The sequence below is a fragment of the Dryobates pubescens genome, chromosome 22 (genome assembly GCF_014839835.1).
Source record: "Dryobates pubescens isolate bDryPub1 chromosome 22, bDryPub1.pri, whole genome shotgun sequence".
Taxonomy (NCBI): Eukaryota; Metazoa; Chordata; class Aves; order Piciformes; family Picidae; genus Dryobates; species Dryobates pubescens.
The window spans coordinates 9,192,671-9,473,984 of NC_071633.1; the positions used below are offsets into that span (position 1 = coordinate 9,192,671).

Below are 281,314 nucleotides of genomic sequence, written 5' to 3' on the forward strand. Positions count from 1 at the left end.
GGATATACAAGTCCAGAAGAGATGGGAAACACCTGGTCCAATGCAAACTGGTTTTTTCGCTCTTGTATACTGTGTTTTAATAATGGTTTGAGAGAGAGATTTGTGAAGATGTTTGAATTCACTGTGTGCGGGAATGAAAACTGAGCCCATTGCAATCGCATTTTTAACAATTTAAATGTCAAATAAATATACCAAATTTCACCCACACACTATAAGAGCACATTCAAATATGTGCTTGTAGGAAGTTACCCAAAACCTTGAGACTAGAGTGCCACCTGCAGTGTTTCCACCCCTGTCCTCACTGGACAGGGGCCAGCAGCTCGGCAGGGTCATAATCTAATCCATCATTTCTGGGGTACCAAGAGCAAGTGCTGCGTGGTGTTCTACAAGTGTAGATCTAGAGCAAAATTGGTTTTGTCCTGATTTTAAGGTTTTTCTTAGCTGAGGACAAGTAAGCAGACTTTGCTTTGCAACTTAGAATTTCCTGGCTCCCTTCCCCTCAAGCCTCACCAAATAGCTGACGCCTATATCAATAGTATAATGATGTACAGCCTGTTGCAGCTTATTTCTATAACGTGCTTGCTTTTTATTTGCTTGGTGTGGCTAATGAGAGAACTTACGTAAAACAATTTCAGGTTTATTGCTTACATCAGTCACTGGAGAAGCTATCAACAGATACTTGCATCACGTACCCATTACACCTGCACTGGTTTATATAATGTGGGGCAAAATGCGACTCCCCAGCCCCCTAACTTATTCTTCAGCTCCACTTCCATATAAGTGCTTCTAATTGCAGAGCAAAGTGAAATTCTGTACTCTGGACATGTGCCAACACTCCCAAATGCCACTGCGCTAGCCCTGCAGTTACTAGATCAGAGGAACACACACTTGTACCTGAGGGAGCCCCTTGTGCCATCAGAAAGTGAGGGACAGTGCTGTTACGAGGCAGACTGCGGAGTTCTGCCTTGGTGTATCTCTCCCCTTGTTTTGCAAGAGAGTAAATGACACCACAAGATAATGCAACAAAACCCCAGACCTGATATGTGTGTATATATATGCATATACATACATATATATATATTTAATCACATTCAATGAGGAACACTTACTTAGTCTTATTAAGAGTTTTATTAGCTCTAAAAATAGGGTCTTAAATATTTTCCAAGATTGACTAAAATATGAAAAACAATTACATAATCAGTGTTTAAAATGAACCAGTTTGTTGTAACTGAGACCCATCCAGTGGAATAATATTTATCAAGAATGACAGCATACAGGGAATTGCACAGCCTCTACAAATCCACAGACAGCATTTCTCTGATTGCTTTCAAACTGACTAGCTGCAGTCTCATCTTTTGTCCAACAAAATTCCTACCAGCGAGAAACACTGAAAGAGGCAACCTGGTCTTCATGTGAGGAAGCTGTGGGCATTTTATGGAAAATAAAAAACTGGTCTGTTAGTGTTCCCCTTTCCTTTATACTTTCTTATTGTTAAATGAAAACTCTCATAAATAGCCTTAAATAATAATCTCAAGTTTTAAAAAGTTCACATGGTCAGTCAGACCTGACTCAACATTCTCTGGTCTCGCACTGCTTAAGCTGTTTCTGCAATTATTCTGGAATAAAAGAATCCCTAATGTCTCTTACTGTAAGAGTAGATTGTACAATTTCAGTAGGAGTTAAGCGGCAGAGGAAGATTTAGCAGTTAAGTGAAATGCATGTTACAGCTGATGCTGTTTGGGTTTTTTATTGGACTAACTGAAAGATTAAGCTGTAGTGCATGTAGGGCTTGAGTCATGCTTTTATCATTGCATCTCTTGGCCTGATATGAACTATGTTATTAAAAATGGTAGCTCAAGCTGATTCTGTACTTTATCTACAACCAAGCTCAGCCAATATCAGGTAGCCTAGTGAAAAATGTGTAGTTGAAGGCTCTGTACATACAGGCACTGCTAATTACTTTCAATAACTGTCAAATGAAGGTGTTGACTAGATGACTAGGTGATTAGATTTTTTAGTATCCCTTTAAACAAAGCACTCATCTATGCATAAGAAAAAGCACTATGCAGAGCAGAGTTAATACAACACATTAATCTGTATTTTGATTTAGCTGGTTCCTTTAAAAAAAAGGTAATTTATAACCTCTTCTTATTGCCAAAAGGAACTGCACTACCTCACTACCTTCCAAAAGCTTGCACCCTGGGAAAGCCTGAAAGCTAGTTGCAGTAGCACTGACACCTCTTTTCCTCCGTAGTGTTTAAATCAGCAGCAGCTTTAGTCGCAGTGAGTTTTTGCCAGTAAAGGAGCCGGGTATATTGGTAAATGACAGCCCCTGTGACCCACCTTCTGACTTTGCCATGCTGAGCACCTGGGGAGGTAACGGACTGACCCTACGGAGCATGCGTCCTGGAGTTCTCCTGGCAGAGATCGGTGTAGCCTGGGATAGAGGGGGTACCGGGGGAGGCGCAGGGTGGCAAGGGCCAGCAAGAAAACCTTCAGGCAGGCGGCAGGATTTAAAGCAGCGAGCAATCCCAGACGTGAGTGTGACACAAACACGGTGTGGGTTTCTCTTCCTCAGATAAAAGTACCGGCGAGCTAGCCTCAACGCTGCCCGCGGATGACTAGTTAGAACAAGTTTAAACTCCAGAGCTAAAATTAAAACGTTTCCTCCAGTGTGCCTGCGTCCTACACCGGCAGTTTTCATGCTCACCTCATACCTGCCCATGGTTCTCCAACACCCTCAGCCTCGCTTCCCCCGCCTGCCTTCTGCCGCCCCCCCGCACCGGTCGCGACCCTCTGCCGCGCTGCCCGGAGGGCTATAGCCAGTGGGCAAGGCCCGCACCGTGCCCCGTTTCTCTGGGAACCGGGCTGCAGCCCGCCCTCCATCCCCGGGAGCTGCGGGGCCCGACGTGGGGGGCGCTAGACGAGGGACTCGCAGACAGGCACCGAGTCCGAGTCCTGACTGTGCATGGAGCTCAGCCCCGTGTCCGAGTCCTCGTCGTTGTCGGCACGGTCCTTGCGGAGCGCCCGCGCTTCCTCCAGCCACCCGCCTGTGTTGTCCCCCGCCACTGGCCGTCCCCCGCCCGCCGCCCCGCGCGGCTCCGCCGGTGCCTCCGCCACGTCCAGCGTGCCTAGCGTCTCCAGCAGGCGCTGCAGCTCCCGCTCCTTGTCCTCCCACGCCCGCTGCGTGTAGTCCAGGTCGGTTTTGACGGCCTCCAGGTCTGTGCTCAGCTTGAGACCGATGTAGAGGCTGGTGCTCAGCTGGGTCTTCACCCGTTCGTGCTCCAGGTGCAGCTCGCCCTCCCCGCCGCCGCTCAGCTCCGTTGTGTCGCGGTCCGCCTCGGCTAGCCCGGGCCCCGCCGCCAGCTCCAGCTCCTCCCGCCGCCGCTTCATCCAGCGCTCGTTGAGCTCCTCCTGGATCTCGGCGGCCAGGTGCTCCAGCAGCTCCTCCTGCTGCGCCCGCTGCTCCTGCAGCTGCAGCACCTCCTCGTACTTCCTGGCGTAGTCGTCCTCGGGGCGGCCGGCGGTGGGCTGAGCTCCTCCGCCTGGTTCCCGGGTAGGCTCCAGCTCCCCGCTGCCGGACCCCACTAAGTAGGTGTCCTGCACGTAATTGACGCCGTGCCGCCTCATGCGGTCCAAGTGGATCCTGGCTTCGTAGCGGTCGATCTCCCGGTCCAGCTCGTGGAGCCTCTGGATCTGCTGTCTGATGGTGTGGTCTTGCGAGAGGACCAGGTGAACCAGCGTCTCCATCCTCTCCGCCGACGAGGCTTCCCGGGCCAGCGGCTGCTGCCGCCTCTTGTTGATCTTGGCCAGCTTGCGGAAGGCTTTCCTCACTACCCGCCGCTGCCGCTCCTGCGTGAGCGCCAGGCTGGCACGGGCCGCCCCCAGGCCGTGGCCGGGGCGCTCCTTGCTCAGCACCACCCGCGCCTCGGCACTCCGCGGCCCCGCGTTGGGCAGCGAAGCCTCGCTTCGCACAAGCACGAAGCGCACGTTCTCCTGCTCGTCCCCCCACGCCACCCAGAGCCGCAGGATCTTCGTCTTGTTGGGCAGGATCCGCTCGAAGCCGCGCCACTTCTCCACGATGCAGTACGAGTGCGGTGGCCCCGACAGCATCCCGCCGCCGGGCTCGGGCAGCGCCAGCCGCTGCCGCCGGTGGTGGCTGTCCTCCAGCAGCACCCGTACCACGTCCGAGCAGGTGGTCCGCCGGGAGAGCCCAGAGATCAGTTTTTCTTCCTGGCAGATCCACACGGAGATCTTGCGCTCCTCGGGCTCCATCGGGGACGGCAGGGGGCGAGCAGCCGGGACGGCCGGCTCAGGGCTGGCCGGGCAGCCGCTCCATGGGGAGCGCTCAGAGGAGGCGCGATGCCGCTCGTCCGCTTGGCTTCAGCATAGCCGGAATGCCTGCTCGCCTGCGGCACCCCGCCCGTAAACTCCGCTCGGCCGCTCCACCCCTTCCTGCCCGGTGCGGCGGTCCGCCGGCAGGGGCCAGGCCCGGTGAGGAGCTGAGCCCGAAGTGGCTGCCGCCCGCCACCGCCTGCGTTCTGACGGGTCCCGCCGCTGCCGCCGGGTTTTCCTCCACCACCACGTGGGCGCCCCCCGCGGCTCACGCCCCGGCGGCGGCCGGCGGCCCCGGGCAGCACCGCCCCGGCTCTCCTAGCCGAAATCTGTCGGCGCGGAAACTTCAAGGCAGGTCAGTGTCGTCTCTGCGTCTTCCTCCCTGCCCAGCTTCTGCCGCGAATGACAGGCGTCGAGGGATCTTCCAACTGCCGAGAGACAAGAGTGAATACTGGAGCTTCAAAGCCAGAGCAAGAACTAGGGAGGAATTTCCAGTTTTAGTAAATCATCCACCTCTAATTAGGAAATTCGTGTTTATAAAGCACTTCACAGATGAAATATGCAAAGGATGGGAATGTCTAAGTGTTATTAAAATACTAGCTGAGCCAGATTTTAATGGGAGCTTGCTGTGTACTTTGATGAGAACAGGATCGGTCTCCGAGTGTGGATTAAAATGAGGAGATGTAAAAAGTGGCAATAAAACACAGGGTTGTGGCGCTGATTGTCGTGGTGCAATTGCATTGTGGGCGTTCACGGACCTACACTTTTCTGGGTGGCTAGGAAGTATTGTAATGGGTAAAGTCTAAAACCTGAAGGCTGATCTGTACCTTCTGGGGGAACCTGTAGAGCTTGTGTGGAGAGGATTTTTTTGCGTGAATACAGTTCATGTCCCAGGCAGCAGAACAGAATGGGGTTATGGTATTGTAGCCTTATTACTGTAATTCTGCTATTTGAAACAATGTTGGGGCACACAAAAGAGCAGTTCAACAATTCTGCAGTCCAATGTTCTCTTTTCCCCTAAAGTATACAGGCTCCATATGGGCAGCTGCTGTGCCAGCTTCTGTATTTGCCTGGAAGGACCAGTCCCGGGGAAGTTTACCTGTGTTCTGCTCTGTCTGCTTAAGGTAGCTGATTACCATGGTGGTTTGTGCCATGCAGCCTCCAGTCCCACAAGGAAATGGGCTGAGGGACCACCAAATGTGAGCATTCCTGTAGCTGAAGATCACACAGATCTTGTGCCTGTGGCTAATGTCCTTTTCCTGTGCTATTGCAAGTTGAACAATTCCAAACCAAGATGACCACTGCATGCTGCAATAAGGACATGCAAGATAGGGATGTTGGTAACTGGCTGGATTTTGCTTCCTGACCCCAGCTGCCTTACCTTACAATTGCCTTTTCCTATCCGGTGGTTAAGGTCTGTTATGGCTAAAGTAGCGCTGTGTAAAGTGATGTGTCAGAGTGTGAGATCGCTATGCTTGCTTTGTACAGAGGTAAGTGTTTGCTGAGGGAAGGTTATTCCTGAAGTGGGAAGTCTTTTTCTTCTGTGTGTTGATTATGCCTAAAAGCATTGTTCGCTCCAGGGCAGAAGAAGGTGGACTGCAATGGCAGTCCTGTAAGAGAACAAAATGGCCTTGACAAAAGGGGTTTGTAAGGACGATGGACAAATCCAACAGCTCACAGTGATCCAAAATAATAGGGTGTGAAATGGGAGTATATAACTCAGCTTTGCCCTTGAAATGCTCAAGGTAAAAACAAACACACACAAATGAACAAATAAAACACTTAAGGGGAGCAGAAAAAGAAAATGTTGTTGTTCTCATCAGAGTGGTAGAAAAATGGAAAGAAAGGCCATCTCTTGTCTTCTGCAGAATCAGGGGCAGCAAAAGGGTAACAAGGAAGTGAGAAATTGTCTTTTACTGGTGGTTTTTTTTGCCTTTTCCCATCAGTTTTGATTTAATTTTACATTTATTTCCTATGGGAATGTCTGTACCTACTTTGTTCTGGTAAAGAACAACACAGGAAGAGCAGGGTGTGATGTGAAGAAACATTGTATGCTCCCCACAGGTCAAGCTGCTCCAACTTGTCTGACTGCCTGTATCTATCCAGCATCCGAGCCTGCTTTGTGCAATGAAATTGGAGGGTGGTTATTCCATCTTTCCTTGACCACATCTCTGCGTACAGAAAACTGGCTCTGCCTCTCTGGTGCATCCCCCAAGGCAGCATTGCCAGAGAGAGAATGCAGATGTTAGCAGTTTGGTTGGAGGCAGTAAGATTAAGTAAACACTTTGGTAGGATAAGCCTATCAGATGAGTAGGTATATAATCTGTGGTTAAAAAGCTAGCGTTAGAAATGTACATTGTTAGATTTCAAGTTTAGCCCTTGGGTGTTTTGTTTCAAGCTGTGGACTCAAGAAAATACCACCAAAGCTTCAAAACTTTGAGAGCTTAAGCACATAAGCACTTACCTGAAGCAAAGTTTTGGCCCTGCCATGCTGAATCCCAAAAGGCAACTGAATGCAGGCGAGCCTTTGTGTCTCCTCCAAGGATCTCAAAACATCCTACAGAGGAAGGTAGGATCTCATTTTTAGAAATAGAAATGCTATGGCATAAAGGAATTAAGTGCCTCACCTAAGGTTATATAATATAGCAAGGCAGTAGCAGTGTCACAAAGCAAGTCAGATTTCTTCACTCTGGTGCCGTTTCTCACTGAACTTGACTGTCCAGTGTGCTGCCTCCATCCTCTCCTTCTCTTAATTATTCTATGAGAAGAGAGATGAGGAAGTATGCTTTAGCTAGACAGCTACAGATGGTGATAAAATGGAAGTGCAAACTCAGCAGACTATATTCTCTGTCTCTGGTGAGGCAGTAGGAGGTAGTGGCATTACCAGCTACTTCAGGCATCTCCTGCCTGGTGAAGGCAAATCCTCGATTGTACCTGCAGACCTACAAGCCTCTGCAGTGACGTACACAGAGGCTGTCATTAAAGTATCAAATGGAGGGAAGGACAATTTTTCCTCTCTTCACTCCTTTCCCCACAGAGCAGTGATATGTGAGGACTTCTATAATTTCTAAAACAAACATATTGCACAATTTAAAGCCTAAAATGCAGTAAATATGATCTTCTGTAAAGCAAGGCTGTCAGCAGGCTCTGCTCTGAAGCACAGACTTCTTGGACAGGATGCTACCACAACATCATTGCATGGCATACATTTTTTTGGTTTGTTTTATCAATTGCAGAAATTCAAAGTTGATGATTCTTTTAACACCTGCCTAAGCCTGAAAAGAAGGAGACTTGAGCTTAACATTTTAGGCTGTATTGAAAAGTCCAAGCCCATTTATAAACAACTTTTATTTTTACCCACTGCAGAAGAATTATAAGGCTGAGTAATGGGAAACTACCTGTATTCTGGCATTTTGCAGGAAGTTATTTTTCTTTCTTTTTATTACAGTGTGAAAGTAAATTACCAAGTCTTTTGTGATAAGAACAGCATTTTCCTTTATAGGGTGGGATAGTGAGGTGTCTGGTTCTTTTTTTAATTTACTTTTTTTTTTTTTTCTGAGCTGATCTACTTGAATAAAAATATGGCCCTGATGTTTGTAATAAATAAAATGATGCAAGACTTTATCTTGAATACTTTGAATGTAAATCAAATAAATAAACCCCCCTATTATTTCCTGCTTCCATAATTCATATACCAGGAAAATGGAAGAAGGCTTACAAAACTCTTGAGACATAATTATTTTCTTTCAAAAGCATTTAAATGGAGAAAGTGTAGGGATTCAATATTTGGGTTATTTTTCTTTCTTTCCACAGTGAAGTTGCTTTTACTTTTTAGATGACTCTCAGGACAGTTCACTTATTTTTCCTGAGGTTACAGTTCAAAAGAATACAGTCTAAGTGAGATGAGTAAAGGCAGGCTGCAACTAGTAATCTGTTGAGCCATCATTGGAGAACTTATTTTTTGTTGTGATGCTGAACAGCAATGCTGCTTTCCCAGTTTCTTTTCTTATGTTCCTGTTAATCTCATTTTGCAAGGTTTAGCTGTTGGTCCCTTATTCCTATTTCTTTCTAACCTGTTGTCTCAACAAACATTAATGATGTCCTAGGACATCATTTGACTTTTGCAATGCTCGCTTACCTTTACAGACACATGAGCAGTGGAAGGGGCTAAATGAGCACAGATCATTCTCTCTCAGATCATTTTTCTTTTGTACCCAGTTTTTCCTGAAAGTAAAATCTGAATAACCAAATTATGTCGTGAATAACCAAACCATCTCTAGTTAGCATGCACAAAATAAAGTGCTTGAAAAACTACTTCTCTATTATCAGGAGTGTTCAGACTTTAGTCCAAACAGTTTGTAGTCTTAGAGTCTAATTTGAAAGAAAGTCATTCAGCTTGTATCTGAAGAGCTTTAGACATAAGTTAAAGCCTCTTACTTTGAGGTTTTCTGTTGAAGCTACTGAAGGAACTGGCACTTCTGATAAAGGTGGCTTGTAAGAAGGGTAATGAACCCCTGATCTGCTTCTTTCAGCATCAGTTTCTTGAATCTGATGTGTGCTATCTTGCTTCTCAATGCCTCTATGCAGCCAGTACAGTTGACATATACAATCTGGAGTAATTATTTGCTTCACATTGCTGGTGATAGTTATATGCTTGTGTGATCTATTTAGGAAGATTGTGGTGTGGCCTGTTTGAATTGTAGCTGCTGATACTGGGTTACGCTGCTTTGACTACTTTATCCAATTTCTTTTTTAATGTGCACACACCCAAACTACAAACGGGTATGTCAGGAGGAAACTTTCTTTCAGCTACATCAGTGGGGGATGCATGGGTAAAGCCCTCTGCAGTGCCTCGAAAACGCAGGTATGTCTATAGACTACTATTAAAGAAAATTAGGATGACGTGTATTCATCTTACAGTCCAGCCTGGAAGTCTGTGTGTTAGATGTGATGTAAATACACGGGAAGAGACTATCCCTGCCTTGAAGGCTTAACCAGTGTCATACAGCAGGTTAAGCACACAGCAAAGATCAGTACTGAGAATACCAATTTCCAACTTGTCTTTGAACAGAGTCCTTTAACAACCTGGGTGGGTTTTTTCATGTACATGCAACTCTTAGGATAGTAAACTCTCCCTTTACACTTTGTTTCAGATTTCCTTTTCTTACTGAGTGCTATTATGCATTCAGTATTATATGTGTTCTGCATTAATGAAGAACAGAAATAATTGAACAGAAGAGTTTTTGTTTTTGTTTTCTTATAATGTGCATAATAGACAAAGCTTTGATTCTAAGTCAGTGTGGTTGCACTGGTATGCTTTGGGGAAAAATATGAGGAGTGATCGGAGTCAGATGATGGCTGTAACCTTCATTCTCCAAATAAGTTAAATGTATTTGAAAAGGGTTTCATTTTCATCTTAGTCTCAGTTTGAGCATTCAGTCTTCATTGATCAAAAAAGGAATCAAGGATTAGGTATAGTGACATTGCCTTCCTTCAGCAAACATCATCAGTGTGACAGTTTTGTTTAGCACTTGTAGCTTCTTTGCTCTTAAACTAAGCAGTTCTCTTATCCCTTGAGAAAATGTCTGAGGTTCTCACAGTGACTGTTGATTTTTGACTGTTAAGCACAAACCAGATATACCGCATTGTTCACTATCTTGCTGAGATATATTAGGGAGGCTTTTGGTTACTTTAGGGCCAAAATATCCTTGCTGATTCTGTTTCCCCCTAATAACTTCTGAATATTTTCTACAATATATCTTCTGTGCAAGTGAGCATTGTGGGCTCAGTAATACGGATGCTACAGAGTTTCCCATACTTGCCTCTTTTGCAGGTCACTTTTGTAGGTATGGAAGGAACTTCTAAGGCTTTCTGGCCTTAATAGTAGTGATGGTTTGTGAAAAGTTATCCTGTTATTTTTTTCAGTACAAGCCAGGTAGCAAAGCTGCCCTTTGTCTGCTGGGATCAATAGCAAAAATCTTGACAGGTTTCACTGAGAGCTGGCCATAGAGTGGTAATAGTTGGAACCATTACTTAGGCATGAAGCAAACATTTGTTTTCATGCTGGCAATGTGTCTAACATGCTTCCTCAGCATAACTGCCATGAAGAAAGAGGCCTCAGATCAGCCTTGGCATTGCATTTTGGCAAGCATGTCCAATTCACATGTGCTCACAGGTACATTGTATGTGTTACAATTCTGAGAGGTAATTCTTTTGGGTACAAAGAGAAGGGTTGAATTTAATTATATATAATCTGAGCAGCAAAACACTTAGTGACATACATTCCTGTCTGAGACTATGAAGTATGTATTCTCATTCTGCCACCCTACCTTCACTCAGAAGTATGTAAGATTCAGAGGGTTTGTGTGCAAACATAGGCATTATATATATTGTGCGTGAATATCTTTCGTGGTTAGATTTAGTGACATCTTTTCTCCAGTGAAATACAGTGCAGGGAGCTCTCTGTAAGTGTCACAAACCACTTTGAGTTGAGAGATAATAAAATTAGGATGTATTTGCAGAAAGATGTTTTAGCAAATTAGAATAGAATAGAATAAACCAGGTTGGAAGAGACCTTCAAGATCATCTCGTCCAACCTATCAACCAATCCAAGGAATTCTTAGTGTTGGAATGAAACAAACTTTCAGTATTTCCAGTATTACCATGAAATTGTTTGACTTTGAAGTCTGTCCTGTAAATGTACTTAACAGGCAATTAATTTTACCTGTTCTATTTGTAGGTTCAGTAGTTGATTTCAGCTTTTATAGCACAGACATATTCAGATAAGGGTTTAAACAAGTAGCTATGAATCTATATGTAAAAACTGTCATTTACTTTTCATGTATAATGAAATCCTTACTGAATTAAGACTGTGAGATTATTTTATTCTCTAACCTCATTCTGTCTACCTATTGTCTAACTCATTGCAGAAAACATTCCAAACGTCTTACTTGTGAACTTTTATATTATTACCTGAAGATGTTTTATGTTTTGACCTATTTCTAAACATTTTTTCTTTTGTGTTCTTTGTAGATCATAATAACATGAACCAAGCCTTTGTGAGTTGTTGGAGTAAATGAAATTCATAGATGAATAAATAACGAAGCTTTACAAGTTATTTCAACAAAAGATAATGCAAAAGGACTTAAGGAGAATAGGAAGCTAGATATAGATTGTGCATATTCATGTGGCCCCTGATCCCACTTTGACATTAACAGTGGCAGATGAATTAGATCCTGAGGCCAGAAGTCTCTTTAGAAAGCAAGTTGATATCAATGATGCTGTTCTTTCCCTTGAGCAGAACCCTTCCTGGATGAGTTCCGTGGACAGAAAATGAAATGAGATGCAGCTTAAGCTGGTGGGGAAAAAAATGGAGTAGTAATACGCAATGTGAGAAAGAAATGTAGATTAAAGTAATATGGAAAAAGCCCTGAGTTGGATACATGCAGCAGGCAAATAGTGTGTGTTATTCTTTGAATCATGGCTTTCCTCAAAGTCCTGTGAAGATAATGTAATCTAAGGAAATGTCCAGCTTTTCTCAGGATGGCCCAGCACAGGACTGAAATCTAACACTGTAGGGGAGAGAGACCTGAATTGTTTAGCACTTCTTACATTGCTATAAAAACAATGTGTTTTGTCCTCTCCTCAGCTTAATAAGCCAGCATGATCCAGAGCTAAGCCATAAGTATTAAACTGTAATGAAAGCAAAGGAGAAATGACAGCAAGTACAGTACAAATTAAATAAGAGAAGAAAAATTCAGGGGATGTCAAGTAAATCAATTGTATCTGGCATTTCCCAGAGTTTTGTTTTAAAGGAAGTGACAGCAACGTTGATAAGAACAAGAATTGACACAGTAGTGTAAAAGACAGTGAATGATCCTGGCAGAAGTGGGGACAGTATCTAGAGCCTGTGACTGTATAGCAGCAACCAAGTTTTCAGAAGGCCTAAATCCTCTCAAAACTATGCAGGTATTTCATGGACCCAATGAAAAGACTGATTCTTAATGCGCCTGCCCTTCTGTACAATGCTGTGCTTTTCACACAACAGATTTTTCAGGTTAGCTTGCAAATTGACAATGGTATTAAAAGTGAGATTGTATCTGCCTCATTTACTTGTCACTCAGGAGAGAATGATACTCCATCCATCATCAGCTCCTTGTGCTGCAGTGGGCTGCTGCATTGTAATTCTTTTGTTGTTGTCAAGAGCCTCCAGTCTTATCCTTTACTTCATAAACAGTTCTCATGGAGTCTCATGGGGCTTCTGAGGTGGGTGTAGGTTCTGCTGGCAGCTGAGTACTCTGGATGCCTTGCATGCATTTCTACCGAGTGCTTGTAGAGTCACTTGTCAAAAGCTGACTGTTCAGTGGGAAAAATAACACCAGCAAGACACGTACAGTGTTTCCTATTGACTGGCCATTAGTGACTGAAGAGTCACGATTTTGTCACGATTTTACTATTTACCAACTGGAAAAGCTGCTGTTCTAATGGAGTATGTGTATATTACATCTAGTGAGGAGTGAGTGCTTGAAACACGTGTAACTAATTAGTACATAAAATAGTAAAGGTAATTTGAGTGGATTTTATATGCAAACCCAAATGCATCTGTTCCTTCTACAAGGAATATTAGTATTAAATCAGAGTTTTAGTAGCTTAAAGTCAATTAACTTCTTAAAGCTATGATGACTTACGTCAGCCTAGGATTTGTTCCAGACACGGTTTTGAAGCTGTATCTTCTTGTAATTCACAGCAACCTTTGAGTCCTATGTATATCATGACAAAATACACCTTTCAGTCTAAAACTGTCAGCCTTTTTTAAGTAGAAGGTACTGTATAAGCTGATTCTGTTTGAACTGATAAAAATTTAACTACAGATTTTAAGTCCCACATTGTTATGACAAGTCCTCTATTATTTTCAGTCTCTTATTCCTCCATTTCATTTCTATCCTGCTTGTACCAGCAACAGTCATTGGTTTTGGCAGTGTTTCTTAACACAGATAATGAGAAGGAAAGACAGCCTTTGAGTATGAAAAGTTAAGAGTCTTTTCTCCATCCTAGAGTTTTAGCACTCTTGACAGCTTGAAGTCTGTTTTTCCTAAGGAACTTGTCAGTATTCAATGTACCACTCATAGACACAGTCTTATACTTGTCAAGTTGCTTACTGCTTATAGCTTTAGGTATCCAGTCTCCTAACATAGTACTTAGCTGCTGTTGTGCATGATCTAACTCCACTGAACCACTCCTTCTCTGGACTATGAAAGGTGCTATATGAAAATAACAAAGCAAATCAATCCACTAAAAACAAACAACCAAACACCACCACCCCCCACCCAAAGCACAAAAAAGCAAGCAACCAACCAACCAAAAAATACCCCAAGAAAAAAAAAAATCCCATCACTGTTTTAATTTGTTTTAAACTAAAAGAAGACAGGAAGATAAATGTGCATCACATATTTGTCAGAAGGCCTAACATTAGTAGCATAGAATCAGTGTCAGGAGTGAAAAATGACCTTATTGAAAACCCATGGGGAGTTACTTTCTTAGTGAGAGAAGGCTTGATCTAGAGAGATCTTGGGTTCCTGACACAGGCTTCCATGAAAGCTGAAGATGTTCAGAATTATATGGCATAATCGTTCAGTCTTCATCTCTTAGGAGAGGTTGAGGTCTCATCTTTCCCTTATTAGAATATATGCTTTTTCATACTGCAGCCCAAGTTAGTGATATAAAGCCATTTGGCTAAAAGTTGGAAGGAAGCTGAAGCCCTGTTTTGGGCTGTTTGACAGTGACAGACTAAATGCTGAAAAGTGGAGCCTACCTGCAGCTCCGTGCCCTGATGTAACACAATGATTGGTGTGATAAAAATGCCTAGATATCCATATGTAGGAAAACTGTAAAGATTGAAATGAAACCTGAGTGCAGAATTTGTTGAGATTTCCCCAATATATTTTACTCTCTTGTATACAGTTTTCTTTATTCATAGGGCTAATTCTGGTTTCCAAATGGTGGGTTGGAGGCCTTCATGTAAGTAGAGCTCTAGAGAGGTCATAGCCAGGGCCGTGGTTCTGTCAGAATGGTTACTGAGTAGGCACATAGTTAAAGGTGTATACCCTATAGGAGTGGGACTAGCTGAAGGTACGCTGTGGGAAGAGAGCAACTACAATTCTGTTTTACAGGGAGAGAACAAGGATACAGAAATATACAAGGCAAGTTTGAAAAAGTACTGGCTCTGGATTTCTAACTTGTGCCTTTGAAAGAGAGCTTTGCAGTGGTGGAATTGCCTGAGTTATGGGGTGTTGAGCTGGCAACCCCAGCCCAGAGGATAGAGAATCAGCTTTGTACTCTAAAGCTAGAGTTGCTATCATTTTCCCTGCTGCTGCCCTCACTGCACCACTACTGGCCATGAGAAGCTGGTGCGGGCCAACAAATGACGGTAGAAACAGTGACTCCCACAACTTCTCCTCTGGGGATGTTGCCCTTTAGTGGCCTACTTTCATAACACTGTATCATCTTCCACAGCTGATGTGTTGCCGTTGTCCAGCCTGCAGCCAGGTATGACTGGCTATGTTTGAAACCTGAGTTTGTCTGATGAGTGAAGGGTGATGTGAGCAGCATGTAGGATGAATATGGATGTGTAATGAAATTGACTTGAATCCTCTCTAGCACTATTTGGCTCCTGTTTCTCTTTTCCTTTTCAATCAGTACAGTAGAAAATTCTTTTGAAGGGAGATAATTTTACAAAGTGCTGAGTTCAGTGTTACAGAGCCTCTGGCATTCAGCAGGAGTCTTGCATGCTTTTAATCTATCTCCTGTGTTCCTATATTAAAGGAAATGTTTTCAACGTGATTTGAGCAAGTTACTTGTATGAAACCTCTTAACAAATAATAGGATAAATGTGTAACAGTTATTTCACTCTCAAAGTTTGCCCTTAGGAACAGGAAAAAAAAATTATTGGTAGAAATACTTTCAAATATATATATAAATGAAAGAAAGAGAAAATAAAGGTTTTGGTATGTGGCTTTTCATTCTGTCTTTCTGCTGACCTCAATCATGCAAACCTCCTGTCAAAGTCAAGGGTAATTCTAGCCGATTTACAAACCACATGAACTGGGAGTTTGATGCAGATTTAGTGACTGTCTCCTTAGGATTGAGTGACACAGTGGAGGCAAGAAGCAAATCTCAAACCCAGAAGCCTCAGTCATTTCCCCTTCACCAATATGCATTGCTTGAGTGAGATCCCCAGTGTGTGAAGGAAGAATTCTTTAAGAGATTTTGCCCACATTATTGAAGCATTTTCCTCTCAAAGAACTCATCTTGTAATTGAATTTGGGATGGTGAACACTCCCATTTCCCACTGGATTGGAGAATGCTGAAGTAATTAAGACCCACAGACAGTTTTGATAGGCTGTAGGCAACATGGAAACTGTGTTGTAAGTATGCATGTCTCTTTTCCCAAGCAGCAAGTGATAGGACAAGAGAAAACAGCCTCAAATTGTGCCTGGGGAAGGTTTAGGTTGGATATTAGGGAAAATTTCATCACCAAAACAGTTGTTTTGGGGAAAATGATTGAGTCACCAGGGAAATGATTGAGTCACCATCCTGGGAGGGGAGTGTAGACATGTAGATGTGGTCCTTAGTAGCATGGTTTCGTGGTAGACTTGGCAGTTTTAGATCAACAGTAGAGCTCAGTGATCTTGAAGGTCCTTTCTGACCTAAACGAATCTATGATTCGGTGAATGATGTTGCTTCTTACAGTTTCAGTTTTGCTAAGAAATGAGGTTTCTTTAACATTTTGTATAAACTGAAAGTAGACAAAATTAGTTAGGACAAACTGTAAGACCAGCCATGTAATAGTGTCTATCCATGTGGTGTGTTGTGGCAAACCCAAGGTAACACCTCTTTCACAGAAAGGTCAACACCTCCTGTTACTGAAGAGCAGCTGATGTGCACTGATTTGTTTCCATGTGAAGCAGCAGTTCACAGCTTCCATGGGCTGCACTGTCCAAGAGACACAAGGATGTGCATATCCAGGTGGGAATGCAGGGCATGAGTGTTACTGGGGAAAGAGCAAAGTAGGCTTGGAGTTGTGTGAGCAGTATGAATTTTGGGAGGAAAGGATTCCTGGCTTGAAAGATTAGGTGAAGGGAGAAGCACAAGGATCTTGCTATGTAGTATGCAGTAAGAAGTAAGAAGGGGAGGTAATGTACAGGGAATGGCAGTCAAAAATCATGAAGAATAAAGTGATGGAACAGTCATGGAGCAGCAGCCTTGTTTGTATCCATAAAAAATGTGGCCCACCAGCAGACTGCTAGAATAAATCATGTCATTATTTGTTTTCATTTCTCATTACTTCCCATCAGGAGTAATTGAGTAAAAATATCAAGAGTTGGTATCTTGATCTGACATCTGTAGGCCAAATAACTGCAGCCTGGTATTTGAAACCCTGGTCGTCTGTGCTCACTCAGTGCCTTTCTGAGTATCAGGTGCCTGAGGACTTCTTTAGTAGTTGCAGCTTTTAGCTAAGGCTTAACCGATGTTCAGTACTTAGCAGGATCTCATTTGTTCTGCATAGTGTAAATCTATAGGACTATGGCCAATCTCTAAATACTGTAATTATGAGTCCTCTTTCATTTCCTAAAGCTGGTGAAAACCTCTCTAGAGGTACAGTAGCAGGGAGCATCAGTTATGATGTGAGGCTCAGAGCATGTTATTTTGAGGAATTCTGCTTCCCTTATCTGTCTGCACTCAGCAATGTGCTCCCTCTGAGCTCGTCTCACGATACAGCAAGAGAGGCTGAGAGATTTGGCTGTGTCAAGAGCAATGTGACAGAACTTAGAGGAGTTCTGTGTCAAAAAGCTGGCTGTTGAGGGAATGAACAGTTTGTTGTCTACTTAGGACAATGCCATGTCATTTCTGTGATTTTTGGTCTAATAATAAAAGTGAAGGGTCCACAAAGAAAACAACCTGTGAGGAAAGTGATACTGCTAGTAACATTACTCCTTGGAACTCTGACTATGCACTTAGGTTGAGTGGGGTGTGTACACTGTTGTTAAACTACTTCTGCTTGACTTATTTAACCTTTCTAGTTCCATTTGCCCAAATACATCTCTAGTGATTAAATATGGCAATGTAACTTAGCAGACATCCCTCCTGGCAAGAAAAGGCCACTGCTGTTTTTCTTATTTCACATTTCTTCAGTATCTCTGTTACTGCCCTGTCTTGTGTAGAAGTGATTTTTCTTCAAGTCTTTTCCATCACTAGAGTTCTTCATAATTTTAACAACTGCTCACACTGGTTGAGGTAAGATTATGGCCCACAGTTAAGTAATAGGATCTCCTTCCTAACAGGCACTGGGGGAAGACGATTTCTTCCTTCCTTCTACTCTGTTTGACCTGTCACCTGTGTGGTTCAGCTGCTTCTGCAATATATCAATGCATCTGCTGTTGTCTTACCAATTTATTTTTTTCACTCATTGGCTTAGTATGGGTTAGAAATAGGCTATGATCTGTTCCACCTCAGGTGTTAAAAGAAGGTCATGCAGTGTTGGAGAGAACGTTGCCACTCCGTGACTGCTAGATGATATTAACTTCTTGCTGAGCCTGCTCCAAAGCCCAGCGCAGTCGCTGGGAGTCATGGGGACTGAGTCCGATCCATATTCCTCCTGCCACTATGGAATTAATACATCAGTTCTGAGGTCTGTGTTCCAAAGCATATTGAATGTTTTGAATTGTGTATCACAGACTATACTGGAATGGTTCAAAATCTACCTTACTGCCACTAATTTTCTAGTTGTCTTTTAGCTGGGCCTCAGGCAAGCTCCTAGCACTGCCCCAGTGTGGGTGCCATGTCTCCTTCCTGTGGCAGTAGGCTCCAGCTTTGGTTGCTGCTGTTCTCCAGCCACTTCTAACACTACTAGCCAACAGGTCCTTCTGACTTTTTCCTCAGAGGCAATTTTACTAACACAAAGGTTTAACTCTATTACCAGACTTTTGATACTACTTATGTCTTCATCGGTGCCTGCTGTAGATGACTGGATGGGTGCTGTACTGCTTCTCTGATTTCTGATTCCTAACAGAGTTTTGTCTCCAGTCTGTGGCTCCTTGCCCAGTCCCCGCAGGGTCTTTAACTGGTGCTGTCTGTCCTCGAGGTTGCTACCGGAGTGCGAGCGCTGCTGTAAGCAGGCTTCTGGAATTGCACCCGCTGCACTGCATTCTCTGTCGGTCGGTATCTTCCCACCGTCACAGACCCTCCTGTTTCCACGCGGCGCGACAGGACTGTGTCATGACCTGCCGCTTTGCTGACCCACCCAGGTGCGGAGCGGCCTCAAACGCGCCGCTGGTCACTGAGTGGGACAGCTCCCGGCGTCTTCCAGCTCCCGCCAGCCTGTAGCTACTCCCAGGGCAGGAGAGGTACGTGGGGCAGCACCTCGGGCCGGTTGCGGGGCTCTGCTGGCCGTGGCAGGGCCCGTCTCGGCCCCCCGGACCCTGCGCAGCGAGGCGGGCTCCTTGCCCGCGGCTCCCCGGTCTCTGCCGCCCTCTGGCGGCCCGCGGCGGCAGCCGTGTGGGGGAATCATTGCGGGAGCTTTTGAGGAGCCGTTAGGGCAGCCGTTGGGGGAGCCAATAGAGCAGCTGTTGGACAACTTTTGGGCAGCCGTTGTTGGCGAGCCATTAGGGCAGCTGTTGGGGAGCCACTGAGGGAGCCACTTGGGGAACTGTTAGAGCAGCTGTTGGTGGAGCTGTGGGTGACCACTGGGCGGCCATTAGGGAACTGTTGAGGAGCCTTTGAGAGATCTGTTGCACAGCCATTAGGGGAGCCACCGTGAGTCACTGGGGCAACTGCTGGGGAGATGTTGGGTAGCTGTTGGGACATCCATTGGGGAGCCATTAGGGGAGTTGTTGGGGAGTTGTTGGAATGGGAGGAGACACGTACTATGTCAGGGGCCACTGCCATTTCAGGGCTCAGTCTTTAGGGTGACTGCCTGGCAGATGACCAGCAGGGTGACAGCAGTCAGCAGTGCTGACTGGGCTTGCCCTGGACTTTCCTGTGGGAAATGCGGTGTTGCTGAAACATCTGTTGTTAGGGGGTTTGCGCTGGCTGTCCTCCAGCCAGGAAGCCCTTGACAGCCTAAGTGCAAAGGTGCCTTGGCTCTTACTTTAACTCAATAAAAAGCAGTTGATCTCCTCCTTAAAATCAAGGTGCTCCATTTCAGACTGCCCAGCAGAAAGGCCTCCTATGTACCTAAACTCTTCCCCATGTTTAACTGAGTGTGTAATTTGCCTACTTGTGCATGGATAGAGCATAGGTTGCCTACTTTGCATTCAGCTAAGCCTGTCTAAATCTTTTCAGGTTGTGCAGAAACAATAGAAAAAATAGTTTCAGGATGTGACATTTTTTCTCCAGAATGGTTTTTCAAATAGATTCCCCAAATCTTCTCCAGATACTAGGCCCTTGACTTCACTTTCAGGGGCTGAGAAAGGCAGCCTATACAGAAGTAAAGAGAAGACTTGACATGTACAGCTCCTGTGCTGTGGAGTTACAGAAGAGTTCCAGATACAGTCTGTCATCACAGGCCCCCAACAGGGGTCATGTTGGCTTGAGAGAGTCTTTGTTATGCTAGAGCACTGCATCCTGCATAGGTGTGTTTGCAGTGGCTGCTTTGCCAGGTGCCTGGCGATCCAGGAAAGAGAGTACCCAGAAAAGCAGATTGCTGCTATGAAAATGAAAGGTGTCCTGTTAGACAATTCAGGTCAGGTTGAGGATTTCACATTACACTAAGAAAATACAATATTGTATGAGATGTCCAGCAAACTGTACAGTCCTTTAAAACCAAGGGTCCAGTGCATAGGAGGATGTATGTCATGGTAACTGCTCTGTGCTATTGGCTGTCATCATCACTAGCTCAATAAAAAATAGTACTGCATCACAGTCATTAAGCAAGAACTCCCTCTGACACGTTTTTCCCCATTAATTCCAGGAACAGAGCAATGACTAGCTAAGGCATTACTTCAACGCCCCCACTCAACAAGCAGGAATTGTTTCCATTTTAGAAGCCAAGACACTGAGGTAGATGGGCATGCTGCAGCTTGTCAAAGGGTACCACCCACTGAAACCTTGCAGCATCTCAGGGTCAGAAACCAGGAGTGTCCTTTTAGCCTTTCTTTAGCAGCCAGTTTGCAGGAGGGACAGTGTATTTTACCAAGACCCAAATCTGAGGATCTTACTGCACCTAAGCAGACATATGAAATTATTATGCTTAAGCATGTTGCTGCATAGGTTCTAGTGAGCAGTAGTGTGAGCAGCCCCAGAGTCACACAACACAGCACTGAACACAGTGCTGTGCAGAGCTTTGATGGTATCACAGAAAGCTTTCTGTTCCAAACTTGATTGATTGCTGTGTGCATAAACAGTGGGAGGACAGGCAGACCTCAGGCATTTGGAGAGTTTACTACAGTAAATTCTTAACTTTTTGAGTTTTGTTGTTTTGAACATTAGGCATATCTGTATGTGGGTGTTGGGAGCTTTTCATGACTTCTTAACTCCATTGAAGTTTTGTGTGTGAGTATATTTTGGTCAGCTCAAAGAATTTCTTGTCTTTCAGCAGAGAGAAAAAGATGGAAAACATTGTACAGGGGAAAGAACCCCCCCCCCCACACACAAAACCCCCAACCAACAACACACACACACCCTCAAAAACAAACAAACAAACAACAACAAACCAACCCAAACAAACGCCAAAACAAACCCCAAAACACCATCTTGGGACAGTGCCTTCATCAAGTCCTGGAGTAACCACAAGCCTCTGAGTTTCTCTCACTGTCTTCCACTGTATGATTCAAGGCTTTTCACAGTTTCTGCTGTATCAGAAATGTTGCTGGAGGTGGGAGGGAAGAGCTCTCAGTTCCAGCACTTCAACTGAAGAGCCTCCAAACAGTTTTTGGAGGATGACAGCTAATAATCCAAACTTTGAACCTAAATGCAGACATTTACCACATGGCTCCTGCTGAGTACAGACTCTGGAATTTGGCATTGCTGCCTTGGGCTCTCCAGGATTTCAACAGATGTAGTGCATTGATTTAATGTTTAAAAGGAAACCCTGCTGTGGCTTCCACAGCTTGTTTCATCACTTTAGAAATCAAGCAGTAACACACAAACAATACAAGCAATTTTGTGTTATAAACAACATCCAATGTTTAGGGAATTGGGATTAAAATAAAACGTCTTCAAGATTTTTGGCATTCTCTTGTCGTCCATCTGGAGATAATTTCTTTTTCCCAGACTCTTCCCATTTTTGTCTATTTGTGAATTTTCACTATTTTCATTACAATTTCAAAATATCTTCTGGTTCTGTTTTTTTATCTATTTGTTTGTTCCCCCCCCCCCCTTTTTCTGTCTAACCAAACAATTACCTTGACGGGACTTGTTATTTGTTCCAAATAGTTTGGAGCTAATAAAAAGGCTAACTTCACACAAATACAGTGTTTGTGCAATGAGTACTCCACAGTGCTCACTGCATTGTATGATTCTCACATGCAGTAAGACACAAAACTCACAATAAGATCATGTCTGTGTTAACATCCATCCTTTTTTGTGTGTGTGTTCTTGGGACCTGATGCTTAATATTAAACTCTCTCAGAGTGCATGTGGTGTAGGGAGAAGGTCATGATGCTTCTGAAAACAATTCTAGAAGCCTTGCTACGTCTTTTACCATTTGCTTTCAAGAAACTGCTTTCAGAAGCATTCAAAGGAGTAAATCCAGGTTCCTCTAGCACTGTATTATTGACGTGATTACAACTTCAGAGATAAATAGCAGAGCTAGAATAGATAAAGGCAGATAGGGTAGTAAAAGATAGGGACCACCTTCTGTGCTGAGCATCTCATGGGGTTCTGTTGAGCATTACATGAAGATTTTAGCTTAAAGAAAAGACAGCTAAGTGGGGATGAGATCAAAAAGTATAAAAGTCATGCATGGAATAGAGAATGTGACTGGAAAAGCATCATTCACCATTTCTCATAGTTCAAGAAATAGGTGGCAAGTCTGAAAGAAATTAAAAGATACTTCTTCAAACACAATGTAGGAACACTGTGAGCCTTACTGTTAAAGAGGTGTTGTTGATGTCAAAAGTTTATGTGGATTCGAACTAAACCCATTCACAGAAGTAAGCTCCACCAAAAGCTGTTAAACACAAATGTTACTATCTTTGGTTCCAGAAATTATTCCCCTGCTTATTTGTTAAAGCTGAAAGTTTGTCTGGGAAAAAGCACTCTGTTTCTTCCATTCTCTTAATCTTCTGTCTGCCATTTTGTTGAGACAGGAGACTGGACTGGATCCTGCTGTGAAGTCCAGCAATTCTTATGTTTCTAGTCTTACAGCTTCATTTCCTTCAACTTAGCTTCTTTTCTCTTTATTTCCTGTAGTTTCTACTACTTTTCGGTTTTTCCATCTATCAAGCCATATTTTATGTCTTCTTTACTACCTCTGCCATTTTTGCTTTCTTTAGGTCATCTTCAGAGATTAACCTGTTTCACCCATAGTAGATCTTTTATACTGAGACCTAGAAAAGACCTAGAGAAAAATTTAGCAGCTCAACATCTGTGTAGTTGTTCTGGTTACCAGTGATTTGGGAGTCTTCAGAATGAAGTAGTTCAAAAAGCCATTGGAGTATCACTCCCTGAAAAAAAAAAGTAGGTTTGTTTAAGGAGTCTCTGTTCCATTTACCAAGTAAGTACAACATACAAGAATTTGGTTGTTGCTTCTGTTGTAATTGTTCAAGTTCTTGTTAAATTTTTGTGCCTTTAGCTGAGGGGTGGTTTTTGAAAAGCAAGGTGGTGTAATTGCAATGTTTGGCACAGTGGGGATCATGAAAAATACCAGATGGAATAAAATTATTCTGATTTTTTGATCCCCAAGGAGCCTAACTGTCAGTCCTGCTGAGCATACAGCAGCTTCCATTGAAATCAGTGGCCCCAGGCCAATCCTGCTAGAGATGCTTTATTTAGTTCACTGGATTGATATTACTGCTGAGCTGTAAGAATACAGAAAGAGATGATAGTGTCAGTATGAAACAAGGAGGTGCTAAGAAGCCCCAGAGAAAGGCAAGAGATTGATGCCCTACTGTTCCCTCCTTTACCTTTTGAAGCTTTTTAGCAGTTTTCATTCAAGTGTTGAGTGTCTTTTCAGGTTACCATTGCTCTGTTCCTTCAGCTCTATATTGATTTGGCAAAATGTGCAGGAAACATAACTGAATTGGAAATACATACATTTGTGTCTTGGGTAGCATTCTGAAGTCGTACTTGCTGAATCCTTTGCCTATTTTTTAACATGCATACATCAGGTCGTGAGGGAAGAATCCTTGTGATCATACTTGATCACAGTACACTGGAGGCCACTGGCTGCAGACAGCAGAGCAATCCCTAAAAATACACTTAGGATTCACTCATGAAGTTTATTTAGGGAATTGTTTAGTCTTCTCTTTTGTTTTAGAGTATTTTTTCAGCCAACAGTACAGTTTTATTCTGAAGCACATCAAAGCTCCAAATCAAAACACAGCTGAAATTGAAATAGACACAAATGTAAGATTATTTGGATATTTGTAACTGTGTCTGGAATTAACCCACTCTTGAGAACAGTGGAGCTGTAATGCAGATTTATAGTCCAAACCTAATGTTTTTCTTTGAATCTAGCTCTACATTAAAATAGCAAAGTAATTACTGATAGAATGAGTAGTTTAGAAGAATAAACACGCATGCTCTGTTGAGGTGGTCTGTTGCTTCATCTGCATGAGGATGAACTGTTTTTAGGACAGAAGGATCTGTTCAGAATGTTATCAAGCAATAGAGAGTACATGAACTGTCGTCAGAAATGTAATCATATGCTCACCTGTGAACAGGGTGACATGAAATTAAATTTACTTGAAGCACATCATGGACAGAATGCTTTCTTTGAAAGCCAGCCTTTAGCATAAGCTGTTTTGAATTCTGCCATCTATATTGTAAGACCCTTACATGAGATGATATCAAAATTCCATTGAAGTCTTGCAAAAAGCATTAAAGTAGCATGATGCTAGATTGTGCACTTCCATATTTAAATTGCTTACAAATGGGCTATTTATGCTTCTAGCAACACCTTTCAGTCTGGATCATGACACACCTAGGCTTGTGATATATTTGTCTCCCATTTTGAGTTGTAGAGAATGGTGATAGCTGGGAGAAAAGAAAATGCTAGCAGAAGTAGGAATGGGAAGCTGGGAGTGAGCACTAGGAGCATTGCAAGTGTTTTCCTATGTGGAGTTCCTCAGTCTGTGAGAGAGGCCAAGGCTGCTAATAATGGCTGTGGACAGTTATTGTTGTTGAAAATACGCAATTAAGCTGCTTGGAATGCCCAGTAATAGACACAGTATGGGAAGTCCAGGGTGCTTAATTGCCACTTTGCACTGTACCCACAAATATTGCTTACATGCCTCCTTACCTTATGGCAGAACTGTGTGGTAGTGCACTGACAGTTTACAAATGTTCTGCCAGCCCAGGTGTGTGCTTTCTTTGTGCTAGAAATGAGGCAGTTGTGGCAGGAGAAGGCTGGCCACCAAAGCCAGCAGATGGGCTTGTTCAGATGAGCCAAGGAAGCCAGGTGGCTGAGAATTGCCAGCTAGCCACCTGTAGCTGGGGATACCCCATCTGGAGGAGCCAAACTTGAAGGTTTATCCCTAAGTATTCTGAGTCTCATAGGCAGTCCACAAGAGGCAAAAGAGAAAACAAATGGAAATTAATATGATAGCAAGCTAATATTTTGCAAGTCTGTTTGCTTTTTGGTATCACATAACATCATGAGCGATTTCTCCAGATGGTCAGGGCCTCTTCCCAGCTGTGCTTTGAGAGTGGGCTATAGGAAAATGGGATCTTCTGGCAAGTACTTGCATCATAGGAAGCCTATATTGGAATTTTGTAACTCTCTGCAGTGTTTGACTGTCAGACTTGAACAGGCTACTTTGAGTTTGCTTGCACTAATTTGTAGCTTTTGGTGGCCAAGTGCAGCTTGGTTTATTGCCAGTGGTTACCCCAGGCCAACTCTTTGCCTTAAGCTTTTGTCAGCCTTCCTCTATGCCTGGGAAAGATAGTCTGCAAACTGTTATAGACACAATGTTGTTATCCAGCTCTTACTCCACTGGGAGGCAGTGAAAAGGTGCGCTTTCACCTAGCATTGGTAAGTGTATCTACCGATGAAACGGATGAGAGCTATGTGAGGGAAGGTTGCTTACACCAATTTGCAACACTGATAGCTGGCAGCATATGAAAAGATAGTGTGTTCAGGGCTGGTCTTTGTATTATACTAGTTTGGATTTTATTTTTCTACAGAAAAAAAAAAAAAGAAGGCAGTTTATGCTGTCAGGCAGTTTTTCCTCTTGTGGGAGATAGGATGCAGCCTTTTCATGAGGTAGGCTGTGCTTTGAACATTCAGAACAATTACTTAGGGGTTTTTTTTCTGACCCTTAGATAGCTAAAGGATTCTGTATATAATAACAATGTGTTCCTCCAGCCTCCAGAATTGGCTATTGAAATAGCTAAGCACAAATCCTGAAGAGAGTAAACAAAGAAAAATAAGCTCTCTATATTGTATGTGTATATGAGCCCTGAACTCTTCACACAAAGTAAATGTGCTATCTCATTTTCAAAGCTGTAGCTGTAGTGGTTGCATTGGCATACTATACTTTGACGGTTGCTGTCGGCTGATACTTGCTCTGGCTCTCAGTTCTGAGTCTACAGCTTGGAAGAGGTACTTGCCAATAAACTGGCTGCTTTTCTGTGCAGGAAGGGGGTCATTTGTGTCTGCCTGCATGGGGTTATTTGTCTCTGTAAATGTGTGTTCTATTCAGTGCTGACAATTGCCACAGTTTCATGATATGGCTCAATATTTAGCACTGGCCTAAGAGCCAGACCTGGAGCATTGTGTGAGATGTGTAGAAGCCTTATGGTTATAAATGGGATGTTTTCCATTCTTGAGTACAGCAGATTGAAAACACCAGCAAAGCAAAACTTTCCTTGAGACTATTCTTTTCAAAAATTCTATCTCAAGGTTTTGGGGTGCGTGACATGGTTTTGTGCTGGCTGAAGCTGACAATACTGCATTCATCTGTTTTCAGTGAAAACATAGTAAAGGCAGTGCCTTGGCACTGCCTGCAGCTCCATTACATGCTGATGCATCACAGATTTAGCAACACAATGTTACTTCACGGTGCTTTCTGCTTGCTGGCTCACCGCTTGCGCTAACCCAATCACATATCAACTACAGCTTATGCTCAACACAAATGACGCTACTGGATGCAGTGGCGTTTGGGGCAGAAAAGGACTGACAGGGAGATGCTTCTGCCTGCTGACCTGGCTGATGAAGCACAGCCACAGTCAGGAGTTTAACTGCCTCTCCTAGTGGTGTAATTTGTACCAGGTACCAGGCAGAGCAGAGGCGAGGAAGGTGGCCAGTGGGTATGGTGTCTTGTGTAATAAAGATAGTGAGCACTTTAAAAACCGGTCTTCCGGCCAGGCTGGGAGGTTTTTACTCTCGTGAGAGATGATAGAGAAGCTATTAACTTGCCAACAGAATCTCAGGTTTAAACCCTGAAGGATTCACGGTGATAATCTCGTCTGTTTTTCTCTATAATATAAATTGTGGAATTTCCCTGGCTTGATTCCTGCTTCGTGCTCACCCTGTGTGTCACTGAAAACACGTTTGTTTGAGAAGTGTCCCACTGCAATTTGAACGTTTCCAGTGATGGCAGCCGCCTTGTAGCCCTTCGGAGACAAGCGGTTGTAGCCGTAGGGTGGGCAGTGCAGCTGGGAGTGGCCGTCTCCGTCCTTTAGCAGTCCTGCCGCGGGATCCCTGGGCTGTCTCTGCCGGGGCCTGGTGCTCGCCCGTCCCCGAAGCAGCGCGGGAATCGCTGGGAGACGCCCGGGGCCACCGGTGAGGGCTGTAGGGGCCCGCCGGGGGCCGCTGCGGAGCCGCGGAGGCTGCGACTGCCGCTCCCGCCTCGCCGCGCTGTCTCCGCGTTGGGCGCCGTGACCCCGCGCCGGAGAGCTGCCACCGGGAATGGCTTCTACGGCCGGAGAAAACCAGTGTGAAGCGCTGCGGGGCGTGTGCGTGGCCCTTTGTCGGAGCCAGCTTCTGCTCTCATTTATTGCAGGACACTCAGAAGTTACTCTTTCTTCACTACTCATCAAACATGACATTTCTTCTGGTGACATAATTTTAGATTGAAAATCCATCTGCCCTCCAGTGCTATGATACTGGAAAGCATGAACAAGCTAATAAGCTGATGACAATGGGAAGCACAGATTTCCCAGGCTGAGTCCATTCTCTCCCGGAAGATTTTTCCAGTTGTGACCAACAGTTGTATGTCTGTCTGTCCGTCTAAAAAAATGCACCACGTACTGGGTGCTGAAAATCGGGCTGCAGAGGGAGCTAGGCTCAAGGTAAAGGTCCCTCTGCATGCCCTTTCCCTGACAGTTGATGTGATCCCTCATGTTGTTTTCAGCGCTGCAGAGAATACTGAAACCCCAATTTTCCTCCAAATATGTTTAATGCTAGTCCCCAACATAGTTGCTTTCCAGGCCAAGTTTGAGGGTTGAGGCTGTTGGTCTGGGATTTTGGTACAAGGGAGTGGGCGAAGCAGTAGTTTTGAGCGATGAGCCAGCCATCAAGAGGTATTGGCAGAGCACTGCAAATATGTGCACCAGTTCAGATCCAGAGGGTCTGATGGAGCATTGGATGCACTGGGCAGATGCTGCACGGGTGGTCAGAGTAAATACGGTGTAGTCAGAATGAATCAGGTCTACCACATGTGTTTGTATTTCTGTGTGGAAAGACAGCAATTCAGGGATCCACTGAGGACCACGATGATAAATCAGTTTCAGGATCGTAAAGCCAGCATAGCTCAGCCTTTTGGTGATCTTGGGGCAGCTCAGTACAGCAGAGATTTGCAGTTGTAAAGTTGTCATTTTGCCTTTTCTCCTGCAACGCAGTAGTAGGAGCTTATGTTATGTCCTTTGGCTTAGAGTATAGCTACTCCACAGCCGCAGCTGGAATTATGTTTTTCCTTCACTAGCTTTTAAAAAGCAAAAGGGGAGCATAAAGCAAAGAAAACAGCTCTCAGCTGGGCAGATCTCAAGCTGCTTTCTTATAGGAGGTGACAGTGGCTGTCAGCTCCATGTCCTACTCTCATGGTCTGGTCAAGCAGAAATCTGGAATGGACGAAGTCTGTGTCAACTCCCATCCCATGGCAGGAGGTGACACTTAGTTTTCATCTGGCTTTGGTTGCTTGGCCCCTGACTGTGTGTCTGTATGCAAAGTGTTTTAAATCAATGTGGAGCTGGATTCCTCTTGACCTTAGAAACATATAAAATAACAACTGAGCAAAGACTGATAAAGCTTGAAACAGGGAATAAGATGCAAAGATTTTGACCCCCGTGTCCTCAGCCTGGCAGATGCTGTTATTGTTTGATGAATTTTATGTGGTCTGTGGTGTAAGGTCAGCTCCTACTTCATCTGCTCTGCAGCCAGCAGGCAATCACAAAGCAGTGTACTTGGATGAGTATCGTGTCTTTATTTCTGAGATGTGCTGATCTGAAGTGGTTTGCCAGAGGTCACGAAGGTGGTCAGTGGCAAGGATGAGAGTAGATCTCTCTATCTTAACCCTAGTCTGGTGCTGTAGTTACCAGACTCTGCTTGTCTCGTGGCTCTGCACAGCTAAGACCCATGCCAAGATTTAAAAATCTTCCTCCATATTTTTTCTGCATGAGCAAGCTGATAAAACCTCATTTCCATTTTGTCTGAGTTCCATATCCAGGAAAACATAATTTTGCTTTCTCAACTTCTATTTAAAGTTTTTTCTTAACAGAGTTGAAAAATAATCCTTTTGACACTGTTTGTCATAACCTAGCTGCCTGTGTGTATCAGTAACAGAGAGAAGCAATTGAAAACAAAGGTTCTAAAGAAAAAGTAAACAGTTTCAGAGAGAGTTTGTTTCAGGCTGCACTAGTTTATATATATGTGTATAGAAGCCCAAATGAAAAGGGCACAAGGAGATGAAATGAGAGTCCATCTCCATCATGTTTTGAAATTAAACATATTCCTCAGCATGTCCCAGGCTTTGGCTCACGGGTAGGCTTTCAGTAACAGAAAGTCTGCTCAGCACAGCTAGAAACCCTCACAGCACCAGGAGTCCTTGGCGCCTGAAGGTGGGGGAGCGCTGCTGGCACTCAGACTGCTCCTCACCAAAGGGGCAATGATGTACTGGATCTGCACCACACATTGTACCAAAACAAAGCCTGTCAGCATCTGTGGCAAAAAAGTCACCAGTTGCCATATGTCATTCTGCTGTGCATATGTTAAGTGGGCCCAACCAATCGCGTTTGCACATTCTCTGTGTGACTTGTTGTCCCACACAATGAGTGCCCTGTTGTCACCAGTGCTAATGCTATGCAATCTGCTTTGCCTGGTGCAGCAGGCAGTTTGCCTCTCCTATCGCAGCACATTTTGCCACACAAGCATGGCCCCGGTATCACTGGATGCTTTATAATCTGCTGCTCTGAGGAGTGCAAGCCCTGCTGTCGTGTTCGCCGCAGCCTGGTGGGCCACAAAGGAGCAGGCAGGCTGCAAGCAGACACGCTCTGCTCAGCTGCTGCCTTGGGGCTGTACAGCCCCTGCATGGCGTCCAGGCTGCTTGGCCTTGGTCATACAGCAGGAGTGATGGGTGCTGGTAACAAGCTTCACACCTCTACTGTCTGTAACTACTCCTTCCTGTTCTTCAATTATTTTTATTTGCATTTACTTCATTTATGACAAGCACATCCTAGACTTGCACAAAGGGAACAAAGGGAGTACTCTCTTAGGCTGCTTGAAGCACTTCTTACACAAACAGCTGATATAAGCAGGGTAGAGTAGTTGTCCAATACTTTCCTATGAGCTCACTGAAGTTTCTTCAGAAACTTTGTGCACCATTCTTTAAATCAAGTCTGAGAGACATACAAGACTTTCATGTTGCGAATTTCACTGAGACAAACCCCAGCCTAGCTAAGGATTGCAGGCTGAACCTCTGCTCAGAGTAGCCTCAGAATAGTAAATACATGCCTCTGAAGTACTCACATACCATAAAGGCTTTCTCTAGAACACAGCCAGTGGTGCTAAGGCCACCTGTTGACCAGTGTAACAAATAATGAAGAGCTTGTGCTTTCAGATGTACCACCAAAGCTACTAGCATCCATCTGGATATTGTAGAATACTGTGTATATACATGGAACCTAAATTAGGGCTGGGAGGACAGTTGTAATATAGGCATGCCTTAAGACTAGGTTCTTGGTTCCCAGCCTGTGATTCCTTATTGTAGCTTTTCCCAATACAGAGCAGTTTACCCTCCTAATGGTAGTGGGTTTTGATGTAAAACTTGCATACAGTCAGAAAAAAATCCCTAATTTAGCAATGTAAGTTTGTAACATTGACACATCTGTTTCCACTGAAGGCTTTGAAGCCCAGTAAAATTGGGAAGACAGGAAAAAAGAGACAAAGGAAAAAACCTGTCTGTAAAAATGTGACTAATGCCTAGACCTGTCTGTACTTGTTAAAATGTGCTAGAATGACAATGTTAACAGCTTGGCAAAACATCAGAAAATCACTGCTTCATCTGATGCTATTAGCTGAGTTATTCAGTAAAGGCAGAGCTGGAAAAATAGTGATGCCTCCCTGGGCCTCAGGGTAAAGTGGCAGGGAGATCACATGCTAGACTAAGAGATGCTAATGAGAGTCTGGACCTTTACACAAGCTGCCCCACACTGCTGCCACCCTGTCTTCACTGGCCTGGTACCACTGGGCCTCAGAAGGTTTCTGTATCTCTTTAGCCAGCAATCTGGAAGGTGTGTAACATGAGTAGCCCTTTCTGCACAGCCCTTCAGGAAGAGGCAAAAATGCCACTTGGTATTGCACTTGTCAGGCTGTGTTGAGGCTGAACAAGAAATGCCAGGACAAGTCACTGGCCATCCTGAACATCAGCTGTGTGCCTGATAGTAATTTTCAAGTGTTCCACTTCCCTGAGGGTGGGTGGTTTGAACAGGAATACAAATCCTTATCAGCTTTAGTCATAGAACTTGAACAGTATGTTTCTGCAGCATTGACACTAACAGTGGGGTCTGTCTTTTTGGTGTTTTTCTTTGCCTGTTCAAAGGCACACCTTTGGGAGGTGAAGGAGTTGATCTTTGGATTTGTGTCTCACAGATCTCCTAAAATGCTGTGCACTGCTCTCAGGTTACAGGCCCTGTCATGTCTGCCTTCCAGTGAGGCATGACTCTCACCTGCCTGGTTGAGAGTGGGGGAGATCTGCCAGGTTGTGTTTGTGCCGAATCCTGTCTAGCCAAGCATCGTCCCCTGAGCGAAAAATGATGCGGAAGAGGGAGTCTGTGATAAAGGCAGAGGTGCTTTATACTGCAGCTTCATGTTTCCTGGAAATGTCTCTAGGAATAAAGGACAGTGCTTCAAACAGCACTTGCTGTAGGCATGTATTTCATTGTGTTCTTCATGCAAGGACATACTGAAATTAGTTCAAAGAGAGAGGGAAAACCATCTTGCAGTAACCAGAGATCGGATCACTTGGTAAGTACAAAAGCCTTTGAGTAGTAACTATTCCGTGGAGAGTCAGAATGTTTCTATATGTTTAGTAGTTTGAGTTTCCCTTGAACTGTGTAATTCAATTGAGGTGCCTCATCAGCTTTTAAACCATCTCACCATCTCATGCCAATGTATCACCACACAGCTGTATTTCCAGACTGGCAAAGCCACCGAGTATCTTGCAAGGCCAGTATCTGCAGTCTTCGACCTTGATAATCTTTGGAGGGATACAAAGATATTCTGACTAATATCCAAGTCAGTCTCCTCCAGTGACCTACCTTCAATGGTAGTTGGAAGCAAGGCTGGAAGTAAATGGGTGCTTTATAGTTCTGTTGGTAGTCCAGAGGTACATAGAGGTCTTGAGGAGAGACAGTCCTCTGTCATTTTATATACCGTGAGACACAGGGTATCACATGGGCCAGAGAATAGGGAATTCTGACCCAGGCAAAGGGAATTCATGGCTAACTATTGGCAGTGGTGTGGAGAAATACAGAGAAATAAGTGTGTTGCTGAACCAGACCATAGTGAGAAAGGGAGTGTTTGTAGTATTTGTAGGATTGTAGTATTTGTTCAGGTGGATCAAACCTTGCCAACCTTGGTGCCTAATTTATGTTGATAGATAAAATTCTACATTATATGTTCAAACTTTACTGCAGAAGACTTAGAAAACCAATCCTTACCAAATCCTCCTCACCTTGTGCTGAGGGTCCTACTCAATATTCTGTTAATTAGGTAGGAAGGAATCAGTACTCCAAAAGAGACTCAGAAGGAGTTTGCTCTTCATAGTTATTAATGAGGAATGTTGAAGTTCTTTCTGAACAGAGGTCCAGAAACTGGAAGGGAGAGGGCTTTCAAGACTTAGAGCAGACCAAAGGAAGTCATATGGGAGGGGGGAATAAAGGTGAGAAGTTTCTGCTAAAGAATAACAGTGACCCCTCTGCCTGCAGGTCGCCAGCATTTTTAAATTGGTAGTTCTTTTGCACTAATTAGTAGGGAACACAGTGGAAGTGCATATTCTGTCAGTCTAAATTCAGTTAGGGAAGAAGGCAGCCTGTGCCTTTTAGGGGTATACTTTTGGGGTAAACTCTTCTATTAGCACAATGCATTATCTAGGGATTGATCCTTCACTCACTTGAGGTTGTGGAAAACTTCCTGTGTCCCAGCTAGGGTCACAAGTGCATCCAGAAAGGACAGACACCTCTTGATTTCCAGGATATCCTAGCACTGAATGCACACTTAGAGCACACTGGACAGATGGGTCATGGTTTGCTTGTACTACCTATATGTCCCATATATCTCTATGTTTCTTATTTGTCTTTATATATATATATATTTATTAATTCAAAGACCATTTACAATGATTCCCTTTATTTAAACATCCTCTAAATTCTATCTGCTTGTTTGTGCCTCCAGGAAAATCAATCTGTGCAGGGTACTGAGCACAACTGTAATAAAGGAGAAAGAAATAAAATAGACAGTGAAATATGATGTGCTTTCTTCAGAAGGGAAAGTAGAAGCCTCAAGCCAAAGTCCAAAGGTTACATACCATGATAATGGTCTTATCTAACCTGGTTATACCTAATACTTGCAGGTAAACATATTGAGTCAAGAAATTACTACAGCAAAGCCTGGTAAGACTCACTGCCATCCCATGCCCTATTTTAGGGCAGCAGCAAGCATCAGAATCCTTCAAGATCTAGCTGTTGTCTTAGGGACATATTCTTCTTTTGGGTATCCTCTAAGATTCGGGCTGCTTTGGTGGAGGCTCTGAGGAGAAAATACAGAACGTGCATGAGGCTGCTGGCTGAGGGACTTTGTCAGATGTTCAGATCACAGTGATACTGCACAGAAGCACGAACCCCAACTTTGTTCTCATATGGAGGCTTAATACCAGTTAGGGTAGAGATTGTTACAGTCATGAAGTGAAAGGAAGTAAGACTTTATGTGTTTTTTAAAAGGTACTTTGGGTTGTATCTTGGTCAGCTTTCAAGCTTTTTTGTTCACTGGATGGTAGAGAGGTTTCTACTCTTTTGCCTCTTACTATAGCCTCTCTGTATGCCTGGCATACATTCCCTGTATGAAGTGGGGCTGTGCATACTCTCAGCACTGGGGCTGTTTCCTAGTTCTCAGCATTTCTGGGCTGCACATACTCTGAATCTCAGTCTCATCATGTACTAAACAGCATCTCTGTGCTTAACTTTTGAACAGAAGGTTTAAATATTATACAGAATTTCTCTTTTCTCATTTGTTAAATAAACTGGACATCTTCCTCCCCGCCCATGATTACATGCCTCTTACTTGGGAGCTGTGAGGGTAAGAAACCATCCACACTGCACAGATGTCTAAATTACATTGTGCAGGTATCGGTGTCCATAGAGCTCCTTTGTAATTATGTCTCTCTTATGCATAAGTACTTGCCTGTCTTGTCAACAAGCAGCTGAAAGCAAGCTCCAGATGACATGCTGGTTTTCAGCCATGTGTGTGCAGTGGGAGAGCTCTTAAGTCTCACCACTTCCCTGTTCCCCCTGTTTTGCAGACACAAGCACATCATGCTGCCTCCTACCACCACATGCTCTTGTTGCAAGGAAGAGCTGGTTGCTGAAGCTGACCAACCACTTCACAGGTCTGTACTGTGCAGTTCTTGTCTCCATACCTTTTATCTCCTTGTTCCCCTCAACCTCCCATCTCCCTTCCTCCCAGGGAACCTGCTCTCAAACTCTCCACCCTTCCAGACCTTTCTTGCCTGTAAATCTCACTACCCCTGCATCTACAGTTTTCCCATGTGTCTCAGGCACACCTGAGAAAGCTTAATTTGTGCAGTAACTTCTGATATTGGCAACGGTTATTCATGTCTAGCCAGCCACTTGAAATACTTAAAGAAACAGGTGCAGAACTCTGTTTTCAAGGATTGCCTGATGGTCTTCTCCCCTTCAGTGTTTTGTTTGCTGGTGCCATAGCTGGGCCTGTGTGCCCTGCAGGCCCTGTGATGGCTCACCCAGAGCAAAGACCAGTTGTGAGCCTGGTGATCCTAGTCTCAAGTAACGGTCTTTCAGAGGAGGGAGCAGCCATAGACAAATTCTGCAAAATGAGGAGTCTCAGTTCTAGAGACCTCCCTGTTCATGTGCTAGTTCACTACCCACATGACATAATGTCCTGATGGTTGGTGGGGACTGATTTGCTTTAGGCATCGCCTTAGATGGTTCCTCCTCTGTCTTCTCGTCCACATTGCCCTCAACCTGCAGGGCCTCATACTTACTGTGCAAGGGCAACAGCAGAGGCAAAGAGGGCTGGGATGGATTCCCCGTGCTTCTCCTACCAGGTACCTGTACCCATTCCCCCGTTTCCAGGGTCACCTTCCTCAACAGAGGAGGTCTGTAAAGCCTGCTCCCACATATCTAACTCCCTTTCACATTCCCTTATAGTCCTGAGTCTTGATACTTCACCCTTTAGCTCGGCCACCAGATGGAGAAGATAATTCACTTGGTCACACCTCACACAGTTGTCTCCTTCACCAAGTTCCAAGTGCCAGGCTCCAGCACCCTCTGTAGCTAGCAGCCCGGACACCTGTGTGCTTGTGTGCTGGCTCTGGGTATCCACCTTTTTTCTAGCAGCCTTTGCCTGAGTCGTTACCATGGCTGATCTCTTCAGGCAAGTGAGATTATGTTTGGGGGTTTTTTATTGTTTGTTATTAAAAATATATAATCCACCTGACTACTATATTTTGCCTAAGCTAGCACAGGGGCTGCTGCACTCTGTCAGCTGACCCAGCATGCGCCGCTCTCTGCAGTCCAGCCAGAAGGCTCTCTTGCCAAATGGCGGTCGCGCGGCTTTGCTCTGCCTCGTTTAAACTTCCCGCGGCTGCTGTCACCCTCTGGAGCAGGCACGCACGCAAGAACATGACCCTGCTGGTCCTCGCTGTCTGCTGAGGTCCTCCCGCCCCAAAAAGCCCCAGAAGAAACCAAAACAGAGCACCTCTCAGCTTGAGCACGCTGGTCCCGCTGCTGGTCCCGAGCAGCTCTCCTGCCCTTCCTTCACCAAGCACAGCTCTAGCTCTCACTAAACAACAACAATCGTGTAACAATTTACCACCATTGACCAATTACGTGCCATCCCTCTCTGCAAGGTAGGTAATTATTTATGAACATGGCTAAGCTGCTGCTGTTTGGTGTTAACAGCTTGTTCAGCTGCTTCTGCCCGGTGCCCCAGTCAACAATAGTAAGGCTCCAAAAGGTCAGGTTAGGATGAACAGCTAGAGCTGTGTGAGGGAACTGTGGACATCTGCTAACACACTGCTTAGCTCTGAACCCTCCTTTTGCGCTCGGGCTTGTGAGCATTAAACGTGTTCTGTGTTTGTAGTGTCAAATAGGCTGAATCTTTAAGGAAAAAAAATCCACAGAAAAGTCTGTGGACCACAAGGAGCTCATCATTCTACACTTCATAAGCTGGCCTCAAGTAACTGCTCTGTCTTCTTTGCTCCCTGCCCGTGCTGCTACATCCATGTAAACCAGACTGTGCTTAGTCAGGGCAGCCTGTTGCGTCTGCTGAAAGCAAACTGTTAATAAACCGATGATGTGACACTCCATGGGGACTGCCAACCTGAAATGCTGCATGACATTTTTCCCGAAGGTGGAAGATTTATGGTTTTTAACTTAAATTAATTAAGAAGCAGAACCTTAATTAAGAAGCCGGTTGCTTCTGAAACAGCTAACCCACTTCAAAGGGCTGAAGCTGTATACTTAATGGGGAACAAAGAAGAGAAAACAGGGTCAAACCAGACCATATCTGTGTGTTGTTCTCAACCCATTCATCTTGCACACAGGGGGTGCTCTGCTGGCATTTTAAAAATGGCAGTGGAACATCTGCCACCCAAAAGGAGAATTGGGGTCTGTGGGAGGGGCATGTGGTTTATTCAAAAGCTACTGCCCCCCTTTTGGTGCAGAAGATGAGCCTCTGCCAAGTCTCTGTCATGTTCCCATTGATTTCAGTTGATCCAGGATATCTCTCTTACTTCCTTTTTATTTTCTCTTTCTTTGTTTTTCCTAGCTAGGTGGTTTCCACTTCATGACTGTGGCAGGCACGTTGGTCCAGTTTCAGCTTCTCATGCCAGGTACAGCTGCTAGCTGAGGAACAAGTAGTGTAAGAAACACCAGAAATCACTCCCTTGAAAAATGCAGTATTTTTAGGATCTCGCTCACTACAGATCTCAGTATCCTTCTGGAAGAAACACCACAACCTCAGGTAACTACTGCATTCCTCAGTCAGTGTCGTTGCCAAGGTAGTGATGTATTTAATGCCACTTACTATGTAAGATTTAAAATAGGCCATTCCTGCTTCTGGAATAAAGGAGGATGGGTGTTTCTTTCCCATTCATACGGTATGGTTTAAATGCTGTTTCAGAAAAATCCACCACCAGTTGTTTAGGAAGACACAGGAGCTAGAGGTAGTTATTTGGTTCCCCGCCCCGAGAAATGCCTAGGGCCTTGCTGTTGAATTGTCTTCCAGATGCGCCAGCCTTTTGTAAATCCTCCTGATTCTGTTGCACCTTTAGGTAGGTGCTGCAAGTCTGGCCTTGTGCTACTCTGGGAAATGCTTCTGAAAGCTGCACCCAAAAAGAGACTGATGGAAGAGATGGAGCTAAATGCACAAAACACTTTCATTTTCTTTATTTTCAATCGATACTGTATGAATACAAAGTTTCTAGAAAGCTACAAAAATCCTACCACTTTATCAAGAAGGCATCAAAATGTGTCACTTTGCAAAGACATGAAAACACCTGCAGTAACCGACACAAAAATAGCATTTTTAGAGTGATGAAATAATTGCACTTAACTGTCATGGATATTAAAGTTATCACACATATGTACCGCCAAAGCTAGAATACAGGGGGGTGGTTTTTTTTGTTTTTTTTTTTTACAAAGCACTTTATAAAAAAATTCTCTGCACACAAACCCTATAATTTTCATATTACTATCATACTAAAGATAAAGTCACTTTAAAGCCAACACTTAAAACATTTAAAACAAAACCAAAAAAAAAAAGGTACCAGTACCTACACACAGACAATAATACAAGAATACTGTACTGCCAAGAGGTTTGACTGAAACTCCTTTTGAAAGCTTCTGCAAATACGTTAAGAAAACATTGGAGAACATTCACTTTTTTTTCCCAAGAGCCTTCCCTCACTGTCTAACCTAGAGGTACTTTATCATCAAAAGGCAAGTTCTACATCAAAAGTTACCAGCAGCAGTACAATATTAAAGTAACCACTGACCATATATGAATATGCTTAAGTCACAAACCCATTTTATACACATTACACAAATAAACATAAAGTGAGAATTCCATTAAGTCATTTACAAATGTGAACAAATGCACATGGCAAAAAAAAAAACAAACCCCAAAACAAACCCCAACCTGTTTTACATAAAATGTACTGAAGAATTAAAGGCTATTCAGGTTTTCAATGTTATAAAATTCTTTTGTCTTTTTTTTTTTTTTCAGGCACATATTGTATTTTTTTATCTGCAGTCATGAGCCTGAATCAGAGGCCCATCAAACAAAAGCAAACCAAAACCACGTATTCTGTAGGAGGTAACAGGGATCCATCTCCTTTTAGTCAACTGAGTGCATTTAAGATTTAATTTACACACTAAGACTAATTACATGATCTCAGCAAGAATGACTTGAAAAGTTAAAAGATTAAGATATTCAAAGTGTTCCTTTGACTTACTGAGCCTCAGTCTGTTTTAGGGGGCTAAACATCTCGTTATGAAAGATAAGAGGGGAGAAAGAGATCATCCTGAGAAAAGTACAAGACTGGACTCTACTACGCACATCTGCTGTGTGACCAGGTAGGTGTATCCCACATAAAGGTCACATAAAGGGTAGAGAAAGGTTTCTCAGTATGACTGACTGAGCGATCTGGGAAAACTATAAAGGGAACTGCTTCAGAAGGCAAGTATGGCCTAGGACTTGTAGTGGGAGAATAAATAGGTATGGATCAGCACGTCAAATGTTGTATCTGCCTGGAGCTGGCCAGTTACTTACATTCAACATTAATGTACACCCTTCATTATTTCAAAACGCCTATACCGTGCAGGTTGTAACGGAAGAAGCTACTGCCAACCTAATGAGCTGTAGCTGTGGTAGAAAGGGAAGGTGAGCAATAGGTATTGTATCTGCAATTCCTTCAAAATAGTGGTGCAGTACCTAAACAAAGTATTTTTGGAATTCAAGTAAGTAAAACTACATTTGTTAGTAGTAATTTTTGACAGCCCCCAATGGTACCATTATGCTTGGTTTAGTATTCTGATGAGACAGAAGTGTAGTTTATCACAAATGTCAACTAGTACAGCTGAAAGGTTTGGTAGGAACTGAGAAGATATGCTCTACTTGTGGGGCAAAAGTGCCTTTGCCCTACCTCAGTCTCATTGAGCTCAACAGGATTACTTGTCTTATAGAGGTAAGTGAGATTTAGACCTTGAAGGAATAACAAAAATAATATTTTAGAGACAGGGAACTTGAATTATCACAATATTTACCACGTAGTGTCACAATAGTTCTATATATAAAAAGTTAATCTTAGTTTTCATCAATACTTTAAAAATCAAGGTAAAATTGTATTCACAACTATATAATCACTCTGACAGCTTTTGGTTTTGCTGATATTTCTTGTTTCTAACATTGTTTCCTTAAACTCTTGCTCCTCTCCTCACCTGTTGTAGTTGCAGTGTGCAGTATGGCCCCCGTTCACAGAAGGTATGAAATACAGACACTTTATTAAGAGGAGCTAGGTGGTTGGTTGTTTTTTTTTCTTTTTTCCAAGACATCATCTGGGAGAAAAAAAGATAAAACCAAATAGAACAACCCTGTGTTTTGACTTGTGCTGGCCAGAGTTCCTCTAACAGCACCTTCACCCACAATGCTCACGCTCAACATTTCAACGCTTAAAAGCACACGATTGCATTTCCCCTAGCTGTTCTCTGCTCTCCATTTTCTTCTTGCTTTATGCATCTGACTTTCAGTGTAAACAAAATCTTCTGTCTAAACAAAAAATCTTCACAGATATCAAAATATTATTAAAGGAGAACAATAAAGTCACATTTGTCCACTGTCTGAAATTCTGCAGTACACGGAACTCTCATTATGCAGATGCACGACAGGATGAAGAGAATATAAACGTGAATCATTTTCACTTTTATGTCACAGACAAATCAGTTGCTGGTTTGCAATGCTGTCAGAAATGGCAAACAGTAGATTATTCTTCAGCAGGTTGATCACTAGCAAAATTACTTTGCTGTGAATGGTGCTCTTTAGTGAATGGAGGCCTGTAGATTCAACTTATTCCAATAAACCAAAGGCATTACGGTGATAACTAAATATTTTTGGTCTCTCTACAAATTGTCATTATTATGGCAGCACTTTTCTAAGCTGGAATTTCAAACCAAAGGCACTTTCATGCTAGAGTGCAGAAGAGTCACAATTAATTATTTGGTCATGAAATTTAAAAAGGCAGCATTTATTAATACAATTCACTTTTCAGGGAGAACTAAGACTCTGTAACCTTTCCTTTTGGTATAGGCATTTAACTGCGTAGTAATGAGACTGACTTGCACAGTAGGTTGGTTTAGACCAAGCAGTCAAAGAGCGTTTCTGTGGGGAAAAAATACAGGTATTTAAAAAAATGGAACCAATTAATAAAACAATATATAAAATTTATGTTAAGAGGCTAAAGGTACTTCTAATATAATGCTAAGGCACTGCATCTTGTAATGCTTTGGCAGCTCAATTAAAAGGTTCCTACAAAAAAAGTAACAGTAACAAGATAAGTACTTCCAGCTTACAAAAGAGCTCACAGTTTACAGGCAGCCTGTTGGACTACATACCCCACACTGAACAGTTGAAGGATTAAGGCTTTTAAGAATTAACATATATAGGGTATGGATCATTTACAGAAGTGTAAAGAAAAGACGATGGAAGTAGTTTCCCTAGTATTACATATGTGAACACCAATAAACGTAGTGACTTTTTATACCCTAGAGTCATGGCATATGTAGTGTGCCAGATTCTATTAAAAAACTGTACCTGGGTTTGCAGATTGACTTACATACTTTATATGCCTCAGAGAGTTTGCTTGTTATTAAAAACAAATAAAATCACCAAAACCACAATTCAAACCCTAAATAAAAGACAACTTTAAAACAAAATACAACAAAAAAGTAGTTTTTGACTTGTAACACCAAGTGCTTAGAATAAAGGGCTACCATTAGGCTGTTACAATGCAGTGCTTTTCCTGATGTGATTTGTTAGTGTTAAAAATGAGTGTTAAAAGAGACCTTACCATGGACATATTCCTCTGTTCAGTTTACAGAATAGAAACTGAAAGATCATCAGCCCTAATATCCACAAGAAGGCAACAGCTAGACATCTCAGCAATCATCCACCTGCTAGAGGTGATCTGGAGTTAGATCAGAGGCAGGCTAAGGAATTTCAGCAGTCACCCTTCCCCTCAGAGCTGTCTGTATCGTCCACTAACCTGAGTCCTCAGCAGTGTCTGATGCAGAGGTACAACAGCCCACTACCTCATCCAGGCTATATGCTTGTCTAGATAATCAAACAGCAGGCAATTCTAACAGCAAGTACTATGCAGAAATAGAACATAAAAAAATAAGACTGACTCTTTTGATAACTACAGTACTGTGCCTGGGAGTATACTCTAGACTTACATTGTGCATGGACATGTATCACTGAAGGGTAGGGAGGAGGGACCCGCTAAATGTTAACCTTTTTGACTCAGGGCTGCAAAAGACCTTCCCATGAACACTCTTTGCTGATACCTCATGACTGCTCTTTAAGGTGGCTTGTGCTTGGCTGGGCAGCCCTCAGCCTTTCAGACAAATGTTTCACATGAGAGCCTTCTGCTGGCCCATCACCTGCTGAAACAACTGCTGCCTGGACAACTGAGGGGCAGTGCTGGCTGTGCAGCAGAGCAACACTCTCTGGTGTAGCCAGGAGGAATGAGACTTCTCTCACATATGCGTACCTCAGACAATCACTCACACCCACAACCATGGTTCGAATCCTTACAGCATTAAAGTATCTCCAGCTGTACTTTACTTCCTGGAGTCTTCCCTGAATATACCGGAAGGATGAATACTACCACATCTAGATGCAGAAGGACATCAGACCCCACACAGTACACACGTGTTTGTCTTGTAAGAGGTGTTTGCCAGCTGGAGCTGGAGAGACAACTGGGAGAGGTGTAAGAGCACCATGATAAAAGCGGAAAAGGCGAAGAAAGCCCTCCACTTCCTCATCTTCTTTGCCTGCTGTTGGTGGTGATTTTCTAGCATCTCATAGATATTAAAGCTGCTGATCCTTTCAGAGGGGTATGTATTCTTTCAAACACATTAGTGTTTTGCTTTCTGTTTCCAAACTACTCGATGCTGTTGCAGTGTCAGATGTTTCCACTCATCTGTTCATTTCAGAGTTGCAAGTTTTTCACTCAACTTATTAGAAAACATAGTTGTCCATATAAAATATAACTGCACACACAAGACTACATATAATGCGAGTCTAAATCTTCAGTATTTACCTACTTATTGCAAAATGAACCATCTTTTTTCATTAAATAATCAAATTTTCATATTAGTACAATACAACTTTATACTCTTTTTAAAATACACTAGATATGTTAGGGATAAGGGGTGATGCTTTCTTTTTCTGCAATACCTGTTTGAAAGTTTAATGGATTAGAAGATTAGTTTTAGTGTTGAGGGGAAAAAAAAAAAAATGACAAAATTTGCCTAATTTTAGGACCTGTCTGTTTCTATCAGGCATTTCTTAAGGCTATGTTTTTCATTTGGTTTCAAACAGAAAAAAAAAATGTTTCTTTTTAAAAAATAATTTAGTGAATTACATTCGTCCATATCTTCCCCTAATTAGTTACAAAGATAATTCTATAAAGGTTATTCACTTTGTGTACTCATTTACAGTTACAGCTAGAGATTCATTTCAGTTTCACTTGCATTGTAAAACAAGTATTTCGTGTTGGAAAAAAACCCCAAAGCAAACCAAAAGAAACTCTGTTACAAATGCTGTCAGTTTTTCCCCATGGCAAATGCTCTGTCATACATTTTTCTATCAGAATTAAAAATATGCCTCCACAGACAGAGGCGTCAGGTTCTTAAATACAGTCTTCCCAAAAGAACTGTGGTTTACAAATTTGAAGAACACAGTTTTAGAAATAATTTTTACAACTGTACCAGAATTTCACAGCTACAATTATATATGAACACATTAAAAATGACTTCACTAAAACAGGCTTTAGAAAAATGTGGGTGAAAGTTGGGCCAGAGGCACTGCCACTTAGTGTTGAGGTTTACAGTCTGTGTTTTGATAAAGAAGTGAAATGAAGTGTATATATAAATAACTGCTCAGTCCTTTACAAGCCTGTAAATATGATGCTGTGCTCCATGTTCGCTGTTCGACACTTCAAATACACAAGCCATGCAGAGCAGGGTTTCTTGTGTATCCCTGTTTGTTACCACCTGTGAGGGGAAGGAAGAGGCAGACAGTAGGTTACAAACTGGGAAACACCCAATCGAGAAACGACATTGGCTTGGTTCAGACACTCTTTAGCTGTGACTAACTGAAACATGTCCCCTTGGTCAATGGCAATGCAAACTGACCTTCATGATGCTGCTCACATGCTGTGCTCTGGGGCTGAGCTGTGGGGCAGTCAGTCCCAGTGGAAGACACTGAGACAGCCCACCGTGGCTGCTGGACCGTCATGTGGTTTCGGCTCAGCCTTCCTCAACCTGAGCCCCACTTCAGGAAAGGGAAACCAGCGTATCTTTGTCACCAAAGGCAGCGGAGGGGGAGCACATGGCTCCATGCTTGTGGCCCTACATCTGCCCTGTGCCACCAGCCCTTTGGTCCTGCTTGAATCCTCTAGTAGCAGCAGTAGCACATGGCTCTAAGTGCTTGGCTGAGGTGCCGCTGCAGAGACAGCAAAAGCAAGCTGAGTAACTGGATGAAACTGGCTTAAATGTGGCCCATTCTTCAGGCTTTAGATCACCTGTTGGGTGTGCCCATTACTGCATGGTCTCCTGGCCCAGGGACCAATTCACACCACTGACATTTACAGTATTATAATTGACAGCTCAGTAAGAGCACATTAGATGAATGGCAAGGTTCAAAGTTATTGCCTGGGGCTCTCTGCAAACACCAAATAGAGCCCTGTATATCAAAGAGAAGTAAGTTGAATTTTTGGAAAGTAACAAAGATGTGTGTTCATGTTCTCAGCCAGCTTGGCCTTTTCATCCTTGGCGTCTGCAGCACACAATTCCAAGAGTTACTCTGAAGTCAGTGGGATGATTTGTTTAGCAAGCAACATGACTAAGGGATTCAGAAACTGGTTCTAAATAGTAAGCAAGACAAAAAAAAGCCTGAGAGCTTCTTAGAAATGCAAAACTAAAAAGTGAGTCCATACCAATAAAATTGTGAAGTTTTCCAACACACTGTTCATCATGTATTTCTCTGGTAAATGCTTCAGCTTGTGGATGAAGTTGATCATATATTCACACATTGGGGAGCGATTTATTCTGTACACGAATCGGCCGTTCTCAAACCTTGCATATTCAGTCTAAAGAGAACAAAAAGAGAGCATTTACAGTAAGATAATTCAGAAATAGGAAAAAAAAGTCTAAATCTGTGTAGACAGAAAAAAGAGAAACCGTCTCTCAGGCACACACCTCCACTTGCTAACTCCCTGCCTGAGCTATGCAGTGTCTTGCTAAAAATGCAAAAGCCCTTAATTACTAAAAGCTCTAATAGAATGGCTTGTTCTCTAACCTGTGAATTAAAAAACTGAACAGATGAGGATTACACAAAGGCAAGTTCAAGTCAAGTAAAAATTAATTAAGCAGAAAACTCTGTGGTAAGATGATTTTACAGTAGTTTCGAGGCAACTGTCTGCAAAAGGAACCACAAAAATAAGCTTCCATATTTGTGCATCAACATAGAGATACAAATGTAGCTGTAGTACTGCATGATGTAAGAGGCAATTTATGAACTGCAGAAAGATGCAAGACTACAGCTGGAAGAAAACCAGCCTGATTTAGATTGTGGGAGCTCACAAGAGGCTGTAGGAGGATAAGGCTGTGACTCTTGGACTCCTGCTGCCCAGCCACCAATTGCTCAGATGTGTTTTTTTCTTTTTTCACTCTCTATAAGCTTGGGTTTAAGGAAATGGTGGAAAACTTTTTTATGGTCACCTGATACAGAAAACATATTTAGTTAACCAAGGACACAAACAAGTGCCCAGGACATATAAAGGCTCAACCTGCATCAGTAGGCTAAAATTGTTCTTGCAGACAACAGATTTGGATGTGGGGCTTAGTACACTGAAGACAAGTTGCATACTGCAGTACCATTGCACAATAAACTAGCCAGTGACCTGACCACACCATACAGTTCTGTGCTTAGAAAAGGTAAACATAAAAGCCCTTGCATGTTAAAGACCCGACCCAATTTTGTATTCCAAAGCTGCTGGTGACTGGGCAAGGCATACCTTCCTGTCCATAAGGTAAGATAAAATAAGCATAGCTATAGGCAAAACATAGGACACCAGCCGTGGCTTTAAATGTTTACAAAATCTAGATGATAGAGGCTAGCTTGTCACTGCAGTATGGTTGCAGATGTGGCTGGTCAAGTGTTTGGAAATGGGAGCAAAAGCTTCAGCTATTTTCTGCCACATGACGGAGGAGGCAGCACTGATGTCAGCTGCATGTTCCTCACTGAAGTATGCCACAGGCAGAGTGGAGTAGGGTCTCCAATGCAACAGGTAACTGTAGTGTCACCATTCACATGGTGATTTAAAAGGAATGCAGACATGACTGGGAAGGAAAATACTCTTCCAGGAAGGAAGGAAAAGCCAGATAAGAGCAAAGTAAAGATAACAGAAAGAAAAGCCCAAGGAAAATGAAAGGGAACCAGAGAAATCATCCCACACAACCTGGCACAACACCTACCTCTACTTTTTCTACTACTTGCTTTCCAAATGAGCAGACTTTGGTGGAACAGGTGATTGTCATGTTTTCTGAGCTCTCATACTGACTGGTGACTCCATAAAATGCTCCTGTATCATCTTGAATGTTGCAGTTTAAGTCAGCCTGTTGGGGAAAAATGATAGCTGTTGACTTTGTTTTCCATTTGACAATGTCAGTAGCACACACTGTAATTAGCTCACCATTATTTTCAGAAATAAGGGAGACAGGAGGGAGTTTTAGAGTGACAACAGTGGAAAAGGCCTGTCAGGAAAGTGGCAGTAAAAACCTTTGGGAAGCAAGCATCTCTTCGCACTTTAAACAACAAAAGACAATCCAGTATTTCTCTGGGCTGCAGGTGATGCTCTCATCTGGCAGAGAGCTGATGAAGTCCCTAGAGCAAAGGAATGATCACCTGCAAGAACCTGGAGGAGCCTCCTGGAGGGAACCTGCTCTGTGGCCTCAAATTCAAGCCATCCTGGTCCTGAGGGGCCATAGTTCACTTTCTCCTTTTCCCTTAAAGCAATAAAATCCTCATGGCAAAGGGAGACAGCTGCACAACATGGAATCAACGTCTGATAAGACTTTGTCAAGCCATATGGCCCTGATTCAGCAAAATGCTTGACTTCATGGAGCTGCATGATGCAATTCACAGGCTGCTTCACCTGAGCTGTGCCTACCGCACCACTACAACACTATGGGAAGGGTTTGATTTCTTTCAGTATTTTTCTGCAGTCTGAAAAACTAACCAGCTGCCTTTGATATCAAGCAACAGAGATTGAGACTTGCAGGATCAAGCAAGGAACAGTGCTACCTTTAATTATTTATAAGCAAATCCAAGTCCCGTGCACAGCATGATTAATTTGGCTACAAAGCAATAGCAGAGGTCACATGCTGAATCCAGCCCCCCCCCCAGGCCTGCAGCAGCACTGAAGCCATTCTGCCACTGTGCTCTTTGTCATCATGAATTCATTTTCAAAAGCCCTCAACTTAAAAGCACACTAATATGGATGCAGGCAGAGTCCAGGGATATCCACAGCTGGGTTTGTTGATTCAGGCATTAGCTTTGCTGACATCTTTGATGCGAAAGAGGAGAGCAGACAGGGTTGTCTTTTTATGTGGAAATAGTTGATCAGCTACTGCAGCATAATATCTAGGAAGTGCCTGAATGTTTAACTTACTCTGAGATGAGCATTTTAGCAGGGAAATGCGCTTTGGCGCCCATTTCACTTGCAAGTCTAGCTCTGCTTGCTTTTAGTGCTAAAACAGGAATTTAACACAAAAATTCTGACAGACACCTTCATGTTCTTTCTACCTTGAGACTTTTGGCAAACCCCGTCTACAGGTATGTTCATTTGCAAGTTAGTGTGGAGCATTTATAATCCTGCCTGCACTATAGTTCAGGTCATTTGTAACTGCTATTTAATTTTTAACTAGGCAACAACTCATTAATTCCACTTAGTGTCTGCAGTCCTTATTTGTGGTACAATGCTCTGAGGCGATATGCTGATAATAGCGCATACTGAGTAGTTTGTGGTACAGAGAAGACACAGGTCTAAGATTACTTCAGTCTGGCTTTGGTAAATTAATCAGTGGAGAAGTCTCCTGAGGTTTGCACACAGTAATACAAACAGCCCTATAGTCACGTCTTTTGCATAACAGAAAGAAATCCTATCGCTATTACACCTTGTTTCTTGCACATGTTTTGCATGAGGTCAGCAGTTAATGTTTAATGTACTGCTTTAAATCTAAAGCAGCGTGTTCCCAGTGAGCTGTAAGAAATTGTTCCAAGCTAACAGTAAATAAGCAATTTGCCATCACAGCTGGCTTTCAGTTGAAACACGACAAACATCTAAACGTGACAAACTGTAGCAGCCAGCAGCCGTGCCACAGCTGCTCCACCGGAATTTCTGAAGAATAGGGATTTCTGAGAAAACAGTTTCATTGTGATAAATGACAATAAATAATACCACTAATACTGATTTTTAAACAAGTGGGCATTCCTGATGCTACCACAATTATAATTTTACTATCAATTTTTCTTTTTCCTTTCCAGATACAGGCAAAAAAAGTTATGAAATTCAAGCTAAAATGTAAACAATTTTATGCTGTCAAAGGAGTCAACCACACAGCTCAAGCTGCAGTAACAACTGTTGATAGACTAAAAAGAAAACTAAACAACTTTTTATCTGCTGCCTTCTGATTTTGTAGCCCACTGGGAAAAAAATAATATCTAATTGTTGTATTTACATGCTGACATTTAACCTGGAAAAGTAACACATGTAGCCATCTGGCACCCTCTTGATCACTCCTACAGCTCTTCCAGCTCTTGCTGAACTGACCAGGAGTCCTGTGTACACAAAAAAATACAGGCTGGGGCCATGATGTTTGAATGAGGAACACCTGAAATTACCACTCAAATGTCATAATTCACTCTTTTGCAATGACAACATTGTTGCAAAAGCCTCATGATGGTAAGATAGCTGTGAATTAGCTTTGTTTGCTTTATTTTCCCTTTGATTTTTTTTGAGTCCAGCACACAATAAACACGTTTTCACGGAAGGATGTGATTTTACCTTTGAAACAAAAGTTTCCATGTTCAACAAATTACAAACTACTGAGAGCTGAAGCTTTAGGGACTCCTCCAAAAATTATAACAGTAACATAAAAATATCATTAAGAGTTGTCTACATGCAAATGAAGGCTCCACTGAAGCTTCTTTTAGCAATGAAGAATGCTGTCTGATCTCACTTGCTAAAACAATTCTTTCCCCTCAGTCTAGGTTCAAACTTTTTTCGCTAGCAGATGCATACATGAACACTAGGGATGAGTGTCTATGACTGTGAAGAGGAAATGGTCATATCAAGGAAATATTTATTCTGAACCAGGTGCTGGAAGGTTTGTTCCATGCCAAATACCTTTAGAAATCAAGAAAAGAAAATAACTGCCAGTAAAGTACAAAATTTTAGTTTAAAAATGGTACCGAAGGACTTGCTAATTCTCTGGTTTACAGAGCAAGTGGTTCAGCTGAACACAAATATCTGAAAGGAAAAGTTGCATTTCTTGATGAAAACTCATCATCATTAAAGTTTGTTAGTTTGGGGTTTTTTCCTCCTAAAAAGGTGGTGGAAATACACACACACAAAGAAAAGAAAAAGCTATGCTAAACATGGGCACTGCTGTGGCTGTGAGAGTTGGAGATGTGGCTTTGAGCAGGAATAAGGTGATGTTTCAGCTTTAGCAGGCTCCTTACTAGAGTATTGATTCCAGTTTCTGTGTCTACACTTTAGAAAGGATATTGGAAAATTGGAAAGAGTTCAGAAAAGAGTTACAAGAATGATTTCAGGTCTGGAAAACATCCTTTGTAGTGAATGACTAATGAAACTCCATCTACTTACTTTTTCCAAGGGAGGTTTTTCCACCACTTTGTCATAGCCTACAAGTTGCTACATGGGGAAGAGTCTTCTGATAGATTAAATCTTTTAGAAAAGGACATTAGAAGACAGAAAGCTAAAGCTACACAAAAGCTAAATGAGAAACAAAGCAGAGGCTGGTAACTCTGGTGGCAACAAAATGCTGGCATAATTTTCAAATGTGGTGCAATCACCATTGCTTGGGGTCTTTTTTAACCAAGCTAAATACCTAACTAGCAGGGATACTCTAGTTCAAGTAGGCTTATTGTCTGGATGCAGATATTACTTAGTGAGGTTCACTGCCTACATTACAGAAGAGACAAGACTAGATAAATATAACAATAGCAGAATTGAAATATAGGAGTTTATCTTATTAACCTCAATTAACCCTCTTCCTTATCATTTCCTTTTTCAAGGATTCCTGTGAAAAACGTGACCAGTCAAGCTTCCAGAGTGCTGCGCTTGCAGCCTCTCCTGCTGCAACCAGCTTTGTCTCATTATTTCCTTGGTACTCTCTAGCTATTCTCTTGCATTTCAGACTCTCATTGAAAATCTTTCCAGGCTCTAAAGCACCTTTCCCCTTCTGTACAGCTTCTCATGCAACTCTGCTTGGACCCATGGCTCCAGGAATCAGGGTTGGTAAGCTCTGCTGCAGCATGCAGAGATATGCCTTTTGAAGGGTGATTTCAAATACGATGGCACTTCAGATCTTATCGTTTGATCACATGTGATGTGATCCCTTCACTCATCAAAGTTTTAAAATATGAGACCAATGCAATTTAGGGAAAAGCCAACAACTTAAAAACAAAGATGGAATTTTTTATTTTACTTTTGTTTTTGTTTTTACTTTCTAGAGCAGATGTCTAACTCTGGTTTGTTTCTAAGAGCTAAGATTTATATTAGCTGAATGCATTTGGAGGCAGGAGAGGCACTCAGCTTCCTGGCACCCTGTCTACAATGGTTGTGTAAGAGCATGATTAACTCATTAATAAAGCATAGCTTGTCATTGGGTGGCACTGAAAATGTTATGTATTAAGAGCACCAAGAGTTTGACACACTGCATGGAGAAGCCTCTGCCAGTGTGCCACAGCAAACACCAAAACAGAGCTGGCTGCAACCAAAAGAGAGAATGAAAATAAAATAAGAAAGAAAAACCAAAACCAAAACTTCACATTCACTTCAGAAGAGCTCTCAGGCTCTCTGCTAAAGGCAGGGGGCAGAGGGCAGAGTGCTTGTGTAATACTAACAGCTTTGGCTAACAAAAAAGCAACTCCAGCAAAACTGCTGAGAAGAGTCTAAATCCTTCCTGCTGAGCCGAAGGAAAACTGAAACAGTGCGACTTGGGGAGGGCCAGAACAACTTACACTGGCATTCAGTAGTTAACATTAAATACATAAGGTCACTTATTAACAACATCTAGGTTTTAACAACTGCTGACTGCAGGGAGGTGTGTTACTCATATGACCACATCATGCCTCCCCTCCTCCTCCTCTCCAAAGAGTGATCAAAGAGCTGAGATTCCAAATTGTGAAGCAATTTTTTCCAAGGGCAGCATCTGGGCTGCTGGCACGTTTCACCGCACGTTACACAGCAGTGCAGGAATTGCGTCCAGGTCTGCCACATGGTTGGGCTCCTGATGGACAGGCCAAGCTGCTCCGGCTTCCCAGCTGCTCGGCCCCTTCCACTCATTATCCAGCCTCCAACGCTAATGCCCTCGCATCAGATTGCGAAGGGGTCCTCCACAAGCACCACGTGAGCTCCCTGCATCAAGAGGGTTGTGATGGGGGAAAGAAAATGGATGTCTGCTTTCTTCCATATCTAATTTGTTTTGCATACATTTGCATGCTGGCCATAGACCCATTCACATTACGGATCCCATTTGTGATTGCAGATCATTTGCCAGTCAAAGCTGGCGAGTGTGCAAGTGTGTGTGTAGGCAAATCCAAGATTCTAGATTGTGCAACATAAATTACATGTAAAAACAGAAAGGAGGGGGAAAAAGAGGAAAGCAGTAGCCACAATTGTGTGTGTGAATGAAGGACACAAAGAATCTCCGCACCTTTTAAGATGGCTGCAGGCACATGGGGATAAATTCAGGAGGGGGTGGGAAGTGCAAGCCATTTCTGAACACTGATTACATGGGTAAATTGTTTGTTCCAGTATATCACAAAGAGAAGGAGCATTATTTTTCATGCCACAGCTGTTTTGAATAAGAATAGGAATAAACTTAACCATCCTCCTCATGTTACTTACCACTAATTATGGCATATATTTACATCTATAAAAGAGTGAAATTTTGGGGGACATAATTTAATGCCCCTTTATTGTGTAGATTCCTTTATTTCCATCCCACATTTGAATTTCAAAAATGTTTAGGACTTCAAAGCATCTTTAAAAGCTTGCCCTGATTATAATATGCATTACTTTCTAAAACTCCTAGTTTGCATTGCAGATTCCTGCAAACAGAGGCATTCATTTTAAACATCAATTAATATCATCCATGCATCTTCAGATGAGTTTGGGTCTTTATTTCAAAGTTGCACTGAGCTCTGACTAAGCTTTCCTCAGTTTGAAAAATAGTTCAAGCTACTGTAAACATTTAAAATGAAGCAGTGGATCAGATCAGCAGAAAGCCTGACAACTCAATATTACTTTATATCTGCTGGTTTTCTCCTGTGTCACTAGTTAGGAAACAGCCCTCCTCCTTTCAGACATACTTGCTTCCCGCATCTCTTCCTGCAGCTGCAGAAGTCAGAGTTTAGGCTTGGCACAGGGTGTTTGGCAGTGTCAAGAGACACAAAGTCCATGGCTACATTACTGCAAGGTGTGCTTACACCAGCACTAAGGAGCCCAACAGAGGCACGGACCCACTGCATTGTACTTTAGGTTATGTAGAAAAGTCATGTAAAAAGAGAATCCCTGCCTCAGAATTTGCAGTCAAGGCTTGAGGCAAAACATGAGAGAAATAAGTAGTAATGCTTTAGACAGATGTTTTGGGGTAAAGTTGGATATGCAATCCATGACTAAGTCTGAACTCTTTCAGAAGGCCTAAGAATATTACTTAGTATCACATAATGTAAGAATAGTAGTGAGTAATCAGTTGGGATAGCATTAGTTATCAAAGTGAGTAGAATTTCAGCCAATAAAAGAAATCAACAGAAGTAATGTCTGTTGGTATAGATTTCTGATAGGCTAATCAGAACTTCAGTGTTTGGGGCTTTTCTCAAATCACAAAACCAGTGTAAGTACAAACTAACCAACAGTTATGTTGACCTTATTCAGATTAACATTAGATGGCATGAATCATATCTGAGATTTGGCTTATTCTGTTAGTGAGCAAGGCAAGAGAGGCAGGGCTGTGCACTCAACCTGCACCCAGGGAAAGGTTTCATCTGCAGATATTCTGCAGCCTTGTTGAAATTCCTTGCCAGAGTTCTAGGAAATAACTTTAAAATTTATTAAGAACACTTTTTTATGTTGTTGTTATTTTATATCCCTGTAATCTCGAGTTCATATCACTGTCACAAATTTCCTGTGTCATGTTGTTCCTTGTTTTCTCATTGTACTGAGCACACAACATACCAAGTACAGCTCCTTCTACCTATTACTGTAAAAGCCTGTCTCTGGAGTGACTTCCCTGAACTCTGCTTCTCAGTGACTACCTGGGATAAATAGAAGAAAAGAGTCATTGCATTCAAGGTGGAAGATAAGGACCAGGCAATTGCTTTGCATGTCTGTAAGGCTGGTTGGTGGTGTAGGAGTCTCTTCCTTTTGTAACTCCTGCACTGCTAGGTAGGAAGAGGCCCAAAGGTGTGACATCCAGATGCGTCACCAGAGCTGAGGCCAGAAGCTCACCCATTCCCAGCATCAGGCTGTGTTTCACAGGAGATATGATCTGCATGAACCAATAAATCTCTGCAAAGCAAAGCAATGCTTTGCTTTGTACTCCATACCTGCGATGCTTTGCAAAGTCAACTCCACAACTGCCAAATGTCTTCTTGCAAGATCTCAGACCTTTCCCTCCCACTGTCTTTGCAATTAAACCTTATTACCTTTATCACAGGGAAAACCATGCTGCTGAGAAGCCTCAAGCAGAACTGAATGGGAAAGAGCAAGAGAAATACTTGTTCCAGAGTTCTACCATATCTAAGCCAAATTCTGCTTTAGTCATCTTCAATGTGAGAGCTTGTCTCTGGTCTTCCTGTTTCCCATCCTTCCTCCCCACACTGTATTTAATGTCTAACAAAATACCCTTTGTGCTGCCTCCAGCGACATGCCAGCTTCTCTGTTTACAGGCTCACCATCCCTTCTGGCATCAACTCCTCACCTTTGCTTGCAAGATTCCACATGCCATGACACCTGCCCGCTTTCCTTCTCTGGCTTCCCTTGACTTCTTTCACTCTCAGTCCCTGGTTTTATTTCACTGATCCTCCTTACAATGCTCGCTCACCTGTACTTATTTGCCCAACACAAAAATCACATTCCTCTTTCACACACATTACCATCAAACTCCACTGTAAGGAGGACTGCCACTGGACACTGATGCTCAGATGCAGTCACTTACAGTGCTGAGCGCACTATCGATTGTTAAATGATAATGAAGGGAGAAGACAACAGCAAGGCTGGGAAGGGGGAAGTGGTTAAATAAAGGATGAGAGGGAGAATTGTGAGTAAACAACCATGCAACATGAACAGAACCTGGGAAAATATGGCCTTTCAGAGGAGGAGGAGGTTAATAAGGAGGGAGTGGATACCCATTCAAAAGTGGATACTTAATTTGAAAGAAAAGGACAGCAATAAAAAAATTAATCTACTTTCATAGTAATAAACCTGAAGTTGCTAGGAAGGTAAAAGAGATTGTCAGACCTTTACCAGCTTTACACTGGTAATACAGGACTGTTTAGAACAGTTTTTTAACACTCCCCATAAAAATGGGAACACTGTACTTTTTTTCTCAACAAATGTCCCATTGAGATGAAAAAAAATAAAGGACAGTGAGCTGACAGTTTAGGATCTAATTCTCATGACTTATTACTTCTGATCTTCCTGTACATATTTTTAGGTGAAAGGTACTGGTGTGCAGTTTACTCTTATGAGGAGATTCGTTGTGACTGGTGCTACACCCAAACACTGCCCCTGGCACCTTCCCTCTGCTTCACTCAATGAGAGAGAAAATCCACAGGCCTGTTTTTACATCTTCACTCAGGAAGGTGAATGCCTTCACATCACATTTTTAATGTATAACTCAGTAGGATATTAGCGCTGTATGTTTCTTGATCTCTATGTTAATACAACACAAAATTGTATCATAAGACCATTATGTTGGAAAGCACAGTGAGGTTAGGAAATGTGGGATTGGAGTTGCCTGCTCAGCAGCATCTCTAGACTGCACACTCACCCTCTGAGCACCTATCAATATTTCTTTGTCTTCATTATTCAGCATGGCTCAATCCTTAGTTCCTGCACACTACTCAATACCTGTACTGAACACAGAATTATTAACTGATAAAGGTTTTCTTCATGGCATTATCTTGATTCTTTATAAACAGCCATGAGCTTGATTTCTCAGTGACCACCTGAGGTGAAGTGATAGTGCCACCCCCATATTACAGATGGGCAACTGAGGCAAGACTGTTAAAGGTGTGCACTGTTTGTAGGCAATCAAGCAGAGAAGGCTGGTGCTTGAATTGTCAAAGTCATGAGTACAGCACAGACTTTAATGGTTCAAAGATAATCTCTACTGGCTTTAGATAGAGTTTTGAGCATTTAGCATGCCTGAAAATCCATTTCCATATTGAGAAGAAGCGGAACATACAACAACTCAATGACTATTTAGCAAATCTCTGCTACTTCCATGTCTTAACACGAAGACTGAGGCCTGTCATTCTCTGTTGGAACTGAGAACAGGCAAGAGAGGTGACATTCCATTTGCAGTGGGTTTCACAAGTATTTACTATGCAAAGTGGAAAGTGAGATGAAGGTGCTCAGTTCAAGCCCAGTCTAGCAAGGAAGGTCTGTAGCAGTCACTGACCCTTAACCTCCAAGCTCTATTCCTCTGCAGACAGATTCCTTCTGCTTTCATGCTTGCTCTGCTCCTGCCTCTCACATACCTATTTCTGCTGTGTGTCTTTACCCCTATGCTTCTTCACAAGTTCCTTAGCCCAAATGCTTCCTTTTCCCACTGCCTCCCTCTTTCTGACCCTACAACATCATCTATGTTTTCCAGCCTCATGGTGCCTGCTGTGTGCCAGCTCCCAGTTCTCTGCTGCTTCCTGTTCCTGGCCTCTTTGCTCAGACAGCCCTGAAATGCTTTGTCTATAGCTCCCATGCTTAGTATTAAGCCCCATGAACTTCTCAACAGATTTCTTCAGCAGTCCAGCAGAGCTCTGCTAGGTGGTTTATCCCTTCCACACACAGATTTGAGAAAAAAGCCCCCCCCCATTCCCCATTCCAAATCTGGTGCCACAGTAGCTCTTGGCAAGATATGAAGTCTGGGGTAGGTACAAGGTGGAGAGTGTTTCGGGTCACATAGATAAACTTCAACTGAAAGCATTAAACACCAGGAAATCTGGTCATAAACAGTGGTTTCAGATCGACCTTTTAGGATTTGAGCCTCAACCTGTCTATCCTGTACTTAAACTCTAAATATACACCTTTCACTGAAGTTTTAAAAGACAAATTTAAAATGCTTAGGTAGCAATTGTTGCTATGGAAGGAAGTATAGCACCAAAAAACCTCCAACAGCTTACTTAGTAGAAAAAGCTTTAGTATAAGTCTAAGATACAGCCTGGAGATTTGATGGTCCCTTTGGATGAACCTTTAGCATTGCTAAAGTGAAATTTTGTAAATACAGTATGAAAAATCTGATGTATCAATGAAATGAATCACAGCTAGATCAATATACACCACCTCAGCCTTCCATTCAAATTCTCTTCTCACTCTTGCTCACAGCTGACATGAATAGATAAAACTTTTGGAGTAGAGTCCCATGGCTGACTGACAAAAAGGAAAGGGGAAAGCAGACATGCTCTAGCAATCACAAAATGTTTAAGAAAAACTCTGGAGCTCTCCCAGGCTCACAGTCATCCCACTGCCAATTGATTCAAATCCTGGTTGGTCATATCTGCCTAAGTGTGGACTGATTGCAGGACTGGTACTAGTGCTTATTTGCATTTGGCAAGAGTTCAACATCTGAAACACCAAAAATCAGCTTCTCCATTCCCACGGCTCCCCCGTTTTTCCCTGGACCACTAGATGGCAGTTCCCCATCTACAAATGGACCCTGGTACCTGCTTGCTCCTACCCAGCAGCTGTGTCAAGCGCAGTTGAGGCACATATATGCCTCTGCATGTCATCTACAACACAGCCCTCTTGTGGAGCTGTCAACAAGAGTGGCTCCAGTGTCCTACCTGAAGGATATACAGCTCTGTGCTTCTAAATGACAACAGAGGACAGTTCAGGCACCCTGAAAGGTGCTAAAACACTAACCGCAGGCTTTATCAACAAGACAGGTGCTCCACATCATGTCTTACTCACCCAGAATTTTACGAGGAAGAAAGCATTTTGGGGCCCCTTCCCAAACAGTTCCTTGAGTCCACCCTTCTTTTCAGGAAATTTGTCATAAATCTGACGAATGTCCACGGACTCAAGCAAGGGGTCACTGTAAGAATGGTTGGCGTGTCCGATGTGTACGAAGAGGTGCTTATTGTACTGCAAGAAACAAACAGGAAAATCAGTGCTGTACAGAAGGAACAGAGCTTTATCATGGCAGGGGGCTGTCTGTGCTCCTGTGCAGGGCAATGCACTTTGAGGGATTAAATGACTCTCACAGTACTCTGGGGACTATGATTTCCATGAACAACTTCAGTGACTGTATCATAGCCCCTCGTGAACTTGGGCAAATATCAAAACCCCTGCGTCCCTACAGCAGACCACAAAACATGGTGATCTGACCCTGAAAGGCATAGCATGGTGATGAAGAGCCCTTCACACTGCATAGTAAGATGGATATGCTCACAAGGAAATCCTATTTCTGCCTCTGTTTTACGTCCTCAGAGTCTGTATTTCTGCTAGCTCCAAAAAGTACACATATACACATCTCCTGTTTGCCTATTAAAACCCCCAAACCTCTATCTAGAGCATATGTAAATACCACTTAACAAAAAGAGAAGGAAGGTATTTTAACTCCAGAATGACAATAATGAGAAGGTCAGTTACTCTGTTACTACAGAAGGGGTCCTCACTGTACATCCTCCAGTATTTTAACCCTTGTAATATTAAAGGGACAAAATCCCCTCAGGAGCTAGCTCTCTAGATGACTATCTCTGCCAAAACACATTCAGCTTTAATTTCCTCCTTCTTAACTTCATCCTATTGCACCTCATTATAGTCATGGAAATCACCTCAGCAATTCCTTTCCTGCCTGGGAGAAATCCTTGGCCCACTGAAGTGCACAGCAGCCACTACTGACTCCAATCTTGTCTTTTAGGGGCTGCCATTTCTCCAAGACGAGAGCACCTTTCAGCACCTGAAAGTGGAAGGATGAACTCCAAAGATCCTCCGTCAATCAATCAGCAGCTCACAGTGTCATGTGAGCAGAGAGAAGGAACTCAAGAGTGGCCGGATTAAACATTGGGGGTTTTAATCATGCAGATCACAAAACATTTTGCTAACCCGACTGAAGGAAAGCTGACATGCAGTCAGTGAGCACTAGAAAATGCTGCCTTATTGAACAGATGCTGTGTATAAGGGGCAATTCCCAAAAGCTAATCACAAATAAAATATTTAAAACCCCAAAGCAGACCTCATTTAAGCTATTTTGTTTACAATATACCTACTGAATGAACAAATTGAAATGACAAATCTAAATTAATTGGACATCCACTCAGAGCTTTCCTTCAGTGTAAGCAGAGTCTTCCCTAGCAGATGTCCAAAACTCTGGGGAAAAGGACTGGCTAGATTTCTGCACTTAGGAAATTAAATTGAAATCTATTTAAAAGTCATCTAGCACAACAAAATTTGAATTTACAATCAGAGAACACTCATTTCTGTATGGGGCCAAAAATCAGATATGGTCCGTGCTTTTCACAGGGTTGCATTTCTTTTTGAGTATTGTGGAAGGACAAAGGAAAGTGAGACCTTTACTGTTTGCACAAGCAAGCCCAAATCTGAGAGCACCAGTTCCACAGGTTTTCCTTGCAATCCTCTTTCAAAATAATGGCATCCCAGCTTTATCTGTGTACAAGTGGAAAACTTGCCCAGCTTTTAGTTAGCACATGTGGAACCCAAAAGGGCCAGAAGTGACCCAATGGTTGTGACAGAGCCATAAACAGGTGGTGGGGAGCAGAATGCTTGTGTGCAGCAGTGAGGGTGCCTGTGAATGTGTGCCAGCTAGCCCTCACTCAGCACTAGCTTGCACAATGATCACTCACACACAATAAGGGAAATCACTGTGCCTACTGTAACAGTGTCTGAGGGCAGATTTTGCACATTACTTTAACCAGTAGTAGCAAAAGTGGACAAAGCAGACATTTTAACATGACAAAAGAAAGAAAAAAGTAACAAGAAAAAGCACAATGACTCCAGCACTGGTGCTTTTGTTTTGTGTTGGTTTTTGATAGTTGCCACCTGTTCAGTTTGCAGTACTGTAAGGAAATAACTAAAAGTCACGCTGAACACATTTTTTATGTAGCTTGATGCCTAGTGAAAATGTATCAGTGACCAATACACCTGGGAACTGCCAGGAATGCAAGAAAGGGAGTCCAGAAACCTGCTCTTGTTGTGCTCCTAAGGTACCAGGGATGAAGTGCAGGATGAGGCATGGGCTGGGTCATTGAACATGGCTGTCAAAGCCTGAGATCAGGCAAACCTCTCCATTTTTCAAGCGGAATTATGAATTATCCCTCGTTCAGAGTAAGGGCTTGAAAAACCATTTCCCTTATTTATTTTGAGCTTGTTCCCTCTCGGTCTTCTCTGCTGGAGTTGTTCCAGGTTGTGCAAATAACCAGATTTTTATAGGGACAGAACTGAGAGCTCAGTTCTCCTACATCCAGGAACGTGTCCTCCCCAAAAGACACTCTCTGAGGCCCAGAAGTGGCTGCGGAGTGAAGGGGGAATGGAGACCTGTATTTTACAGCTTGGCAGCTGCAAATTCCCACGATGATTCACACACTGTACTTATTCTGCAAACCAGGAAAATATACTAATTGCTCTGTATCCAAACTTCAGTAAAAGCAGACACATTTACAGGAACATGGAGCATGAAGTCTTAATACTGTTCAAATATAAAAGTGAAGTTAAAGGCAGCTGTAAAGCTACCACAGTTGTCTGTTGAGCTCGCCAAAGTACCAGATGCTGCTGCAGCAAAATTTCCAAGTGGGTACAGTAGGACAGATGGTATGACATCACCTGACAACATTCTTAGGACAGAAATGTTTATTTTGATATTGCAATGTGTGATTATTTTCTCCTTATGTTGCTGCAATTCCTATGCTAAGTACAATCATTACTGACCTAATTAGATATGGCATATTTCTGCAAACCAACAAATGATAATATAACATTCAAAGCAGAGTAAACAGACACTGAAATGATCCCTATCTTTTGTACAAACATACTGCATGACAGAAATTTATGCATAGATAAAAGCAAAAAAGCCAAGTTTTATGCTGAGCCCATTAGTGTCTGAAAAGCTTAAAAACATCCTCATTATATTAAAAATTCACTATTATTGTAGCTTGAGTATTCTAGAGTCACTGAAGTATATTAGGTGCTGAGGAATTTACTACAGCATTTAAAGTATTTGCATCTGGCATTAGGGCAGTAACATGCTTTAGATGATGTAAACATTGTAAGTAAAATCCTGCATTTTCTGAGAGTAAAAACTCTATAAAAATACAAAGAATGTTTTCAGCTGCGTCTTCAGCGTCTGCATTACACGACATGCCCTGGAGATGGCCATCTCTTCCTGAGCTCCTTTCCTTAAAAACATTCTAACTATCCAAAGAATGCAGTAAAGCCATGAAATATGACTGTTGTCAAATAATACCACGAGAAAAATTATAATCCACTTAGGAATTTAAAAGAACCAAGACAAATTGCCAGTGGCAGGGGATGCAAGCATTTAAGCTGGTGCAGAACAAAGACAAACCACCTACATTTGGTTTATCAGCCAGCACATATAACAGCTCCTTACCAATTCTGCACTTGCATTCTAAGGCAAACACCTCTCCAGTCCATAAAATACAGATTTGTAAATTGCTGCATCTCTACCTGACACATCCCTGTGCCTCCTCACACCTGTGGAGCTAATACCAAGCCTTGGCAAGCCTGTATTGGACCAAGTCTTTCACTAAACAATGATGGCCAAGATGTGGATGGCAGTAATGCCAAGCCTCTTGCATTCCTGGTGCAGGCAAGCTGGGTATGCCAAGCTACTGGGCTACCCTCTCTGGCACTGCTCCTGTCATTCAGGGCTGTGAGGCCCTACATTACTGTATTGAGCAGCACACAAGGCAGACGTGGGCCTGCTGAGGCTGGGTGACATGGATGCAGAGAAAGAGGAAAGGCAGATGGCCTGAGAGGGCCCTCGGCAGCTGCTTCTGCAGGGGTGACCTTGCTCATGGGCATAGCACTCGGACTGCAAGGGCACTGTAATGTGTCCTCCTGCTGCTCCCAGGGGCACAGCTGTGATTTAATCCCCCTGAATCACACTCATATGCCTGGGAGTCATCCCTACACCAATACAGGTGGTATAAGCTCCTCTGAAAACACTTCTGGGCCTGGAGCAGGGCAGCAAGCTGGTTGTTAGCTGGACCTTGCACACCCATGGGACAGCTGAGAAGGACAAGGAGGTAGGCAGCACCCTGCTGCTTTGTCTGCCCTGCATGGTGTAATACCAATGCCTTGCTAGCTGGGCTGCTTCATGAGATCTGTAGGCTCCTGAAATGTCAAGTACAACCACCACAAGAGTGATGCCATCTATATCATTACTTGCAGCAACAAATCCCTGTGAAAAAGTACCAAGGGGAGAGGCTGGCCACTTGAAAAGATTTGTGTGCCCAAAGAAACTCCACCATCCACAGGAGAAGTACATATTTAAAAGGCTCTGCTGCAGATCTTCTCTTTCCCAGACACAGGGACAGCCTCTTATCTCAGATGGACAACTGTTGCAGCTCAAAGGGACAGGTGCGTGCAAGGCAGGTGAGACAGTCTGAGCTTTCACTGAAAGGAGAGAAAACAGCACTGCTCAAGTGCCTGGCATCATGCAGTGATTCCCTCTGTACCTCCACAGACCAGTCCAATCCATCTTCTAAAATGTACTGCTGCCTGTGCAGTCACTGTGCTTTTGGAGAAAAAAGGAGGCAGGTGAGGTAGACTGATTGAAAACCAATCACTAGTGTATCAGAAGGTCTGTATGTGGCTCTAACCTGAACCCTACCCAGCCACAGCTCTGCTGCCTCGCTGTATGTTGTAAATCTGACACTCTTTAATTTCCTACTGATGTAAGGAAATTGCTTGGTCTGCCAACAATTTTTCTTGTTCCTACCAAAACATTAGTAACCGAATATTTCATTCCTGTTGCTGCTCTCCATACTGATGCAGACTGGGATATAGAACATTTTAATGCTATAAATGGGGTCTGCACCAACTCCTATAGTTAACAGAAATTTCTGTGCTTGTATGCTATGATAAATCTGCCTGGTCATCCCAGCCTTTCAAGGACCCCCATTCAGACTTACATCTAGATCTGCCCAGAGACTTAATCAGGACAGCAGAAATAAGGACAAAGGTGGTGCACAAAAGTAATTCTCAACCCTGAGAAATTCATGTTGCCCAGCACTTCCCAGCTACTGCCACAGCACTCCCAGTATGAAACTGGGATTTGCTGGTTAGGCAAAGTGCTCACACAATGTTTTCATCAGCTTTCCTGCAACAGTGAAGATGCATCCTTCAGTTCTGGCCTGGCTGATTTGAGACACTGCAGTCCCAATTCCACAAGTGCTGAGTGCTCAGATGGGGAAATTATGTCTGAATATAGGAAGCTCTCAATAATGCTAAGTATTCTGCAAAATCAGGCTTATGACAAATCAAAGGGGACCCTCAAAATCAGTGGTCCATTCATTCTTTTGCACCTGAACTTCTTGGTTTGTCAAATGTGAGTAATAATGCTCCTTCATCTAAAAAAATGACTGCTAATACATCTGTGAAATGCAAATGGGGCATTTATTAATTCTGTTTGGAGGAGAGGTTAGACAGAGCACAGGGAAAAGGGCACCGGGCCACGCATTTCAACAGAAGAAAACAAACTACTGAATAGTTGCTTATCAAAGAAGGGCCATTTACACTGAATGAAGCAGGAACAAATAAACATGTGAGCATGTAATTAACTGCTGCATTGTAGAACAGATGCATGAGGACATTTCCCAACTTCTGAGAGCTTGACTTTACAGCCTAGCTACATCATTTTGGGGTGGGTGTATGGATAGGGGAAGCTGCAGTGGAACGGAGATGGGAAGATGTGGGGCTGAGGCACAGCCAGGTGCAAAGCCCCTTGGGTAGATGGGTAGATGTTTGGAGTTAGCAGAGGCAGCTGTGGGGAGATGCACAGCTGCAGCCCACCACACTGCCAATGCCAGCCCAGCCCACATGCTGGCCTTCTCCTCTTGCCCCAGAATCAACACAGTACTGTGTGAGGCTCCCCACTGAGATGACTCCCCTGATTCTACAGCTCTCCTGGGCTCACCACAAGGGCTGTGTGCCCAGGCTCTGCTCCAGCTGCCCCACAACCTCACTCTCTCACTCCCTGATTCCATGTGTCCTGGGCCAGGGCCCTGTGTAACACTGGACAACTACCTCTACTGTGGCTATTTCCAGCTCCCAAGATTTGGATGAATGCAGGTTGGGACACAGGCAGAGGGAAGCTGCCATTGCCACTCCTCTTCAGACACGCAAAAGCATCACTGAAAATTTTCCTGGGGATTTCCAGCAGCAGTGGTGAGGTTAGAGAAGAGGGAAAGAGCATGTGTGAAAGCAGCTGTGAGAGCACAGCCTTTACACATCCTCAAGGCTTAACATGGGCCAGCTTCAAGGAGTAAACTGTGCTCAGTCTTTTGAGCACTCCACTGCATTTTCACCCCAGGACCCTCCTTTGAAGAGCCCATGTCTTGACCCTACAGCTAGGTTGGGGAAACTGGCCCAGGCTCCTGCACCTCTCCATGAGGTCCCCTAGGAACAGCACCAGCAAGAGGTTGCTGCAAAGCCATAGTTTCAGGAGTGGGGCCTGTGTCAATACAGGGCCCTGTTAAGGTCGTTTCTTGGCACTTCCAACTAAGGACATCTGAATATGAACATTTTACAAAGTATAACATTCATTTCTCAAGGCCAACACATAGCTCCCCATCACCACCAAATAAATGACCCTTGCATTCAGTTAAACTTTGATTTCAGATTAAAATTACTTCGAATCCTTAGACAGCCACTCTAAGACATTCATTCTAATGTGGGTTTGCTTGTCATTTCACAAAGACACTAAACCAAGGACCTCCTTACAGCTGAAATGCTGAACTGCTTTTCATACTGTTTCCAGGGAATAGGAAAAGATAAACAATGCTTGTAACAATGGATATTGTTCAAAGATGGAGGGCTTCTTTTGAAAAGATCTCATTTATTTTTCATCACTTAGGTGGTTTGATTAACTTTGTTGAATTTTACTGCATTTGGCTAATGATAGCAGGCTGGTTTTAAGGCCCTTGAGCAATTGCTTTCACTTTCTGGTTCTCGGGCACAATTCTCCCTGGGCTCACAAAGCCCTTTTACAACAACAATAAAAACCGAATTAAAACATAACGAATATTTTATTTCTCCACCACTTTTAAAAATACATTGGGAAACTTAGATCTAACACAATCTGACAGTTTGGACAGGTAGATTAATACTGAAAAATGCCCATCAGCCATGCTCTTTATAGCCCTATATATATATATATATATATGCATATATTTTTAGATGGAAAGCTGTCTGAAATGCTCACAGCCAAAATGAATGTGGTGGCAAGAGTAAGGAACCTAAGATAAGAAAGCTTCTTTAAAAATTGGGTGATGGCAGAGTCTTTTCCCTCTTTGGAAAGCATGCCTGAATCCTATCTATTTCTCTGTGTATCTCTCCATCAAAATACATAAAATAAAATGATTTGAATTACTGTAATTCCAGTGTTATAGTCTTTGAATTTTATAGTTACTTGTTTAACAGTCAGGACTTTATATACCTTTTAATCTGCTTGTGTACTCAGTTTATATATGTTATGGAACATGGGATTACTTGGTTTAAGCATTTGCCCTGAACTTTCACAGAATGGTTACAGTAAAAATGGAAAGCCCTACTAAGGAAAAGATGTCTTGAAAGCAAGAGGTGGGTGCATTAATTGTTAATTTGTTGAGAATTTATAGGGTAGGCAACAATTAAAGGTAACTAAATTGCTAATGCTTGAATTGACAAGGGCAGCTTCCATGCAACATTTGGGAATTGTACTTGAGCATGAAATGCCACAGAAGGGAAGTACAGTTTATATTCGTAAACTGAATTGATTTTCATGTAAAAACAGGAGTAACTTTTCCCATCTTTAACTGCAGAGTCAGTATTCCCTGATTTTGCAACTCTGCCATCTTTCATCTCCCATACTAACTTCTGCCATGCAGAGCTACAGCAAGAGCTGCTTACTGTCTCCTTGATACTCTTTTCTTTTGTAAATGGAACAGTTTTAGGTTAGGCAAAGGAAAAAAGTCAACAGCCCTCCACAACCGACAGAATTCTGTGGAGCACATTTCCGACCCACCAGAATGCCCACTCTAAATTAACATAACTGCTGGACATTGAGGGGCTTTTGTACTTTTAAACACCAATTGTGACTGGAAGAACCCCAGAAGTGTTTAAGGCCCAACTCCCACAATGAATTCCCTGTGGGGGGATCTTTGTGCCCGTGCACAGCTCCACTGAAATTGCCAGGAGCCACCACGGGCAGACTGACCTAAATTTCGAATTGCTATACAGGAATATAGAGAGCAAGGGACCTCCCCAGGATCATTGAATCCTGGCCCCAGGTGCCATTCAAATCAGCATTTTTCAATGAACTTCCAGGTTACATTTTGAGGGGGAATTGGTCAAGTTGCCTCTGTTACTATGAGGCTTTCTGGCTTGGCTTTTGTGTTGGAGGACAGAGGGAGGAAGGATAATACCTTTTTTAATAAAACACTGGAAATACACTTGATTAATATATTATCTGATGTAATTTTTGGTAAAAAGCAGTGTAATGAACATATGACTACCTTTTTTCAGAAGATGCATGAGAACTCTTCTAGAACTTTCACCTAGCAGTGTGTGTGTGGGTCAGCAAAGGCATACACAGGACATGCTGCAACCACAGCACATGCCCACGCGACTTCACATACACATTGTGCGAAGCACACATCTTGCCTGGCTCACTGGTTTTGTTATTTAAAAAGTAATAACCCCTCCTTGTTTCTATGCTGAGCAAATCACATCTGCAATAAAATGTCACACCAACACAAAGAAAGATGTAAAAAACACAGGCAGAATTCACATTTTACCCAGCAACACTAAATGAGCCTAGGGGGTGGCTCCCACCGCCAAGGAGCACTTTTGGTGCTTGCTGGAAAAAAACATCTGTGCACTAGAGATGGGGAAAGCTGGAAGGAGGCAGGCTGCCTCTGGGCTGTCCCTGTGGAGAGGCATGCACCAGTGCCTCTGCCCAGTGCCTCTTCAGCAAATGTCCTTCTGTGTTTGCCTTGGTTTTTTTTCCTATGCCCCTGTTTAAGATCCAAATAATCAAATTTTATCTAAACAATGCTTCCCCTTCTCCTGACTCTCCTTTCCCAGCAGTGGTGGTGGCACACTGCCCATGGGGGTTCATTCCTTGGCTCCCCATGGTGCCTGCCCGGCTGGATGAAGCTGCCCCCCTTCACTTGAAGCATGGATGTAAAGAAAAGTCTACACTGGGAACAATGCATGACTGGGAATTGACTGTTCTTTGTGTCTTGTTTGTGCAGTGTTACAGCACACAAGTAACTGTTTTTTTTAAAACAAGTCTGGGTAGTTTGATGCTCTTGCTTTTCTGGTAAATTCCTGCATAAAGGCTTTGCATTTACAAAGTGCAGTTTCTTAGCAGTATGCTCTCAGGCTGGGACAAGCTCTGATGGGCCTTGCTGCACCCTCAGGAATTCCAAATAATATTAGTTTACTCCAAAAAAGGCTTTACAGTCTACAGGACTGTCCTGGGTAGTTGTGTTCCTATTTAGGCCTCCACTCTTCCTATGCAATGCAAGGGGATGTGGTGCCCTGAGCCCAAACCTGCCTGAAAAATGAGAGGCCAAACACATTCCCAAGCCACTGGCCCAAACACTATGTGTGGGCATGACCAGCTCCAAGTTGTGCCATTGTGGCAGAGTGGAGCCCATGGCTCCTTCCCCTGCCAAAGCATCACCTTCTTGTTTTCAGTCTGTCAGCAATGTTGCAAACATATTCATGTCACTCAACTAGTTTCATGTTGCAGATACCAGTTGTCTGATGGCCAACCGGACGTGAGCTGTTTAGAGCATACTTAGTTTGCTGAACTCTCGTTCACTCTCTTCTTCACAAAGCCACAAGATACTCTACACCATATTCATCCTGCAAGTAGTTTTGCAATATAAAAACCCATGGAAAAAGGTCAAGTAGGTGGTATACTAGCAAAATAATAAATCAGTATAGACTGAAATGCCATTTCATCCACACGCAGCACAGCAGCGCTGAGCATTACATGGTCACATCCTGTTTTCCCAATAACCTTAAGGCACACATGCAACATCCTGGTGTGCAGCACTCTGGATATGGCAGACCCCATAAATCTGCAGGACATATTACATGGGGTCAGTGAGCCAAGGACTCCAAATGGTGCACATCGATAAGGCTGTCTGATGAGAAAACCCGGAGGTTGTGTTTCTACATGAGAAATACTCACTGCTCTCTGGATGAACTCAGGGCTGGGGAAGGAGAAGGTGTTCCAGCTATGGATTAGTCTGGAGAACACTAAGATAAAGCTTTAGCCCTCCAGAGCCAGGATTGCCAGGAATCAGGGCCATGGGAATTAGAGGGATTCCAGGGAAACCATGCAATACCTAGCAGTCAGGTAAGCACTGAGATAGTTGTACCTGCTGCCAAACATCTCCACCCTCACAGCTAATTCAACCTGGCAAAACATGACATTTAGCAAACCAAGACACTGCCACATATTTAGTATATGAATAGCTGAGATATGGTATATTTTCATTGGGATGTTTCTCTGCCAGGAGCATTCCTCTGTTGTAAGGTTTCTGGGCTATGTTTCCAATCTCCATTATGCAGGGTAAACACTCCCTGGATAACATCCCTGGCCAGAGCCCATAAATGCTATGGTTTCCAGTGCTGAATTATAAAGAGCAAGTGACAGCTTCTCTCTGCTCCAAGCTGCTGTATTTTACCAAGAATCTGAGTAAGACTGGCCCATCTATATCATCCATTCATCATAACATTTGCTTTTCAAAAATTATCTCAGTAAAAATTCTCAGGTTTGAGCTGAAAAAAGCCCTTTTTATTAGCCTAGAAACAGTGCTAGGCTACCAACAAATGTTCTTGGCAAACACATGATTATTAATATCAAGATTCAAGACTTACTGGAGTAACTGAAACATCACAACCAACATCATAAACGACCCTTGCAAGTACAGTATACAGACTAAATATCAAAACAAGACAAAAAAGTTCCTTAAAAAGTACCAAAAAACTTTTTTCCAAACCTTGGATTAGACTTCACAACACAACTAAAGAACAAGGAAAACTGAATGATTGGATGTTTGGATAGGTAATCTCAACCAGAAAAAAACCAAAACCAACCAAGAAAACAACAACAAAACCCCAACATCACCATCACCACCAAAAAAAACCCCAAAAACCAAACAGCAAAACAAACACCATAACCCCCAAACAAACAAACACCCCCCCGCCAAATGTGATCCAGTTAAACATACTTGGGAAGCAAAAGGAACATTCCCCATACTTGGAGGCTATCCCACATGTCAGATACTGAAAATTGCATGCATAGGTTCTATGCAAGTCCTTATTTTTGTTTCTGTTTAGGCTTCAACTTAAAGAACTGAAAGGTTGCCAAAACCACAATGCAATTCGGTACAACTGCTGAATTAGGTTAACAATGAGACAGGCACCACAGAGAAGCATGCCTGCTTTCAAAGGGGGCTCCCACTTCTGCAAATGGGGTAAAAGTGGGCAAGAAAGTGAAAGAACACAGTGCTACTGTGAAAAGAGTATTATACTCAGCAGTAGTGAATGCAAACTCTTGGGTGTATTCCATCATGCTTAACCCTGGAAAACATCCTCAGAAGGTGGGGATCAATGAAGATAATATGCAGATTAGCAGGTGTGAGGGCAACACTTACTGATTCAGGATCCCTCTGCTGTTCAAGGAAAGCTGAAAACTCTACCAGCCTGAGCTTGGTCGTACCAATCGATCGGCCCTGCCACGCAGGGACTGATGGAGCTGGAGCTGACGTAGGCTCAAATCCTAAACAAAGGAGACATTTCCATGAAGATGTTGACAGTTCCTCAGTTTGTATTTTCTGAATTAAATATAATTGGGAATTATGCATGTAGCCCTTGGATGTTTATATTAATTTTAGCAAATAATGAATTCAGAATGAGTTAAAATTGGGAAAACAAAGAACAATATGCAGAAAAAGAGGTCCCCATCCAGCAAGCTAAAAGAGTGCAAATAAAAGATCTGCTTCTTTCTTTTCTTGGAGCCATAACTCACTGTAGATTTTTTGTTTATATTATACACTAAATTATCGAGAGCTCACATAGATTTACAGATGACCCTTCCTTGGAAACGGGCAGCAAGACTCACAGAAGATACTACAGTCTTGGGAGTCAAGAGAACTGGCCTTAATTTCTGGCTCCTAGTGTGCCACATGTTACAACTAAATCACTTCTCTTTTTGTCTGCTTCTTCTGCCACTTTCAATTCCCTTCTCCTGTTTAGAGTGTAAGGTTTACAAAGCAGGGACTGTCTCTTTTACTACGTATTTGCACATTGTGTCTTTGACTTCTTTTGGAGCTTTTAGGCAGCATTATGTTACAGATAATAATAAATAATTGCTGTAGAGAGCTGAATCATACCTTAAAAAGAAAAAGAAGGTTTTAAATCAATAATAAAGAGGGAATGACATGATCTAGACAGAGATGTTAACCACCATGTCTAATTCACTTCAAGAGAAAGAATAAATGCTATCTCTTGCTCCTCATCATGGAAAATTAGATAAGGAAACAAAACAGTAAAAGAAAAGGGGAAAGGCGGCAGCTCAAAGGCAAAACTAATCCTGGGAGAGACAGTCACAAGGAAGGCAGAGGAGAGGCACCAAAGGTTAGAAAACAAAGATAACCCTGAACTAGGTTGATAACCAGTGAGAAGTCACAGGTAGTGTGTGTCCAACTCTATCATAGAATCACAGAATTGTTTCAGTTGGAAAATACCTCTAAGATCATTGAGTCCAACCATCAACCTAAGACCAACATGGCCATTGAACCATGTCCTGAAGTGCCATATCCACATGTTTCTTCAACACCTCTTTAGAAAACAGTGTTTCAAATGTTTCCAGAAAAAGGAAACAATCAGGTATGCAGAAAGATAGCCTTAAGTTTCAAGCATTAAATAGCAGCAAGTTGGAAAATCATAAAAAATGGATGAGAGTCAGAAAACTACTGCTCAAACAGAGTCAGGAGCATGTTGTCATTTGGAAAGGGAAATCTAAAATTAGCTATCATCTGCAAAGAAATAATGACCTTTCCTGAAATTACCATGAAACCAGCCTGGGAAAAGGAGGAGAAAAATAGCCATGGGAAGTGCTTGAGCAATGGAAGTCAGAATAAACTCTAAGTACTTATCAAAGTGGTACCAGGCAGAGCAGGACCTTCAGGCACAGCAAGAGTTGCCAACAACCAGATGTATAGACATACCCTCACATTTTATACTTAAGGCTAAACAAAAATGGTTTTCTGAGAGGTTTTAGCCTCAGTTTAAAATAAATTAAAACTTATTCTTGTAACAGATGGGAACAAGATTTAAGCTACTAAAAAAGAAGCATGCATTACTCATTTTTTACTAAGTATTTTCCTACAACATGGAATGCTGACTGGAGATCACATATCACAACTCCTTGAGTATGTATTAGTGCTCTCTACCTTAAAATGTGAAAAAAAATCTAGCCCAAGAAACAAACAAAAAACCCCAAAGATTTCCCCTCAGATATAATCAGATAATAGGACATTGAGATTGGTGTTTGGTTTGGCTATGGGGATTGTTAGATATGGACTAGTGGCTCTGTCCTCAGAAATTAACACATCACATTCAGTACACAATTCAAGTCTTTTTAAAAGAAGAGCAAAAATAGAAGAATTACCTGAAATGGGAGCTGTGACTGATGGCTGTATAGGATAGGCCTGCTGAACAAATGGCTTTACACTGCAATAAAGAGTTACACACAGATCATACACCATGCCATCCACAGTAAATCCCATTAAGAGTCACACAGTATAAGAAAATACATGATTAACGACCTTTACCCACAAATATCTCTCTTCCTTAGCATAGTAACAGGCAGACAATAAAGAGGTAATAGAAAGAAAGAGAGGGATGAGAATTACACGCAGCACCTTAAAGGAAAGAGTTTATCTGTGCTCAGTGACACAACAGGAAGCCTGACCTGCCTGTAGCAAGTGTCGCTGCAGACATGGATGGTGATTGCTTTGCTTCCTAATAAATCCAGAGGACACTGAACTAGAGGGGCACAAAGACTCTTACGGACCTCAAAAGAATAAGGTGAGGAGGAACTGAAAAATAAGTCTGGGAAACATGGCTCCAGAGACCACTACAGGGCTGAAATGTAACACCTGACAGTGGGCAAAGGCTTCCTTCCCCATATGGTGCCATGGTGCTGAAGGGCATTAACCCCACTAATGGGCTTCATGTAGTCATCTCCTGGCCTGTAGAAAAATACGTCCCACTTGCCACCAGTATTACTCATGTAATTTAAAAGAGGATGGAAGTATTTGTGTTGGAAATTTATTCACAGGCAAAACCTTACCAGCTGCTTCTTTGGCATTATTATAGCATCTCACTATGCAAATGGAAAAAAAGGAGCGTGCCCATTAGATATTCAGGCTTGGCTTTCGGGTCTGGGATCCCTTACAGCTTTTTGAATGTGAGTTCGCATCACTGTAAAGGCTCTTCCTTTCCACGCAACTACCTTTTCCTCCTTTTCAGAAAAACTTGCAAGTTCTTGCCTCATCGGTACCTTCTGGCAGCAAACTGCAAAAGCCAGCCCCACACTGCATACAGAAGCATGTATTAATTTTCAGACTTACTCTTGTGAGGATCCAGGCTGCCCCGTTTGAATCATGCCCGGCCAAAACTGAAAGAGGAAAAACAAACAAACAGGCCCACAATTGTTTTCTCCGTTGAAAGACTTTTGGATTTCTGAACAAGCATGATTCCTTTTACAAACACAAGTAAAAGCATTAATCTGTTCATTCAGCCTTAGTTTTCCACTGAACATAGTTAGAAAACACAGGGATTTTTGGGGGACTTGGCTAACAACTTACCCCAGGTGCCCCAGGAAATGTAGGACGGGGAATTCCTGGCAGGCCCAGTTTGTTGTGAATAGCAGTAGCTGAGACTATCTGAGCTGATGACATTGCTGCCATGTGCTGGAGTGCTTTGTCCTTTGCTGTCTGATCCTTTAACATGACAATTACATGGAGTCTTAAAACATTTGGCATAACAAATGATGTTAAATAACTGCAGCTACAAGCACATAACTAAAAACTTTTAAAGCCACACAGATAATGCAAAAATAGCAAACCATGCAGGAAAAAAAATACAGCACCGAGGCTAACACTCAAACTACCTCAAGGCAAAACCTCCTCTCAGACATGCATGGTAGACCTAAATTCTCAGTCTGCTCTGCCAAAATGCAGGAAGCTTAGGGAGAGCAAACTACTGCCCACTTGTTTATCTGGGCAAATTCTGCTGATTTTAAATCAGGCTGGACTAAATGAGAACTGCTGCTAAGGCTCTGCCTGCAGGATAGGAAACACTGAGATTTGAGCTCTATCATTTAGATCTAAGAGAAGTTTGCCTTCCATGTTACACTGTAAAACAAGAACACAGGACTGCGACTGACTCATAAACAATGACAGATTTTTTTTCTTCATGCTTACAGATTTAGAAACGTTTTGGATTCTGTTTTACGACAAGTTTGATAAAAGTTAGTTCACAATACCATGCATAACGGTCTAAACTTCCAATTGTGTTATTTTGCTGATTTACAGTGTTCCCAAAGAAAACAAGAAGCCGTAGTTGTTTGGGTTTTTTTGCTGTTTTCAAGCATATAGGAACAAGTTTAGGAAAAGATGAGTTATTGATTACATCTATTAGAGCAGCACTTGGGAGTCCTTGTCACTGCCCATCACATATGAGCACAGACTAGAAAAACAAAGTCTCTTAAGGCAACAGAATTAACTAAGTGGATACCTTACATCAGGTAAAATAAGTAGAGATCGTTACTTTCTGGTAAAATGAGGTTCTTCATCCAGAAGTACTGTATTAATAAGTGCTAGTATTTAGGTATGTGGCTTAGAATGAAGGAACACAAGCAGTATTAGGCAAGGATATTTTGGGGTTTTTTTCTGGTTTTATTTTACAAGCAAAGTAGCAAGCATGCTGGCAAGGGATGCATGCTCTTATATATGATATATAACTGCACATATGCTCCCCCTTAAAAGCTTCTATGTAGTAGTACTATAGGTGAGCAGTTTCTTCCTTTGAATAGCTCCTTTAGAAACAGCACAGGCTGAGAGTACAGGAAAAGCTAGCCAAAAATTCTGCCAAGCACAGCTAAGGTACATAATACTTGGTTTAGTTAAAATACTTACCATGCTTGTTACCTGGATACAACAACAAACAGTTTATTAAAATGCTTGTGTAGAACAGCAGATTCTTAGCAAAATATGAACAAAATAGTAAGAGACAAAGGAAGAGCAGTTTGCTCAGCATTAAATATCAGCTCAAAACAAATGCATTATTTTCACCTAGGGACTGATTCATTAAAAGAAAAAAAAAAAAAAGGATCAAACTCTAAAAACAAAACACTGGGGGTTAATAACCACCAGCTCCCTGTGTGAAAGCTGCAGATACTGAATGAAGGGATTGTTGCTGAGCTTGTTTCCTTGAGCAGTGCATGGAACCCCTGTGGGTGCCTCTATGGGACGCAGCCCAGGAGAGCAGCAGGTGGAGCAGGGGAGTAGCTGCTCCTGCAGCACCTCACTGGATGAGAACAGGATACCAGCCTGAAGTGAAACCTGCTGTGGTGCTGCCTGCAGACTCACCTGCACTGTCTCCCATGCAGCAGCACTGACACTACTGGCTGACCTGTCTAAGCCTTGGGACTGCCTCGCCACAGCTAAGTGCATCTAGAGAACAGCTTCTGTCCTGCTGCTGCATGGTGAGTGGGAACACACATATTCATCAGTGCATGAGCAAAACTTGGTCATTTCTTCAACTTGTAGAACTTCCTAAAACCACAAGCAATTCACTGGGTAAGAGCTAGAAGTCAGCTCTGGCTCTGCTGGCTACTGGCATTCAAGTCTGCCTGCCTCAGTACAGGAAGGCATACACAGGTTTCTGCATGGCATGTTTTACTGGATGCCTTTGGATGTCTGCAGACCACTGGGCTGAAAAATGTTTTGGTGGGTGTTAAGATGTGGTAGCATCCAAAGATTCATGCAGCTCTCCAGAAACCAGCCCCTCTACACTCCTGCACAATAAGAATCATAGAATCAATAAGGTTGGAAAAGACCTCGGAGATCATCCAGTCCAACCTATCAGCCAATACCTCATGACTAACTAAACCATGGCTTCAAGTGCCACATCCAATCTTCTTTTGAACACCTCCACCCACCCGGGCAGCACATTACAATGGCAAATAACTCTTTCTGTGAAGAACTTTCTCCTGGCTTGAGCCTAAACTTCCCCTAGCGCAGCTTAAGACTGTGTCCTCTTGTTCTGGTGTTGGCTGCCTGGGAGAAGAGACCAACCCCCACCTGGCTCCAACCTCCCTTCAGGCAGTTATACAGAGCAATGAGGTCTCTCCTGAGCCTCCTGTTCTCCAGGCTAAACAACCCCAGTTCCCTCAGCCTCTCCTCACAAGACCTCTCAACAGCCTTGTTGCCCTTCTCTGGACATGTTCAAGTGTCTCAATATCCTTCTTAAATTGAGGGGCCCAGAACTGGACCCTCCATAATGAAAACATGAAAATGAGGAGTTGTCCTTAAGTAATATGGGGATGCCAGCCTCATGAGACTTTTCTGTTCCTTTCCTGCCTCTTTTTAAAGCGAGCTGCCTTGGAAATGCCAAACCATCCAAGTCTCTCCCACAGTCTGCTGACAGATAACTAAACCAAAACATACAGGGAGCTGATACCATGATTCAAGAGATGCGCGTCTCTGGTTCCTTGTAACCTCCAAAACTTTGTAAGCCCTTTTTTTGTGGCTACCTTGTAATTGTCCAGAACTGCTGTGGCACTATAGCTACATCTCCTGCACTGCCTCCTGGATGCTAACAGCCATGCTAGTGCCACCACATGAAGGTGCAGCCAGTGCCTGTGCTCCTGTGAAGTTCCCAAACTCATACTGTTCTGCTGCTATAATGGCCTTTAGGTAGATCTAAACTAAAGGCGAATTTAAAAGTAAAAGCTTTTCCAGGGATATAAAAGTCTGTACTTGGGAGATGCATGAGCAACAAGTTCATTTTGCTTTGTGTTAGCCCTCTAAATTTTCCAGCCCTGTGAGCTTGTCTTGAGGAGTTTCAATGACTCCAACAAAGTTTCCCAATGGTGACAAATCTGCCAGCTCTGCTGAACATTGACACAGGCCAACACAGAGCAGTAGGAAGTTTCCTCTTTTGTAGGCCTCAGAAACTCTGCATAATTGGAAGATCAGTTTTTCTCAAAGTAACTGAAACTTCACATCTGAATATGAAAGAAAACAAATTCAAAATCAAATACAAGTATGTAAGAGGTCCTGACTTTCATTGGCAAAAGACTACCTTCAGCTCCAGAAAACGTTTTGGAGGGCTGCAAGGTGCTGGCCTATGCTTGTATAATCAGGCAGATTTAACAGTCTTCAAAAACAAATGGGGAAAACCTACATTTAAAAGCTGTTTATTTAAATTGACGTATTAGCTTGTCTGTCACTTTAAAAAGCCAAGTAGATGTTAGGGGTTTGTTACATTGTAGTGTAGTGGAGAGGATTTTAACCAAGAGGGAATGGGTCTTTCTACCTATCACTGCAACAGGGTTTCTTCTGGAGTGAAACTTGGTAACTGATTAATAACACACAATAGTATTACATCACAATTTAGGCAGCAAGAAAAGTAATATATCCAATTAAAACGGCAGGGGTAATTTAAACAGGCAGATTACAGTAATTACCCAGGTTGGAATTGGGCCAGGACAAATGGGTTAACGCTTCTACTCTAAACAGGAACGTTGTGGGATTTTTAATGACCACAAATAGTTAAGACTTTGATTTCCTATCTTGTCCAAGACAGAGAGGTTTCGTTTTTCCTCTCACTAACGCTGCTGTGCAAAGCTGAAATAAATCCTTTCAGGTCAATAAGGTTTATGCTGATGTACATAAAATAAAAGTTTGGCCCAGCGTGCTGCAGAGTTCCATGCTGAGGTTCAGCAGAGGATTGTAGGGACCATATCTCCTACTGAATCATTAAATCCTACTGGAGTTTAAGGTATTCCCTTGGATAGGTCCCATCTGGCCCTGACCTGATTTGACCCTATTTAATTTATGAGATCTGATGGGATTGCTACTGCCCAGGAATGACACTGAGGTAAGCAACAGACTGTGCTCTTAAGACTGTTGCTTTCCCCTTCCTTTTAAAAAAGTCTTCTGTGCTGTGGTATGTAGTTAGTAATGAATGTTACTGAGGTGGATTTAGAGTACAATTTAGAAGTCTGGTCAAGTTCCACTAAATCCCTAAAATATCATCACTGTAACAGAGATCAGGATTTGCCTCATGTTTCAGCTGACTGCTTCCGGCAGCAGTAGCAAACACTTCATTTTTGGAAGGTGCAAATGCTAACAGTCTAATGCACTATAACTTTTAATGAATCAGGCCCTTGAGGTTCACTTAACACCCATTAGTTTTGGAATGCAAAATACATAGTTAAATTAGACAATAATAATTTCCCAGTATCATCCAATTTTAAATCTTAATATCTATAAAAGCCCCACATGAAACAAGAGTTCTATATGACAAGCACAAAAGGATTTGTGCTTGACTTTCTTTTAATTCAACATAAACAGAAGAATAATTCAATCAATCACTTCAAGCAAGTTCTACAGCGAAAAAGAGAAGCTGTTATCCTAGAATCATAAATGGGGCTCTGAATACCATGTTATCTATGACTTTATGGGGAAAAAAAAAAGACAATATGAGAAGAAATAAGTACAACAGAACACAGTATTAATTTGAGAAGCCCTAAAACCTGTACCAATATTTAAAATACAAAACTTTTCTTGTAAGGAAAAAAAATTTACAAAAGAGAAGGAAAAACAATTTGCTCACCAAATGGATATTACAGTTACACTAACATAAAATAGATTCCTAATAAGCACTTTTGCAGATGTTATTTCTACTCAGGTCCCATATTGATTCAAATAACCTTTGCAATAATTAGCTGTAGCTCAAAAAAGATAAACAAATCATGAAAATATACAATTGTTCTGGACAAAAGATAGAGAGCACTTCAGTGTTTCTAGCCCTGATCTCCAATTTGCTTATTATTAGAGAAGACAGGAGTAAATACAAAAGCTGGCTATTTCAGCCAGGCGATAGCTAATGCCAAGAAGAGAATGCGCATTCAAAGCTGTCCCAACTTGCTGCCTAATGAGTAGCAATTAATCCATCTTATTGTATTTCAAAATGCTGAAGACTCCATTCACATCAAAGGGAATTTTTCAAGGCTTTTATCATTGTTCATTTTAAAAGTATAGAGCTATCTTTAGCATTTTATAATTGACAACAATATTTTCTTTTTATCCCTCAATGTGGAATGTAGAACAATGGATTTTAAAACATGTAATACATATGAACTGTAGGCATTTTAATGTTTCTTTTTGTCTCTAATTAATCTTGCACTGTGAAAAAATATCTGAAATGAAAGTCTAAGATAGATTCCTGCTGTGAAGACCTTTACTCTCTATTGATGCACAACTTCCAATCTTTTCTCCTGAATGGACAGAGGAGACTTTGGCTCCCTGTCAGTGCAAAGGTGGGAAATGCTGCCACCTAACACTATGGACTGCTGTATTTGACATGGAAACACAATACTAGATCATAAAAGTTCTGCTTTGCCTCCTCCAGTCTCTGCATGAGAGGAAATGTTACAAAGGGGAACTGCTTTTCAGATCTGTCTCCAAGGACAGCTTTACTGCAGCCTCTCTTTCAATTTTCATGAGGTGAAATTTCTCTAACTTCAGAAAGACTTCAACCACTTTAGACAATTGAGACAAAAATATCTAAACCAGGAATATTTTCCTGCTGTAACATTAATTGAAATGTACAACATCCCTGGAAGGGCTGAAGGGACATTCTTTACTGATGCTCTTGAAATGCAGCCACAGTATTTACAGGCAAAACTTCCCTTTCTTGCAGCCTAAGGATCTATCCATCCAGAGTGACTATAGGCATTTATCACCAAAGAAAAGGGACTTTGCAGATTTTATGGAATGCAGGTGGGATTTTGGCCTGCTCTGTAAGCTTCAGTAATGCTCTATTCAATGCTATGGGTGCAGGTCACTCTGAAATCCTTCCATCCATTGGGATTTTTGCAGAAGATAAGCACTAGAAGATTGGCCCATATCCTCTCCTTGTCACGAGCAGAATTCAGACCAAGGGGAGACAGATTTCTTGGTATAAAATATACCCAAGCAAGTACTTAATGAACAAGAGTTATTTGTGCATGGGAGGTGCACAGAGAGGATGTCTGGTGGGAAAGAGAAAGAACCATGGGAGAGGGAGATGGCCTCAGGTCAGAGCTCATTGAACTTGTAGCTATGGACTGTCAGGAAGGATCTCTGCATTAATACACAGAGTGCTTTCCCTTCATGCTGTAGGTAGCAAACTTGACAACAGAGGCATGTGGGGTTTTTTAAGTAATAGCGGCCCCCCAGGATGCCACCAATCACAGGTTTTAAAGAGCAATTGCAGCTCATTGTTAGAAGGACAAGAGTGGAACAAAAGTAGTGCTTTCCTTGGCTATCTTCTTCTTAGTCACCCCTCCACCAAGAAACATCAGCAGCCCCACTCCAGGGGAACAAGAGCTGGTGATCTTCCTGAGGGAAGTCTGTTATCTTCAGCCCAGGCTGCCGCCAAAATGGCCCCCCGTGAAACAATGGACACTCACAGATGCCAAAATGTGTTCACCTTGTTCTCCTTTCACATCAGTGATGTCCTTCTCAGGCAATTTTCAAAGGACATTCAATCATAGAGATGGTTCAATACAGGAATAGTCAGAGAAATGGACATTAGGCCTAACAAAATATCTGAAGGAGGCCATGTTCCATCTTGGGCCCAAGACCAGTGGCTTCTTCCACTTCCAGGGAATAACGGCAGCAAAAACCCGTGAGGGCTCTCTTTTCTCATAAAGGTAGCACCTTCTTGTGTCAAGGCTTTGTATCTTCCATGTGGAGAGAAAAAGATCTGTGGAAGGTTGCAAGTTCTCCCAAAAGGGCCTGTGCAAGGTGGGCAGATACCATTCCATGGCACCACGTTCACTGAGACCAAGAATGGCAAGAAAAAGGGGAGGTAGATGGATAGAGCCTGGATCCTCTGCTATTTCTAGGCACCCCTTAGGCTGGAGTCTGCGGAGGTGTCATCAGGGTCCTGTCAGGACTCTTGGTAGAGCTAAATCCTGGGGACAGCATGAAGATGCAGGAGCAGGAGGAACAACCCAGGACCCACTGGCCAGCAAGATCTGCTAGGGAAGGTCTGGGCAGCTTTTGTCATTAGTGATGCCTGGAGGGCAGCAAAACCAGGGACTGACAAATGTCTGTCATCAGTGTGCATTCTGTTCTCAATATGTCATCAGTGAAGAGTCATTCACTTCTGCAAATGCCCCTTCTGAGCATCAGGGGCATGTTGGTGGGGAACACTTCCTAAAGCAATCAATTCCTTGAATCAAAATGGCAGCTCCTCAGCTATGGAGAAGCTGTAACCTACTGATGGGTGGGAAGGGGCAGCAAGGTCTGAAGTCCTTATAAATGCTACCCTATCAGATCATCTACTATTTTCAGATGACTTTTTAAAATGAAAAATCCCTCTGGATCTCTATTTACTGCAAATCTAGGCTAGAGGTCTCAAATATAATTAGTGTTTAGCTATTTTCTCTCTTCTTTGGAAAGCTTCAATAAAAATCAGACAGCAGGTGCAGTAATTCAAAATATTTTTTGGGTTTTTGTCTTCACGTTTAAAGCTATTTGGGGCATTCAGAAAGGAAAATATTTCTTAACAGTAAATCAAATATTTTTGTTAGCCTCCTAGGCCTTTAATTTAGTATCTAAGTGGGCTTCCTGATTTCTGTAATCCTGAGTGCTCACCAGTCCTATAAAAGTTCCTGAGAGCTGCTGGTGCTGAGCACCTCTGAAAGTAAGGCCACCTATTTACTTATCTTAGGCATCAAGGATTGACAATTTAAGCTTAAAATGCTACATATCTCTGTATTATTGCACCCTTGGTTAAAAAGCAGTATGTTTAAGTTGTCTTAGTTGTTCCTTACGAACCCCAACTGCTCAGCCAGTGCAGCTAAAAAGCCAGCCACCAACAGCCATACAAGCTTGCCAGCATGCTGCCCACTGCGGATGAAAAACCCAGTGCTTCTGTCAAGGAGGCCTGTTACAAAGCCAGGCTGTTATTTATACATTGCAGTTCCAGGATTGTGGTAAGCATCTGCAGTGCTCACCCCTTAGTATTGTGAAATTACTTTCTGAAACAGTTTTTGCTTTTTAGCTAGAACAAAAATGTGATTTGTTCTAACCTGGGAAAAAAAAAAAGTGATACAAAGAAAAAAAGGAGGGAAGTAAAAAGATTTACAAGTTCCTTCATTTATTTTATTAAAAAGAAAAGAAAAAAAAAAACCAACAGCAAAAACTGCAAAACTCCCTCTTCCCACTTTTAAATAATGTGAAAACAAACCAGTAAGGGTCCCAAGATCACTGCTGGGAAACTCGAAAAAACACAAGCAATCCAAGAAACCCCTATTAAGCATTTCCAAGAGTTTCTTTTTAGCCTTAGAATATATTTTATGGGAAGCAGGGAAAACAGGAACGTGCATAATTCATCACGTCAGATTAAGCAAACATGCTTAATACTTCCTGAACAGGACTCGGACTGTGGCTCTCCAAAGATTAAATGTCAATATTTTACTTTAAAAAAAATTTACAAAATTCAGGGAATCTTGCAAATAGTACATAACTTGAAGTGATTCTAGACTGTACTCTAGAAACACCTTATAGTTAGAGCAATCTTGTTAAGTTGTGCTCTCTGGCAGTTGGAGTAAATTATCTATTTTAAGTATTGATAGCATTTCAAAAGCACAGACAAAAACCATTTTGAAATGGAAAACAACTGCCCCAAATACCCCTCTGGAAAAAGCAAAAAATAAAAAACTTTTACAGGACTGCATAAAACCCCAGTGTATTTAAATATACTCCCAGTATTCAACTGTTAAAAAATAAATAAATAGAGTAATGGGTTAAAAATCAGGTTTAGGTGCTGAGCTGTTATAAAGAGTAGTTCACTTTGCATTTGGACAGTGTTAAAACAATGTTTTTAATATAGGTGCTAGTGCAGAAATCAGAGTTTAAACACAAAGAGACACAGACAGCTACCACATGCAGGAAAACGAGGTTACAGGCACAGCAGCACCAGGCACTTGCCCATCACCGCGGGGAGGAGGAAGGGACAGGCATAGCAACCACAAGCCCAAAAGCAGAAAAGCGCATACCTTCAGCTTGGAATGAAAATCACGAGATTTCCTTCTGGCAAGAACCTGAATGTGACTAGACACCTGCAGGGTAGGGGAAGGGAGGAAACAAAGGAAAAGCCTGTAACCATGGAGATGAAAAGCCCCCTACAACTGGGCAAGCCAAACGTACCTTAATGGCGGCTTGAATTTCTCGAACTTTCTTTCTTGCTAAGACCTGTATGTGACTAGACACCTACATTGTTCAGGTTTATAGGGGAAAAAAAAACAAACAACAAAACAAACAAAAGAAAAACAAAAAGCAAATCAAATTTAAAATGTCTAATTTTTTTCTTTAAAAGAAAAAATAACGTTTCCGAGGGAAGGAAGTTATTTGCATCTTCAGTAAGCTCTGCTGTTAAAGATATCACATTCCCAGCCAGATACCAAGCGCTTAGCACTGAGGCTTAACAATACAGGTCATCACTGCAATGACTTGATTAAGAGGAAAAAAAGAAAAGAAAAAAAAGAAGGAAAAAAAGTGTAACCCACCAGTCTGAGCATTCAGCTACAAGACAGAAGACACAGTTTGCAGTTGGACACAGCCCACATGCTTTGGTACCGATCTGTGGCCAGGCCCTGTGCTTTTGTGCAGGCAGCCGACAGGATTTACCACCCCATCTGCTGGGGATGCAGATGCCCACTCTGACCACTTGCCACTAGCCTAACTTGGCACCAAGAAGTTTTATCCATTATTTATTTTGTTCTACAACTCCAATGAAGGGCCTCAGGCTGCACTTTGACCCCACTGAAATGTTTTAAATGCTGGCAAAAATGATAAAATACTGGCACAACATAGGTCCCTGAATGCGTGTTGGCTTCCTCAGTAAACTCAGCATCGAGTCTGCTCACAAAAAAATCATGAAAGTGGGGACCAGTAACTTGACATCAGCTTGAGTGGTCTCCAGGTTTGGCCCTTTATTATGACATTTTGTCAAGAAATTTATGTAAACCCAGTCTTGCACTAGACCAGCAATTGGTCAGAAGTTGTTGCCGGTGCAGTGAAGGGTCTGGTCCCAGATTCACTTTCCTGTCTACTCAAGTACATACTGAAGTATATGCTATTGATGATGAGGGTTTAATGATGCTGCCCAGCATCATCACATGGTAGTGCTCAGCATCCTAGAGCCCTTTGTTGTGAAAGTTTAAAACCTTCAGTGATGGTAAAAAAACCACTGAAGAGAAATCTGTTCCTCTTGTTTGAGCTAGGGCATATCATATCAGGTGGTGCACACATTCCCTAACAGTTACAATTTCTCTCTAGAAAGAACGAAGCAAAAGAAAAGGAGAAACAAAACTTGACTTCCTTATTCTATAAAACTATTTCATGCCAACTGTACCAAAAAGCCTGTATTTTTCATAGGGAAGCAAACAGTATTGCATAAATGAGCATAGCCCCTGAAGACCACCTTGAGGTACTTCTTTGGGAAGCAGCTTGGGAATGAGTTTGAAGTAAGTCAGTTATACTATTGCTTACTAACCAATTTGTAGTTAAACACAGATCAAGTTTTCACACATCTTCATTTGTTTTGCTTTCAGTGGGATATTAGTGGTGTTAAAGGTTATACAAGATACACAATCGGAACATTTAATCGCTCAGTTAAAACTCAAAAGTCATGACAATCAAAGTTCTCTGAACACTGAGTCTAACGTGATGGACATATACAGAAGCAGAACATCACCACAGCTCTACCAATACATGCTGGGCAAGGATCTAGCCCCAAGGTTTGCATTTTGACTCCTGATGTAACTTTGAGATGCCATCATAACTCCTAACTTGTGGAAACTTGCACTGGCATAGCAGGGCAGAATGTGGGACTTTGTGTTTTGTTTCAGATTGCTTTGTCAATCGTTTGTTTGCTCCTTTATGTGCTGTGGTTTCTCTGCTTCTCATGTCTTTTTTCATCCCTTGTACATATGTTTTCTTCCTAACTGACAAAAGACACCACCCAGGGCAAAATATCAGCCAGTTCAAAGTGCTTTAAATCCAAGTGCTGGCAGCAGGCCATCTTTGTGTGTGCCAACTCAGTGTCACCTTTCCCTGCACTACAAAACATGCGTAGCACACAAGTGTACGAGCCTCTGCCTTCCCCTTTGTCACACACGTGGCTGGAGAGAAGGGGAATATTGCACTTGATGTTACAAAGAGTGAGTGGACTCTGCAATTTGCAAAGCATTTTGAAACAGTATTAAGATTTAATAAGTGCCACATAAACTACACAAAGAGTGTGCCTTCTGTGAGGCTGTTGATCACTGTGGATATTATAAATTAGGGGATTTAGTCATATGAGGTAAGGTAATAGTGATGTGGTAACCATCTGAAAAAGACTTGAGATTGGTTAGAGGTTTATTCTGACTCTGATGAATGAAATCTTACCAAAGTCACAGACCAGGAGCCTGTAGCACCTTAGGAGAATTTTAAAATTATCATTACAGTCAGTTTTGCTAAATAGTTTTTATTTATTTACCTCTCATATCCAAGGATCATAACCTCTATTATATAGGTAGATTGGCTGGACTTTGAAAAGTTCCATTATTCACTATTTCAATATAATCGCTGTATCCTGTAACTGTCCTTATAGAGAAAAAAATGCTTTATACTTCTGCTTCGTGCATTTTTTCCCTCCAAATACAGGGGACAATAGCTTCCCATACACAACAGTCAATAAAAAACATGTCCTCAAACTGCCACTGAAAAGATGCACAACATAAAGTAACAAGAGTTTTAAAAATTTTCTAAACAATATCTATTTCATCTGAACAGTGAAATCACTACATCATCTCAGACTTAAAACACAGAAAACCCCTGAAGCCTTAAATGCCACGTTTTGTCACTCGCTGACATGCAAACTTCCCCACTGGGTTATTTTACCTGTTTCCTGGTCCGTGTCTTCCCTGTTCTAAGTTTGATGTATCTGGCTATCAATTCATTCCTACCTGAAACAAAGAAAAATTCATGGTAAGGGACAAGCAGCACCACATTCATAACTACCACCAAAATACCACATTTAAACATGTGAGCTCTATGCACAGGAGCCTCAGGTTTTCATTTCACCTACTCCGCTTTTCCATTGCAAACTGTTAAGCAGTATTTCTCATTGTTTGTCAGTATTTATTTTCCCTCTCCTTTTAACAGACATTGTATGTGCCATACAAACTATGCAGAAGGCTACAGGTTCAGTGGTTTCCCACCAAAGTCCTGCAGCTGTTTGCAGGTGAAGAGACAGCTCCTTGACCAGGTGGCACCCAGGCTGATCTCTCACTGGAGAAGCCCCAGTGCTGAAGGCTGACATCAATCTGGGCTCCCCTGGTTTTGTGTCTGACTGCATCAGGTGGTGTTTGCCCACACAGACTCCTGTTGGGAGGATCAGCTGCTCGTGAGAAGGTTGTGTGACACCCAAGATGAAGTGCCAATCATCCAGATGTTACAGTTTTATATCAGCTCCTCTCCAAGTTTTAATTCTACTAGCAGGACAGCAAAAATCTAGCCTTTCTGCCAGGAAGCACTCTGTATCCTTCACTGACAGAAATCCCTGTCCTAGTTCAGGGGGTTATCAGCACACCCTTAACTCCGCAGGAGAGTGATCACCCTGCAGTGCCTAAGTTCCTGCAGCAGTGGGACTGATCAACACTGTGGTTTGTTATTCAGAGCTCTATTTCTCTTGTAAGCATACAGCATTTCCAAGTTGCTAAAATCACTATTTGACTCTTCTTCAGTCACACACATTATGCTACTTAATACCAATGAACATTTTTCTTTCCAAATAATTTCCTTCTTAAATACTGTTGACATGTAAGATAACACAGTTTCATGTGGTGTCCTGTTTGTTTTCACTGTATATTATGTTATTTCTCCATGACTTGTAATAATTTAAATATACTTGCTCAACAAGTCCTATGTTATGAAGCTATCTGCACTCAGCACAGCAGATAAGCAGCACATGTGTAGAAAATGAGCTGAAAACAAGGAGGTTGAAGCAAAAAGTACATAAGGAATGCATAAAGTTATTGTACCTATTGTATCAGCCAGAGACTCAAACTCTCTGTTTTGATGCTGTGGAGGATAGAAAAGGAAGCTACAACATACCCTGCCTAGGCTGAAGGACATTTTGCTGACTGGAAGACTGCATGAACACAACTGGTCAAACTAGACTTTTATTCTCCTTTTTTTCTTCTCTCTCTCCTCTATGTGCCTTAATTTACACCCTTTGTATCAAATGCCTCACAGATCGTCTCTCTTCTATGGTTTGTTTGCAAAACAGGTACTAGAATATGAAATATCAACACGCTTCAGAGTAGAGCTGTGTTCTGCTCCAATTCCCTTTTTGTTTTGGTCTGAACCATGTGCCAGTTTCCTGCAACAGAACATTGTAATGGTGATATGGGGTTTGTAAGGCTTAAGCAGGTCTCTTCATGACAAACTTCAAGAGGTAAATTGTGCACGAGCAGCTACACAAACAAGCAGTATCTCTGCACACAAATGAGGGATTCCCAAAGCAGAGGACCAGCTAGTTACCCAATTTCATGCAAAGACCAAGTCTTTTGGTTGGACAGAAGTTCTGTAGCTTGTTGTGCCCACAAGGTTCTTACGTGCCATTTGCAGTGAACAGGAGCCTTTGTATTCATGAGGTAAAACTAGGAAATGCTCAATCTCTGTATCTATCTCTTCTCATGTTCTTTCTCATAATCCAAACAGTTCACTTCAAACAGTGAATTTTCATAGTGGTGACTGTTACCCTATGTCCTTATACAGTAACAGCAGCTATTTCACAGTGACAGAACTACAAATTCACTTGCAGGTGTTGGGTATGGACAGAAAAGGAATTGCTCTACTCTCAGTTAACATTAGTTGGAAAAGTTGGACAGTGGAAAAATTTCATACAGTTTGGGAAAAGGAACTGATAAAGAGGTCAAGAGCCCGACACCCTGGCAATGAGAAGGGAGAGGAAAATGTACACAATGATGGCACATCATACCAAATGTGCTTTGAACAAGATTTTTCCTAAATATTCTTACTTGGTAATTTTTATGCCTCTGCAGTGTCCCTTTAGTGAGTACTAGGCTAACAGACAGCAAAGAGGTTGTCCTTATCAGCAGACAGTGACTCTATAAGGTGACATAAAGGATGTATTGCCATCTTCTGTTCCTCCATCTGTAAGTGGTCACATCACATGTCCCTCCAGTCATCACTTGTCCATTAAGGTAGCCCTATGCAGCCCTCAGCCATAGTGAGGAAAGAAGATTTAAACTGTATGGTTTCACAGTTTGCTCCCCTGTCAAGAAAGCTAAAAATGTATTTTAAAAGGAAAGATCAGATTCCCAGGCAGCTGCTTGACTGGAAAAGCAGCTTTGTAAAGGACACCAAGCACTGAAAGTCTAGACTGTATTATTCAAATTACCAGTCAAGTGCTGTCTCCAGTTGAGCCCCAGTTCATCCATGAAGTGTTTTGGCTTGAATCAGTGTGGGGTTTCTCACTAGCTATCTCAGCACGGGTATGGCTAAATAAGCCTGTGGTTTTACAAAGTGATCTCTTCCCCTTAAGGTGAACTCTAGCTAGAATCTAGCTCAAGAGGAGCCAACAGGGGGAAAATCCAACTTAAAGTAGAGAGGAGAAACTCTACAAGGTAGAGTTTTCTTTACAGTCATGCTTTCAACACAGCCAAGAAACATGCATCAGTTTTAGCCAGAGCAGAAAAAACTGTAGCCTCACGAGGCTCACTAAACGAGCTGGGCTCTGCTCAGCCACAATGAGCTGAAAAGACATTATTTCCTTTTTTGACTACCAAAAAGCCATAAATACAAGTTAGACAGCCCTGACTAAATGTTTACATCCTTTACGTTATCTACCAAACACTGGTGCTCTTCTTTACTAACTCTGGCTGATACTAACAGAAAAGATCTTCTGTCTTGATCAGCTAAGGCCTAGAGAGGATTTTCAAGAATGGAAGGGTCTAATGATCCTAAGAACTTGCTTTACTGCTCTTGGGAATGAAGAGTCTGAAATAAATGGAGGGTCAAGGAACTTCTTTAATTGGCCCTTAGAAAACATAGGTTGAAAAAAGCTCATTAACAAATATATCTGTTTTTTTCTCTAATGATAGCACAGCTGTGGAAATACCTTTCCACAGATGCCCTGCCTCTCTTTCCCTGTCATACATATCTGGGAAATTGCCTGGCAGGAGAGGTCAGGTTTATGAACTGTTAATATTCAGCTCCTTCTTGTCATCTTGCTTTGACAGTCTCCTACTTTGAATGTTTTGGTACAGGTATCAGACAGGTGTGGTGTGCCTTGTCAGATATAACATGTTCACAGCACAGGAATCTTTTCCAATGATCTTGAAAAGATCAGGGAAGGACCACTACAAATATTTAATATAAGCTGCTTCTTGTGGTTTTGGTTTTTTTTATTTTTTTTTTTAATCCTTTTAAATTCAGGCTCTATTTGTCATGTCCCTCTCCACTGTCAGTGCAATTGCAAACTACAGGTCTCCCCAGACTTACGCTGAGGAAGAGGCACTGTACACAACAAAACATCTTTTACAATACTGGTAGAAAGTAAAAAGGGAGTTCAGCTAGAAAACAGTGCAGATGCTAAAAAACCTGCAAATCTTCACAGGGTGCCAAAGCTGCACTGTGGCCCTTCCGCGTGGGCAGGCCCCCAGGGCAGCCCTGCTCCTGCCCACCAGTGGGACACAGGCTCCTTTTGCCTTCCCAAATTAGTGCCCCATCCCTGAGGGGTATCATCCTAAAGAAGGGAGTGTGTGGGGATCTTGGACACCTCACAGGCAGCATGAGGACTGACATTTCTGCTCTTCTTATTCAAAATAAGTAGAAGCAGCTGCAAAGTGGGGAGGCTCACACCCGCCCCTCCCTGGGGGAGGCAGTTGTTGTTCTAACAGAAGGCCCTTGTGCAGGGAAGCCTCCTTCCACTAACGTTATTTCCAAAACCAGCCTGAAGAAGACAAGCATTAGTCCACATAAAAGCCTCCAGAAGGCTGAAGGATGCCACTCTTGGTCCCTGAAAGTGAAAAATCACCCCTGGGTGAGGAGGGCAAAACCAGCAACCCCTGCAAAGGAGCCACCACCAGCAGCCCTACCAGAATCTACATTAGCTGTGGACATGTCCCCAGCCATGGCAGGTCCCTTTCTAACAGGTCCCAGCTACAGAGGACACTGCTCAAACCCAGTCCCCACCAGTGACAGGGCAGCAAGCTGGTGCATCACGTCCCTGTGGAGCCACCAGCCACATGGCAGGCAAGCATCTTTATTTAGAACATTAATGACAGAAATTAAACCTCCACCCTCCCAGCTCCCAGTAATAGGCACCATCCATACGTGATAAAAATAGGCAAGTGTGGGAAATCAAGCCAGTTAGCAATTTGGAAATGAACAGCTCATTTTAAAAAGTTTTCATACTCCACAACATAATTCCAGTACCAGCCAAGCAGAAAAGCCTGTTCTTTTCAGATAATGGTGTGCTATGGATTTCTCCAGATTCTATGACACTGGGTTGAACCAGGAAATCCATATCCTAAACGCAAAGCCTGGAGACAGACCTGCACAGACTTTCCATCTCACAAGTCTTGCACATGCCTGTATTTTCACCATGGCAAAGCTTTTCAGCTGGTTTTGGTAAATTCCATTTCTGATCACCTCTACTCAAAGCTGTTACAAAGGCCTGATGAAGAAAAAACACTGCATGTGTGCCCCGGGGCCAAATTTGGACAGCTAGCGGGAACTTTGCTTGATGCCGAGCCCGCTGAGGAGCTTGCTGCACCTCAGGCAAGTGCTCTCCCGGACGGCCCTGGTGTGCAGCACTGAGCCCTTTGTCTTGATGATGAGCATGGGCTGGATCCAGATCCAGAACCTGTGTGTGGATGTTGCCAGGAGGAACGAGCTGGTTTGAAGACTTTCCTCTGTCAGAAGGTGGCCATGTGGCCCTTGGGCAGCCCACAGAGGAAGAGCTGCTCCACTGCAGCGCTCAGCCACGGCGTTTTTCTGCTCCATTTTGCTGGCGGAACATTCGGCTTTGGGAGAGCTCGCTAAAATTTGCTGGTGCTGCTTTCTGAGGATGTTTTAAAGCTAAATTGGCTAACAAAAAGCCTCTTGTAGATAAAAGAGCTCTGCAAGTCAACAACTGGCTAAGCAGTTTAAACCCCTAAGTAAGGCATCCTCTATTTAAACGTTATAGGCAAATCTAATTTAAGCTTTTAAAAATATTATGGGCAGGTGTTTAAGTCATCCACACACTGGGTTTTGCGAGGGCTTCAGAGGGGGCTGGGCGGCGCTTCCCAGGCGGGCAGCATTTTGTTCAGACAAGCTTTCTGCAGTAGGCCACGTGACACAGGCCAAATAAACAGCATCTGGGGATTTTCAATTACAGACCTTCACCCAGCATGCCTGCACTGTAATCTCTACCAGATGAGGCTCAGGCCTCACTATTTTCAATAATTCACACACTGTGTACACATAACATGACAATAAGGGCATTCATGCAACGGCCTGATTCGCACATCAAAGCTCCCAAATGGCCAGCTGTAAGCATGCTTACTGCTGAATAATTCATTCTTTTCACAGGCTTGAAAAAACGCTCAGCGGGAGTTGGCAAGCTTGTGTTCTTTCCTGTGTGGTATGCTAAACTCAAATTTTGAAAGAGGTACAGCCCCACTAAAAAGAGTCAGAGATCCAACTATTTAAATGTGCATTTGCAAGCTTTCGGATGGCTGCTCACAATAAAAAAAAAAAAAAGCAGCAGCAAAAGAAGTGCTGCATCTCCAAGTGGGTAGTGGAGATAAGATGAAATTGTCTACATGTTTTCTAGAGCAGGTGTTTAACAGAAATAAAAAGATAAAACTGTTTTCCAGATAGTAAAATGTTTGGGTTTGTTTTTTATTCTTTTAAGATATATTATTCTTCGCTAAACATCTTGGCTATACCAGCGGCATAACAGTTAGCAAGTTTGCTAAACTTGAAAATTCAACATACTTAGCATAAATTTTCTACTATAAAGCAGAAAGGGTTTTAGCTAAGACTAACACATATGAAAAAGGCAAATACAGAATCACCAGAGCTAATTCTGTAACTCCTATTTACTGCTCTCACAGATATGGGTTGAATACTAATTTCTAGGTGATATTTTAACAACCCTAAATTTGCAGCGGTCTCTCTGAACATCTAGCTTGCAACCAGTTAGTGTTCCAGATTTTGAAAATACTTTGTCTTTACACAACAGAAGCATAATTTGGGGGGGGGGGGGTGGTGGTAAAAAAAAGGGAAAAAACAAGAGGGAGAGAGAGAGAAAAGGGTCTGCTTCTTGATAGCAAGTTTTCTTGACTGTCAATCTAACACCAGAACCAGCAGGATCAACTAGTCGTGACCTCTCCTTATAGCAAACACATGCTGCTTACCAGCTGTGGACTGTGTTTTTTACACCCTTTTCTCTATCATTCAGAATGGCTTCCTCCTAATCACAATAATCCCAAAAGTGCTAAAACATATCAATCGTCCTTTAAGCCCTGCCTACAAAAGGCCAGCCGTCCAGCCTTTATGGGCTTGTCCAACAGCAGCTGATACTTCATTCAACTACAAATCCAATTTAGCAGTTACAAGAGGTTTAGCATCACTGGAAAAATATTGGTGTTGATCCTGCACTCTTAAGTCAGCAAATATTCCTTTGCCATATTGTTTAGCTTTTTCTGCCATATTTACACTTCTGATGGATTTCCCTGAATGACTTCAACAGCAGCATTTAACCTCTGAACTGGTAATATTTACTGTTGATCAAACAGCAATTTCTAAAATATGTTTACCACAATTACAGAAACATAAGCCTATTTGTATTCCAACTATTACAATTCTGAAAAAAAAAACCCCAAACAAGAAACAACAACCCTAAAAACAAAACAGTAATTTCATTCAAAACCATAGAGAAGATTTTATGTACTAGTGAACCAGGATGTTATTTGTTATAGCCCTTTGGGCAGTTCATGGCAACTGTTTCACTTACATATTTTTCATTGCCAAATACAAACACTTCCTTGATCCCCCTTCACTTTTTTTTTTTTTGTTTTGTTTGGTTTTGCTTTGCTTTGTTTTGTTTTCCTCTTTAAGCAGCAGCATATGTGATGTGTTAAAATTAAAAGGGGAGACCCCATCTAGGAAATGCCCTAGCCCAAATCTGCAAATCTGTGGGACCACTAAGTTTGGGCAGCTTTTAATAATGGGAACATATGGCAGGAGATAGCTCCTCAGGCTGTGTGGAAGAGAATGAGAGTTGCTTTTCACTTGTTTTGTAGCAGAAACAATCAGCCTCAAAGCTGCATCAAGCACAGGCTTCCCATCTCTCTGCACAGACGTGTCAGAGGGCTGGGGCAAAGATAAAGATGCAGGCAGGTCCCCCCACAATCCCCCAGGGAATGGGGTGGGGGCAAAAAAAACACCAAATGAGTGTTTTAGACTTGTTGGAGCTTGTTGTTTAACTCTACACCAAGTTCTTGAGCAAAGGCTCAGGCTGTGAATTTAGGCCATCCCAGGACAGGACTGGGAGGAGACAAAGACCGCAAGCTCCCTAAAACGGGTTGTAAGGGCTACCCGAGTGGTGTGTGTGTAAGCTGGCACACACATACAAGATTACAATAAGCCACTTAAGTATTATTATATTATACACAAATTAACTGCTTGCAAAGTGTACAGTAACTGGGTTGCCCAAGAGGACAAGGAAAAGAAAAGATCCAAGAAACAAAATAACCTAAATAATCCCATTGGATTCTAATGAGTGAACCATTACAATGACTCACTGAAGTTATATCATAGTATTTCCAAAGAAAAGAACTTTCTGTGTATTGTATTAAAATCAACAACAATAAAATGATCCTAGATTGAAGCAATACCACAATTTAATTTATACAGCAAAAGGGAAATGATCTAATAGTAGCATGGAAAGACATTCTCCTCATGCCAAGTCTCAAACTTGTGGGTTTTGTCCCAGCTCCAGTTTCAAAGAAAACAACAAAAAAGACCTATGGACAAATGTGGTTCAAAAGTCGTCTTTGACTCTAATGCAATGCCTTGGATTCTGTTTGGCAGGTCTTCATACTGGGAAGTATTTCACAGAAGTAATGTTCTTCTGAGTTTTTAAAAACACAGAACATATTTAAAACAGAAGAAATCCAGAAATCTCTCTTGAAAATCCATTAATATTTTGTCAGTCTCAGAAGATTTTACCATTTACCCTAAATCCCATTTAATTAAACTTTACATGTTACAAGAATATATGGAAATATTTTACTCTGTTGTAACTACATTATTTTCTACTTCCTGTATTTTACTGCAACCAAAAATGCATTTCAAAAACATCAGTGATTTTTGGGCTTCAGAATATACAAAGAAATGCCCATAGGGAAAAAATAATAAAAATCCCCAAACTTGACCTTTGCCATGTCTCTGGATCAGCTACAGATGTTTAGTAGATTATACAAAACCCTACATGTCCTCATTCTGACATTCTGTTTTTTTTCCCCTGCTATGATAGGAACTCTTAGTAACCTATCTGCAAAGGCACTGTGTGACTTCCACATGCACATGTAATTGCTGTGTTGGTTTCCAAGGTAGTTGCAATTTTTGAGAGACATGGGCAGTTCAGAAAGGAGAAGACTCTTGCCCAGTGCTACTGACAGAAAGTCTGATTTGGACAGGAATCCTTCCAATACACAGACAGTGGGCTGCCTGACCTGTCATGCATGATGGATGAGTTAAGGGGATTAAAACCACTATTTGCATTAGAATAGATAAAAATTAGCAAAATAGAATTTCTCACTAGGTGGCTTCAGTTCTGTTTGGTCTCTTAGGCAAAATGAAGTTCATTTTAAAAGGAATTACGACTGTTTAAGTAATGCTTTTTTGCAGAGGAGAAATTCTGGGTGTCAGTTTGCTTTCTAGTGTTTATTCTTTAAGAAATCCACTTTAGCAATGACTACAGCAGTATCCTTTTCTTCTCGTGTTTAATAGTAAAATAACTGCAACTTTCCAGTGGCTTTAAAACGTATATCTTAATGCCTACATACTGCTAAGCTGCACGTACCCAAAAACCGTATTTCGAGGTCCCAGAGGTGATCAGTAAGACCAAAAAATTACTTTAAATTCTGTGTTGATGCTTCACTGAGGTTCTGAGTACAAGTCTGTGACTCAAGAACTCTAAGAGGCAGACACCAGAAATACTGAAAGCTTCTTTTAACTAGATTTATACTGCACACAGTGATGGTACTTAAAAGACGGCAACATAACATAAAACATAACATAACACAACACTTGCCTTACAGAATAGCATCATATTGTCTATACAATGTCACTTTGAAACAAATCCATATTAAAAAGTCAGTAGACACAAGCAGGCAAGCAGATGTAAAAGCACCAGAAACATCCATGGGCGATCATCTCCCCTTACTCCTGCAGAGGGCTAATCAAGATTTACCAGTCAAACGAGTTGCAAAAGAAATGGAGGTCCTCCTCTCTGCAAGCCTCACACATTCAATTTGCAGACAGCCAGCAGACTCCACAAAATCCAGCACATTTTAAAATACATCTGCATACTGCCAAGTAAGTTTCTGAATCCTTCACCCATTTTAATGGTGACTGGTGATAGATTCCATTATGCCCTAAAGCAGCATCAAGAGAAAGCAAAGCTAAGGCATTAAGGAGGTAAATTTCTTCCACTGATGACATTACAAACAGGAAAAGCTGTGACATGATTTCTCTACGCAGCATTTACTATAATGAGATTTTAAGAGAACAGGTCACTTCTCACTCTGAGATGGGGCTTCTGGCCAGATCCAGAGTCTGTATAAACCAGGCCAGTGCCAGAGCCTGCAGCCGGGGATTGGGTCCCACCATATGGCTTCCAGAGAGGGCACACTCATCTGCATGCAAGGGAGGACCCCATGAGTTGCCTTCATTTTCAGCTCCACAGACCCTGCACTGGCATTTCATGCAGTTCTTAGCAAAACTTGTTTATTTAGCTTATGAATTATTTGCTATCGGTGTCCCATGCAGTTAAGATGCTTTATTTTCACAGCAGGTGCAAAGAGGTATTTAAATCTGCATTATGTCCAGGGTACTTGGACTCAGTTTGTGTTAGATGACAGCTTTTGACAGCAGATGGGCCAAGTGGAGAAACATTTGACTGGCATACGAAAGAGCTTGGTATAAATCCAACACTAACCTTGGTTTCCAAGTTATTTCATGAGCACCAAGTAACATTTTGTGGAGACTTTATAGCTAACAATGTCATTTGAGCTACAGTACAATAAATATTTCCCTCCAATTATGAAGCCACGAGAGAGACCCAAAACATACTCAAGCTACAAGGTAAGTCATTCCTTGCAAACCCAGTTTCAAAGCATGCTTAAAATCTGGACTCCTTTAACTCATTTTTAGCCTGAAGAAAGACCTGTCCATGCTTCCAGAAGTGATACAGACCTGTCCAGATCAGTTCCTCACTGTTGATCCCATCTGGGCCACTGGTGTTTGAGTTAAAGTGGAGAATAACATCCCTGCACTTCTGAAGGATCCCTGGGACATCAGCCCAAGGGGAGAAAAGGAAACATTAATGTCATCTTGAAGTCAGGTATGAGAACACAACAGCCTATTTTGAAGCTCAGATATGAGACAGCAATGAAGAGCTGAGTAATCAAATAATACTGTGCCATAACACATTTTGTTTAAATTTGGAAGTGTTCCTCATAACCTACTCATTCATGAGGGTGAAAAATGCTTGACTCCTCCTGTCCCTGTCTTCCAGGCTCCACAGCCTCCAGCAATTCCAGCAGTTCACAGTACATCCCAAGCAGTGTAAATACCATGTTGCTGATTTCATTATCATTAAAACACCTACTTGTGCCTTTCCAAATATGCAGCTTTATCTTGGAGAATCCTAAGAAAATTTTGGTTTGTGTATCTGCCAAATGCAGTAGAGTCCTAATGTTTCTAATTTTTGCTATAAATTTACTTACTTTGGATGTTGGGAGGGCTCTCTTAAATATACCTTTTAAGGTTTAGGACATGTCAAAGAACCAAAATAAAATTAGAGTTATTTATACTCTTTCTACCATTTATTTGTTTCTATAGTAAATCACTACTTTTGCTTCCCTGTTGATGCCTTTACATAACATTTGAAAACCTTTGATTTGTTTTGGATAAATGAGTAATGGAGTGCACACACAGTTTCATGTGCAATTCTTAATCTCACTTGCTTTAGGCCTGATGCAGTAGGAGAGAAACTTTACAGCCAGGTTCTTTTGTGGCTGAGTACTGTTAATGTGGGACTGGGAGAAGAGACTGGGCTTCCAGCCACAGTTCTGCCACATTCAGGCTGCATACTCTCTTCACAGTTTGTGCCTGTTATGGAGGTCTGCTCTCTCAGATTTTTGGTGAAAAAGGCACATAAAAGATCAATCCCACTCTACTTCATGTACCTCCCCTCCTACACCCACATCCATGCGAACACGGCTATCATACTGAACAGCCTCAACTGTCAGTAGCTTCTCCTTCTAACAGCAACAATGGACATTTCATGAGGAACAGAAAGACTTTGCTTCTCATCTCCAACATGCTTCACTGGGGACTATGGTGCCAGATCTGGCACTAGGACAAATCAGGGGAAATATGTCCCAGTGCATGCTCACAGCTATCATCACTAGACACATGATGGGTGCAATGTCAGGAACTGTGAGCATGGCAGCCTCATGTAGCAAAGCTTAAATGCACACAGACCTGGAACTGTATTCAACATTTATGTCACTCAGATTTCTACACTTCCCAAGCTCTCCATTTGCTCATATGATTTTATCACCTGTTTAGTCTAATCTGCCGATACAGTAATCTGTAGTCTTCAGATACTCATGCAGTTTTCACTCCTCTGCTGCCCTCTCCCTCTCCCTCCTCTCCTCTGACAGTAAAGACAAGTAATACCAATCCTTCCTCTTCTTTAGTGGTTCCCAGAATAACTCTCTATGCCACATTAGTCCAGATTTAAAGTTTACTGCTCTTCTGCCCGGCCCATACTGTACTGACTCTCCCCTAGTGAACATACAGGCTGTTGCACACCATGGGCAGGTTATTTTGCAGATGCTATTTCTTAATGGGCAAAGCCTTGAACAAGATTCCTGCATCTTCCTTATAACATGGCCAGTGGCTGGCTGGATGCATCTTGACACATGGAGAACTCCAGTATGGGACGAGGGAGCAATCCTGAGCTTCAGCAGCGAGCAGTTGAATAGAATAGAATAAACCAGGTTGGAAGAGACCTTCGAGATCGTCGCATCCAACCCATCATCCAACACCACCTAATCAACTAAACCATGGCACCATGCACCCCATCAAGTCTCTTCCTAAACACCTCCAGTGATGGTGACTCCACCACCTCCCTGGGCAGCCCATTCCAATGGCCAATCACTCTCTCTATGAAGAATTTCTTCCTAACATCCAGCCTAAACCTCCCCTGGTGCAGCTTGAGACTGTGTCCTCTTGTTCTGGTGCTGGTTGCCCGGGAGACGAGACCAGCCCCCACCTATGTACAACCTCCCTTCAGATAGTTGTAGAGAGCAACAAATAAATAAAGGGTTTAAAGTGTTAAGTACTGGAGAGTTGATTTCTCTCTCCTGACAGCGATCTGATTTCAGATCAGTCCCCTTGAATATTTCAGATCAGTGCCAATGTGATCAGCATGCCCTTCCCAATCCACAGGTGTCTCTGCCTATGCAAGCACAAGTGTAGTCACTCAGTACTTTGCTTGAACACAGGCAGTGTACACAGTACTAGGCTGCTCCTAAACTTCTGCCAAGTCCACCTGGCACCCAGTTTCTTAGTTGTACAAATGTCCAAGTGCTCTACAATATTTTGATCTTTTTATAATACATATACCAGTCATTAAGACATTTTCACTGAGGCAACTGGCAAACCCAGCCTGAACCTGGCAAACACAGCAGTATCAACATTTTAGCGCAGACTAGGTTTTAGCTATTAAAAGACAAAGAAACGGTCATTGAGTCAGCCAAAGAAATTTTACCCGACATCAGGCATAGCTACAACATATGCACAAAGAGATTAAATTAGTGCTACAGACTTACCCAGAGTGCTAGTGAGTGACATCCCTTTCTCCTTTTGTGAGATGCATATGAGTAAGTCAGCACCCACCCCTCCAAACACTAAATTGAGCCATAGGCTGATTTTCCAGAAGAACTGGAGGACTTGATAGTGTTAGGTTAATGGTTGGACTTGATCTTAAGGATCTTTTCCAATCTAAATGATTCTATGACGTAAGAACAAGAAGTAAAAAATATACTGAATTACCTCTGAGGCTCACAAATGTTTATATGAAGTTATTAAAAAGCTGAGATCTAAAACAACACATTCATTTAAAAGAAAATGGAAGGCTGTTTCTGGTATGGCTGAGGCAGCTTTGATTTCTGTTGGGGGAAATTTATAGCCATATTATTGCTGTCAAGGAGGGTAGTGAGCCACAAGGAGTTCCAGATGCCATGTGTGAAGTTTCTCATTTCCCCAACCATACTAAAGTACATTATCACCTGAATGCAAACAAGCTTTTAAAAAGTAACTGTCATTGAAACGTGTGTGGTAGGAGAATTAAAGCCAGAAAATCTCATGTGTGAACTCCGTTCCGAACTGGATTTGCTTTTAAAAAAGGAAACACAGAATTTATGCAAAGGTCCAGCACCATGGTGTTGAAAAGAAGATAAAAGATGGAACTATCAGAAGGTTGATGCTGTACAGTCCAAAATGATTATTTTTTATGGTGAAAGCCAAGTCTCAAAGCAGGTCTTTTGTTAAATGATGTTAACTTGAATCTTTCCCTGAAGATGAAAACTAAATGGGAGATGTTGAGTCCAAAGCCGAGCTGCCCCTTCTGACTCACAACTGGAAGCATACCAGCCACAAGATCTTGAGTAAGAGCAAAAGACCCAGTTTTGCTCAAACTCAGAATGAAACAGGAAGTCTGTTGAGGCAATAGGGGCATGCTGGAACCCCTCACTCCAGCTAGAGAAATTCCCCTCTTCTACGGCTACAAAATTTCTGAGGTATGCATAGCAGAATGAAGGCTGAGAAGGGCACCACGCTGACGCCAACCAAAATTACTGCATGCTAGTTTTATCACACAAGCTCTTGTCCACTATGTCCATCTTCTGAAAGAAATTTAGATCTGAGTAACAAAAAATGGTCCCTCAGAAACTCTCGTGCTCCACACTGAGAAGAACTGAACCTCTGCTACATCAACTGCTACAAATCACTGAAGACTCAAGTGCAGAGTATGCATTTGATGAAACAGGAAACAGCCAACACATTGATTTCCATAAACTTAAGACAAGTCAATATGGACAAGTCCCTTTGCAAATCTATACAGGGTAAAGAATTGTCTTGCTGTAGTATCATAATTAAAGCTGAACTGCCTGAGTCATCATGGCACTCACTTCTAGCTAAGGAAACTCATCCAGAGTATCTACTGCACCTGTTGGTTCTTGAAATTACAGTATTGTCAAAAAACCCAAGTTAATACATTGAAAACAAAAGTGTCATTACAGTGCTTCTGAAACAATCACTCTGGCTTCTCCATCTTTTCATTTCCACAAGATTAATTAAAGACTTCAATTAAAATGTAAGCCAATTTGCTGAAGATTTTTAAATTCAGTAACTCAGCTCTTTCTGTTCCAGTATTTATTTTGTATTGTAACATCTGCCATTAGGCCAGGTTTTGTTTGCATCTTTTCCCATTCTCACCTAGACAAAGGGCTCTTTTTTATTCTCCAGATTAAAAAAAAACCCAAACAAACAAGTGAAGATGTCAGAAGTAAGTTTTTCAGAGGTGAAAATGAGTTAAACAGCCTTGGCAGCTCTAAAAAGTAGTTTACAAACTTTTATGCCTGAATTACTTGCCGGTTCTCTGAGCACCATAAATACTTTATCTAGTGCATGTGAGAAAGTCTATCTCCACAGAAATCAGATCTCAGACCATTATTTTTTTTCTGCACCTCCCCAAGCAAGGCCCCAAAAAGTTCCTCCCTGCCTGTCAAGAGAGAGGTATAAATACCCAGGTATTCACACATGAGAATGCAGCCAGACTGATCTATGTCTACCAGGCAGGCACATGGGGATGTGCAGGGGAGACACAGAAGGACCATGCCGCAGCAGGATCAAGGTCTCACACTTCAAAACACCTTTTCTTAGTCTCTGTCGATGACTTATCTTCCTCCCATAGTCCATCCTGCCAGAGTTATCTCTTTAATTAAGAGTTGTCCTTGTGTTGCTGCCAACAGGAGGTTTGAACAAGTACTTTTGTGAATAGCAGAACCAAGGAGGCCTGGTTTCACATGGATCTGGGTCCCAACAATGAGCGTTTGCATGGATCCTCGTGCCTTACCTCCCAGGGATTACCAGTCTTTCCCTTACAAGATGCTCACAGGGTCTCTCCCCCATCTACATGTTTCCCTGTTTTCCAGCGAGTTTCCAAAGAACTTTCCTAAAGATCATCACCTCTCCAATTTTGTTAACACTGAGCAAAGGATTTGCAGAAGTGACTGGGTATAAATGACAGGCAGACATCTACAAACCTATTATCTCTTCTAAACTTGTACTTTCGTGGCAGTGCTTGAGCAGAGGACCTAACAGAAACATGGCATAAAGCTCTTTATGCTGGAGACATTATGCTGGACAAAAATAACGAATTCAGTCCCAATTCCATATAGCTGATGGTTTATAATACAGAGCTCTGGCTACACTTGGGTTTAGAAAAGTTTAGGATTTCACCGATATTATTAATATTTCACAATGCAAAAAATGTTTATGGGTGAAGTGAAATTGTTGACTGATTGTTGACCTTGTAACATTATAAGACTAAACAAATGTTTGTCCAGTTTAAGAATGAGTAAATTGCACCAATATAAGCAACTATAATTGATTCTAACAAATTCTAATATTCTAATTTGAGAAGCTTATAATTAGTGCAATTTACATAATTTACACAAAGTTAATATCTGTGCTTGAGCTCCCTTAAGGTCATTCATGTCCTTTGGAAATGGAAAGATTTCGCTGAAGTTGTCATTAGCACTTCAAGGTATATAGAAAATGAAGAGCTTGATTTTGAATACACATTTTTTAATTGCTGTCATAAAATAGAACATGTATTTTTTTTAAAATCCTGTTTTCTTTCACATAAATGTCTTTTCTTTTTCCTAAAATGTGGGAAATAAAACCAACCAGCATTCAATACCAGGCTAATTAGAAATCATTGGCCTGAAAGTTCAGCATTGCTTTCTACAGCATAAAATTCAATACATCCAATAACAGATCACATTAAATTTGACCTAACCAGCGACAGGGTTCTTTATCCAGAAATAGCATCCTTTTGCACAAAAATCAGTATTTTGAAAGTAAAGTGACCTATCAAAATAGAACGCCTCTTGTATTCCCAAGATTACACTAAAGTAAAGTATTGTATGTGCTTACATCCTATGAGGCAGAAATGTCTGTTGAGCTGTGTAGGAACAGGCCTCAAGTACAAACACCCAACACTTTTTCCACCAACAAAGAAACTATGTCACTTCATCGAGGAACAGTCTCATTCAAATGTGATTCAATCTCTAAGAAGAAATGGACTCAATTCACAAGAAATGCACACATTTCCAAAATACTTTCTTTGGTCAAGATTTTCCCATTTTTCCTTTGTCAATCCACACAACCTGCAATGCAAATGCAGGTTTCAGTTCAGGAGAAAAAAAAAACAACAAACACAAAACAGCATGCTGAAGGCATCTGAGAGAGTAGTAAATTACTAGGAGATTGGAAAGATTGATTTGTGAAGAAGTTACAACAAAGTGGGGACATTGCAATCAGCATGTACATAGTGTAAAGGCTGAGTTTTGCAGCAATCTCTGAATGCCCTCAATTCCCGCTAGCAGACTGAAATCAGTGGGAGCTCAGGACATTCAACAATTCATAAAAATTAAAGCAGGGCAGTGACTGTTTATATTGTTTGTTCTTGGCACTACCCTGTAAGAGCTAGAAGCAGAAGAAATGCATGATCTATGTTGTGACAACTTTGCAATTTAGAAAGATTTAAGCAAAAGGGACAGGGTATTGAAAAGGGGTGTACCAAGTGAATAAAGTGATCAAAGCTGATGATGGCTGGCATCCTCTATTAATACAGCAATCTCTGTATTACGGGTAGAGACTATTCCCAAAGCAGCTCACCCTACCCATTATTGACATACTCATTTCCTACAAATCACAGTAAAAGTGCTTCGTGTGTGCTTCAGAAAGCTGTAATCTAGAGGATTGCGGGTGTTGTATGTGGAGAGGTTTGTGGGCCAGGTCCAGCGGCACACTGCACTCACAAGTGGAGCGTGCAGCAGGACGTACCCACTGCAGGGGGGGGCGGGAGTGAAAGAGGCCGACGGAGGGAGGTGGTGAAGAGCAGCACAGGAGCCAGGAACTGCAACAAGGGCACAGGCAAGAGAGCTGCAGGCTGCAGCATGAGAGAAGACATCTGAGTTACATGAAGACAGAAGCAGAAAGAGGTTGGTCGGTTGGTTGGGTTTTGACCTGATATGTGAGAGTATACATGGATTTTCACTTAAGGCAAAGTTGAAATATTAAGCAAGAAAATACCTTCCAGATTTAAAACAGGATCCAAAAAACATCCCATGTTGAGGCACTCAAAACGAAACTGGGCAATGAGCTAGAAAACATACTGACAGGAGGGACCTTCCACCAATTCTCTTTTTTCCAGAAGATTCACATTTCATACTTTCCTCCTGTATGACGTAAAAATCTACACCTATAAAACAGCACCAGGTGATAGGCAAACCATAAACCATGTGATGGGCCTGTAACAAATATTCCCGAATCAGCCCAAACTCAAAAACCCCACAGTACCAGTAGTGTTTTTTACTTTAACTCATATGGTTTCATTTTAGGTAGTCTGTGAGGATCAGGGAGTTGGACTTGATGATCCTTATGGATCCCTTCCAGCTCAAGATATTCTATGACTGTCTTCAGTTACATTCCCCTAAACCTGGGAGTTTAACAGTCACACCCAGAAGGCACTTCTGGCTTATCTTTCTGGTTTTCTTACACAACACAGAGAAAGAAAAGTAGGAGGTGAAAAATCACTGGATGATTCCTCTTCAAGAATGGCTGTGGCAAGTCAGCATTGTATTGATGTCATTTTTCCTGTTGATCTCACTTTTTCTAAGAAATTACACTTTTTATTTAAGCACAGACTCTGAATTTCTTATAGAACCAGAATATGCCAACACACTTCTACAAGTCCTCTCCTTTTCTTTGAAGGAAAAATAAGGATTTAACATTCTGTGTTCTACTGTAAATGGAGCTGCCTCACCTTTAGTTTCCTTGTAACACATAACACCAGGTTTAAAAAATTGTACACAGAAGCTGAAACACCACAAGCAGCCCTTCCATCTACTTTGCTTTACACATTAAACCACGATTCAAACAGAGTCCATTAAGGCATCTAAATGTGACTTACCACATGTGTTAATTGGGTGGGGAAAAAAAAGAAAACACAACCTCGAATGTGGACATTTATGTGTTCCCATTATTCAGACCCTCTTGATGCCACAATCTCCCACTTCTATAGTTTATAAATGTTTGATTTAAAATATAGCCATTTTATCATTTGTACCACATTTACCTCATCTTACCACTATTCTGACTGGATGAGAAGCTAATGTAGCCTACACTGTCTGGTCAATTATTGCATGGACACCAGGGACCAATTAATGCTATCCATAAAAGCCTGAATCATTCTGTCAATTAACTAGAACTAACTATGTCATCAGATATATTACTGGTGAGCAAGTCTATTTGGTTGCAATATGTCTTGAAGGAGAGCAGTATCAAATGAATCACAATTGACTTGGACAACTGCTAGCATAATTTCAGAAGATGAAAAGACAAATGTGGTAGTTATTAGTGGTCCCCTGAGGAATTACGACCAAGCAATTGTAATGTGCTAAGACTGTACTAGCAGGTGCCCACAGCACAAATCAGGCAGAGGGTTAAATCAATATTTTCAATTTCTTAGGATCAATCCAGTGTTTGAACAAGATGGAAACTTGTTAGCAATTGGCAGAATGTGTAAATGAAAAGTCAAACTTCTTATTATTTGTTAAAAAGGAATCAGTGCTCTGCATCATGCCCTTGGCACAAGGTAATGCTTTCATGATCCAGTTGCTTGGGCATTCACTAAAACTCTAGTAGTTCTTAAATTTTAATAGAGTGCAAAAGGTTACTTTAATACATGTCGAACATTCAAGATCTTTAAAAATGATTGAAGTATCAATAGAAAAGTTTTTGAGCTGTGACAACACCACAGTTATTAATGATTAATGCAAGAAGCAGAAGAAAACTTGATTGCTTTAGGAAAGTCTCACCAGGAATGCAGCTTGATGTCTTCGGTACAACTTCACATTTGTTCTGTTTCAAACAAATAACCTTAAACTCATTAAGTGATTCATTACCAATTAAACAAGAAAAAAAAAAGTAGCTTTACAAATTTATTTCATTTATTTAAAGATGCCTATAGCAGAACTTAAAATGTCGGAATCATGTCCTTTAGTTTTAACACAAAGGTATCAAATGCACCCTTACATTTTATTATTGTTTTATAAAAGAAGTCTCCAGCTACTCTGACAATCAGGGTTTGGATAATACACAGATTTGAGTTAAGGAAGCATACCCTTAAAACAACATCTTAGACAGGGCACAGACAAATCTCTGCAATTCGGAAGCAGAAAACTGGCAAGCAACCTTATTGTACCTGGGGAAAAATGGGTGATGGCAGGGTAAGCTATTTGTACACCAACTCTATAAGCTCATTATTTCAAACAGATCAGAAAGATGAACTATTTTTCGTGTTAGAAAATGAATGCAAATTTTATTAGGAAAACAGAAAAAAAACCACCCTGGTGGTTAATTAAAAAGAGGAAATACAACATTAGAGTTTTGAAACAAATATGTCTAAAGAAAGCACCTTTGCTTCAAAAATAAACACATTTCTCTATACTGGCTAGTATAGGAATTCTCTGTATTGTCTTCAGTGTTTGGAATTCTGCTGACAGACAATGGAAGAAGGTAGATGAAGTTCCTCTTTCACAACTGCCAGGGACAGAAATATTGTTTTGAATATTCTTTGTTGGCTGTTCTTTAATTGGAGGATAACAATGATCATGACACAGGAAAAATGGTTCATCTCGCTGGAGTATCTTTCATCCAAAGGCTCTCAGGGCACTCTCAGTACCAGAGAAGGGAAATAATCTCTTGCTCATCATATGTTCAACCTATGAATCTACTCTTACAGGAAGTTATTAGCAACACCTCTCTAGGTGATGTTTTTAAATAAGAGTTGCAGCCTTCACCAAGAGAGGTCAAAATAATAAAGAGCATTTGAACATCAAGAATCTGCACACACTTTTAAAGCTTTACATCAGATGTTGCAGATGAAGTCGGACATAGTTCTCAGCCTTTCTCAGGCTTTGCTCAGGGTGCTGAGCCAAATGAAATTTAAAAAGAGCAAAGTGGATTTCCTTATTTCAAGGTTGATCCAGCTAATCTATTATCAATCTCAAACTCACCGCAGCTTTGTCTGATTTGCAGAATACATTTGTCAAGATGACCTTTTCTTCGATGTACATTTAACACAATACAGGGGGTGGGGGGTGCTGCAGTGTAAGACAAGTATGATAAAACTATGGAATGTAAAATGTTGCAGTACTTCCTACTCAATTGCCTCCCATTCGTTACAAAATATAAGAGTAATCATCAAGAATGATATCGCTGTTCTCTGAAGAATAATGTAGTGAAGGGAAACTCTTTAATCCAAGATACACAGTCAATAGATTATTTTTTTTCTTGCCTAGCACCTCGATCTATGCTGTGTGTATCAGTGTAACAATGTATGTATTTGGCTCCCCATCCACACCCTTGGCTTTATAGAAGATACAGCATACATGCACTTCCTTGTGTTGGGTTGGGGGGGGTCTCGAAGAACCTAAGAAGCGCAGCGAACAAGTGCAATCATTCGAAACCGAGGTTCAACAAACAGGAGACAATAAAACACAAAGTAACTTGAAACCAGCCCACGCACTGCCCAAGAGAAATCTGCAGCTTGTCTCACTCTCAGACACACCCTTGCAGCTCTTCTGGAAAGCTGTGCCCTGTTCACCAGACAAGGAGCTAATTGATTCAATCGCCTTCTGTATGCGCAACTATAAAATAAAGTGCCTAAAGAACAGCACGGACATAGAGCTCAGCTGACTGCATTGACAGACTCTGCTGTCTAACAACGTGCCCATCACAGAACAAGCACTGCAATTGTTCCAGCCAGACGCCATGGGACCAAGAATGCATAATTTCAGTACTTGTGTGTCCAACAGTAGGATATATTGGCAGCAGAATAGCAAACCAGCTTTAAGTTCAGCTATCGTTAACATTTTTCTCTACCATCTATGGAGTTACAGAGACAGTGCAGAAGTGCGGCTGGTCCATCCTCCACCACCAGCTCACACACCTGCCAGAATGCCTCCTCTCCCTGCACATAGCAACAGATTTTATCTTCACAAAGTGGCATTTAAGTTCCATCTAGAAATTATATTCTTTAACTTTCCCTGTAACAATCTTTTTGAGATGGAGTTTCCACAGTTACACAAAAACCACAGAAAACAAAGTCAGTCCTTCAGACTGCAACTGATACACCACTCAGCACCTCCATTTGATTTCTTTTACAGAGTGACTTATTTTACAGACTTTCTAGTTCTGACCCAGTAAAACTCACCAGGCTGAAAGAAAACTGACACTGGATCTGTGTGAAAGCTCTTGGTGGTCCAAACAAAGGGTCATCTGCCACAGAAACGTAAGGAAAATACCTCTGCTGTACTTGGCCCAAGGTAATGGATGTAAGGGCTCTACCATTGCAGATCTTCTGAACTATATGCTCAACAGCAAAATGGTAAGAGATGCATCTCAAACAGAACAAGAAATGTGCTGTCTTTGTATTCATGTAGCAATCTTTCTGCTAAACAAAGGCATCAATCAATTCCACTAATGCTGAAAGGAAGAAATTTTATGTCAAAGCCCACTCTGCAAACTCTGAATTTAAATGCTGCTCTTGGATCTTAAACATAACAGAACTATTAATTAAGAATGACCTATCTAAAGCTAGATATTAAATAAGTCTAAAAATTACAGGGATCATGATATCTTTGAAATGTTGGGGGTTTTTCCTCCAGAAATAATGATATGAAATAGAATCTATACTTATTTTCTGTATGAAAAACTGTATTGAAAAATTCTGAAAATCTAGGAAAAACTACAGCAAGAAAATAACCCTGTGTAAGTTTCCACAAAATCACTGAGCATCTCATACCAGCTCTTCTGGTTTAAGTATGGAGCAATTTTATCAAATGGGAGCTAAGTCAAGCTGATGTAAGCCTAGGATCTGTCTGAGGAGGATCAGCTCTAAAGTGTTTGTCAGACTCCACAGATTTTAGACACAACTTACAATCCCCACACGTACAAGTTAGTGAGGAAATAACAGTTCCCTACCAAGTAAAGAGGAGCTATGATTTTGGTCAAGCTAGAAATTCATTTCCAGGTCTTGGCTAGATAATATGATTACAAACTTGTGAGTCCATGAATGTCATGCTCTCTGCTTTCTGACAAAACCAACATCTGGTCAGGCGTCCCCATGGGCTTCAAGATAGGATTACACCTCAAGGTCTCATTTGTCACTGATCATCATCCAGGAAAGACACTAGAACCAGAAAAATAATTGCAACTAAATAACAATCCGTAACCAAACGCAATCACTTCGTGATATATTTTGTCTCATACATTTGATTAAAATAGTCATTAAAATGTACCTGGTTATTTACAATTTTGATGCTGTGTGCAAGGTCAGAAGGGAATCTAGTACCTTCTAATCTCTGCTTAAAGGAGGAGACCTCAGTAGCTTTGAAATCCGTTGAGAAGTTACTCATGCTCCCATATACTCAGTGTACAAAAGCTGGTGAATGCTGATTTTATTCACAGTGTCAAATGTTTAAAAAGGGTGTTGCAAATTAACCCATGAGGTTGATGATGTTGAACTGCTGTATCATCTGGATGATGTTCTGCAAGACAGATGTGCATAGCCTGCATGATTTCAGCTTAGCATAACAAACATTGTTTTGAAGGTAGATCAGAGCAAACCAGTGAAATCTATTCTAAGTCTAAGGCAATGAAGTTGTCTCCCTAGACTTATTCACAGAAATACATCCAAACACTTTTGGATTCATGCAGATCTTGCTTATACAGAAGAGGTGACTTCCTGCTTAATTTTGCGCAAGTTAAATCCCTGGAGATAAAAAAAATTCCATAATTATAGGTGCATTTCAAGTTTAATTATAAACCCTAAATGTACTTATCTAATTAGATCAATTGCAAGTAACACTAAAGCACATTCTAATTTTCAAGATAGATGAGATTTTGCCACCTCTCAGCTGCTGTGAGAGCCAAGATCAGGTGAAAAGTAAGATAAACCAGACAAGCATGTTTTCCAAGCACCACATTACAGCAAATTTTATGGCTGTGTTTACAGAAATGTTCCCTGCAGATCTTTGATTTGCTAAGACTGGTTTTTATCTTGCTGACCCTCTACTGACTAGCAACCACCCTTTTGAGAAGGCAACAATACTTTTTTTGACAGCTCCCATCATCCTCTCTTGCCCCAGGAATGCAGCAGACCAGTTCTCAGAAGCTTCTTCATGAATTTATGGGGGCAGAACTCAACTTCTACATACAGAAACATAGGTTAATTCTAAAAATAGCTCCTAAGAGATTCTGCTGCAGACCATGATTGCTGTGCTTGATGCTGTCAGAGCTGTAGCACAGACTGAGGTAATGTCTTTCTTCTGGCACTTGTATCAGCAACAGGACTTTGCCACTGTTCTGCTGCTGCTGAGCTGGGAAGGCTGTTGTTTCAAGCCAGCTGTGTGTGATCTCCACTAAATACCCATCCTCTCACAGGAGGAAGGTGGCTGATATGTTGTGATGCGGGATCATCAAACACTTCTGGCTTCCTATATCTGTCTTTCCTGTAATACCAAGGTGCACTCACTGCAACAGTGAGTTTTTTGAGACAGAAACCACCTCCTCCCTGTGACTATGCAGTGGTTAACAGAACGAAAAATTAGCTTAGAGTACTGCAGGGCAATCACATTTTCAGTGCTTCAGCAAGGTAACAAGCCAGCAGACCATGCGATACCCAGCATCTCTCTTCACAAGCCTTGAGTAATTCTGCTTTGGTTGCACATACTGTCATTCATATGAATGTTGTCTGGAGTGTACTCTAGGGAAAAAAGGCAAAACTGAGTCCAAAACAAATGGTTTGTAAAAGCTAAGATCATTACTGCAGCCAGCGTACTGTAAACAGAAGGCAAAAAATTAGCATATTCAATAATTGCCAGTTTGTTTCATGGTTGAGTTTCCCTTTATTGTAAACGTCATCTTAAAATCTCCTGATGACACAGCAGTTGCAAAATGAACTGCTCTAATCACAGCCTACTCTCAGGTTGACACAATGGCACTCTTCAAAGGAATTAATATCACATTATAATTACAGAACTATAATGCTATTTATTATTTGCAATATTTGCAGTTACTTTGAGGTCTCAATTCCAGGGTTCTGGGTGTTTAAAAATACAGTTTCTCAAAGACCTTGCTTAGCACAGAAAATCAGAGACAACAGGTAGATGTAATGGGCAGAAGAAAGGCACAGCAGAGAGAAAAGAATAGCCTGACAGCTGTGCCAGATAAAGTAACCAGTATTTTCCTCTTTTAAAATAAATTTTGGCACACGTAGGGGCAGGCAAATCAAAGCAATTCAAATGCTGCCAGAGCCTTATTGACATCTATACAGTGTGCTGCTTCTCTGTAGAAAAATGAATTTCCTCCAAAACACCCCATAACCTTAAAGAACAGGGAACGTGCCCCAGCATCACCATCTCTAATCTCAAAGAGAGGAAGCCTGGGCTGGGAGAAAACCAACAGGCATGAGGATCACAAGGAACATCAAACGGGGACAATCAGGAGCACGGAGACCACTGGTTGCACAAGAAAAACCACTGAAGAGCAACATGGTCCTACACGTGTGAGATGGGGTGCTAGGCCTGGCCAAAACCTGGCAAGTCCAATGTCTCACCCATGAGTAACAGAGGTTGAATGCGCAGATGGCTCAAGAGATTTCTCTCAAATTCAAATAACTTGCAGAAGAACAGTGTCTGGAGCCAGAAGCAGTGCCTCTGGATATAACACTGTCCATTTGATTTCTGACCCTACATAACCATTTTGCTTCCACTATATCCTCCAGAGTTTCATAATTGAACTGTGTCTTGTACAGAGAGTTACTGCCTTTTGTTTTGACCCTGTCATCTAAACTTTAAATTGCCGCTCCTCATTCACCCTTTCAGTGCAACTTTGTTTTACAGACTCTGACCCTCTCCCCCTTTAGTCACCTCTTTTGAAGTAGAGGTACAGTCCACTGAGTCATTGTCTGTGCTGAAACCGTTCAGAGGGAAATTCTTTGATCCTCCTTGTCACCCTCTTTGAATCTTGTCCAGGTTTGCTGCTCTCCTTTTTGAGAGGAGCAACAGAAGCACACAGCATATGCAAGACTGCCCTGGCTTCTACAGAGAAAAATTCCCCAGTCCAGCAGCACCAAGGCAGACTTCTTGAAAACAATCCTGGAACACTTTGTGCAGTGCTGCCACAAAGATTCTCACTGCTATCTTCTAATAAAATGTAAAGCTAAAAATCAAATCATCACTTGCCGCTTTTATTCCCTCACATTATTTTGCTTGCTTAGAAGAACGGGAACATTAGCATGGACAGGGCTGTTTCAGTTTTTGAAACATACAGTCCTCTCACAAAGTCATTTGATGTTTTATGGACCTCCAGACATCCACAGACCACATGCTGAGTAACGCAGCTTTTCAGTGCTTTAACAAACAGCAAAACGGGAGTTAAGGGGACAAAACAAGTTTTACTCAAACTGCCCTCTCCAGTATGACTGACTGGTTCAGGAATTTTTTGTATTTATTCAAAACCACTTGCACATAATTGGATGCTCGTTTCCCATACTATAAATTCACACGTGTACACTTGAGTGTGGTTCACTGTCTTGGACCTGAGGCACGAAAGAGATTAACGCTTGCTTGTGAAGATGCATCTTAATATGGAGGCAAACCCAAGAACCGCGGGGTTCATTGTTGAACTAGCTATGAACCTCCACAGACACAGCATGAAAAATACGGCAAAAGCCCTGTGAGAAACATTCTGCCTGTGTTTTTAGGGCAAACAATAACAAACACCAACTATTTTCTCACAGTAGCTGACCTATGTGCAATTTTTTTACAACTCGCTGAAAACTTGGAACAGCTGTAAGAAATGGTCAGTAAATTTAAGCAAGACCAAAGTGGATTAGCAATTGTACTGAAACAAAATGTTACAAACCTGAGTGATAAATTGCATGATGCCCAGAATGGAAGGCTTGAGGCTGCAGTTGCAAAGGATCACCCATGAAGACAGAATCACTGGACAAGAAACAAAGTCAATATATTCCTCTGTATTTAACTATTTTATTGCTTCTAACTAGTCCCAATAACTTTGTTGATCATAAACTGGAAAAATTCTAACTGAATGAAAATTTTACATTTGTTTCAAGTTATTACTAAATGACATCACAATTCCAGCAATTCATAAATTTCCACACTGGTCAGCACACCATGACCCAACAAGGAAAATGTTATGCTGACCTCACTGCAACAATGCCAAAACCTAGGAGACATAGAATTGCCAGTATTTTAGCAAGGGCATTTAAGGGATTTTAGCAAGGGACTCAACTGCTTGAAAAACTAGCATGATGCTCAAAGGTAGATGTTGGAGTTGAGGACAAGAAAATGATTGAGTTCATATGTTGTGGAAAAAATAGACAGGATAAAAGGTCCTTGGGAGTAAGGCTGCAGAGACTAAATATGATACTTACAATCTACATATCTAAATGTTATAAATACTTATTTTACATTACTTATGCTTAGTGATAGAGCTAAAAAAGCCACAAAGAAGCTTACACTGAAAGAAAGTCTGGTGAAAGACAGCAATCCAAACAAAATCCCCAGAACTCTACAATGTAGGATTATGGAAACGTTCTTAGCATTTGATATGATGTATTCCCCTGGAAACATAAGAACTCCTATTTCACCTCAGTAGCTCACCTAGTTTAATAGCCTGTTTCTATTAGTTACGAGCTTTAGATGCTCCAAATAAGGTTTAAATGACAGATTAATTTGCCCACAGCTTATTTCTAGTTTGTAACATGAAGACCTATCCTCACCAGTTCCTGGACATACATACAGGAGGGTGAGAGAAAGCCCAGAGGTACAGAGAGCAGGAGCACCCGGACTATGCTCCAGTAGTGCTGCAAGATTCCCTCAGCTTGCACTGCAGGGCTGAGCACCTCTCTCCTTTTCATGAAGGTTTGTGTGTGTTTAATTACAGGCAGGTGCCAGGAGAGAGATCAGCATTTGAGTTTCCCCCTTCCTTGCCTTGTTATATTTGCAATACTTAACGTTCCATAATTGATTACATGCAAGCTGTACCAGCTGTACCTACAAGGTACTGCAGATTCATTTTGGATGTAGATGCTGTCAAATTAGAAATGGTCAGGCCACAGTGCAATTCAGTGAATATGTTTGGCAAGACAGAAACAAAAGAATTAGAGCAACGGAAACTAACATTTCAGTAGCAAGACAGGTTTACTCTGAGCATTTATTCTGAAAGGAATGAGGTTGCAGCTTCAGCCTTTAGTAGTATTCATCATAAAAGCACTACAGATAATATCCCATAATCAGTGATTTCTGATCAGGAGAGTCCAATAAGCAATTTTCCAGCACATACTGGAACTAAGTTACAGCTGTAGTCTAAAAAAAAAAAAGAAAACCTAAACAACCAACCAAAGCTCCAGTCCACACATATCAACAGAAAACAGAGGCAAAACAATTTAAATGTTTTGGCTGTTGAGCCATTTGAGGGTCCAGCCACATCTTCCATTAATATTAGCAGCCAAACCCTCCAGGTTCTGCTTTGGAGCACTCGTATTTAGAGGTTTTTTTTTAGTGTGTACAAAACATCATCATTTATTATTGCTGAGCAGTGGTGACTCCCACAGTACCAATCTTGGTCCACAAAAGTAAAACTATGTCAATTTAATGCAAATTAGTTTTTTATCTCTCTTGTTGGAAAGACTGTTAGAAAAAAAACAGTTTGAATTAAACTCGGTTCAGCAGGAAAGTTCAATTTTACATCCTCTCTTTAAAATTAGTGTATATGGTTGTTATTAATTTCTGAATCACACCATGTGCGCTTTCCTACAATAATTGCTAGCTGAAGCCAACAGCAGTACTGTCATCCATTTTAATGGGCTGGGATCACGCCACAAGACACAAAATAAAGACACTTCTTGTTTCAAAATGCTTAGGATCAAAACAAGAAAAACACAAGAGACACCCTGGGAAACCCAGGGGGATGAATGAGTAGGAATTTAATTTCTCATTTATTGCTAATATTATTGTTGACTTGCTTGTTAATGTAACGTAGCACTTACATTAACGGATCTGTGTCAGAGTGACCTACTAATGATGATTTCTATCTGCTGCCAGGAGAGGCGGACACAGAAGAGACTATTTCAGTGGTGTTCAGGGGCTATTTCCCTGTCATTTAGGGGATTTAGAGCTCTTAAGCAGTTATGGCCTTGTTTATTTTTTAATAATTAGAGTTGGTTGAATTGCAAGTCCAAGAAGACAGAGGCAGCACACAGGGCCTCTGACATCCATAGTGCAACTGCAACACAAAGGAGAAAGCAGGCACTACAGAATTGGTTTTCCTCCCCTCCTCAACAGATTTGGAGTATGAAAGAGCCTCCTAATTTCCTTGCACAACGCCCCAGCCAGCATAGTTATGTCACTCTTCAGGTGAAGGCAGCTTCTCAACCCCAAAGCAAAACAAACCCCAGCTCTGAGTGTGCATGACTGGTGTTTATTTCTCACACAGGTCTCACCAGACCTCCCTGCTGCACCTTTTCTATATGGCACCATTAGGCACTGTCACTAGCTGTGAGCTTGGCCTCATGTTCCCAACGCAACCAAAATAGTCTGCTGGAACTGAGCTGCCCCAGGAGCACACACTGGAGCAAGGAGCTCCTTGCTTATAAATGTATTTTTTTGTGCCATGCTGATGCACCACCTTGCCTTCCAGGTTAGCATGGCCAGCACCATGAAGCCCTGGCAGAGATTATCAAAAGCAGCTGCGGAAAGGGCCACAGTGGGAGAGAAGAAAGATACACCAACTTTACTTAACTAAATTGGCCTCAACACTGGATCTAGTGAAGCCCTAACTATCCAAAAAAAAATAATAATCCTAGAGTGGACACATGGGTGTATTTGTCTAAAGTACAAGCATCAGGCAGTGGCAAATGCCCTCTTTTGGCAGAACAACCTTTGTTTCCCATGGAGGGTTAATCAGCAGAGCTGCACTATCAAACATCTCCTGGCATACACAAACCTGAACGTCACAGGAATACACCTCTGGTCCAAGCTTTTCCAAACACCTTCCATCAAAATTATTCTTTATTAGGGGTCACTGATCACGACTGCATAACAAAAGGCAGAAGGGGAATACATACTTGGAAATGTCAATTTGTAAAACAAGATAAAAACAGCTGCTTGTAATGGCAGGCATGGATGGATGCACAGGGAAGACTGACCTAAAACCAGTTGGGTTTTGTCTGGTCGCTTTTCAAAATAGTATGCTTGCTATTCCATCTAGGAAACTGGTATCACTTAGTAATGAAATCTGTAACCCTTTACTACAATGAGCATGCATGGACACAGGCATCCAAGCAGAAGAGGCTGATTAAAATAGGCAGAACACAATTAAAAATATTTGAGTGGTAACTAAACAACTGCTGCTTTTAATCATGTGTGATGTTTATATCTGTGCAAGTGGGTGTAAAATTCTTTTGTTATTAAGGCAAAGCAGTGGGGAACCAAGCCTGTGGCTTGCACTGCAACTGCAATCACGTTACCCTGTCTCCCATCCCTGGCCCCCACTGTCTAGGGAGAGGCAATACCAGCAATAAATCAGTAACTCCTTACTCTTCACATCTTTGTTTTTAAATAAGGATCATACAGAAGCCCTCATATAACTGTAGCAAACACTGGAAGGAGAACCAGGGAAGAGATATTATCCAGGCTCTTGCAAAGCAGTTGCAAACCAACAGTGCTTCTTGCTGTTCTTTCCTTAACTGGGCTGGTGCTTTATCCACCCCATCTATGACTATTTAGACTGCAGGCTCTTCAGGCCAGGGACCACCTACTGTGTGCATGTTCCTACAGTCTCTGGAACAAGGCTTCCATTTTCACTGGTTCTCCCTAGGCTAGACCATAATAAATATGATTATTTTAACAATAACACACATTAATAATTGTTAATGCATTGCTTGAATTTTCCTTTGAAATGCAATCTGTGCTTTCCTCCCTCTCAGAAGTTTAATAGTTGGCTGAACTTTTCTCAGTTAACTGTAAGTGCCATAGGTAAAACTTTTTCCATTATCAGCACTTCTCATCTTTGAGTAATTTAAAGCAAACACATCTTTCTCTCTGATTGCAAACGAGTCCAACGGTTGGGGGTTTTCATTCTGTTGGGTTTTTTTGTTTGCTTGTTTTGGGTGGTTTTGTTTTTTACTTTTCTGAACTTCTGAGTTATTTTTTAACAGCAACCTGTCCTGACAGCAGTAGCACAGAAATGACATGATGCTGGCTGTTAATGGCTACCTCACTGTGACTGTCAGCACTCCCCATTTCAGCGAGTGCTCTCAGACCCTCTTGTGCCTACACCAAGCTCTCTGTGCTCCCAGGCTTGGCCAGAGTCACAGCTCTGTATAAGACAGCCAGCTTCTTTCAAAGCTTGTGTCTTCCTGGGCTCAGAAATGGGGCTCTACCTCACTTCAGTGCACTGGGCTGTCTGCTCTTTCACAGGCATCTTCGAGTTCCTGGGGCTGTGGGAGGCCATGCCATTCTCAGCTTTCCAGCACGTCGCTCCAGGAGCGGGTCCGTGCCTGCAGCACTGGAAAGCGTGCGGGGGCAGTGGGGGTGCCAGGGAACAGCTGCCTGCTGCAGAGCGATCACCTTTCTGGGCGGCCGTCCACAGCCAGAAAAGTCTGCATAAATGTTATGAACTTTGCTGGCATGCTGAGGAAAGGAATCAACCAACGCCTCCCTAGCCCTGAAAATAACCTTGCAGCCAGGGCTGCTGGTTGGCCTCTGGCTCCTGCATGCCTGCAAAAGAGCACAGTGGTGTCACAGGGCTGGCTGGGTCTGTCCACACTCTCCCACCTGTGCACAAGGCTCTGCCATGCCCATCTGTGCCAGTGGCCAGCTGTACACTACAAGGAAAAAAGTCCAGTCCCCTCCAGGAGAAAATAATCCAGCATTTCAACTGGCTGTTTAGGTTTTCAAGAACTGTCTCCTCACGCAAACAATTCCTCTCATCTCACTTGACATCAAACACAATTATAATAGTAGTAAGGATGATATAAGGACCAAGAGGCCCCGTCACAGACCAAAACCCCACTGTGCTAAGCACTGTACAAATACAGCGCAAAGAGATGATCCTTTCCCCAAAGAGCTTACATCTAAGCATAAAATGAAAAAATCTCATTATTGACAGATTAATGACAATCTGTCAGAGCAACCATTCCTATTAGGAGTGTCTTGTGCAGAAAAGTAGTACAGGGCCCCTATAATTAGCCAAGGATAGCTAATCTCATGTGAAAATTGAACGGTTAAAATTAAGGACTCATCTCCATAGTAGTATTACATGAAAAATGGCGAGAGTGATATAAGCGCACAGAAGTATTTTAAACACAACATACAGATGGGTAACTCCCAGTGGAGAAGCCAAGGGATGGATTTCTTCTGTGAACTTCACAAAAACATGCAACATTGTGGTTAAGGAACATCTGTGAATTTTCCTTTTCCAGCCCATATTTCTGAACTAACTCTAAAGCTAATGCTACAAAGATAAATAAGTCACTGATAGGCTATGGGTTGGGTGTTTTTGTATATTAGTAGTATGTTAGATATATTTGGGAAAAGATTTCCCTCAAATTAGTGCTTCTTTTGCTGATCATCTATAATTCAGTTATTAAGTATTAGACAAACACAGTGCTAAACTTCCTGAGTCACATGGCTTTCATAATCACAAGATGTTAGTACAGAAAAGGTCGTAAGTATTTCTTCTGCACGTACAAATTGCATCCACACGCAGGGCTTGCAACAGCCTAAAGACAATTTCACACTACTCTTGTTCAGTCTCATAGTTGTGACCTGAGATGGAGAAGCCTTTTGATATTCAATAGAATATTTGATAGTGTCAGCACTTAGATGATATCTAAGTATATGTCAAGAAACACAACTAGAAGAAGGAGCTCAAGAAAAAAAGATCTTACATCCTCATGTGGTGTGAAAAAGCATGTGCTCATGAATGCCAGTGAAAATTGTGCTGATTTACATGATGTGAACAGCTGGCTCTTTTCCAAGGGTAAGGACTTACTGCCCAAGGGCATGAAACAGCCCATGATGTTATTTCACATGAGAATGTGATTTTCCCTTCACTATTAGTGGGCAACTCTCACACGGCTTCTGCCATCCTAAGAAAGGAAAGATTCTGACCTCAACTTCAAATGAAATTATTCAGATTGAAATTACCTTGGACATAAAATATTTAGTCTACCAGTTAGGGCCCAAAGCACTGTGGTTGTACCATCAATGTCGAACTGGAACATTGACACTTCTGAATTTTCACCTATTTATTATGACCAGTCCTGCTATTTACTCCTGTTATATGATCACCAGGATGCCCACAGCATTTAGGTCTAATCATGTAGTTCTCACATTAAAAAACACTCTGACTACCCAAAATTCAGTTTCAATACTGCATTAAGCCCTTCACTGCAGACTTGTAAAAGTTGTATAAAACCAAACATCACAGCAACAAGCAAACTCTTTTCTAGTGAAATGAAAATACATGCTTTCAGCAGGTTAACAAAACCAAGGCAATAGTCCCAGAGTGCTTGCTGATCAATAGGACAAAATGAGTGTGCTAAAATGAGAAGAGTGAACTTAGAATTCACTGAAAGCATGTGACCACATGCAAACGGGGCAATTCTACCTCTCTGAAAAATAAGACTTGTCAAATTTTCAAATGACAGCTGTTGGTACTGAAAGAAGTACCAACCTCTGATCCAGATCGGAATTTACTGTCAACTCTTGCTACAATGGCTTTTCCCACTGTTTTTCACTTATCACTTAAGGGGCAAAACACATTTTATTTTTTAATCAACCACTTTAATTTATTAAGTCCAGTTTCTGACAAGAATTTGGTTTAGAATGTAAACTTGCCCTAGTTTTATATGTAAGTGTATTTGAATTTGTTTCCTATGTAAAATGCTCTTTTCCATAAGCCATTGACTATACAGAGAAGAAACAGAGGGGTTTCTGTCTTCCCTGAAAAGTGACAATATTATTAGGAATACAAAATTAATAATTTTGAGAGGAAAAATAATGTTCTTTTGATTACCATTATCATTTTTACACAACAGCAACATAGGGTCTTGCAGCTAGCACTGTACTTCCAAATGTTGCCTATGTTTAAATTCAGTCAGCTTGTGTATTTGCCAAAAGGAGCCCGGAACATAAATTCACCTTGGGAGAGGAGCTGTGGAATCAACGTACAAAAAAATGTTGCATTAAACTGAATGTTAGCATTAAGAAATTTGTTACACAGCTATCTGATAATTATTTGAGTAGCACCCTCCATTTTGAATCCAAGAGCAGACCTTGCTGTGCTAGGTTTTTTAAAAAGAATAAATGAATAAACACACCGCAGCAGGTCCAACTGGCAGTGCCAGCAGGGCTAATTGCCGTATACTTCTCCCATGGCTTTGGAACAAAAAAGTCCATACTTAAAAGCAAGGCCAAAAAATCCTGTCATAGACAGTCTGCCACGCACAGCCTGTACTGAGGGGTCTTGCCCTCCCACAGCACAGGGTCTTTTCCTTGAGGAATCAGTTGGGTTTTTTCCCTAGAGTGTATGCAGATCCAAACCAATGACAGCTGAAATATATGTCATTCTAATGGGTTCTGTCATAACTGGGTGAAACAGAGCAATGTTAGAAAGCATTCATCAAAGATATGACAGGGCTTTCAAATTGTGCTGCCTTTCAACTCACTGCTTAATAAAAATGTGCGAAGTGATACAACATCACCTAGTCAACATCACTAGCAGCAATAGACTTAATTTCTTTGGGAGCAGCTATTCAAAAATATCTTGACTGAACTTCAAAGTCATAATTGTAGAAACTACAGTTGAGGGATTTAAAAAAACAACCATACCACCTGTGTGACAAAGTAGTTCTATAAACCTATTTAAAACAAATATTTTCAGCTCAAGTAAAGTTGCTTGCTCTCCTTTCCCAAGAGGAACAAAAATTCCCTTGTTTACACCCCTCCTTCCACAGCTCCTATCAAAGGGGAACCTGGCCTGAGCAAGGGCTGCAGCATGGGTTCCCAACACCTCCACAGCGCTCTTGCCATCTGAACAGACTTGGATGGCAAACTCTCTTGAGCTTTCCTACTCTTCTTGGTGTTTCTTACATGCTACCTTAGTACAAATAATAGTAAAGTATACACTACTGTACATTTTCAAAACCTTCCTGCTGCCATGGATGCACCAGGATGGTGAAGAGGACAGCATCACTCTGAAAGGGCAAAATCTTTCCTTTCAGAAAACCATCACCAAGTCCAAGATCCCACCCAGAAATCTGTGAAGCTGCCCATGCCATGGAGAACTCAGGTACCAATATTACAAGCTTGACTTGGACTAGTACTAGATGATACACAGCCTTACTCTGTTTCTACACCTATGCTGGCACTTCCCTCTAAGTGAGGCACCAGTGTAGGAAACCCAGACAAAATCTACATCTCTCCCCGGGCTTTTATTTCTCTTCCTGGGTACCAGCTCTTCCTGTCTCCAGCTCACCACACTCTCAGACATGAGGATTCACCACACCAGTACACTTCAGCTCCCATCTGGTATCACAGTTTATGAATAAAGAGGGCAATGCTGCAAAATAAACTCACCAGTCAGGTGCTTCTTCCTTGCCGATTTCTCTCAGAGCTCCTAATAAAACCCATTATGATAAAAGACACACAGGCACACGCAAGCACACCCCTATTTATTGGGCACCGAGGCTTTATATTTAAGGTAGCACATCAGAGTCCTGAACAGAATTTTTAATTCATATATTCAACAACCATTCCTTTGGCAAGACATTAATCTGAGGCTCTGTTTTCAACAAGTTACTGATTTTGTATGAGTTTTCCAGGGGTATTCGGACCAAACCATGCATGACACAGGTGTTCAGCCCCAGCTGCCTGAAGGGACCTCCGGCAGAGCAGCAGCTACCCAGACAACAGAGCTGCTGGGCAAATTGCGCAGAGTGGGCTGGGTTTCTCATGCATACAGCACCTTCACATCCACAACCCTAATTTGGAGGGAATGCCATTAAAAATAACCCATGACCTCAGTTCATCCTTCCATGGCCACACAGTTTTGCCTGACAGCGGTCCTTTGCTTAAATTCAACGTGAAATAAAATAAGCATGCTGCCAATTTTCATTCAGTGTGGAATTCTAGCTTGTAACATCCCACAACAGAGCAGTGAGAATATAAGGAAAAAAAAATAAAAATCCTTGTCAGCACTCTCCTAACTGCAGTGGCTACGGGCCAGATTTTTCATGATGCAATTTCCCAGAGGAGCTGGTTTTCAGGCCAGAATCTCACCTCATCTGTTCTGAAGGAACTCCAGTGGAGCTGCACGAGTGAAACTAGTTTTTATTATATAACTTGGTATCACATTTTTGTCCAGAGAATTTTGTTCCGTATTTTAGCATTATTCTTTGTAACCACCTGCAAGGCCATTTTCTTCAAAGAAAGCTCTTATTATGCTTTATATCTATGACCTTCGGTTATCTTTTGTAGTTTAAGCTACATAAGCTTAGAAATCAAGTTTTGCCTGTGGTAGCCAGCCCACCAATTCATTCGATTGTCCAGTACAACTTCCAATTCTCACAAGCAATTTGAGAATTGCAAGTATTTCATACTTCATGTTATGGAGTCTAGTGCTGCAAAAATAATGAGACCAGGAATTACACAAAGCATTGCAAGTCTACTCATTTAACCATGAATTTCCAGGTAATTTAGATGTTTTGATAACAGGCATACCATAGGCCAACTTGTCATATTACTGTTATCACAAAAATGTCACGTGCCTGTCTCCTCGCCTGCACGCATGCTGACTCTCAGACTCTCATCAAACCTACCCTAATTCACGGGTTACATAAGCAAAATGTATAATTTTTTATGTATGGTTTCACAAACAGCTGAGCCTTCCAGCCACTAAATAGCGCACTCAAGAAATCTACTATGGTAGATGGGAAAGACAGAAGAAATCTGGGTGAACCTGGTCCACTAGAGGCACAGAGCTGGACTTGTTCCTGATGTCTTCTCTGACAAGCAGGTGAGGAGACGTGTCCTGCCTTTCCCCCTTGATCCTCCACACAAAGGCCCCTTGCTTACCTATCCTGGAGTGAAATGACAGTGAAGGTTGGAAAGCTACCACCTGTGGCCACTCACTCCAACTCTTTGTTGGGGGATAGGACACTTGTCACCAGCTCTTGATGAGTGGACTGGCCACAGCACATCTTGTGCACATCTGCTGCTGAGCAGAGAAAATAATTTCCCAAGGTCAAAGGTGATGCACGAGGCAGAAGCGGGCAGTGACGGCCAGGAATTGCTTGGTCATGAGTCACCCTGGCAGGGCAGCAAGCCCTGGGCTCCTGGTGGGAACTGAGGAGGAGGCACCTCACCAGCTGCCAGGACAGGGTGCCCTGGTGCCCCAGGCAGGCTCAGGGCTCCCAGCAGCAATGATGTTGGGTAGTGACACCATAAATAACATGAATTATAGACCGTGAAGATTATTTTTTTAAATGTACATGATGACAGTAAATCATAGAATCATTCATAAAGAAGAGCTAAAAGATAAAAAGCAGCCACCCAGCTCTGGAGACCACAGAGCAGTCTGGGCTGACCACACATACAGTTATGGGTGGCTGTCCCGCATCACCAGACACAGTTTCTCTCCCACCTTCTCCTCCTTCACCTCCTGGCTAAAGCCCTGCCTGCCAGGGTGGGAATAGGCTGCCCCCATGCATAGCTCAGCACCTGCCCTGGGAATGTGACTTCGCAACTGTTTGCATGGCCCAAGTTTAGCAACCTGTAACAATATCTCAAATCCCTCTTACTGCTGTATTTAAAGTTAGCTTTACTTCTGACTGCTTTTATTTCTGCCGTTAATCTGCAGCTTGGGGCCAGTGAACACTGAAGCCTTACAATATGCTGTAGCACGGGGTTAACCTGCAGGATCTCCTTAAATTGCACGGATGGTTTCATTCAGAGAAAAATAAGCAGGTACAGAAAAGCCAGTCTGAAAGCAGATTGTAAATACTGTGTTGCTTTCAGCAAGTTCAATTCATTTCCAATTCCAATTGGATATTTTTATAATGAACTTGTAAGGTTGATGCCATGCAATGGGATAAGTGAGCAGTCAGCTTTGTTGTTCAGGCTTTGTTTTCATGTTGCCAATTAAAAAACAAGCAAACTAACAAAAAGGCAATTAATGGGAAACATTAAAACATAAGAATGCAACAGCTTTTAAACATACGGGAGCTCTCATCTGAGCAAGAATTTTCCCTGGAAAAGACTGAGGTGAGCTCACAACTTTCAATCAACAATCGCTCTATTTGTACAAAACTTAGATGAGGTTGAGTAAAGTTATCACAGAAGAGGTGAATTTACACAGCTTTGGAGACTGGCTTTACTAGAATGAATTGTTTGTATCTTACTCTCATAAGTGAATGACTGGCAAAAAGCAGCATACAATATGTTTCACTGCTGCAAGCTCTGCAGACTTGAGGCAGCTGTGGGAAAGCAAGTCCAGTAATTTCTCTGAAAGAACATCAATGAAAACAAGACTGTAAAGGATACAGTTACTTCAGTAACAGTCTTCAAAATGTTAAAAATAATTTCTGTACCTGAACCCCACTGATAATATATGTGCCCTTATGACTCGTTTTCCTGTTCTCAGTTGTTTTTTTTTCTCTTCCTTGCTACTTGACAGAAGCTGAACATCTATTTCAGTGGAGCTCTGCCAGTTTATACAAGCTAAGGATGTGGCCCATATTTTTAAAAAGGGAGGTTCTTTCCACTGTTTTGCCATCTGCCAAGCTCTACTTTGAGCTAATTAAATAACATCAAGTTCTAGCAGGTATTTTCAGGCCATTAGAGTTTTCCATTTCTGGGCCCCTAAAGGTGCCTAGCAAATCTGGCTTCAGGAGAACTGAGCTACAGACTCAAAAGTGCTGACAAATTTGAAAGTCTTTTTATAAGTAAGAAAATACTTAGTTTGGACACTTTTGGTGATTTCCATCCAAAGTAAGTTTGTGTAAGATGTGAGCAAACAATCTACACATTTGGAGTTACTAGAGGATTGCCTTCAAGTACCTGTTGTTTCAACTCTGGCAGTCACTAAATTGGATAGCACGGGAAACAAACTTGTGTGCAGACAGCTTACTCCTGATAAACAGCGAGGCTATTTATCATGTTGAACTGTTCTCCCCTTTAGTAGTCCTTATGTTGCCAACCATGGTCTGCTACCTCCACAACTGCTTTATCCACTGCCTCTGCCCACATTGATCCCTCTGGCTTCCCCATAGCACCCCACAGCTGCCATGCTGGCTGCGGGGAGGAGCAGCAGCAACTGGTCACCCACAAAAAGTATTTTACTTACTTTCTACTCTATAGTTACACACATAATAAGCATTAAATGCCTCAGAGATACCTAAATGAACAGTCACTCCATGTAACCATGGATTTCCTATCATTCATAGCATTTTCTTTCCCTCTTTGCTATTCATATGATAAATCCACTTATGCTAGTGGTCTTAAAACAGATTGTAAACAGCCAGAGCAGAGATTGTCTCATCTTGTGTGCACAAGACCTACTACAATAGGGCCTTTATCCGGCCTGCAGACTTTCAGCACTGCTATAATTCAAATACTACTAATAATGATAGTGAGTGTAGAATAGTATGAGCAAGACATTAACATGAACAGAAAATAACCCTCTATCAACCAGAAGCTTTATAGGAATAATGGAGTACACCAGCAACACTGGCAGGGTTTGCACGCCTACTGCTTTTTAATCCTTGAAGGAGGATCCTTGAAGGATCCTCAAATCTGTGGAAAGACTGTTTCAAACACATCATATTGAATGAAGCCTTTTTATCAAGATTCAGTAGCCCCACATGCTCCTTGGGGCTAAAAAGAAGAATGGTCTTTGCCAGCTGAAACTGCCACTGAAAAAGAGAATGGAGGCCAGCACATACCACCACAGCTGAATGACAAGCTCTGGCTTCTGGTCTGCCTAGGACAAAACAAGAACTACCCCAGACTACATCAGCCTCTGGTCTATTGCACTGCCACCTAAGGAAAAAAAAAACAGCCAAAGAGCACCAACAATAAAGAAACCCAAACCAGCAAACCAAAACCCAAACAAGCCAAGCAACAATAATCAAAACATCCAGCAAACAAGAAAATGGTACCTCTCACCCAGCCTCTCCTGCCAGGAGCATCCTGGCTTCAGGCCAGACATAAATGCCAGATCAAGACACCAGTAAGACTTCACCACTGTTTCAATGACACACTCACACCTTCAGGTCAGGCTCCACAGAGATGTGTGCATGTGTGGACACACCTCTGTATGAAATTCAAAGATGATCTAAGTGTGTCATCCCACACCAACAAAGGCACATTGCTACAAATCCATGGCTACTGTAACTGAATTGTATGAATACATAGCACATATTTCAACACCATTTTAATGGCTAATATAAATAAGCCTAAATCTCCACTATACTTTGATTTATATGACCACAATAACTCTTTTCCTTCCCTTTCTTATTAATTTATCATATGGAACCAACACTCACAGATTTCCCTTGAAACTATGTTAATGTACAGGGGGAAAAAATAGGACTTTAATGACCAACACAACTGATCAGGGTACAGAGAAGTACTCTTAATGGACAAGCTGGAGCTGCTTGAATATGCCTGGGTTAAAAGGGAGGCAAGTTTCCTCACAGACCTGGATGAAGGTCTGCCTGTACCTCAAGTGTAATTACAGACAAGGGCACCCCATGGGGCAGGCTGCAAGACATTGTAAAAAAGGCCCAGAAGTAAAGCAGACTTTTAAAATGCACAGTATTCTTGGCAAGTCACATGCTTTAAAACTGGATGTAAATCATTGCAAACTTCAACTTTTGTTTCCACAGAACTTTTAAAATGTTTTTGCTTTCACACAGAGGGCCCTGTTCAGCATCTTGCTGCCATGGTGTTTTTCTATCTTGACAATTCACTTCCGTGAGCAGGCATGCAGCCAACTCAAATGAGACTCAACACAGTGAAAAGCCCTTCAGGTAAACAGTGTGATAAGCTAAACTGCAAAAAGGAGACAATGTTTTTGGACTATGAGGCAGTTGCTATGGAGACGGTTGCTAATTAACTGCATTCAGCCAAGAGAACAAAGGGTTTAAGGGCAGACAGGACTCTGTATCTTAGAGTGAGCAATGCATAACATCTTATGCAATCTGCACATCTATCATATCTGGAATACCTGAGCCTTTGCTTAGGCTGCAAAATACCTCAAGAAATTACAATTGGGTGGTTTATTCCTTTAAATTTGAAACAATTTTTTGGTAATTAGCAATCTATCATTATTTTTAAAACAGACCAAATGCATACTTAGAAGTCACAGGTATCATGATGAATGCATCAAGTCCGGACTCTATTAAACATTGAAATGATGTATGTTCATTCAGAGTTATTGCTTTCAGAGATAATAAAAATGCCATTGAAAAATCACTTCTAAGAAAATATAATGTACCTAATTTATTATTCTCTCTTGCATCCTAAGCTTACAATGGTTGGAAAGCTTACAATAATTAATTATTTAATTGCATCCTAAATGAAGTTCTTAGCAATATAACTTGGACATAAATACTGTATTTACATTCAAATGGGCTGTTCTGAACAGACACTGAATTACATTATTTTAAAGGGCTTCTATTTTGGGATAGCTATATATTATAATTCTTTTCTATTTCTAAAATGCACTGTAGGCCTACAGTACTCTAGAAAACACAAATTTGTGAGAAGTGGCACAAGCCTTGGAGCTGCTCAGTTCCAGCTTATGGGGTCCCCACATATCACTGGGGAACTTGCCCATGGACACAGCATTCGCCGAGACTTGGTGAGAGCTGCACAGGCTGAGAATGGGCCAGACCAGACACCTTGTGTGGCAGATCCTAGTTCACTTTGCAGATGGAGACTGCAAAAGTTGACCCTTTCTCTTAAGTGAAAGCTGAGAAAACAAAACAAAACAAAAAAAAAGCCAAGTGCTTATTAGAAAGCCCCTTAGATTAGAGATGAAAAGCCAATGGATAAAATACATCTGTACTAACACAAGATTTCTTTAGGTCAGGATAAATAAAGCAGTATTTTTCCTTTAAACAACATTAAATACATGATTTAAAGAAGAACAAAACAGGGGATTTAAAAAAACAATTAGATGCTCTGAGGATTTAAAGGGTCACAGTCAATTTTGAAATTAAGTCCTTACTAAGGGGACTGGGATGAGTTCACACCTCATATGAAGATATTACTTCAGCAAAGCTTGCTGCATGCTGAACAAGCAGTATATTAATTTATTACTCAATGGCCTAAGGTTTGGGGTTTTTTGACATTTTAAATTATGAGGCATCTGCAAACAGATCCTAAATCTGAATTGCACATGGATTTTCCACACCGGCCAATTCAGATTGCCCCTTTACATCCCCTCCAGCATTAATCACTCACCCACTCAACTGTAGTTCATATTTCTTTTACAGAAACAGAGGTCTGCAAGATTCTTAATCTCTTGCCTAGAACATAGAAATTATTACTTATGTGGCAAACTAAGTTTTAAACATAAGGGACCCAATTCTGCTTTCAGTCATGCTGTCATAAATCTTTAACAATTCCATTAGATTTATAACAGAGTAACTGAGGAGGAAATTGAGACCAAGATATTTTCTAAATCAGTAATTAAATAGCAGAATTTTAGCTTGGCACAGAGTAAAGACCTCTTAGATTATGTCTTTGGATAAGGCTACATACTTTTTTGTTCTTTGAATAATGATGTTATGAACAAATTAAATCATCTTATTTTCACCAGCCCTCTACATTACTCTGTCAAAGGACCACAGCATCTCATGGAGCATCAACACAGGGCTAAATATTGCCTCACTTTCCCAGCCAATTCCTTTGCCTCCTCTCCATATAAATGTTAGAGCTGTTAAAGCTGCCTGTTACTTGTATGGGGAATATGGCACCTCAAGGACTTTTTCTGATTTGGTTTCAAGGAACTACTATATTAAACAAATGTATTATAACAATAAAATGGCATTCAGCCAGCTCCTTTAGCAAAGGTCCAAGGAATCTTGTAGTCACATTATGCCAAGACTGTACTTTTCAGAACACACATGCAGCCTGCTCTCCTAGTGCACAGGATGCAGTGCAGGAAACATGGTTTTGCCACAGTAGCCCTAAGCTCCCCAAGGGCCACTGCATAAACTGTGAAAGGGGCCCCCTTCAGTATTAAAACATCGATGGCATTGAGGAGAAGAGGGATCAATTCCCAGATCTGCCATAAAAGTCTTGATGACATTGGACAAGTTATTTAATCTCTTTAGACTTCCATTTGTTCATTGGGGTAAAGGCAGCTTGTAAAACTTCCTGTCTTGTAATTTTAATAGAAGAGGGGGTGTTATGGCTATTTCACTTTATTTTTATCTTTGCTGAGTATTTCCAATTCTAAAGCACCCTTTGTATTAATTCCCATTTTGCTGACCTCATAGAATCAACCAGGTTGGAAAAGACCTCAGAGATAAACAACTCCAACCTATTATCTAATACCTAACACCTCATGACTAACTAAATCATGGCTTCAAGTGCCACACCCAATCCTTTTTTGAACAACTCCAGGGATGGCTACTCCACCACCTCCCTGGGCAGCCCATTCCAATGGCCAATTACTCTTTCTGTGAAGAAGGGGTACCCCAGAATCATAGAATAGAATAAACCAGGTTGGAAGAGACCTTCAAGATCATCGCGTCCAACCCAACCACCAATCCAACACCACCCAAACAACTAACCCATGGCACCAAGCACCCCATCAAGTCTTCTCCTGAAAACCTCCCATGATGGTGACTCCACCACCTCCCCAGGCAGCCCATTCCAATGGGCAATCACTCTTTCTGTATAGAACTTTTTCCTAACATCCAGCCTGAACCACACAGTCCCCACCAGCTCTGTTGTGTGTCATCCTTGCAGAGGTCAGTAGGAGGCTCTATCTTGGGACAATTGCTACCAAATGGGGACTAAAGACCCCAATAGCCTTTGGGGCATCCAGGGCAGGCTTTCTGAACTGTCCCACCTGCCACTGACACTCCCATCTATATAGCTCCAGTGGCCTTTTTTTCACTGTCTCACAGGATGGAAAATTCTGCAGGTGGCTCTTCTGTACACTATTCCTTACAGTAATTCTCCCTCAGCACTTCAACAGTCTCTGGTGATTAGACCTCCTATACCTAAAAATACACCATGCAGTCTATGTAACAGTTGATGTGTGCCTGCATATCTCACCTATCTAAGCATATGCCTACATATCTATCTAAGAACTACTATGAATATTTCTTTGCAGATAGCTCTCACAGTAGGTTGCATTCAGTCACCAAAGCAAAGAAGGGAAGTCCCAGCCGAGAGGTAGCCAGTGCACTGTGTGCAGATTTCCACGCTGAGGTCTCTTAAATTTTACTTGGCTGGAAGGGAACACATTATATTCGCATACACACATTTGCACATATATGTCTGTGCATATATGTATGTAGCCATTAGTAAACACTCATTTCACCATCAATTGTACTAAAAGGTTTATTGCTGACAATCTATCCAAAGAACAACTAAATGAATGAAAAGGCAATTATTGTTCAAAGAATTAAATGCAAAGTTACCATGAGGGCACCTGTTAAAATGATCTGAGACTACTTTCACTAAGGAAAATTATTTTGCTATTTATCTACCACTGTCAACAATACCCATAAAAACCAGTAAGCCTGCTGTGCCCAACCACCTGTAGTTGGAACCTCTTGGGTTAACATTTTTTTCCAGTGTCTAAGATAGTAGTGTTATCTGTTAGTTTAAACTGATACTGAATTCAAGTGGCTGAGGATGCTTTTTTCATCTGTGTTCCCTATTCATCTGCATTACTAGCATGACATAAAAGGTAGTTTAAATTATGATTTCTATTTAAGTAATGCTTTGCTTTTCCAAGCAAGCAAAAGTGAAGCAGCTTTAGGCAAATAAACTTGCAATGTTTTAGCTTTGCTGCAGTGATTAGGCATGCTAAAAAGACATTTTGTTCCTTATCTGCAAATGTAGTATAATCTACCTCACCTACTCCCACATAGATGACTGGAATATGCTCCCTAACAACCCCAGGCATATATCCTGTGCTGCTGTCCCCCAAACTAGCAGACAACATCTGATACTGCTGGCTACAGACAAAGATAGATTCAGCCTAGCTCAAATCCATTGCTGCCTGTTGGGTGTTCTGTCTGTCCACTCCAAGAGAGCAATGAGACAAGAAACTGGGTTGATGATCTGATCCTTTTTGATGGCCCATACACACTCTGACAAGTTTACTGGCCCCTTACAAAGGCAAGTCAGGTTTGGTGTCGATTTAAATCCTGTGCCTGAATTCTACCAGACTGTGTGGGTGCAAGACAGGCTATCCCAATCACTGGATTTCTATTCCCCCCCGCAGTTCGCTTCCCCCCTACACTTTCTTTTTTGTTTAACAAGGTGGATCTCAGTAAAAGGAGATCTCAACAAAACCATGAGATCTGCCTACAACCAGGAAGATCTTCAGGAGTCTTGACCTAGATGGAGATGGTTGTTGTAGGAAGGCTGTAATTAACCAGTTGCAGTAGTGACGCTGACTTCTCACAACAGAGGATGCCTGTGTTGACCAGTTTCCATTAACAGTATTTCTTTGTCCTCTGTAGGTAAAATTGCAGTGGTATTTTGCTGATACCCCAGCAGCTCCCAACGCTTCCTCAGAATTTGAATTTCCTCATGAATTTGGGAAGCATTGTTACCCCTTTTACAATAGATCTAACGAGCCTAGCAGTCTCCTTCCATATGCTTCAAAGGGCATTCGCGAGATGGAATTAGCACATTTACGTTCATCTGTCTCCTCCTCCCCCAGTTTCTATTATTTTTGCTTACAAAAGCACGTCCTTTAATTATCTAATGTCAACATTTCAGTATGCCTAGAACAAAACAAAAAAAAAAAACTTCAGGGGAGCCTTTTCCTGTCAGCTAAACTATTACTTCTATTGAAAGTCTATAAATTGTTAATACCAGTGTCCAATTCCTTAAACTGTTCGGTCAGACTAAAATCCTTATAAAGCCTGGATTCAGTGTTTCTTTCTGATGTTCCAGACCAAGTTTCCCACATGTTTGTAGGATAGGAAAATATTCATACAATGCTATAACATCTTAAGGGCATCACCAAAAAAAAAAAAAAAAAAAAAAAGCCCTGCAAGCATCTGTGAGGAAATCCCTTGTAAGACACAGTTAAGATACATAGTAATTTTGAATAGCATGGCCCTCAGGGAATTGTGCAAGACTCATGTCACAACACCCACAGTATTTACTCTCCAACAGTTAGCCCAGGCTCACTCCTGTAGAGGTGCACAGTGCGATATAAGCCTACTTCTCAGGAGATAAAGATGCTGTAAGATGCTGCTGCTCCTTGTTCCCTTCTAGTGTTATTCATGATTATACCCACAGTGTGCAAATTCACTAGGAGAGAGGAGAGAACACCGAGATGAAGTTTCCTTCTCAACATGTTTCAGATGCCTGGCTTTCACCACTCATTTCACTGGTCCCAGATGAGCCTGGCTTGAACAACTGGTTGGAAGTCTCCTATTCCAACAGCTCTTCAGTGCTGGTGCAAGCTATGGTGATTGGTGCTGCTGGTGGTTAAGGGCTCAAATTTTGACCCTTGTTTTTGGTACTGATCATATAAGATGCTCTCTGCATTGTACAAGTCTCTTTATGAAACAACAATTTCTACATTTTCTTAGCTCTTCTGCTTCTGTAAGGATATCCAGAAGTATCTAACAAATATAATACTCCTTCCACACCCTTACATAAGCACTTCAATGGGGATTTGGGGCAATGGCCTCTGCTATGATTATAGGAGATATTTCAGCTGGTATTTGAAGCTACTACGAAAGAAGACACTTCTACCATGATCTCATACTGGTCTCACAAAGACAAATATAAACCTGACATCTATCATAACTCCCAAGAGCATGCAGGCTTTACTTGTCTAACTAAAGTTATCCCTATGTTGTCTGAACCAGGTGTTCACCCTGACTAGGAGGGATCCCAGTTCTGCAAGAAATGAGATCAAATAAATTAGGGTGTGTTTTTTTCTTTTCTTTATCTTCATGCAGGATTTTCTATAACCTCGAGCTCTCAGTACAGTGCAACCAACTACCATGCTACATCAGCCTGATCCAAGGTTGTTTTAACTACCTCCTAGAGCAACAGAACTATGCCTTCTGCAATTACAGGACCACAAGTTCATCTTGTAAAATCGATGCTGGAAGGAAAATGAGATAATATAAATCATAGACAATTACCTAAACATATCCTGGATGTTTTAGTGAGGTTGCATCACTTCAGTGCTCTCATGCTAACATGCGTCATTTCTAAACAGGGGTTTTACTAAAGGAACAATGCCATAATGGAAAACCTTCCTCTTACTCTCTTTTGTATAGCCACCTGAATAGGACTAGCCTTTAAATGACACCAAAGTGGTCAAATGTCTGATCTGAACCTACCCTTGTACCTCCCACTTAGTTCCAGGCAAGAACTAATGTTGCTAGTAACTCATCTATACAAGGGTACCTACTAAACAGTGGAAGACTTGGGTAGCAGCCATGTAGTTACCTGTCACTGTTTCCTACAAACAGGCTATAACCAACTTTCTGCAACTTCTTCTTTATGGGTAACTGAAAAGAACAAACTTAATACTGAGAGGATAAAAACCAAAATGCTAAAAAAGCACTTCCACAGGACGTCCTGCTCCTTTTGATGCATGAATTTTCAGCAAAACTTCCTAGTATAACTTCCTGTTTCCTTTGGAATATGTAATTCTCCTGATCCAACACAACCAAACTTGGTCACTGTGCCATATACTTACACAGCATTACTCACACTTTCAGATGTGGTGCTTCCCAAAGTCTGCTCTCTTCTGCTTGTTCCCCAAGTAAGAGCTGACAGCCTTTGTCATGCACAACTCTTACAGTCCCACTTAGATTTTCCCTTGAAGATGGCAGAGGGAAAGAAAAATAATAATAATAAAAAAAATTCTCTATCTCATAAAGATTCTGCCACTTTATTCCAAACCACTGACAATTTGCTCTTGAGAGCCCAAACAGAAAGATCAAACCCTGTTGCTTCACATTTCAGAAATTCTCATCAAGTGAGCCCCATATGCTTAGTTTCAATGACAGCAGTGCCTATTGCTCAGCTCAGAAAACCAAATTGCCTTCTTGCAAGCACAGCACACCAATGTTGCAAGAACACTACCAGATTGCAAAAATGTTTAAAGGCAGATTTTTTTCATTATCTGAGGAATTTAAGAAGTTACTTTTCAAACAGTGTATCTGTGGACCTTCCTTCACTTTTAACTGATTGCTCAGCACAGGCTTGCAGCCTGCCTTCATGCATGCACTGTGCCATGACGTAATACAATCAGAGGATTGCAAGCATGTTTCTAGACAGATTTGTTTACAATCTAAGAAACCCAAACAGTCACTTTCATAATAGAAGTCCTACCTCCAATACACTTTGCTGTGACACCAAATAGAAAAAACTTTTAAAAGCCCACAAGAGCCTATCTTTGTACAACGATTTTAATAACAGATGAATAAACATGCAACCCGATCCTTCACATCTGGTATTTCACCACTCCAAATACCTTATTCACATTCAAATATATTTAATACTGTGGAAACTTCATAAGGTAGTGATGTCTTTATAGAGGCAGCAACTTCTATGGAACTTTTAAAATTAAAAGCAATACTAAAAGTCATTTGCAACATTTTACTGCATTCTTCATAAAACTAGTTCCTTTGCAGCCCCCTAACTCAGGAAATCTCAGGAAGACACCCAATAATAGCAGTTAGCTACACAATCACACAAGCCCACAGAACAGAATTTCTTTTGCTGACGTACTAGTTCAAAGTTCAACTTGAATATTGAATTTATACAAGGTGTTTTGGAAATTATAACTATTATTACTCATCATGCCAAAATTCTATCATCTTAGCAATTTCAAGTTTGCTTGAAATTATCATTTTCCCCTTTATTGTCATGGTAATGCAGGCCAGGAGATGTTATGCGTGACCTAAAACCCATACACAACACTTTTGAAAGGCTGCTATGCACCTTCTCATGTTAATTAGATCTCATTCTTCTCTGTAAAACAACAGGCTACAAAATTTTATTTTAAAACAATCATTAATATGCTCTTAAGATTGCACTAAAACCAAGATGTATACCCCATAAATTATGACTAATTACTCTTCATAACTGAAGAACTGCTTATAGGTCTCAAAAGTTCGGATTAAACTTATGTTGTCTTAAAGGCAAAAGCTACTTTTGCCAACTTGAGGCTAAGTTAGTAGTGCTGATAGTAACATGTATGTAGGTATTATTACAGTTGCTTGCAATCTATGTTTCTTTGGCATCATCTCTGGAACTGCACTAAAGCTACCTCTCACTATAGCTAAATTAAAACAAACACACACACCACAAACATGCACACAGGGAAAAATACATCCCCGTGGCAACTCCAGTGACTTCAGTGTTACACTAGGGATAAAAGTAGGGCTGCATTTCACAGCAGCTTTCAGTCTTGTAATCTTTTCCAAAACATTCTCCCAGGAGCAAAGACAAGCACAAATATCCTGCCAATAAGTGAGTTCACAGGAATTGCTACAAGGAACTAAACTGTCAGCAGTAAGAGACCAACAATTGGAGCAAAGCACAAATACAGGACAGCCAATGCCCTCTAATGGGCTGGAGTTTCGCTATGTACAACAGGGACAGAGAAATTCATCAGTATTGATCTCTGAGAGGGAAGGCAACGTGTATGGTGTCCCACTTCAAGCTAGTGGATATTTCTATTTTATTAATACTTATTTTGAAACAGTACAGATGGAAAAAAAAATTATCAGTACCTTGCAAGACAAATGAAAATCAGTCTAAGAGTTGAGTCTTTCCTCCAGGGGCTACACACAACTGCTTCCACAAAGAGTGTAAGCATCAATTTATAGATGTGTTCCTTATCCTCTTTCAAGCTTTTGTATTGCTTCCCTCCTTGTTCTTTTTTATTTATTACTACTCAGTACTTCACTAGGAGCAAAACCAAAACTGAAAGACTGCCACAAGCACAACCACACGCACAGAGGAAGGGGGAAAAGGAGATATGAATAGATCTTTCCTGCTGAAGCCTTATCACTGGTCCCATGGCCTTACAGAGTACTCCCTTCTCTCATGAATTTCCAAACTAAGGTTCCTGGAATTTGCCCCTCTGAACCAAAACAAGCCTCTGTGCTTCTTACCCAATAATCTCCTGTAAATTAAAAACCAAGGGTTCCATTAAGTTTACATTTTGTTTGCTGAGGGTTTCTTCAAGGAGCCACAACCCTGTACTGGCGGCAGGGTCAGCAGTAGCCTGAAATGCTCCTGGTCATATGTACAGGTCACAACTTTGTCCTTACAGCCTAAGAATGCCCTAAGGCCCTGTGACCCTTTTCTGTGGGAGTATGATCACAAGTCTTTTGTTCTCATAGTCTTCTGGTGCCATAGGTTATTTTGGGGGGAATGCAAGGGGAGAGGAAAACACCCTCCCCTTCCCTTCCTTCCTTCATCCAAGAACACAGCTGTAGAGGAACAGCTGAAGCAACTCGGGCTGCCCAGAGAGGTCACACATGTCCCCAAGGACCACTGGGGTGGCTCTGCCAGCATGAGCCCCACTTCTGCTGCCCAGGTGGCACCACAGGCAAACACTCCTAAGCCCCACACCCTCCAGATTTCAAGCCCCCCAAATCCTGCTCCAGCAATCCCCAAGGCAACTGACCAGGAGCCAGTGCATGGTCCTCTTAAAAACACCACTTTCAAGGACAGTTTTAGACCACCACAAAGAACAGTGAAGAAACTCTGGCTTCTGTTTACATCAATGTTGCAAAGCTCCCATTAAATCAAAGTCAGAGACTTAAAATATTTCTTCAAGCAAAATGTCTGCTCTTTGTAAAGTCTCTCTCCAGAGATAAAAAAACTACAATTGCTCAACTTAATCCACACAGCGTGATCATTGTATTTGTCTCCGCAAAGATCATATTTGTTCTAGTGCCTATATATAAAGGTAATTTCAGTTAGAAAATGAAATTGTGCTCTCTCGACCTTTTGTCTTACATGGTTCATGAATTACTGACACATTACAATATCCCCCAACACTATGGAAGCTTAGAGATACTGCAATGTCTCTCTTTTAAGTGAAATAAACTTGGTATGTCACTAAAAGGCATTAAATTATTTTCATTATGCCACACAATCTGAAACACTTACACTGTTTTGATTTCAAAATCCTTGGAGAACAATTATGTTCTCAGGGCCATAAGACTCTATTAGAAAGTCCTCAGAAACCTAGCATGGTTTCAATAAATCCTCAAACACTACAAAGCAGTTACTCAGCTTGAAGAATGAAAACATGATTTCATCCCATGCAACGTCAGGACGTAAATTCTGCTCATACAAAAACCTGCGTTTCCTAACATCTTTTTTTCTTCCCTATCAGGGCAATACTTTAAACCAAGTTTTCAGTGTCAAACATGAACACCTATTTTTTTGATTGAAAATAAATAATATCTGATTTAGGGTGAGAATAAATATGAGATGTGCACGTACACTTACAGCAATACTAGCTTGCAACATTAATCAGCAATTAGAAATGCATAAATATTTTTATACAGATAACGTTTATCAAATGTTAACATACAGGATTAGAGAGCCATCAAAGCAGTGACTGTTTAAACGAATGGATAAATGTCTTAATTTCTTTCATTTATACAACAGCACAAAGAATGCTTCAAAATACCAAAAACTGGATTTTGGGATGGTTCCTGTGCTTGTAGGATCCCTGCTTAAAAAATGCAGCCACCCTTATTTGGAATGATGAAGCTTTTCAAGCCTAAGTAGAGCTTTTAAGCATAAATCTACAAGAAGTTTGTTTGTATATACACCCTTATGTCCTCCTAGAAAGAGCACAACCTTCTAATGAAGCAAACTATCTCGCCTTTCCTTTGAAAACAACACCCCCCCAAACTGCAATCCGAACAGGCAGGAAGGCGCGAGCAGGAGGGGACAAAGTTATTGCCCCGTGCAGGGAGGAAAACGGAGCGGGGCGGGGGGGAGGGGGCATGTGTGTGTGTGAAGAAAGGAAAAAAAACAAACATCCAGGCAGGAAAGTGGGGCCCGGCAACTTTCTGCCACGGGCAGCTGAGATGTTTCATCCCAGCTCGTCTCCAGACACGGCGTTTGGTGTGGCCGCAGGGTCCCATGGCAGCTGCGAGGGCCCCCCCCGTCCCGCCGGCAGCAGCAGTGTCCCTGTTGCCGTGACCTCGGGGGGAGGGTGGGGAGGGGGGGATAGGAGGCGGGGGCACAGCTGGTGGCAGCTGCAGCACCATCTGCTCGGGGCTGTGCCCGGGGGCCGGCCACTCCCTGCTGCTCCATCCCATCCCCCGGCCTCGGGACAGCCCGGCCAGGTAGGGGCAAGGCCGCCTGCCCGTGTAAACCGCCCCCCTCCACACACCCGGCACAGCTTCCGCCCGCGCCCGGGGAGCGGGAACGAGGGGTGAGCCGCTGCCAAGGGGAGCCTGCGAAATGGGAAAGAAAAAGCAATGGAGCGAGAGAGCTCGGGCCGAAGGCTGCGGAGCCCCGGCCAGGGCGTGCAGATGTCAGCATCCCTCCCCCGAGCCTGTATTTATGTAATGCTGTCGGCGCGTCATCTGATTTATAGCAGTGAACACGGAGGGAAGGGGAAAGGGGAAAAAGGAAAAGAAAGGCACAAAAGCATCCCTAACTCGGCTCTTTCATCGAGAAGCTTCTGAATGCGACAAGAACTTTATCACTCTGCAATTTAATATTGCATGTTCTGCCATGCAGACTGTATTTCCCATTCCTTCACCATACATTCAAAAATGAGCTGCTTACTTTTTTTTTTAATGCTGAAGTAGTGACACATTTCAAAACTTCTCTTAAACGTTCCCATTCAACCACAGCACAGCATTCACTGAAGGACAGAATTCTGCACCAGTCCTACTGCCAGTGGCAAAGGGACTGGTTCAAATAGTCCGTATCAATGCATCAGCCCAGCTGAGCTCCCTCATTTTCACAGATTTCTTTAAGATTTAATGCAAAAGTACCAAAATCAGTGGTGGGAATTTTGTGTAAAAACAAGCTAGGCTTTTTACAGTTCTCATTGGGACAATTATTTCCAAAGGCTAAATGTGTGCCACTTACCATACATTTTGCCTTCATCTGATAAGATGATTTTCCTCCTCCCACATGGTGGATAGATAGCTAGAGCCTCCTGAAAGCTCTGTTCAATGTCAGGGCTCCAGACACCTTCTGCATCGTTGTCAATAGGTTTATCTGCAGAATCACTCATTCTTTCAATATCTTCGGCAGGACTCTCGCTGCCGCTCCAGCTGCTGGGCTCAATGGTGATGGTTGGGGTCTCCAAGCCTAAGCCTGGAGTCTCAAGCAAAATAAACCTACAAAAGAAACAAAGAAACAACCCCAGAAAGCATTAAAAACATGGAACTTCGGGAAAACATTTCTGTCTACTTCTGATACCAAGTTAACAGCAGCTGAGCAGTAATGACAACAGAAGCATGGGAAGCACCCGGGGTGCGGGGTGGGGTAGTGGGGAAGAGAAAAAAAAAACCCCACACCACCACCTCAAATTGGCAGAGATGAAGAAGGGAAACTCCTACCACATTTACTGTGTGCATTTACATGAAGGCATAGAGCATCAGGTTATTTTTCACAGATAGTCAAAGTGGGTCTTCATATTGCAAAAAACTGCAACATGATGTATTTCATCTGGCTGTAAACTGGCACCCTTAAAATAACAAGATCCTCAGGCAGGGGTAAATCAGCATGCTTCCACAGGCAGGAAGGGAAGCACACCAATTTATGTCACAGAGACCACCAGAGCTTAAAACCCCTTAAACCTAAAAACAAAAGCAAAACCTATTGTTCACATTTGTCTGGATGTCAGTGGAGTAAACGGAATTACACTCGCAATGACACAGCTCAATGTGATTAACTGGAAAAGGCTGTGATTTTCAGAGCTTTCCCAAATAAATAATACAATCAGAATCTGAGCTACATAGACCTCTTTATAGTGATAATATCAGAGAAAGGAATTATGAGAAAAGATATATATACTTTGACTGTTTTAAAAGGTCTCTGTCACAGAACCATAGCAGAACAAAAATTACAAGCTTCAAGTTGCTGAATCAATTTAATAAGAAATAATTTAATATAGCTGCACCTGCTCACACCACCAGAACTGCAGATCTGTCAGTGCTCCTTTTATATTTTTGAGAGAAATACAACTCTACTATAAAGACTTGCTCCAGGCAAAAAAAAAGCTGCTGTACCAGCCCAAATTCACCTCTGGTATAATTCTTCAGTAAATCAGAAAAAATAACACTGGGAAGAGATTTGGCTCAACATGTCTGGGCATAATGCAGTTTCATTTTGAAAAATGAAGAAGTTTGGTGACTCTAACTGGTCTAGGTGGATGAGTGTTCCAACGTGTGTGTGTGACCTGCACACACTTTAAAATTCAGTTAGCCAGCTAAATACTCAAAAAAATCCTAAACTACCACATTTTTATCCTGCTGGAGGAGATAAGAGCAGGCCCTTTTGGTAGGCTTCCCCTCCTGCATACCTCCAACCTCAGGATGATACACCTCTCTGTGGGAGTCTCACTGCATTATAACGTAACAGGTGAAGTGTCAGAATGGCATTCACCCCATGGATGAAGAAGGGGAGGCTGTACAATAAAGACAATGACAGCTCTGATGAAATATCTTTGGGCTGGAGAAAACTGCCTGAAAAAAGAAATACTTATAGCAGCCCCCACCCAAACTAACCAATCAACTAATCACTAGAGATAACCAAAACCTGACAGTCCAGTCCCTCAGAGGCTAGTGTCTTGCAAGAAACAACCAGAACTGAAACTTGGGAATGGGGAGTAGTCTCAGTCTTGCTAACCAGCATTACTGGTCTGATGTCCAAAGTCAGACCAGTACTATGGGGTATTTCCACTTCTAACAGGAGCTTGGAGAGATCAGTACATGCAAAATGGGCTCCCAAGAACTTCATTATCCTTACTTTTGTGTGTCTCTACAAAGAAGCATTTCTTCACTTTGCATTGATTTGAACATTTCAGCACGGCTTACAAAAATGTTAGCACCTACCCTTCAGTAATCTCAAGGCTCATCAGTGTCTCAAATGCCTTTTAATAACTGATAATGAGGGAGCAGATGGATTCACAGGGCACTACACACAAATGATAAGCGAGTGGAAAGTCTAGTCAAATATACCACTTAGTCTGGGAAATACAAAAGGTACACATTTTTTTAAGTCTTGACACAAAAAGGGAGATGTAAACCTTTGTAAAATAGTGGGACACCACCCTTCATAATTCTCAGAAGGCGAAAGGGTTGATCCAGCCCTTGCATGATCTGAATCTTGTACACAAGATTTAGCCAAACTGTAAACACAGCCAGACTGGGGAAAGAACTGACAAAAAAAAAATCACATCCACTTAAGGGAAAGCCAAAGGGGAATTTTAGGTAAATGAGAGGTGATTTAAGGTTGACTGAGATTATTAAGGGGGTTTCAGTTTTACTGCCACAGTGCAGAGAAAATGGCTACTGAAGATTTTATTGACCTCACATGACTGAGACCACAGTTTAGCCTGTCACCAGAAGACAGCAGGCAGTGGGACTGTTTGCTGGGTCAGTTCTTCAATGGGGACTCACGGAGGAAACCCTACTCACCAGCTCTGGCACAACAGCATGCACTGTACAGCATAGTCTTGTGCATCTTTCACTCAGCCCAACCACCCTCTGCTTACAAAATCTGCCACAGTCATAGCCTCAAGTCTTATTATCGTCCCATAAACCAGCCCTTGTTATTACATTATGCTGAAATAATAATTAAAATGCACACAAGGAAAACAGAGAGGCTCTAAAGTAATTAATGTTGCTGGATATTCATGTTAGATCTTGCATTGTGTTTATTGGTTAATTTTCACTAATATGATATCTCCCTTCTCATTCCTTTTTACCTACTTGGATATCATCTTGAGACATAAGTAGCTACTATTACAGCCCCTAAAATGTAAGGCAACCAAGTGTTTCTTACAGAACATCTGTAAAACAGGGGTGGGGGTAGCACCTCTCCTACTAATGGCTGCTTTTAGTGTTATCTGTTATGGTGAATGCTCCAGATCAAGCTAGAGGACCAAGGAGTAAAAAAATCTTGTATTGAAACCACTAAATGGTTCCCTCTTATTTCAAGAAAATAACAAGCTACTCAGTTAATCACTTCCAGCTCAGCCCTACGTAGCAAAAGGTAAATCCACCTCTTTCTTAGCTTGAATTCTAAGGACGCAACTGTGATGAAACATTTGAGACCTATTATGCTGGGAGGTCAATATGATTATCAAAACTAATACAAGCTGTCAATGGATGAGATTTGTGGCATGTTTCTAATGAGCTATAGATATCATGTGGAAAATGTGGATTTACAGCCACATTGAAGTTATTACAAAATTTAAAACTTTTTTTCTTTTTTTTTTAAAAAGCAAGCTTCATTACATTAGCAAATTCCAAATCCTACAATACCAGCTTGCAGTGGACAAAGAGTTAATCTTTTGGAGGCAATTAACCCCACCTCCCCAAAAGCAGAGCTTGCACACATGACAGATCTTCTGAGTTTCCCTTTTAACACCAGCTTCTCTCTTACATATTTCAAGACAACTTCCCCTGTGCATAAAACTTTTAGCTGCAAACTTCTTTCTTGCAGCTGGTTTCTACTCTTTCAAGCTATGTGAATTGTAAGCAAATCTGTTTTTCTCATGTAGTTAAGACACTTCTTCTAAACATGGCAGCGGTGTGCCTCTTCCCCCCGCTACCCCCAACACAGTTACTTTTAGCAATGGAGAAACTATTAGGAATAATACTGGATTTTATCAATAGGCTTTATAGCAAATTCATTCCATACAGCCTCATGAGGTACAAGATATGACTTTTATTCTTTCAGAAAGTTAGGTTAAAAACTCCGAGAAGCAAGTATTGTCAGAGCTGATCAAACCAATGAATTTAACAAAAACCAAATGATACTCATCAAGGGAATGATTTCTTTGCTTGCATAAAGCATTCTCTCATGCCTTCATTTTATGAGCAGTGCAAACCTGGACTTGCCCAGAAACTTGCTGCTCACAGACCAACAACTGAGATCAATAGATCTTCACAGGAGTGTAGGACAAGTGGAGATTAAAGACCTTGATATGTTTCATATCCTTCAATACTTGCACAATGAAGTAACATGGAAACATTGTCTGTCAGAAGTCAGAGCTGCATCTTACTTTACAACACCTTGCAAAAGTTAAACCATTTTTGCTGTTTAATTAATTTACTTTCCTGAACTTCAGTGTACAGGTGCTGAATGACGGCTTCACTGAGGTATCAGATAACCACTGGAAGAGAATTAATACTCTGCAGGTATTGGTGCAGGAACAAAAGAAAGACTTAAGACATGCCTGGATTCTCAGAGAAGCCTGAGAAGAAACAACGACGTCTCTCCAATCTTCTAAACTGTGTCTGCTTGAAGAGGGTCAAGGACAGGTATTTTTGAGATAATCTGCAATGGCACCTTCAAGAATTTGCAGGTGAGAAAGAACCAGTGTTGTTATCTGTGCTGATCTTTTGGCTACAAATGGGTGCAGAAGACTACCAAATAATTCTTACAACCAGCCCAATATTTGTAAAACAACAGCACCACGACTTCAACATGCTTTTTATAAACATCAAGACAGTAATGAGCAGATATGAGAAAAAAACTAAACTTGTAGATGGCAAATTTTCACTCAAGGCTTGAAAAGCTACAGGCCCATGGGATTTTCCTTTTGCTTTGTTCAGCAGTGCAGATCCACAGCTGGAGCACTAAGACTTCAGGAAAGAACTGCTGGAGAGAATCCAGAGGAAGAAAGCTATCAGATCTAGAAAACATGACCTACCAAGAAAGGAATTAGGTTTGTTTAAATTTAGAGAAGACTGATGTGAGAAGATAACCACTTTCAAATAAGGAAAAGGTAATAGCAAAGCAGAGAAGCAGCTCTTGGCCTATTCTACCATGGGTAGGACTAGAAGCAAAGAACTTTAAGAAAACCATAGGATGGGGATTTGGAAGTCTGTTCTGACCCTACCAATAGTCATACACCAGAAGTGATAAGTCTAGGGTAATGGAGAACTTCTGGGAGGGAGAGTTTGTTAAGAACAGGTGACACAAGCATTTCTCAGGAATAATGCAGCTATGCTCAGCCCTAGCTGTGGTAGAGGAATGAACTAGATGATGCCATGAGACTCAGCAGACAAGACAGTATGCAGTAAGTCCCAGAGGGACGCCTACAATGGGAGCACATCTTTGACTAGGCATGGGAGAACCCAGATGCCCAAGAGGCTTCACAGATGTCCTAGTGACCAGACAGCTTTGTCAGCTGCAGGGCAGAATTCCAAAGGAAATGAGGAATCCTGCTGCCAGTGCCTGTGGAACTGCATGCTCCTTCGCTCTGCAAAGGTTTCCTTGCACAGCTGCTGGGCAGTCAGTTACATTAACATTACAGACAAATGCCACCTGTGAAGTAGCTCATCAAGACAGGAAGGGTGACAACCACCAGGCTGGGGAGAAAAGAGCTCCTTCTTGCTGGTGCTCTTCATGTTTGGGGAGATGAGGTTGCCTCACCCCCAACCACCCTGCTCTCCTTCCAGATATTTGTCGAACTAAGGGACCCCTCTGTATCACATCCAGATTCTCAAGATCTTTCTGCACTGATTAAATATGGAATTGGTGTAAAGCTTGAATTTTACTAGGATCTTCTATTTCTAGTTTGCCAGTAAAAGTATCTTTGTGGTGTTTATACAAGTCAGGCAAAATGCTCAAGCCTTAAAAAAAAAAAATCAATTACTTTTTTATTTAAAACAAATTCATACTCTGGATTTTGTAGCTGTGATGTGTAAGTACATATGGATTTTTCTGACTCTGAGACATTCAAATGGGGTTACTTAATATATATAGAGCAGCCATTTTATATATAATTTAGTTTTATGAGGAAATAATCTAACACAATATGAGGAATAAAAATGTAAATCATTTACAGAGCATCCAATGGCAAAATCGTTAGCTTAAAGCAACTTTATATTGTATCTTTGTTACAAGGTCTACTTATCAGCAATTATTCCCCTCTAAGAAGAAAGAGCACCAGGACAGAGAAGCAGTCCATTTCAAAGATAAAGTATTCCTTTAAAAATCAGCCAGACTAATTCAGCCATTCACTTTTGCCATTCAAATGACATAAAAAGATTTTTTTCTCTGACTGCATGAACAGTTCAAGGAGAAATTCTGATGCTGTGCTTTTATGGTGATCAAATAACTGCATGCCGTGATGCCTCCATGTACTTCCTATCACTCACAAACTGAGTTCTCCTAGGATTGAAGTTGCCATTCCTCACTTAGGATTCAACCTATTTACTAACTCCCAGCTATCTACTTCAGATTTGAGTCTGAGATCTGCAGTGGAGTAACATGATCAGTTCATCCACAGCTACAGAGCACATGTGAAAAGCAGCATGATATATTTCCTGAAGCCAGAGTGTTAGGCAGTGAGTGAATTCAGGCACTATTTTCTTCTCCTGAACCACTGCACTCTGAGTATGCACAAAAGTAGCAGTGTGTAAAATACAAAAAATATGTAACAACTTCAGTAAAGTGATGGTTTCCTTCAAGTAGAACTCTTTACCCTGCTTATCTGAGAAGATTTAGAAGTGTATTTTCACAAACTGCAAGGAATTTTACTGAACAAAGAATTGTCTTAGATCTGCAGGAGTAGGCAACATATACAACTAAATATGAAATTAGGATTATAGGAACTATTTCAAAAAAGAAACAATGCATTCTCCTTGAATTGCCTTTTTTTTGCTTATAGAAACAGATTATTCAGCAAAGAGCGGGCAAAATGTTAATACATAAGAATTCTTCCCTTTGCAAACAGCATTCATCTCCCTGTACTCTTTATCCAACTAAAAAGAGTATTTTGCACCACTCTGAGGACCAAATGTATTTTTTCCCAAATGCTGCTTTTGATGATATATAATTATTGTTGTAAGGATGCTGAGTCATTGACTCCAAACCAATTTTCTTTTCCATTAGTTTTAATTTTATACAATTAATAAAATGGTTTGTCTTCACAGTGGGTAAACAAATGGATTCTGACTGTGACTATACCACACTCGAAGGCTCCATTGGCTTTGTGTTTGGCTCACCAGGATGCCTTCTGCAAGCAGCTACAGCTTCAAACTATCCATGATATCTTGCTAGTACCCAGCAATCCAGCATGCAAAGTGCTCTGTAAGGGGCTACACATGACTTGTGATCCATGGTCTGCACTGATTACCAAGTCATCAGGATAGGTGAATCTTTACATACACATTGTGAATCCCTATCTCATTATGGTCACAGCTGTTTGAGAAACAATTCCTTCCTCCTGATACTGAAGCAGTCACATTCATCCTAGGTGGGAGCAGTCATTTATGCCCAGCTGCTTTCAATTATAAGAGTGTTCCTGGGATTTAACCCAGCTCAAATACTGCATTGTGCTGGAAACCAACAAAGATTATTCTAAATATGACTTGGCACTCAGTGGAATGAAGAATAGCAAGCATCATCTGACTTGCTTTTCTTAATTACCAACATGAAGTGAAGGAAAGGATAAAATATTTACCAGCTCTCAGAAGGAGAAGCCATTCTTCCTGTAACTGCAGGAGGTGACTGTGCAACAACCCAGCTGCAGCAGGAGCTGATCGTGCACCTACAGTCACCCAATGGGGATGGCTTGTGAATGGTAATGGCAACATCTATTACCAGTGTAACGCTGTGGTGTGCTTACCCCAGCTGCATTCCAGCTGTGACTCTTCCACGGCAAAAGCTGCTGTATTGTGAAGTGCGGATTATTTATATTTCACCCATTTGCCAATTATTCAGGTTTTAGACGAATGCTCTGAGATTGAGACAGGTTTACCCATACCTGGAGGAGCTCTGCTGCTAGGGTTTGGACCAGCGGGAGGACAATCTTTGCAACTGAAAATACACATCCCAAACTACCACACTGCAGCTCTGTAAGAAATGCTCCCTAGCCCTGAGAGTTGTAAGCACAGGCCCAAGTACAGACCCTCAGGGCAAGGTCTGCAGACACCGCTTTGCTTGTGGCACATTTATGGAGCATGTGTTTGTCAGGTCACTGTAACTCATGCTGCTGTCAACTCATGTAAACAGAAAATAAAAACTAGTATATGCAGCTATCAGGACAACAGGCATGCTTTACATACAAGGCTAGAAAAGTGGACACAAAAATAGGTGCAATTCTTGCTACACACAATTGTTTATTCCTTGAATGCCTTAAGTTCAGTCACCCAGTGGAGGCTGAGGCAGGGATTCAGCCTGCAGAAGCTCTGTACCTTTCCCAGTGACTCCACAAGTTATGAATTACAGCATAAAGGCTCAAAGAAAACAGACACTGGCTCTCCCTTCAGCTCCAGTGGTGTTCATCTCTCTGTATGCCTCCAAACACATAACTTTGGCATCTAGACACATACACAAACACCTTGAATACTTTGAGTTAGCCATTTTGAATCGTGCCTTAATGGTGGTTTTGCCATTGTTTCAGTCCCACCTGCCAGGGACTATGAGAATGGTAGCCAATGGGGTTAGTATGGCAGACAACCTCTTCTTTGTAGTCTGTAGTAACTGCCTTCCTACAGCACCACTGAGAATGACTAGTTACTTTGTACCCCAAAAGCAAAACTGGAACTATTAGTACCACATACCAAGTATTACAAATACTAGAATTAGGTAGGTCCTTGATCTCTGGTGTGCTACTAGCTTCCTGCTGGGACCACATAGGATTCATTGCCCATGCATGACAGACCTGGCAGCAAATCATTCCATCTAGCCCTGAAACCATTTATTCCCTTGATTCCCTAAGCCTCCCCAGTTGTATTGGTGTTCTCTTGTCACACAGACATGTGCAAAACAAGATTTAATCCTTCATGTCCCTAGCTCTCTTATTCTGTTCTTGGCATATAACTAACTAGTCTTCTGCTCCAATATTAGATAGGACAAAAGGGTTTTCTCCACAATGGCTCCAAAAACACAAGCGTTCACTCCAACAGCTCTGAGAGGTGGGGAAAGGGACAGAAAACCACCTGCTTGAACAACTTTATGTAAGATCAGTCAGGAAAGGGAAAACCAATGCTATTTGAAGGGTAGTCCAACATCTGACCAGCTCATATGTAACATAAAACTTTCACCTATATAAAAAATATTTTACATAATCATTTAAATATTCTGTTAAAAAGGTACAAAAAAGTCATAGTAAAGTAAAAGGTTCATTCATTTACTCAGGTGCATTTGTTTAAACAAGAAATAGCCACAAGATTAACCCTTTCCCTATAGCACACTGAAGGAGGACTCTTCCTTTAGAAAACAGGAGAACGGTGAGTTTTGGACTAACTGCAACACCCAATTGGCCTAAAACACCCCTGGAATCCACTTGGCATCTTTTATCCCTCAAGTTCACTTGTTCTCTGCTTTGCAGATATTATTCAAGCACTCCTGTGCCTAAGTGCAAACACACACACACTTTCTCAAATATTTGTTCAAAGAGCTGAATTTTAGCTAACATTAATTTGACAAGCTAAGAAACTCTGACAAACACCATCTATAAGCTCTGTCCCTCTATAGGTGCTTCAGAAGGTTGTGAATGCCTCATGCTCACCTGAATGCACGGATTTCATACCAGGCAAAACCAGGAGGAAACAGTTTTATTCTGCTTTGGTGTTCCTACTTGAGCTACTGCCCCAGGCTCTGATTCAGCCAACACAGAGCCATTTTATACATTTGAATAATCACTCCAAATGTAATGAAGCTCCTCACATCTCCATTAGCAATTGTTTAGGCTGGAAAAAAGCCCTGCCTATCAGCCCCAGAGGAGCCTGGAAACAGAGAAGTGATAATACTGGGGGGCTCACTTTGGGAAAGGCTGTGGTTTTCTGGTGATAGGACACAGAATCACAAGACAGCAAAAAAAAGGAAGGGGTGAAAGCACAGCACCATGGCCCTCAGCAGGTCTGGGATTCAAGCCCAGATTTCTGGCCTTGCTCTCAGCAGCCCTAAACAGAAAGAGATTTCAGAAACCAGCACATGAGATCAGATAGGACTTGGGGTCCACGTCGACTAGTCACAACATATCTAGTGGCTTGTCTTCATCATAAGCAAACACCAGAAACCCCACCTTGTGTTTTTGTGTACAAAGTAAAATCAGGGCAACAATTTTGTTTGCAAGTGCACTATCTGTCAAATAAAAATATTTTAACTCATTTTGTTTGCCAATTGCTAGCAGTAGCATTACAGGCAAACTATAAGCCAAATTAAATTTTGAGTTGTTTATGTGATACAAAGGAAGCCTCCTATATAAGGAAAGGAGCATTTCCAATACAGCACTTCTACACTCAAGCTTCTCTCTTCCATCTCACATTTGCCTGCAACAGCTATACTTCCACAGGTGGTGAAAGCATTGGCACCAGCTTTACTTTATCATTCTGTCTCACACAGATAATGACAGATCTATAGTTTGCATTTTGTCCATAATAAAAAAAACCCACCACATTTCTGACATCTCAAGTAAGAGTCTCTTGAGAAGGATGTTTTTATGCAACAAGACTTAGATCTCCTATAAGGTGGTAGAAAACACTCTCCTGCTGAGATACAGAAACAATCCCAAACTGTGGCAATCTTTAATTGCTAAATATAAGTAAAATCTCCATTGACTATGGCTGTAGCTACAGCATTCTCAACACTCAATATAATAGTTATGTACTTATTCTGCACTTCTCTTGTAGTTACTGCTTGCTGAGGAAACAATTTCTGTCTTAAGCTCTGACTTGCGTTTCCAGTCTATTTCAAGTCCTTATTCACTGTAGTTTAATCCTGCTTCAGGAAGTGTCAATTTTCCACAAAAATAACTTTGCTGGCAACCATTAGAATTGTGAAATCACTGGATGCTGGCAGAGTTAAAGAGATGGGGGGGGGGGGGGAAGTATACATAAAAAAAAAACCAAACAAAAAGTACAAACCTAGGAACTAATCCTTACAATTCTAGTGGACTTCAAAAATCTTGAATGAAACAGAAATATTATTTCACAGTACACTATCATTTCTGCCACAGCACCCCTTCCTCTCCTCTGCTGACCGTTCACAATTTCACAGACAATCACCACTTGCTTCTCATGCTACCTAAAAACACCTTGCCTGTCCAGTTCCATCAGCAGGCCCAAGTGTCACTCACAAGCCACCCTGATAAAGGTGTTCCTACCTTCTGGCAAGGCAGTGACTATAACACAAGGGTCTCCCCAAGCTGGTTGGGTGTGGGGGAGCAAGTCCATGTCCAAGCTTAGCAGACCCCTCCTATTTTCCCTTACCTGAGTGAGGTCTTCTGTCTCACTGCAGCTAGAGCTGTTAGTGGAAAGGGAGTAGACTCATCCAACCACACATGGAGGTGTGTTGCACATTTCCATTTCTGTCTACTCACTCATGCCTGGGATTTAAGTCTGTCCCTACTACATGTGGAAGAGGGGCATGGGAAATGAGCACAAACAAAGTCTTGCAGAAAGTTGCCTGTCCCAGGCAACAAGAACAACCCACAGAGTATAGTAGAGAAGCAGAAAAGAAACACATGGACATGTGTTGTCCTTTATTGCTCTTCACTTGGGAACGTCCACCTCCTCCTTGTCAGTCATCCTCCATTTGGTGAGGGACAAAAAGGGGAAGAGCACCCTTGCAAGGCTGGTTTTAGTTCTCTCTGCATGGGCAATCGCCCCAACAGCTGGGTCATGTTTTCCCCATTTTCCAGAACAAAGCTGGCACTGTGCCCTCAGACATCTGTGTGGTGCAAGTCCAAGGTTGCTTCATCACTCACTTGTGAAGATCAAGTGCGTGTCCAGGCTTCTGTGGGCAAAGCACACTCAGCTCTCCCACTCAGCACCTGCTCCTGCATGGAAAGGCAGCAACCAGTCTAGGTGCTCACACAAGATGCATGGTGCACCTACGCTGGAAGGCTGGTGCTCTCTCAGCAGGCTGCTGCTAACTGCCTAGTGTCACTGTTTTCTCCGTAAGACTTGAAGACCTGAAGCAGCTCTGCCAGCCACCACTGCATGTGCTGCTCCTGAACCGGTGCAAGCACCCAGCATCCAGTTCAGTTCTGCAACCAGCAGGGACAGAAATACCTTCCCAGAATGACTCTGTTATTTACATTGCAAGGCCTCTCTCTGAAAGAGATAGAGGGTGGATTCTCAAATTTTTTAAAAAATATAGTTTTACCCTAGTTATACCTCAGGAGATAGTTTTTTTGTAGCATGAAAATGGATTAAATTCTACAGATTCCCCAAGGGAAGGAGAGTATATCATAAAATGCTAATGTCTTGAGTGACAGAGGTGTCTGCCTACAGTGGTTGAGAATATCTTGCTAAGACCAGATGATAGCTGCACTGTCTGGTATAAATACAATGCCTCTAAGACAAGCATTATCTAGTATCTGAAGGTTATACAGTATCAAAATCTCTATGAAGAACACTCAATGATCACACAGGCAGTTTTATATGAAATGTTTGTCAAGCTCAGAAAGATAAATACTCAATTATTTATACTTGCAAATTACACTGAATCAATTTGCTCCTCAAATTCACCTCTGTTTTTTGTAAGTGTTGTCTATACACAAAATTTCCTTTAATGCAATGGATGCTTTATTTGTAGAGAAAGCTGAGCGCTTGTAGTACAGCTTCTCCAAAACATTCGAAAGTAGAGGCCAAGGGTAGTTTCATGTGGATAGCTAAGACTACAAATTTCAAATTTAATTCACCACCACAAAACCAACATTAAACCCTGCATTTTTTTCCTTTATTCAATTCAAGGTGGCAGGCCTTCTAGACCTTGAAGGGCAGAACTCTCTGAGCTATAACAATTTCTGGAATTGCATGGTAGACAAATGGCAAAATGGCAAACCTCTGTGAGATCTGACTATCAATCTTGAACTACCTAGTGGTGTTTCCAGTGAATCTGACACTACATGAAAAGGTTTAGAGTGCCCTTGATTCTTCTCCTACTTAGCCACTGATTCGCTGTATGATTCTTTACACCTTCCCATGCTTTACCATTTGCCATACCCTCTCTGTCAAGTCGGGCTGTGATCCACTACCTTCAAAACCAAGCAGCCTTTACTCTACTTACTGCCGGTTAAATCCTTGGCAAATGTATCTCATATGACTATCTCCATTATTATTAAAGGACTATGAAGAAGAAGAAGAGTGTCCTAGACAAAAAAAAAAAGGAAAGAATGACCCAGCAAGAGAATGTGCCATGAAATGACCCAGAGAAAAGAAAGCATTTTGGCTTCCTTCCTCAGACTAGTAGTTGGGTTTCCTGAAATGACTTCTTTTTTTTTTAATTTTTTTGAAAGTATTAAAAAAAAATAAAATTAAAAGCTGATGAGCATTACAATAGAAGTAAGCTTGACTCTTGGTAGAGAAACATTATGTCTTAGAGCCAGGGACATTGATTTTTCACATTTGAATTATTTTTTGAACTGCATTTCCTGGCTCAGTGTCACTGCACCAGAGAGAGATGTGATAGCAGGCAGGCATATAAGATTTTTAGATCAACAAGAATGCTACTTTTACAATATGTTTGTAGTCAGAGCTCAAAAGTTGTTCTGTTTTTTCTGCTATGCATGGAAGATGTTTTATTATACACTATTTTACTAATACACTTTCCTTTTTAAAACAGAATATAATTCAAATGTCTGACACTGCAGCTGCAATTTGATAGCTGAATTTGCTAACCATGTGGATTTACATTAACAAACTCTTTAATTTTCTTCCCCTCTCTAGCTCACCTTTCTGCCACTTTGATTTATTTCTGTTTCACAGCTGTGCCTACCAAAGGAGTCTTATATTTTTCCACCTCTTTCTGCTGTTGATCGAGACTAAACCATTTTTTCCCCCTCTTTTTCTGGGAATGTGAAATCAAGGAGTTCTCACAGCAAGAATACAACACCCAGAACTGCAGAGAACAATTTACCTGGAATGTGGGAATAAAACCCAAAACTAAACCTGAAGGCTAAAGATTCAAATTTAGAAAAGTCAAAAAAAGTTTCAGATTAGATTCCACAATCAGTAGTCACCACAGCACACCAATCACTCTCCCACAGATTCTGTGGGCTTCATCCACCTCACCTCCAATATTTACAGCACTAAACACCATATGTGGTAATTGCTTGAGCTACTTAAATATAGTCTCAAGCCTCAAACATTCCTCTCTCGAAATTGGTATTGCTACTGTTAAAACTGGCACCAGAAAACCTTAGTAGCGCACACATGATCCAAAACACAAACCAATCCAAACAAATAATGAAAACCAGATCAAAACAAAGCAAAGAACATGAGAACACAGAGGACCCACAAAATGAAATTAGTAAGTACAATAATGAAGAAGACTGAGGCAGTCTGCTCTCAACTCCTTCCCTGTAAGACGTATTCCAGAGGTACAGACATGAAGATGACCTGGATGCAGGTACAGGGAATGCCTCAACTCTTCAGGCTTGCTCAGCCCCATGCCCCATCTAGCAGAGCTTCCTCTCCAGCATTACGTAGCAATTCAAAAAGGCAGGCAAAGGATGAAACTGTAGCCCTGTGTTTACATATTAATTACTGAATAGTTACTTAACCTTGAGCCATATCCTAATGTAATGAGCTTGGCATTCCTAAGTGTCTCTGAAAGGGAGCTGAAGGCAAACCCTCTGACTTGTCTTTACTTTTGAGTAGCCCTGCCCATGGGTCTGTCTTTATAGGTACTCGAGACACAACCAGTCAGAGGCAGACTCTGACAGACCTGTAAAATGTGCAAATTTCAATTACAGGGGTTCTGCACTTCCAGTGCAGCCCAGCTGCCAACCACATAGAGATCTGCAGAGATAGCAATTATACTTTAAAAGCGTCGCTACATGTTTGAATGCATTTACAGATTCTCCTTTTACTCTCCATTTATTATTAATGGCAGCTCAACTAATACCAAGACCCCAGTGTGTTTGGCACTGTAGGTGTACAGGACAGCAAGTCCTTGCTCTGAGGAGTTTACAGTGTAATTACAAATGACAGCAGATGCAGGGTAAACATTATGAGCTGTTCTGTTTTTCATCAGGAAATTTAACTTGGGTAACAATTTTTAACCAGATAGAAACAATTGCACATTAAATTGTGCACCACAGGCTAGGCTGCAGGCATATCCCAGTCAATCTTACACACTGTGGTGACAGATAATCGGGTTACAGAAGATTCAGGGCTTTACAGGCATCCACCTGTATTTGCAGCAAGCAAATAGGAAACTTAGCTTTATTCAGTGAAGTCACATCGACCCTTACACAAATGTATTTAAATCCATGCCTATTCACCAACTGCAAGCCCACCACAAGCATCTGATGGCATTCTGCACTTCCTCAACATTTTCAGGTGTCATTTCAAAGTCCACCATAAATTAGCTGCCTACATAACTTCATGTTAATCCAGCTAGGTCAGAAAAGTCGCAGGTGATTGTTATAGATCTCCACAAAGAAGGACTTTGAAGACAAAACTGATAAAAACTTGTCCACCTGAGGACTATACTGGTCATTCACCAGGAAACTGTGGCTTTATCTGTTTTACACACCCTGAACCCTTGCAGCCATCTTTGCTGTGGTGGCACAGTTTGCAGATCCTTACAGGAGACACCATGCCCTGTGATGCTGGGTATAAGCTGCACAGTGCCATTTGAGAACCCCCTCAGTAGACAAGTGGGGAAGCACTAGGGATTGAGTTGGAGATAACAGTTGTGGGAGAACAGAGTTGGTGACACAGTAAATGAGCACCAGAAACAGAGGGCACAATCTCAAAGACAAGAAGGGTGTTTTCTGTCTCCCACATTGCATTTGAGAAGCAGATTTTCTAGGAAGCTCCTGTCTCTGTTGTAACACACAAACCAACTTGTGGCAGCCCAGCTCATCATCAGGACTTATCCAGATGCAGTGTAACTTCACTTTAGCAGTTGTTAACTAGGGGATGTTTCACCAAACCCGTAAAGCAGAGCTGCTCAGTGGGACCTGGTGATACAGATTAAGGAAGCCACAAGCGGCTTCTTGCTGCCCTGCACTCTCCACCACATCAGTCAGAAGCTGGCAAAAAACCCCCAAACAATAACATCAAAACCCTTCCCCTCTGGCTTTCTCAGGCTTTCAGTACACTCCAAGCAGGGGAAGGGCACTTTGGCTTGCAGTATCACATGACTGCTCTCCTGTCTTTCACTCAGGTAGTGAAGTCTTCTAAAGGACTATCAGCACAGTCAAGGCTAACAGCATAAACTGTGTAACAGGGGAAGAATCTGGACATGAGATGTCTGTCACTAGGTGTTGTGCATCATAGAATACATAGAATACATAGAATACATAGAATAAACCAGGTTGGAAGAGACCTTCAAGATCATCGCGTCCAACCCATCAACCAATCCAACTCCGCCCAAGCAACTAACCCACAGCACCAAGTACCCCGTCAAGTCTTCTCCTAAAAACCTCCAGTGATGGTGACTCCACCACCTCCCCAGGCAGCCCATTCCAATGTGCAATCACTCTTTCTGTATAGAACTTTTTTCTAACATCCAGCCTGTATCTCCCCTGGCGCAGCCTGAGACTGTGTCCTCTTGTTCTGGTACTGCTTGCCTGGGAGAAGAGACCAACATCCGTCTGTCTACAACCTCCCTTCAGGTAGTTGTAGAGAGTAATAAGGTCACCCCTCAGTCTCCTCTTCTCCAGGCTAAGCAACCCCAGCTCCCTCAGCCTCTCCTCGTAGGGCTTATGTTCCAAACCCCTCACCAACTTTGTTGCTCTTCTCTGGACTCGTTCCAGCAAGTCAACATCCTTCCTAAACTGAGGGGCCCAGAACTGGACACAGTACTCGAGGTGCGGCCTAACCAGTGCAGTGTACAGGGGCAGAATGACCTCCCTGCTCCTGCTGGCCACACTGTTCCTGATGCAGGCCAGGATGCCATTGGCCCTCTTAGCTGCCTGGGCACACTGCAGGCTCATGTTCAGTCTACCGTCGACCAGCACCCCCAGGTCCCTCTCAGCCTGACTGCTTTCCAGCCACTCTGACCCCAGCCTGTAGCTCTGCATGGGGTTGCTGTGGCCAATGTGCAGAACCCGGCACTTGGATGTGTTAAATCTCATGCCATTGGACTCTGCCCATCTGCCCAGCCTGTCGAGGTCCCTCTGCAGAGCCTCTCTACCCTCCAGAGAGATCCTGAGTGATTCCTACCAGTTTCAGTGTGAATTCAAGAGATTATACACTTTCAAAAAGCAGCCCCAGACACACAGACGATCTATGTAAATAGCCTTACTACTGGACACACCCCACCTCTGCTGTTGAGGCACAAAGCACTGGCAACATATAAAGGCTTTCCTTAACACGTGGACGGGTTTCACATGAATATTAAGGAACAAAGGAAAAACAATTGCATACACACATTCATGCACTGCTGGAAAATATGAGTTAAATCCTTGAAGTGAAGAAATTGTTATATCCTGTCAGTGACTTCATACTCACTGTGGAGTATGCTGACAAAGTTGCTCTGATTTGCAGTGAGTTTGGCTTTCACAATAGGATGGACGTGATTATGAATGATTTGCATGAGGGACTTTCCCAGGCATGCTTTAGAAGATCACTAAGATTTCTGAACTCGTATTAGTTTGTCTGTCCCACAGCAAAACTTTAGGATTTTCCCCAGGGACTCAGAACTGTGTGCACAGTATTTTGCTGCTATGTCAAAACCTTTTCTATAAAAAACATGCAAAAATCAGAGCATCTGTATCCCTCTCTCATCCTTCTAGTCTCTCTCTCACAGTTGTAACGTCATAAGTCCTGCAAACAAGTATTCTTTGGGCAAAAATTCGGAAATGTTCTTTCCAGGCAGGCACATAGCACTGCATGTTGTCTATGCTCTATGAGCCCACCAAGACTTTCAAATAAATTCCAATTGCTTTTCCACAGCTCATTTTTCCATTCTTAAAGATGGCTGTTGCATAAAGGACTGTAAGGCTCTATTCCCCCCCCCCCCCCCATATAAATTATCTATTTCTGTTACTCTTCCTTTCAATTATTTACTTTCCTATGAAGGAGGGAGAAGGAAATAGCAAGTTTCAACTATGCAAGCAAATACCTAGGTAACTCCAGAAATAGTCCAGTAACTACATGACAGGAGACAGAAATCAGAAATAAAAAGAATAGTATGTAGATAATAAAAACTGTCTCTTGCTAAACACATCAGGAGGCTGCTGTGACCTCAGACCTGTGGTCACAGAAGCCAAAATCAGTTAAAACCTGCAGAGCGGATTGCAGATTCTATTTAAGATTTGCACTGAGATCCTGACATTATTCTTTTCATTTGATTGATGTTTGAATGTTTAACTTAATTTTGCTTTTGCCTTCTTTCTTTTTTCCTTTTTTTTTTTTTTTTTAAATGAACAACTAATGATTTCGTTACAATCTTAAGGATGTTTTGTTTCATGTGCAAAGCAAACATTTAGTGAAGGGTGTGATTTAGGACAAACAAGGAAGTGTTGTACAGAGATAGCTTAGAGGCTATCCCACCTGTGTGCATAGATGCCTGCCTTGTCTCCCCCATCTCCTTTTTTATTTGTTCTATTCCTTTGCTTGCAATTTTATTCAAAGCCACAAAGAAGTACATTGGGAGAACATAAATGTTTTTAATCCTAAAACAAATCCTAGTGCCCAGTTTTTAAAGAGGATATTGCTAGTAGTAATTGGTCTAAATACAGTTTATTCAAATTGCCTTCAGTAAGTATGGCAGTGTACAAAAAGGGGTAAGGGCAAAAATTTGTGTCTTACACTCCCAGCAACTGCTGAAACAACAGAGCATGCTTTTACCTCAAGTGTTTACCCAATAATTCTCCAGGAAGTAAATAAAAATTATGGCCTCTCAAAGGGACATTTATGCCCAGACATCAAGTTATCAGAGGGAGGGAAGATTTCTAATCCACTGCATAGAGGAATACCCAATCATTGTTCAAGATGCAAAGTCACAGAGCCAAATTACAGAGAGAAGCAGCAGGTCTGGACTCTTCTCCAGCTAGTTTGATCTGTCCCAAAGCAGATGTTTTGCCAGCACAGCACACCCCACAGCACAGGGTACACCTCCAGAGCCTGGCACTCAAGCCCAGGGAGGGGGTGAGGGGCTGGCAGCATTTTGTGGCGGGAATGCTCCCAGCACCAGGTGGTGGCTGAGCGTAGGCCAGGTACCAGCCCGTGCCGAGCCATCTGTGCAGTGAAGATACACCCATTGTACAGGAGCAGCGACCCAGGCGTGATCTTTCTCTGGAGGAAAACTACTCTCAAGATAAAATGGGGGGGAGGGGGGGGGATGTTTCTGCTAAACTGAACAGAAAGTAATCATCAGGAGCAAAATCACTAGGACCCATTTACTGCATGCTTACATCTAAGGGATTTTTTTTCTCACCTCAAAAAAGGTGTCCACAAAATCCTTGCTGTGACAGTTTACAGAGAGAAGGGAAAACATAGAACAGGCAGTAAATGAGCCTACTAACTGATGCAGAGTCTATTACCAAATGTTTTTCATTACAAGTATGGCTTCACTAACTCCTGCAATGCATTGTAGGATATTTCTGGAAGCTTTAAAAATGCATGATGCTTCTGCATTGTAATACTTAACAGTATAGTTATTTTAGTTTATTAAACAAAAAAGGGGGAAATCTGCTCAACTGCAACTGGCTTTCATGTCACAAAAGGACTAAGCCAGTGCAAAAGCAGCCAAGTAGGAACCCTATTTAAGTCCACCATGAAGAAAACTTTTCCAGCCTCTTACACCAATTAGGATAATCTGGGCCTTTTGATGTTAAAAACCCCAGGAATCATATGGAAATCATAAAAAGAACAGTATTTAAAACAGATTCAGAATGCAGATAAAATAATTTTTCCTTCTTAACAGTTTCACCAGTGCTGGGGGCAGCATCAGCTAACAAATTCTCCATAAAGCCTGTCTCACTTGTAGCATTTGCTTTTGGGCAGGGGAGATGAGGGAGGCCATTTCTAAAAGTAGCTACTCATAAAACAACAGAGCACCTGGGAGGCAAAGCTGGGACCGGCAGGCACTGGGGAGAGAAGCAAGACCAGGCCCTATTCACAAGCATCCCACCAGGGGAAAGGTGACCAAACAATCACACAACAAAATCCACTGGCCAGCTTCTGGAGCCTCAGCCCTTGGACTCCTTGGCAGGCATTTGCCTAGGCTTCCCTAAATGAATGACATCCTTCATGAACATAAACAGAAGTTAGAGGCATTGAAATAACACGCCTGAAGCTGTGCAATGAGTTATCTTTAGGTGAAAAGCACTTAAGCCTTGTATTTTTTCTTTATATTGGTCTATTTCTGAAGCACCCAAACTACTCTAAGTGTTCTACTTCCAAGGAAACTCAGGGCAAGAATTCTGTTTGCCTTGACAATACAAAAAAGTACCATAGGCAGGAAAGCAGGATGTAGAACTGCAGGATGTTCCAATTTCTTTAAATAAGTATTTTGCTGTGAAATCTGACACATCAGCAAACCTTTGCCAAAACCATATACAGAAAAGGAGAAAGAGAGACAGAGAAGGCAATTTTCTATGTCCTTCTAGACTGTAACATAGCATTTTCTGTAATGGGAGAGGTTAAACACACCTTCTTGTGCAATACAAAGCATCGATATAGCCTCCCTATGGAACTAGTTACACACTCCTACTACATATGCGTAAGATGTTGTACAATACAGTTCCCTAGAAGCAAGAGGACAAGAGCTGAAAAGACCAGGGTGGAAGGGCACACACAGCTCAAAACCTTACACTGGCATTTGAATAAATTGAAAAGTAAGCAAAACTGTTCATGTTTATACAAGCAACTTGACTGTGCTCTAACAGAGGACAAGGGTATGAAACTATGTCCTTATAAAGTAACGCTCATCTTTTACTTATCTAACAAAAAGAAACACAGGAGAGGGTCAGAGGCTGCTGAAGGAAAAAATACCCAAGTGTTAAGGCCAGAGAAATGGAAAACAAAGTTTAACAAAGATAAATGTATTTGCAGATAGAACGCGCAACAACAATGCAGCCCACCAAACACTGCTTATATTTCTATTAAAATAAATATTGAATACTGTTGTCAGTGGTATTCACATCTCTGTAAGAACCTGGTATTTAAATTGCCAGTTTGACAACCTACAAAAATTATGTTGAAGACTAGCTTTACAGTTCTAGTACAGCTATAAAAAGCAAACTTGTAGTAGAGTTACATTACGAATGTGAAATCAGCCTAACTTATCACCCTGATTTTCAGTTAGGTTACAAAATTCTCCTACAGATTTTTCCTTTCCTTTCACGTATTCTAGTAATGCTACAACTATATTAACATTAATTATAACTTCCATAATTTCTCAGTGCCTAAGTTGTTTGCTATTCCTAGCATATGTAGGAAACAAGATGTGCAGTTCCTGACACAAATATTATTCCTTATTAGTTTTGCAGCTGAATAATATTCAGCCTGTAACAGAATCCTCCTAGGACTGAAAAGCACTCTTGTGCACACGGATACACGCACAAAAACAACAGCTAAAAGCTAAAGGCAAACTTGCTGAGAACTTCTGGGTCAGCTTTTGACATCACCCGTAGGAATGAAATCAGACACCCACCAATCAGGCACCATGAGGCTGGCAGCACAAAATAAACAAAAGCTGGGCCCAGGGCTCCACAATGAGAGAGGGAAGTGGAAGAGACTATTGTTCCAAAAGCTTTTAAATGATGTTGCTTTATTTATTTCTTTTGACAATGCCTGAACTGAATCTTTAAAAGGGAAAGGACCCTCCCCCTCTCAGGATCTGTTAAAACAGAACTGGGGGGGACAGGGATGCTGTCTTTTCCCTGTTGCTATTTGTTCTCTTTAACAATGTTTTGCAAGCCCTGTAAAGCAAACGGCACTACCCCAACGCGGCTTGTGGGAAGGCAGTGCTCTTCTCAGCATCTCTGCAGAGACTCAGCATCAACGATCAGTGCCAGATTTTCTGAAAAGCTGGGCAGGCTGGGTGCTAAGCTCTTTTCAAAATCTAACCCTTATTTAGGTGCCTTCCAGGAAGCTGAGGTCTTTAAAAATCTGGCAAGGAGCACAGATCCTGAGCATTTCGGGAAGCTGGGGCAAGAACTGCACAATGAAACCACCTGTGTGCCCTCCCCAGAAGAAAGCATCAGCTTTTTGGGGTCTTTTTGCACTGTGCATTGCTGAACATGCCTAAGCTGAAGCTCCTGCGTGAGACTACTTATTCAGACAAGCAGGCTGAGGAGGACAATGCCCCGTGCAGCGTCAGAGCCGCAGCTAGCGTACAGCCGATGATTCACTTCTTGGACACTCTAACCTGTCACTGAACTCAAAAGATATAGCATTAGGCCCAGAGTTCACTAAAAGCACACATGGTCTGTTTTTTCAAAGTTCAGCTCAGCTCAACAAAGCTAGATGAATGACTTCAATCCTCTCAGTGCTTCCCCAAGGGGGGAAAAAAAACCCAAACCAAAAACCACCAACCAAAAAAAAAGCCAACACATCTATAGTTTGGACTGGATATGTTGCCCCTTTCCCATTTCTATTTTCAGATTTCCATGCCACCTAGTCAAGTGTGTAGGGACAAGTAAATGCATTCCAGAAGTAAAAGATAAACTCCTAGGTCCTGGAGCTGCACAGGTAAAGAGTATCAGTCTTTCTTACATCTTTAATAAAATAGACCTTTTTCTACTCTTGCCAGGAAAATTAGTCCTAAGGTGCACACAAATAATTACATACTGTGGAACAGTAAATTATTACAAATGCCATAGCATTCAGGCAGCCCCAAGTCTGGGCCAGATTTTCAAATGTTTTGCAGATGTTTATGGTTTGCTGCAAAACTTTTGTCAAGTTAGCCACACAACACAGCATTTACTGAATGATTTTGGCACATGGTAATTCATCTTCTTTATGCAGGTGCCGCATTCCAGAAATATTTTGTCTTCTTATAGAAGACTGCTGGAACTCCACTTAATAAAAACAAACAACAAACCTCATGATGAAAGAAACCAGATTCTCTCATCTAGGAGAGGAAAGAAATTCACAACCCCCTCCCCCTCCCTTCCCCAACTCAGTTAATTTGCCTTTTCTTCCTCTTCAAGTAACAGAAAACCCCCTTACAGGTAAAAATCTATTCAAATGTTACAGTTGTCTGGTATTTCTGCAAAACTCACAAGCTGGAAAACGCACTTCACCTCAGGATGAAGCCCCAGCTTGTCTCTGATATAGAGGTAATCAAGGCCCAAGTAATGTTTTACTTACTGGAAGCTCACAGTTTGTGAGACTACTAAGGCCTAACCTTCAGAGGCCTGCCTAAGGCTACTCTGTCTAAATCTAAGTTCTGTTCGGGGCTTGCTGGACAAAGTTTCCTTCCTTGATTGCAGTAAACTCACCAAAAGGAGACTTTGTCCACAGAGCTCCAGACAGAGCCACAATAGGGACCTTCCAGACACACAGACAAAGCTGCTGTAGGCAGCATCAGCATCCCCACACGCATCCATCGTGGTCCCCCTGAACCTCGCCACAAAGGCACCACATGTGCTCCCAATGCTCCCTTTTGTCATAAGCTTTTATTCCACACTGCATGGTGCAGGAAGCAAAACACAAAATGGGGTTGTGCAGCACTTTGGACCTTTCCTTGACTGATAAGTTGCCTGGAGGCAAAGTGAAATGAAACCCTTGGGATTTAACAACTTGCCCTTTTAAGCATATGGAAATTAAACATTAAACCTAAAAAAATTTCCAGGAGCAGATATGAATCCAGATATAATACCACTTTGTAGATATGGAAAAATACAACCAGCTATCTTTGACTTCCTAGACATACAAGTTTTCCTTCAGGGTAGGAAAGCAAAGATGAAAATGCCAAAGGACTGTTAACCTTTAGAGACACATTTTAAAAGATAACATGACCGAACCCAGATAAATTGGAATTAAATTTAATCAACCTCCCACTCCCTAGCTACACTATTAGAAGAGAAAAATCTACAATTAGGAAAGAAACAGAAGGAAATACAGACATCTTAAACTGAGCAAGCTCCCATCCATGCTGTGCAGTTTCGCTGCTGATACTAAATACTGCAATTCCCACATGCAGTATTACAGACTTGCTGTCTTAACAGTCCTCTTACAAGTAATCAGTGGAGGGGGATATTTAAATAATATTTTGAAGTGCACATTATCTAGATTTGGCTGTTGTTCTCTCATTTACAACAAAATTAATCCAAGTTTACAACTTAAATAATTTGCATCAAATCCTTAAATCACCTCCCTTATTCTGTGAATGGAGGTGTTAACATCTATGTGGTAGCTACAGCCCACTAATTCATGAGCTCCACTATAGTGGCTAAGAATATATAATCCTTTAATCTTTTGTTCTGTGACTCCACCTACAGCTCCCTGGCACTAATTTCAGAATAAAGACCATGATGCTTCTAATGAGCAAAACATTAAAGAAAGACTGACTGTCACAGTCATCAATCTGTTGTTAAAGGTATATGTGAAAGTTAGATAGGCGTGAAAGTACATACAACAGGAATCTTAATTTTTAAGTAACAGATGAGTATTTCAGCATGAATATAAAAGCCTTTATCAAAAAGAATTTTAAAGATATATTATTGAAAGATAAATCTTTCTATGCAGTGCAATTTTTGTCTTTCTAAATAAAACCATTAAGCTGTGATAACCTGTATTACACTTTATCTTGTTCAAAACTTTCTTGAAAGTGTGATTTTACATTATATTGAAGCTGTATATGTGTCACTGTTCAATCTGTTAATTTTTCTGGAGAAAGCTAAACCACTGAATGGATAGCTTTCACTGCGTAGGCACCTAAACCATTTTGATGAAGCTTCACTCTTCTTTTCCAATTGGAATTTTTCTGCAAATTATAGCAATTATTCATTTTCAGCTAGTTCAGTTTATAATTATTTCATAAGAAGTTAGGGAAACAATTAGGAATTCATAAAGCAGGGAAGTTTGCTCTCCTCTTTCCATTCATGAATAAAATTGATATGTGCAATGATAGACTACTTAAGCAGTTCAAAAAACTTGAAGTACTTGGTGCCCAGAAACAACAGGCACAACGCATTATCTGAAGATAGTAATTTTGTGTAACAGATTGATTTTAAAAGCACGACATGTTCCAGTATAAATTTTTGCCTTGTATTCCAGAACATCAAACATACTTAAGCCACTGAAGCAGCTTGAAATGTCACTTTAAAAAGTGTATTTTAATTGAATTAAAACTACAACAGTTTGCTACACATCAATCACGAGATAAAAAATTGTTATTAAGAAAAGTGATTCATTATTTTTTAGCATAAGAAGAACGTAAAAATTTAGAACATGAGGATATGTATGTAACCAGCACACATGTAGAGAAACCCAACTGTGCACAACAAACAGGTCTGGTTAGTAAATGATATTGACCAACAAAACAGCCTTTGTTTAGGAAAGTAGCTGAAAAGCAAAAATGCAAAACAAGATTACACTTAATTATTTAAATCAAAGTGCTCTGCTTGTTGATTTAAATTGTGATTAAAATCAGGGATTTAAATTAATCTACTCTGGATTGCATAAACATCTCATTAATAAGAGGGAGCTGGAGCCTCATCACCCAAGAAGTTATTCAGGAAAAGGATTGTGACAGAGTGCAAAGAAGGACTGAAGAAGTTTGTTAATAAATATCCCTCTGCTGCCTAAAGCCTCCAGTTTCTGCCACAGAGAGATAAAGTAAATATGTCAGTAGGAAGAAGTGTTTACAGGAGTGTGCATGCACAAAAGCATGTACAGGTACTATGAGGTAAAATAACGATAGTTTTTCATTAGAAGCAGGATTTCTCTCCTCAAACCTAACTGAAGTAGGTTACTCATGCATTCCAGTTATTCTTACTTATTTCTAGTGTCCCTAGAATACACCATGTTCATACTTTTGTGAAGAAAGAACATACTCCCTGTTTACCTGATACCAGTATTAATGTGTTATTTAACTAGAAACATGTATTAAATATTATTCTGAAATGGATTTAGGTTTGCAATCAGATACCTACACCCAACTTCTGTTCTGCTTCTACCAAATCCTGGACTATGCATTTCTTCCTAGACAGCAGGGTGGTAACTATCACAAACCAAATGGTACAACCTAATGTTGAAGGAGATCTACTGCAGTTTAGCAAAAAGTCCAACACATTGCCAAGGTGATCATAAACTAAGGTATTTAACAATGCAAACCATAGCATATTTGCCCCAAAGGTGGTTTAACACCTCCCATGAGAACAACCTTTCAACCAATATGGTTAATATCTCTCTGGAGATATTCAAGACCCGCCTGGACGAGTTCCTGTGTGACCTGGTATAGGTGATCCTGCTTTGTCAGGGGGGTTGGACTAGATGATCTCTCGAGGTCCCTTTCCAGCTCCTGACATTCTGTGATTTCAGCAGAGGTCCAATTACAATTGAAATAAAGGAAAGCAGTATTCCTTACTTCTTTCTGCTTTGCAGCTTGATAGTGAAGGACAAACTACTCTGAGCCCACTTCTAACAGGAACTAGTTTTCTTTTTTGATTTTACAAGAAAGTGTTTTACAATCCAGAGACGATGAGTCATCAGAAAATCCTTGTATAATTGCCAAAAACCTGCCCCTCTTCATTATGAGCATAAAGATAAAAGCTCTTACAGTACATTAGCTGGCATACGCCTACACAGACAGTAAATAAATTAATTGTGCCTAGCCTCAAACATCCAAAGAGGTGTAGTAAGAGCTCAGTCCATCTTGTTTCATTAACAAATTAAACTGTAATAGAGCATCAACAGTTCTCTTACATACATAAGCTTAGCTGTTGTACAGAAAAGTTTTGCAAGCATCATGCTTTCTTACATACATAGCAGTTCTTTTAATATTTACATTAGCTTGCATACACTGCATAAATACTACTAAAAAAAAATATGTATTGGAGGTGGGGGGGGAATTATAGATCTTGGAGTAAGTCTGCTGGTCACCCTACAAAGCTATTCAGCAACTGCACAGGTTTTCTGAACAGCAGACTGAGGTACTGATGTTTGCCAAAAAGGAATGTTTAAGTATGCCACTATTTCACACATGTGAAATTTACAAATTGCTTTGCATCTGACAAGAAAGGCAAATGTATTTGGGGGGTGAGCAGACTGTGCCTGGTCTGGTATACTCAGGTTCCAATGAAAATGAAATAACTTGCAAACACCAAGGCTATTTCATAAATATATATATATATAAATATATTTTAAAATTCAGCCAGTAAGAATACAGATCAAAGGGAGTGTCACTGTATGAAGTACTGTACGTGGACATGGAGCCAGAATTACTGGAAATAATCAACATTTACCATCAAACTCCTGCTACAGCTGAACTCTTTTCCTTCTGGAATGCTCACAATCTTTAGCATGAGAAAGTTATACACAACCAACTTGAAAAACAAGTTTAACTCTACTCAGCCACAAGGTAAGATTACACCCTCAAACACACCTTTCTAAGATTTCTTATGAGAGGTTTGTTTGTGCAATCCAGTTAAGGGCAATTTGTTAAAATTGCTCTGTGATTTTCTTTATCCTTTAACTGCATAATTTAAGCAACCTGCATTTTAAGTTCAAAGATTTTGTTTTATAATGACATTTTTCTCTTTTTATCTCCTGAAAAATGAAAAGCTGTAGAGAAAGGGGATACCTAAAAAGGAATGGAAGAGAGAAATTGAGCTCATTCTATCACAGAAAGCAATTTCTTAATTAACGAGAACAGAAAGTAAATTAATGTAAAACACAAAGGTTCAAAATGATCTGTTAGTGCTGCTCTACCTTCTTGGCTGTAAACCCTGGGCTGGGAAAAGCCAGAGAGACTCATCGAAGCTGTGTACCACGAGCAGCTCCTGCCTGTCCAAAGCTTCATGATCCATGTACACAGGATTCTATCCTCTTGTGTTTTGGTCAAGCAGTTGTTAAGATCCCTCCTAGGTTATTAATATGGCTGTGACACTCTGGCTCACTCTCAAGCAGGACTTCCTTCCAGCTTTGTCCCCGCCTTAAGTTTCACTTTGTATCTTCAACCAGGGGCAGTACTTTTCTTCCTACCTCAGGAAAGCACACTGCTGCTATCTAATGCAACACATCTGGACAAGGCCTCAGTGGTTACATTTGCAGAGCCCAGTGCTCCTCCTGAGGGGCAGAGCAGGAAGAGCAAAGACATGGATGTGCACCTCACAGCAGACCATACCTCACTACTCCCATTGCACATGTTTTTTTCCAGAGGTCGGTTTTGACAGGCACCAAGGCCAGTGCAGACATACTGGCCCAGACTCATGACATCACCTGATTAATAAATCCAAGGAAGGTTTGGCAGCTCTGGCTACAGGCAGCCCGTGGGTGAGAGGCTTCCATGCATCAGCTAATACAATGTTAACTCAGCGCTCTGCGCAGTGGTTCAATCAATAAGCAACTTTCTCACAAGCCTCCTATACTAACCAGCAGTTGATACAGCCTCTCCTTCAGTAGGCCCCAAAGGGCTTGCCAAAGCACAAACCAAACTCTGACAGCCACCACAGCAGTGCCAGGGCTCCCGCTTCTGCCCCACTAGCCCAAGGGACACATAGGACAGTGAAGACATCATCTTCATGGTAGCAATGGCAGTACTGCTGATAGGGAGGTGACAAAGAGCCCTGGGAATGCAACTTTGCACTCGCTGAGCAGAGGCCACGTTCTGCCCTGGCTCCACAGTGAAACGCTCAGAGCCTGGCTGAGCCCCCTCCGCCCCTCAGCACCCAGCTGGGCTCATGGCCTTCAAAAGTGAGGCCACTATAGGTCCTGTTCTTTATTTAATTCCTTTATGAACAGTGCCTCATTATTGTGGAATAATGCAAGTTCTTAATTAGTGCTATGAGTTAATCACTGCCTCAAGAGTTTCCCTCTCTTTCATAAATAAAGGAAGCCAGCACAGCTTCCCGTTATCCAGCTACCAGCAGCAGCTCTAATAAAGCACCATCTTCAGCTGAAGTCAACCACAGCCATCACCCAGATACGCAATGGCTGATGTGTAACTGTAGATATCCTTTCTTTTATGGGGTTAATACTTGCCCTCGGGGATAATTGTGCAGGACTTTAGATGAGATTTCCATAAAAGGCAGTAGGAGTCACCCAGCTAAAACCACACATAACTCAAGCTAGTTTACCTCTTTGCATTATTTAAATGTCTCCCTTTAATGTGAACGCATCAATTTAAAGGCACAGGGCTGTCAGTGCTTGGGGCAGACAGCTCTTCTCTGGCAACCCAATATGTCTCTTCAGAATTTACATTTGCTTGCACTTCTAAAACCTGCCTTTTCCCAGGCCTCCTGGCTGTCACAAAGCAAGGCGCATGTCTGCCTTTCCTGCTGCTGTCAGGGAATGGTGCCAGGTTTACAGCACCCCTTTACCTGGGTGCCTGAAAGCTAGGGAGGGGTTTGTGGCTGCTCTCTGCACCAGATGTGTATACTGAAACCCACCATACTGCCATGTCAAAATGCTGATGATCCTCCTGACTCCAGATGAGCACTTGCCAACTTCCTGAACGGACTCAGAGAAGGAAGAGACACCACTGGCCACTCTGACAATTCCACTCTGCTTTCCCCTTCCTGGAGTACCGACTCTGGCTCAAGCCTTCCCTGCAAATGCTTCTGCTAAATCAAAATTTACACCAGTACAGGCAGGTAACCAAATTGCCTACATCCAGGCCTTTCATTTTAAGATTACAACTTTACTTTTTTTTTTTTCCTCCCCTCCCAGCTTTATTTCTAGTGTATATTTATACAAAGAACATTATCAAGGATCAAATTACAGCAATTAATGACATTTAACTACATTATTTAAAAAAAATAATAATTCTGTTTTAATGTTAAAAAAAATGCAAGCAGTAGTAAGAGTAAGGTAGAAATATATTCACTTGATTGCACAGTTCTTTCTCCGACTACATGTTTCCTGGTCAAGGGGAATTTCTGTGGGTAGGAAAAAGTAATTCTGCCATGCACTCAGTCCCCAAGTATCTTGTTTTTATATAGCACAAAGGTTTTGTCTGTCAGGTTACCTAGGAGTGAAAGTTATGTCTCATAATCCGTAATTCTGTTGCCCCTTACACACCATCTGGTGACACAGTCAAAGATAATCTGATTTTTGCCTTTTAAAAACATCTCATAGCTGTATCATATGGCACATGCAATATGATAAATTACTTAAGTACAGTGTTTCTGTATAGTTTGCACATCCTGCAAAACTGAAAGTAGTTTCAAGCAGGGCTTTTTTATTGGAAATACCTGAGTACCTAGCTGAGGTTTTTATCTATTTACAGTTACACCTAAAATTGTATAATTAAACAGCTAACATCTAATCTAACCAATCTTTAAGAAGCTGTTACTAGAATTTTTACAAGGGCTTGTAGTGATAGGATGAGAGGGAATAGCTTTAAGCTTGAGGAGGGCAGATTTAGACTGGATACTAGGAAGAAATTCTTTGCAGTGAGTGGTGAGACACTGGAACAAGCTGCCCAGGGAGGTCATGGATTTCCCCCTCCCTGGAGGCATTCAGGGCCAGGTTGGATGAAGCCTTGAGCAACCTGGTCTGGTGGAAGGTGTCCCTGGACATGGCAAGGGGGTTGGAACTAGATATCTTTAAGGTCCCTTCCAACCTAAACTATTCCATGAATTCAAAGCTTGGCATCTCCAGTGGAATAAATATACTGAAAAGGTTGTTTCATGTCCCAAAAGAGGAACTGTCTTATTGCAGTGCTTTTACTAGGAAGAGCCTGATATAATTTAACTATAAACTGCTTGTCATATGTGATGCAGGAGTTCTCGAGTATTTCAAGTAGATTCTGGGAGTGCACCCATATCTGCAGGTTTGCAGCAGATTTGCTTTTGTCACTTTATTTTCAGTCTCCAAAAGTAATCAAAATAGTTAGTGGTCTGCCAGAAGTGGTAACCTCAGAAAATAGGTAAAAGACAGAATCAATCATGCTCGGGAAAAGAAAGTTCTCACACATTGAACTTGGTGAAGGGAAATACGCCATTTGCTGTAGCTCAACTCCTTTACCAAACTATTTCAGTGGCTCTCACATTCTCCAAGGCCAAACAATTTCAAACAATAATCTCACCCCTTTCTGATGCACAAGACACACCCAAAACATTTTCAAGAGGGGTGGAAAATAGTAAAAGATTTCTGTGATTTGCAGTCAAGTTCTTCTAGGAAGATTACATATTTCTAGGAGATTATAATGCACACATACAGCTGAACCTCTGATACAATCACACAAGCAGTATTCAAATTTAAATAAAAATCTACATGGAAAAATAGCTAGCTATCTTCCTGGAATTCTTAATCACTTTGGGGATTTTTTTAACTTAAGAAGTCAAGGCTTAATTTTCACTTGACTCTTCAATTACAACTCTGAATAATTCCCATTTTTTTTGCAGGTCAGCTGTAAATCAGTCTATCAGGCTGTTGTGTCCTTTTTGCACTGGCAGGTTTTGCTCCCACCAGAACCTCATGGCAAGCCAAAACCAAAGTACATGCCTACAATAATCTAATTTAGTGATGCACCTGCCTCACTCACCACAAGTTTCCAGTCTCAGGCTTCATTTAGGGGGAAGCAGGCAGTAGTGCTCTGATGAAAGACAATCCCTGACAGAATTTTGTGCTGGGTGATGGCTCACTAGCTGCTCAGCTGCTGGGATGCCAGCCCATGCACCATGGGGAGGCAGGGAATGTTTCTGAAACCTGGGTAGCACAGAAATGGGACAGAACCCGCAGGTGCAAGGTCACAGGTATTCCATTACAGTACCCATCTGTCACCCAGACCTACAGAACCCTGGAAGTGCCAGTCCTCAGCCACAAAGTGTGTAAAGTTTGCCCCATTTCCTCTGCCCTCTTGATCCAATCATCGTGCTCTTGCTCCCTCTGATCAGACTGTCTAGCTGCCTATCAGGTATTTTCTGCTACTAGAAGGGATATGAATAAAGCATTTAAGTATCTGGCAAGCATTTTTTTCAATGAAGAAATGCTAAGAACTAGGCAATCATATTTTCAGCTGTCCTGCCTGCCAGGAAAGTGCACAAACTTCCAATAGCAAAGAAATGAGGTCAGTTTGGTCAACTGCCAAAATCAGCACATTTCCTCTTTTGGTTCTGGATGCTGCACCTCTACACTGTGACAAGTTGTGAAAGGAAGGTGCAGTTTCTCAGAAAAGGAAATAAAAAAATAAAACCAGTGCATGTTATTAAACAAAGGGAGGAAAGGGGGGGGGGGGGGGGGGGGGGGGGGGGGACAACAGGGGAAATCATGAAGGATCCTGCTGTCCCATGACCGCCTCCTGAAGATCTACTTAACTGGATTCTAATACAACATTTCTATGATGTCAATATGTACCTTGATATTGCATTTAGCAGGTGAGGATTAAACCCTGGACTTGCCACAAGTTCCTATAGGGCTTGAGCAAAACTCCTAACTTCCTTAGCCTGAGACCTTATCTTGTGCGTGGTCTTGTACCTCTAAAAACTGAGCTGGGAATAGGTATTTACAGTAGAGCAGAGGCTGGAACAGTAGATTTTGGAAGCTCACTTGGGTTGTTTAATGCTAATGCAGCACAAACCAAAATGACAGCAGTAGTAGTAATAAGAATAATAATAGTAATTATCTCTCAGTCTTTATTTTCAAGTTAATGTCTGCCAAAAAGTGTTAGAGAAATTTCTTATTGTGGCAACTACTATATTTATATGTGTAATTTACAAGCAGCTCATCTGAATAATTTGAATTTTTTTAATTTAGATTATTTTCTCATTTTCCATTAGGAAGCCTTCTTACATACTGACTCACATTCAGCCTTGTAGGGAAAAGTGCCAAACATTTGTTTTTCTTATGTCTCCAGTAGTTATTTGACTCCTGCATCAAACTCAGCAAAGCCAAAACTGAATAGGAACGATCTTAATTTAACTATTAAATATATTTCAAGCTTCACTGTGATTTTGAGAAGATCTTTCATGTGGGGTAGTGGAAATATGCCAGGGAAATCTAAAAATCTTTGCAATACTCTCTCCACTCCTCCATTCTTTCAGCCTCTCTCAAAAGGAGGTTAGGTGAACTCAAATCTAGCACAGCTTGGTTGAGCTAGTTTCACTTCAGGTTTGCTAGGGAAAAAAAACACGTCACCAGGGCATCATGCCAAGCCTGCCACTTTTGAGATAAATATGACTTTCAGGGCAGTTTTATGAGTGGCACAGCAAGAGGTTCATATATTATGGCAATTCAATTGCAGATTTAGCTATGCAGCAGCTGCCACTGCTTCATTATAAACAACAGTTCACTCTGGAGTTCCCTTAAAGAAGTTTACAAAAGGGACAGTGTATTTATCTGACATCTGTTACAGTGGTGTGGAGATACACAGATGGCCTTTGACTCTCACCTTCTTCACCTCACAAAGCCAAACCCAGTTGTACAGAAAGGGTTAGCCCTTATATTTACCCGTTCTCTTCCTTATGACACTCCCCTTGTCTATTTGACGACCAGAGTGAGCCTACTTTCCTTGGGAGGGTCAGATTGGCAGATGAATTATAGTGAGGAGAGGAAACATGTGAAGTATGAAAACACTCTCATAAGCTCTCACAGGAAAAGGATGTAGCTAACAATAAAAGAGAATACTGCATTTCTCTGCCAAACTTTCTCATACAAGAGTATGCATTTACAGAACCTACATTTACAATAGTTAAGCATCCTTAGTGCTACATCTACAGGAGGCATAACCTGAAATCCCCTTCCTATAATCCCTATAGTAAGTCAGTTCTGGAAATTTCTTGTTGAGGTTAGCAATAGACAAACATATCCCCCTCTCACTTCACTCAGGATGCTACCAGAGTGCTGGGAGTTACAAAGCAAACTGTCTCATGCTGTTTGACCAGTCCCACAAGTGATCACTCACAGAGAACACCTCCAAGAGCCACTCAGGCAAGGCTGTCATAGACTGCTTGAAGCAAGCTCCATTCACTAGATGTTCACCCGTAGTATTGATGACCTGGCCTCCTGCCAGGCACAAATACTGTTTGCTGCACAGTTGGAAGGCTAATTAGTTAAGGTTCATCCTTCCTCCTCTGGGGCTGTTCCCAGCACTTCTTCAGTTTTGCAAAGCTGGTATGGTAAAGCCAGAGAGCAGACAGAGGTATGGTCTGGTCATGGCTTTGAACCGCTTGCCTTTGCTTGGCTCAGCAACCACACCATTTGCTGTTTCACTGAATAGCATCAGTTCTGACTGTTCTGGCCCAGTTTCATGGCATTCAGAACCTTTCCAGGGAGCAATCAGAACAAGCTTTTTCACAGCCCATCCCTAGTACAAGCATTATTCCCAGAAACACACTAGCCAGCAGAGACCTATTGACCTCTGCTTGCTGTCCTCAGTGCCATCAGGACAGTTGGTTTTGACTTATTTTGTTCACCTGTAAACATGTCAAACAGGCAGTACAGGTGAACTTTCCTCCACAAAGGCTTCTAGGCAGTTATTTGCAGGCTGCCCTCAGTTTACATTCAGCATCTGATTGGTGGAGTGAATGCTCAAGGTCAGTACCTGTACTCCATTTTACAAGTGCTAAAGAAGAAAAGCTGCTGGCAGCTCATTCTCAGAATGGGATACAGGGAGCTCTGCAACTTGCCTTATCCTCGTGGATCTGGAATTGCTGTATGCCAAGAAAGCAAGTCTCTTAACAGTTCACCATAAAACATGCTTGGAGACTTTTTGTCTTAAATTATGTATATGATTGTCTTTCCTGTTTGGTGACTGTTAGTGTAATAATAACAATAAATTGTTATTACACTTCAAACTAAGGATTGTTTTAATTTATTATGTGAATTTAAAAGAAACAAACCAAACCACAAAGCACACACACCACCAAAACCAACCAAACCCAAAATCCTGAGCAAGAATATCTCAAAACCTTGTGATCATTCTGTGAACAGCCTTAAATACTAATGTGGTGTTTCTTCGGGTCCTGAATTACACTAGCTTCAGCATGTTACTTCAGAAGAAAACCAGCTTTTCAGCAAGTACCAAGACCTATGCATCAGTTGCACTGCCTAAAAATGGGCCTTTCATGCATTTTCATAATGAAGCACTTTATAACTATTACCCAATTATTGCTTACAGCATTAAGTAACAAGGTATTATTACTCCAATTTTACAGAGGGGAACAAATCATGAAATCTGAAATACTTATTCTGCCTTTGCATAGGCTTTCTCATATTAATTAATTATGAGACTTAATTACACTCAATCTCACCGCTCCAAGCCAATTACGGAAAATTGTGTAAAGCAAAGCAGGGAAATCTGTCTCTGACACAATCACTTATACTGGCAGCACTTTCCACAAAGGTGTATAAAAGGAATCATGTACTCAATGCAACGGGATGTTTTTTCCCTCTGTTTTTTTTTCCCCAGCTGCCCCAGCTCTAGTAATATGAGCAAGAAACACTTCTCTCAGCTTCCTCACTCAACTCTGCCCTAGAAACCAAATGCAAATCTCTGCCCCTGTGTCTTGTGCCTTAATCATATGTTCACCTTTCTTCCCAGAAACAGGAAAAAAATCCCCAGGCATGTTAAAAGCACCAGATTAGAAGAGTTCTAACCCAATGACTTTAAACATGGGGTGGCTAAAATTAGCATACCCTCACTATATATATAGATAGAAATGTTACAAAATATTTTTATGCGTTCTGTTTATTTCAGATCTACAGCAATTTTATCTACTGAAGCTTAGCCCTCAAGGGGAATGGTAAATTTTCTGAAACATCACTTCAAAAATCTCTATTCCACTGAATCTATGAACACTTCTGCATCCTATGTTGAAACGTTAATTCATGATTTCCCACAGCACTTAGCTGCAGGGATTCACAACACATTTCAATGCCTTCAACAGCAACAGCATTCCATGGGGAACCATTCTGCTATTTCCAAGCCCTGTCTTTTAAAAAGATGGGCTAAATCAAGGCCAACTGGTCTTTTTACATTAGTAAAAATCAATCCTCCCATAAAATGTGCACATGTAAAATTAGAGGAGAAACAAGAACAATTACCATCTTTGTCAGTTTGTCTTAAAGGGGGCGATGAGTTCAAGTAAATCCACTTGGTTAAAATCAGGGAGAGACATGGAACTGACAAATACTAATCTGAGTTTCCTGAATTTCTTTACTCCGATTGCCAGTGAGTGAAAGCTGCTATAAAAGACTCTGCATAAGTAAAGGTGTGAATGTGGAAAAGACTCTATTCATTTAAGACTTTGACTCCTTTGGAGCCAAATTCTCCCCCCAGTCTTCACAGTTATGACATTTTTTTATTCAGTCTGGCCTACTACAGCAGAATATTCATTCTGTGCTTCTCTCAATTATGCCTTGTTTGCATCACACCATAACAAGCCTGCTACAAGAGTTTCATGCACTGGAACCTACAACACAGTGTATTTTAAATACTTTCCAGTTGTCTAAGTCAGCATCATGGCAAGGCAGCAGAATTAAATATAATGGGATCTGGTAGGCTGCACTCACAGGCTTGTGCTGTAAAAAGGGGGAAAATAAACATTAACTTTTGACTGTCTCTTACAATTTTTCTGAATACTCTTAAGTAGAATGAAAGTACCTTGCAGAGCCTGAAAAAGTTTGCAGGTGCAGTTGTATCAGGCACCTTTCAAATACACATTCCTCCTTATTCAGCAAAGCTGAATATACAGAGAACTAGACTCTTTCTTTAGTAGGCTGGCTTACCAAGCGCCCCAAAGCTAGCAACAAATTAAATACGCAGTTCTCTTAATTTGGACAGTAATATTCCAGCTTCAGAACAGACACTCTCCTTGAAAATGCAATCTATAAACTGCAAGAGTAACATTAAGGCATTAACCTACATTTAACATCGTACTGTTAAAACAAGTATCAGCACAAATTCTACTAGTGACAGATGTGTTTTCCATGCTTTTAATAGCAACCCCTGAGCTTAATTATGATAGTTAGTGTATGCGGCAGCAACACTTCCTATCCAGCACCCATCATCAGTCCAGCAATTAATTGCATACCACTGACCTTTATAGAACACCATGGAAATTTTATTATCGTACAAACTCAACTGCCTTTCGTACAACACTGCCCTATAACTGTGCCTTCTTATAAAAAACCCATGTGCTTACAAAAGGGATAGTTGAGCCAACAGAACTATTTATAATTTGCAAGAATAAAAAACATTTCACAAGGTTTGCAACACACACAGGAAAAAAATACTGCAGCCTTAATACAAGACAAATGTTACCAAGATTCACATTATAGACAAATGCGGAATGGAAACTATTCCCTGAAGTCATAATGGCAGCGTTACGCAGTGTGCTATTTAAAAGCTATTCACCAATGTCCTTTTCCTTTTAGCCAGAACCCTATGGTAGAAATTCAGCTGTAGAAAGTCAATTAATTGAAACTGTGGTTCTGCAACTGAGGAATTGGATATGTAACATGAAGCAGCTGAAGGAAGGGCATTCTGTATACTATTCAGTACTAGAAGAGAGGGCTAGCCATCATGGCCTTTGTCTCTTACCTTGGAGTTACTACTTGCAAGTTTGCCACTTTGAGGGGGCAACATCCTGCTTATGTCCTGCCTTACTCTTGTCTCTTGTTATTAAGGAAATGCTATCACTCAGGACATTTATTCTAAGTTCAAGAGTCCCCTTGTTCCTTTCCCAAACCAAAGGGTTCACAAAATAATTACTTCATGGCTATTCAAGTTTCAAATTGCCATGCTAATATAATTCAGGGCAATGTATATGCCAAAACAGAATGTAATTCAGGGCAAAAGGACTTTCTACCTCAAATCAAGGGTGATGTCCATGAAGAAATAGCTTCCACGTTCCCAGACCAAAGTAACCATGCAGGACACAACCACACTAATGCATCTGTACCAGCCTCAGACTCAGAGAAGGAAAACGAATGGGGCAGCAGGTGGCAACAGCCTTTGGAAGGCACACGTGCACTGAGGAACCCCAAGAGTGGCTGTTTCAGTTGTCTGCACTATCCCCAAGCACTTCTGAGTCATCCACCATATTTCTTACTAGAGCCAGTAGTAGACATTGTGCTCACAACATGCCAACGTGAACGGTAGGAGGATCACCCATGCTCCAAAGTCAAAATATATACATAAAGTGATGCTGTAACATAGCTTGCACCATTTAAAAACTCATTTCCTGTAAGAGCATGCATTACAAATTAAGACTGGAGAGTACAGAGATTATTGAAGTTGTGGGCAAGGCTATGATTTGGAGGCAACAACACTGCTCTATTTGAAACCAAATCAAAATTCCCATTGATTTTGTTCATACCTTGGCTTAGATATTATTGAAGCCTGATCACAGAGCATAATATTATATACAGGTGCCTGGAATAGCATGCTATATAGCTTGATGTAAAAAGAAGTTACAGAATGAGTGCAAAGATGACAGGCAAGCCTCTCCTCCCCAAGCCAGGAAAGCTTTTATTGCCATCTCTTCAACACTTTCACTCCTGCCAGAACTCCCTTCTGCCTGCATGGCCCCTCCAGCTGTTCAAAGTGTCTCCCCTCCAGACAGTGCTGCTGAGCAGGCAGAGCATGGATTAAACAGTATTAAATGTTCTTTCTGTCATTATGTTTTCAGTAATTTAGAACATTATTTTTCTTGTTGGGGATATTATTAAAGGGGGTGAAAAAGATGTTACAGAAAATAAATCACGAACTTCCAAGATCAGACTGTATCAGAAGCTTGACAATTCTTACTATGTCTGTGACCACAAATATGTACACAAATGCATACACGCACATGCACACACGGAGCAAGATTAAAGTCTTTTGGAGGAAGCTCACAAAAAAAAATATAAATTAAAGCCATGTTCAACAGGAAGAGTCCATTCAATGGAGGATTTAAGCAAGGCTCCATCATTTGCATAGATCACTTACAGCGAGAGCAATTCATTAAATTCCCCCATAAAAATCATGCTATATTTTGTCTAAAGCAACACATTCCTTGCAGATCACAGTGTCTTTCTCATGCTGTTAATAAGATAATCTGTTACATGAGGCTTACAAATCCATTTAAATTGATTTTAATTAATGAATCAATCACTAGCCACTGATGACTTGGTCTGCAGACAGCAAGCAATTCAAAGCCCCAGGCCTCTAATCCCAAACCAAAATCCACATTAGAGCAACAGGACATGCCTCTGATCGATGGTAACACAAAGATGTTCTGTTCATACACATTTAAAGTGCATGAACTTGATCAAAATGTATCTGCAGATCTTATGCATTACAATTCCCATATTCAGGACTGTTGAGCTAGGAAAACAATACCAAATCATTTACATTTCTTTGCAAGTGAAATAAATGAAATCAAGCATAACTATTACCTGCTTCTAAACTTTCAGATGCTTATACCACTTGAAGATTTGCCTTTTGTTCTTAAACAATCAGTTGTTTAGCATTAATTAATATAAAATTGCACTTCATAAGGTCACAAACATGAACAAAGCCTTTTATGTATGCTCTGATCTTGTGAAAATTCACTGCTATTCTCCACTGCTAAAGTGCTTACATTTTCCTTTAAACAGAAAGCAAGAAAGAAGAAAGATTTCTGTACCAAAAGCAGGATGCAGAGACAGCATGAAGAACATACTTGTTATTTCAGTAAGTTAATTATTGTAACTATTGTTATTATAAGTTAATTATAATGCAGCAAGTTAAAGCCACAATAGGTGGAATGATACCGAATGCTGTAATCCCTAAAGCATCAGCATCTGGTTCCCCATAGCAGAGGGGACATACCTGAGTGGGATTCTTTTCCTACATACACAAACAGCTGGTACTCTAGAACAGCATCTGTGAATAAAGCACTACTACAGAAAGGAGAAAGGAAGAAAGAATTCTTGCCTCCTCAGGAGCCTCCTTCCTGGACATAAGCATCTAGCCTTTCTTACAAAGGCTGCTCCTTTTACTTAAAATGTGACAGAGAAGGAAGGATGAGGCAAGCCAGCTTGCCTCCAAAACAGGCTTGCTGCTTGCATAGCTGCTTGCATGATGCTCTAGACAAGCTTGATGGCATAGATCTCTGCTTGTCTGGGACATGACTCCTTACTGAGCTCCTTCACCTGACACCAACTTGTCTTCAGAAGCAGATCTGCAGGTACTTGGAGAAATTGAATATAAAAACCACATATATCTCTACAAACTTCCTCTACTGGAGGAGCTGGTGCTGGAGAATTGCAGTTGTGGACCAGTTACTATGTTTTTAAGTACTATCTGCATCTTCACAGAATCATAGAATCAGTAAGGTTGGAAAAGACCTCAAAAACCATGAAGTCCAACCTGTCACTACTAAACCATGGTTCAACAGCATTCCATTAAGTATTATAAAAGAAGTCCCAATCCCTCCCAATGAACAAAGTAGGTTGTTTGTGTGCTCACCACTGGGCTGAAAGCCCCAGCAATGCACCTCAGGTGTAGCTCCATTATGACAACACATGCAGTAGCCTGTCCCTGGATGGATGCTACCAGCCTTACTGTGGGGGAAAAGAGAGTTGGCATGGGCCATTGGAAAAGTGTCCATGAAATCTGTGCTGATGCAAGCCTGTCAACCAGAAGAGTGTTATCCTTTCCTTCAAGGGCACCCTCACTCATAACTCAACAGTCCCTCGAAGGCTCCAATGCCATTGTCTGAGCAAGGGATCAAACCTCTCTGGGTCTTTCCTATGGGTATGTCATTGCACAGAAAGAGAAGAGGCAGGAAAAGTCACGTGGGTCTCCACATGCAAAGGATCTCAGCATTCAGCTGCCTTCAAGGCAGTCTGTGTTCTTTTCCTTTTTGCCCAACTCAATCCTCTTCCATACTGCCTGACGAACACATGACTCATGGAAGTGCCACACTGGACACTGGTATGGAATCACCTGTGTCAGCTCTGCCTTTCTGGGGGAGAGTTGGGTTTTTCTGTTTCCCTTTGTGTATCTCTGCAATAGAGTAGTAAATTGTCCTTTTCTCAAGTGACATTTTGGCTTTCCCTCCTCAGCCACCCAGAGGGGAGTGGGAATGGGATAGAGAAGAGAAAGAAGAAAACCCCTCTGTTGTAACTGGACTGCCAGGACTCAGCTGCCAGCTGAGTTAAAACCAGGACAATTGCTCTCAATACTTACGTTTTTTCCACTTTGCTATTAAAAAACAAACACACACACACTTTTTTTTTTTTTTTTGGAGGGAAGAACAAAAAGAATAATTAAACAAGGTAGGTTTGGCTTTTATGTGTTGCTAATTAGAGAGTTGAATTAACCAAGTAATAGGTACAAGATAAACACTATGAAAAGTAGTTTGGTAAGATAAAGGGTTGAATAGTTTCAGGTGTAAACATATTAAGATCAACCTTGCACCACATCTCAATCTGTCCCAGTTAGCTCAAAAAAGTAAATACTGCATGTTCTCATTCCATAGACTGTTGTAGTGTAGAGGCACTCCACATTTCAAGAGACAGATTTTGCAGCAAACAATGCTCCACTGACATAGTGATAATCAATGTGTCCTTGATTATGAGGAGGCAAACAGTTTTCCTTACCAAAAAAAAAGGCAGACTGAAAAACAATTCCTGTGTTTTGATTTTACAAGTTCCAAGTTTGGGTTGGGTTTTTTTCAAGGCCTTTTTGGAGCACTGAAACAGAATAAAAATAGTTTGCTGCACAAGTATAAAACAAAGTAACTGCTAATAAACATTTTAAATTTACTTCTGTGTTCAGCTCTTGGTCCCATTACTCCTCAGGAGTTGGATGATATCACTAAAATATCTTCCCATTTTCTGGTAAACTGATTAGATGGGTTTTGTCCAACAATTGTACCATAATGTGTTCCCTCTTCCATAGTCTGAATATCACTGCTGGAAAATGTACTGCAGCACAGAATGTAGTATATGCCAATATATCCTGACATACAAATCAAGACCACAAATTATAAACAGTTTCAGCAAATTGACTTGAGTGCCTTTGTTCCTCAGACATACATCTTCCTATTGCTTACAAGAGCAGCATATACTAACCACTAACGCTGCTATAGCCAGTACTGGGAAAGGAAGTTATTGAAGCCTGGATTTCCTGCTTTCAGTTGTAGCCAAGAACTGTGAGGCTTGTAGTGGTTTCAGGAACTGACTCATCTAATGATTCATGGATAAGATACTGGTTTTAATATATTTCTGATCATAAGACTTAAACTTCAAAACCAGCAATGCTTAACTTTTTATTTTAAAGTTTAAAAAGAAAAAGGTGCATAAATCAAGCAAACAAGCATTGTCATGAGACACACTGGCTAATAATTACAAATACATTTTACAATGCACTCTGTTTAAAAAAAAAAAAAAAAAAAGAAAGAAATAGTATGCTAAGCTTCCTGGAAATCCAAGATAATGTTGACAATTAATTCAAAATCCACTGTCAAAAACCTGAGTACTTCTGTTGCTGTTCTGACACAGCTGAAATTCAAGGGCAGGACAGGTGGAATATAAATTGCATTTTTAGAAACAGCTTTAGGTACCCATATATCTACTGCTGCATACTAATCAATGAATCCAAGAGCTACTATTGTTAATACACGTGGTATAATCAAAAGATCAACTGGTGACAATGTATTTGGGCATTTGAAACAATAGGAAAGTTTTGTTTCAGGAATCACTGGAGCAGCAGAGGTCAATCTCAAAGCTATGACTAGCACTGGATCGTATGCACTCACACACAGGCATTTTGTGATAATTCAGAATTCACAACCAGTCATCTTTACATGTTTATTCTTCTAGAGGGAAGCATGTCCTCCAGTGCATCAAAATGGGGTTTTTTTTGCTCACAACACAAATCTCATCAGTATGCTGTAACTTGAACTACCAGGCTCTTGCACCTAGAAAACAGCTTGTGATGGAAGCTTGATTCTGTTAGGCTCATGTATGGAAAAGTACTGGTTTACTTTTTAATTTCTGAACTGCAAGCTGCAGCTACTCATATGCTATGTGCAGTGCTGCAGGGAGGGAGGGGAGAGTTAGCATTTCTGTATCTCACCATGTGCAAAACTAGCACATGGGGGGTAAAAAAGAAAACTAAATGCATGTTGCTTGGAGGAGAAAGAAAAAAAAAAGGGGGGAAAAAAAATCCAGCAGTTAAAACAGTTGACAAGAAACGGCCAAAGTGCGCTCAGTGGCTGGCAGTCATTTTATGGCTATAGTCCTACAGCAGATTTACTTAGATGACGTCAGTGGCTCCAATCCAGCTTTTCTTTGGTAGCATTTACCACTTGCCTCTTGAAGCCTCCACTATGCTACAGAGCAGTAGACCATAATCAAAATTCCCTTTGTGAAATAGAGTTTACCTCAGGGCACAGAGGCATTGCTAGCTGAATTGCAGGCTCTTCACCCTGTACTGCATGCCCAGAAATAAATAACCTACAATACTGTACTTTCCTTAGTACAGAAGAACCATTAAAAGAAGCTTTCTACCTAAAAAAGGGTTATTTAATTTGTTTCCAAAATCTCAGAGGCCAGAATATTAGTTAATTTCCCAAGCAACCAAGAACTATGATAGAATTTACTACCCTTCAGACTTCTTTGTATTGTTTTCACAGATTTTGGAAGATAAAGTTATTGATGGGTCATTGTTTCACCACCAAAAAGCCCAAAAGCAACCAAAACAACTAAAGCTAAAGGCTAAAGTGAATTGGTATATAGGAATCTGCATATTTAAAAACTGTCTTTCAAATGTGTCCTTCAACTGCTTATCTACAACTGGTCAGTAACCACACAGTAAATATGCCAAGAAACTGAACAAGAAATTACTATGCCTAAGTAAGAGTCAATTTAAAGAGCAAAAGGCACATTCTTTGGAGCTACGGATTTGCTATCACAGAACAATGACTGGAACCAATGAAACACCAGTAAAGCCACATCAAGCAGATATCAAGTCAACTAAAAGTTCATAGGCTCTGATCAAAAAACCAACCAACACAAAAAACCAGACACCAAACAAAAACAAACCAACAACAAACCAAAACCAAACCCCACAAGCAAGTGAAAGATGCATCTTACTGTACTAAATAAACAGAGATTTGTTATGTTTTAATGGGCCCATCAGTCCAAGGACAGCCAGACTCATTATGGGCGATAACTAGACACATTAGTGGACTGAAAATTGCCAGTTAAGCACTTAAAAATTACATCTAGGAAAGATGCACACATGCCTCAGAGAGAACTGGAAGTCTCAGAAACTCTCCTTTCCCAGCCTCCTTGCTTACCTTCCCCCTAATCACAAGAGGATGAGAAATCACAGGTCTAAACCCCAATGAGCCAGAAGACAAAAAAAAAAATATACTATTAACATCCAACTGCACGAGCCACATCATGGATCTAAACTCTAAATCCAAGTTTAAAACATTTAAAATTTTAAGTGACCACCAAACTGTTCACTGCCTGCCGGGTTGGCCTCTGCCAGCTCCTGCTTCTTCCATGCAGTTCAGCTGGGTGGACTTCAGTGGATACTAAAGAACGGCCACACTTTCACAACCATATTTCTGTGCTCCAAAGGGACTGGAGAAAATTTTTCTTCTTTTTGATTTCCTTTCATTACTAAAGAAGTAGTGTCAGCAAACAAATTTAGAAGATGACTGTACATTTGAGAGAGAATCTGGTCGCTTTTATTGGTCGATGAGGACCCCGGACACAAAAGACATTGTACAAGCACAAGTGAGCCTTTCTTTTCAATGGCCAGGGCAAGGAAAGAGTGGAAGCAGTAAGGTGGTCAGGATGGGCAGAGACCCAATAGAAAGACCACATCTGAGTGCAGCAGCAGAAGAGATAGGATAAGGAGTACCTTGCAAGATGGATAACAAATGGAGGGAAACAAAAAGCCACCAGGATCCAAACAAAAGAAACCTTTATCAAGTGCTGGCCAAGTAAAGTAAATGCATACCCAAGGAAAAAGGTCCAGGCAACCAGAGACAGATGCAGTGCCCTATAAGGAACAGCAAGACACAGCCTGTAGGGCAGAAGACACAGAGGAATGTGCTGCAAGGTCAGAGAGCAACACAGACAGATGCAACCCTAAGGACATCACTGCAGCATTGAATGGAAGACTGTATTTTTGGTTTCAGACTTTTTCTGCAAGAAAATAATTACAGCCAAGGCGAAGTAGGGGTAGGGGGAAGATGAAAGAACCTCCACTGACTCTTGGAACTCTTCTACAAGGCTTTCAGTTGATTGTAGAAAAAGCAGAAATAAATAACTTTAAAGATCAGCTGATAACAAATATAGGGAAGTGATTGGTTTTAAAGGTTTGAGTTGGGTTTTTTAAGAATAAAAGTAAAAATCAGGGATGTGGAAAATTAAACTGTTGACAGTTTTGCCTTTTAAACTGTAAGCCAGTTTTAGGATAAAATTGTGTATGCATGGTGTTGGTAAATTAAATACAAATAGAATTTCCTTTCTTCCATCAATTGTCTCCAAACATGGTTTATTTTTTAATTTGAGATACACATAACAGAGGCTTTAATCCACTGAACCTTTATGAATTTACTTTTTCTTCCAAAGTCTGTTCTGACATTTTCTCCTCTCAAAACTGAAATGTCATTCCTGAATGATAATCTCCCAACAGAAAGACAACCATGTAAAAAACCACACCAGCTAATTCCAAAAATAAGCACCATTGTTCACAGCACCGTGAGGTGAATGAATGGCAAGAGATTCCACCAAGGGAATAACTGCGATGTCTATAATGTTAAGGAATAATCTGGCACCAGAAATACCCAAGGCCATACTGGTTGGTGATTCAAACATGAAGCATATCAAAACGCTACTGATAAGCTAAATTAACAGATAGCTTATCTGAAGCATATACTAGCCATATGGTGCCACAACTTCTGTTGCCTGTTGCTGGCATAACAATAGGCCACTGCAGTCTTCGAGTGGAAGCAGTATTTGACAAACTGTCAGCAGCATTTTTATTTTCTGCAGGGCTCTAGGGCAATGGCACACTCGCCTATTTGCATTTTTTTTTTTTAAACAGGTGAACAAAGAGTAAACCAGATGTCAACTTTAGAAATCGAGCTGTCTGGATCAGGAGATTTAACAGAGGCAGGCATACTGCTACAGCTCAAATCTAGACAATGAGCTTTTCTAAAAACACTCTGGCCTAGGGGAGTGGCTATTTAAAACACTTGGCTTCTTTTATTTCAGCACTATGGAAGTGAATTCTGCTCTTAAGTGCCAGCTCAAATGAAGTCATTTTGTTTCACTGGGGCTTTCTTTGCATTTTAGAAACGTAGCGTGTACTGTAGCAAAGGAAAAGACAAGTATGAAAAAAATAAATCTGACTCTCTTGCAGCTAGAATCTGAGTAAAATGGGGGAGGTGGAAACTAACAATTTGATCACCCAAAATAAAATAATTTTTAAAAAGAAAAAAAAAAATAAAATCTGTGAAAGGATAATTCCAGTGCAAATGACATTTAACTCTCATTGAAGGGAAACAAAAATATCACACAATAATCAATCAAAATCCACAAGACTTTCAAAATCTTTAGTAAGACATGGTACATATACTTTCAAGCTCCACAAAGACAAGGTGTGAATACCGACCAATAAGGAAGATTCATAATGGGGCTTCAGTATGTTACAGAAACAATTGCTTAGTATCAAAAAAAAAAGGCATCATAGAAGTCAGCTTACTGCTTTCTTTCAGAAAATTAAATCATCTTTGTTACTTTCATACTGCTTGAGGGGGAAGTAAAAAAAGAAAATCTTTTAACATGGTAATCCACTCTATTTTCAAAATTGAAAAAATAAAAACTATTGTCAATTGACACATAGTAGATATGTCCATGGTATTCGGTTATGAAAATGTGCTTTTAGTTGTGTTCTGTAGGAGTGTGAAAGACATAATGAGAGAAACAGATAACTTTCTGTTCTAATAATCTGTGCTGCTTTGATAGGTAGCCACAGGGAATTTATTTATTTTCTGATTTATGCCCAGCTAAGTATGTAGCAATTTTAGATTATCTTTTCAAATGGTTCTTGAACATTCTTAGTTTTTAAAAAATAAAACAAAATACAACAGAAAAAAAAATACTCTCCTTTCATGTTAAGTTGAGATTGCACTTGAACTCTTTCCAAAAGCCAGAGCTGTACTGAATTATGATAATTAGAAAGCTGTGTGCATAAAAGGCAGCACAGTTGATGCATTTAAAAAAGTTCATGCCAGAGAATATAAGTTCAATATGTTCTCACATAATTAACATTTCCCATCATTAGCAGCAGTTTTCAGTTCATGTATCTGTAAAAACAACAGCACTCGTCATTGTTTTAGATTCCCAGTCAATAGCAGTTTAATAGTTTTACACATAATCCTAAACTTTCCTTCCCTTCCCCCTCTCCAGCACACAGATTTCACATTCTACCTTCTGACCTGCTAGCAAATAAACTTGTATTTTCACTCCTATGCTTGTGCTGCCACACAGGCTGTCACCAATTCAAAAGTTTAGTGAAGAGTTAATAAGAGCTAGAAATCTAAGAAGGCCATTTGGAAAGGTACAACAGGATGCAAAGGGAATAATCACGTTGTTCCAGTAAACAATGACTCGGAGACAAAGAACAAAAAGTTGTAGGTGATACCTTAGACTGGACAGTAGCCAAAGTAAAAAGGGCTGCCTCCGATGAACCTAGACACAAGCTGAAAGGACTAGGCAATGGTGGTGAAGCCCCACACCAGCCAGGCAAGCAGCTATAAACCCATTACACACACTGCGTGTTTTCATGACATTCTTAACATACATACAAAAAAAAATCATCTAACAAATAAGGGCATGTAGCACATGATGGGTTACTCTGAGACATTCATAGACTTCCTGTGTAGAGTAGCTCAAATTATTTCTTAGGAGCCAGATTTTGACACAGGCTCATTGTCTTTCCTCCACTTCTTCAGTCCCTGTATTTTAAAATCTATACAGTTCAGGTGGAACTTGAATAACCTGATATACTACAGAAGTGGCTGAATCTCCACCAACATAGACATTTTGGCTTTACCAGTAACAAGACAAAATTCACAATTGCAGTGGGATCATGATTTTGTGCAAAACCAAGAGAGGCTCAGGGCATTAAAATAGAAAACTAGCTGAACGTTATGCGACAAATCTGAGAAGCAGATTTGAAGTTGGCGCCTCAAAAGACTGAAGTCTGCAATTTTTCCCTGTCTTACGTTTTGGAAATGAGCAATCATTACAACCAAACAAAGTTATTCCAGGAAATATTATTCCATCCTTGTTCCACTTGCAAAAGTCAAAAGCAGTTTTGTGCAAGAACAGAGACCAAGATATAGTCATAAAGTGGGAATTTACTGCAGAGATTTTTCTTCTAAATATGTTGTCTTCAGTGTGGCTTGGAGTCAGTTGGCCTTACAATAAATTACACCATGAATCCGTTCATATATATTACGGGATACAATTTCAATTATACAGTACTTGCATAAACTGCCACAAAACCTCTAACAGCCATTTCTTTCAGGGAGATGATTTACCTCTTGCATGTTCTAGGACTCTATTTATTTATTTATTTTAATAGTAAATGACTGCAGTTTAGGAATACAAAGCATTCCTACTTGAGGCAAGCACTAATGGCGAAGTGCAGCATGGTGACAAAACAGTAATTAAATCTCAAATGCCAGAAATAAGTAATGACTATTTCTCTCATGCAAAAGTAGGCCCTCTGCTCAACTGGGGAATTTAAAATAATTTTTAAACGGCCAATTTGCACCCTTATTAAAGCCAACATAATACAGCAACAGGCCACATGAAGCTGATGGAATTAATCTGAGCTTTTGAAAAGACACCCCTCACCTCATATTTTCACACGCTATGAATAAGCGCAAAATTTGAACGAGTGACAAACTTTTAAGAGAAATTTGCTTGCAAGTTTTAGACAAGCAACAGGCCCACAGTAAAACTTGAAAAAGCCTGTATGTCAAATTTTATATTCTTTCTAATCCAAGACACAGAATAGTACCCATGTCCTTCTTTAGACATCAAATCTCATACTACCCATGTACATAAAGCATATGCTATCTTAGCATTTGATCCAGCAAATGTTTATTCCTATGAGTCATCCCAGTCACTTTACCCTGAGCAAGGACTGGATCCAGCAAACATCATCTTCTTTAACAAATGGGATCACTTTAGAAAGACAGGGTTTTTTTAACTGACTCTGAAAACACACAGCATTAATATTAACATCACAGAGAAAGACCAGATAAAGACTATGCATGTGTGTATATGCAGTCAGGCACCATGTGCTCAAAACAGTGTTTGATGGTAACCTCGCAAGCAGACACACTCAGAATTGTACACAAAATCTTTGTGTTTTGGAAACAGTCTTAAGCACCTTCCAATAAAATCAGTTTACTTTTAGACCAACAGTGTAACCATCCTACTTTAGAGACTGAAAACTGACAGGTATGACAGGATACAAAACTACCTATTTTTACCTTCCACTTTTTTTAAGACACCAGAATTTATGTGTAGCTCCAGCAGTCTTTATTACACTTTTACCTCTACCGTATCTTGGAAGTTTGATCGCATATGATCTGCAGAGGCAGCTCAAAAAAGAAAGGAATAAATCTTTTCCCCCCTCTGCATGTGACTTCACCAAGCTTAACTTTTTCAGGCATGAACAAACAAAGCCTAAAAACCACTTTAACAATATCCAAAACCACTACCATCGTCCAGCAACACCACCACCACGCTAGTTGCCAATTACACCAAACACGTTACACACATGCTAACACATCTCCACATATCACAACATGCTATCATTTCTCAGCTGGAAATTCACGGTGGGTCTAGTTCACAATTAAGTTTCTGTTGTTCTTTTTAGCTGATTAATTAAAACTCCTTTAAGTAAAGGCTGTCTTTACCAAGACTCCTGTCAAACCAAAATTTTTCTTCTGCTTCATTACTCACATACATCCCACTCAGCACTAAGAAATTGTGCAGAATATAAAGCCTCAATTTGAATCTCCAGAGCTGCTGTTACACTCTCCTGATGTAAAGGCTAAATAATACTTACTGCACCAAAGCAGCTATGTAAAACTGATGCTCAAAACATACCTAACATGTTTAGCAATAAAGTACTTTCCGAAGGTATTTCGAGATTACTGAGAAGAAAAATTGAAATAATGCTTTTGCATCCAAAACTTCTGTTTGCTCAACTGAAGAAAATGTAGAATTATTCTTACTGGTATAGAAAATGCCTCATGACCTAATTAAAAAACAGTACAGTGTCAGAAGACACATTTTACCATGATGGTGAAAAATAAATACATCTCAAAAAAGTTTGCCCTTCCTGAAAATCATTTCAAATAGATGATTTTTTTAAACTTGCACATTCAAAATGTGAGCCAGATACAAAATCTTTCACTCTGTATTTTGAAAACATTCATAGTACTAATTCCTGTATTTTTATTTCCCAATAAAGTATGCTTATATGTGCGTGCAAATATACACACACACACTCACAAACACGCAAGATTTACTCCCATCCCCAGAAGTAATTTCATATAAATGCGTGTGTCGTCTTTGATAGCACCATCTCACCATCAGTACAATCTAATATCCATGTAATGGTATTCCCCAACTATTTATAGAGACAGAATATATCATACATTACAGGCACACATTCCCAATCCAGGGTTATAAGAAGAACCCTACATCAGTTTAAATTAAGTTCTAATGTAATTATAATTATTTCTGTTTTCATATTCAATTGCAGGTAGCACTTATTTACATTAATTTTCCTGTAAAAGGCATTCCCACAGAGATTTCCATATTAGATGTACCACATAACTGAACCTTCAGCTAAACAGGATTTTATCCTCAGAGCTCCGAACTTTGCCATTATCCAAGTTGGACATCTCTGTAAAACCGCTAACTGACAATATTGTGTTTCTAAACTTTATCAGCACTTAAGGAAAGCAAATATGCTTCTGTTAGAACTACAGCTGTATAGGTACTTTTTTTTCCCCCCTGAGGGTCTGCCATTTCAGCTTACATTTCTTATATATACTATTTTACATCAGAAAATGCCAGTGCAATCTGATGTTTCTTGGCCTTTCTTTCCCAGATGGTGCTCAACAACGAGCAGTTGAAAAACACCGGGAGCCATTTACATTCGGACAGCACAAGACAGAACTGCTCCCTAACTTTCCAGCACTTCTGGAGGTCACTTTTCATTTCTTCGTATCAAAGGCAGGCACTTGTTTCTAATAAGTTAACTACTCTCCCGAGAAACGTGGGTGGCTGGTATTTCATTGTTTCATAAATATTTTTACACTGCAACACCATTCAACTTAAAACAGATTTCAAAAGGAGAAAAATCATGACTAGGATTATGCTCGGCTGAGGTGGGAACACAAACTTTTTTTACTTGGCAAAACCAGAGATATTTTTTCCCCTCTCGCTTGATTTCTCCTCCTTGTTTTCGCCTAGCTGCTTGGAGGGGGCCGCTTTGTTGTAATTTGGTTACAAAAGCCGTACTGTAGAACTTTTCCCTCCCCCTCAGAAGTGTACTTCCTTTGAAAACGCTCCTTCTGTGAACAAAGGCTGCCACCGGCCTCGCACCAGAGCCGAGGACATCTGTAGAAGAAATCTCTTTAAAACGTTTCGGATAAAGAAAAAAGAAAAAAACCCAAACACCTACGGTTCCTACCGAAAGGAAGTTTTCCAGGGACAAACTCCTCGGTGCTGTAGTAACTGCGACTTTGTCTTTTTTGGATACAATGTTTCTGCTGACTCCCGAAAATTTTCCACTTGAATGTGCAATTAACCAGCAGCAGCGGCAGCAGCAGCAGCTCTGGAGAAGGAGAAGAAGCAGCGAAAAAGGACATTCCTTCTTTCATCTTTTAGAGGAAAATGAAAGGGAGGGGGGAAGGAAGGCAGAACCCGGAGCAGCGCACCGAGCAGAGCTCCGAGCCGGGCCGGGCCGGGCCGCTCGGCAGCCCGCACCGCCGGGAACTGCTCCTGAGGGCTGCGAGTCTCTGCGGCCAGCCTGGGGCCGCGCCGAACTCCGTGCTCCTCGTGGAAAATATGTGAAAAATGCCGAGAATCGGTGCGCGCTCGCGTGTGTGTGCAGTGTGCGTGTGTTGCGTGTGTTGTGTGTGTGTGTCTGTGTGTGTGTGTGTCTGTGTGTGCGCGCGCCCCTGTGTGCGCGCCCGGCCGCAGAGCCGTGACTCAGGCAACTAAGTGCGAGCAGCGGCGGCGGCGCGGGGGAGCGGAGCGGCGCGGGGCGGGTAGCAGCCGCCTGTTGCAGCTCCGGCCGCGGCCCCGCAGCGCCACAAACTCCGCGGGAAACAACTTCTCCCCCTGCCGCGGCCCCTCTCCCGCCTGCCCCAGCACCTGCAGGGGGGCGCCGGCCCCCCACCCACCTACCCCTCGGGCCGACCCTCGGCGGGGACCGACCACCACACACAACCCCCCCGCCCCAGTGCACAAAGCGCCGGCGGCGCGGCGTGCGCACCGCGGCCCCCTCTTACCTCCGCGCCGCGGCCCCCCCTCCGCGCACCGCCAGCGCGCCGCGCTCCGACGGCAAAACTTCGCCCGCTGCCCCCGGGCCGCCCCTGGCTATTTATGGCCCCGCGCCTATTTTTAATCCGTCTCTCGGCTATTTATACCGCGGCAGTAGGTTGCCGCGGGCCGGCGGACGGAGCCCCTCGGAGGATGAGTTGCTGCCCGGCCGGCGGCGGGGCGGGCCGGGCTCCCGGCCGGGCTGCGCGGCGCCAGCGATGCGAGGAATGCGCGGAATGAGGGGAGGAATGAAATGAACGCGGGAGCGGGGCGGCCGCGGGGCGGAGCGCGGCCCGCCGCCCCCTGCGGCCGCGGGCGGGCGGGGCGGCGGGCGGGGCCTCCGCGCCGCGCTGACCTCATAGGGGAGCCCGCGGGAGGGGGCCCGGCAGTAGCGGAGCGGGATTTGGGGCGCTGCGCCCTTCGCTTCCCTCTTGCTGGGCAGCTGCCCTGTCCTGCCGTGTGGTGGGGTCCGCAACAAGGTGTGCAGAGCCTTGTCACGGAGTTGCAAAGTACTGGGCGGCCACAGAGGTCTGCTGTGGGCCACAAAAGCTGGTTGCATTCTGGACTCTGTTGGACAGGGAGGCTCTTCGGGGACCAACACGTGTTAAACCCTGATGTGCACCACTGAACCCTAAGCAAACGTACCCAAGCCAGTTCCTAGGAAAGGTAGGAAAGTGCCTGGAAGGCCGCCCACAACAGCCTGGGGCTCAGGAGAGCCCAGAGGCAGGAAGGCTTGCTAGACATCACATCCCAAATAAACATGGGCATAGCATATGCCAGGGGTCCACAGTACCCACCCTGAACCCAAGATACAACCTTTCTCATAAAAGTGGACCCAGCTTTAGATTTCATAATGTGAGTTTTGCATGACTCTACTTGTGAGTCTAAATGCTGTTAGACTATCTTTACGCTTCTTGTTCTGGCATAACCCAACTCCCAGAAATGCTTCCCAAGCATTATCGTAAGGCACATCTCCTTCAATCAGCAATCCGCTACCTCATGAAAATAATCACAGGGCAGGCACAGCTGTTGTGCTTGTGAAAATTTGTATTTGCATAAGCAAAACAGATAACGGGACACCTCCATGCCCGTTTGTGGAATAAATAGCATATTCTGATGCACAAATGTACATTTCTCTCCACCTTTGAAAGTCTGCCCAGCAGGGTACCACTTTTGGAGATGTCAGGAAAATAACATTACAGCCTCAGAAGAACCACATGTTGGTGTCATCAGACAGCATTAACATGCTCACACTCCATGTAACTTCATGGCATGCTGGTGGAATTTACAAAAAAAGCCCGTTCATTACTTGTGTACAACATTAAGAAAAGATGCCAAGCATGTCTCTCTGTGAATACCAGAAATGTGTTCATCCTAATGCTTTCCCAGTACAGATCTTGTAAGACAGCCATGCTGATAGTAGCCACCATTTCAGTCTGTGACTGACCCAGGAGCCTCTTGAAAATGAGTGGCCTAAAGCTCATGTTGCAGTTCACACAGAGGCTGCAACTGTTTTTCACTTTTGTGGATCGCGCACGGTGTGTGCCACAGGCAGCGCAGGCAGAAGATTCAATGTTCCCTCTGCTCACATGAATGATACTGACTGAATTCTACCGGAACTCTACTGACTGAACTCTACTAGAACTCAGCCCTACAGAAAAGCCATGTGACAATTACTGACAGCAACTGAAGACAACATTGAGCAGGTGTTGGTCTCAAGATTTTGAGAATTCAAATATGAACATATGATGGGTTTTCCCCTCATCATTCCACACTGGCTGAAAAATTTCTTCTCCCAAAGCAGGCTGCAAGGAACCCCCTCAGACACACAGAATGTCTTTTCCCTTCCCCTTTTCTTTTCCAAATAGTTCTAGTAATACTGCCTATTAAGTATCTAAGTGCCTGCCCTATTAGGAACATTCTATCACTTTGCAGATGCTCATACAAAAGCCAGTTCCTTGAAGGTACCCAAAGTCTATCAACTCTTTTCCAAAGCTGGGACAGAAAAATTGCCAAAAAACCCCAAACCAAACCAATGAAAAAAAACCCCAAATAAATAAACAAAACCAAAGAAAAAAACCACCTGCCTCCTAACACCTATTCCATAGATTTTTTAATTCATTGGACTTAAACTCACTCCACTATGCTCGCTGCATGTTCACAGAAATGTGCAACATCTTTAAGTGAAGAGGAATTTTTTTTCCTATAAAGCTTGCAGAGAAAGTACCAAGAATACTAACGCTAACTGCTGTGTCTGTGCAGGGCCCAAAAGGTATCAAAGCTCAGTAGATGTGGAGCGGAATCAGCAGAGTTCTGGACAATTAATAAAAAGAGTTTGACAGCTTCTTCCCTACAGCAGTTTTCACAAATGAAAGCTCTGAAATTTTTGCAGTACTATGCTATTCTAGTGTAAAACTAAGGGAGTTGTTTCTCCATCTGTGTTTGTAGATGAGCATAAATCAAACTCAAACCAAGTGGTCACTGTTTGCCTGTATCTCCAGACAGACACTTCAGTAGCTCTTTTGCTATTCACAACTCTTTCAAGAATAATTACATTTACCTGATGCCTGCACAGTTTGCTGTTAACTGAGGGCAGTAGAGAAAGCTCACAAAATTCTGATTATATCTCAGGTTCTGAAACTTTATATGTTAGTGTTCTTCATAGGCAGTGAGGACTCAAAAACAGATGCTTGGGGAAGATTGGAGGTCTTCCATTAGCACAATGTAAAAGTTCATCCACAACCCAGAGTTCCAACTCAAGGCTCTGCCCTGACCATATCTTGCTCACAGGCAACTATATCAATTACATTACCAAAACTGAGGCCAAGGTGAGCATCAGGTCTGTGGGCCAGTGAGCTCCAGATAAAACCAATAGCCTCTGAAGACTGAGGTAGGGAAATTCCATCAGGTATCAATCTTTCCTGGTTCATATATCCTGTAGGCTCTCATGTCATGCCATGGAATGCCATGTCACACCATATTGGCAGTCATTTTGAAAAATACATAACTGGAATCCAAATTAATCTCTGACAGGGGAAAAAAATGTGTACTGGGAAGAGAGAGACAAAAGTGGTTCCTATATAAAAACCACAATCCAGTCTCCTGTTTCTACTACTTCCTATTTTTTTATCTCATAAACTGCAGTCTCCCTTCCTCTTCCAGCTGTTTTCCCTTCAGCTGTTCTTTCTACTCCATCATTTTTACTTTAGCTTTCCTTTTCTCCATCTTTATCCCCCCTTTTTAACTTTCTTTTTAGCCTTTCTGCCTTCCTTCTATAGTTACAAATACTTCTGTAACTTTCCCTTATCTTTTCTCTCTTTTTTTTTTCTCTTTCCCCAGTCTCTCTCCCTGAAGCCTTTTTATAGGTGTTTGTCTCTTGAATCTCATTCTTTGTCTTTCTCAGTATGCTTTCCCATATTCCCTACTTGTCTCCTTTATAGCTGAGATAAGCATTTGTCCCCAGGAAATGCCTGTCTGGGCTTGTCCCAGTGTCCCTTTATTTTTTTTCAGCTTTTGTAATTCTCGGCACACCTGTGTGCCTGAAGAAGCCATTCATCAATAAACACAGGGCAGACAATTCATCAGAGAAAGTTCTCTCTGTGTGCATTGTGTCTCCAGTGTACTTTCCTTCATCCACTGGGCCTCCAAAGAAGCCTATCATCACATGAAGGTAGTGGCTGGACTAACAGGATACTGGACACTGATGTTGCCTTTCCTCATCCTCACCTTCGGTCAGATAGTGATAGTAGGGGGCATTAGGCAGTCTAACAGACAGTTGTTGTTCCCATTCCTCTTTGCCTTTAGCTATACCAGGTACAGGACACGTAAGTGTGTCACTCCAGCCACCCAAAAACATATGATACTTTTAGGATTCTATGAGACGAAACTGTACTCAAAGACACAGGGTGGACAGAATTCCTAGTTTACTCTGGGAATAAGTAAACTGTCATCTGCCTAGAGAGTACTGCCAGAGGATGACAAGATGCACTTTGCAAATTCTAGATGCAGAGCCCATTTTGGATTTGGACTGAACGTCCAACCCCACCAATGCTCAGAAACTGCTTTTTGGCTACAAACACTGAAAGACTTTTAAAACTTTGTGTTTGGATTACAGTTCAAATTAGGAAAACAGCTAATCTCAGGAAATGCTTCTAAGCAGTATCTAGACTAGGGTTGTAGTATACACAGAATTACACACCCAAATCAATGCGTTGTTGAACATGCCAACAAAAATACTATGGCAAAGCTGCAATGTAATGGAACAGAGTTCTCGATGTTATAAATCTAGCTGTTGAGCTTTGTAAAGCAGCAGACAGCATAAAGTATGAAAACAAATAACAGCTTAATAATGAATTACAATAATTGAGTAGAGAGGAAGCCAGGACATGAACTATGGCCTCAGAGCCTAACTGAGTTAAAATAGTACAGAGAGTGGAAATATATAATTTCAGGCAATTCTGATCGCTTATTTCTAAAGGTGAACTGAGAGCTTTTCAAAATTACACAACCAGGGTCCAGGGCTCTGTATTTCTCCCACTGATGCAATCACTAGCATCAAAATGCTGTGGCTCTTGTCCTCATTTAGAGCAAATAATATAAGCACAGCAGCTATTCCTTCCACTGATAGCAATAATTCTTAGCACCACTGATTGAAATAAATTGCTGTGAAACCCACTTGAGTGGTTGGGCTTTTTAAAAACTATTTTGCACTACAAATTTTGTTTTGTTACCATCATTTTCTGCTGTGTTTAAAAAAAAGGAGAAATCATTTCCCATTCAAATTCCCAAAGAATGTCTTTTCTTTGATTTATCAAAATTTCATATTTCTGACCATTTCTCAGCCTGCATAATATACAAATGCCATATTTTGTTTCTTCCCTCCGCTTTGGCCTGGATTTTTAATGGTATTTAGATGCTGAAAGTTTGGTGTAGGCATTTCAAATCCTCTTTGGTTCCTAAGTGCCTCATTTATTTTCATTTCAACATTTTTTAGGTGGGTAACTATTCTAGGAAATCATAGTACTTATCTAGACACTGAATAACAATAGTAACAGCAATAGCAATAAAAATAACAACAGTAATAAAAATAACAGTAACAATAAAAGACACCTTAATGTTTATTTTAACTACGTAAGTATCGTTAGAGGCTTCCTTTGGATCATGCTCAAAATCTACATCCAAGGAATATTTGAAAGCACATAAAAGCAGCATCTGCTGTGAGATCTGTTGCACAAGGCCATTCGCAAGCATTCATTTATCTTACCAAAATGACTCCACAGGTGACTTCTACAGGGTCCAGACTTCCTTCTTTCTGAAATGAATGATTTCTAAGTAGGCCTTTCCCAGTCATTGAGGACACACAAACACCCCTGCAGGTGTCAGTTTGTCCCAGCACAGGCATCTGAGACGCAGGCACAGAGGCTGTGCTGTGTCCTTTCACGGGCAGGCCTTACCTCTGTCCCCTGTAACAATGCCACTTCCAAATTAGCCTGGGACACTTTACCATCACCACAAATGCAAGGGCTCCCACAGACCTGGCTCCCTGCTAGGCCAGCAGCACACAGAGGAATCATTACGCCATGTTAACATGTGAAATGCAAGATACACCACTGGAGAAAGTGGTAGGTGATAGCAACTCCTTCTGCAATGCGACAAATTCCACTTTCACAACTAACTTTGCTGAGACTGCAAAAGGTGTAAATCAGTGCAGCATTTGGGCCTATCTGTTTAAAAACAACTTTAGGCATGAGCAGGCATGAGCAGGCACTGGGGTGACATGGAGCCACTGGCAAAAGCTGAGCTGTGCTTCCTGCTGAGGCTCCTCAGCCTCAGGTCAGGAGTGCAAAGTTCACTTTCCCTGTCGCACCAAGGGCAGCATACAAAGACTACCCTGGCTGCTGCTTCACCTAATCCCTAGAAAATCACGTGCTAAGGGAGAACTTGCCAGATATTGGGAAAGGCTACCAAAACCAGTGAACCACAAGTGACAGTAGCTAAAGTGAAAACAAACTGTCCCAGACAATGAAGAACTGTTTAACACTTTTTATCCATACAGAGTCCAAAGTATCATTGGAAGTTCTGGTAAATACAAAACCAAACTTCACCTGAAGTGGAAGGCACACTTGATGTATACCAGGGCAGGTAGGACAAACTGCACACTGAACACCCAGCCAGAATATAGTCACCCTCATTTTACACAGATTTTTCCATTTCCCCATTCATAATGAAGGTAGAATGATACATGGTAAATAAAATTGGGAGAAAACCAAAATTAGAGTCTGAGCTCTGCAGAGGTGTTAAGGGTGATGTTGCTAAGAAAGGAAAAAGAAGAGATACATCCTCTTGTTATGCTCTCTTCTATGTCATCTGCTTAATGAGACCTGCAAAAAGTAGAAATTTCTTCCAGCCATCTGCAAAGTTCAGGGTTTATTCAAGACAGAATTGGGGAGCTAAGAGAGCACAGCACTATTTTTGAGGCAATTCAAACCTAGCAGGATTCAGTCTTTCTACTTCTGAAGGGAGGAAAGGAGAGAGGAGAGTCAAAGGAAAGGGACTCTTAGAAGAATAGATTGTTATTTCCTGTTAAACTTGACTATTTATATGTTCACATAAGTATAGAGAACATCTAAGGAGAGTTAGTGCATTCCTTACTGCAACTAATCCTTGAAGGCCAGGCTTACATGGCTTTTCAGTAGGAAAATTATGAACAGTAATTTGCAGTTTGTTGGGTAATGAAAGAAGAAAAAATTACCCAAAGCTGCTGGGAAATCATAATGGTGTATGGGTAAGTAGTTAGATGGATTCAGTTCACAGGCATGAGAGCTACTGGATCAGGTTTCTGGAATAGCCATTACAGAATTTGTAGTAGTAAAGATCACCATGTAAATCCCGACCTTTCCTCATCTTTCCCAGGGGAAACCAAAATTAGTTTTCATCTAGCTTCTATAGACAGTTTTGGAAATGGGGGGGGAGGGAAAAGCCATTTGAAGATGTAGAAACCTCTGAGGGTAGATGGTGCTCTAGTCTATCAGAATAGGATCCACACATGTAATTTTAATATCAGACTGTCTCTTCTCTCCTTGCTTTTTCTCTGCCCTGTTCCAGTAATGACAAGCAGTAACTGAACTGACAGGGTTACTTACTTGAAGTAAAAACAGCTGTTTAATGCTCTTAAAATTCAGTTTTTCAGCTTTGCAAGCTCCAGTAGATGGACTGGCTACTGTGAAGCTTAATAATCCCGATTGCAAATGCTCTCTTTCTTCTGTCTTTTCTGCTCCTATGCTCATGATGTGTTACATCCCATAGACAACCAGGCAGGACACATTGCCAGTGTTTGAAGTGGTCCATGTAAATGGAGGACCACCTCCTGCAGGAAGAGCAATGGCTCCCAATAGTAGGGGAACAGCTGTACAGTCTTAATGAACGGGTTTTGGCAGAAGGAAGACAGGGAAGACCACAAGTCATGAAAGTCAGTAAGGGCTCATGGCTCAGGGCTGTGTGCCACACAGCATACAGGGGAAAGTCTGCCCTGCCCACAGTGGGTGTCACAGGTAAGTAGGACACATATGGAGCTGTGAGTCACAGGTCCTGTAAATGGTCATTAAATAGCTGGGTAGAAGTGTGTCAAACAATTAAATGATGTAATGGACAAATGCTTATCAAAGACATAGAAAATCCTGACCTCATTTCACATATGACTTCATTTCAGGTGACCTCACAAGTGCAGTTACTCTACCACCTGTACAGCCTTGTATGTTTTATGTGCTTCTTTTACCCTCTAGATCCTGAAGAAATTAGTTAATTTGTTATTTTTTCCAATCAGTCCCAGATGGATGATGTCTGTCAGCATTTCCTAATTTACATAACATTTATCATTTTCAAAGCACTTTATAAACACTAAGCAGTTGATCCTCACACCACCTCTGTGCCCTAAGCATTAGTATTTTCTTTATACCAACTGGAAATTGTTAATGAGAAGTTAAAGCACACAGTAGCTAAAGTAATAGCTGAACTCAGTACCATCTATTTTTTTAACAGCTCTTTACGCCTCTAGCACATCACACTTTCCTAATGCAAACACCACCTACCACACTGCCCTCTGGTAGTTCTTTTTTCTTTCTTATTTACATATAAAAATCTTCTCAGCTCTGTTAGTTCTTACAAGTTTTTAGTCTCTGGTATAGTTAAAGAGCCAATCTCACAACTTGTACGCAAATCAACTTCTAAAATACTCTAAAAATAAATGAGCACAAGTCTTGTGCTTAAAAATACTGCGTCCCATGTATCTGTCAGGTACAACCAATAGTTTCAAAAATCCATTTTTAAATGTTATTCATTTAATATGAGGTCACAGAGTCATCTAAATTCCTTGCGAGTATAGAACTGAAGTTCACTGAAAATCAGGCCCTAGATGCTTTGGTGAATTTTTAAAGTAAGCAATTAAATGGCTTGTAAAATAGAGGTATTTAATAACTGACATCAGTAACTGTTGGAAAGAACTGAAACTCAGAACAGCTACATTCTTCACTGCAGCAGAGCATTCAGCAATGTTAAACTCCTTCCAAGCACATACAGAAGGAAGTAGTTTGATTTATTAATAATAATGGTCTTACATAGCTATAGGCAGGGAAAGGCTTTTGAGTCACTTCTAACTGCCGCAGGCAAGTAAAGAAGAAACAGAGTAGGAGTCAGACAAAATTACAAGCCTGTAACCCCTTCCTTGGGCAGTGTTTCTTCACCTAATATCCATACTAGCAAAGAGCAGCAGTACATGGCGCTGAATTCTGCCCATACACACCACCACCTGCCAGCCTCTCTGCAAAAAAACACTCCATGAGCTCTTCAATCATTTGAGTCCTTCCTTCCTTTCCTCCCTTCCTTCCTCCCTTCCTTCCTCCCTCCCCCCTTCCCTCCCTCCCCCCTTCCCTCCCTCCCCCCTTCCCCCTTCCCTCCCTCCCTTCCTTCTTTCCTCCCTTCCTCCTTCCCTCTCTTTCTTGCTCCCTTCCTTCCTTCCTTGTCCCTTTTGCAATAAAAGAATTAAAGGTTGCCAATGGGCCAGAGGGAATGGGAAATCTAAAACCAGTTGGAAGGGCCAACTGCTCAGCAGAAGCATTTATTGACTTTACATTTTATATCAGCAGGCTACACATGCATGCTCCTTCTGACCATGCATTATAGCAAAACAATGGCTACAATAAACTTGAGTGGAATCAGGTTGTTTCAGTAACATATCAGTTATTAACTCCCTACACATATAAAAAATTGTCCATACCTTGTTTTCTGTTTAGTGGCTGCTCGGTTATGTAAGAGCTCTTCCTGGCATATATGTGAATCCTACATCCAGAGTACAAACTAGGCATGCAGGCTACAGAACTGGAAAGGGACTTTTACTCCTGCCTACATAGTTTTTAATTTCCAAACGCATGAGAGGAGCCACTACAGTGTGGTAAAGGAATGACTGGATCACGTGCTGTGCTGCTTCTATGGCACCACTATTAATGGATGGTTTATGTTACTGGTGAGGAGGAGAGTTAAACTATTAAAAACCTAATTTATGTCTCTTTCTTCACTGTGTGACTCAAACCAGTTTTGCAATCTGTTACAGGTTAACTAGCCAGGGTTAGGCAGGGTGGGGCCTGTAACAGATTGCAAAACTGGTTTATTCAATTCACAGAGCAAGAAAACATCCTTAAAAATAGGTATTCTAGAAGAAGACCAGATACCTTGCTGTCAATTATGGCACATCATACAACAAAACAGATTTTCAGGCCCCTTAGCTTTCGCTGCTGTGTTGAGTGAGACACTGCATGCAAGTCACGTGCAAGCGGAGGCCAGCCGGTATTGTGCTGCAGCCGAAGAACGTGCCTTTCAGCCTGAGGCTACACTCAGAGGCACACCCTCACCTGCAGCCTCTCTCCTCTTCTCCATAACTCTGTGTGCCAAGTGCAGCTGGTTAATAGATCACAGATCAGACCAACCAGCTGCTTCCAGCATATGGGGTCATGGAGGAGGGGAAGCTGCAGGGCTGCTCTGCAAATGTGTGAGATGCAGGTCTGGAGCTGCCTGAAGATCAACAGGTGATTTCAAGCAGGATAAAACAATGGAAAAGAGCTGTACTGTTTTCAGCAAAAGAGAGAGGGAATACAATCTGTTGCCTCTTGCAAAGTCTTACTATTTTTGAAAGGGTAGGCAGAAACGCAGATGATGAGAGCTGTAGGCTTGACTTGTGGGGTGTCCTGTACAGCTTCATCTGGGCATGGGATACACTACACAAGGCAGTCACATAGATGTATCTGAAAGCTCTCCTTCAGTGTTAAACTGGCAAAGATGGAACACACAAAGCATGGGGAAAAAACTAAGTTACATCAAAAGTCTGTTGTATACATATTAAAATGTGGCAGATGGTTTCAGAATCTTGCGCTCTCTCTTGTCATCAATGTAGTTTTTATTGCTTCCAGACAATTCAAATTCTGGCATTATATAACACTATCAGAGATCAGATGAGGTTCATGATCTGCTTTTCTTTAAGCTGCCAATACCTTCATTATCCTAGGGAGTTTTCCTAGTCTACAACCACAGAAAGTTCATCCGAAATGGAGAGCCTCGCCTTCACTTACATTAGTGGCCCCTTCATATTGCTCCATCAATACAAAAAGGGTCCTACAGTTTAAGTTAAAGCTAATATGAAACATTACATTGTGCAGGCAGTGCAAATTTGTCCCCTATTGTAACTATAACACAGCCATGTTCTGAATCCCTGTTAGGTTATATTGCATTACAATGGTAAGACACCAGAACAGACCAACTGGGAAGACAGAAGAGCTTCCTTCACAGGAGGTTGTTGAGAAGTTAGGATGTGCACGTGTCAGGGTGGTCTGGGAGTATTTGATCCAGGCTCAGTGCAAGGCAGGACTGGGTGATTTTCTAAAATCCCTCACAGTTCTACAGTTCTAAAGGTTTATGTTTTCTAAAGAGACAATTTCTTTGTGTGTCAGGCAGTGTGGTCTGGTCTTATCCCCAGAACATTACTCCATATTTCTGCAAAGGCTATCAGTTTACCCACTGTAGTAGTGAAAATTAAAAGCTACATTCCTGAAACTGGCCCATTTCCTAACAACATACCAAAGAAAAGCAAACAGAAAAGGTATCACACCTAATTTAGTTAAGATTCCTTCTTTTGTATTTGCTACAGTGTAAAAACATATTCCCTTCTTGCTCTCCAAAACTGTCCAGCACAGCTGAATTGTGAAATGTGAATCTACGAACATACAATTGTTCCAAAATACAGTTAAAACTTTTTCCTTTCATCTATAAATTCCCCAAGACTGCTTCAAGTCTTGCTTTATCTAGATGGAAGACTTTTTTTTCCTCAAAAGATGTCAATTTTAAACTGAGCTGTTAACCTTTGTTTCTGAGCACAGTAGCTCCTAGTAGTTTCACAGCAACAGTTGGTGGGAAGGACCTTCATGATGCCTCTAGGTGAAACTCCAGATAACAGCTATAACACTTAAACCCAAATTCAGCATTCATGTCAAATGTTAATACACAGCTTTTCTGTTCATTCTCCATGGAAGTGGCCAGTTTCAAATGGCAGGTGTTCAAATTTCCTCATGCTGCCCCACAGAAGAGGCATGGGAATGCCCTCACTGCACCCTACAATGCAGCAGAGAGAGCCAAGCAAGTAACATGGTTAGGTAACAAGAGTTACTTTACCACTGTCCCACAAACCCACTTGGCAGGGTAAGTAGCCCATGTGGTATCTCAGATTGCTGTGGCTGGGCTACCAGTGGGACTCTAACAAGGTCTGTCATGCCCTGCAATATCAGGTACCTCTACATTGCCAGTGCAGCCCTGCTTCCAAGTTTCAGTGATGAAGAATAAAGTTGAGTTTGCATATGCATTAAAGTCAGCATTCTGTTATGCTCATTCATGCTAGAGACAACAGTCCCAAAAGAATTGAACTAGAGCTAGCATTTCCCTTCCCTGCAGTCACTGAAGCAGCCCTAGGAGAGAGCTGTGGTCTGGGTGAGTGGAGTAATGAGGTTCTGCAGTCCATAATTCTGCTCTGTGCACTTCCTCCCTAAGGAGTCGCACGGCTGGTTCATTGAAATTGCACACAAATAGGTCTTAGTGCATTTAAGTGGTTGATATTATCAAAAACTCAGCCTCACTGTGAAACATGCTGGTGGAACCTGAAGAAACATGGGCTTCACTCCTGGCTTTGTGATCTGTTGCATTTTGGTTCCCCTCAGCTGTAGAAGAGAGATGCTTACCCCTCCCCGCTATGCTACTGCCATGTGCTGGCATGGGCTGAGTACATTCTGGGAGCAAGAGTGGCCAGGCCTGTCCTTCTGCTGACCTCCAAAACCTATTCCCTGGATAACTGCAGAGCTTCAGCTCCAGTGGCAGTCAATACAAGACTAAAAATAATGTCTTTCTATTGTTGCTTTGATTGCCGATGGTTAACAGAAATCCCATAAAATATGATCTTGTAAACAATAATACAAACATTGAATATTAGAAAAAGTTACTTTAATCCTAAGGGCCAAGTTTGCACAACTAAGAGTGCAGTGTCACACACAGCAAAACTACTAATGCTCTTTCCACTCATTGAGAGGCTTAGGCTACTCTGGCCCGGCCCCTTTGGTCCCCAACACCCGCTCATCACACACACCTTCCAGGATAAATCCTCAGCAGACCCTTCATCCACTCTCCACTGAAGCTACTTCAGTAGCTTTAAAAGTGTCTCTGGGCTGCACTGCAAAACTCCACTTCAGAAATCAATGAAGCAAAAGACATTACTCTTGGCCATGACTTCATGCTCTGGACCACAAGAAAACCTTGCAGTGACATGGCTGTCCCCCACCTTTTGCCCATGTAATAGCCGTATCTGACCATATGGTGTAAACTGAGATCCTGATTTTTAAACTGTTGCTCTTCAGGCTCGTCACTAGAATTGATCTGGGATGATCTTCTACAGTGTGCAGTACTAAGAAAGTTAGCATTTTTCTGGGGCAATTAGATTTGCATTTCAGAAACTTCTGAATAAACATTTAAACTCAAATATAAATATTAGTTAAAATTCTCATTACTCTTCTGGATGGCAGGACAGCTGTATTGGCTGCATAGCATATAATTTTTAGAGTTAGAAATATATAGCCATCTGTTCAGCTTGTAACATGTGTTAATAGGTATCTCAAATTTCATTTCAAGAAATAACCATCTTAATAAATAACCTAACAACAGGAGACTTGGGTTAACTAATGGAGACCTAGCTGCGGTAGTACTACATCTGTTCCAGTTAGTCATTACAGAAATATCCAGGTACAAAATACTTGGCTTAAATGGCACCTTTAGCTAAAAAGCAGTAGAAAAGTGCATTGCCTGGAAGCTGAGGAGTGAGAATGAAAAAAAAAGAGCTAGCCAAAAGATTTCAGTTTTGTGTTGATAGCTGGATATATTTTAGGAAGATGCAAGGTCTTTACAATATACTCAACCAAACTTCATCAATTTCTCCTATAGACTTGGTGTGTCAGAGATGGCCTCATAGGTAACTTCAGACCCAACTGAAGACCTACCTGGATTTGAGGTCCTGAACACTAACTCCAGAGAAATGAGAAAAGCCCATGCAACATGTATGAGTTAAGACCACCATTAAATTAACCTCATATTGTGCAGTCCCTGTAGGACAATATCCTACCTCAAGTGGTGTCAGTTCAGGTAACAGTCAGCTCTGAATTTAATCTGAAAAATGAGGTAGTACTGGACAACAGTACCCTATACTTGCATGGGTAAGCATGACACGAAATAAATAACAAAATAAAGTATGATTTTTCTATGTTGTTTTTTTCCTCTTCTGCTCCAAGAGGCTCTTTTTAGCTGTAAAACAGGCAGTGTAAAGGGCTGCAACTCTAGGTCTTTAGTTGCCAAGATGAAGAAAATGTCACTCTCAAGCAGATGGTACTGCTAATATAGAATGTCATAGACTTGGAAATTAATTTAAAGAACCCAAAACAAAAGCAAGGGAATGGTAGGGATAGTTTGCTATTATCTTTGTGTATTGAAAAGGAGGTTGAGGAAGAAAAGCAAAAAAAGGAAGGCCAGTTTATCCTTGGATTAGCTATAGAAATACATCTGATTTCTTTAACATGAACTAGAGGGAAAAATAAGCCACCAAACAAATTATGGATAGATCCTTGGACCTCTACAGATGATAGATCTGAGTATAGGGAAGCACAGAGAACATGATAGCACCCTAACTGACAGTCCTTATGCCATTTTCCACTACCTTACCAACCAATTGGATTCTGGAGGGGCCTAAGCACCCTAGATGCTGCTGCTCATGGTTCAGCCCTTAATTTTAGGAGTGACAAGAACAGGGAGCAGTTGATACCTTTCTTTCCCATCTCTAGTCATCTTGCAACTATAGCTCAGCAGACCAGTGAACTCCAGTCCTTCATTGCTAGCATGGGGCAGATGTCATACTGGAGAGGTCACAGGAGCATGACTTTATGATTTCATGAAGTACCTTCACAGGAACTAATTAGGGATAAGTTATTAATGGAGAAACCACCACATTATGATTGAACTGTCAGTTGCTGTGCCAAATAACTTGCATCAGCAATTACAGTCATAAATGTTCTGGATAAAAGCACATTTAACAGGACCCTTTCATGGGCTATGCAGCCTCTGCTGCAGAACAATTTAGTGATTCCTGTGTTTGTGCCAGCCACAGATAGGCCTGGAAGATTTGTGATGTCTGTTTCACTTCTGTGGCATGAGTTTGCACCCATCTTTGCCATTCATTAACCACTCCTCTCCCTTCCCTCAACTTTTTAGTTCCTATGTCTGCAGAGAAAATGTGATTCAAACATTTTGAAACAACAACCTGAGTCTGTGTGGAGTCTTATAAGATATTTGTGAATAGGAACTGCTCTACTCATATGAATTAGTAACTTCATTGATCTTGTAGCCACAGAACTGGTGTTTTTTCAACATATGCTCAAATTAACTAATTTCTTCATGTGGGCTTTGCACAGACACAGGACATGTCACTTTGTTTCTATACTCTGCTGGAATCTCTCAGGAGCTGTTTCTATCTCATTTCAGTATTCCTCCTAGAAGCAGAAAAACAGTGGGATTTTCTATGTGCACCACTCCTGCTCTCTCCATTCAGTTAGGCAGATACATAATTCACCTCTGGCTCAGTATGTGGTAGCGTGGCTATAGAGAAATGCCATGACTAACCTGGATTCCACACCAAAGCTACATCTCCTGGTACCCACCACCATGTTTCTGTATCCTTAAACTTGCTTATAAACTGGTGTTATCATGTGACAAATTGCCAAACCATCTATGTGTAAGAGGCAAAATCAACCAGTATGTTGGGTTCTTCTTGTGGTCTCCTCATCACTAGGACAACTTGCAGCCATCTGAGCAGCTTTAAACAGTTGTACACTAGAACACATGAATGTGACAAGCTTTCAAAAATGCACAGCCCCAAAGACAGAAACACTTCCCACACAAATAGCCTTCCACAGCTCAGCAGCAGGCACACAGTTCGAAAACTCGTGCAAACAAGAGACATGGCAGCTGATTGGAAAAAACCACTTTCTATCTTACATCTAAAATGGAGCCAAAAGCCCCATTTTCATCTTCCATTCTTGACTTTCTCTCCCCGATCACATTTTCTATCTGTCCCCTGTTAAGAAACACAACAAAAAAAGAAATACTTACCTTAAAGTTTCCTAAGAAACTAGCTGTTGGTATGGTATTTCCTACATGTTAGTATTCAAGGACTTCCAGAATACGATTAAAATATTATGAGCTGCTTTTATGAGAGCTGAAGTCATGTAAAGAGATTTATATAGACCACTGCAACCTTCCTATCAATGGCAACTTTGCTTAAGGCTACTGTTTATGCTTTCAGAAAATACTAGAGAGATCTGAGGTCTAAGGCACCAGAAAAAAAAGGAAAGGGAGACAAGCATCTGTCATGTACACAGAAAATGAATCCTTCTGGCAACTCCTGCCCAGCCCTAGATTAATATGGATTTACAATTAACATCATCAGTGAATCAAGCAGCGTTGTAATTGTTTTTGCAGCTATTCCAAAACTTTCTTCTGAACAGACATAACCTAATGCTAACTTAGTGAGACAGAACAGCTTGACACATTTGTTATCTAAAGACCACTTCAGCCAAAAAACATAATGAAAAAGCATGGGAACTTGACTCAGAAGCAAAGGCTCTTCTTTAATATTTGTTCCAAAAATAAAAAAGTTTCTCCCCACTACATCTCTCATTATTTCTTCTTCTTGAAGCTCTAATTTTGCCCCAAGGACTGCTTCAAAAATACATTCTCTTTTGATAGGATTGCTTAATACTGCTCAGTCAAGTGGGATTAGAGCCTTCTGAGGCAAAGAACATATTTCTTATTCATTTTCTTGACTAATTAGTAAGAATTACTTTGGGAAACCTTTGTTGTCTAAGTATCTCTCACCTCTTCTCCACAGTGGGGATTACCCCACTGGTAACAGCTGGTTATTATCAGCACACCATTGCTGAGACCCTAAAATCCATGACACTGATTCACAGTTGTGATTATTTCTTTTCACACACTAGATTGTATTTAGAATTTTTTATGTTGGTCCAAGAGTATGACCCAGGCCATTGCATTTCCTACAGTTGATTTGCTGGAGTATTTTTGTAGTCCAGTACGTAAGAACTGTCAGGGTTTGACCGTGGATGTCAGAACAATACTCAGAGTTAAGAAGAGAACACAGATTCTGCCAGAGAGAGATCCAGCTGAGAGAGAATCACAGAATCACAAAATTCTTGAGGCTGGAATAGGACCCTGCAGTTGGCCTTATTAAACCTCAGACCACTAAACACATTCTAAAACAACCTCCCCTGTCCTTTGGGGCACATCTTCCATTCTGTAGTTACTGGAGAAAGAATAATTTCTTCTTTTGCCCAAGTGTCCACGTGCACCAACCTAAATAAAGCCATGGTAACAGGGTGGGAATTGTCATTCCCTCATGCCCAACTAGCAGCTGTCACTTGCTGTCACAAGTTAATAGATGCAAAAAAATAAAATAAAGCAAGAATAAAAAGAGTCCAATACCATCATTCTTAAAGCACTGACAGAGCTTCCACTTAGACAAGAGCAGTTGAGCCTATTACAGCAGGTAATGAAATCCACTAATTCTACTATTCTGTATTCTGAATTACAGACAGGTGTCAAATGGCGTGCACAGATGCCAACTCACCAGCAACTTGATTCAAATACCCCATCTGTCTGAATGCCTATGGCATTGGGTACATTAAAAAGAAGTATTTTTTGTTTCTTTCTCACTCTTCTCTTCCAGTATGACCTCCTTTAGGATGTAACACCCCAAAATGGATTTAGGACACCTTTTATAAAGGAATCCCACACTGGGTTCTCTTCTGACTCACCACAGCAAGAAGAGTCCTCTCCACTCCTCACACAGTAGCCTGTCCTCTTAGTTTTGTAAAGTAAAAGCTCTCAACCAAATCCACCCCTAATGTAGCTCAACAGCAGTCAATGAAATGACTTCTAGAATTGTTTTGTCCTTTGGTTTTAGTACCAGAAAAGTAAAAATTTAGTACACACTTCAGTGTGTTAGACAACCCCACCACCACAGCATTACACCTGCTTTTTGAATAGATTCAGTATCCATATCTGGGTTATTTCTGAATCTGAGTATGGCTGTCATTATGCAAAAAAAAGAAAACTAGGTTTTACTACTTGAGACAAGGACTGCTGAAACAGCAGAGTTTCAGCAGATGTCAATAGTACAACTGTCCTCATTTAAAGAGATATTCAAACCGCTAATAAAATTTTCATTTTTAAAGATTTCCTGTACTAAAGTACATGTAACTATCATGTACCATTGCCATCTAGTGGAAAGGTAAGTAAGAACACAGGTTTCCTTCACTTGAATATTTATCCATGATGATCATTGATGACTATTTCAGCTAACTTGGAAAACCTCTAGAAAGAGTACAGTAAAGTCCATGCATCTCTCAGTGCCTGCTCTGCTCACAGGGAGATCAACAGCTTCCTGTTTAATTTATTTTTTTGATGTTGTAAAAAGAAGGGTTTGTTGTTAACAATCTTATTGATAGTTTTTCTTCTGAAACACAGGAAACTTAGCTTGTTGCCTTATCTTTGATTAAATAGAACATTCACTAACTTAACTGAAATGCAGCATGTTGATGGATACACATGGTCAATAAGGATGTATTTCAGAGCCAGCTGCTGAGGAAGGAGAGGTGATGGTACAGCTGAAAAAAGAAATCATGCTATACTAGGACAGCTTCTCCTTTGCTTGTCTACAAGAATGAAATTAGCACAGCTTGTTGCAATTAAAAGCATAGGCAAGTTTGGGGCAGGCTGGCAGATTAAGCATTAAATTGAAGAGCTTCTACACAAAATCTCTGGTGAGACTAAAAAGACTTACTTCTTGTAGCCATTTGTTTAATGAGTTTACATCTGCTCTAACAGTCAAAGAAGTCAGTTGGAGCTCAAGTGTTTGACAGCTGCTCTTAAAAAACCCAAGAAGGATGCACTTCACTCATCTTCCTCACAGATTTTAGATAAGGATGAGAAACGTTACAGAGATCCCCTGAAAAGCCTCAAAGGCAAAATGCACGATATCTAGTTTTACTAGATTCTTGATCATTTACAGTCCACCCTAAAACTCCCACACATTTGTTTCTTAATGTCCCTCATGCTCCGTTAAACCTCACTGCAGCAATGTTCCCATAGGAATGTGGCTTCTTGCCAGACTCTCTCATGAACATTTCATTAATCTTCTTGGCTCTCACACAAACTACAAAACATTATTTGTTAGCAATTTAACTGTTTTGCTCCCAAATGTGCCAGAAATGTGATCTTTGCTATGCTTTCATTCAAGAATATATGAGGATAATTATATAGTAAATTAAATGAGGTGGTTTTTTTTTTTTTCACATTTAGCAGCACAGAGTGCCAAGAAAGGTAAACTGATTACATCTTGTTTCTGGAATTAATTCTCATGCTATCCTTCTCAAATACATATAACTTATATTTAGAAAAACACATCTTTAGATACAGCTTTATTTCAATACATTACACAATGATCTCTGACTTCTTTAATAACTCAGACCATACCATTATCTACCTGCTTCACAAGATAACTAAACAGGAAATATTATTTCTGTTTTCTAGAAGTCTAGCCTGCCTCATGTCCAATGATGTTGAAAAAAGACTACTACTGCCTTTGCAATGAGTCTGTTAGCACACAAAGCTTTGAAAACACACTTGACTTGCTAATGAAAACAATTTATAGTCTGATTTCTTTTCTGACTTCTCCAAGTGCATACAAAAAACCCCAAACGTTTGGGATGTATCAAAGCCCAAGCACTTTTGACAATCTCCCATTGCTTATCTAGCTTAATATTGTTCTGCAATGTAACGGACAGAGGCATGCAGCCACACTCTTCACATTGTGCAGTCACTAAATTGCAGTCTGTGTGAACAGGAACATATTTGACCATCCATGAACAAAGCAATGGCCACAGGCTGTTTTCTGGGTCAGAATTTCGATTTTTCCCTTAGAATAATCCTGCAAGTTATGTTGCAGAATGTGCTGGATTGTAGCAAAACCTGGGTGATACACGCTCTTTCAATCTTACCTTATTATTTAACCTTACCTAATTATAGCAGGGGGATGAGTAGGGATGAGTCTGTCCATAGAACATGAGAAGTTGATGATAGAAATAAGCTCTATCAGATGTTACATGCAGCAAGATAAAGAAACTATTCAAAGCTTTTAATGTTGCATGGAGAAAGAGAACAGGAATGTCATAGTGATTAAGACCAGTTGGAAAAAAAAAATAGGAGTTTGGTGAGAGTGGCATGATCAGCTGCATGACTTTGTTTGGGTATTGGGTTGATCAACTATCTTAAGCAGAGAAAAGGGACACCTAGAAGATGAGATAGGTCATAAGCTATGAACAGATGAAGGGGAGTTTGGGAGCTGGACATTTTTGAAGGGCTAATGTAATAGGAAAAAATTGGTAGAAAGGCTCACACAAGATCTTATGAGAGTCAGTCAAGGAGGAAATAACCAATGGAGGGGGCAAGGTGCCCAGGGAAATATCTATTCTTCTTACATCTAGATAGGAAGGCTGATGCAAATCTTTTAGCACTAGACCAACAGTACTCTCCTGCAGTGTTGCAAGGGTTAAAACCAGTCTAGAGACAAGCACATGCGTAATTTGCCATTTGGATTGAGCACTCCCAATTTAGCTTTCAACCAGTGGCTAAGCCTAGTCTTAGTGGGGAGATGCCAAATATTAATTTAGGCAAAGCTACAACTGCTATACTGTCTTAAAGCTGTATGATCAGAAGTCAACAGAATATAACTGACCTAATTCCTTATTTTTATTTCATAACTAAAAGCAACTCAAGGGAACCCTGAGCACAGAGACTTACTCAACTCACACCATAATTGGACTGACTGGTTGAACTCGCTGGTTGGCTACAATTGTATTCTGATTAAATTGTAAGACCTTTTTTCCAAATGGCAAAGCTCTCCTCCCTGTAATTCCCAAGATCCTCTTATGAGAATTACAGTGTAAAGAGAGAGTGCATAGTGTCAGACAGCCTCTGTTGTTAGCTCCATCAAGTTATAAATAAATACATGATACTTACAGTGCTCTGTACTAGAGAAAGCCAAGATCAAGGCCAAGTGTCACAGTCCTCCCTGAAAATAATTCAGCATGCAATATAATCCTACATACTCTAGCAATATGTATTCTAAATAGAAACAAACAAGATAGCACTGGGCTGTGGGTGGTAGAATCGTACCAGCCCCTGGGAATTTTACGTTAATTAATGCCAATTAATAAAGAATAGTAAGTTTTAATAAGTTAGTAATAAAAGAGAAATTGTGTTTAAATAACAGGCGTGCCTTGATTCCCTGGAACAAAGCTTCAGATTTTTAACTGGGGGAATTCACCTAGTGGAAAATTTTGCCTGACTTAAGACAGCAGAACTCTTCTGTTTGTGTTACTCACTGCAGCTTAACTTCCTATCCCTTGGGTAACCAAACCACTGGGAAAGAGGTCTTAAAAGCCACAGAAGTTACAGCCTTGGTAGCAAAAATACTGGGTGAGGTGGTGTCATTCTAAAGGAGAGAACACAGGATCACAAGACTTCTAGGGTCAAAATGTTAAGGTACATGACAAAGACCCAGCAATACAAGGTAGTTCAGCTCATTTCCTGAAATTGCTTAGAATGCAAGTTACAGGTCTGCTAAGAAACAGATTGATAAAGGTTCTGCGATTGTGCTACCCTCTCTCACATCAGGGTACAGCTCCTTCTTCCTCCTTCAAGTAGCACAACTACATATTACTTCCTTAACTACAAAGTGAAGGAGAGCCCTGGATCTTTTCTGTTCTTGTGCACACATGGTAACATCCTGAGGTTTGATAGAGGCTTCATTGTACATGTATCATGAAAGGAAGCAGAGCTGACACAGAGAAACTTGCCCATTAGTAGCCTATCTTCATACCATGCTCTGTGCCCTGGTGAATCACGCAATACTTTGCAGATTATTATAAAGGAGCTCTGTTTCATGGAGTGACATTGTTGCATGCATAAAACAGGCATCCTGACAGTTTTGGTAATCCAACCTCAAGCAATGTGGTCACAGAGAATCTATTGTGGCTAATGAGAAATCAAAAGCAAGGGCCTAGGTATCAGCAATGGAATTTCAGAAATTAACACTCAAAGCTTCCAGCTGGGGAATACTTGGGATCCTGTAAAGCAGTGTGTTTAAAGTATCAGCAGATAAATCTGTACCCTAAATCTGCTTTCTATCAACTTGGTAACTTTCCACAGTGATTGGGATGTGCATATTGTAGTGAATTCACTGCCAGACTTTCTTGTACAAGAGGACAATGTTTCTCTGAGGCAGAAAAATCTCTGAATCTGAACATGGAGCTCTGGTTAAATGAAGCTGTCTGCTACGTGCCTCTAATTTCTTTGCTTTGATGAAAGTCCTAATGTCACCACTTAGGCAATGAGAAGGCGAGTTAGGGCTTTATCAGGACTAACTGGTGGCAGTCAGAGTTGAAGGCAGATCTCCATTTAGTGCTCTAAGCAACTGGAATTAAACTATGGGACTGCAGAGTCTGGGAAGTAGTGGTCCACATGCAAGTTTTCATTTCAGAGCCCCTAAAACTAAGCCCCTTTTAAAACCTGACCTTTTTCTTCCATCTCTCTTCTTCATGCTACAAGTAAACTCACAGAACCTGCCAAAGCAGAAAACTAACTTATTAGTCACAGGACAGTTGGTGGCACACAGAGCATACTCCTGATTAATTTATCAGTCTAGGTTACTTTACAGCCAGCTGGCCCACCCTCATTGTGTTATACGAGCATGTTGCAAACTACAAAGTGTTCACACAAAGATACATTTCTCTCTCTTCCCCTCATCCTCTGCTTTTATTCTGTGATCATTTCTTTAGAGATTGTGGTGTGGTGGGAAGGCTCCACCAAGGATCTGTGTGCCTGCTTCTCATTTGTAATGAGAGTCCCTAAGGTGCCATGAAGAAAATTCAGTGCAAATTAAAATTCAGGGCTGGATTTCTGTGAGGGTCAGAGAAGGGTGGTTTTATTTTCTTGGTTTTTCTTCTTTTTAAATTGTGTAAATACAATTAGTATTGCTTCAGTTTTGACAAGCTGCACTTAGTAACGGCTCAGATTACCCTCTCCATAATTTATATTTATACTGATTGCGGTATTGCTTTATTAAGAGAAGGCACAGTGACCCAATTAGAAATACTGATAAGAATCCTGACTAAGTCAATCTTTACATTTTATTTTTAAAAAGCAAGCAAGGAAGAATGAAAATAAAAGTAATCAGAAGGCAAAATTATGAAAATCAGAACGGAAAGTGTCACCTAGTATTGCATTTCTACTGAAAATGTAGCCACCAAAAACTTAGAATCATAGAATCAGTCATGGTTGGAAGGGACCACAAGGATCATCTAGTTCCAACCCCCTTGCCATGGGCAGGGACACCTCACACTTGTTTTCCATTTATCTAAATCAAGACAGGGACTGATTTCCCAATGTGTTAGAACTGCACATTTCTTTTTTGTTCTCTTCTAGTTTGCAAGGCAAGCAAACAAACAAGACTAATTACAATACTTTAACAATCTGTCAAATAAAACAGTTTTGTTGCTTCCTTTTTAAGCAAGTGCATCCATGGGATTTATTTTTTTTTTTTGGTAGCATTATCTCATAAAAATACACATGTAAGTTTAGCAGAAACCATAAAAATGTATTGGAGACTTCAGCTAATCTAGTATCTTTCATTTGTAAGGAGGATTTGGGTGGAAGCCAAGTTAATTAAAACCAGAATAGAAATGTGTTCTATTCATATGAGTCATATACCTCTGACTCACAATACCCTGTGTGCAGCTAATGGGTTAATTTGTCCTGGTAACAGAAAAAATGAAGCTAGAGGGTATGACACTGTTTGAACCAAGTGCTGGTTTCAGACAGTAGATGTACAAGGGTTTTACGCAATTAAGGATATAGATATGCTCTAATGATGTCCTTTCTGTCTATTCAAGTGCCATTACAAACATTCAGAAAGATCTGGAGGTACAGAAGGCTTAGAAATCCAGGACTCACACCACCTTCAGTACTCTATCATTGTAACAATATGCACATGCAAGTGTGTAAACTGCTATCACAGAGGAAAGTCTAAATCACAAGCAGGTAATTTGTAGCCCTGGAAATTCTTTCCTTGCCAATGGCCCTGCAGTACTTCAGTGGGAAGAATTTCTCCCCAAGCAACCTAACAAACCCACACTTGCCACAGTGGCCTGATGCTAAGCACCTACATCTTTACCACTGGAAATGTGGTAATCTCTCATGCTTTATAATTCCTCTGGTCCCTTTTTCCTTGGGGAAGGGCAGTACACACAAACTGCATTGCTAACTTACCAGCTCCTTGCTCCACACCACAACTTAAAAAGACACGAGGTAGAGAGAGAGGATTTTGGCTCCTAATCCACACCTATCATGATCTCTGTAAACTGGAGAAGTTCATTTACAGCTTCTCTCCTCCCACATTCCTGTAAGACTGCAAGCCTTTCAAAGCAAGGCCTGTATCATAGCTTGAATTCATGGAATTGCTAGTGCAACAAACCCTGTAGGCATGGATATAAACCAAACACCACTAACAAGCACACCTGAGCTGTATCTGCCTAAAACATAGTGCCAAGGTTGAAAGCAGACAGCAGCATTCTGCTACTCTGCCACTGGTTTAGTTATCTGATCTCCAAGGGCCTCACAAGAGAAGACATAAATTATCCTGGTTTTTCAACCCTCATGTAGGTGAAAAACTCTTAATGAATACAAGAGTGGACAAGAAACATGTATCTTTTATGAGGTCATTTACAAAGCAGCTATAAATGATCACTTCAGGAAAGTAGGCCTTAAAAGTAATGGTTTTGTGGGTGTAATTATATAGGATTGTGCTACGATGTGAAGACAATACAATGCAGGCCTTAGTGTAAATGTGACTGAGGCTTCCCACAGTGATACGAATATTTATCCATGTCTAGGTAAAACAGACTCAAAGAAACCACAAGTACTTTTCTCACATATTAAAGTTAATTCAGCATTTTGCTGAGGCTACAGTCCTCAGCACCTTAAAAGTCTCAGGCCTTGTACTGCCCCCTCACATAAGTATTGCCACCCAACAAAAAAACCAAGGAAGTAAACAAAACAAAACAAAACAAAAAAAAAAAAGGAAAATTATATTTAAAAAAAAAAAGAAAGAAAGAAAAAAGAAAGTTCTAGTCACAGCTATTTCCCACCCCCCTGCATGTAACTTAATAACCCTCATCTGTTCATTCAATGTAGCAGTTATAAATTTGGCATGTGATCCAATGGACTGATCATTCCGAGGCACGACTACAGTCAGCACCACTCATTCCTCCCAGCATCTGAAGACCTAAGCAGTGGATGGTGCTGATCAGTCACAGCTGAAGACTTTAGAGCCTCAACATGCCAGTTTAGTATTAATGTTCACCTAACTGGAACAGTGCAAACATTCAGGAGAGAGAGGAATAGTTAAAGCACGTTTCCAGGGTTATTCTCAGTAAAATTAAATTGAGCCAAATAGGAAATAGTCTGTGCAGTCTGCCATAACATGATCCCAGAAGGAAAGCAGAAGATGCTCTTCCTGTTTTCCTTTCCCAGCACATCTGAGGGGCATGGCCTCAGGCACATTTTCTGTTCTTCACACAGAATACAGGCACCAAGGCTGCAATCCTGGAAAATCTGTTTGTGTGCCATCTCCTCCCGAACCCATCCAAGTTTCACCCTTGATTTTCAACTGAAAAAAATGCCTAGCATTTTATGCCTGCACACGTTCTTAGCTGAACCAGTCTCACTGGGATGGAATAGTTTAAGTTTCAGCCTGGCTGGGATCCAAAAAGGAGATGCAACACTCAATCCAGAACTTGTGGTGAGAAGGCCCAAGCAATCTCAACTTGCTTTACAGGCAAAATGCAATTATGCCTGCTGTTTTCCTAGTACACAGCTTGTAGCTGATGTCTGGTCACCTACCCACATGACCTCATCTAATGACAGAGAACAAACAGGAAGCCTGGGATTACACTATTATTTGCTTTGCCAGAGGAAAGGCAAACCTAAGTCAGGTTGCAGGCTGTGTGGGGTAGGAACACCTTCTCTTGGGGTCATTTTCACAGAAGTGTCCTGGAATCACAGAATGGCTCAGGTTGGAAGGGACCCTAAAGACCATCTACTTCAAACTCCCTGCCATGGGCAGCAATGCCTAACAACTAGACTTGACTGCTCAAGGCCTCATCCACCTGGCCTTGAACACCCCCAGGGAGCAGGTATACACAACCTCCCTGGCCAACCTATTCCAGAGTCCCACCACCCTTGTACTGAAGAACTTCATCCTAAAATCCAGCCTAAACCTACTCTCCCTCAGCTTAAAATCTCTTTCACTCTTGTCCTGTTGCTAGACACCATTACAAAAAGTTCCTCTCCAGCCTCCCTCTAGGATCTCTTTGGGTTTTGGAAGGCAGCTAAAAGGTCCCCCCAGAGCTGTCTTTTATCCAGGCTGAACACCCCTAGCTTCCCCAGCCTATCCTCATAGCAGAGGTGCTCAAGCCCTCAGGTCATCCCTCCTATGGACTCTCACCAAGAGCTCTGTGTGATGGGGACACCAAAACTGGACACAGTATTTGAGGTGGGATTTCACAAGAGTGGTGTAAAGGGGAAGAATCACCTCTCTTGACCTGCTGGCCACAATCCACTTGAAGCAGCCCAGGATACGATTTGCCTTCTGGATACGATTTGCCTTCTGGAAGAGAGGAGAGTGATCAAAACTCAGCAGGAACTTTACACTGTAACAGAGTTGATGTTAATTTTGATTCCTTTTCAAAATGTGGTTTGGAATTTTAGCAGCCTTTGATTAAAATACAAAAGCAGGCCCTATAGAAGGCCCAGAAGACTGGTTCTTCTCCCACATCCTATTCCACATTTTCAACAACCCAATCACAATTTATGCTCTCTTTTCTACTCTCCGTTAGTTAATGCGAAAGCAATGAAGGAATTGAGATAGCCAGACCACGACATTTTTGTTGTACTGCAAAGTATGAAGAAGAACAAGTCTACTTGCTCTTCAGGACAAAATCTACAAAATACAGGACTAAAGCTGCAAGTGTTTATGGTGGGGCTTAAGACTGCGGAACCTAAGTAGAGAGAGAGAGTTCTTTCCCGCTCTGAGTATGAGGCTGGGATTGAGGAATGGCATTAAAACTCCCCCTGTCCTTAGTGCTCCCTGTTGATCAGGCAGCTTTGCTTGTTGGTTTCAGGTTTGCAAGCAGACCTAAAGATCACACACCTGCTTCTGGATTCATTCCAGTAATTCAGTGTCTAAAAATGTCGATCTGTAGCTGCCTGTATTTTTGACTGGTTCCCAGTTCTGCACTGATGCTCCTGTATTAAAGGGTCACAACAAAAACAAGTTTGTAAAAAACTAGACCTCAAAATCTTCCTAAATGCCATTATTTTCTGAAATGGATAATTTAATTGCAGTTACTTTAAAATTCTGTGTTCATTTTGTAACTACATTGTTTCTGCAGAAAATGCAGAAAACTGCATTACATTCAGCTGCAGTATCATCAAGTGAAGCATTTGACACAGTTGATATTCAAGCAAAGGTATACTTCGCTATTCTGAGTCAAATATGGCATTTTCCTGACCTGCTGCTGTTAATCATTTCTAGCATATGTTTACACGGCTGTTTTTGCCAACCCACTTTCAGCTGTCACCAGCCCCCACAGAATAATAAACACCTACTGCACCCACAAAGAAGTAACTGAAAATGGGTTAGATGGAGAGGTCTGGAAGCTCCAAGAACAGAAACCATACAGCCTTCCTCATTTTTTTGCCCCAACAATAACATAGAGTGCTGATTTTCAGGTGCAAATTTTATTGTGGATCATAACAAAGGTTTCAGAAAAAGCAAAGGGAAAAAAACCAGCAATACAGTGTCTGTTACTTACGTAATACAGAATATATTTGAAAGCTAAGGCAATGCAGCTTCATGTAAACTAACCCTTATTTTCAGATACATGTGATAAGAAGCATTATTTTGCAAATATTCTTTTTTCTCAATTAGTGTGATATTGAAACAGAGAACCAAACATTTCACTGACATTAACATTGTTGCAAAGTTTTTAGTATTAAACCATTAGACAGAAAAGAAAACCTCGTTACTGCAAAAAGAAATAGGCACACAGAAAATATTGTCAAAATATGTAAAAATAGCCCTAGTAAGTATTAAATTACTCAGAATATCTTTGGAAAATCTGTGGATGGTGAGGTATGCATAATTTTGGTGCTACTAGCTCCACTTTTTCTGCAATACATCAAAACAAAATATCTTACTTTAATTACTCAATGGATTTCTTTAGCCTTTAATTGTACTTTATCTGCAAAGAAAAACCCCATTCTAATTATTATAGCAAAATGACAAAAGTCTATTAGGTAACAGTGTAGAAAATCTTGCAAGAGGTCTTCATGGCATTATTCTCTCTTTGGGTGCTTGGCACACACAGGCCATTCATGAAGGCTGTTTTGACAGGGAGACAAGAATAACAAAAACTAGACCTAAAGCTGGTATCTAGTATATTAAATATCTTATATATATCTTTCTCTACTGAAATAAACTCCATTACTTTTAAAAACCATTCTGCTTTACAACACCATGGCTTGCAGTAAGGTATCTGCTAAATTTATCTGAAACATTAATTAAAAAACACACTTTAAGGAAGTAAGAACAAAAGCCAACCAAGTAGTATTTACCTCAATCAATATAGTCTGCCTGAATGTAAACCACTCCCAAGTCCTGTAACCTTCTGCAAACAGAAAGGGCCAAATGTTGTTTTAATGCCACTGCTTTACACAGAGAAATGTCAATCAGGAACTTGGCTCACAGTCAGTCAAAGAAGATGAGGACCTTATCCAGCACTCATTTGTCCACTTGAATTCCTGAACTATGCAGCTGCAAGGGCTGCTCTCTCCTGTAACAGAAAGGTATCTACTGCAGTCAGATCATTTAATAAGAAAACTGGTGAATCTGTACTGCATCAGAAATCTAAAGCAATGCAATTCTGGATTTTATGTGTTTATCAGGTAAAATTATGGAAAGATTCCTTCAATACCTTGTTTCTAGGGCTGTTCTTTATGGCAAACAAATGTCTGCCAGCTGGCAAAGAAATCTGAAAGAAGCTGAAGATACTAGGATTTACATAATTATTCTGATGACATTTTTTGACATACTACTAAGAATCTGTAGCTCCTCTCAGAAAAAAAGTAAGTTTTGTGTGGCTGACAGAGCATGCCAGTATCTATCAATAGGGAAAGAATGCCTATCTCCAACCATAACACAAATATAGATACCATATTGCTGGATGCAAGGATGGATTAGAAGTCTAAGAAGCACAGAAAACTCTGTTGTCAGTTTCATAATGCCCCAGCAGTTTTAATAACATGCCAGTTTTCAGTGGACTCAGATACCTGTGGGCTTTCACATGACAAGACAAGGGGCAATGGACACAAACTGGAACAGAGCAGCATACAAAAAACTCTTCACTTTGATGGTAGCAAAACACTGAACAAGCTGCTGAGAGGCTGTTGAGTCTCCATCTCTGGAGGCATTCAAAACCCATCTGGACTTGTTCTTACATTATTTACTTTAGGTGATCCTGCTCATGGGTGGTTGAACTAGATGATCTTCAGAGGTCCCCTCCAACCCCTGCCGTTCTGTGATTCTGTGGTAGAGCACAACAGACAAGCACATTGATCTGGTAGATGAGATCCTGATACCACCATGACATGTTAAGGCAGTGGCTTGGATTCATATTACAGAGCTTTAGAAATCTAGCCAAGCACTGAGATAGCAGCCTTGAGATCAGAGGCTCCCTCTGGGACCAGTAGAGAAACTGGACTCTTCAAGGGACTGTTCATAATCTTATATGCACTAAATACTTTGATTTGCAACTATTTAATCATTCTATGATTCGATAAATAAATGCAGGATTGACCTAGAACTTTTAAAACTTCTACCTTTATATAAAGGGTGAGGAAAACTCTGCATTCAGCTGCACATCCAGATACACTACTGTGTATCAAGGATAAAAGCATCACAGGTGTCAGCAGAATTTGGCCCAGATAAGATAAACATTCATTTCCCTGAAGGAGGGTGCTGGCCTACACTGACTGCTGAAGATCAAACTGTCTACAGTAGTATCCTATATTTCTATAATACTCTATATCAAAGCAATAAATATTAGATATAATCTATTAGAATTTAATATTTATCTGATAGCTATTTAAATCTACAGTCAAAAATATAAGCAGTGACCCTGTCCTAAATGGCAGCATATACTATTAGTGTGAATGAGTTATAACTATCACATGGGCCTATGTTAACATAGGAGACTGTTCTGTTTTCATTTACATAATTCCCTATCATAAGATAGATAACTGTGTAAAGGGTGGATAGTTTAAATGTTTCTATGGTTCTGCATAATTGCATTACAGCACGAAGATGTCATCATTCTGTCTCAGTTTTATGCTCTTTAAGGATGGAAAATAGAGTCTGACAGACTTCAAAATCTCCAGTAATGTTACACCAATATAGCACAAGAATATTTATTTTCAACTCCAGGCAAAAACTAATTTCACTGTTCCTAACCTTTTTCCTTTATATATATGGATTTTTCAAGAGAGTGCATTCCTGCAAACAAGGGCAATCCAAATGTTTTGGTATTGTGGAGATGTGTTTCAGCTGAGCATGACCTGCAGAAAAATATTTTTTAATTAATTAACTACTACAGTTAGTATAATCTATGTGTGTGAATGAAAAACTTCCATGTTAAACATTAAAACAAGCCGAAATTGCTGCTGGTATATATATGAGAAGTTCTGCCTCAGTTTGCTCAAAAAATACTTGTTTAATTCCTATTGCTTAACTTCTCTGCTATTAAAGGTAAAATGTTGATATTCACCAAGGCCAAAATGTCCAGTTATTTCCCTCTGTAAAAGGCAAATAATTGTTATTTGCTGCACCTCTGTTTTCAGAAATTCAATTAAAAATATAGAGCTAACAAAACATTTTAAGCAGATGATGTCTAGGTATTGTCTATTGAATTAAATATTGAATTTCCTCTGCAAAAGTTGGTATTTACTTCTCATAAGAATTAATTTCTGTAGCTTCCCCAGCAGAAGTCAGTATCATCTTGTTTTAAAACATCAGTTAGTGTTTGTCTAAGACAAAATGCAATTGTTTGTCTTCCCTTTATGCTAATGTTGCACTAGAAATCCCTACATTACAAAAAGAGTCCTGGTAAACCAAAAAATATGTCAAGGTTTTTACAGTACTTAACATAGAGCTGCTATTGACTGCTCTTGCCAGCACTGCCTTTCTTCAGACGAACACACAAACTGACCGACTGCTTTCCCTTTTACAGATACCAGTTCTGCCCTAATTGGATGACTGTTGGCAAGTCGCCTTCCTGCACTAAGAATCCCAAGGCTTTCTGAACACTTGTCCAGTAATTTCTGCTTTAAGGAATTTTTTTCCTTACTGTATAACCCAGGATCCCAAGGATCTGTGGTTGCACTGGAATGCTTCATTTAAAAAGGTATCTAACACTAACATCCAGACCCCTAGCAAAGGATTAATGTACTCTTCACAACTTCTGCCTGTGCAGTTTTAGATGATTCAGGCAGTCTTTATGAGCTTCATTATGGGAACATAACTGGTGCTTGATATCAGCCTAAGGGAAGAATCAACTCCCATCTCCCTTTTTTGTTTTTGTTAAAGATAAAGCCAAACAGTTTATAGTTGCTTAAGATTAGATAAACGTATTCTTTATAGCCATGTAAAATGACCAAAGAACCTTACATCGTAACAGAATCTTTGCTGATATGTGTAGTTCTGACCAGAAAGCAGCACTTTTGTATCTGAAGCACTACAGGAATGTTTCTAGAAAATTAGCCTCACTTGTTTGTGTTGGACATTATGCAGCAACAGATATTCATCATAAAATCAATCAAAGGGACAAATTCTAAATCCTATTTATCGAAACCTAAACCTGCAACCTGATAATCCTGTATTTAAACTACTAAAACAAGCCATTCTTTTCCTTTCTAATACTATATAATAACAGAAATATTATAAGGAAACTGTATTAAACAGCTGTGTTTTCCTGAAATATGTACTTTGCAAAAAAGATCTCTTCCTTAAACAAAACCAAGTGACAAGCTGCAAAGTGTGCTTAATGCGGAATGCTGTATAGCACATATGTAAAGCAGAGGATCACATTATAGGAAGTCTGAAGGAATGAGTAGACACTTCAGTTTATACCCATAAAATTCAAGCCTAATGGCACTTGAAATAAAAATTTGTCAGATTAAGTGCTTGAGAAAGTCTCCTCCTTTTAGCTGTGATGTGAACAACACTATTGAACTGTTTCTCCCCATGCACATTTTTCACAATCAGAATACAACCATCTTATCCCGGACAGAAAATACTCTTCCCCTCCTCAGATTAGAAAATATACATGTAAAAAACATTAAAATAGATACTCAGTACAGAATCTTCCTATGATTGGCTACAAAGACTGAATTCAATTAAAGCTACCATGTTTTTTGCATCGTTGCTCCCCCTATCACAAAACAGTGTGAAAACAGGTATTATTGAGACATTCATTCTCCCAGAGCACATGCAAATACCTTTCTACAAACCTTTTTTTCTTCACATGTTCTATTAATTTTAAATCTACTATGAAAATAGTAGTGCAAGAATAATCAATTATAAATTCTTCAGATAAGTGGTTTAATTCCTTTTATGATAAAGATGCAGAGGAATACTGATGAGAAATTGTTGTGATGCTTTCATTGTTAACACTTCTTTATGACCCAAGTCAATTCTTCATTCCACATTCCTGTATTTGGTAAACAAATTGTACAGTACTCTCAGTGTAGACTTCAAGTCACAATTTACAATATCTAAAAAGAAATAACAAGACAGGGGAAAACCAATTAGTAACTTCATTAGCTCAAAACATTTTTCAGAAAAAAGCATCTGTTCTCTATACTCCCTTTTCTTGCTTGAATCCATACCCATGAACATTAGAAGCACAAGGATATCAAGAAAGAGCAGAAATATAAATAAAACTAGCAACTCAAAAGTCAGTATTTCAGTCACTTTTAGCTAGGGATACAAATGGCTAATGGTGCTGATGTAGAAATGCAACCAAGGTTTTGATGCCTATGAGACAATTTGTGTCTAGGACTATGCTTATTTATATGACTGAATCTTCAGTCAATTGTGGCTGAGAAGTAATGATATTGAAAAAATCAGGCAGGAGCTAATGGCTTTATTAGGTCAAATTTTGGCAAGATAGCTAAAGGCAGTTTAAATTTTCTAAAGGATCTAAAAAAGCTAGGTATATCTAAGTGCCTCTTGAAGACACTCCTGAAAATGCTTTGGGTTAGCTGATGTACATGGCTCAATCAGCTTAGAAACCCAACATCTAAAGTAAGGGTTTATGTGAAACAAAAAGGTAATGAAAACCTCTGTTTTGAAGAGAACTTCTTGAAAAGTCAGTATAATTTCTCAAGAAATCTATAAACCAGACAAGTACTACTGCAGCAGTCTATACTAGTACTTCAAGGAATATTGCATCTCAAATTAGGACTTAGAATTGCCTCTCTCTGTTGTCTGTGTAGGAACTCATTCTCCTTACTTTAGTTCTTGGAATCAGCCATTAAGGCATGGGGATGTGTACTCACCATTATCTACAAAACCTTCAAGAAAGCTTAGTTTTGCCATTATAATTATAGACACTGATGTTTCTCATAGATTGTTAAGGGTTTACACCTCTGCATGGTGTCCCAAAGCATGCATGGTATCCCAAACTTTAAAGGGCTGAAGGTACTCCTCTACATGGCAAAACGACATCCACAGACAAAGGGTGAAAACACCCAAACCTAGATTTTATACTGGGCCTATGCACAGTTATGAAAGCATGGTTGCATGGTTTTGTGGTCCTTAATAAATGAGATAAAAAATGGTTGGTATCAAATCAAGATAAAATGCCAAAAGCTACAGGAAGAGCACATTGCTTCCACAACATCATGTAATACCTTGCAATATCTTTTTTTTTTGCATATAACTTAGCAAGTTTCCTCTTTGATGCCAACAGCAAACCATAATACCTTTTCCTAACAGAGCACTTCGAATGAATGAAGAGGTAACTTGGACAGGTCTTCACAAAACTAATAGAAGACTCCACCACCACCACCACAGAATTCCACAGAAAGATCCAAACTAAAAGGAATCCTACCCTCAGACAAGTTATTTCCATTGCTACATGCATTTGCCCAACATGTGTAACGGTTGCAACTTTCAAAGAGAGAAACTTGAGTTTGGCTTTGATGTACGACTTTCAAGAAGAAGCTCAAACTGCAAACGAATTCGTAAAAGGCTCAGGAGATTAATGGTCAGGCCAGTTTTAAAGTAAAAGGTCATGGAAGGCCTTTTAATACCTTTTCAATTATATTGCAAATAACCCAAATAAATGTTGACCCCATAAAAACCACTGGTTTAACATACTTATTTAACTGCATTCCTTTTTCCACAAAGTATGTTTTTTGCATTCTAAAGCACTTTTCAGCATATTTTTTCCTCAAGCCCCCCAAATAACAGAGCAGGAATTTAAAGAGTATTTAGTATACACATTTTGGGTAAGATCCTTTTCAATACTGTTTTGCTCACTGGAAATTTTAAGCATGGGCTTTGTGCCCAATGTAACAACACATAAAACAGATGTGTTTTTCCATTCACATTGGGCAGGAAGTTTCATATTAAGCATTTCAATAATTGCACAAGAAATGTCTTATATATGCTGAAATATCCTTATGGCTTGATTTATACTGGAAAAATTAGCCGTCCCCTAAAGCAATACATACCTGAAAAATTAAATGCCATACAAATTTTAAACCTCCATGGGGAGTAAGGGATCACAGACACTCGTTTTACTTGGATCCCTGGATTTCACTCTTTGACTGTATGAAGCATAAAGTTTCTGATACAGTCACTACTCGTTTAGGTAAGTATGACTGTGGAGAAGAGTTCAAGCAATCAGAAGTAGCATAAAACATAGACAAGATACAGATTAAATGTAGCAGCAGCATAGGCTCAACACTGAGACATACTTTTTGGTGTGTGCATATGACTGCGGCTGTTACAATCTGGAAACTGGGAGGGATGGAAAATAAGCAAAAGGGATCAGAATGTGATTCACTGATGTGTTCCTGAACCTCCAGAGTGCTCTTACTATTAGCAGTAAAACTCCACAACTCTTCAGGGAAAGACCATCCAATACTATGGCAGGAAAAGACTGTGTGCACCATAGAATGTGAATCTGCAATAAGCCTTGAAAACACATATATATTATGCTGATTCTTGTGGTATGTAATCAGCAGAAGCTTAACTACTCGATGATCCTTGGGGTCTCTTCCAACCTTAGTTATACTGTGATACCACCCCTGTTGGGAAAAGAGACGCAGAAGATGCATGCCCAGCCCAGGTTAGAAGTGGTAGCATCTCATGGGAGGAACCATTAGACTATCTGATAACATGGTTAACCAAGGGTTCTATATCCAACCCCAAAAGCTGAATCGAAACCCTGTATTTGCATGAGCAAAAAGGAGCAGAATCCTGGTCCTGCTAAATTGAGCACCCTCTCTGAAGGCACATTTTTCTTTCAGTCTTCAGCTTTAAATCCAGTTTAAATATATATGACTACATTCTGCATTCAAAGGCAGCTATGTAAATATTTGAAATTCTTCTTCCACAACATTTATTGCTTTTGTGAAAATCTTGTAAATTTGACATTTAGTATGAAGATGTGGGATGGGGGAGAATGGAGCAATTAGAGAAATTCACATCTGCCACTGTCATCATTCACAATTTAATTTTTTTTCTTTCAGTGGATGTCTGAGTATTACTGCACGTTTGATCACACACATCTTAGCCTGGCCATACAAGAGGGGAAGCCTTGCAACATTTGAGAGTGTAACCGTCAACCATTTCGAGTACAGAGTTGCATGAGCACTTCAAAGTGCATCTTGCAACCAGCTCCAGAACACGAGGACACAGTCTCAAGCTGCACCAGGGGAGGTTTAGGCTGGATGTTAGGAAGAAGTTCTTCATAGAAAGAGTGATTGGCCATTGGAATTGGCTGCCCAGGGAGGTGGTGGAGTCACCATCACTGGAGGTGTTTAGGAAGAGACTTGATGGGGTGCTTGGTGCCATGGTTTAGTTGATTAGATAGTGTTGGATGATAGGTTGGACTTGATGATCGCAAAGGTCTCTTCCAACCTGGTTAATTCGATTCTATTCTTGGATTGAGGTTTTAACCTTCATTTAGCTCTACCGTAATGTTATGAAGTAAGATCTCGATCCAATGCACACTTTTTAAGAGATACAAAACAAATGTAGAACAGCTACCTTCTGGTCTTGGCTTTGGTTTTTCCAGTCCACCATCCTGCATTAGCTCAAATGCAAAGGATACATTGAGGACCTAATAATACAATAAAGGTAGTTGTAAGTGTGAACTGTAAAGGGTACAGCATAAATGGTCAAGAAAAGATTTATTTAAAGCTATAAACTCAGATGGTCAGAAGGGAAAAAACAGTCAGGCCTCCATATATCAATGGAAGATCTGGTCCATGGAATCCAGACAAACCATTGTTAATATTTGCTACCCATGCCATCATTAATATAATTTTCCCTTTTATTCTGGGTAAGCATTAATAAAAATGTCTTAAAAATGCATGGAAATGGTTATCAGTGCAGTCCGCTCCTGATTTCAGCTACTTACACCAAATTTATGCAGACAGGTTTATGTCATACTTGTACCACTACATATGTTCCCATGTTTATTTGCTTTTAAAAGAAAAAATGAATCTAATTACCTTTTGTTCAAAACTGTCAGGAGTCAAGAAAAAACTGTGCAGAGGAACAAAATAGCCTTCTAGGAGACCCATTAGCAGGACTAGGTACACACCATCTGCAAACTGTAAAAAAGACACTTCTCAGTACATTTCCTGCAGAATAATTCATTGCTTTGCTTAATAAACAAGATATATATCATCTAATGCAGAGCTGTCAACTGTTAACACAAGTATTTTAGATTGCAAATCAAAGATCTCATCTTACTTCTTCGATTCCTTTAGCTTGTATGTTCTGTTATGTCTTCTCCAAAAATAACCTAATCCTAAAATACATATGCAGAATAAAGTCCCTGTACAGAGAGGTGATAAGCAGCTTTAATCTATGCCGTTCTTTCTGTTCTACTAGTTGTGGGGAATCAGAGCAGTCACCTTTCATGCTCTCAAATGGCATGCATTCCCTGAGCAGACAAAAGCAGAATGAAGGTGCAATCTCATGGCTGCAATGAAATTCGGATATTGGAGGAAATAAAGTAACAAAGAGTCATTCTTGCCCACCTTTTGAAAGTCTGTGCCAATCTAATTTGAAGTGTATGCAATTACACATGGCAGCTATCTCATTGTTATGATGCATGTTCATTTCTATCTAAAAAAATAGCAACATCCATGAGATTTTGTTAAAGGCCTCTCACTCTTAGCCCTGTAGCATCACGTCTGTCAGCGCACTGAGATACTCTCACAGCCAGACTTACTGAAGCAACCCATCACCTTCCTGAGGTAGGCAGTTTTCTTTGAACTGTTAGGAAGTCAGCCTCTAGTCCTAGGGAAAACTGTTTCAAATAGCTGCTTGAGGGCTTTCTAGGAGCATTTGAATAACATGCTTTTTTCCAGCAGTAAACAATACAACAAGCAGGCACAGGGAACACCTTTCTAATAAGCCTAACTCATTATTTCTTTCCGAATCTTGATTTACAATCTCTCAGACTGATAGCTGTTTAAATAAACCAAAGATTCCTAATAACATGAATCAAGACATAAAATAAAGCCTGACCTGAAGACACCCGGGATTTTTGGTAATGCAAATACCATCCTTTCTGCTTGACCTTGATAACTGCTGAAGTCATTCACATGGAAAGGTATTAATACAGCAGGACAAAGCTTTTCTTTTAGCTTCTTTTCAGCCATGTTAGCAGCTGAGAACAAGAAAGATGACCATGTACCACATGATCTCTGTGGTGCAATCAAGCCTGCACCCAACTGTACAGCTGCCTATACACTTGAGTAGCTTTACTCTCACAAACATATCTCACTGAATAGAGTCATTGTAATCCCATGTTGTTGTGTGCTTGTGTAAAGGTAGGCAGGAAACAACTGTTCAGCTTGATGTTGGTTGAAATGGACAGAGCTCTTTCCTGACCAAAACAAGCACAGGTTCTGCTTACAGCACTTAGCAGAACCCATGAGGTAGCATCTGTTAATTAATTTTTGTGCCAAAGAAAGTACAAAACTGTTTGAGAAATTTAGCTGCCCTTTTGAGTTCTTTGCTTAATTGCTGAGGGTCTTCCTCATACAAACACATTTAGAATTTAAGAAATAAAATGGAATAACATCTTGGAGCTCAACCTAGCATAATTAAATTAGATTTCTGGATAAACCCAGGAGCATAGTGCATAACTTAGGGCAACTATCACTTCCCTTTAAAAAATGCTGTAAAATCGTACCTGGGTCTCAAGTTCAGTGACCTCCAAATTCAATTTATTCAAATGCTTGTTCACAAAGGTGATGAGAGTCTGAAATGCAAAAACAATGCAGTGAAAACCTACTCAGCAGGGGAGCAGTTCAACACACTCAGTATGAACTCTGCTCTGAAGAGAATCTGCATTAAGATACTGCAACACAATTTAGAAATATTAAAACTGAGATGTAACATAAAAAAAATTTGTTTTATTTTCCACGAATGAAAAGCAGAACTAAAATGAATGTGATGTATTTAAATTAAAAATACACTGTTAAAATGTAGCAATTTAAAAAAAACAAACAACTTGTAACAGACTATAAGGAAATGGGTAACTGGACTCTGGATGCCACTCAAATCCAACAGCATCCAAAATACTGTAGGTCAGACCCCTGGCAGTTGTAAACTGTATACTTCTTTGGCATCAGTACACTCAAACCACCATTTGTGTTCCACTCAATGTACATATTGTGAGAACTTCTTTTTTGCTTGAGACTTTGATAACTACATGTTGTTCTGTGTTTCAAAGTTAAGTTCATGCTGCTAAATACTAATAAAAAGTAACACTATAACCCTGAATTTGTGTATTGATTTAAGCATAAAGCTCAACTGTATTTAATGTATATGCAAATGATGCCAATTATATATTCAATACATACACACTCACCACACGTACACACAGATAAACGAGCATGCAGAAGCACACCTTAGAGACTTAAAAAATAAATTAAAACCTTCCAACCTTTTTCACTACGTTGAGCTTGTCTGGAGCATGATCAAACAAGGTATCAAATGCATCTCTTTCTGAAAAACATTCAAAGACGTTAATATACTAAGCAACCATTGTTCAAATGCAGAATAAACACTTACTAAGGCACATACTCCTTTGAGACAACACAGTCAGCAAAAGGTTTCAATATAGTCTGTTTCTATACCAAGTACCATGTGCATATTGTTCTCATGCTGTAAGCTGCTATCCTCTATTACTTACAAAAGGCATCATTTTCAAGTAGGATTTGGATTACCTAACAACCCTGCTTCTCAAAAATGAACAAAGAATGGTTATCTTCATGTGTAAAATCTTAAACAGTCAGATACAAGGACCTAAGAAACCAAATCAGTGTGTACAGACGAAATGAGTTTACATCAAGACACCACATCCATGGAAGGATATTTTTCCTGTGGGTCACTGACTGCATTGTGGTTTGCTGTATTATTAATCAACTGAAGTAAGCCTATGATTACACAGCTGCAATACAATCCTTTGCATCCATGTTTTTCAGCCATTATGATATACAATTTAGGAGATTATCATCAGGATAGGCAACCTAGAATAGCATTCCTGGAATGTTTTTGCAGTCACCTTGTGAAAAACATGGGAAAAAGTATAATAAAAGGCACCAGAGCCTTTTCTAAGCAATTTCTTTTTCAACAACCACCTGAATGGTAGCGAAAGACTTCACAAAATACTACATTCATATTCCTGAACAAAAGCTAGGGAAGATCCAAAGGCATTTGTAGAAGGCAACCTCTACATAAAGTAAGACTGCTCAGGGATATCATTAGGAAAAGAAGTCATGCATTGAAATACTACAAGAAGCAAATTCTTGGTAGGACTCCACCTAAACATCTTAAATCACCAATTTTCTGTTCACTAGGCATTTGTGCAGTCTCAACATTAGCAGTAAGAAAAAGGACGTACAGGAACTTGCATGGTGTTTAGGCATCCTGAATAGTGACTCAAAGTCATTAAAGTGTAAGTAGATAATGTATGCACGGGTACCAACAAGTTCACCAGCAAGTTTACAATAATACATCATTTCATATGATGGTGGGAATTTATGACCATTAATACTATTACAGTAATGTTCTGGAGGTTAAACCTGCAAATTAACACATGCTGAAAAGCAATTACATGTGTTTTAAAGATGGGAAGACTGCCTTTAATGTTTTTTCTCTTTTGTTAACTGTTGCAGTGGTCTGTGGTGCATATATAGATATGTGTTTATGTATTTGCAGGGCAACTTCAAATCCTTTTTCCTTGCAGTTTGATCAAAGTGACCACCAGCTGCAGAACTAATGTATACTTTGGCTGCCTCAAGAAAAAAAGATAATAATCAAATGAACTTACCATGCCTTCCTGATAGTGCCCTAAGAGAAGAAAAAAGAAAGGAGAAAAAAACAAAGAACAAAACTGTTATGTATCATTCACTTGTGGACACTGTGTTGCAAAAGAAAACAGCATCTATGGCAAGACCTTTAGTTTGGTGAATACTGGATTAGATCCACGGAATTTAAGAAAACCTCCATCAAGTTACTCCAGCTGAGAATCTGGATTAGTCTGGAGTCTATCAGTATAATATCTTCTGGCTTCACTAAAGTTTCATGGGAGGCTGGATCTCAGGTTTCCTACTGAACCAAATCAACACACCTTGCCTGAGTGGAGAAGGCTTTTCCACATTGACTTGTGAAATTTTCCCCATTATCTTAAAGATATGTTTACCACACCAACTACAATACAATCCAGCCAAAACAGTACTTGGACTGGGTTCTTAAAGGCTGCAGCATTTTGCTCCAGTTGATCTCTCATACAACTATTACACATACAAGAGTCCATAAACATTAATAGTAAATCAATAGCCAAACTTCTCTCTATTTTATTAGAAATGAGGGTATTTTATTATTGCTTTCTGTTGGTTTGGAATAAATTCACCATTATCAACTGTTTGGTGAGGTGACAAGTACAGGGCTTACTACTGTCACATTACATTTCCAAAGTCTGAACACATAAAAATAGTCATATCACATTAATTTTTGAAAGAATCTGTTCTCTATCAAATAAATGCCAACAGGAAAGAATGAGGCATATGTGTTTTTAAAAGACTTCTGATTAAAAAATTAAATACAGAAATAAATTAATAGTAGATAAACATAGAGATATTTTTGTCTCTTCATTCTGTCTTTTCTTTAATACTCGTCTCCTGCATTTAGTGCCCCAGCTCTCTTTCCACATCCTTTTGTATTTTCAGATGCATGTTTGCAGCTCTTGAAAAGGCTAAAATACAGTCACTGGCTGATGCTGCATCATCTTCCCTGGAACCACAATACCAAAATCTAAGTATCGGTAAATGTTTGAATTTCTGAGACACATCTGTGTTCAATTACTGAACTGCTGGCAAAAGTGGTGTTGACATACTCAGTGTTACCAGTTATTTCCTCTTGGATTTGTCGAGACTGGAGGATTCCTTCTCTTTTCTGGAAAAAATAAGAGACATTTTTCTCAGTAAAGTTTAATACTTAGGGTACACTAAAAATACACTTGTGTTCCACAAACACAATTAGATAAAAAACATGCAAAATAAGAATTTTTTAAACCAAACTCACAGTAATATATTATTTCACCTTGTAAGTATTTCAGAAAACCGTTTTGTACATTAACAAGAAACTTGAAACTCCACTTGTAGAAGGAAGTATTTCTTTTCCTTTCTATATTGTTCTTAATTCACTTTTCTTTAAAGGCCTCAATTCAGCAAGGCATTTCAAACACCTAAACACATATGCAAGTATTTTAGTAGATGTGTGTCTAGGTGAGTTGAATTAAGTCTTACATTTCAATGAACAAGCTTGGCAGATGGTACCCATGCTTCTCCTTTGCAAAAACCTTGCTCCCAGGCTTTGTTTCCGCCCTGTTCATGTAAGTTCTTTTTTGCCTCACTATTTTCCTTTTCTGAAATCTTGCCATACAAAGAGCTCTATTTGCTTGCGCTGGAACACCGAAATGGAGGATAATCCATTGACAGCCCGCTCCAGACCCTAGTCTTCTTGCTGTTAATATATGCCTTGACTCCAACATACTTCAGATGTGAGAGGCCTTTCACATACGGTAGTGAGTGGCCTGGGTCTATAAGCCGCATGCAGGATGGCAAGAGCCAACCCAAATGGCTGCTATGTGAGTCGGTTGTGAAAGAGTTTAAACATTTGACATTGTTTCCAATATGTTGATCACAGTCATCCCATGGCAGCGTAAATACCACACATGTTTTGCCTTTATTTGTGTTCTCTCTGTTAATTCTATTCACTGGAATGGAATACAGAAAGAAAAATCAAGCAAAATGTTAATGACTGCATGTGAAGTCTAGACATCAGGCAATTATTCATGATTCTTCTCTCCCTGTCTTACGAGGAAATGAGAAAAATTAATTTATGCTGGTCCCAGACATCTCTTCTACATGGAAAAGTCCCTCATGGCATGTGAACTAGGGCTGCTGCTCTTCCCTGCCCTGAAGAACATAGGATATCCCTACCTGAAGCAGCCCTCTCTGTATGATGTGCTGAGGATTTGGCCAGTCTATTACTTCTATGCTGCATTACTAGAATATATGAGAATCAAAATTGCTCTCTGCAAAAAAGCCATACATAGCATCCTCTAGGACATTCCAGACTGACACTTGGAGTCATCTGACCTGTCCTTCATCTAGATGGTAGTTTCAGGGATTTTCCACTGTATTTTTTTAAAGTTCTGTTACTGAAAAATCTTACACACTGCTAAAAGTGCATTCAGGGAAGATCTTTGAACACCAACACGGTAAGAGTGGAGTCTAGTGCACTACATACTGAAAGATGGGGCACAGAACAGCCGCTGAGACATCTTTTGTCACGTACCTTGTAAGACTGAAGAACTACATCATTTAGGGCTGTCTTAAATTTCAGCTTGTGCACACAGCAATAAGAACTCAAAATAACAATATAGCTCACGTGAGAACTCCACTCTGCCCAGGATTTTTGTTTATTTTTTTCCTTTGCAGCAGGGTGAAAGGAAACAACCCCCTAACAGTCTGTCATTTAAGCATTTGTGGATGGCATAAATAAATAATTTATAAAAGAAAAGGCAAAATGATGGCAAGATCCAGCTCTCCACAAAAGCATTTTCTTGTTTCAGGAGAAATGATCAAACACAGCATGGGCTTTTTTCAAAGCTGTTCATTCTATTAGTATGGAAGGAAAAGAAAGAAATCCAACAAAATACCTTTAAAGGGTCCAATTATCACATTTTTTCCCCAAATGATCTTATAACCCAGATTTCACATCACTCTCATTACTAACAGCTTTTGTACAAACCAGCCAAAGGAAACAAGCTTTCATAAGAACTGTGATGATTACCTGTTGGACAAGAGCACATTTTTTTGTTTCAGAAATATCTTTGTTTCTCTTTCAATAAACTACATTTAGCCAGCACAGCAACCTTCGTGTTTTATGCGCTTCTAAACCTAACAAAATCATGAAATAAATTAAGGTAGTCTTCCTTTAATACTTCATACAAGTACTTTTTTTCTTTCTCTCTATTATTCCCTTTGCCAAACTATGTAGAGTACTATTTAGAACCAGCTATCACATAGTCTGTTAAGCCTCCCTAGGCATGACCTTACTTTCCAGAATGTATCAGGATTTAAGAACATAGAGTCCTGCAAGTCTGAACCCTAAATTAGGCTTCAGGATTTGCTGATTGTTGATTAAAACTTTCACTGAGTTCAAAGGGTATGTGATGAATTATAAAGAACCAATCCCTCAGGACAGATTTTGAAAATAAAAATAAAAAACCCACCCACCATAAAATAAAGATGAAAAATGTCTCAAACAACTACTGCAAGAATACTGGCTCCCACCCTCTGTTAATAGGAATCAGCATAGTCTTGGAGTTCCACTGATTGGCTTTCAACAAGGACTGGGTCTGCAGGATGAAATCTTCTGCAACCGCTTTCTCTGTCATTCACTGGCGCCTGAGCTGCAGCTGTATAGCTAAGAGGCAAAGCAGTGAGCCAGATTCTCCAACTACTTATTGTTTTTAAATTGGTTTATCTGTACTGACTTCAGTGGATTTGCTCTTGAACTACATTAGCCTATTAAACAGGAGGACAATTGTGTCCATTGATTTCAACAGGAATTTTGTCTGGACACATGGCATGACAGCACAATGCAGGATCTAGTCCTTTGGACTATGTTTTCTGGTTTAGTTTCTCATCCCAAAGATGCCTTGACTCCTGCACTTCTTGTTTCTTAAGCTGACTTTGGTATAACTGTGAGATTAACAAGTGCAGTTAATGTATTTGTAGTAAGCAAAGTGTTTGAAAGCTATGTTCCTCTGAAGTTTCAGACACCTAAGTGTAGATTTGCTTGGGTTCTCATTTCATCTCCTGTAAAGAAACCCATGAAGTAGAATCTGAGAGTCAGTGAGTCATTATCAGGCATCAGTGATACATCTACCAGAGACTCTCCCTTTCAGATTTCTCCCCAAATTAGAAAACCTGTCTGAGTTGAACGCTGGAAAAAGGAGTGGTTACTTTCTCAGATCTGTCCCACAGATTTTGTCACACAAAACATGAGCAATAGCTCTTTTTACCAGGACACTTCAGGGTAACATCAGCTAAAACACATCAAAAAAGACAGTTACAGTGTGAAGCACAAAGGCAAAGTTAATTAGAGAGAAGGAAAAGCGGATTAAATGAGAAAAGACCAAGTCCAACTGAAAGAAAAATGATGAAGAGAGTAACATGAAGAGTTTGGATGGGTGAGACTCTAATAAGGAGACTGACTGACACAAAGGATTTATTTGATGGGGTATTTTTTTTTTGAATGCTTATGAGAAAGCCAACACTGTAATCAGACTAAATTAGCATGCACAAGGCTGAAAAAGAATATTTAGTCACCTAACATGAATCTGAAAGTAATAAACAGTGACAATTCATCATTCAGTGCCAAGAATGATTTAAATCTCTATACCAGTGAGGGGACCATCAAAAATGGGAAAAATAATAATTCTGGAGATCACATTGAGTGATAAACACATTCCAAAAATAATAATGCTTCATATATTTTCAATGTCAGAGTCTGGCCACTTCACAATCAAAATGAGATATTCTAAGCCACAGCTCAATCTGGGAAAGCACTGCTGCTTTTTTCTGGTTGAAGCGTTGTCAAGGACAATGTGCGTGTATATTTTGTCAAGCAAAGAGAGACACACATGCCTGCTCAAACAGAAACTCTAGGGGTATTTATCAAGAAACCCTTCAGTCAATGTCACAACACTACCAAGAGCTGGTTAACACCTCTCTTACCTGCACAACAACCACCTGAATGGACACATGATCTGGGAGTCTGATTGGTGCTCGAAAATACTGTGACAATGCAACCAGAAGATGAAGTATTGCTACGAGACTTTTAGCATGAACAGCTGAAATAGATATTAAAAGCACAAATTATGAACTGCAAAGTAACTAGGGCACATATTTTTCCTTTTTAAGATGTAGGGATTACAAGACTCTTACGTTCGAGGCACCTCACCTCTACCAGCCTCCTCCTGCTCGACAGGTAACACAGATGCAGCCCAGTCAGTAATATGCATCAGCATCAAACTGTTATGTTTTGCAACATGTCTAGTTGACACAGGCTTGTGTAGATGGAAATCTAAAGCTAATCCAAAAGCCAGGTTTCGTGTACAGCAGTTTTTAAGTGCTGCCTCTGCATTCTCCTTGCTTTTCCTTTATTCCTTTATTTCAGTGAGGATTTATGGGCTATCAGAAAGATATTTTTGTACTCATAACATGCACTTACTCATTTTTACGTGTCATGATGTCTGCAACATGACAAACGAGCCTATTTTGGCAGAAGACTTAAGCAATAAGTTACTAAACTCAATGACTCAAACATTCCTCATGAAGTTGTTATAGTTCTTGTTATTGAAGCATTTTCACAGCAGGTTTCATATGGATAGTTAACACTAACACAACTTACAAGATATCAAAAGCCATACTGTAGGAAATCCTTAATCAAGTATTAAGCCATTGGCATGGATGTGAATAATTTCTAGTTCTTACTACAGCCTCTCTTCTTCTATTTTGATTTTGTATGTATGGTCTTCCTCTTTAGTATTCCCAAATGACACTTGATAGCTACAGTACAGTGCACTCACTGGGCTTTTTTGTACTTGAACTACTATCTTACTTCACCAGTAAAACAGGATCAGATTCACTATAATATTCTTCTTCATGCACTGTGCTGGGGTGTCCATGGTCACAGATGAGGTGCTTTAGCAGATCACTAAAAAGATGTCTGTCCACCGACCATCCATGCATGCTACAGCAGGCTCCAGCTGCTGCTGCCTATCTCTACCTTAGCTCTAAAACACATGTAAAACATTAAATTAAAACTACAAGTTAAATTGTCAGGCCTCTCCCAACACCCTGCCTGAAGCTGCTTAACAGAGAGTGGGAAAAAAATTGGGGGAAGCTGAAGACAGATTGAGAACATAAAACTCAGTGGGACCACACAAAGTGGAAAGTCAGAGGTACCTAATGCTCACTATCCCTCCCTTGAATTATTTCTCTACCTTTATTTGTTGTGAATGGAGCAGGATACAAAACAACTCAGCTCAACACACGCATAGAAGACAGGGAAACTACTATGTACTGATCAAGGTATTAACCAGTGTGAAATGATTCTGATACCAAACTTAACACAGATTAAGAAGCTTAAGTTTCTAAAACAGATGATGACCTGCTCAGGAAGGCAACAGGAAGGGTGCACTCCTAATTTTGATTGAAGTTCTGTGACAAGCAGAGATATTCTTCTTATCTATGTTGTAAATTTTATACAAAGAAAGAGTCCTAGGACCTAACTCTTGTTCTGCCTATCCTCTACATTTATGCAGGTACTTGCCTGTTTCAACAAATCAATTTAGTAACAGAAAACTTAAGCTGGTCTGCATATAGATTTAAGAGCAGAAATACCATACATTGACAGACTAAGAAAACAGTTTATTTAAATTGGAGGTTGAGCACCAGTAAAGAGGGTAGTGTGCACCACCTCTGGAAGTGCCCTGCAGAGCAGCTCCTGCCATAAATACCAGGTTTCAACCTTTCCTTATCATTGGATAGTTCAGAATTCCAGACAGCAGCTATAAACTCACGTCTGTCAACAAATGAGAACAGCATAGAAAACACAACTTACAGTCAACATTCCATTTAATGCTTCTTGGAGGGAGTTTAAGGGTTTCATTGATCTTTTCAAGCACTGTCTGTAGCTTCTGTTTCTGAGCAATCTCAGACTGAGTAACTTCAGCAACATTCAGCTTCTCACTTTCAAGCTTCTCTGAAGTGATATTGAATAGTAATAAAAAAAAAGACAAAAACCACTGTCACCTCCATGAAAAATACAAAGATACTCCACAAACTCAGATTTACATACAAGATATATTATGCTTCCTAGTTTTAAAATGATCTCATTTTCGTTCCAGAACCATTTTCCCTCACATTTCTGAACTCCTGAAGACACTTCACATTTGCCCTTTATCTACCCACTGACAAGGGAAAGCCAAGTATTAATGAAAGCCACGCTAATGGGTAGCAAATATTTGCTTCAACTTCCTTAAGGGAACACCAGACTCAGAGGTAAGGCCCATTTCTTCTCTTGCTACTGGATAAAGGGTATTCTGCATGCAAGTGGCTTGCAAAGCACACCATCAAACCTAGGAAACACATACCAACTTCCAAGAAAATTTGTTTCATCAGTTTCAGTCTCCCAGACCCTCTCTCAGACTCAGGAGATTAAAAAACTTGACTTGGCCCATTTGTGATAAAAGTGAAGTGACACCATATTCATAGAGGTGAAGGATGCACCCAAGAAATGCAAACAAGTATTTCTAAAGGCATGAAAGTAACTAAAACCACAGCCCTTTCTGCACTCAAAATTTGCAGTAGATTTTAAAATACTCAATGCACTGGCTTGTTAACCATTAGTACAGATAGCTATGTACATGCATACACAGCTGAGCATTTACCATCTAAGAAGAAACTTTAGCAGTAAAAGCCCTGGGATAACCACAACAGAAACAAAATGCTTAGTCACCCATCAATTTACTTTTATGAAAGTATTAACATTTCCTATTTAGCAAGAGCTGGTATTGTTCTGAGCTGATATTGTTCTCATCAAAGCTAGGCTGAGTATCTTCTCAAAGAGAGTGAACCTGAGCTATCAGCCTGTAAATCCTGCATGACAGGCTGCTGTCTCCATGGGTTTCTCATGCCTCCACAGACATCAGTCTGTACATAGTCTCAGAACAAGACCAAAGTCTTTCGTTAGCATAGATCTAATTCACATGGAATTAAGGGTAGTGGAAAATCACTGAAATCATTAAGTGCTGGATCAGCATACACATATTTAGAGTCAAGCTGTATCTGGTACACGTTTTTGGGGGTTTGGATGAAGTCACCGGAGGTCTGCCCATGAGAATCAAATTGCTCAGTCTGGGGCATGTTCAGTCCATCAAAACATATTCAATAGCTTAACCATTCATAAAAGTGAACAGTCTGTGTAGTCTTTATTAGAAGTGCTCACAAGATATTTCAAGATTTATTTAAGATACTGAAAAGAAATTTACTGGGGACTTTATGAGCTGTACTAACTATGAAAATGGCTTCCAAGCCAACAGTTAAAAAAGCACATGCTAGCTCTGCACTAGCAGTTTCTTTCTCTACCTGTTTCTCAGCTGAAGCTCAATTTGCAGTCCACTGGGTACCATTACCTCAGTAACATTAAAAGCCAGACATCAAATCAGAAAGAAATTCCGACCTTCCAGAGGAACTTCTTGATGTGAATAAACTACAGCATGGAACCAGTAGAGATTAAAAACATCCACCGTTGTACTGAAAACACCCTTGCCTTTAAACTTACTTTCCACTTGTAACACAGTTAGGTTTGTACAGCACATATGCAGATACTAAGATTAACTGCAGTGAATACCATTGCCAAGACAAGACCTCTCTAACACCCCAGGTAGGCTTTATGCTGTTCTCATCAACTACAGAGCACAACACGTTGCACTGTGGCTGTAAGGATTGTGCATACAGACTAGAACTCAAGGGTCTCATAATACAATGCTATTTTTACATCACTTAGTGGCATAAATGTAAGATGATAACAAGGCTCCTAAAGCAGGAACAAGTGATCCACTTACTGAAAAAGTGACCCAACAGCATGTACATGTATTTTTCTTACCAAATAATTTCTGCAATACTTGTCCATCATACAGGTCTTCAGCCAAGTCTTTCACAATAATCCTCTCTCCCACCAACACATCGTTAATCCAGTCAATTAATACCTATATGGGAAACACAAATTTGGCAGTATTATGCACTATTCATTTGCAATTTAAAACACATGTCATTTTGTACAACGACGAAAACATTTTGCAGAAAGAACAGCAAAGCTGCAATGACTCAAAATACAACCAGTCTGAAATATCATAAGAAAATACAAGAAATTAAGGACTCTTCTAAGGTGGCTGTGACAATGCACCACAAGGTTCAGACAAATATTGGACGCAGTGAGTGAAATCTGTCCCTTGCTTTCAGCAGTAGTTTTTTTTACTTTTAGCTTTTTTTGCTTTTAGCAGAAAATGCAGATGAAACTTCCTGCTAAAATTTTAACCCAAGAATCACAAAGACTACTAGGGAAGTCAGTAGCATATTAAAATGGGTGGTGGGATGGGCCTAAGATTCTGGACTCAGAATTTGAATACAAATTCTTAAGTCTTTGTGTGCCATCTCTAGAGAAACAATTGACCTACCCATTTCACTAGGATGTACAAACCATGTAGTTTCATTTAATTAATATCTAACCAGTGCTTTGAAGTGTTCAAATGTAAGAGAGGCAGAGATAGCATTAAAAAATAGTTCACTTTCTTGAAAGTGTTTACAAGGTTTTCATTACCTTCATTAGTTCTTGTAATTTTGGGTCATTTCTTGAATTTGGATCAACCATTGTTCGGACTTCATTTTCCTCTGGAAGGTTTAAAGGAAAGATATTAGAAACTATTACAGGCATGACACTTTATTTTACATCAAGCTTTTATGTTGAGATGTAAAATTGTTGTGAATTACCTAGCATAGTGTCCTCGGGGTCTAGTTCGAATGGAATTGGACTGAGAGGTAAGTTAATGGCATTTATTCCTTCTTCCTGTAATTCAGATACTAGGAAATAAAAAAGAAGAGCTTGGTCAAATTTCAATCCAATTTTACTTACTATTTCACCATTGCTAAAAGTAGTATTAATTGTCTTAATTTCTTTATAAGAACACGACTCTATTAGGTAAGCCACTAGGTGTAATTACAGCAATAAAATACAGCTAACAAAAATGAGAGGCCCAGCCAAACCTTTGCTTGTATGGGTAGGTTTTTCATGGATAATGCTACAAGAATCAATGCAATTTCCTCAAATCTTTTGCAGGATAAAGCCCATTGTCCTCAAGTTTTAAAATGCTCACTTGCATTTTAATGATCCTGACATTCTAACACTAATGAGACATTTTATTTGAGGGAAATTACTATTGCTCTCAGCTATGTAGCTCTTGTCTTGGAGCTGCTTCAAGTTTAGTTACTTGAGAAGAACTGGGTATGTCTATATATGCACACTGGAGCTTCCAGACTGGTAAGACTATCTAGGACTGAAGATGCAGCAGCACATGGCTACCTTTATTGTTCAGGTCAGACACCATCTAGAGCAGACTGTGGGGTGCTTCTAGCCTGTGCTCCTAGCCTTACTTTAGCAGAAACCACAGCATCAGGACACATGTAAGACAATGAAGCCTCAATAGTAGCACCTTAGTGAGGAGTCCACACACAGGTTAAGAAAGAACTTGGACACAAGAATGGCTAAGTAATCCAAGATCTCATAGGTTGGAGATGTCCACAGCTGTCTGGAAATACAGACAAGTTCTTACTTAGCCAAAGTCCCCTAATGCTGCAAAAATAATTGTCCTTGTAACACATGCTCTGAGAACACTGTAACCAAGAGAGACAGAGATGAAGTATACAAGCAGTTCTGCCTCTAGTTTTGTACTTTTCAGGATCTGTACCTGCTACAGTTCAGAGCAACTTCATTCATTTACTAGAACTGGGTTTTAGCACAACTGTTCTAGTCAAGAGTTTAACTTAAATAACTAAATTCAACCATCCTACACATGTATATATGATTGACGTGCAGATGCAGATTCACTCGCTAATGCTTCAGGTTTACTATCTCAAACTTTCCTCACACAAACAATTTAGGTTTGCAGAAAACAGAAAAAAAAGACAGACAGAAAGCAGCAATAGAGATCCTGTGGTTTATTCCTGGTCCTGTGACTGATTGCAAGTTAAGTTTTGGAAAATAGCTTTACCTGCCTGTATTAACTTCCTGCGTGCAGTTAAGTGCAGCTAAGTTTCACATGAACACTGTGATAGCCAGTCGGTGTGATAACAGTACTTGAAACTCCCCAAGTATGTTCCGTGCTTTGTGAAATGTTTTGTGCTCTGCCAGAAGAAATACCTGTGCATTTTTCAAGAGTCTGCATAGCTGTGTTCAGGCATCTATGAAAGATTCATGGCAACAATGGCTGTTAGAATGCTTCTTAAACGGTACAGAAGAATTTTTTAAAAATGCACTGTGTTCAATACTAAACACTCATTCACTTCATGCACTCAACTCTGCTTGTCTAGCTGTGCATTACAAACACTGAGCAGCTCCGAAGAGTCATATAACAACACTGACAGGAATAGTTCCCTCGATTGTTGTATATCCTCTAAAACTGATAGCTGAGAGCAATGGACCAAATTAAACCCTCATGTAACTCCACTGAGTTCTGAGGAGTCATAGCGAGGATGAATTTGGTCTAGCATGAATAATCTCATGCAATCTCAGGAACTGTTTAAACTTCATGGCAATTTTCTGAACTGCTATTACTCCTCAGAGAAAATCATTGTTGGTTTTATTAACCTCTGATTTTTTTTTTTAAATTTCATTTTGGTTCAAAATGGTTAAGGTCATAAAAACATCAGTGGATAGAAAAATTCCACATGGAGGTCCTTCTGTTCTGAAATGTCTAGTTTACAGAGGACTTAGCACAAAGGTTCATAGGCAGAAAACATTCTATTCATATAGTAAATAGGAACATAGTGAATAAATTCTGTTCATGTAAATGTGCTCCACTGAGCTCTCCTATCCCAAAAGGCTTGATGCTTTGCTTGGGCAAAACATACTGGAGATCATTTTCCTAGTGAAGGACAGTGGAGAAAGCTTTGGACTCTTTCCTCCAGAAAACAGAACTCTCTGACACTTCTGCAGGGAGACTGAGTGGAACTATCAAGGTTGAATGTTTTGCAAGGCATTCTTTACAAGGCCCACTGAACCCTTCCACATTCATTCAACGCACAACTATTACATTCTACTATTAATAACACGACCTTCATCATCTTATCAGAGTTTCTGGAAAGAAGAGAAAGCAAACAAAGCCTGCCATGTCTTTGCATGGAAAGGGAGCATAAAATACAAATAACATAATAACATGCATGAGAAGCTAATACATTGATGTGTTCTAGAACACATCACAAGTGTTTATTGTACAGCAGAGGATAAGTCTTGCTTTGCTGTATACAGATATACACAAGAACATAGTGGTGGTTTTGTTCCCCCAGGCAGTTCACCCAGATCCACACATTTCTCACACCTGGCCAAGCCACATACAGAACCTACCCAACACACCTCTGGATGATTCAAACATCCCAGACAAATCCAGTCTGCCAGAGAGGACATATCCTCCTCAGCCACTGCATTCTGCAGTGCACAATCCATGCCCAAGGTTGGTGTAAGTCCCCTAATAAAGACTCCTCCTGCCCTGCTGTTTCCAAGCAGAAAATGTGATGGAGAAACTCTGATCCTAATGGCATCTTTTCCTCTTTCCCAATACTGAAAAGATTAACTACATAAATAATGCTACAAAAAGGAGCAGATAAGAACACATGCATTATATCAAGTTGTACATAAAGACAGAGAAAATAGATTATGTAGTATAGCCTCACTTTCTAAGAATTTCCATCAAAAATGTTCTGTGACAAAACACTGTTACACACTTAGGTGGTTATAGAGGAACCACAAAAATGTGATTTGAGGTTAAGAGTTTGCATATAACAGTTTCAGCAGAGGACTCCATTTTTTCAGCTGCTTTTAATTCATTTGACGTAATTAACTTTCTTACATTTACCTCAGTAGTTTAGTACTTTAATACTAAGCAAAGCACATAGGTTTGGGACAACTCTTTGCAGCAGGTGGAATTAGAATAAAATACTCTAAGTTCTGGAAGTGCTTTGAGAAATGACTCTGCTCATCAGGATGAAATCCATTTGTTCTTACAGTTTAAAGACCCAGGAAGGAAAGAGGGGACATAGCTGCAGGAGTTCATCTATACCAGTCCAGTTGCCAGTTGCCAGATCAGTGCACTGGGACCTGTGACAGTTCCACTGAAGGAAGATATCAACAGACTTGCTTGGTTGACACTGGGCATGCTTGGCCACTGGACTACCCCAGCAATCAGAGCTAAGAGCACCTTTCTGTTCTCACCCTCAGCTGCAGCTCAGATACAGCCAGTGCATCGGCTACCACGGGGCTTGTTCTCATCATGCTTATATTGGTATGATCGAAGACTTTATCCTTTCAGATGCGAGAGGAAAATCTTCATGGTTATTTTAAAGTCACCATGCTGAGGCAAACTGGGGGTTGAATGTACTTTCAGAGCAGGTTCCTTAAAAGCAATACTTACACATAGGCCAGACAAATCTCTGAGGACTGGCAATGTGAAAGTCCCAGTTTTACTTCTGGATAAGCAATGGACACTTCTCAGATTTCTGATTCAGCTGCACAAGGCAAATTTGTTATGATGCAATCAAGCAGAGCTCCACTGCTATCAGCTGTTAACAGACTTCCTCCTCTCATGCCAGCACCAAATTTGGCCCCAGAGATGGGGAGCCCACAAGCTTGTATCAACAGCTACTTTAAGCTGGACAGAGTTCATACTGATTTAGATGCTCTAGGATTACAAGGTCATAAACCTATGCTATCAAATCCACGCGGGTGCTCTGAGCCAGACTTTGCCCTTTGATGCATGCATCCAACTGCCGTGGAAACCGTTGGACGCCGAGCACATCTGAAAGTGGAGTACTGCCCATACGGTTTAAATTGGCTTAATTCCTCCAGTGCATGCAGCCTGTTGCTCCACATTGTATTTATTAGACAGTTTCATTTGGGTTTTTTTACTTGTTTATTTTGTGCATTGAAGGCTTTTTGCTGCCCTGTTTAGTATTCAGGGCTTAATGTTATTCTTATTTAAATAAAGTACATGTTATTATTTAACTGAGCTCAGAAATGCCACATCACCCAACACAGTCTCTGTGGTTTAGACATATTCTAGCATATCTATCCAAAGAATCATAAAATAAATACAGCAAGATGTAGTGTTAAATGGTCCAAGTGCCACAGCCATGTCTTTCCATATAATTGATTCCATACTTATAAAACTAAAATTACTCAAGTGCTACAACACTAATGGATCAATTCTGAAAATCTGTGATTAACTAGAACCAAACCCTAATGTTGCAGGAGCACAATGACACAACGTTTCTAACCCAAATCTTTCAAAATACATGCACATACACCTTCATAAATACATGCACACCCACTTCTGCAGTTCTTTAAATGCCTTTCTTTAACATAAAAGTGTTCCGTTCGAGGTCTTTTCTGCCATTTTTAAGTTTGGAAATACTTTGTTTTGCTTGTTGGTTCCCCCCCCCCCCCCCGGAAGCTCAGATTTGTTGACATTTGTATGATTCCATAAGCTTTCTCTAGAAAGTGAGAGGACAAACTACCTGATACTTTAAATGACTATGACAGCAGCTTTGTGTGCCATGTCTCTATCTTAAGCTACTCTTTCCTGGAACAAGCACAATTTGGAAGGCTAGTTGCTGACATCACATAGCCAGAGTAACACTGGATTTTTCCATGTACACTCACATTCAAATATGCTACATATGCTTATATATGTAGCCAGAAATTACAGATGATTTTCAATAAGAAATGTCTTCATTACTCTTGTATAAGGCAAAGACCTTCATTCAATTATAGCTGAGCCAAATTTAGATGAATCGGCTTTGGTTCCATATTTTCTTTGCTGGGTGCAAATTTCTGACAAATGGTCATGACATTGATGATTCTGATAAATACTCATGGCTTGCTTTTGTACCCACTTGTGCACAAGAGCAGCTTTACTACTTCTACTGACAATAGTCTGCAATACAGCCGAGTGTAAATTACAGTATCCACACATACTGCAGCAGATTTATGCTGTTTCATGCCAGCTCACTGGCTCAGTGGGATTCCTATTCCCCCTCAAATACTCCAGTTTTATACCACAATACAATTCCAGTGGAGTAATTTTTAATTTGTATTGGCAAATGTGAGAAGAGGTCCAAATTATCCAGGATGGTCAGAGGATGAGAGAAAACCAAAAGAATTTTCCAAAAGTCCTAGTTTAAGCTTTTACAGAATTACACTATTTAGTCAAGCAAACTTACACAATTGATTTCTGGGCTATCCATCCAAAATATTTTCTAATGCTTGTGTGTGTGCATCTTACAAGTCCACAATGGGAAAAGAAAATATTAATCTAAAATGGTACTGCCTAATTTTCTTGAATACATAATTCATCCAATATGGATTCTGGCAGCTGAGCTTTAACTCTGAAACAAAAGAAATCCACACAAAAGACAATAAATCTGCATTACACATGGTACTAAAATGATCCAATGGATTTATAGATGTTTACAAGTTTGCAGAGTGTGACACAGCGTCCACCAGAAATTTGATATTCACAGCACAAAACATCATAAACATATGTCTGCAACTACAAAGGGGCCTTTTTATGTGGGGATCATTGTTAAAATTGTCTTCAGAACATAAACCTTAAGTTGCAAATGCTACTCCCCATTCTCCAAGACATAACAAATGGGGAAAGAAAAGCAGAGATATGTTTGTAATTGAAAATGTTTCTCAGGAAATGATCTGCACAGGAACATCATTCTCATTCCATTAACTGCTGACTCCAAGCCAACCATTTGTAAAAGTAAATAAATATGCAAACTGGCTGACAACAATATGCCTGCCTTTAATGTTACTACATTAGTACCCAGTCTCCAATAAAGAATCTATTTTCTTTTCTCATTTCTCCATTAAACCAAACATACACACAAAGAGAATGGGAGAAATGCTGTTCACAAAATAAAGAAACAAATAGGAGAAAGGCTACAATTTAATAGTCATGCATGCAATACAAATTAAATGCTTATTTCCTCAAAATTTCTTTAAAGTTCAAAGCTTCCCTGAAGTACCTCTGTGCCTGGCTTGTTGTTCCTTTCTTTCTTGCAATTAGCAGGGGAAAAAAGGAGAAACCTTCATAGACTGACATATCTCTGGTCTGAATAGGAAAAGAACAATAAAACAGAGAGCAAACTTGATACTTTTAAAAAGTGTGCACAATTTTTAATTCTCCATGTCAAAAGTAGCTTCCTTAAGCCTTACATGCTCTCACTTTTCATTTGGCATGAAGTTTTTTCAGAGTTTTCCTGTCATTTCTAAGAGGTAACAAGTGGTGCAGTGTCAAGCTAACACATGCTAGTCATTCCATTCATTCCTTCAACACATCTCTAAAACACAGAAGTAGTATCTGCAGATGTTTTGAAAAGCCTGTCACCCTGTAGGAGTGTTTCAAATATCACTGAAAACAAACTTCCAAAAGACAGCATTGGGAACAAAGACAGGAGTTCAGATGACACTGATTTTCCCTGCAATTAAGTAAAAATCATGCATATGAGAAATACTGTGACCATTTCAAGTCCTTCTAAAAAAGTGCTGCTGAATCTCATCCAGCCTGAAAACTACTCAACAGCCTCAGATACGCTGTGTAAAAAACACCTACAGGTGTTAGCTGACCTGCACATGGTATCCCTAAATGCAAAATATTTTATTGAAACAAATCTTTTGACAGCTAAGATTTTAGGTTATTGACACAGTTATTGAGAAATCTCAGAATAGATATATTGAACGATCTCAGAACTTTATGGAGTGGGGGGGGCTATACAGACAGAAAGGAGCACATTTGTATTCTCCTCACTGATATTTCAGTATTTCCGAGTTATAACAAATCTGCAGGTACTAACATCCAGAAGAGTCAGACAGACCTGCTGCTGCAGTCCTAATCCAAAGCAAGTAGAGGCAATTTTTCACCCTACACACTTACCAACTTGCCACAAGAGTTTTTTCAAAATACTGTGGAGTAGACAAGCTGATTTTACAAGGCTGACTTGCCTCATTCTTTGAATCACCAACCAGCTAATAGTAGCTATTCCAACATCAACATGAGGCACTCATGCAGGAAAGACAAAACCAAAGATCTGTTCCAAGAAGCCTTTCCCAGCTCAACAAGTTCTAGTTATTCCTAAGAGAACACCCAAAAATAGTTCTCAGGAATGCGAGGGTACACTAACGGCAAGCTGAGGATTTCCTGAATTTCTTGCTCTCTTCTTCTTGTGCACATAAGCCTTGTTTTTGAAGTAGAAAAAAAGTAAGTGCCAGACCCACTGCATCTCAATAATGTAGATTACTACTTCTGTTTCTTCTTGGAAGAATTAGAAAAATTACTACATTTACTGGAAAGTTAAAGTTCCTTTCAGGGACTGTGAATTGGTTTATGTATCACACATGGACACTACTTTCAAACTATAGTTCCTGGAGCTACTTGTGTTTTAATATAAGCATCTGGGCATCTTCAAGGAATGACTGTGACAAAGGATCAAAACATTTGTAGTAAGTAGGGAAGTATTTCTACATCCCAGAAGGAAAAAAAAACCAATAACCAAAACCATCTTAATATCTTCTGAGAGTTTCTCATGCTTCAAGATATTTCTTTGGTATCCAAGTCAAGCAAGATAAAATTTGAGGACACCACCAAGGCTGGACAAGAGGAAAACACAAGGAAAATGAGGTAAGAGTGGTCAAAAAAATTAAAATAGCAGTGGACACAAATATGCAGATGTATTACTTATTTGCATAACTGGTAGTTTGTAGTCTATGCTTTGCTACCTTATGCAGAAGGTAGCATCCTAAGCATCTAACTATGGTTCTCAGATTCAGCACAACAGACGACAATTGAGTTGCAGTATCTAATTCTTTTGTTCTACTCCATTTCAAAGATTTTTAGTTCCTTGCTAGGTTTAAAATTTGTTCCTAACACACAGATGGTTTCTAAAAGTCTCTGAAGTGTGTCCTGGGAAATTCAGTTTCTTGTCAAGGGCGGAATGAGGATCTAATTTGAGAAGTGGGATCTAAAGGCAGGCCCTCAACACAGGAAAAATCAACAGAAACCAAGCTACATTCTTAAAGAAAATGGGATGGATTTGGTGAAGGACAGAAAAATGAAACCTTGAAATGGTAGAGATGTCTTCTAGAATACTGAAGAGCAAACTAGTCTTTGGAGTCCTCTTGACCCAATGCAGAGGTTAATGTGCAAAAAAAACTTCAGGCTTGGAGTATTACAGAAAAGGTAAATTTCTTTACTCATCCTTTTTTTGTATGAGTGTGCACATCTGATGTGTGGAAGCCCTCCCAGCCTTACAGCATGAAGAGTCATTTCAGGGAATGAGAGGAGTATACGAGGCCTGTGGCAAGCCCTGGTGGCAAAAAAACCACAGTGTGGTGTGATCAATAGTATGGCTGTGGTATTCTCCTACAACACATTTACACAAAAGTGTAAGACTATGATTGTAAGACAGGACTTTGGAAGCACAAACTGGAAGCTATGTGACTTAGGAAAGCAGAGTTCATTCTCAATTTGCACAGGAATAAATCAACTCTTTCCAGTCTAAGTTCTCAAATCCCTTGAACAGAATTAATTAATTTAATATTTCACCAACAGAAGAAAATAGTATTATCCCCATTCTGCCACATAGAAAGTGACACACTTTTGCATTAAGGGATACACTTCCGTGTTTCCCTTCTGGAGACACAAATTGCACTTAAAAATACAGCCTTGGAAACCTGTCTGTAATCTAACACTTTGACAGACATGGAATGCACAGGAATACCCGGGCTTCTTGTTTCCCAAACCTGTATCATAGCAAAGAGAATATGCTTTTCACATAACCAGCAGTAATGATTTTCATCCAGCCCTGTGCTGTGCCGTTCATGGGCACTGCCTGCTACCCTTCTGTGCATTCCTGATCTTGCTCATTCCCTTACAAAACTGAAAAGGTTGATCCATCTTCCAAATGCCCTGTCTCTAAAAAGATTATCTTATTGAGATGTTCACCTGATTCTAATGTTCACATGTTTCTTATCAGGAAACATGTTGCAAGCAATGTAAGCACCAGCACTGTAAGGGTAAACCCACTGCTCTGAACTGCATATGCATTGTAACAGTCATTTCCAAGAGATCCCAAGATCTCAAATAAGCTGTAAGTTCGGAGGGGCACTTGCTACCACCTGTCAAGTGCTGTCAGACAAAGGAAACACCTCTGCCTGCTAAATGCATGTCATGGGTTGCTGTCAGTACCAATGGATCAATTTCAGCAAGCAAAATATTCATACCAATAGCAGCTGTGGCTGTATGAACAGATGAAAAATTGCAATTCAGTCATCCAAGTAAATAACCTGAAATGTGCTTTACTTCGTATCTCTAATACATTCAGAGTTTCCCAGAAATTATCTATAGTCTTCAGTTGTTGATGTCATAAATGAGCTAAGGTTAATATTCCTATCAGAAAGTGATTAGTACTGCTATATTTTAATAAACACAAATATTAACACGTTTTTACTGCATATTGCTATTTCAAGAATGCCTTTGACTACAAATGACAATTTTCCCTGGGTGGAAATGGAGCTGATTAAAAATCACCAGTATCACGCTGGATGCACTATTACTTAAGGACAGAATTTGTACCAAACTAAAGTCACAGAAACACATACTGCTGTGAAATACCACTAGGATGAAACAGCTAGCTCTATCTTGCTCAGAAGTATTTTCATGAAGGGCATTCAAAATTAATAAACTACTGTATTTTCTTCCATTTTCAATCCAGAAAGAAATTAAGTGTGACAAGGGCAAGGAAAACAACAAACTCCCCATTCTTATCTTCAAAATATTACAAAAGTAGCTACCATTGCAAAAATATAAGGTCAGAAAGCAACACTCCTGAAGTATAACAGAAACAAAGATGAACAATAACAGGATGAGTTAGTCTAGTTTCCTACCTTTAGGGCAAAATGCTCCGCAGCCCATCATGGGGTGTCTGGGCCACCCTCATAGTGCATCACAGGGAAACTGCAGCCTTTAAGGTGTTCAAAGCCCCCGCTCCACAGGCCCCTTTATGCAGTTCTTCAGAGAAGCTGTATTAGCTTTAAAGCCTGTTTTCCAACAGAATGGTCCAAGCACATCACAACTCTCGGCTCAGAGCATCGCTTCAGAACAAGTGACTGACTGCCTATATAATTTAATATGATGCCACATGAGACTCGTAGACCATCTGCAAAAGAAACTAAATCTGCTTTTTGCAGCTTGGTAAGTTGCATTCTGAATGCTGAGATGCAGTTTTGACTATGTGGTTTTGTTACCAGTCATATAACCGAATAAAATGCTCAAATGGCAAGTATTAAAGTATATTTTTTTCACCAACTGCATCCTATTTCTGCTGTAGGTAACTTGTACCTTTTCTCCTTACAATTAAATAAAGGCACAATTCCCTTCAAAGCATAGGAAAGGTCCAGGCACAGACACAGGAAGTTAAATTTACTCAATTTCCTCTTTTTTTTTTTTTTTTTTTTGTGAAACAAAGGCTGGCCAACAAGAACTACAGAATCCTTGATTCCAGCTGCCAGAATTAAGATGCATGCAGTATTACCAAATTCAGGTCCTGACTGCAGTACTCCTTTCTCTATAAATACTTCCTCACTGAAATAATTAGCAAAAGTCACATGGAAGGAGGATTAAGCTCTAAACCAGGCAAAAGCATAAAACTGCTAAAAAGCAGAGGGAAGGAAAAGTATGAGCCATCAAAAAGAGTAATAAACTACTGTTAAGAAATGAACTAGTTTTATAGGCTGTGTCCTTCCAGAAAGGGACAGTAATGATAATCTAAAACAATTGCCATGAAGTTTTCTAGAGACTAAAACTTTTCAGAAGCTGTAAAATGTTTAAGTGTCTATTTCAACTTGGAACAGGATGAGGGAAGTGACACATCCCTGGCTCATTTCTGAGTGATGGAAAGTGGTTACCTTTCTATTTTCCAATTGGACTTCATTTAAAATACCAGTGCCAAAAGGCAAGTATGGAGAACTGAGAGGTATTTATCGTTTCGGGTTATTCAGCTGCTCTATAGAACATTCCTCCCTCAGGTTTTGTATGAGATGTGATTCCTTGCAGAAGACATAGAGCTCTCATCACTGTTCTGAAACCACATCCTTCGCCGCTTCTAAGGGCTCTCTGATACTCATCAGTCTGCAGCTACTGGGTCACTCCCGAAAGCTCTTTTCCCTTGCCAACAGTCCTATTTCATGCTGTATTCACAAGCAGTAATGGGGCTCCCCATTCTGACTCCTGGAGTCCCATTGCTTTCTGGCACTAGGGAAGCAGATTGCTGAACTGCTGAATAACAGCATTCAATTACAGGACAATACTGAGCTGGAAGTTCTTTACCAGGCTTTCCTTTTCTTGATTACTGAATAGAACCATAAGTGTCCCAGATACTTTATTATGGCAACCCTACTTGAGAAGTATAGTTAAAGAAAAAACAGGCTCTACTTAAAACATGAGGAAGGATGTTGAAGATGACTATATGTCAAGAAAATTTTATAATTCTGAAGCCACAGCAACCTGCATCCTCAATTCACTTTATTATGTTTTATTTATTTATACTTATTTATAAAGCAGCACTTGCTTAATTGAAAAAAAAACCAAAAAAGCTATTTCACAGAAATAATAAATGAAAGTTGTTTGGCCCTTTTTTTTTGTCACAGAGTTTTTGTACCTACAGTAGTAGCCAAAAGATCATGTCCAGGTGAACTGTTCCAATAGGCATAGTTACAGCAGAGTTCTTAAGAAACTTGAAAATTAGCTGAACCAGAGCAGTTTTCTCAGAGGGAGTTACAAGGCAAGAAGTTGACAGTAACAGCTCTGAAGCATGTAGCTTGGGGACTGAGTAGAGGCATTTCCAACCATACTCTCTGGAATCTATTTTAACTTGCTACAAACATAAATTCAAGCAGGACTTAGTTCCTAATTCGTGTAATCTAACAACAACAAAACCATCATTCAAAAAGCCTGCACACTTTCCCCATCCCTTAGCAGAAATTACCACAGGGAACAAACAGCACACTGGTAAGATGCTTTGGGCCTAGAGTTTCCCAAACTGTACCTAAGGGTTCATTTCCAACCCCACAATTTTCAGCTTTGTAAAATCAGAATTATAAGCCAGGGAGGACTAAAGTCTTTTTCAAGCGGTTTTGGCCATCAATACAGGAAACAATTCAAAGGCAACATGACACTGATAGCTTAATTTGTGAAAATGGATAAATACCGTATCTGCCACATAGCACATTAACCCATGTAACAAATAATACAGAAATAGCACTGCAATACTTGGTTAAAAGGTTTTGGTTCACAGAGGAGGAAATTTAATTAAAGCATGTAATGTCAATTACTGTCATTTGTAATTTTATTTAGCTTCTCTAGAAACAATACAGATGCAGAACTCTAAAGTTACCTGCATGTTTGATGCAAATGGGATAAAATTATCTAGGTTCTGAGAAAACCCAGATAGTAGTGGAGGAAAAAAATGCATTTTTACCTAACCTCATTCATGGATCTTCTTCAAAGCGTTGACTACATGAGGACTAACATGCCTCCAATTTAAACATATAAGCCAACAACCTAGACCTGAAACAAGACTTTTATGTTTAAAAAATTATGTTAAGTCATCAGAAAGGTTGGGAGGGGAGTAACAGGCTAATTCTTAACTGCTACAAATGAGCACAGCCCTACTAAAGCACTGTTTGATTTCAGAAGAGAATGTGGCATACTGTTTGTATTGATTATTTCTGATCAGATTGATACTAATGGGAAAATTACAGGACCAGATCCTTACTGCTTGTCCCCTTTGCTCTGCTCAGTGCTAAAGTAACAGACATCTAGAAATCGTGTAGAAGACTCCAAGCATCTCACCACCACAGTAATAAACATTGCCAAAACCCACTACCATTTGATGGTTGTATCCCTTAAATAAAATTACTTGTATAAGATTAAGTCAATTGTTAAAAAGAGTAGATTTTTCTTGCAGATCTCAGTTAATAATCTGTACTTGCTGACAGTCCCAGGACAAACAGAATGAACATGACTGCAACCTGTTTATGACTGACTTGTGCAGATCAATATTCAGTATGCTGAGGTGAGGAAATCTGTTCATTGTAGCATTCTTAGAGCATGGATAAACACAGGACTCCAGCCCCACACTCTGTAAGGTACACAAATTAACTTTAATTTTAGTGGGGAAAGCTTTTCTACCGTATCAGCTGAACTGGAGCACATAGGGATTTCAAATCCTATCAAGTACTTTGAAAGCTGTATTCAGATATATGAATGTTGATGCTTTCATCTCTTTTTTAAGTAATTATATCCTGGGGATGGAAGAATAATTTTACTACTCACCATTTACTAGACCACATTTATCTATGGTTACCAAGTGGTGACGTTGGAGATACCACAGTTATTTTCCATTTTAAGTCTGACATGTTTCAGATACTGTTTGGTGACAAATATTTGGAGGGAATAGTAAATTTTAAAACAATTGTAGTTGAAACTGATGGAATTCGGACTTCCTCATGAAGCAGCTCACTTCAGACATTGTAAACAGTGAGAAACACAGAAGTAGGTAGTGCACTTTTGGCAGAAATGGAAGTAATATAAATTTTGTGTTTGTCTGTTTGTTTTTAATTACTTTCCTTGTCAGCTAAAACTCAACTCAGCACATCCGAACTCAGCTTGTGCTCTCTGATAAATGCCCACTGCCTCATATGGAAAGGATAGTGCAGCCCTGGAAGATTTGTTCCCCACAGGTACATTTGAAGAGAACAAAGTTATTTATTTACCTTTGATAAGTGTGCTGAACATCTTTTGGTGGGGATCACATTAAACTTTGTAAGGGCATGAGTTACAGATTCTACTTTCATTAAACTCCTACAAAAAATACTGTTGGAATCAGAAAAGTTCAGGAGCTGCCCTTTTCATGGAAGTACTGCACGGTATGAAACTTGCCAAAACCTAATGGATCGTTTGCAGGAAATTGGAAGTTGAAGTGCATGAGTCAGTCTACTTCGAGGCTGAACAGTTTCCACTGAACTTAAATAATGAATGCCAAGACCTAGGGACAGTACAATTGGCTGAAGCAGTTTTTTTCAGTTGTTTCACCCAGGCACTTGAGAGGTTTCTGTGTTTAGCAGAGTCCTCCTTGTCTTTTAGTTCATCAAACTTTAAAGGTGTTAGCATACATTGTTGCTACTGCCATTGAAACCTTTGCAGAAGCAGCAACCCAAGCATTTTTATTTTTGCTTCAAAGCAGTTACTACTGAGTATGGTCTAGAATATGCATTCTCAGGGATTTCATCTGCAGAAAACAACCAATCATGTTTAAAACTCAATCTTCAGAAAAGGAGAGGATCACATCTTTATTTGAAAGTGATACACGTGACCTTCATACTCTTCTCAAGTACACAGGTCCTGGTGGGTACAAGGATTTGAACATACTTACTGAAGTATACCAAACATCAGAGAGGAGAAAAGACAAAAGGGAAAGATGACTGAGGTTTTCAAAGCCAATTAGAGAATTGTGCTGTGCTGGCTCATAACATTCTGTTGCAAAGTCTACTATTTGGCCTTGAAAATCCCAATTTAAAAAACACATCCTAAATAATGGCTGCAGACTCAGCTGTATTAATTTATATGCAAGGACCCAGGTGCAATTTCTATTCCCTTTGCCCTCAAAAGGTAAGTATTTCCTCTGAGTGTATCATTGGAGAAAACCATCAAAAGGCCCTGGAGAAATCTTACCATTTCAGGATGTGAAAGAAAAGCTGAATTACACCCACACACATAATTATCTGGCTAAATTTTTTTGTTTTGTTAATTTTTCACTTACTAAGCGTTTTTGTTTATAAACAGCAACTCTCACTCTCATGTCTGCTAGTAAACATGAAAATAGGCTAGCAAAGGCCCCACCAGCTCAGCCCTTACTGACTAGAGATGTACAGCTGTACACGAGTATGAGACCTGTACAACGGCTGTCCAGAATGCTCTGCTAGCCTCTAACACCTTGTCATTGGCAACCAGTTTCTTAGATGAATTCTCCCATTTGCCCTGTGGCCAAGTGAACTTATTGGTACTTTCAATGTGCTACTTAAAGAGTTACTCAGCTTTACCATAGCTTTCTGAAGACCCATCCCTCGATTTCAATGTTTTTTTCTATAATACTGGGGTTTGAGTGCACATTCCCTCCTCACCTTCTCTGGTGTATGATCGCATGATCCCCAGTGTGCATGATTTCATGTGCACAGGAAGACTTCAGAAACTTCCAGCCTTAAAGGTCTAGTTTCATTACTTTTGCAAGCTGACTGACTTAAAGATGGAGTCTCACTCTATAATCATAACCCCTGGAGTATTGCTTCTCTTGAGCCAACTCAATTGTTTGTGTGGCAGTGGAACGAATGGGATTGGGAACTGACATAAGTTAAAATCAATCGTTTTATATCGACTGGTTTTAATCTGGAGCCCTTTCCTTGTGCAACTTATTAAAAGGCCCTGTGAATGATGCACAAGAGGTGATCATGTTGGAGTGAGAAGGAGCAACAAGTTTGGGAACAAGAGGCAATCACCCCTTTCAAAAGCAGTGGCCATGGCACAGGTTCCTACACTAGGTCTGGCTATTTAGCTATTGCAAGCCTCAGTTTCCTGGTATGTGAAATGGAGCAGTGACAATGCCATTTGAGCTTTCTAGATGAAAAAAGCTAAAGGTTATGAGTATGAATGTGGTGAAAAGCTTAGCAGACAGGGGTGGCTTAAAGAAATGGTCTTAAATCCAGTAATTTAGTTCGGGCTTTAAGTGAAAGTTGTAATCCCAGCAATTGGTGCCAATGTCTTCTAGGACTTAAATCTAACGCACCGAAGCATCTAATTTAAGGCTTTACAGAGCAGTGTTAGTGCATATACACATCACTCTGCATGTGTTAGCATTATTCCTCTGGAATGCTCTTAATTAAAATCCAGTAGCTGCTTACAGTGCATTTGATGCTTCCTATCACAAGTACTCAGACAAGCTACCAGAAAAATACATTTAAAATAAGAATGATTTTTTTCTTGGATATAATTGGCGGACGCTTTTGTAACTGATGTTGTCAACAACATCCAGGAGACTTGTTGATCAAATGAATTCTGTTTTCCAAAGCCACTATTAACTTTGGCACAAGGAAAGGGACTTTAAATTGGAACACCCGAACAAGTTGCCTTTGCAGCAAAATAGCTACTACGCATGCCTAGCTTGCACACTGTATCTTAACATCTCAAAAGCTAAATTTGTTTTGGAAAAGTTAAGCAGAGACAAATTCTGGATAAACTGTAGAATTATTTGTCTTTTTTTTTTTTTTTTTTTTTTTAAAGGAGGATCACACATCAGAGTAAGTGTTTTATGATACCATATTGCTTCTTTCTGAAATTTTATGCTGGTTTATTTTGGTTAGGGTATAGTTGGTGCTCAGTAAATAGGGTTAATTGTTTGTGGGTGAATAACAAAGTTTTAAATATGAATTCTTTTTGACCCTATTACTCATCAAACTGCCTGACCCATATTACTGTAACATCACTTTTTTCCTTTTAATTGATGACTCATGAGCATGTATTACAGTTTCCTTAAAAAATGAGAAAAAGCGCTGCTTGCATTTTTAAAAGGTTTTGCAGTCTAAGAATGTAGCATATATACATAGGTCAGTACATACTGCAGCGGGCTTATGATACAGGAACAGCAATGAAAATTAGATCCAAATTAGTGTAGAGTTTGAAAGAGAGTTGTGGGCATGTTTCTGGGAGTGGCTGAAAGAACTTACTGCAGGGTAAGGTTCACTCATATATGCATTCTACCTAGAAACCTCATAGGGTGATGTTTCTGGTTAAAGCAACACAGATTTTTAAAGCAAGGAACCAATGAATATGGAAATTAACTTTTAAGTTTACCCAAAAAGAAAAGCTCCCAACTGTGCTCTAATTCATTTTCTTTGCTTCGCCTTCCAGAAATATTTTTAGAAATCAAATAAAAAGCATTGAAGTATTTGAACAAATCAGTTGGTTGGCTTTGTTTGGGGCTTTGGTTTTGTTTGATGTATTTTATTCGTTTAATGCCATTAAAACTTCTTCGGAGGGGAAAAAAAACAACAACCAACAAACCCTTACCAAGACCCTGCCCTCTGCTAGAGCCACCACAGCCAGCACTCGGAGCTGCAAAGCTGTTTAACCCACTCTGTGCACAGTAATCACAGAAAGCCGAGAGAAAACTGAACAAAGACTGATGACAAGCTTTTATTCTGTCTGTTGTTCAGTTCAAAAACAAATGCGTTTTGAAGTCCACAGCTTTTTAAATGTATAAGATTATTTAACTCCTCTAGGTCTGTGGAGCTGTTTGGTTTCAAGGCATGGGGACATGCTGATGCTTTCTACTTCAGAGTGGTTCACAGAAGTAAGTGAATCCTGCATGGGCTGCGATTACCCCCTCGGAGTGGCTAGGTGGGGAAACTGAGGCATGGAGCCCTGATCTGATTCCTGGTGCACAGAGTTCAGCCAGCAGTTTAGACTCTGGGCCACTCTGTTTTCTCCCTGATGGCTTGCCCTTTTCCAGGCTATTTTGCTCCTTTGTTGCTTTAACATTTTTAGCCCAGAGACCAACCAGTTGCTAATTTATCTAACAGATAAGAAATTGTGCATACAATTAACAAAAGCCTTCTTTGGTTGCATTCACCCATATCCCTCCCCTCTTTTTTCTTCTAATTCCTGATGACCCTTCTTTGACTTCTATTACCTTTTAAAAAGTGGCAGGATCAGGCAATTAAGTTGAAGTGAATTATGAAATACTTACCCCTCTTGTCTCCCCTCTGAAACCCCAATCCCACACATACCAGTTATGCACAGAGGATTCTTGCAAAAATGTTAGAGGACATTTTTTGGTAAAAACATAAGACTTCTAAATGCTTGTCTCTAGCTTGGATTGTGGCATGTCTAAGATACATGAGGGATAAAACCTGAAAATTAATTCCCTTACACTCTGAATCCCTTGTGTCTGCAGGAGCAATACTTTTACCATTTTAAAAATTAATTTTGGATTAAAAAAAATTCACTGCAGGGTTCCACACTTTATTCAAGGAGTTAAAAGTCTGGAGCTGTGCTTGATGAGCCAGATGGTCTTTAACAGTAACATTGTTCATATTGTTTAGATTATCCTGTTGCAAGTACAGTGCCTCGTTTACCTTTTATGGAAGAAAGTGTGGAAAATTGACCACAGATGTAAGTAACCAAGAATGATGGCTGAGGCAATTCTTACCAGGCCTCCCTCTCTAACACGCCTGATCCTGCAGATAAAAATAAATAGAGAAATGTGAGGCAGCATGAGAAATATCTAGTGTTACCTATTTAAGTGTTTAATTTGAGCTCTGTGAGCTACTAAAATCTTTATTTTCTTAAACCAAGGTTTCTTCATATTGAACCGGTTTCAGTCTTTCAGTGTAGGCAGCCTGAACGTAGATTTTTATCCAGGTACTAAATAGCACATCATTATATATTTTTTCCATGCTGGTTGAAAAAGGAGGATGGGAAGAAGCCAAATACACTGACCTCAAACACAGTTTATGGTCCAAAAATCTTCATGAGAAGATTGGTACCCATTCTGTGCTGTAATGAGAGCACACAAGCTTCCCATTAATATTGATTTGATTGGTATCAGAAGCAAAGGCTGTGCCAAGTTAATTAGAGGTCGTTCATTGTTACTCTTAATAATGGACTGCTGAGTTTGTGAAGCATCTTGCAAGACAGGTCCAAATTGAAATAAACTTTTTTAGACAGGTATCTCTTTTGTGGAGTATCTGGAACTGGAAGGCTCAGTGCTTAAACAGAACAAAGAGAAAACGCTACAAATGAAAGCAATAAGGCCCCATTTTATAAAGTCCTTTTGTCTCCTATCACTTTTCTTTCTCTCTCATTTCCTTCCTCTTATTAGAAGCTGCTGTCAAACTGCATTTACTTATGACAAGTGGTTCCCTTCAGAGCCCCTATGCTGATATCACTGCATTTGCATGCAGGTGCTACTGTGATGGAGCACAGCTTCTCCCTGCCCTTGTCCCCCTTCCATGGCAAAGCAAAGAGATCTGTAATAATAAACCAACATGTTTACTATGTGAGGGCCCAGTAACTGAAAATCTGTTTATTCATCAACATGGGTTGGCTGGCTGGTACTCTTTAACAAGTGGTACATTCCTTTGACTATTAAAGGCAACATCTTCCCTTTATTACACTAAGCCTTGATCGATCCAGGAAATACTTTCCTTTGCCTGTGCAGCGCTTTTAAACTTAATTCTCACAGCACTAGTTTCCAGAAGCATTCTCTAATATTTTTAAAGCCTTTTTCAAAAAGTGTCAGGAAAAGGTGTTTTACAGGAATCACAGGAGAACTCTGCAATCTAGGATGTAATGCAAAAATCAGCAGTTAACTCTTCAAGCACACTGCTAAGGCTGAGTTCAAACAGTCAATTTAAGATGCCACTAACTGGGAAAAGAGAGAGTTAACAGTCCTTTTCATATTTTTAATACCTGCATTCAGAATATGATGAATTGGGTTGGCAGCACAGAGCAGGGTTTTTTTATGGTTTAACTTCTGATTCTGGTCCCTGCAGGATCTAGAAAACAAGATCTCTTTGCCATACCAGCTCTGGCTCTGTGCCTGCAGTTGTGTAGGGTGCAGAAGGGAGACACCATGAAAGCACAGGTGGGGAGGACGTGGCAGCAGCAGCACCAGAGGAGAGTGGAAAGGTGATAAGGGCATTGAAGAGGGGAATGGGCAAGGTGATGGGAGTGTTCTGGAGGTGACCAGCTTCAATAAGGATAAATGGGTGAGAAGACAGTGATGCTGTGGTGAGACGGTGAAGCTTGGGCAGGGTGGGGAGCGGCTGCTGAAATGGACTGTGCCTGTGTCTGAGAACCAGCAGGCCCTGAACACTAATCCTAGTTCTGTTCTCAAGTTTCATGCAAATTATCTTTTGTTCTGTTTTGTTTTCTTATTCATAAAATAGTGATACTGACCACTATCTGTATCAAAGTGGTATCATGAGGCTTAAAGTGCCACTGCAGTTCTTAAACAGCAGAGATATGCTGACCTTCATTTGTGCCCACAGTCAACAGATGCTTACCTCAGTGACTAATTCAGCTTTCGCTTTCTTCCTGTTAACACTACAGAGCAACCCCAGCTATGGAAAAGCTCTTGGACACCATCCTGGCTACTGCAATAGACTTCTTAACCTAATTGGGGCTGCACAATTAACAAAGGGCAGGATTTGCCTGAAATACCCTGTAGTACTAATGAAAATGGAGACATCTGAAGAAAAACAGAAACTTTCAGGTCCTTGGTTATATTTGGAGACTGAACAGAAAAACTAGGATTAACTTATTCACAGATGTGACAGCAGAGTTCTAAAGCTGATCCAGATCTGCCAGGGAGATCAGGTTTTGTGCATGAACTGATCATTCAGCAGAGGAGCCTCACCTGTGTTTTAAATCAGTCAGACTATAAATAAGCACCAAGATCAATTAACATTTCCAAAAACAGTTTTAAAGCAAGGCTTTCCAGTATGAACATGGATTTCCATCTAGATTAAGATGCCAACACATGATTCACAAGACCCCAGAGACTGTCCATGAGATAAAACAGAATATTTGATCACTTAGTACTCTAGAGAAGTAAGATAGAAAAGTTCTCATTATTTCAGGACCAGTTGAAAAGAGCACACACAGGAAGAACAATAGTATTACACAATGCAGTCAAGGCTCTGATGTGTGAGGCACTTTGCTTTTGCTGTCATAAAATATCTTACAGAGGCATGTGCTGAAGACAGAGCCCTGCACAATTAATCTGGGGAGATAGATTTTCACACCTTTACTCAATGAAGGGATTATTTGTTAAATTTTACAGGGGTAAGGCAGAGAGCATTTAATCAGTTGCAGCAAACCAACACAGTAATTCCTGACTTGGTCCCTCAAAGGTAAAGTCAACCAATCTGCGTTCAGATCTGTGCTGTGGTTCTTACAGACCTGCATCACAAAGGCAATAATCTTCTTAGTGCTGTGATACAGGTCTAACAGACCACAGAAAACACAGGTTTGTAAATGCAAAAATCCAACTAATGATGTTTAGTGAAACTCAAAATAGCCTCTTCAAACCAGAGTATGAATTCAAGTAAGGCTTTGTAAGACACACAGGAAAGCATTAGGTCGCCCAGCTACTGATCCTTGAACATACCACATGCTGTAAACTGTCAGAAATAGGATGTCCAGGTCCCTGAAGCTTTCATGTAATTCTGTAGTAGCCTACAGAAGTCCAGAAATTGTTTGGAGTTGCTTCAGTGGAGTTAGTCACTGGTTCTGATTAGCAGAATGGCAGCAAAGCAGTGGTGTGTATGCTAACAATTTTATCTGAACCTAACTGAAAGTTTGGTTACTGAATGTGGAACTGGCAATAGTCTGTATGCATGCAATGGGTGACATCTCTTGTTTTCCTGGTGCCTATGTGGTGTGTTCAGTTGTTGCTCTTTATCTGTTTATAAATGTAGAACTCATGGAATGGAGCCATGCAGCAGAGGGACTGTGAACAGAGAGAGTGCTTTCTCAGCAGGACATGAGCCCCAAGCGCTAACAAGCCTTACTTGACTTGCAGAACAGACTAAGATCTTCTGATGAACAACACTATGTAAATACTAGAAACTCTTATTTTTTAAACACTTCTTGTTTCTGACATACATGCTGGGAATTTCCTTTTTCACAAACAATGCCTGTCTTGGTAGAAGCCTGTTTCCATGACCAAAACTATGATGAGAGCATCAAACTAGTATGGTTCCAGGAATAACCTACACATCAGTTATAGCCTGCCAAGAACACAGAGACTGGTTATTTAGATGAATGGGTTTGGTTAATAAGCACCACAAAGTAGAAAAAAAGATGCCTATATATTTTAGTTCATAGATAATTATGGGGGGGGGGGAATATGGAGAAAAATCATGTATGGTTGGGAAACAGAAATACAAGCTTTGAACTTCCTATCCTGAAAATATAAATCACTCTAAGTTTTAAAGCACTTGCATGACTCATATGCAGAGGTCATAGACCAAATCTGCTGATGGAAGCAGGATGAAACAAATTCAGCTGCATTTTTATGATACTTTTCCTGCTGCTCTTAAGCTTTTTATTTACCCAAAGTAATACAATTTTCCAGAAAAGTATAACAGCTCTGACATATGGAACTGCTATCCAGTTCACTGCTTAGGTGCAAAACTGCATGGGAACAGTGGTCTGTCAATAAATAGCTTACTGCAGGGCAAGGAAAGTAGTCTCTCAGGAACTGTATTGCCAGCTTGGCAGTACTCTGGAAAAGGAGATCTCAAGATGGAATTGGTGTATTACTGCAGTTTAGTGAATAGGATCCAGGCCTAAAGGAAATCCAACTCAAGTAACATGAAGACTGAATGGAAGGCAGAGAGAGTAACAAGAAAGTGGGGCTTGTTATTGCAGAGGTCTATAAATCAAGGGATTTTTTCTTCCTTACTCTAGCACAAACTCATAGCCAGTTTTGGACATCCTTACTAGTCAGTACACTGTAGTTTTTCACTTGGGAAATAATATCATAACACTGAGTAAGCTATTTGGTAACCAGTTGTGGTGCCTTTACACTTGCTGAGTAATATCTTTGTGCCACAAGAGAAATCAACAGGAATTATGATTTAGGTCTGGTCCGCATACTAATTTTATGCCACTGAGATTCTGCTGACTCTGAGGTTGCCTCTGTATTTTCACTAGCATTGCTGTTGCTTAGATTTTGGTCCAGCATAACTTAGAAAATGAGAGGAGACTAATTCCTGCATTCAGTTTAAAATGTCAGCACATAACAACTCAACAAGCCTGGCTTCACATGAAAATTTTAGACCTGAGTGTGTCTTGATCCCATGGCAGGGAACGAGACTTGTCAGGAGAGGCTGTATATTGTGTGTTCCACATGATCTGTGTGCATGTGTGGTTTGGATTAAAGATTTGAGGTTTGAGATAAAGTGTAAAAAAGTGTGTGTATTTATAGCTATAACATTATTCTATCTCTTATGTGTTTAGGGAAAAAGGTAATGGGCTTGCCTTCATTCACTAATATTTGGACCTTGCAAGGTGCACTAAAATAACAGTAACATACTGGGGAGCTGTAATTCCTCAGGGTCTCGTCAACACATTTGTAGCCATTTGTCAATGTATTACAGGTGAACTATGTCATGCCAACGGTATTTTATTTTTGTCAACAGTCTAATTTTTTGCCTAGATCTAGTTGGAATTCCCCCTTTTGAATGACATGTCACAACATTCACATGTGTTAGTTGGGAAGGAGACAGTCTGACAATTTGCCTGTATAAAAATTTAGTGTTGTATCTACCTCCTTGCATTGCATTACAGAGTCTGGTTTGGGATTCTTCACTTCTGGATTTAAGTCCTGGTGAATGGGGAGGGAAGGCTAAGAATACCACATACCCCCAAAGCCACCTCTGAAGTCCCAGATGCTAGCTCCATGCCATCCTTTTAAGGACCAAGGAAGGCACAAAGGCAGTTTGGAGACATTTCCTTCTTCTCTGCAGTTACACACCAATAGACTTCAGCACTGCCAGAGAACCTGAATTTCCCAATATGGGAAAGTTTAGATCCTGCAACCTAGGCTTATTTCTAAGTGTATTTTTATACACCATGTTAGACTAACAGAAGATCAGATATTGTAGGAATTTAAGTAGCTATTTAGGTACTGAGGTCAGGTATGTATTCAGGTATCCAAAAGACACCTACCAGGCTCTCCAGGTGCCTGCATCTCAGTTGGTAAAGCCCACCAAATGTCTAATTCCCTGTTGCTGGACATGAACACAGACACAAACCTGATTCAACAAGCAGGTGCTTATTTCCCAGCCTCTGTTCCCAAGCTACTCTTTGCACAAGTATTTACACTGTAAATAATACACACAAAGATGGCAAAGTTATAATTGCTGTCTACTGCAGCATGTTGCCTTACTTTCTGCACACAATGTGGCATTTGATGTTTCATGGTAACACTAAGTCTGTCTCATTTTCTTAGTATGCAAGTTATTACTCTCCACTTCAGAAAGCACTCTGTTCTACCTTGCTGAAACCTCTCAAGAGTATCCCCAAGGACTGGTTAAATGCTCAAACAATTAGCATAAACCAAGCCCTTTCTTTCCTTTTTTTTTTTTTTTTTTTAATGGACTGCAGTTTTCTCATTTTTAAAACTGTGCCATTTGTTGCAGCTATGCTTAAGGTTCAATCTGACAGATCAGTTTTACTCTTTCTACTACATTTTCAAGTCTTAATATAGTATGGGTCTGATTTAGACCTTAAGCTCATCACACTGACTTGATCCATGTATGCACCTCTTCGAACATGTGAATGGTTTCTTGACTTCTCCACTTGTCTACTTGCATGCTTATTGTTAAGCGAGGAATTAAGTGGTTTGTCAGACTGATCCCAAGTGCTTAGCATCTGAACAGCATGAATTGTTTACACAGTCGAGTAAGAAAACCTTTCCTAGAGCTTCATCTCTCTATCCTGTGTACATATGACTCTACTTCCCTGTCAGAAGAATAAAATTTATAGTCATTCTTATCTCTCTGGGATTTATTACTGAAACTGGAGACCGTTGGTTTGAACTGGAGAATTAAATCAAGCAGAGCTGGTACACTAGTCATCTAGGGGTTAAGCTAATTTTGTTAGTGCCCTTGCTGTTTCTTGCCATCAGCCACTATGCATCCACCCTCTAAATTCTGAAAAGAACACCAACCTTTAATCTGTGGTATTAGTCCCTTTGACAAAATGGAAGATTATGTCTTTTTCCCACAAGCCTCCACGCAAAGCTTAGCCAGCTTCCATCTGGTCTGGCTAATTAAATGTAAGTTAACATTAAGTTAAGAGCCAGCTCCAGCCCACAAACCTTCTATTCTGAAACTGCAGATTTATTAATTGGCCAAACTATTTGAGCATTTAATTCCAATTTTTGATTACTTCTATTTTCTTCACTCTCTCATGAAAACAGGCAAATGTTTCTGAAGACATATTTGCATAATTTCAGCTCAGAAACACAAAACATTAAGACATGCTAATAAGATTCTGAGCAGCCATGAAACTGTCAGGTTTTCTTCTTCTGCATTTGACATGTTAATAAAGTACTATCATAACAGTGTGAAGGATCTGCCTATTATGCACCAGATCTGGAATCACTGGAACTGTACATTTCAAAGCTGGCTGTGACCCACAATCTGGCCCTATATGTACTAAAACTAAAGTCGGTTGTTGTATTCCTTATTCAGTCAAAACTTTGTTTGACCTTGGTGGGAGTTCCATCTGAATGAAGAACAAAGGGATTACATCTAATATGGGGAGCTGCTAATTGCAATCATGCCCACAGTTATTTTCAATAAAATGCATCTGTAAAACTGAAAATACAGAGAATCTAAGTCAAAATGGTGCTTTGCACTAATTTTTAATACTAGCTCTCCACAGGTCTTGTACCTAACATCTAATGTTAAATATAGCAAAACAGATTAAGAAAACTGTAAACTTAAAGACTTTTAAAACAAATAATGTGGCAAAGTTAGATTTATTGATTTAACACCTGACTTTGAGAAAGATCATTAGTAACTAAAACAGCCTAAACCCCTTAACTAAACCCTCCTTCTTCAGCACAGAGACAAAGATCACTCTAAGAAATGTTATTTCTTCATATATTTATCTAATACAATGCCTGCTGCAACAGTATGTGAAACAAATTAAGAAATGCAAAACGTAGAACTCTTGCCTAGTTCACACTAACAAAAGAACTAAACACCAGATAAACTGTTGTAACAACAAAAAAGAAAAACCAAACAAAAAAGCAACACCCCACCCAAAAAAAACCCAAAACATGCCCAACAGTTAAAAGTTCAGTTTCATGTAAAAATCTAAACCACAGCAAGACATGCAAGAGAGTCCAAATACCCAGCAAAAGCTCTATGGCACAGTGCTAACTAATGGAGCGAGACTAAATGCTGAAATCAGGAGATCATTGCTCCTTTCTGCTTCTTACCCTACAGAAGATTACATAAGTAAATCAACCTTTTTAAGTAATTCTTCTTTTTTCTGCTCCACCTGCCACAAGCAGACAGCAGGGATGGAACAACATTTGTTTTTTTCTCTCTTCATTCAGGATAGAAAACAAAATTCTCAGGTGTTTAGAAATGCTGAGGTGAGAGTGTTCTGTATCAGGGCAGACTATTATCAGCTATTATGATGTTTGCAATAGAAATGGACAAGTAATTCCCTCCAAAGAGACTCTGAAACAAAAAATGCCATTCTTACAGAGTGCAGGACCAACACATGCAAAACACTTTTTATTTCAGTTTGGTTATAGTATGGCATTTTCCTGTCAACTTATTCTATTCTCTCTTCTACCCCTTAAATTTTAATGACCTGCTTGATAAAAGCCTTTCTCATGAACTTCAGAATCTGTTTTATCCTCTGCTTAGCTTAGTTTACACTTCTCCTCTAACTGTACACCAACTCTGTCTTCTCCATAGCTTACCCTGGAAATGTTTTTCTGCACACAGAATTGTTACCTTTTACTCAGTTAAAAGCAGCTTAGCTCAAAACATCTGGTAAAATCCACCAGGGTACCTTTTTCAAAAATGAAATACAAGATGCAAAATGCAATCTAAATTTACTGGTCCTACTCGAAGACTAGCGACAGCCTTCCTCCACACACCTAGTAAGACTCGGTTCATATTCAGAATATCAGACCTGCAATACAGTGAAATGCTGAGCTCCATTCTGACACATTTGAGGCTTATTCCTGTGAACTGAACTCCTGGCACTTTGCTCACGCCAGCTTTCCTCGTGAACTGGAGCCACCTTGTGCCCTATACAGCACCTGCACCCTGCTCTCCTATTAAGAGTTTAGGCATTCTACACCAAACTTTCAGTTAAGCACCAAACTTTCTGCATCACAGAATCAACTGATGATGTTGATGAGACAATAACTCCTGAAAGATATTTATTCAGATTCTGTATCGTTTCATTTTTAACTGTTTCAAATGTGTTAAGCATAAACAAAAATAATAAAGATGCGAATCAAACGGATGCTGATTTTTTTTCCCCAATCCAACCCACCACTGCAATGTTTTTAGGAAGTCATCACTTTGAACATTCATGGTATAATGAGGAACACCACTACTGTTTTCCAGTTTATTAACTGTTCTTACCTATAACTACAGATTATAACAAAGCAGAATATGAGGCCATGCACTGCTTAGCTGCACGTTTTATTTTGCAGTAAACCAGTAACATCTCTTCCTCTACAGTAATGAATTTTGAGTGCACAGCATGTGGCCTTAAAATGTTTAGTAAGTGCTACAGTTCAGATTTGGCCTCTAGCCATAAAACTCAAATTCAGCCTTGAAATATCCCCAAGGCTCAAGCTTTTTTTTGTCTCGTCTCGTTATAAAACAGAGATCACGTGCATCAAATAGAGCTGGACACATTTCCAGAGGTTAATGGGGCAAATTCTGACTCAGGGTCAAATCTACAAATTCATGTTCTTTTATTCTAACAGGATCAGTACCAAATGTGTTGAGGGCATGAGAGCAAATACATCTTTCCTTTTCTTCTCAAAGCAAGGGTGATTTTCTTTATTCCGAGCAGAGGGGACAGATGTGATTGCACCTTCCAGGAAAATTAATATACATCTTTTAAAGAGATGAATCTGACTTGGTATTTTTCTTAAGCCTGAAAGTATTGGGGGAGGGGAGAAACACCCAACCACACCCCAAACAAAGGCAAAACAAAACAAAAAAAACCCAGCACATGCCAAAAAGCCACCACAAAACCCAAACCCATGAACCACATAGTTACAAGAAAACCTGTTCTGGCCTTTTACCATTACTCTTCTTCATGCACTCTGACGACAAGTTAGGCATATCATCTTTTGAATCCAGCACTGCAATAGATTATACTGCATTTACTCTGAGCGCTCTGACATTATCATTATCTTCTTTTGTGCCCAACAGCAACTACAGCCCCTCTAATGCCATTATTGTAATTAAGAACAATCTGAATCATTGACAGCACTGCCTAGCTTGCTCTAGAATCCCCTGTGCATTAGTGTTCATCTAAACCAATATTTCACTATTAATAATTTGCTGCTTTAGAACCGCCTATGGTTAAAAGAAAAAAATTCTAAGGCCTCAGCCTTACTCGATGGCCAAAGAAACTCGTTAGGGGAAAAAAGATAAATGAAAGGCTGTACACTGGCAAACTGTTAGCTTTTCTTTATACGCACTGAAAATGGATTCACACCCTGCCAACCTATTCAGGCCGTTACCCAGGTGAGGAAGCTTATTTTGGCTTGCTTCAAAAGGACCACCTGTACAGATACAAAAGAAAACATCTCTCACTTCTCCCACTAAATGTACCCAAAGTACTTCTCTGTCTAAACTCTCCCCTTCATTAATCCAGCTCACAGCTGGATAAGTAGGGCAGAGCAATTTAGACATTCTTGACCGGGAAACTCTGACCTTAACACCCACCCTTGCTGCACAGGTCCTCTCTAGGCTGCCTGTACCCTTGTCCATTCATTTGCAAAGTATGACACCATAGCTCTGTAACTGCTTACCACCCAAGTCTCTGACTGTCTGTAATTCCAGGGAAACGATCAATCACAAGTTAAAGAAGTGCAGGTACAACTTGCAGGGCAGCACTAACACAAGCTGGAGTCAGAAAGCCCAAAGCTAAGACACAAGATGCAACTTACAATTTTCCTCTAAAGTAAATGAGAAGCTTAAGTTCTAATGTAAGAAGAAACCAGTAGCCATTGCCTTGCACGATAGCTGAAAAGGGTTATGTTGAACTTTACCTATTGAACAACCATGTTAACATAGCATAGAGCTATATATATATTTAGCAGACATGAACACAGGAAAGCACTATATCAAAATGACCAAAGAAACATGACTAGTGGAAAAAGCTGGTATCTCTGAATAATACAGAAAAATATGTATGAAAACCCCCACTATTTCACAACTGCCTTTCTCCACTCTGTTTCTAGCATAGTTAACTTTCTCTGAATTGTTTGCATGTGCACTGCTGGAGCCATCAAAGCCAAGAAGCCAGCACCAACTAAGTACTTCTGTTACTTTACTGCATGCAAAGGAAGGCAAAAGAGATTCAAGTGCTACATGGAACTGCAATAGAGATACCAAAAACATGGTAACAGATTTACCTTCTGAACATGCATTCCATTAAAAATTATAAACTCTATACTAAAGAAATAGTCAGGAAATTATAATGTTTAGACCACATTTAGGATTTTTGATGCTTTCAAAACTTTTGCACTATGGGATTATATTTCTGTGTGTGGAAAATCTGTCAGTCTGGAGATGAATGGCCGCTCCTCACACCACCATGTCCTTCAGTCTCAGCTCAAAGCTTTTGACGGGGAACAATGGTTACTGCCAACTGTTGCACACCCTCTCCACTGCCTGGACTGAAGTCCTTTTTTTCCAAGTGGAACGTCACAGGTTTCACTGTGAATAAAGGTTAATCCCATCCATCACTGGGTCACTGCCATAGACTACTCTATCACTCCACAGGAAGGGGGAAAGGGTCCATGGTAAGCAGAAATCAGAGAAGCCAAAAGGCATCAATTATGATTTCAACTACCATGAACTACACTTCCACAAGTTTTGCTTTGCAATAATTATTATCTAAGAAAAACAGTATGTGTAAGGTATTGTCAAACATGATACACTATGCAGTGCTACACCAGTAAGCCAGGAAGAGAAGTGCTAAAGGACTGTAATAAAACCAGTATTGCTAACTCATGAGTAATGTGCTCTCCTTAATTTTTTATTAAATATACATATATAGAAGAATGATTTATAACACCATGCACAACTATTTCACAGGGGCTACTACAAAAATAAAAAGAAAGCAGAACAAGTGGCAGAATGCAGAGCCTTGCCACTTAACCCTGCAATTCTTTAGTATTTTGAGTTGAGTGGCACAGTCGAGTCAGGTGCAGGATTCAGGTGAACAGATGGTGGCTTATCTTCCCAATACAGCTCTGCCAATACAACTCACTGTTGACCAGTCATGTTCCTGGGTTTTCCGTGGTTTGGTTGTTTTTTGTTTTTTCTTCTGGCCTTGGTATTCTCTGGCACGAGTGCAAATTGTGAAGGGTTAGCTGCATGGTAGGCGAAGGCTTTACCTGAGACTGCTGATTTGCTTTTGGTCCAAGACATCTTCTGATTGTATTTCAGTCTGGTCACCAAAGTGAATTAACTCACTGGTGCACTCACAACACACGCACACACCCAATCCCAAGAGGGACAAGGGTGCTCAAACCAAGTAATGTTATCTAGCACACCAAACAGAAAATGCGTAACAATACACAGTTACACGCTCAGAGATAACAAGGCACTACCATAAGCTGGAGAAGACACATGGAATACACTGAGAGCAAGCTAAGCCTTCAGTTCCACCACAGACATTCATTTGGAAGAGCTGCACGTGAATATGTGAAGCACTCCAAAATATTCTGCCTTGAGCTCATCCTGTCTCATGAAAAATGGCATTACACTGCTCCCAGCACAGCACTGACTGCACCTAGTGTAATAATTGTCCTTTCAAGAGTCATCTCTTTCTTGTTTTGGTTGCGGTTTAGCTAAGAAAATAGCCTGTCATTAGGGACACAAGTCAACAGACCATCATCACTCTTATATCAGGACTTTTGAATTTCTGTCTTTTACCTTACCACATCAGTACATCAACCCCAGACAACAGTAGCAGATGGAAAAGCAACAATAGTGTAGGGACACCACAATCACTGCTTTTCTGAAGTTTTACTTGGCAAAGAACTGTGCCCTTACAACTGCTGAATTCATCTTCAGCAACATCAGCATTTAGCTGAAAGAGACTAACAATCTGTGAATTAATAGGCATCACTTGATCTTACATACAGTGAAGTAACAATTAGCTGGCCTGTCCTTATCTTAATCTCAGTGAGAAAGGTGGAGAGCCCAGTATTAAACCATTCAGTCTGCAGAGAGGGTATGGTTTAATGCTTGAGAAGGCAGCAAAGTAGGATAGATACCAAAGAAGATCCACAGAAGCATTGAATTGTAATTAAAGCTGCCTTTAAGCACAGACATTTCAGAAGATACAGAACCCCTAAAGCACTAATCAAACCCAGTGAGAACTCTTCTCTTGGTCATAGCCTTCATTTCTTGGTTTTCCCTTACCTTCAGGGCAGATTCATTAAATGCTAAGAGAAGCATCTGAGTTCTGAAATTACAGGTTCTCTCAACAGCATGCTCACTATATGGAGAATGGATTGGAGAACTTCACACTTAACTCTCTTCTGCAGCTTCACATGGTTATATCCACCTTTACATTTAAGACCAAATGGATACTTTTATGATTTTGGTATCAGGGATAGCATATTTTAAATCTGGAGATGTAAAGAAAAATCAGCATTGAAAGAAGGGTACATCAGTCTGAGCTGGTCTATAGCTGTTTGTCTTCTTTCCATGGCTCTTGTCCTATAATTTGGAAGCAATGGAGGCTCTTTAACCACTTGTTTAATGCTAATTTTACTTCACCGCTTTAATCTTATTTACTTTTCATTTAGATAATTGCTGTGCATCTAGCCAACTACAGCAGATACCAAAAAGGACTGACAGAGCATGTTCACACCTGGCCAGTCACAGGTATGAGCCTGGAGAAGCAGACCAGCCCACCTTCTCCCAGTTAGAACCCTGAAGCATCATACATCTGGAACTTAAGATCATCTTCAGAGGTTCCTTCCAATTTTAACTACTCAGTAATTCTGCAACCCAAGCTTGTCAGTCTCTATGACACCACAGTCCAGCTGGAAGCTTGTGGCCGCCACTCCTTCTTTTCCCACAGATGGGTAAGAGCCACTGCAGCAACAAGCGCTGCCAAACCAAGCACCCTCATCTTGTGTCTGCTCTCAACATCCTAAAGAGCTCAGCAGTAACCACTGCAATCAAGTCAGCACAAGGGATGGACAGTCTTATGGTCAGACATTCTCCCTCCTCCCAGCATAGCAGCACCTCAGAAAGTAGCTGCTTTCTGCAGCCAGTTCCCTTGCTCTGCTTCTCTGCTCCCCTTCACCACCCTCCTTCCTTCAACTTATTCTGTGCATGTTCAGTCTTACCCTGCATGAAACACATAGGCTCAGACAATGAAAAAAAGGCTCAAATAGGATTAAACACAGGAAACAAAAAGTATACTTCTGCAGCAGCTAACCTGACTTCACAATCTAAGGCTGCTTTTGGAAGATGAATGCAAAACCAAAGTTCAGTGGCTCTATGCCCACATGCAGGTAACCAGAGAACACAGAATTAATGGCTTGGGCCAGAACAGCAGATCAAAGTCCAGGGTCCTCACCTGGCCCTGCATTCTTAATGATAGAACAGGGAAAGGCAAACCAATAAAAATGTAACTACTTTTTTCATCCAGAATCCACCAGAACAGGTTGCAAGTTGGCTCTTCACACTGTGGAAGCACAGCACAGAGCATAGTGGTGCCTGGCCCTAATGTAGCTACATCTAAACAGTAACAGATCCTTAGTAGGGCTAACAGCTAAGTGATGATGGCTTTCTGTTTACTGCAGAAAGCAATGCTTGTGGAAAGAGGAGGCAGAGGCAGGAAGGCAAGAGAGGCAGACCCAAAAACTACCAATGGCTACAACAGTTACTCTTTCTCTTGCAGAAGTCCAGTACAGCATGGCTTGATGGATGATGAACAGCTTCAAGCATGTTGGAGCTCTCATTTACATACACATCTGAGTTGCATCTGGAGGGCCATCAAAGCATAAAGCAACAACTTAGTCTTCAGTCTACACTGACAAAAGTGTTTCAGAAGCAATTATCTTTATTCTACCAAGCAATCCTTCAATGGTCAGAGTTGGAAGGCCTTCTCAGATATCCCCTTTCACAGCATGGAAGCAAAACCTTAATGTTCTCCCTCTTTAGCAGTTTCTTAACACCTCTCATATAATGCAGATATGCTCAGAGCAAACTGAGTCTTTATTCTCTTTTTCTTTCAGTTTTCAAAATTCCTTCCACTTAACAGAAGTATTTTTATCTACCCATCAGACCTTGCTCCAAGGCAGTAATTATTTCGATGGTGATAATAACAGATTTTAGCCAGATTCAGCTATGCAGATGTCTATAACATGCCTCTGGCAGTAATCCAGGGACATGGGAATACCTAACACAGTACACAGATGAGAGATTGCAAGAACATTTAGTTGCTATGCACTGGGGCTGGAGGTGAAGCACATTATGTCAAACATCAAAACCAATTGTTTAGCTATTCTGACGGCACAAGGAGCTCTGGGGTTGATGTACTGATGTGGTAAGGTAAAAGACAGAAACTCAAAAGTCCTGATATAAGAGTGATGATAAAGCTTTCCTTATGCCATTTCCTTTTCTTAGAAAACACTATATGCCACCTTTGAAGCACCAGTATGAAATTAGCATTCAGTGGCCCATTTTTACCATTTACACTACCTATTAGCAAATGCAATCAGTTCCTCTTTCGGCTTCATCCGCATTTTAAACACAGTACCAGGCAAGAGCAGTAGAAAAGACAAGGCCTGCAAAGCATTTAAATAAGTCTACTGACAGGAAAAAAAAAATCCTTTGCACCATTACTCTACTCAAAATGAAGTTGCAGAAACAGGTTCAAACAAAATAATTCAAATAGGTCAATTAAAATTCAGTAGAACACTTCTTATATATGAAAAAAAAAAGTGCTTTTCATAGTGACACAGCAAGGATTCCAGAAAGACAATTGACTTCCCATATGAAGTTCCCAGCTAGACTTCAAATACACCTGGAGCCATACAAACTGTGGCAGCACAATTAAGATGGGAACTTCCGTGTGTCACAGCCTACAAAGAACCAAGATGACAATTCATTAATAGTCTACAAGCGTGTATATATATCTGTAGTGGAGGAAAGATTAGGAAGCGTGAAGAAGACAGGCTTCACAGGAAGGATTTACCTGCTTAAGCTCAAAAAAAAGTCTCTAAACCACTGTTATTTTCTGTCGTTTCAAAACACTGGGAAACACAAAGGGCAAGAACAACACTAATGTTGTTCCAAAATTTCAAAAAGGTAAATACCAACATTATGACATAATGAAATGGTAGGTGCAGGTTTCTGTCAATACAGACACAGAAATGACAAGAAAAAGTATGACTTCATATAATGTATTTTTGTAAGATTACAAGTTTGTGGGTAAAAGCAACTGCTGCCTGTGACAGTTTGCTGAAGATCTGTGACAACGTCTGTCACTGAGGAAAACTGCATTAATAACAATACTGGAGTTACTATATCTACTACAAATAGGCTAGGTTAATGATCTCCATGCATACCTACAACATCACAGAAAAAACTGTTCTCGGCTCAGTACTGCTAATATACATGAATACCCTAACAGAATAAGCAAGTATGAATAAAGTTTATTATTTACTACTGCATCAACTTCTGAGCCACCTACAGTAACCAGAAAAAGCCAAATAATGTGACCACAATCATGCAATGTGCATTTTAACTGAAAAGCAAGGTCACACACCTCAGAAAGACAGTGTCATAGCTAAAGAATACAGGGCTGTACTCGCCAAAGTTTTATCATCTGCAGCACTGGTGCTGCTCTGAAATACTGTGCATGATTTCATTACCCATCCTGTGATCCTGTAACACCCTTCTTTGCACTTGCAAAAAATTAATATTGCTTAGAAAAAATGTTTTGCAATGACGGTGACTTTGGCTCTGCTTGCACGATATACAAATTACATCAACTGTGCAAATGATGGGTGAGTGAGGTTAAATTCCAATTCCCTGTCTCATAGGATTTTAAATAGGCAAATTCAGTAGTGAGTGGATATTAATGCACATGTATGGACAAAGACACAGTCTCTGCTGTACATGCTCAGTGTTCTTCAAAGCTCTACCTTTGTGAGGCCCGGGTTTTTTTGCTTACTACAAGAATAATCAAGTAAAGTTTTAATCCTCTAAGGCACGATCACTACTATAAACATTCATCTCGCATTGCACGCGAGTGATGGGCACTGACCACGCTGTACATCAGCATTGTAAGTCAAAGACTCGAACATCCAGTTTCGGAGCTCTGCACAACTTCAAAGGCACAAACTCCTGAGGGGCTGCGAGATACGGCCGAGATGTGCACCGCCCGCCACCTGGCCAGGCTGCTCAGCGGCGCCGGGCTGCCAGCCGCCCGCGCACGCAGGCCTGCCAGGCACGCAGGCCGCCGCGGCCCTCTTCCTCCGGACGCTTCACCTACTGCGGGGGAAGCGCTCCCCTTCTCCAGCCCAGGCACCTCGGCCTGTCCCGCGGTAAGAGCCCAGCACTGCCCCACATACAGGAGGCTCCGCTCGCCCAGCCCCACCCCCGCAGCTCCCAACACCCGCCGCCCGCCACCCCCGGCCACAGAACACAACCCGGCCCGGGGCCGGGGCCCTTGTACAGCGTCTCCAGGCCGGCGACCACCCGTTCTCCCGCACTCCCCACCGTGACGCGCTGGCACCGGGCAGCGGCACCGCGGCCCCCACCCGGTCCTGGCGAAGCCACGGGGACACGGCGGCGCGCTCCTCCCTCGCTACTCGCCTGCCCACCCCACCCCACCCGTCCTTCCCCCCTCAGCCCCTTCCTCCCGCTCCCCTGAGCTTTTTCCTCTCCCCCGTCTCCTCCTTCCTCCTTCCCCCCCCCCCCCCCCCCCCCCCCATTTTAAGGTAACTCCCAGGAAATGTGCAAACCGGTAAATTTTACCTTCTTTGGCTTTTTTCCTCCTCGCCAGCGTGCCGCCGAGTTTCCCTAGAAAGGAGTCATCTTTCTTTCTGGACGGAGGAGATTTAGGTGTGGGGGACTTGGGGGAAGAAGGGGACTTCTGTGGGGAGGTTGCCATGATAGCCCAACTGGCTCTGGGGGACGGAGGAGACGGGTCCGAGGCCCCGATGCCGTGGCAGGCTGATCCCGGCTCTGAACGGAAGCGGAATTATTTCAAGCATTTGAGGCAGCTCCTGCTCCACGCTCCCGGCTCTCCCGCTCCTTCCCTCCCTCGCGCCCGCCCTCCCGCCTGCTCGGCGCCCGCCGGGGAGAGCCCGCGCTGCTCCCGCCACCGGGCCCCTCCTCGGCCCAACGACCCTTCCTCAACACAACGGCCGCCCCTCCCCACACTGCTCTTCAGGGGCTTCAGCCATTTTGCCCCCTGCCCGGGCAGGGTTGCAGCCCAAAGTGGTGCAAAGGCCATGCTGGGTGCCACAGCTTTCGGGTAGTCAGCTGTACCCTAGAGGCACAGGACAATGCTTCGGGACACTGTCCATCCACCTTTGTGCTGCAATTGCTGCGCCTTCGTGGTAGAGCCTGTCACTAACTCAGGGTGGTTGATCAAACCAGCAGTGTAGGTGACTGCATGTGTGGCCGTGCTGGTTAGAATGGGTGCCAAAAGTTAAGTGCAGGTAGGGAGGAGCAGGACCAGGGCTCAGACAGCTCAGTTCCTCTGTAACTATTTCCAAATGAAGACCCCGGAAAGATGTGGGCTCACAAATGCAGAGACGTGTTTCTACACCCTGTGATCAGTGCTAATAGAGCTAGTATCAAGAGGTCTGTGCAAGTTAAAAACTCAAGCTTACTACATACGTGGCAATTTTGAGCACATCGTTGCAAAATAGCCCTCTGCCTGGAGGTTTTGGTTACATTTGTGGTCAGAGGCAGCTGGTATCATCATAGACACACAAACCAACTGTTGCAGTCAGACCAGTTTAAAAGCCAGTGGAAAAGAAAGGTGACTTAGCATGGCATCACCCCTACTTTGATTTGCAGATGAGTAGCTTAAGAGAGAAGTATCTTTAAAACAGATAATTTTCTCTGGTTCAGGAGGCCACCAAGCCTGGAACAGCATTAATGTCATCTGGATGCACCACTTTCACTTACCGCTTAATCACTCGATTAACAATTCAGGCAAAAAGCCACACACACTTCATGCAAATATCTAGTTATCCATTAGGCATAATAAGTGAAATGAAATTACCGTGAGGATATTTCTAAATCAGCTAATAATTGTTGTGTTTTTACAAGCTGGTAACATTGGTTAGCTGATGAGGGGTAGACATCAATGTGTATTTGTTAGTATATGCCCTGGAGAAAAACTTTTTTTATCCATACTGCCATCAGTTAAAAGCAGGTATGAGTTCAAGCCATTAGCACAATCTCTTTCCTTGCATTTGTTCTTTGGCTCATAGCACTGATTGTGTCTTGGGGCTGTTGTCTACAGAACAGTCTGAATTTCACACATTAACCTCCTCTTACAGAAATGCTACTCACACTGTCTGGATAAGGAGATAAACATTTCTGAATAATTTTTAAGAACATAATAAAAGGTTATTACAAAGGAAGAAGAAATAAATATGTCGTGCCCTTTGTGATATGCATATGCATCTGTAGCATTTTCAAACAGAAAATAACTAAATTTCCATTTGGACCCAAATGATTACACATAGATATCAATACAGGATTTTCTGGGCTGGCAGAAGAGACAACATTTTGTCAAATAGCACTTTATACCACTACATTTGTTTTAAAAGCAGAAAAAAAAATGAAAGGCAAATCTCACAAACAGTAGCAGGTACTGGGTCATGCAGGAAGGGAAAGTCAGAATTCAGCATGCATTTGCCATGTATCCTACAAAATAACTGAAAAGACCCAGCATCCTTCTTCCCTATTTCACTACACTCAGCATATGTGAATTAATGAAAAATACAATATTACTTATTGAATAGCCTCATGAGGAATAGGTGCTTAACATCAAAATAGGAAAATAAATTTTATGTGAAAAACATATCTGTATCTTAAATTTAGAACTACATAGACTATACTTTTCTTTTAATCAAGGAATATATATGGATGTATGACCTTAGATTAACATTGCATTCAGCACAGAAAGGCCTTATATTTATATCCACAACATTTAGATTATGGCAGATGCAGAAATGTTCAGTTTAATTGCCTAGGTTTTATTTCTACAGTATTTTGACCACAAATAAAAGCTGCAGCAATAGAAATTCAATGGAGATTTTTATTTGGCTAGGTTTTTGGTGTGCAATAATTGAATACTTTCACAATCTGTGCTCACACAGAGGACACAGCAGTCGGCAGGCTGCTGCTATTCAGGCTGGCCTTGCTGCATCTGACATAGAAATCTGGATCAGACCATGAGAGCTCTCACCATGCTCCCTGTCAGCACCTTGTTCTTACAGATGAGCAAACCAGTGGCTCAAATTAATTATATCCTGATCACATATCTACATCTGCCATGCAATAAAAGAAGGCTAAATCCACATACTTCAAATAATTCTTACTCACCTGCATCGCTGTCCATGCACACCTTGTTTTTATTTCCTTTGTTTTGTGATCATTCTGAGTCCCATGGTAGAATCTTACTTTGCAAATGAAGCAGAAGAGGCAGGGTACATAGTATCCAGTACCAGGACAAGAGGACACAGTCTCAGGCTGCACCAGGGGAGGTTCAGGCTAGATGTTAGGAAAAAGTTCTATACAGAAAGAGTGATTGCCCATTGGAATGGGCTGCCTGGGGAGGTGGTGGAGTCACCATCATTGGAGGTTTTCAGGAGAAGACTTAAGGGGGTGCTTGGTGCCATGGGTTAGTTGTTTAGGTGGTATTGGATTGGTTGATGGGTTGGACGTGATGATCTTGAAGGTCTCTTCCAACCTGGTTTATTCTGTGTATGTATTCTATATGTATGTATGTATGTATAGCAACCATGGGCTAGGCTAGCAAGAAAGCATGGCAGCAGCCAAGCTGGTTAAGCCTGTACAATAATTTATTTTTTTTTCTTGAGTTTTCTCCTAACAATTTTTCTCCTAGTTGTACCTCTGCTCTAGCAGACCTTTCCTTCAGGTCTTCAAGGAGCTATTATAATTTGTATGTCATATCTGAGGAAATTAGGTGGGGAATTCATGTATAAGGATGTGAGGAAGTTGTTGATCTCATGGATTTTGAAACCTGTTGTGCTAAAGGTAGTATTGACTGCCCTGTAACTCCAGGGGTTCATTATTCCTAAACTATAAAATGAATCTATGAACTGCAAGATGGTGTGATTTACTTACCAGTATAAGAATTAAGAAATTGATCTAATTTCTTACCTATAGATCTTTCCTAGACACACATTATTACATTACAGATACCCATGGAGAGAAATTGCTATGGAAATGACTCAAGGACTTCAGAGAGTGAGATACAATTTTATTTTTTCCAGTAGAAAATTGCTGACATCTAAGCCATTTAGACATAGTCAATACGTTCCAGCACATCACATTATACTCAATGACAGTGCCAAGGATTCAAAAAGGAACAAATCTATTGTAAGTTAGAGAGTCAGTTTACAGAAAAGATTGAGCAGCAAGAAGACTCATAACCAAACCAGTGTTGAAATACATTCCTAATACAAGCCAACCATATTAAATTGACCTGTGAATAGTGCATATAGCTTCTCTTCCCCCCGCTCCTTTCTCTACTCTCACAATATATGAAGACCAGCTTTAAATGACTTGAGTTTATTATTTTCCTAAATCCCTTGAAGAGTTCATTTTTTAATCTAGTGTTGTGAGGTACTTAATATCAAGCAGGGTGACAGCAGCCTAATAGTGGTTTGGGTTTGTTTTTTTTTGAGGTCCATTAAATCCTGTTCGTCCTCAGTTTCTTTTGAGCCTAATACTCTCAAGAACTCAAATCTTTGGGACTAAAAGGAAAGCACCCTTGCACATTTGGTATCATAGCTGAACAGGTTACCTGCTGTAAATTGAAATCTCAGGTCTTAAGTACAATTCAGAGCAACCTGAACATGAGTGACTGCAGTCTGTGCATCTCCCCTGGGCAAGCACGCAGGGGGTAGCAATCTCCACCTCAGTACTATAGGCCTCATGTTTCTGAGGGTGCCCTTCCTCTTCTTCTTTGTACAGCAGCAACACTAAGGTGAATGGTCCTTTTAGATTGTGAATGTGAGGTGAAAAATCCAAACTGTGACTGATAGAACTGGAGGTTTCTGCCAAATTCCTCTCCACTAAGAAGTTTGCTTTTGAACTTTAAAAAAATACCTTGAAAGCATTATGACTCTTCAAAGCAATCTGAAGATCAGGTATGCTTAGCCTATGAATGACAGAAAACACAATGTCTGATGGCAATTTTGGAACACATTCAAGG

At 41.0% G+C, this 281,314-nt stretch overlaps 3 protein-coding genes across 6 annotated transcripts; all 3 read right to left on the minus strand.

The window, feature by feature from the left end:
- Positions 1 to 2,808: 2,808 nt before the first annotated feature.
- RASSF10 (Ras association domain family member 10) lies at positions 2,809 to 4,391 on the minus strand. Its single transcript, XM_054171822.1, has one exon. The coding sequence runs from the start codon at positions 4,273 to 4,275 to the stop codon at positions 2,920 to 2,922; it is 1,356 nt and encodes a 451-aa protein (XP_054027797.1). The 5' UTR covers positions 4,276 to 4,391; the 3' UTR covers positions 2,809 to 2,919.
- A 38,668-nt stretch (positions 4,392 to 43,059) lies between these two features.
- Positions 43,060 to 190,648, minus strand: TEAD1 (TEA domain transcription factor 1). Of its 4 annotated transcripts, XM_054171813.1 has the most exons (14): positions 190,361 to 190,648; positions 189,529 to 189,681; positions 137,686 to 137,939; positions 84,500 to 84,564; positions 81,610 to 81,672; positions 73,466 to 73,477; positions 72,134 to 72,268; positions 71,897 to 71,943; positions 70,933 to 70,994; positions 68,915 to 69,039; positions 56,967 to 57,140; positions 46,003 to 46,143; positions 44,463 to 44,615; positions 43,060 to 43,518 (listed from the first exon to the last, which is right to left on the minus strand). In XM_054171813.1, the coding sequence occupies exons 3-14, from the start codon at positions 137,831 to 137,833 to the stop codon at positions 43,405 to 43,407; spliced, it is 1,239 nt and encodes a 412-aa protein (XP_054027788.1). In that variant the 5' UTR covers positions 137,834 to 137,939; positions 189,529 to 189,681; positions 190,361 to 190,648; the 3' UTR covers positions 43,060 to 43,404. The 4 variants fall into 4 exon arrangements, with proteins under 4 accessions (XP_054027788.1, XP_054027790.1, XP_054027789.1 ...); XM_054171815.1 differs by lacking the exon at positions 73,466 to 73,477; XM_054171814.1 differs by lacking the exons at positions 73,466 to 73,477; positions 81,610 to 81,672 and adding an exon at positions 81,761 to 81,823.
- Positions 190,649 to 221,531: 30,883 nt separating this feature from the next.
- On the minus strand, positions 221,532 to 277,142 carry PARVA (parvin alpha). Its single transcript, XM_009896505.2, has 13 exons — positions 276,865 to 277,142; positions 240,660 to 240,749; positions 240,490 to 240,560; positions 239,776 to 239,878; positions 237,730 to 237,870; positions 235,839 to 235,954; positions 231,923 to 231,981; positions 230,858 to 230,877; positions 229,469 to 229,530; positions 228,713 to 228,781; positions 227,016 to 227,117; positions 226,549 to 226,621; positions 221,532 to 223,040 (listed from the first exon to the last, which is right to left on the minus strand). The coding sequence occupies exons 1-13, from the start codon at positions 276,998 to 277,000 to the stop codon at positions 222,964 to 222,966; spliced, it is 1,119 nt and encodes a 372-aa protein (XP_009894807.1). The 5' UTR covers positions 277,001 to 277,142; the 3' UTR covers positions 221,532 to 222,963.
- Positions 277,143 to 281,314: the final 4,172 nt, after the last annotated feature.

Coding starts and splice junctions, on each gene's coding strand:
- TEAD1 (XM_054171813.1), bottom strand. CDS start 137,833: ATGAGTGATTCTGCAGATAAACCTATTGACAACGATGCAGAAGGTGTC. Junction 81,673..84,499: donor AGACACGGACCAGGAAACAG/GTAAAATAACCC, acceptor CCTACCCTGCAG/GTGTCTAGTCACATTCAGGT. Junction 44,616..46,002: donor AAGTAGTAGAAAAAGTAGAG/GTAGGTGTTGTG, acceptor TGTTCTCTTTAG/ACTGAATATGCAAGGTTTGA.
- RASSF10 (XM_054171822.1), bottom strand. CDS start 4,275: ATGGAGCCCGAGGAGCGCAAGATCTCCGTGTGGATCTGCCAGGAAGAA.
- PARVA (XM_009896505.2), bottom strand. CDS start 277,000: ATGGCAACCTCCCCACAGAAGTCCCCTTCTTCCCCCAAGTCCCCCACA. Junction 237,871..239,775: donor AGTATTGCAGAAATTATTTG/GTAAGAAAAATA, acceptor ATATCACTTCAG/AGAAGCTTGAAAGTGAGAAG. Junction 228,782..229,468: donor AGCTCAACGTAGTGAAAAAG/GTTGGAAGGTTT, acceptor TTTGCATTTCAG/ACTCTCATCACCTTTGTGAA.